This window comes from Natator depressus, chromosome 3 (genome assembly GCF_965152275.1).
Source record: "Natator depressus isolate rNatDep1 chromosome 3, rNatDep2.hap1, whole genome shotgun sequence".
NCBI lineage: Eukaryota > Metazoa > Chordata > Testudines > Cheloniidae > Natator > Natator depressus.
In genome coordinates, this window is record NC_134236.1 from 160,549,342 (window position 1) to 160,762,788 (window position 213,447).

The following is a 213,447-nucleotide window of genomic DNA, read 5'->3' on the forward strand; positions in this document are numbered from 1 at the left end:
AGAAGCATTAACTTCTACCGGATCCCTTCCCTTACTGCTTCTGAGTAGCTGCATAGGGACACAGACAATTGAACCATGGCTCTTTCTAGAGCTATGCTGCCAGAAGTGGGGGCCGGAGAAGCATCACAAAGAGGCAGTTGCATAGGCAGGACGGCTCCAACTTCCATGGATCTAACCTTCTCTTCTTCATGGAACCCCTGGATATGCAGGATGAGGAGGCTTTGCCACCCTGTCGACTCTGCAGCCCACAGACTGCTTCCCACTGGGGGACAATTTCTTGAAAACTCTGTAAGATGAACCTTGCAGAGTTTTCAGCCCCCTTCCACTGGGCTCTCTGAAAGAGGGAGTGATCTGCTCCATAGCTATCAAACTGATCTTTCCTGGAATTAATATATTGTTGTGGACAATTCATTTCATGCTTGTCTAGTCTGTTGCCTGCAAAGTTGGTTAATAATGCCCTCTTCTGTTGTAGTGGGGACCCTGATCTAAAAGGAATTGCTAGGTGGCAGTAAGAAGCCTAGTGCATATGAGTCACACAGCCTGGACTAAACCTGAAACTGAACTAGGAAGTCTCTACATAGACTAAATCTGTGGCAAGAATGTTTTATTTTTATTATTTATTGTATTATTTAAAAAATTGGCTAGAATTGATCAGACAACTGGGAGGAGTGTGGTAACTAACACCCTTAATGCCAGCTTTCAGCAGCTCCAAGAAGTTGCTAAGAAACAGTGTCATGTCCTCCTGGTATGTCCAGTGAGAGTCTGAGTAGATGATGTAATGCTCAAAATTTGTGTTTCATTGGTTGGATCTGTTGCCACTCAATGCCCTACTAGAGGGTTTATAGGCAGGAGTTCTCTGGAAGCCTGAACTTTTCTCCACCTTCCTCATACACACAGTTTAGCTAAGCTCTTATTAAATAAAGTTGGCAATTTTTTTTCTAACTCGCCTTTGAACTTTTAATTGCTACAAACAGAACACTAGCCCTGTCTGAAAGGATGATTTCAGATGGGTGATCAAGCCTATACACCCCTCCTATGTCTTCCACAGAGGCAGTCTTTGGTGCCATGAAAAATGCATTGGAGTAGTACAGTCATCTATAATAACAAACACATGGTAAGGGAATATTTGACTATTAAGGGATTGTGGAAAGATGTGTGTCCCAGAGTCACCTTCACCCTTCAGATGACTGTTCATTTAGGAAACATTTTTATATGAGCTTTTTCACCACCTTTGAAATCTACTGACTCTTATGGACAAATATTTGTGCGTCTCTCTGTTTGCCAAGATGATCCTGCAGATGTGTAATGCCTGCGTGTCACTGTGTGTAAAGTGCTTGACGCAGCAGCAAGCTGGCTGCCCTAGAGAAGATGACAGAATCAGCAGAACGGAGCAGCTTTCCATATGTTCAATTAATTTCCTGCTATATGCCAGGACGCTTCCTCCTCCTGTGCAGATGTAAGAAAAATCAGGAACAAGTTTATTAGTTTCTAAATTTTTGTCTTTTCTGTTCCCTTCAGCACCCTGTGAACTGTCCTGCCAAACTGAGTAATATGAAAAAAGTAAAAGGAGAGCATAGATAGGAGGCAGCATGGTCTAGGGGGTAAGACACTGCAAAATAAAGTCAGGAGATAAGGGATCCAGTCCTGGCTCTGCTGCTGAAGTGCTCTGTGACTTTGGGCTGGTCACTTCACCTCTGTTTTCCCTTTCACCTATATGTCTTGTCTGTTTAGATTATAAGATTTTTAGGGGAGGGACTGTCTGCTGTTGTGGGTTTGTACAGTGCCTATAACTACTTGGCCCTGTCTCAGTTGGGACTTACAGGTGTTACTGTAATTTAATAACCTAAGGCATTGCTGTTAACAGTATGAGGATTTTAATTTTGTTATCATCTTGCCATATCCCTTTAATAAAGATGTTTTTAAGCCTTGGCCTCTGCAAAAGTGGAGACCCCTGGAAGTCAGTGGGGCTGTGGGAATCCCTGCACTCGAGATAATCTTGCACTTTGCCCTCCAACGATCCTTAAAATCAGGGGAACATCTAGCTAGATGCATTTACAGGTATCTTTTAGTTCATTTAAGCAGGGGTTCTGAAAGCGATCAGGGCTGAATAGAGTGAATAGATTGTGCGATCACAGAGATAAGGGGGTGAATAGTAAGTACCGACTTTCCAGTTCTTGCCCCCAGGGCAGGGTTTGAATTTAATTAATAGATAGATACCTTAGGGGTGGGGAATCCATTGTCATGTATGTACATAGGAATGGGCACACTCAAAATACGAGGAGAAGTGAGAAAGTGATTATGCCAAAGGTAAAACTTATCCTCTCTGCAGGTGCCCTCAAGAGCCACAGGAGTACGTCAGCAAGCCAGGGCTGGTTCAGCAACTGCGTGTGAAATCCAAATCTGGCTGAGCGATTTCTGATTTTAACGAGGGACGGAGTGAATTATAATGAAAATATCCATCTGGTCATGGCGAAGGACAGTCAGGGAGGGTGGCGCAGAGATGTCCAGAGACTGAGCGAGCCTCAGCAAAGAGGGGGGTGGAATGGGGCCCAGAGAATTGGAGGAGGGGGCGGGATGAGCCAGCAGGGAGGGACGCCCCATCAGAGGGGGGATGAGCCCTCAAGGGGGGGGTCTCTGTGAGGGAGGGGGATGAGCCCCATAAAAGGCGGTCTCGGGCAGCTTCCCTCCTGTCCCACACAAGGCAAAGCTCGCCGCTGTCTAGCGTGCTGGGGGAGGGGAAGGGCTTAGGAGGGAGTTGGCCCTCCCTGTGCCGGCCCCTCCTGGGGGTAGGATCCGGGCGGGGTTGGGGCTCTCGGCTCCTCCTCGCCAATCTCTGGGCTTTGGGGTTAGTTTCGGAGAGTGGAGCCGGGGGCGGCGGCGGCGGGGAGAGCGGGTCGCCGAGGAGACAAAGCGGCGGCGCTGGGGCTGAGCGGGGGCGGACGCCAGGGCCCGGCGGGGATCCGGCAGAGTGCGACGCAGGCCGGGCTCCTCTTCGCAACAGGTTCCCAGCTCTGCCCGGCCCCCTGTGCGCTGCGGCGGGCACCGCAGGCCGCTCCGCCTCCCCAGGCCCCGGCCAGTGGTCTCCTCGGTCTCGGGCGGGGCGACCCGGCACCATCCGCCTCCATGCGGTTCGGCTCCAAGATGATGCCGGTGAGTCCGGGGTCCCGGCCGGAAAGAGCGCGGGGGGCAGAAAGCGGACTCGGGGGGTGCGTGGGCGAGCAGTGCGGGGGGGCGGGTAAGGGGGACACGTGGGGCTGGCGCTGGGGCTGGACTCTGCCCCCATCCCGTATTGTTCAGTCTCGGGGGCGCCGCGATCAGCGAATGTGACTCGTTGGCCCCAACATGGGCTGGGGCCAAGCGTGGGCAGAGCCAGGCCAGAGGGAGTTTCGTGGAGAAAGTTGGAAGGGGGGGAAGCTCGGGCTCGGACTGGAAATTGCCTTTTGCTCCTGACTCCAGGGTCTCTCGGTACCTCCATGGTAACTTGGCGGTTTTCAAGGGGGGAGGGGGGGATCAGCCGCGTGTACCTGGCCCCCCGGTTCAGTATGTACGATGGGGCGGTGCTGCTTGGAGACGGGTCATTAAATGGAGCTGACTCCTTATCTAGGGAAGGATCTGATAGCGCCAGTAAACATCGGAAGAGAAAATGGATCCTGCCATTGTGGAGGCAGAGACGGAGGAGCTGGGGGAGACCATCAGATTAGCACTATGCTTGGTCCGAATCTGGGCTGGTTTGTGTTGGGGGATTTTCCTCCCACCTCTAATCTCAGTATTTACAGCTATTCTGCTTGCTCCGGTTTCACGCTGAGATCAGTGTAACGAGCCCTCCGGGGGAGAAGAGCGAACCTTGTAGGGAAAAGTGCCCCAGGTTAGGATCAAGTGTCAGTAGTCTCTTGGCCTATCAAAGGCCATGATCAACTGTCTTGATGTTTTTGGTCTTTTAGCCTCGAGATGAAAACCTTGTCTGTCTCTTGGACTGGGAAGTAAAAATATTATCTAAGTTATAAGAGCGGCGAGCCCTGATAGGCGCTAGGCTTGCGGGGCAGGGCTTGTTGGGGGCTGTCCAGTGCATTGGGGCATGAACTGTTGGGGAACAGGTAGGTTATTGGTGAAACATTCCACACATTTAAAGGGACAGTGACGTTTAGCCTTTGGAGGGAAGAGTTTGCCATACGCTTCCCTTACTCCTCCCACCCCCCATTTCTTCTTGCATTAGATAGTTCTGACTTTTTATTAAGGATTTAACCAGCTGCCAGTCTGAATTATCTTCACATGCACAACAGTCCCTGAACACTGAGTTTGTTTCACTCCGAGAATTATAGACGTTATGGGTGGAACTGGCCTGTTTGGCAGGAGGAGGGACTGAATAAGCTAAATTGTTTTGTTCTCTCTAACTTATTCAGTGTGAGTTTGCAACTTCTATGTAACAAATTCATTAACAATTCTTAGCAAATTAGAGTTCCTAAATTTGTCTAGACACAGACCCCTGCTGCGGCCCTGAGATTTTCCACGTCCGTTTTCTTTTTTTAAAACGCCCAAGCTCCAAGAGGATGAGTGCCCATGTTCACAAAATAAACTGGTTTTGCTTGCTTTCAGGATATTCTCCCATTGACACTGAAGTAGGAATTACCAAGAGACATTTGTAGTTTATTAAAGGTGTGTCCACACTAGGTAAAAAAGGTGTGTTTTTAATACTTTAAAATTGACCCCTACCAGCTAACTTGTGTTAAAATATAAAGTGCTCTGTCTAACCTATGGTTCTAACCTGGGTTTAAAAACTCATCTTTGTTCCTAGTGAAGGCAAGGCCTAAACTGAATACAGCTGAAGCTGAATGAAGGGATGGAAAGGTTTTGCTTTTGGCACAGAACCTCTGACTGTGGGAAGAGGGAGGTCCTTAATCCCCATGTTCCAGTTGGGCCAAGTGAGAAGTAATAGTATCTCTGAATATTTGGTATTAACCAACAATGGTTCATTTGGGGCTCTATTGGTTATTTCTTAAAATGGCAGACTACAAGTAAATAAAATGTGTTGGGAATTCTTGTGCTTAAAACAGTCTCCATTCATGCTTTCCTATAAGTATCTTAGATTGCAGTGTGTATGTGTGTTCCATGCATATATGGCCTTGCTCTTTAAGTGCTGGCAAAATCAGGGCCAACACTATGTGTTATGAGTAACTTTACACAGCTGCATAGACTCAGTGGGATTATTCATGTATATAATGTTATTCACAAGTGTATTTGCAGAATTGGGGAATTGTATTCTTATGATGCAGCATATTGTCAATTTAAAAACACCCTTCCTATCACAAACCCTGGAAGCTGACTGAAACAAATAGGAATCCATAAACAGGAAGAGAATCTCCATTTATAAGGAGATGACACTTGAGTATCTCAGGCTGAGGTGGTTTGCCCTTGTTCCAGGGAAGCTAATGTCTCTTCTCCCATTCCTATCACTCTTTCCTCCCCATTGAGGAGGCAATGATGAGGGTTGATTTAGTCCAGCAGACAAATCAAGGATGGAGTAAGTGACTTTAATTGGTGTAATTAAAGAGACCACAATCAGTATTGGTGTAGTTAAAGTAGTCAGACTTTTTGGAGAATTATATTGTCATCAGCCCCTGGAAATCTGAGGAAAAATAAGCAATGTATATAGTAGCAAGGTCTTAATTCAAAGATAACCATAATTCAGTAAACATTCTGTCACCAGATAGTAAATCTGTACAGGAGACTACCCTTATCAGCTAACTGCCTGTCTTTGAAGATCATCCCAAAGTATCCCCAAACAATTCTGTTCCTTCTTTATTTGAATGCCACCTCCATTTAAAATCTAGTTCTGTCTGTCCTTTCAGTGGTTGTTTGAGACAAGTGCCAGTGCATGAATTGCTGTAGGTGCTCAGACTTCCATTGCATGATGACGCAAATGTTGGTCATTCTGTTTTAAATTAATAAAATAAAGGATCCCTGCAACCTTTACCATACCGTGTTTACTACATAAAGTAATGGATCAGTTTAAATTAGAACAAGTTAAGTGACTTAATTCTAGAGTGCAAGTATAGTGGATTTAGAACTCAGCATTTTTAAAGGTTTTAATATATTTTGTTGCTCTACAGGCTCTCATTTCTAATAATTACATTAATCCGGGGGGGATGTAGGAGGAGATTTTAAAAGACACAAAGAGCAGTTAGTGGCCCACTGTGAATTGGTGCCTAAACAGCCCCTTGAAAATCTCCTCTGTAGTGTAAACACTCTGAATGGATAGGAACAGAAACGAACTGGAGCCCAAATAGTGCTAAAAACACTTGGGAGCATAAATAATAGCAAACCTTAAAACAATCTCTTGCACTTTTTTGCAGCTTCTTTTATCCGATCGCCCTTTTGATGACTAACACTGTTTTGTACCAGCAAAAATCATATTTAAATGATGAGATTTTGGAGTCTGTTTAAAAGAGTATTTAACATCTGTCTAAATGTATAGCAACCAGGAATGACATTGAACCAAAATGTACCAAGCGTGACACTTTAGGAGAGCGGTCTCCTTCTTGGTGTGATGGTGGGACTCTTATGGGCATAAATATCTTCATCCATGCTGCTGAGTGAGAAATAAGAAGGTGATCCTTAAGCATCTTCCAGCCCCTTCTTCCCCACCCCCCTTTTTTAATTCCTTTTATGGTAACTTTTATATTTTCCTCTGCTTCTTCCCTATCTTATCTCTTCCTTCCACAATAAAACAATCTGACCGAACCCCCTGGCACCACTCTCATACTCTCTTCTGCCCCAGCCAGTGCAATGCATACATAGCAAGAGTATAATGAATTACCTCTGCGTACTGGTAAACTGATGGCACCTTAGAAATGCATGCAGAAGTAGTGACAGGGTTAAAGTCAGAGAATTAAATGATCCATATAAAATTGTCTCACCTTCCATCTGTTGAAGGCCTGTGGGAGTGCAATTTGTACTGTTGTGTTGCGATGAAGAGCTAGCACATTTTCTAAAATAGCATATCTTTCTGCAACATAATTGGTCCCCTTTGCGTGTTTTGCATTCTTACCATAAAGATGAGTAGATGTTAGGAAATAACATGCGTCATTATGTATGCTGGATAAATAGCTTTGCTGAAGGGGTGGGCGGTTTCACAGATGGAGCTAATGCAGAGACTGTTATAGGCAGAGGCTTCAATTCAGTCTGAAATTCTTGTTGGTCATAATAGCTCTAAGGTCTGGATCTACAAATGGGCTTAGGTGTTGCGATGCAGAGCATTGCAGTGACCAACATTTAGGCACCCAGACAATCTCAGGAACAACGCTGATCCACAAATCCCGAGTTAGGCGCTAGGCTCCCTATATGATAAATGGAGGAGAGAGGTGCCTCGGAATGTGCTCTACAGAAGCCTACACGCTAGATGGGGAGTTGGCTAAGATAGCCAGTGGGAGATGCCAGTGAGAAGAGTGTGTCCAGATGCCTACCCTTCTCATGGAGATAGGCGCCTTTGCTGCAACCCAGACTTCGGCACCTATGATCTACAACTGCGAATCCCTCTCCTGGAGTGAAGTTGCTTAGCAGCCAAAGTTGTTTCTGTGAGAATGAGCCAAGTGCCTGCCTCACTCAGTGCAAAATAGAGGAAGAGGTGGTGCACAGAGAAGGCAATGCCCCTGCCTGCCTTGTAAGTTTTAGCCCAGTGGCTAGAGCACCCACCTGGGATGTGGGAGACCATTCTCCCCTCTGTGTGAGGGGAACAAAGGATTGAACAGGGTCTCCCGTACTTCTCAGAGTGCTCTAACCACTGGGCTATGGGGTATCTTGATGTAGATTGCGCTCAGTCTCTCCTGTTGAAGCTGTTCTAGACTTTAAATAATTAAAGTCTTTGGAGAAAGAGGACTAGACCCTGCATCGCCTACCTCCTAGTGGTTAGGGCTTCCACCTAGGTTAGAGTCATTCTCACTCTCGACAAATAACTATTTAGTTATTTATCCACAGTGGAACACCTTCAGCAGAACAGGCTGAGTGCCCTCACCACAGAGTATATCATAGCCCAGTGGTTAGAGCACTCTAAAGAAATAAACTTTCAAGGGCCCTTTGGATGTTCCATTGAATAGTAACATAGGAATTACCACACTGAATCAGATCAGTGATCCATCTAGTGCAGTTTTCTTTGACTAAAATACTTCCCTCAATTGTATTATGAGACAATCTGGTTTTAACTACTTGGGATTTACAGACCCATGCATCTTCAGTAAGTATTCACTACCTTAATGTTAGATAAGGGGAAAAAATGTCTGTCTACAGTACAATGCAGATAAACAGTTGTTTTTGTTCACCCTGAACCACCTTCCTTCATCTGTGTGTTGCTTATTTAGGCGCCAGTCCTGCAACAGGATCCACGCAGCCAGACCTCTGTGTCTGTGACACCCAGTTGACTTCAGCATGTATTTGATTGTCAGATTGGGGTTTATATTGTAAGCACCCCAAGTTGGGGCTTTGCCTCCTAATTTATTTAAGGGCTTGGTATACATTGGATAACTATTAAATATAATTCTGGACATTTTAGCCAAAGCAAGTCACTTAGTAATGTTACCAAAATATTATTTCATGAAATCATTTAATACATGGTATTCAGGGTCTTAACTTCAGGGATATTTTGCATAGAATGTTGAATAATTCTGAGAACATGTTTTGCTGGTCTTTTCTCTACAGTGCCTTGGGTGTGCATCACATTTTACAGACCATGAGCTGTCGTGATTTGTTGTTGTGAATCATGACAGTAAATAATGTCTCACTAGGTTTCCTGTACCCCTATAGTTCAGCAGTTTTTTGTTAAAACAATGGGCTTTTTTTGTCTATTGATCAATAACTTCCTATTCAATTTGTGAAACAATTTTAAAATAAAACTTATTTCTGTGTTGTCCCTCTTTACAAACAACCCCATTCTCCCAGAAAAAATTCACCTGAAATCTGTATTTTGTAGTACATTACAATTTGTTCAGTATGTCAGTTTCTTTAAGTGCTTTCATCACAAATGATCTGTATTCCGCCTCCCCCCGAACACTAGATCAGTCTGTGGAAGTCCTGGGAAATCACTTATTATGGTTTTGCTCCTGATCTGTCTATTCATCAGTAATTCAGACTGTGAATGCCTTGTGGGTTTCCTGTTACTGTTGCATGGGTCAATCCACAGGAGGATCAGATGGGGAGAGGTGGGGATGGACACTTCATGTAAAACATTTCCTTTCCCCTGTGGCTGTTACCAGATGGGATCTCTGCTTTATTAATGAAGGGCCTGTCTGAAGAGCTGTATGCTAGATTAATTTGCATGGAGGTCAACGGAGTTTTAATAGAGGCAGGTACAATGGACATAACATATTTGTTGGTTTATCCTCATTCTGGTGTCTTAAAGTGGCACTGTGCTCAGTGTTCATTTCAAATTGATGATGATGATAAGTTGGCTTTAAAATGCTTTCCAGGTTTACCAGCTCTCCTTGTTAGCAATCTGCCGGGGGGGGGTCTCCTTGCCCTCACAATGCATGCCACTGGGCTTGCTGAGTTTGTTCAATAGGGACAGGGTCTTGTCTCTTTCAAAGGGAGGCCCTGTGAATAAGGAGGTCGGACGCACTGCAAAAATGACTTGGTTAGAGTGGCTTTCTTGGCTTGGCTGTTATAGCATCAGGAGGAAGGGGAGTAACTTTATTTCCTCACATCTGTGACCTCCCTGGGGAAGAGGTTGGAGGGTTCCCTTGTTATCCTGGGAATGTACACAAATGTCAGTTCTAGTATCAAAGAGAGGGTTATTTAATATTCTGGAAGATGCTCACATTCTTGAGGTCATGAGCAAATTAAGCCATCCTGCTCTTCGCTCTTTCACAGCATTGCTGTCTTAAAACCCTGTTTTAACTCTCCTTACTCACTTTTTGCTCAGGTAAACCTCTTTCCGAACTTAGTTTTGCCTGAGTAAGAGATGATTAAGGAGCTTGAGGCAGGGCCTTTTGTTTGACTTCAAGATGGTATAGTGTATAAATAGTCCTATTTTTATATGATGCTCAACTGTTTGAGAAAATGCCAAACTTTTGGAATGTGGGAGAATTGCAGATGGTGTGGAATAGCTAGTTCTGTCACTTGGATGAGAATTTTAGGCGAATGATGCTCTTGCTCTAATCCATGAGGATTCCTTGTTGCCAGAAATATTCAAAGGTAGAAACCAATTCCCATCATGCTGTTAATCACTGATATTTTTGTTGTTGTTAGTCCTGTAATCAGGTTAAAATTAGTAACACCAGTGACATCACCACTTGTTGCATAGTTACTAATAGTGCTACAGTTACGTTTAGTGCAAAGCCAGTTTTGCACACGTGTCTCTGTTTTAGTGATGTTCGTATCAAGAATGTTTTCTTTATGTGGCAACTGGATATAACTCATCATTCCTCACTCCCTCTTCTATTTTTATCAGTCTGAGGTAGGTATGCCAGGTATTTGAGTAGATACTTCTGTATCCATTTGTTCTACATTACAGAACCACCCACGGTATAGGTTCTAACGCTGATTAGCAGGAAGAGGTCCTTTTGATAGAAGGTTGTGTGCCTAGGTGACTCAACTAGGCTGAGGTAAGTGTGTTGTGGGAGCCATTTAAGAAAGAAGAGAAAATTTTCCTTGATTTTTTTGTTGTTGGTGGTGGTTGTTGTCTCCGTTTTAATACTTACAACATCAATTTTATGAGAATAAAACATAACGTGAATGGATTTAGCCTGCTCTTCCCCCAGTGTTTTAGAACAGTTACTAGGCACTTTTTAAAAACGTTTTTTGATAACGTGAAACTGATGTGGAAAAGTTTCTGTGGGAGAGATCTAGTTAGATTATACTGTATAGTGTCTGAAATTGAATAATAGGGATGCTCTCCCATCCAAAGGCCTGAAAAGCTTCTGGTATGTTAATGTTCCGAGTTGTTTGGTGCAGTTGTTTGAGGAGTTTAGTTTATTTAGCACTCTTTGCTGTGGATCAAGGAGTTGTAGAAAGGGAAATTTAAGATAGAAGAGCTAAGTGACTTGCCCAAGATCATGCAGCAAGTCAGTGAAAGAGCTGGGAATAGATCTCTCAGCTGCTGACTCCTGCTCCTGGGAGTCCTACTAACTGGGACACTCGTGATGTCAGTTTCCTTTCTTTGGCCACACACAAGTATCACTAAATGTCATTGTCTGACATAATCGTATCGTCTCCATGCACACTACAACAGGGTTTTGTGGTTGTTGATATACGGATGCTAGGGGAACCTTGAGCCAGTTGTGTTCTGGACTGTGCCTCTGAGCAGATTTGGACTGTGACTGACTGGGTGGGGCTGAAAAGAGGTTTAAAATCAGCTTTCTACTGCGTGCTCCCCTTACACTCCTCCTTTAATACATTCAACCTTGTAGCTAGTTCTCATACTTTTGAGATCCATTTAAAATGGCACATCTTTGTTTTATCAAGTTTAAGAATTTTTCTTCAGCCTTGATTCTTCAATTCTGTGAGATTAACTACTAAGCACATAATTTATATTTAAATTTAGACTCTTACTCTGTTTTGCTGTAGTAGTGCAAAACTAAATTTAACAGTTCTCTTGAGCTGAGTTTTAAGGGAGAGTTTCTGGAATTATCTGTCAGTTTCTTGGTGCCAGGGTACATACTGTGTTTAAGCAATGAGGTTGTGTTTCTTTACAGATATATCATCAAATGAGCTTTGTTTGTTTTTAATACATTGCTTTGTCACTCCATTCCCTCTGTTTTTACCTTGGGTGGAGATTCTCAATATTACTCTCTGCAACAATCCTTGTATGAAAAATTTTTCACTAGCTGCACTTCATTACTGTGCCACTCTTGACAAACCTATTTTGGTGAACAGAGGATATGAAAGTAGTAATTAGCTCTAAGCAGGTCTTAATCTGAAGATCTAAAAGCACTTTGTGAACAGTTGGGGTGGGGTGTGGGGGGAGTAAGTGCTACTATCACTTTACAGGTGGTGTAGCTGAGGTAGAGACCATAGAGGGCGCTGTCAATTTGAAAATTCCACTTCCATATAAAAACTTTGTACCTATTGCTACAAATAGTGTCTAAAATCATTATAACTGAAAGATTAGAGAGAAATCTTTTTTAGTTTGTTTACATTGTGTATTTGCCAGCTCCTTGTCTGTCAGTTTCACTAGTTTGTTGATCATGCTCACCCCTTCCCAGGCCCCAGAAGGAGGTGTTCACCTGTACCAGCAGAAGCAGATCTGAAACTGAAAGAGAACAGGCAATAAGCAGGCTTTGCTCAGAGAAAGGAAAGGGAGAAGTGTTGCTCTCAGGTCCAAAAGACACATCAAAAGAACAACAAATACTCCTGGGGGAATTCTGCACCACTGCACATGCGCAGAATTTGTCCCTTCAGATTTCTTTGCTCCCCTGCAGAAAAATGACTTTCGGACAGGATAGCCACAAGAGCGGTCATTTGACCCTCCCCAGCAGTATGTTTCGGGCAGCCAGGTAAATCACTATGGGGCAGGAGGCATGACTGGGGAAAGACCCGGCTGGTGGCTCCTACCCTTGTGGTAGGCTCAGCTGCTAGTGCCGGCTGGGCTGGGAAGGATGCTGCACGGCATTCGGGGCCGGGTCAGACCCTCCCACAGCTGCAGGAAGCTCTGCAAACTCCTTCCCCTCCTCCCACCGCTTTCTGTACCATTGCTCCTCAGCTGCAGGGGGAGGGATTACTGTACAGGAAGCTGCTCCCCCCATCTGCCCAACCCCCACGCACTCAGAACCCCCTCCCAATGAGCCCCATTGCCCCTGGACCACCCCAATGAGCCATCCGCACCTGGATTCCCACCCTGCCGAGCCCCAACCAGCTGCACCTGGATCCCCGCCCCACTCCCCCAGCATCTGCCCCCCCCCAAACCCCCTACACGCAGACCCCCTGGCAAGCTCCATCCTATCCCACAGCTACACTCCCCCACTGAGCCTCAACCACCTTCACCTGGACCCCTCTGCAGAGTCCCATTACTGTTGCACCCAGAACCCCGCAACGAGTCCCTGTGTATCCAGAGCGCTACCTGCACCCAGATTGCCCCACACAGAACCATCTCTACCCACACCTGGATCCCCCCACACTAAGCCCCTCCACTCATGGATTCTGCCTTGCTGAGCCTACCTGGTGCACCTGGCACAGCAGGGCAGGGCCCTGGGATGTTTCTGGGGCAGGCTCTGTCCTTGTGCTGTGTCAGGGTTGGGTGCAGCCTCACTGCCGAGTCCATGTCCTGGAGAGGAGCTACACAGTGATCTCCCACCTCTGTGCAGCCAGTAGCCTGTGCTCCCCAATGCCATGCTGGAGCCTCCACATTTATTTGACAAAATTTGCAGAATTTTAATTTTTTTGGCGTAGAATGGCCTCAGGAGTAAAGAAAGCAGCAGGAATTTGTCCTTTCATTCAATAAAGAACTTTTTTTTTTTTTTTTTTTTTACAATCTATTTAAAGGGTCCTCCAATGGAAAATTAATTGATTTAAAAATAGATTAATACATTTACAAAAATTCAAATTGTGTCTCTCAAGTGGCTTTCCCATTGTCACACAACATGTCATTGGCAGAGCTTGGAAAGAGAACTGTGGTTTCCTGATTTCCTGTCCAGTGTTCTGGTACATGGTCTGATTTCCTTTGTCTTCGAAATCATTTTAATTTTTTTTTTTAAATATAGCTGAAATGTGGGTGTTGGAAGGGGTTGTGTTTCACTGTAGCTCATGGAGGAGAGACTAACAGACTTTTGGACCTTGCTACTGCTTGTGTAGTGAGTAGCATGTTTTAAACATTAAAAGTAGGATTTTCTAAAGCACTCCGCATTGGCCTTATTCTGCTCTAATTGCTGTCGTTTTTTTAAAATGTTTAAGAAGCTTCATTTAAAATGAAATTGAAATGCAGAGCCCCCCGCACCGATGGCCAGGACCGGGCAGCGTGAGTGCCACTGAAAATGAGCTTGTGTGCCACCTTTGGTACATGTGCCATAGGTTGCCTACCCCTGGGCTAGAGTATGCCAACACTGGGTGCTTTTGAGTTGCACCCTGAATCCTTGTTTTTGTAAATGAGAATTTATTTGCTACACATTCTACTTTTATAATAAGCCCAATAGTGTCTCCCATATAACTCTCTTGCTGCAGTTGTTGTTTAGGTTTAAGTGAAAGGACTAGACCTAAAACACTCCCCCCCCCCCCCCCCCAAATTTAACAGTAAGCTTTTGCTACTTGCATTAGAAACAGGTGATAAATTCACCTGTTCTAGGGAAATTTTTCCCCATAGTCACCTGACCTTGCTATGATTTATGGGCTAGAGTTACATGTGATTTTGGGTTATGGGTATTCCTGTTGCTTGAGGCAGAAGTATCAGTCATCTTTTCTTATCAGTGTGATTTCTAAGTGCGAGGTGGAAAAGAGAAGAGTAAATATTTTAAACCCTCTGTAGTATCGCGGACATCAGTTAGCCAGCAACAGGACCGGCTCTAGGCCCCAGCAAAGCAAGCATGTGCTTGGGGTGGCACAATTCTAGGGGTGGCATTCTGGCCACCCTTTTTTCCTTGTGCAGTTGTGCTCTCGGAGCTTGGGGTGGCAAATTTTTTGCTTGGGGCGGCAAAAAACCTAGAGCTGGCCCTCGCCAGCAAATAGCAAAGTGTGTGTGGTGCAGTTGCCACCTCTCCATGATAGTCTGGTCTCCTCAGAGGAAGCATGGGTTAAATGTGCTGCCATCTCATTACTGGGCCTCCTGAAATAAAGTTTATGTACAGATCACGGCTGGTATGGAACCGTATTCATTTGCTATGGACACTGAGAAACATTTTAGCTCCTTTTTTCATTGCGGGAACGTGTGCCTTGAAAGGCCAGTGAGAACAATTGAGTTTTTTACAATAGCATCCCACAGGAACTCTTTGAAAGCCTTTTTGCTGGCCAATTGCCATCCAGGAAGGCTGTTGACATAACAGCACCACTGCTTTCAGTGGGAGTGGCATGGCAGTTGAGCTTCAGGAACAGTTTTTAAAAAAAATAAATACAAAGACTCCTTATGAGTTTGATGTCAGCTGAGAAAAGCAAGACAGTTCAGGCATATGGCTGTTGCTTTCATAACTCCATTCGTTATCCTTAGATGTCATCTGTTCCATGCAGAGTATGTTGCAGTACTTAACAGAGGGAGGAGAGAGGCATCTGCAAACTATTTTGCTTGTGTTGAGTAAGTTAGATCCTTCTATTTTAGAGTGCAGTATCTGTTTTTAGAAATGGGGGGGGGGTATTGAGTTTGTATGGTTGAAAAGTGTTAATTGCTCTTTGAACCCTGACTGCTTGATAGGACTGAACACAGACTGGGTTGAGCAATGTAGTGTCTGCCAGAAGGGGCATATGATCCAGAGGACTGGTCTGTGTGTCTTTCACTGACTTCAGTAGGAGGATTGAGCTCTTATTTAGACAGACTGTACAGTTCAAACAGTGGCTGAAGATCAAACCTTCATGCCATCCGTTTTAGTTAGGCTTTTGTTAAGTGTTAACGATACAAAATGGCTGACTAGTTGTCACTGAGAGGACATGCAGAACTGGTTATTGGACACTTGGGGAACATGTGCAGGAAGGGAGTTCCAAGTATAGATGTCATTGTGAAAAGAGTTGTATATTGTATGTTCTGTCATACAATCTCAGGAACGTGTTAGGGTTTGTTTACACCCAGGTTTTTTTTTGCACTGATTTAACTAAATCAGTAGAAAAACTAATTTAATCAAATTGGTGCAGCCCCCTAGTGTGGATTCAGTTATGTTGATATACAGTTTCATTGAAACTATAGCAATATAAGACCCCTTATGCCAATATATCTGCATCCATACTAGGGGATAACATTAATTTAACTAAATCACTCTTTCTACCAATTTATTTAAAACCATTACAAAACTGCATATAGATAAACCCTTATTCTCTGTATCATAGAGCCAGTGTAATTCTTAAAATCTGAAAATAAAACATTTATAAAAAGTGCTTTGAAACCGTTACAAACCCCAGTTCACGTTAAACATCTGGCTTTCCATACTGATATTACGGACGTGGGTGGTCTGAAAATATAATCACCCTTAAAAGATACCCTTGATCCGAGGCATGCTTGGTTGTAAATTCAGATACAAAACTGAAGTACCACAGTTATGTAGGTATAACTTTTGGCTAAATACTTTCACTGAGTACCAAGGCAAAGTGTTCATGTTTGAAGTTTTATTTGAACTGCTCTTTTCCTAATGTCCTGCTTATGGATAGTCTGGCCTGCATGTTCTGTTGTACATAAACTAATAGAATATATTTTTAATAACCGAGTGCTTCTGAGCTCAAGATTCTTTGTAAACTGCTCAGTTCAAGAGCTGACAATAAAAGGAAGAATGCCTTTTTCTGTTGGTCACATGCATCCCAGTGCGCATATTTGATCCGAGTAGGGTAGTTCAAAGTTTTGACTACAGCTTTGGTAAATGGCCCTTTAATGGATTCCTCCCTCTTGTCCTTCCTGGTAGTAGCATAAGTAAAGAACATCAGACTAGGAAACTAATGTGTTTAACAGATTTAAACAATTCTAGATTAACAAACTTCAGAAAATTAATATGGCCAAATTAGATGATGCAGAAAAAGAGACCTTGTGATGAAGGTAGTATCTAAGCTATAATTATGGATCACTTCTGTTTAGATGTACAGACGCACTTGAGATTTCAAACGAGATCTGCTGGAATACAGAAATTGTCATCTGTGAAGTAGGAGGGGCGCGTTGTGTTCCAATTATAATTGTGTTTTTCTAGGGAAATTAAGTCCATGGGTTTTGGTCGCACAGTCTCCAGCTACTTCTCAGTGTTGCTGATGTGGGGGAAGAAAAAACTTAAAATAGCAAAAATCAGTGTGTTCATCGTGTACTTTCTGTGTTGTGGTGTTCCAAAATCAGACCGTTTTCACTGTTCTCGACCCTTAAAAAAGCTTCATCTTAACTGTTTCCCTATATTTATAGAAAACAAGTTGTTTTATCTCCTCTGAAAATGGAACATATATCTCTTCAATGAGAATTTAACCTAATTTAGAGAGTAGAGACTACTGTGTCTTTGGGATTAAAGGTCGAGTTCTATTCTCCTGCAATACAATTAAAAGGAAGAAGGGCTGTCCTTTATTTAGAACCAGAATAATCTTAACAATTACAGTATTTCCTACTGTACCACTCCTACCTTGCATCATAACTTCCTTTCTCATAGTTATGGCTAAGTGCCACTGCAATATAAACTGAGCTGTGTGCACAGTGGCTGAGAAGGAAGGATCATACTTTGTGTATCAGGTGTGGCTGTAGGTAAATATTAAACTTCTCTGTACACTTTGAGTCTTACCTTATTAAAGTGAACTTCTGAATATGAAAGGAGCCAGGATCATGTGTTTTTCTTCTAGGAAGGCTATTGTGTACCCTCTTGTTTACCTTAATCTCTAAATACAGAGTCTGAACTGGCTGACTAGTGAAGACCAGATAGATGTTCTGAAGAACTTGATATGAAAGGAATCCCTTTGTTACTGATACAAACTTGGTGTATCAACTTTAGTTGCTGCCTCTCTCCTGTTAAATTGAGAGCTAGAACTACGTACCAATGTGGAATTCTGTTGATCAGAATATAAAAAACCTGCCATTGTACAAGCTGCCTTTTGCTTAGAAAGTTGCAGTCAAGTCAGCAGAAATGTGAGACATTTTAATAGCTGATTTCTTCATGGCTGGCTTGTGAAGATGAAGCATCAGTGTTTGTGTTTTCCAGGGCTAGGTAAGATCCAGGACTTGTTTATAAAGGAGTTTTTATTTACCTGTAAAAACTCACTCCGGGCTGAAACTTTGGATGCAAGGTCTCTGCCTGGAAGTAGTTACATCTGTATATTTCTCTCATACAAATTGCTTTTTCAATTTAATAGCTAAGTGTTCTTATTCACCCTAAAACATTAGCTATTACTGTTTTTGTTTTTTGTACTCTAACTGAAAATAACTCTGTTACCATTTATTTAATTCAGGATATGAATCTGGCTCTTGTAATTCTTCCACCTCCCACACTGTTTTTAAAAGCAGCTACTGCACCTCTGAAATGATGGCTTTCTAGTATACAGCTAAAATGTTCTTCTACATTCTCACTGTACATGGAATCCATTGGGGGAAGAGGAGGTCTCTGCCTTGAAGAGCTTGCTGTCTAATTTAGATACGATACAAACAGTGCTGAGTATGTGATTTCTATTACAGATCACTATTAATCTGATAAATGAAATTCTTCAATCTCATTTTGATGGGACATTAAACTGTATACCATGAAATGTCTCTCCAACACCATTTCCTAGTGCTGCTATAAATATCTAGGGAATTAAAACTAGCTTTTTGTGGCTTAAGAATATTAAAGTTAAGTTTTTGTCTTAAACTCACAAAGCAGAGAAACCTCAGAGTTGAATGCTGAAATGACATCACTTGCTTAGACTGATTCACAATATTAAAATAGTTCATGCTTTTTTATAGAGGGGTAGTGTTCTCATGGGTCTGCTGGGTTCTTGTATCTCTGCCAATTAGTTGTGTGCCTCAGTTTTCCCATCTGTAAAATGAGCAGACTACTTGCTTGCCTGTTTGTGTTGAGGCTTATTGTTTGTAAAGTGCGTGGATGATAGGTGCTATGTAAGTGGAGAGCGTTATTGCCTCTTATACCATTTGTGATGCATTATACCTGGGCAGAACAGGGCTAGGTTAAAGGTTAACCCTGAATTTCATTATTTTTGTAGAGCGACCAGGTGGGTGAGATGATATCTTTTCTTGAATTGACTTGTGTTGGTGAAAGAGACAAGCTCAAAAGCTACTAGGTGTTGAGCATGGTTGTTCCTGTCCCCACCAGGGACCAAAACACGTTTTCCCCCACTCTTGAATGGATATCTGCAGGAGGAGACTGTCTTTTAAGGGTCGAGAACAGTGAAAACGGTCTGATTTTGGAACACCACAACACAGAAAGTACACGATGAACTGAAAGACACATCCAGAAGTAACCTATTTCTATGTCAAAAACTGGTCTCTTTCACCAACACAAGTGGGTCCAACAACAGATATTCCCTTACCCACCTTTTCTCTTTCATATTCTGGGACTATCACATCTACAACAATGCTACAAACATTATTTATGCAGGGAATTTAAGGCCCTTAATGAACTCCATATTTGAATATAGTGTTTTATGTGAGATATATAGGTTTTGTGTGTGTGTGTGTGTGTGTGTGTGTGTGTGTATATATATATATATATATATATATATATATACAAAGTTTTGTCTTGAAGTATTGCTGCTAATTAAAGGCTGACAAAGTTTCTGCATAAGAGCTTTGACTAGAACCTGTGTGAAAGTACAGACTGTCCTTTTTACTTAGGTTAATTTCAGGAATTACCTAATCCATGCTGTCAGAGAAGCTGCATAATAATTGAGTTTTCCAGTCAGCACATGCACTTAGGGATTTAAAATATTTTATATAACTGAAGATTTAATTTAAAATATTATGTTTGATGCTAAATTATGTAATGGAACTACTTTACAAATTTGAAGATTTTTGCCACCATCTTTTTTAGAGCGTAGAAAAAGGAAAACCCAGGCCCTTAAAAAGGGACCCTGCCAAAGTTAAGAACTTCAGAACGGCCATACTGGGTCAGACCAATGGTCCATCTCTAGCCAAGTTAAGAAGACAAGTGTATTTGTTTTTTCCCTTAGTTTCTCCATTACACTTTAATCACTATAGTAATATCAGAAAACACAGCTAGTTCTCCGCATACCACCATATCTGCTCAGTTGAATGGCCAATAAACTGCGTAATGCAAATATCTTCTTAGCTACTTGAACTTTGGCTTAATACCAGTTAGGAAAACTGATTCTGTTTTTTAAAATGACGGAGCTGTAGTTTCAGAGTGGTAGCCAAGTTAGTCTGTATCAGCAAAAAGAACGAGGAGTACTTGTGGCACCTTAGACTAACAAATGTATTTGGGCCTAAGCTTTCTTGGGTTTTAGGCCACGAAAGCTTGTGCCCAAATACATTTGTTAGTGTCTCAGGTGCCACAGGTACTCCTCGATCTTAGAGCTGCAGTTAAAACCCTTTGTGGGCATATAGATCTGCATTTAAGCAGAGCTCAGCAACTTTTTTTAAGAAATAGTTATCCGCAAATGTTAGAGCTGGGAAACAGTATATATGCTGTATTAAACTACACATAAAAGAGCTTGTCTGAAATGATAGTGTCATTGAATTTAAAAAAAAAAAATCGGAGGTGAATCTCAGGAAGTTTGTGGGTGTAACTTGCATGCTGATGAAACAGAAGAGGGTGAAATTTTAAAGTAGGGTGTAGCCTGCTTTAATGTACACCTTCTTACATCCTCTTTCTAATTGCTTGTCCTGCCACACCACCTCCCTTTTCGGCCTCTTCAATAGGTGTTATGATTCAAATGTAGTGGGTTATATACAGAGAAGATGATGTGTCAATTACATGGATTGGAATCAAATGCTGTAACTCATGATGAGGGGACTAGAAGGTGCAACTTACACCAATTTGGATTCCCTTAGATTTGCCTCTGAATCTGGTCCGTTCTTTTATAGAGATGTGAAAAGTTCTTCTTTATAAATATGTGCTTTGCTTTGCCATCTCAACACTTGCGGGTTGTGCATTTCACTTGCATTTCTAAAGATTCATATGCCTGCTAGAAAAATGGTCTCTGGCTGAAGTGAACGTGCACATGTTAGTCATCCCTTCAGTGCCCTTGATGCATCAGATGAAAGTCTCTCTCTCTCTCTCTCTCTCTCTCTCCTTTGCTGGAGGAGCCATAATTGCAAAGTTTATTTTCTAGGCTGGACAATACTGCCAGCTGAAATGTATGGTAAACCATGCAGGAACCTGCATTGCTAGATCTACCACCCATCTCTGGCATCTGGTGAATATGCCACGAGCTACACTGCTGGGATCCAGTGCTTTTACATTTAAAACCCCTTCATAAATCACAAAAAACAAAACAAAATATTCAGTCATGATTGTCTAAGGAGTAGAACAAAATAAATGGCAAATAACACTCTGTACACTCAAGTCCACGTAGGTCCTGTCTATGCTAGAAAATAAGATGATTTTTTGGCACCTGACTGGTCATAATTGTACACATCTTAGACACTGGTGTAGACAAGGCAAAGTGTCCATGATCAGTCCTTTTTAATACTGCCACCACGTGTTGAGCATGGTTGATCCTGTTGATGTGGGAGGAGATGGTCTTTAGGTGTCCAAACTAGAAATTGAACTGCAAGACACATCCAGAAGTAACCTATCTCTATCCCAATGGAGGATATTAGCAAAACAGAGAATTTCAGAGCCTGATGTTCAGTGAGGCCCAGCACCTGGAGCTCCCGTTGACTTCAGTTGGAGTTTTGGTGGGTTAACACTTCTGAAAAACAGTCCCCAAAAGGTAAAACAAGATTAAACTTGGCACAGAGCTACTCGCAATTGTCAGAGCTTTCAGCCTCATTGGGTATTGTCTGTAATAGCATTTGAGGATCTGACTCTTCTCCTCCACTTCTTCAGACTGAATGGTTTGGTTTACCTGTTACAAGTCACTTTTCTTTTGTCGTAGTAACTCATGCCCATTTGGAGGGGTGGTGCCCAATTTCTTGAGTTTTGGGGCCAAACATATTTCAAGAAGGTCAAGGGCTACAGCCAGTACTTTGGGTCAGTCTCTCTGGGCTCTTATGGTCCATTTATGCCAATTATGTTGTGCAGAGCACCCAAACATCCTTTGCTGGCGATTCCCCAGTGGTATGGTGCCAGTTTACTCCACTCCCATGCCTCTCTCCCCACAGCCTCTGCCTAGGGGCCATGCTGGGATGTGGAGCAGCATGTCAACAGTTGGGTTGGGAGAGTGACTGGTGCACGCTACGTGTCAGTTATCCCCTGCTGGTGTGTGGTCTCTTGGGGAGCCTTGCCAGCTTGTGTAAGTTAGAGCAGCCACCAGGCTACTATAACCCACCCATGCCAAAGCAGTCAATCAGGGAGCTATAAAAGGTTTCTGGTTCTTAGCTTCTCCCTTCCCCTGTTCTGTGTTGTCGTAGGTTGCAGTGATAGGGAAGGCAGCCATCTTTGCTAGATACTCTCTTTAGGCTCAGGCAGAGCCAGGCAAGCTCTTACTTGGCTCTTCCTGGAGTTTATACAGCCTACCAGGCAATGGAGCAGCCAGTGCTGCTTTCTCTTCCCTCCTCAGTAATGCAGTAGATGGCCTGTGTGGGAGCTGCTGAATAGCAGGGAAGGGGTGGCTCACATCAGAGCAGCAGGTAGTTGGGTAGGCCGTGCCCCTACATCCTGGGGGCTGATCCAAACGCTGCAGTTAATTACTTGATGTTGCTCTGGAAATACACTTTCAATTTGTCAATGAATACAAATATTCTGACATAGTCATTGCTAAGGGAGGTTGGACACCCTGGTAAAGTAGTTTATCTGGGATTTTCAGGGTATAGATGGGCAACTTGTGACCCTTTCTGAACAGTTGTCTCTGTGTATGTAAACCTCAAGATTAGCAGTGGGACTTATTTATGCTCATTTGAGGAGTGAATAATCTTGTATTAGGTTGGCTGTCTGAGGTTCCATATAATACCCATGATTATGCTCGTTTTAATTAAAAACATTCCCAGCTGAAAGTGAATCACTGCAAAATGTGCTGCATCTAGGGACATTTGTTTTCAGATACACAGGACCTGGGAGATAGTTTTGTGTGCAGTCATTTTAAGTGTGAAGTGGTTGGGGCAGTCATTGCTAATGCTACAAAAGGTGGTGTATTGTACATTCCTGTAAAACTCCAGGTTTTCACTGCAGCTGCAAAGCTGGCTGAGCTTAAGGAAAACAAAACTGTTTTTCTGGTTTCTGGTTCTGTCTCTGTGATTACATGGTAGCTCTGCCTGGTGGAATGTCACTTCCCCACCTTCAAACTCTCCTTAAAATAGTGCGTATAAAATGTGTGTTTTCGAGTTTTGTCGTGGAGCATTGTTGTAAATTTAAAGTTGAACTTCAAAGCTTCAATTTGAAAGCTTTAAATAGAACCAAACTACCATTGACACATCATTGGCAGTTTCCCATAAACTGCACAAAGTCATGATGGCCTTTTCCACATTAGATACATATGGAACGCTAACCACTGTAGCATGCCTGTAACACACCTCTGGTCTACATGGAAACGTGCCCCCAATAGTGCTCAGTGTTTAAACGAAGAGTCCTAGGCTGTGTGGCTGCATACACTGCTGGCACATAGCACGAACTTACTAGCTGCTTCCGGCCAAGGGTGGGAGAGGGAAGGAGAAGGAGCTTCTTGGCTTACAACTTCCTTCTCTCTTTCTGTGTGTGGGAAATAAATGACTTCCTGAATTTCATCTTAAAACCGAAGAGTGGAATCTCTCACTCCCATTTTCCTTCCTCCCCCCCCCCCCAGTCATTCCTTCAGTACCACACATTCGTTATCACCACCTGTGCATTTCACACACTCTCCCCACTCCCTTTTATCTTTCTTGTCTCTTCACTCCCATTCTGTTCCTCATCCCATTTATCTTTTCCCTTGCTTTCACTGTAATGCAGTGACTAAGAAATGGTGCCAGGGAATTTATGGGAGTTCCCTTAGGAATTCTGGGAGTTGCAAGCTCTTTTTCCTCAGTTCCTTTTAACTCTCTTACTGCTTGCGGAAGGCCTTTTGAAATTTCTCAGATGCCACTGCTTCAGAGAGCTGTACCAGGAACTGTAGACCTACTGGGCTGTCAATACTTGGGTGCAGTCCCATCAGTTTAGTTACCAGTGGTTTAGTACTCCAGTGCAGATACAGCCTAGGAGCTGGCAATTCAACATACCCACTCCAGGTGACTGTGTAACAAGAAATGTTGTATACTGTAGTTTTGAAATCCCCTAAAGTATTAGAATATCTTTAATTTGACAGTTTTACATGTAAATAAGATGGCGGCTGCAACTTGTTTTGAGGGGAAGGAACCCAGGCATTTGAAAGATCCTTGACAAAGTAAACAGGATTTTTCTCAGACAAATGCACACCTTAAACTATGTTCATCGTTTCCTCAAAAGATTTTAAGTCCTCAATATGATGGGCCAAATTTGTGTCTAGTGAGTACAGTGACGCCAGGCATGAGTTTGACCTACTGTATCTACAGAAAACAACTGAATAAGTACATGCTGTAATGGCTCCCTTTTTAAAGTTAGAGGGAAACGAACATTTCCATTGTACCTTGCTTGAGTCATCATTCAGGCCCAGCATATTTTGAATCTTTAAATTATTGTTCATAAAGAATCTTCACCTGTCCACTTTTACCCCATATGACTTTAACATAGCTTTGGGGGTAGGGGGTGAGAATACACATGGCTGGCTTCCAAGATCCAGTCTTTTTGTTGACTTGGAACATATTTTGCTAGGAGACCTACAGTTAAAATGTTCAATTGGTTTAGCAGAGTAATTGCTGTTGTGAAGACATTTGACAGCTTTATGATTTTGGAAGTTATGTCTTTCAGCTAGTGCTGAAATCAAAATTCAGAGGAACTCCAGGAATGGAATAAACCTATTTAATTTTTGAGTCAGCTTCTTAAATTTTATAATTCTAAAATAGTAGTATCCAACAAACTGATTGCCTTGTTTTCAGAGATGCTGATCATCCACAGCTCCCACTGAAGTCACCTTCGCTGAAAATTAGGCTATAGTTTTTTAATCTTTTTTTTTTTTTTTAAAAAAGATCTGAGCTTCCTATTGCAGAGGGTAGAGAAATAACAGCAAAGAAGAGCAGGTAGCTGTTTAACTTTTCTTGTATTGAATAATCCTAATCAAAGAACAGTGAGTTGCTAAGAGAGGAAGCCAGATGAGATTTGAAGCACATTTCATTTGACTGCATTTGCAGGGAACCTTGTATTCATACAGGGCATGTTTAAGGGCATAATAAGTTGAGTTGTGCTATCTGTAGGAGATCCTAGAGTGACAAGTGCTAGCTACATAAATTCAAAATATTAGATTCTACTGGATAAGAAATGACAGTGGTTCTTTCTCCAGACTTTAACTACCTTTGTTCTCCTTCATGAGAAGTTGTTTCTGGTTAAGAACACTTCTGAACTGTAGAGGACTGTTTCTGCTTCTACATCAAATCATTGTGCAGTGCGTAGGTACCTTAGTGATACAGAGAGAGAGTTTTGACACTTCACATCTGCTCTTTCAACTCTTGGCCTGAAAGAACAGGCATCTCCATATTTTTTTTTTTTCCCAGAACTCCAATACCTCAGAAAGGGATGCAGATGCAATATATAGTACAGATTGTTTGAGACATGTAGCCAGTTAAACTGTTTACATAAACTGGAAGTGACTTCCCTAGCATCTCATTTTGCTCAGTACTTTTCTGTGAATTTTTGTGATCTTGATTAGGACTGTGCATGTTCAGTGATCACTAATGAATGGTGCCAAGTGCTTTAGGCTGAGAGTGATGAGCTTAATAATAAGGACATGGGTGTGGCATGCAACCTACCTTGTGTATTCTACTGTGTGCCATTATCTTTCTCTTCCAGATGTTTCTTACTGTGTACCTCAGTAACAATGAACAACACTTCACGGAGGTGCCAATTACACCTGAAACCACTTGCAGAGATGTTGTGGAGCTGTGTAAAGAGCCTGGTGAGAGTGACTGCCACCTGGCTGAAGTGTGGTTTGGCTCAGGTATGAGAGATGCAGCTTTTGTGATCATTCGATATCCTTTGTTTGCTTTTACTTTTTTTATTACCATAGCACCTAGAGGCCAGGGCCGCATTGTGGTAAACATAGTCCCTGCCCTGAAGTGTTTACCATTTGCCTTCCTTTTCATTAATCTCTTCACTGGAAATATAAGCTATACATGCAAGGCTGTCTGGTGACTGGAGAATGTGACATCCTGTGGGTCTGGAGACTGAAGGCTGAGCAACTGAGAGGAGAAGGGATTTTAAATAGACAGTTTAATGTGTTTTGGGGGTTTATGTAATTCCAATGCCTCATGAACATTTTGGAGACATGCTGACTGTTAAATGAAAAGGTGGGAGTTGAATTTTTAAGTCCTGAGAATTAACAATACTCATGCTCCAAGAGCCTGAAGAGGTTCTCCAGCAAAATCGGGGAAGATCAGACTTGGTATTCCTCATATTTCTAACCTTTAAAACACATTCTTTTATTATTATTGTTTTAAAAAAAAACAAACAAACAAAAACAACCACACACACCCAAAAAAGCTTCCAGGCCTTCATACATCATAAATAGGCCAAAGAAAAGAAAACACAAATTCAATTTTAAAAGTGACCTTCTAAGAAAGTATTTTTTATTGTATAATTCACTGATTGTACAACTTTATTTTAATCATCACGAAGTACAGAAAGACAAATGAAATCGAGTTCTTGGTTTACTTTGAATTCTTACATTTATTTTCCAAGTGGTGTTGTACAGTTCACTGGAAGAGAACTATGTATACGTGCTTTTAGCTAAGAAAAAGAGAACCTTGGAGTCTGCATGTCAGTTAGGATCTTGATATAGGCTCTCATCCTGAAAACACTTATGCACTTTAATTGTCCTTTTGAGCTCAATGGGACTTTACCCCTGTGTTTTGCAGACTCAGGGCCATAAAACATACGGAGTTTTATTTGTAAAATCCAGTCATTAGCTGTATCGGTTGTACAATGGAGAGAGACCCTTTAAAGACTAGGTAACAGAGACCAATGCACTTTCCCAGAAGAGAGATGCAGAAACAAGAAATAAAGCAATTACCTGTGTGTGTGGTTTTATGTGTTACCCTATCCTTGTGATGTCTAAGTGCTGTTTGTACAGTTGTGTTTTTATAAGCCATATAAAAATAAACCTGGTATCTATGGAGTATTCCCTTTTGTAAGGAGAGACAAGCGAAATTTGGTTTTGGGGGAAAAATTGAACTAATATCCTATATTCTTCTGGGAACATTTGTGTTTACTAAAGGAATTTTTGTATTCATTTTTCAACACAAACATTTGCTTACCTTTGTACAAAACCAGTATTTACTGGTCGTAAATATAAAAGCTATCTGCATGTTTCAAATTGCATTGCCTAACAAATAATTTAAACAAGGTGTAAATTTTTAACCAATCAGTTATGGTGGATTCTCCATCACTGACCATTTTAAAATCAAGAAATCCCCCCCACCCCCACCCCCAAACCCCCCACCGCCCCAAAAGATCTGTTCTAGGAATTTGAGACATTCCATGGCCTGTGTTATGGCCTAAGGTCACACGGGATGATCACAATGGCCCCTTGTGGCCTTGGAATCTATTAATCTGACTGAAAATGGTGTAAAGCAGAAAAAGATGCTTTGGTGCAGTATGAATTAGAAACACATTTAGAAAGGGATATATTTGATCCAAAACCGCTACTGTGCCACCAGTAGTGGCCAATTGCAGTTATTTCAAATGCATCACATTTTATCCTGTGAGAAAATTGCTGTTCAACTCTTCTCACCTTTAAGATGAGGCTGTGCAAAATGAGTCCACTTTATTTTGCAGAGATTTAGGAGCTAGACCAGGGGTGGGCAAACTTTTTGGCCCGAGGGCCAGATCTGGGTGGGGAAATTGCTTGCAGGGCCGGGGCAGGGGGGTTGGGGTGTGAGGGCAGGGTGTGGGAGGGGGGTACAGTGTGCAGGAAGGGGCTCAGGGCAAGGTGTTGGGGCAGAGGAGGGGTGCGGGGTGTATGAGGGGGATCAGGGAAGGGGGTTAGAATGCAGGAGGGGTGTGCAGTGCAGGAGGGGACTCAGGTTGGGGGGTGCAGGAGGGGGCTCGACAGGGAGTTGGGGGTGGGATGCGGCAGGGGGCTCAGGGCAGGAAGTTGGGTGCGGGGTGGAGGAGGGGTTCAGGCTCTGGCCCGGCGCCGCTTACCTGGAGCGTTATCGTTCCTGGCCAGTGGGAGCTTTGGGGGAGGTACCCACAGGCAAGAGCAGCGTGTGGAGCTCTCTGCACCCACCCCATCCCTAGGGGCTGCAGGGACATGGTGTGGCTTCCCAGAGTGATGCAGCGCCACAGGGTTGGCAATCCCGCAGGCCGGATCCAAAGCTCCAAGGGGCCAGATCCGGCCCACGGGCTGTAGTTTGTCCACCCCTGAGCTAGACAGTTTAGAAAAATTGCTTTCAGTGGCAGGCAGCTATATAAATATACAGTTATTAAAACTGTTAAGTGACTTAAACACGGAGACAGGCTCTTCCACTGCTGACGAAGAAACAAAAGTTATGAGGTGCATCTTGAAAAATGAGGGCTCTCCAAATTTAAATTACTGGGGTACTCTTTGGGTATCACTTCCTCCTCCTCTTTTGTCTGGCCACAAGTTACAATAAACTTTTCTCTGGTTCAGGGGGTTTTGGCTCCTGTTCTTGGAGCCTATTAAATTTGCTGTGAATGTTGGCGAGTAGATTTGCTGGAAACTGACATAAGGGGCTCTTTCTGCAGGAGCTATACATACTATCTCTACAGTGCTCCCATTCTCTTTTGGTTTGAGGAATAGGAGGCCAAGCTTTAATAAATTGTTATCCCCTGTGTGGCATCATATACCCTGCTACTCGATCACTGGTTTTGGCCAGGAAAACTGTTTCTACTTCCTTAATTACCAAGAAAAGTAATTAAAAGGAAGGAGTATGTATGTTATGTGGCTTTTAGATACAAGGAAAGAAGAAGTGAAAACAGAAGACTTCTGAATGATCCTCTTTGTCCTGTGCTTGGGTAGTTTGTGTTTTGATTTCTATTAGAACTTGAAAAATCTGTTTTGACCTTCCTTGAATTCACCAGTTAAGTGTTGACAGTATCCTCTTGTAAAGGGCATCTTTTTACTTTTGATTACTCAGTTCTGATTGAAGTATTGCCCAGTTTGCTAGGAATATGCCTCATCAGTCTTTTAAATATTCCTTGTTTAAGAAGATGTGAATCTGACAGAGGTAACTTTTTTACATTGGGGTTTAGCTGTCTAGACAAGTAACCGCTGGGAGACTGCTTTTTCTGTAACAGTGACCTAGTTGCTTATACTGTAAATCTAATCTCTTCCGACAATGACTCCAGTAATTTTCCCTCCTAGATGGCTTCAACATAGCTGAGGAATTTTCATTTAAAGAAACCCTTTTTATATTGTGGAAGAAGAAGAAGAAGAAGAAAGAAGTATTCAGATACTATTGTATCTGTGTCCCGTTTCAGTTTTATAAGGGGGCATTCATGCTTAACACCATAAATTCCTTTAGTCTAAAATTAACATTTACCTCTTAAAAAAAGAGAAACTCTCTATTCAAGATGAAATACTTCCTGACTTAAATCGTTTTCCCCTCAGCCTTATCTTTGCCTTGAATTTAAAAAACGCAGATTGTAAATCCAATAGCAACAAAATGCCTCCATCATTATGACATTTACTTGTATGTTATATCACATCACTCACCCTCTATTTGCTCTTGCCTTCTGAGTGTAAGCTGTTCAGGTCAGGGACTGTCTTTTTCCTATGGTTTGTACAGCACCCAGGGCAAGGAGGCCTTGATCCTGATTGGGGCCCTTTAGGTGCTGCCATAATATATACATTTATAAATAATAATGAAAGTTCCACATATGTGGAATTTACTGTTGTATCTCAGACATTGTCTATGCTCAGGGAAAAAAAACTGTTTACACAATGAGTTATTAATATATTATTGTAAAAAGCCTAGTATAGACCAGGCAAGTTGTAGCCTTACCTTGACCAGCTCTATCAAGATGAATCCTAAACTCAAGTTCACCTCAGCTGGGTACATTGAGGTAAAACTATAGCTTGTTGTGTCTACGCTAGGATTTTACATTGCTAACTCATTGTAAACACAAGCCGATTTTACCTAGTGTGGATGAGGCTTCAGACAATGCTGCTATTCTTCTTTATTCTTTAAATAATAAAAACCACGTAAATGGGTAAGTATCTAGGAGAATTAAAAATAAATAAATCCTGGCTCATGTGCAAAGACAGAAGGCCCCTACATCAATCTAAGTACTTTCCACCTCTAAACCCCCAGTCATGAAAGAGTGGTAAAATTGCAAGAGAAAAATATGCTGGGGAGGGAGAGAATCGGTAGATGGAAGTAGTATACACAAAGGTAATCCACTGGGGCAAAGATTGGTCACTCTAAAAATCCTGTAGGAGTCAAACGGCCAAAGAATGATGGATTTGAAGCTTTTTTTTTTTTTTTTTTTTTTTTTTTTTAAATTAAAAAGGCCTGATTTCTGGTTGTGGAAGCTGGGAGCAGGAATGGAAAAAATTAATTTATGCATAACTTTATTTTAGCTTAAATAGGTAGATTAAAAATGTGGAAGAATTAGCAACCTCTTGGATACTTGCCCCATGAACTCTGACTTCACATTGCCACCGTCTTCTCCTCCTTTGTTTTCTCTCTGAGGCACGAATCCGAGATGTTAAGTGTTTGACCTTTTCAGAATCATCAAAAATTAAGCCTGGCATCATCCAAAATGCATATGATCTAACAGGAAATAAAATTGGCAACAAATTCTGCTTTCAGAGGTATTGTGCCAGATCAGTGGCTGATGTAAATCAGCATAACCACACTGAAGTCAATAGAGCTTGGCTGACGTACGCTATCTGAAGATTAGGCCCAACAGCTTTTACCCGTGAGCATAAGTAGCTTAGGGCACATCAGGAAAAGATGGATGAACTGGCCACCACAGTAAAGCCTTTGTCTCTTGTCGCTTTACTGCTTTTGTTGTAGGATCCTCTCCACCGAGACAGGGCATAGAAGAGACCTCATTAGAGTCCAATAATATATATGTATTTTGAGTTGTGTGCGCCTTTGAATTTTAAAGGTTATTAGGAAGATTTTAATATATTAAAGGGTTTCAAAAACTTTCTCTTATTGATATAAGCTCTTAAGGGTTGAATGGTGTTTTAGCTATGGATTTAGGCAGATAGTTTCAAGCATACAAGCTTGCAAATTTTGACCTGGATTGTTTTTATCCTGAAAAACACTACTTGAATACTTAACCCAAAAGTCTTTACCTGAGCTTGAGTGCCTAAAGCTGCAGTCAAGCAGTGAGTCAACATCTACTGGTATAATTAAGGGAAGAAGAATCCTTTCTTTGGCCACTAACCCTAATTCACAGCGGTATTGGTAGCAAAAGCATCTCCATATGATTGGCCTCCTGGCAGTCCTTTGGTTGCCATTTTAAAGGAATGGAGAAATAGTATCATCTGAGGTACCATGGAATTGGAGGAAAAGCAACTTAAAATTGGTTCCTTGAAATGTTAAAAAGCTCAAATGATTTCAAAATATAGCACTAGCCTGCTATAGACCAAAGCTATAGACCATCTGTTGGCAACCACTTGAGTTGCAGCATTGCCTGGGAGGCCAATTTGCACACTCCTCTTTCATAGCACCAGATTTTTGTGGGATACTTCCTTGTTTTTAGAGGTGTGCGTATGCATTTTCAGGAACACACTCTGTACAGCTCCTATGTTTACATGTTATTGTGTCAGTTAATAAAGTTTTGGGGATTTTTCTCCCACCCACTCCAGTGTTTATGGTGAGTGTTTATGTGAGGCATGAAAAGCATTGGTGGGATGTGAAAGAGGTCTTACTGTATTGGCATTCTGCTTTTTCAGAGCGCCCTGTAGCTGATAATGAGCGGATGTTGGATATTCTGCAGCACTTTGATGTCCAGAGAAACGAGGTTCGTTTCTTCCTTCGCCATGAACGTCCCCCTAGTCGGGAAACAGGTATGTGGTGATCTGAATTGCTCAAATCTGACTTAAAAGGAAAAACTAATTTCAGGCATTCTTAAGGTTAGGTTAACTGTTGCATGTCTGATGACTACAGTCTCTCTAACAGAGAGCCAGGATCCTCGGGGGCAGTGTTTGGTCTGACCTTCATTTTGCCTGCAAGAAAATGCTACTGCCAAAAAACTTAGACTCACTACGTACACGAAATATGACTTCTATCAAGTTTCAAGCAGAACTGGGCTGGTTTAATTTGTTTCCTCCTCTTTTCCCCTCCCCCGCCCCCAGCCCCCCAATTCTTGTATGATCTACAGAAACCCATATTTGCCAAACTACTTTCTATCTCTGTGGATTTTATACAGCTATCCATCACCATGGTATGTGAGAGCGTTCAGTGTTAAATAGATTGGCAGTAGCAAAGTCCCTACAGGACTTCAGTATTTCCCCCAAGTAGTATCTGCACCCTAACCCTATATTATAGTTACTGTGACTGTTGCCCATTTCCTCCTCCATTTGTTTATAATCTGTATTCTGTGGGTTTTACCTGGAGAATATTTTACTGCTGTGTTCCCAAATTAGTAAACATTATTTGGCAAATTTAAAAGATGTAATATTTTACCCTTTCCAGCTGTTTATAAGCCTGTACATGTTTTGGTGGTCAAATGCAATGCACTTGTCTGTCACATTCTTAGAATGTGATAATTAATAAAATATGCTTTATCAATTAGAATCACAAAGCAATAAAAGCACACATCATTCGGTTTACATAATAATGTTCATAATTATCCGAATTCTCTCCTGTAGAGCCTTTAAGATGTTTACTTTTAAATGAATGTGAAGTGATGGTTTGGGGGTGGTTTTTTTGCCATTTGGTCTTCAGATTTTTTGTAGTACCATCTCTCAGTTGCTAAAAGTGTTTTATGTACATTAAAGTCCATATGATCTAAACTAGGTAAGCAAATCTTGAAGCTCAAGAAATTTCATATTGATGATAGAATGAGGAGAATGAAAAGCTTATTCTAGACCACATTTATCTAGTAAGACCCTTCCTCTACAATTTAGGTGGCTGGGCATAGTTCTTAATCCAAACGAATCAGGATTCAGAGCAGAGGAGGGGGGTGTGTCTGTCTGACTTCAGTTTGCCTTAACTTGGCCAGATGCTGTATCCATATAGAAGCAAGCACATAGGCAAGAACACTGCCACATTTAATAAGCCTTCCAGTACCAAGCTCTCAGAGTGGACATAATGTTAGTTTGCAAAATGCTGCATAAAGATGGCTTCTTCCTTCAGTATACTGGGGGCATAGGGTGAGGCATGATACTGGCACTTGGTCTCTGTGTCTTTAGTATGTAAACATCTTCGTAGAATTGAACAAGCTTATAGTTTTTAGGTAAAGACGCGTCCTGATAATTCTTATGGCAGTAAATGTATTGGACTGAATTAAACCTGGAGACAGATCCAGTGTAAAATAAGTATTTTTTTTCCCTACAAGTGTAAGTATCTAGCCAAAGATTCAAATGGTAAATATTAATATTTTAGGCAATTCCCAGTGACACTAATTTAAAAGCAACGTCCGACTATCATTCCAAAATGCTTTGGTTCACTGCGTTTTGGTCTAGATCATACACAGGTAATGCCTGTATAGGATATGGGCCAGGCTACTTCAGGTTTCATCTCCTGGAGTTTGTCATATTCATTCAGGTTAGCAGAATAGTATATGGTATGTGAGCCCTTGACTTAAGTATATAGGGACAATTGACTAAGATGTTTGCTGACTGAGGGAGAAAATATTGAACCTACTTATTTGGGTCTTCTAAGGGCTTGAGTGCTTTTGTGGTATACAGCCGTTTAAAACCATCTTACCTTTCAAAAATAAATGTTGACATTAGGTCACCATAATAAAAAAAAAAAACTTTGTGATTTTAGAGATGAAAATAACCCATATCAGTAAAATGTTTTAGTCATTGTATGAAAATAACCCCCACCCCACCCCCAAAGTCATGGGGTGCAATTCTTGTCACAATGAAGTGATGGGGGGGCGGGCGCGGGGCGGCGGGTGTTGGCCATAGACTTAAATGGGGACAGGATTTCATCACATTTATCACCCTGGTAAGTGTGCTACAAAGTGAGACTTCTACCTGAATTCTTGTTTAAAAAAAATGCCTCTCTGCTCAGAAGAGTGACTTGGGTTATTGAATGATCTTAAATAACTTCTTTTTATTTTATTTTTTAATAGCATGTAGATGATTTGTCATTCACAATAATGTGACCTTTTGACTTTTTTCAATTTTTGCCAAGACAAACCACCAGGTATACATATCATCCCTGCACCAGAGTAGAGAATACACTCCCTCTGTTATTGTTTTGGCTGACTGGGCTGCATTTTCAAATTCTTATCTGTCTGCCCATGTGAAGTACAGATGTCCAGTAATGAGAATGAAGTGTCCTCTTTTACTGTTGAAACAGTCAACCCCTTTGCTTATGAGATAAGGAGAGTGAGTTCATGCAGTAGATTTTCCTGGCCGAGTGCTAGATTTAATTTTCATTTAGGATTTGACTGTTTTAATTTCCATGAAAAGAGAAGTAAGACCTGTGTTGTAGTGCTCTCCAGATCACCAGTGGTGGGAATAACCTTGTAACAGCCCATTTAGTAAAACATCCATGGTCTGCAGTTAAGTTTATTTTAGTGTTGATAAAGGTAAAAAGAAAACCAGAAAGTCTCTCAATCTAAACTGAAAGAAAATGCACTCCCTCTCCTTTGCAAAGAACGTTGTGTGTAAAGGGAGCAGTACAAATATTTCAAGTGTTACATTCTCCTTGACTGGTGTGTGTGTTAATCTAGGGAGTGGACAGAGACCACAGGATCTGAGCTTAAAGAGAAATGGTGTAAAAGTGCCTGCTGATCGACGATTAGAGAATGGGGTAAGCATTCAGTTAAAGTCTCTCTAATGCAGTTAAGCAGAGCCTTTCATTCTGAGTCACTGGTGCAAATCCAAACCTGGCAGACAAAGGTAGATATTTTGCTGGATCTTTGGTGGCTGCTCTGGAAATATGCGGTCAGTCCACTCCACAAAAACACTATCACAATTGACACCCTTGTTGGCAGTCTCTGTAGAGATGTTAAGAACTGGAAAGGAATAGACTGAACTACCCAGTTCCTACATATCATCCCCACTAGGTTGAAACACAGTGGCAAAGGCAGTCTGAGGAAGGTTGCACTAGTGTGTACCTGTTCTGTGGCCAAGCAGAGCACTTCAGTCTCAGTGCTGTCAGTCAGATTCCTGTCATCAGCATTAGATCTGCAGAATGATAGTTCTCTTAACAAACACCCAATAAGCAGAAGGAAAGGATGAATTTCCTTTATCCTTTGTTAGTTGATTGCTTATTTTTCCCAAATATTGCCAAAAAGTTGTTCATCTTGGTTCTATGCTTCTAGTTGAGCTCAACTAGATCAGTTACTTAAGAGTTGAAACCACTGCCATCTTAACTGCAAGTTCCCAAATCCAGGTTTAGCGTGTGCCAGTTACATAATGTGGTGATTGGGCCAACTTCAAATTGTGACTTAGATTCCGATTCCAGAAAACAAATTGATCTTAGACTGCTTTGTAGGATGACTTCTCTATGCTCAGGGATCCATCCTGCAAGGTGCTGTGCATCCATCAAAGCACTTAGTTCATTCTGATCTTAATCCAGATGGGTTCTTATAAAATATTTTTAATACATACACATTGTGCTATTTTGATTTCAATGGGCTATTCACCCAGTGCTTTGCTGGGTTGGGGCTAGAGTGCTCAGTACCTTACAAGCTTGTACAGTGCCATTATACCAGTGGTTCTCAACTTCTTTACCATTACGGGCCACATATGCAGCTCTTTGTGTTTTTGTGTGGATGAGGCCCACATAAAAACACAATATATGTACTACCTGTATGACCCTGAGGATGTCACGTGGGCTGCAGCTGTGTGCTGATTGGTCTGCAAGCAGCCCACGGGTGAGAACTGCTGCTTTCTATGCTCTCTTGAAAGATGACCAAACAGGCCAGGTATTTCGTAATAGATCCACAGTGGCATCAGTCTTTTTATTTAAAAAAAAAAACCAAATCAACAAAAAACTTTTAAAAAAGGGATCCTCTGGGATGAATTGTAAATGCATGACACTGGTAGATAAATTTGACTCAATATATTCTTTTTAAAAGCCTTTTATTCTTTAATAACTGAACAGAACACACATTTTCAAAGTCTGAAAACATTAGATTTGACATATTTTGGATTTTCATCTGCAGATCAGTGTTCCCAGAATGGATATGACTCTGGCTGAACTGCAGGAAATGGCATCACGCCAACAGCAACAAATTGAGGCTCAACAACAGATGTTGGCTAACAAGGTACACTTGAAATATGTTTGTTTACAGTCCAGGAACAAAAGATCAGCAGAGTCCTTTTTCCTCCCCCTCCACACACCCACCCACCCCCGCCCCTTTTTCTGAGTACTCTCAGTACGCCGGCTCCCCTTTTGTACATTTGGACAATAATCTCAATAAGTGTTCCCTTCCTACCAGTATTTTCTGGTCAGGGGTTTATCTCCAACATTGATTTAATCAGCATTTTATTTTAAAACTGTTGGCTATTTACAATTGCACAGCTTGCTCAGATGTTTACTAGTTGGTATTCCCGAGCACGTGGGGGAAAACACCAAACTGATGCAACATAGGATACTGCAGGTGCTACTTGGGTTAACTATAAAAGTGACCCACGTGGCCCTTTTTTCTTCAAGATCATTAAAGAGCAATATTTTCAAACATGACTAGTGATTTTGGGTGCCTCAAATTCTGCCCAATTTGAGATGCCTTAAAGGGGCCTGGGTGTGTGTGTGAGGTTTGTTTGTTTGTTTCCAAAAAGTGCTGAGCACCCACCCCAAAACAGTGGTCATCTTTGAAAATCTGGGCCATGATATTTTGATGGGGTGCTTGAATAACCCCTGGTAACTCTATTCTCCATTAACTGCTGGAACAAACTACCAAGGGAAGCAGTGGCATCTCCGTGTCTTGAAGTCTTTAAATCAAGACTGGGTGCCTTTCTGGAAGGACTTAGTCAAACACAAGCTATTGGGCTCAATATAGGGGTAACTGGGTAAAATCTCTTAGCCTGTCACATACAGGAGATCAGACTAGATGATATAATGGTCCCTCTGCCTTTAATCCAATTGTTCATAGAGTCATACATTTTAAGATATGGAGATGCTTTTCTAGTGCAGCATCAATGGTACTCTGGTTTAGAGCTCTTGGAGAGACAAATGCACCTTTCCTGCCAAGGCTGTCGTTGGAGAATTGATGTGGCTAGTTCAGCACATGGATTCTATGCTGTGTGCTTCTCTCTTGGTTGTGAAGTCTTTCCCACTTCTGTAAGCAAAGCCAGTCGCCTTTGTTGTAGTAGCTGTGATCATTACTTTCCTGATCTGAGACGTCTGACATCTGATTATGGGATAGAACCTTAATATGCAATACGTGACATGCTACTTTGTCTCTTAAGACTACTACATCTGAGATTATATCCATCAATACATTACCTTGATCAAGCATATAACCTATTCAAAAATTAATTGCTAAATTGCTTCCTGTCTCTACCTGCAGGAGCAGCGTTTGAAATTCCTGAAACAGCAGGATCAGCGACAGCAACAGCAAGCTGCTGAAAAGGAAAAACTTAAGCGACTAAAGGAAATTGCTGAGAATCAGGAAGCCAAGTTGAAGAAAGTGAGAGCGCTCAAAGGCCATGTGGAGCAGAAAAGACTCAGCAATGGAAAACTCGGTGAGCCGCTCTAGAGAGGACATATTGGGGGTGGGGGGAGAGAGTTGTTGTCTGAAATAGCTCATAAAACATTCTTGGATAGTGGAACTTCCATTTTAAAATTTAAAGCTTTTCAGTTAAAATGTTCCTGTGCAGAGTCAATCAACTGAATGTTTTTAAAAATCTGAAAAATATTATTAAAATATCTGTTAGGTGATCCCTTTGATCTCCCTGCAAATGGTGGGTTGATGCTTAAAGTACATTTTTCTATCTTTTTTTGTCCAATTTCATTTTAAATGTCCAAACAATGTTTCCACCACATCCCTAGGGAAACTCTACTCTTCAGCCTAGTATATTGTTTTTAACTTCATCCTAGTTAAACTTCCTTTGAATCACATTTAAATATTTTTTTCCATCCTTGATATTAGCAACCTTTAAATATTTAGACTGTTACATCCTCCTCCTTTTAATCATCCCTGAAAAAAGCTCTGCATGGCATACTATCCCTACTGCCTTTTGAACAGGAGCTGGCTTCTTAGACTCTAGTTTATTTTTTTGCAATACTACTTTTGTGACTATCTTGCCACCAAATAGTTTTTTTGGGGTGTCGCATCTTGGCCAGTTGATCATAGTGTCACATGCTTGCTTCAAATTTCATATGAGTTCAAATATTTTCTTTCCCCTTCTATATATAGTATTGTGCAATGAGGCTTTTTTACAGCAAAGTTTAAAGAAAAATAGTCTTATTCATGTCAAAAACACACATAGTGCTTTACAGATATAAATTAAAGCAAGGCCCCAGGCTTGAGCAGCTTACAGTATAACTCAAAGATAATGCAATGAGCAGACATCAGATAATGAGTGGAAGGTAGTAATTGGTCGACAAAATAAGCAAAGTTGGGAAACTGTTGGGAGAATATATATTATAGGTGACAGTATGTTTATGCCTGTTTCTGTAATTTTCACTCCATGCATCTGAAGAACCGAGTTTTTTGTTTTTTTTTACCCACGAAAGCTTATGCCCAAATAAATCTTAGTCTTTCAGATGCCACCGGACTACTCGTTGTTTTTGTGGATACAGACTAACACTGCTACCCCTCTGATACTTGGCAGTCCTTTTAGTTGTCATGTCTCATTAACTACTTATAAGACATACAATTATTAATTAAAGTTTAACACAATGGGTTCAGACAGTAGAAATTCCTGATTTGGAGTGTCTCGATAGGATGCTATTTGTGATAAGCTTGTAAGTCCATTCAGAGATCCCAAGAGATTTGATGACATTGAATAACTTGGATATATACTCAGTCATTCATACTATCTAACGATAAGACTCTGCATATTGTAAAAGCACCTACCTGAGTGTTAAGGGGTTAATTTCCTTGAGCAGTTCTTGCATGATGCTGGAGTTAGCTTCCTCCTGGTAACTCAGCCTGATAAGTTTGCACTTCAAATGATCAAAGCAATATTTATTTTGGTTGTTTCTCACCAATGCATTTGATGCACAGAATTAATGTTAAATTTGGGATTTACTGGAACTAACTTTCCTTACTATATATTTTGCAAAGACCCAGAAAACAAATTAACTTTAGTCTAAGAAGCACCTATAAAGGATATTTGTGTCCAATTGATTTGTAACTGCCTGTTGTAGACCTGGCTCCAGCACTGTGCTGAAGAACTGCAGGGTGTTCTCTGTTCCCTTAACTGCTGCCTTGGATGCAACCCGCATTTGGTTCTTTCTCAGCTGCAGCTATTGTGCTTTCTTCCTTTCTAGTGGAGGAAATTGAACAGATGAACAGTTTGTTCCAGCAAAAGCAGCGAGAGCTGGTACTGGCTGTGTCAAAGGTAGAGGAACTTACCAGACAACTGGAGATGCTGAAGAATGGCCGGATTGATGGTTACCATGACAACCAGTCTGCTGTAGCTGAGCTTGACCGACTGTACAAGGAGCTGCAGGTAATGGCAAATCTGCTTTGCAAATGAGAACTTTCAATAATGGCTAAAAGTTGGTAGGTCCACTACTTGTCTTAAAAATACAGCACATTTCTATTCCTCCAAAAGCCATAGAGCTGCATGAGATGTACATAGTCTTCAGTATTGTGAGAGCAGCATATCTATCCTATTTAAGGTAACAGGTGGAATATACTGTATTGAACAGGTTGTATATACTGTTAAAGCAAAATTGACTAATCAACAGATTGTTATGGGGGGGGGGGGGAAAAGAAAAAAGTAACCTCAATTTGTGTGTGTGACTTTACCTTTTAGAATTCTGTTTATTTCCTCAAGTGCCTCCTGGTCTTCATCCTGAATGCTGATCTGTTCTTTGTTCTTGGTTTGTTCCCCCCTTTTGAATATATTCAGTTGAGGAACAAACTGAACCAGGAGCAGAATGCCAAGCTGCAGCAACAGAGGGAGTGTTTAAACAAGCGCAACTCAGAGGTGGCAGTTATGGATAAGCGTGTTAATGAGCTGAGAGATCGACTGTGGAAGAAGAAGGCAGCACTGCAACAGAAGGAGAATGTACCGGTAAGGGCTGGATAGTTGATGATGATCCTGTTTAGTTTGCTGCCCAAACAATATTAGGTCAAGACCCTGCTTGTGGGGAAGGCTGTTCTTCTCTCACCCTTGGTGGTGATAGTCTTGTATTATTAAAGTGCTTTTCATGCTGCGTTGGTGTTAACCTACTTAGTGTTCATAGGCAAGAGCTTTTTTTATGCTGCTGTTAGATAGCCCTGGTATATTTACTTGGACTGTAAAGAAACCTTACTTTTAATAAGAGACTGCTACTGCTTTTTTTATGCCTCTTTCCTGACTCCTGTGGTGTGTACTACCATATGCAATTATTTTTACTTGCATTCTTTATTTAGATTTCTTCAGATGGGAATCTACCCCAGCAAGTGGTATCTGCCCCAAGTCGTGTGGCAGCGGTAGGTCCTTATATCCAGTCCTCCACCATGCCACGTGTTGCCTCCAGGCCAGAACTTCTAGTGAAACCTGCATTTCCAGAGGGGATCCCAACTTTGCAGGCACCCGATGGTCCACTGAAAACACAAACTCTGCCGAATATGAGAGCTGCGGGTATTTCTCAAGCTAAAGCTTCTGCTGGTAATTTATCTAATTCTCAGTTTCTATTAAATTCCTTCCACAAAAGCTGCGTTTTTTTTTTTAAACTCTCATCATCTTCTTCTCTCTCTGTCTTTACATTAGCACCCCAAACAGTATTACAACTAGATTAAAATGACTCTGTTGGTTAGCGATTTTCCTGCCATTACAGAGAAGGAGACCAATTCAGCATCTGTGTACCCTAGCAGATTGGTGGGAATCCTGAAGATGTTAAACTCAGTCATGAAGCAATCCAAGATCCTTTATCACGCATTTGGGGAATAAAACCTGTAACACTGGCTTTACTATAAATGTTCAGTCATTGGTGGGGTGGAGGGGAAACGGGCTGACCTTTGGTGGCAAATTGCTGATCATAGGATGACTGAGCCACCAATGTGATATGGCCGTGAGAAAAAAGCTAATGCGGTCTTGGGATGCATCAGGCGAGGTATTTCCGGTAGAGATAAGGAGGTTTTAGTACCGTTATACAAGGCACTGGTGAGACCTCACCTGGAATACTGTATGCAGTTCTGGTCTCCCATGTTTAAGAAGGATGGATTCAAATTGGAACAGGTACAGAGAAGGGCTACTAGGATGATCCGAGGAATGGAAAACTTGTCTTATGAAAGGAGACTCAAGGAGCTTGGCTTGTTTAGCCTAACCAAAAGACAGTTCAGGAGAGATATGATTGCTCTCTATAAATATATCAGAGGGATAAATACCGGAGAGGGAGAGGAATTATTTAAGCTCAGTACTAATGTGGACACAAGAACATATGGATATAAACTGGTCCTTGGGAAGTTTAGACTTGAAATTAGACGAAGGTTTCTAACCATCAGAGGAGTGAAGTTTTGGAATAGCCTTCCAAGGGAAGCAGTGGGGGCAAAAGATCTATCTGGCTTTAAGATTAAACTCGATAAGTTTATGGAGGAGATGGTATGATGGGATAACATGATTTTGGCAATTAATTGATCTTTAAATATTCACGGTAAATAGGCCCAATGGCCTGTGATGGGATGTTAAATGGGGTGGGATCTGAGTTACTACAGAGAATTCTTTCCTGGGTATCTGGCTGATGAATCTTGCCCATATGCTCAGGGTTTAGCTGATCGCCATATTTGGGGTCGGGAAGGAATTTTCCTCCAGGGCAGATTGGAAGAGGCCCTGGAGGTTTTTCACCTTCCTCTGTAGCATGGGGCACAGGTCACTTGCTGGAGGATTCTCTGCTCCTTGAAGTCTTTAAACCACAATTTGAGGACTTCAATAGCGCAGACATAGGTGAGAAGTTTTTCGCAGGAGTGGTGGGTGAAATTCTGTGGCCTGCGTTGTGCAGGAGGTCAGACTAGATGATCATAATGGTCCCTTCTCACCTAAATAGCTATGAATCTATGTAGGGAGCAACAGTTTGATTTCTGGTCTTGGTTTCTCCTGCTGGTGTAAAAGGAGTGCTTGTGGGCTTGGCATGTTTTTTCCATGCAATTCTTGCCATGAGATGACATTTGCTTTACCTCTAATCAGTCAATGTGGAAAAATTGAGAGATGTAAAAACATCCTTTGTGCTTTCACAGGGACACAAGACCCCTGAGAGAGAAATGCATAAGAGAAACCCAACATATCGCAAAAGGGGGAAAGAGGCTGAATTGTGCAGTACTCATTGCTCCTCCTCTTCCTTCCCTCCCCATCACTAATATTTAAGAAGTAGTCATTGCACAGAAATGGTGCAAATGTCCTTCGTTGCTCAGCAAATATTTTGGAAGTAGAGACTAAAATTGTTGGAGTGGAACTCAAGCCTTGGTGTAATAGGGACTCTCACCTCTTGAGTGCCTCTTGCTGCTGTGTGTAGTACTGCAATCCTTTCCCCCCCCCCCCCCTGGTGACCCATTAGGTTGGCAATCTCACTTTGAGGGGTCTACAGTGCCTCGGCCCTCCGGCCAGCTCACACAATCAAAGTGAACCCTTTCAGGGGTAACAAGTCCAACAGTGCTATTTATCTACCCTCATCAGGGTCTTCAGCCCTAGCTCTGGGCCCTTTATATTCAGCTCTTTACTTGGACTTCCAACAAGCCGTGTCTCTTTCTGAGGGTTTACACCACTTCACCAGTGGGGGAACCTGGGCCCACCCACTACTCTGGGCTCCAACCCCTGAACCCTATAACCGCAGCCACATACTGCTCATTTCAATTTGTTGCTGCTACTTCCCTGGGCCTCCTCCCATCTGGCCCCTTTATCTTCACCCCCATCTTAGGGGTTAAAGTTCTCAGGACCTCTCGTTCCCAGCTTCAGCAAATGCAGACACCTACAAATTCTAGTAGTTCCTCAAGCTCCTGTGGCCAGAGAAGAGCACCCTGCGGTTTCTCTCTAGTCCCAGCAAGGAACTGACTCACTAAGGCAAGGCCCCGCAACTCCCATTTATCTGAGCCTGCTGGGCTCTGATTGGCTGCTTCTGTACAGCCTCTCTAGGCAACCCTGGAGGACCCACCTTGGTTGCCCCATTCCTGGGGTTATGTGTAGTAGGACTATGGGGCCTCCAGTAGGAGGCCACGAAGGATCTGGTACATAGCATCACACTTGGCCATAGTGAAACCTAAATTTTAATCACCAGAGCTCTGTCCTATATCCCCCTTTGATTCCCTTCTCTTGATCCTATGACCTCGCTCCTGCCCCTGTTTTCTCATTTGTTGTCCCTGGGAATCAGCTGATCCCTGGTTCCATGGGTTCTTGATTGAAGAGGAGTGGGCTTTTAATTTTAGACATCAAATAGGCTGCTAACCTTGCTTTCTGTAGTGAAACCTTGCTATGTGTAGTGCTGTGCTGCTTCTGCATGAGATTGACTCACTCTAGTTATATCTTATCTCTAGCATGGTCATAGTCACTGGTTACCAAGAGGTACTATTTCCGATCTTTTAGTTCAGAACAAAAATTGTCTTAAAAGTTTGTCCTCTGTTGTTAATATTTGAATTGGATTTCTACTTTATTAGAAGGGTGTTATCTTGCAAATACATAGTGAAACTGTTTACTTCTACAATATTGAAACTAAGAACAAGATCTGTGCATCAGCTTAATTGTTTTTTTGAAGTAGACTTTATATCTGCTCTAGTGAATTTAAAGAGCATCCCTCTCTAATTCAGTGTCTGTGTGCACACTGAATATACAGATTTTTCTGTTCTTTGGATGTCACTAGCTGGATTTACTACTGCTTTGATGCATCATATTTTTCTTTAGTTTGCATTAAATCCCTCTTCCCCCTCCCCCCCCCCGCCACCCCAGTTTCCTTAGCTAATAAAATATAGTCTGTAAAACAAGAAAGTTGCATACCAACCAGGAGCATGCCAGTGAAAACAGCAGTCTAGGGGATTTTGCCTAAAAAAGTTACAATCCCAAAATGCAGACAAATACCAACATTAGTGAGCTTCACTGCTGTGGGAAATATAAAAGTTGGGTTAATTTTTTATGTTGTAATTTAAAGGCAAAATGTGTCAAAGCCTTGCAATGGATTCTTAAAAAGCCTGAGAAATCTCGAGTGTTATTTATCTTAAATTATATGCTGGAGGAATCTCATTTAATGAAGAGGCTAATGAGCAATGGTCAATAAATGAAAATGGTTTTAGTTAAAACTGTCTGTCTTTCCTCCGTCTACACGCTAGGCCCTACAATCCCAGGTTCAAAACCTCCACCATCTGTCCCTGAATGGTGTAATTCAAATGCAGACAACTTCATTAGCCAAGGACCAGTCTCTTCTTCAGCAAAAGGAAATGTGACTAATGAAGGGCAAGGTAAGTTCTTATTTGTCTTGTACAAAAGTTACGTTTTATTCATATTTGCTAATCTATACACTGGTGAGAAACCAGTTAACAAACATTTATGAGTTGATGCCTATAATTCACTTTAGTAATAGAACTGAAGACAGTAGGTTTGCTACAGTGACCTGCAAAAACCACTAACAATCTACTGGTGGTTGGCTTTTTGTTTTTAAAGCCCCTAATTTTCTATGGTGGTGTTACAGTAGAGAATATTGCCCACAGACCTGGTCTGGTTTGGTTTGCATCTTAGGTACAACTTTTCTTGGGGTCTTTAGAGTATGGCTTGGGGGTGTGGGGTAGGATTATATAAAAGCTTCCCTATACAAGTCCATACAGTGACAGAAGAGTAAAATGGGCCTCTTATTGATGCAAATGGATTCCAGATATCTGCCTTAATTCTGCCTTTCCTCTCCTTCAGCTGGTGATGGAGAGACTCTCCTGCGAGAGAAGAAGGAGAAAGTGCGTCCTTTCTCAATGTTTGATTCTGTGGATCAGTCCACTGGAGGGCCAGCACTGGGCTCACTGAGAAAAAACCAGAGCAGTGAAGACCTCCTGCGAGATGCTCAGGTATGCAGAAAATGCATAGTCCTCTTATCTCATTTTCCTGCATTCCAGGAAATCCTTCTATTAATGATTGCCACACAGCTTCACAAACACTGCCATAAAAAAATTGTGAAAGGGCCCCCGTTCTTTTCAGGGAATACTAGAGGGGAATTGTAGGCTTCTAATGTGAGTAGGTAGCTCTCAAAATCAACACCCTCTACCTACTCTGAGTATTTATCATGAGCAAGTAGTTGTGCTATTCACATTTGCTTGCATGCGATCAATATTTCCTTGCTAAGATGCTATACAGAACCTATGCTTTAAAACAAACTGTTTAGGTTTGAGTATCTGTTTACACAATTTGGTAGCATCCCTTAGATCTTAGATCTTTACTGAATCCTGTTGTGATTTATTTATCTGTGACTAAAAATTCAGGTGCTACATGTGAAAATAGAGAGGATGCAGAAGTTAAAATAAACGTATGTATGTATCATTGTAGTAAATATCCTGCTAGCCTTACAGAACTACTGTGATTCCTCCATAATTTGATCACTTTAACAGGCCCTTTCAATTGCCAGATATTTAAGACTTTCTGTGGCCAATTCAGGGATTGTGTACAACAGCGGTGATTATAATTCAAATCTTGGTATTTCGTGCATTCTTATGAATAACAATAGAGACCATAAATAGCACTGCAGAAATAATCACATCTGTAGCTATTGTGCTGTCTACACAGTGCCTTTCCCACCAGATCTGTTAGAACACCCTTTTTAACACAGTGCCAGATTAGACTTTCATTAATTCAGCTATATTTTTTTTGCAGATTGCCAACAAAAATGTGACGAAAGTACCACCGCCTGTTCCCACTAAACCAAAACAGATAAACTTGCCTTATTTTGGTCAAGCCAGTCAGCTACCTTCTGATACTAAGCCTGATGGAAATCCACAGAAGCTGCCTTTGGCTATTGTAACAATGGGGAACAAACAGAAGTCAGCAGCCCAGCAGCCACCCCATAATTCCCAGCAAATCCAACAGCGAATCTCTGTGCCTCCCAGTGGTCCTGCCACTAGCCAGGACCAAATTCTTTCCTCATCCAAACAAGAGAGCCCACCTGCAGCAGCTGTGAGACCTTTCACCCCTCAGCCATCCAAAGAAACCCCACTTCCATCATTTCGAAAGCCACAGACCGTGGCTGCTAGTTCAATATACAGCATGTACACGCAGCAGCAGACTCCTGGGAAGAATTTTCAGCAGGCAGTGCAGAGCGCCTTGACAAGGGCACAGACCAGAGGCCCCCACTTCCCAAGCAGTAAGGATGTGGATGTCTTTCACTTTCCTTTGTAAAGTTCCATGGGAACTGTAATGTGTATATCTCTTTCTTGGGGAATCAAGAGGGATATGGAAGCTATAAATTGTTAGCTACTAAAGGTCAGTGTTTGTAGTGGAGAGAACAGTAGTGAAGTGTACAGTGTCAAACCCCCCCACCCCCCCCAAGATGCTTGTGTAAAATATGGTTACCTGTATCTGTCCTCTTACCCTGGTCTCTAAAACAATACCTTTCTTCCAACTTTAGGGAGGTGTTATTTTAATATCTGTAGGATAAGGCTGGCTTCTAGCAGGTTCAAAAGGGTACGATTATTCCACCTTCTCACTATAGTAGATAGTTCTTTTTGCTGGTCAAATGCTTAGTTTTCTCTTTCTGAATTGCTCATCAGTGTACGGCAAGCCTGTGATTGCTGGAACCGGTGTACAAAATCCGTCACAGCAGACGGAGAACGTCTACTCAAATAGCCAAGGCAGTCCGGAGCCCGAAATGGAGACAATAGCTTCTGCCCATGAGAATCCTGAAACTGAACGAATTCCTCGCCCGCTCAGCCCAACCAAACTGTTGCCTTTCTTATCCAACCCTTACCGAAATCAGAGTGATGCCGATTTGGAGGCCCTAAGGAAGAAGCTGTCTAATGCACCAAGGCCACTGAAGAAGCGTAGCTCTATTACTGAGCCAGAAGGTCCAAATGGGCCTAATATTCAGAAGCTTTTGTATCAGAGAACCACTCTGGCTGCCATGGAGACTATCTCAACCCCATCATATCCATCTAAACAAACCTCCACGTCTGCCAGTCCTGAAAGCCCAACAGAAATCCAGAACCCTTATCTAAGCACAGAATCTGAGAAAGAAGTGGTTCCTTCCACACCTGAACCAGCCATCACCGAGGAAGCAGAAAACACAAGCACAGATCAGAATGAAGTGCCTCTGCCTTCAGCAGGCCTAGATAGCGTGCCTGAGGTAACATCAGACAGTGATGCACTCGTGCAATCTGAAATGGAGGAACCAAGTCTAGAGTCATCAGAACCACTGGAAGTTTACATGGAGGAATATCCTCCATACCCACCACCTCCTTACCCATCAGGAGAACCAGAGGGATTGGGAGAGGACTCCTTCAATATGCGACCCCCTGAAGTCACTGGACAGTTTTCCTTACCTCCTGTAAGTACCAGCCCCTCTAGTTAGCCTAAGATTTGATTACTTCATGGGTCCTTTTAGGCTTCACCAATAGAAGCTGTGCATTGCACTGTGTAGTAGGCTGTAGAGATTTCCTACCAGCATGTGGGAGAATAGTCACCTTAGCAGGCTATAGGTCCCTCTCTGTCAGTGTCCAGTCTAGCTGTATTGATATCCTGTTTTCTCTAAAAGTATTTACTCTGGTTAAAAATTTCAAATAGTACTCAACACAGAACAATCCTAGAGTTCCTCTTCGGGTTTGTGAAAACGGCGCTCTCAGCATAAATCTCCATTTCACGCAAAGCTAATTCCATTTTAGAGGTAATAAAATTGTGGTTTTGAAGTGGTAAATGCTTCTTGAAATCTATATTCACATTATTATTGATACTAGGTGGAGCCTAATATGCTTAGTCCAGGATCATGTTGTATATTGGAAGTGTACTATCTCAACAACTTGTTGGTGCTAAAGGCTATAGTTAACTTTCATTCTAAAATTGGCACAAGATACTTGCATCCATTTTACTGAAGTTTAGTTGTTTTTATGATTCTCTACAATTCCAATTAATTAGCATCCATCAGTGTAGTCCATATGGAGTCCATATGGGTTAATGGTGCCACTTACGAGCTACTAAAATAAACAGTAAGAAAACCCGTTTTGAGACGACAAAACATGCCTCACAACCACTGGTTTAGAACAGAAATGTTAAATGTTTTTGGTTCCACACACAATAGGTTGGTGTACAAAAGGTGGGATTCCACAAAGTCAACTGGAAAGCAGAGGAGCTAATAGCTTTCAATCCAGTTCACTTTGTCTTCTGATGTTGCATGGAGTACCAGTTACCTTCCCCCTCCCTCCTTCACCCCCCAAAAAAGCCCTTAACAGAAAACTTGCAGATGTAAAGAACTTGAACAATCGGGATTTCCCAAATCCCAAGAACTCAATTCAGTTGATCACCTTTGAGGCCATTTTGAATGTATTTTGGAAACTTTTCTCTTTGCAATACTGATTCTAGACTGATGTGAAGAAATGAGTCAAGAAGTTGAGCCCATTTCTTGACAGGCTGGTTTGGTTTGGTTGGTTGGTTTTTGTTGAAAAATCCTGGCTTTTTGTAATTTATTTTTCTGGAAATCTCAAAGTAGTGTTAATTCACTTGCAGATCATAGATTTGTCTCTTCATCTGCAGAATGTTTTTTGTTTTGTTTTTGTTCCTGTGTATTTAAATGAACAGAAGCCAATATGACTCACTTCTGTTGACATCTTTTTCCCTGACATATGTCAGTAGGAATCTGCATAGCCCTATGAATAGTGTTTGCTGCTGCTGCATGGGCAGCTGGGGATATCGCTGTTTTTAACAAATACTCATTCTCAACAATAGTGTGTTGGGCTTTAAAATAAGTGTTTGTAAAGTCAAAATTGTTTCCAACACAGCTGTAAAAATGTTAACTTAGATCTAAATAAGGTTCTACAGGATCCCTTTAAAATTTTCTTTAATGTAGCCAGATGACTTGCTTCTGTAATCCCTATTCCTACTAATGAGTTTTTAATAATTTGTTGAAATCCAGAAGGACTATAATTTACACCAGTGTGTTAAAAATGTCTTATGGAATCCTAATTTTTCATCCTTCTAGTTACTGTGTAGCTTTTGACAGGTTGATGATAAAATGCTGTGAATACAAAAATGCACTCATTCAATAATATTTTATCTTGTTAGTATTTTTAGTTGGCTTCTGGTTTAATGATTTTGCTGTGTTAGGACCATGGAAATTGCTGTATTAGACTGGACCATCAGTCTAGTGTCTAATCTCCAGCAGTGGCCCTTATCTGAGCCCTCAGAGGCTGGCAAAAATCTCCCATTATGTATCTGCAGTGCTGTGCAGGAAGAGTAGTGGTCTGGAACATCTTAAGTCTAGATTTCATAATAAGTTTCTACCATTGTTCTCAGTGTATCAGTTTTGTATTCTTGTTCCATCTAGGCAAGAATTCCTAAAACCTGTATTTTTTTCCCCCCTCCCCACCCCCCAGGGGAAGAGGACGAATTTACGTAAAACTGGCTCCGACAGGATTGCCCATGGAATGAGAGTGAAATTCAACCCCCTTGCATTGCTTTTAGATTCATCTTTGGAGGGAGAATTTGACCTTGTGCAGAGAATCATTTATGAGGTAAAAATATTTGAGAGATGTGATTAAAATTGAAGTTTAAATTACAAACTGAGAAATGTACAGTTAGAGAAACTTTTTGACATTAAATGTTGAGAAGACGGCATCAGGTCTATAAGAGATGGTCCCACTGATGGGTCAGTTCAGCTGGCAACATATCCACAGTGTGTGTTCTGGATATTCAATGTTAAGTCTTTTTAGGGAATAATTTTGCCATGTTGTCCGTAGTATGTCTTGACCTCTTCTGACAATATGTAATCTATAATATATCAAATGACTTGATAACACACAAATACAAATCACTAACTTAGCTTGCTTACGTTTCAATGTGAAATACTCAAGAATCCTGACTCCCAGTTCCAAAAAGTTGCCATGCCATCCCTCTCTAACGTTTAGCTCTGATCAATTCTGTAATGCTGCTTTTTACTAAATTATCTGGACACTGCAAGTATTCCCTGTAAACCATTTTCAGTGTTTGACTGTTACAGTGAATTTGAGTTAAGTGTACATGTGGGACTTCGTTGGGGTTTGTATTCATTTAGTTCAGGGGTTCTCAAACTGGGTGTCATGACCCCTCAGGGGGTCACAAGGTTACTACTTGGGGGGTTGCTAGCTGTCAGCCTCCACCCCAAACCCCGCTTCGCCTCCAGCATTTATAATAGTGTTTAAATATAAAAAGTGTTTTTAATTTATAACAGGTGTCACACTCATAGGCTTGCTGTGTGAAAGGGGTCACCAATACAAAAGTTTGAGAACCACTGATTTAGTTGCTGCTTATTGCCCATATTCATCACAGAAACTTCGCTCTTAAGTAATCTTTCAAAACAAGATGACAGTCTGTCCATTTTTATATATGGTTCCATCTGGACAATAGTGTTGTAGACAAAAGCATTTGAATGTGAATGGCTTCTTTTTCTGTGCCCTGTAGGTTGAAGATCCCAGCCTGCCCAATGATGAAGGAATTACAGCACTTCACAATGCCGTGTGTGCTGGTCACACCGAGATTGTAAAGTTTCTGGTACAGTTTGGTGTGAATGTTAATGCTGCAGATAGTGATGGATGGTAAGGACAGTCTTCAGTTTCCTTTAAGTAGTATTAGTGTGAAAACTCATTGCCAAAGAACAGCTCCTTTTGGGCTGCCCTTAATTAATCTTATGGGAGGGTGACTCTCGATCTTGGCACCCTACTTTTTGTACAGCAAACGGGAGCTGGGAGCATTCCCTCCATGAAGCTCTGAGTTCTGGACAGGTGGGATTTCAACTGTTGCAGCACGAGGTGGTCTTATTGAAAGAGAACGGAGCGTGAGAATTACTCACTCCTGTGTAAACAAAGTGCTGGAATATTACAGAGCTAATTAGTCATGCTTTTCCTGCTGGAGAACCTGGTTGGGCAGAAGCAATTCCTGGTGAGGTGTCAAGTAAGGATATAGACAGGGTGAAAATATGGCCTGTTGATGAAGTCCTGCAGCGTAAGCTTCTGAACCTCTGCTAGATCAGTTTTCCTCACTCAGTTTGGCCACCACCTTGAGTGGGACAGAGGAGGAAGAAGGGCGTAACTCACAATGGGGAAGTTTGGAGGACAGAAAATCCTGAGGTTGAAGAGGGCGTGGCTCAAAAAGACCCTGACTATAATGCTTCTGGGTTATAGTCAGTAGCTATAGTAATGCTATACTTGGTGTAGAAAACTTGTTTGGTTTGTTTTTTTTGTTTGAAAATTAATATTTGAATCCCGCTGGGGTGGAAACAACTCTCAAGGAGAATCTGTGTTTTTTCAAGTGAACATTGCAAGCTATCTTGACTTTACTAAAGTTTTCCATACTGTCTTGCATGACCTTCTCATAAACAAACTAGGGAAATGCAACCTAGATGGAGCTTCTATAAGGTGGCTGCAAAACTGGTTCGAAAACCATTCCCAGAGAGTAGTTATCAGTGGTTCACAGTCATGCTAGGAAGGGCATAACGAGGGGTGTCCTGCAGGGATCAGTTCTGGGTCCAGTTCTGTTCAATATCTTCATCAATGATTTAGATAATGGTATAGAGAGTACGCTTATAAAATTTGTGGACTATATACCAAGCTGGGAGGATAGGATAAAATTCAAAATGATCTGGACAAACTTGAGAAATGGTCTGTAGTAAATAGGATGAAATTCAATAAGGACAAATGCAAAGTCCTCCATTTAGGAAGGTACAATCAGTTGCACACATACAAAATGGGAAATGACTGCCTAGGAAGGAGTACTGTAGAAAGGGATCTGGGGGTCAGTAGATCACAAGCTAAATATGAGTCAACCGTATAATGCTGTTGCAAAAAAAAGTGAACATCAGTCTGGATGTATTAACAGGAGCGTTATAAGCAAAAAACGAGAAGTAATTCTTCTGCTCTACTCTGTCCTGATTAGGCCTCAACTGGAGTATTGTATCCAGTTCTGGGTGCCACATTTCCGGAAAGATGTGGACAAATTGGAGAGTCCAGAGAAGAGCAACAAAAATGATTAAAGGTCTAGAAAACATGGGTTTGTTTCTTCTGGAAAAGAGAAGACTGAGAGGGGACATGATAGTTTTCAAGTATGTAAAAGGTTGTTACAAGGAGGAAGAAGAAAAATTGTTAACCTCTGAGGATAGGACAAGAAGCAATGGGCTTAAATTGCAGCAAGGGAGGCTTAGATTGGACATTAGGAAAAAATTCCTAACTGTCAGAGTGGTTAAGCACTGGAATAAATTGCCTTGGGAGGTTGTGGAATCTCCATCACTGGAGATTTTTAAGAGCAGGTTAGACAAACTCTTGTCAGGAATGGTCTGCCATGAGTGCAAGGGACTGGACTAGATGACCTCTCGAGGTCCCTTCCAGTCCTATGATTCTATAATTCTTTAAATCTTTTAGCTGAGGCAGCTAATTGTATGAGGAGGAGCTTGTTTGCCCAAATTCCAAATGTCCCCTACAAAAGTGAAAACCTACATTTTGCTCACCCTGGGCATAGGACAGTGAGTGTATTAGCCTTGCAAACTTGTCAGTCCTCTACTCGAGTGACTGGTTGGGGGTGGGGGTGGGGGGGGATCTTTCTTGTATCAGACACTGAAGACTTTTTTTTTTTAGGGGAGAAGAATTTCTTGCTAATAAAGGCCCATGTGACGGCTGCTGGCTTTACCATTGTTGTACTTCCAATTATATCAAAAGTGCCTAGAACCCAGGATAATAAATCCAAACACACACAATAAAATAATTAGGACGAATGGAAGGCAGGATTTTGTAGTTGTCTGTGTCCTTGAGACACGAATTCAGTAGGATTCTTGAGGTGGCTTTACCCGTCTTAATGAACATTCTTGTAATTTGACAGAGCAGAAAACTAGCATGATTACACTTTCCTATTGGTAGCCAGGTACTGGTAGTTGTGCTGCATCCACTTGGAGGCAACTTGATGTAATCTGGGAAATACAGCTACTGTTGGCTTTAGAAATTCATTGTTTCACATGTGGGGTCTTTACCGGTGCAACATCTATTGCTATATCATGCATAAAAGCAGTCTGCCCCTAGAAATCCAGTGGGTATATCTACCCTGCATCTGGGACCGAGCCTCCTAAACCAAGTACACCAACTCTAGTGCACTATAAGCCGCTGCAAAGACATTTCTTCGACACTGTGACTCGGGCTCCGAAGCTCCTTTCCCCGCAGGCTTCAGAGCCCAGGTTCCAGCCTGAACCGCTACATCTCCACAGCTACTTTTAGTACCCTAGTGTGAGCCCTGCTAGCACAAGTCTGTCTGCCCGGGTGCGTGGCTCGCTTCCAGATGCAGTGTAGACATACCCAATACGACACTGAAAAGATGTCTTGAACCTAACAATCACTCTTCCTCTCCCCAATTTGTAGGACCCCTTTACACTGCGCAGCATCTTGCAACAACGTCCAGGTGTGCAAATTCCTAGTGGAATCAGGTGCTGCTGTGTTTGCTATGACCTACAGTGACATGCAGACGGCTGCAGACAAGTGTGAAGAAATGGAAGAAGGCTACACGCAGTGCTCTCAGTTTCTGTATGGTATGTGTTCCGAGTTCAGTTCTGAAGAATACCAGCTGCTCCCTGGGGCCTTTCAATATGTTTTTTGGGTCCAATTACTGACGTGTGGCTAGCCTGAAATGAACAAGGCCTGTTGAGCAGAGGATACTTTCGTTTAATTGGAGAAGCTGAGTGAGATAACCCAATGGGAAAACCCTCCAAAGACCACAGGGAAAAGTCAGCCTGAATTCACCTATATGTGCTAACTGAAGTGGGTACAGAGTTCTCCTACTTGGGTTGTTAATGTTTGCTGAAAGGCTACTGTGTGTTGGCTTTCACGTGCTAGATTTATTAGAAATGAATATCGGAAGCAAGAAAGCTTTTGTCAAGTTTCTGAGCAGAGGTTTTGTGCTCTAAACTTGATGATTTCGTACTGTTTCCTGTATTCTGTTACCCCATAATTACAATGCAGGATGTTTTTTAAGTCCTGTTCAAATAGTAAGGCTAGAAGGAGTAGCTGTTCAAAAGTACAGCCATCTTTGTCCTTTCTGAACTCTGCACAATATGGGAAATATATTGATCATTGAGGATCCCAAGCTTTTTTAACACATTCATGTTGAAAGTTCAAATGTATTTTCTCTTGTCTCCTGTCTACTGATCAGTTAGGGAGTCGACTGTCTTTTTAGAAGTAAGTGAGAGTGAGACTGGAGGACAGTAGTAAAAACACAGCTTTTTAGTTATACGTAGAACATAGGCAGTAGTTTGTACAAACTTCTGCAAGCTGCTTAAGCCAGTTGTCTCAAAGTTCCATGTCTATTCAGCTGTCCTCATTGGATTGCGATTGCTAACCAAAGAGTCACTTGGTTCCAAATAGAAAAGTGTTCTTTTGAAAGTAGGGAACCCAACTAAGTAGGATTTAAACTGAGGTCCTTTCAGATAGGCCTCAGGGTGACTGTTCTGTAGTGGCAAAATTTTAGGTCACTGTCCGTTTTTACAGATTAAAACTAGCATCTTTAAGCAAGCAGTAGGACACTGCTTTATGTATTTGATGTCTGGTTATTTTTGGACTTCAGAAGCTATTAATATGATGTTTCTGGTAATCTACAACAATGATAGTAAGTTCATAGACTGGGAAGATCTGATTCCTGGTGCCAAGGAGTGAGTTCAGAATATTCCTTCCATTTGCCTTTTCACATGTTGCTTTTTAAAGAATGGATGTTGAATTGAAATCGGACCCTCTGGATGCCACAGTAGACAGAGCACAGAAGCCGCATATAAACTGGATGGGTGTATTTAGTGTACTGGACAGCAGTGAAGCAGTTAATATATAGTCCTGAAGAATATTCACCTGATCCATTTTAGCGGCAAAGAAATTACAATACTTGTAAAGCTGCTTCAGCACATCTAGCCAATCTGGGCTGAAAGACTAGAGGCTTAAAGTAGAACTATGATATTACTTATGCTTGTAATCTTATCCCCATTGAGATTTGCTGGCTTTACCATCTTCGTTTTAAGAGTAATTTCTACACACGGATAAACTGGGGTGGGGGGGAAGCAATTAAACAAACCCATGTCCATTACCTGTAAGTTTTGTCTCACCTCTAGTGTTCTCATGTTCTGACTTGCAATTCTTTCCTCTCACAACCTAGCTTCTCTTTCTGTCAAATCCTTTGAGATCCTAATCCTGTCTTCGCTATCCCTGCATGTTGCTACAGACCATAACTAAGGTCCACATGCAACGGGGTCACTTCACTGCAAGGTCAAGTAGATAGTGAAAACGAGGGCCTTAGTCTGAACACAAACCTTTCTTTAGCAGACATTGTTAAGGAATCCTGTGAAAGGTGAAATGGGTTTGGTGGAGTTATATTTGAAAGTTCTGACAAGGAATGATGAGTCAGTAATACACGCACACGATACTGAGATGTATTAATGTTCTTGCCTGAAGCATGCGCCTATAGCTGTGTAAGAAGGTCAGCTGTGCCCAGAGTGCCCTCCATTGGCAGACCACAGCATGACAGGTGTACCTGCCTCAGTTTCCCTCAGCTTTTCAGACATAGTCCAAAGCATCTTCCCAAGCATAAATATAGCCTTTGGGGTGGAGGGAGGGAGTCACTTATTACAAAAGTCCCATGCACATAAATCCATAACAAAAGTCCCACCCCCATATAATGTAAAATTCCCCTAGCATAGTCCAAACAGTACATGCAACATACAGTCCCAGTGTCCCTCACCACATCCTAGCTCTCTCCAGTGCAGTCCTCTCTTGTCCTTGTACCAGGATAGCTGCCCCAGCCCTTCAAACTGGAGTGCATCCCTGCTCTTCCCATCAGGAACCCCCTCAGCTCTTTGCTGGGAGCCTCCTTGCCAGAGCAGCATCACTCACTCCTCATGACCCTCTCTCTCAGTTCCTCTGGGACCAGCTCTCTGGCCCTGGAGCTGTCAACAGGTAAACTCCTCCCCTGCCATCAGCCCTTGGTTCCAGCTCTCCAGCTTCGAGCCAGCAAGCAACTGCCTCTGCTCCTCCTCGTGCCTTTGGCCCTGGCTCTCTGGTTTGGGGAAGTCAGCCAGCAAAACCTGCTTGGTGCTCTCCCTGCCTTCAGCCTTCCCCCAGGAATCACCTCCGGCTTCCTTCTGGGACCGTCCATGGTCCCCTGGTAGCTGTCACCTGCCTGTCCTGACTAAAGTAGTCTGCTCTGACTCACTGGTACTCTTTCCTAGCTTCCCTTCTGGACTTCCTTTCACTGGGTCCCTCCCGGATCCCAGAGTCTCCCAGTGCTGCCCCACCCTCTTAACTGGGAAATGGGGGCACCTGCTCTGGCACAGGGGAGCCAGGCCTACATAATTTACTGGGGTTAACCTCCTGCTGACAGGCTCCTTTTGTATAACTTGAGAGGCTTGTGCCATGGTTAACTTCCTGCCCTGCTGCAGTTCACCACTATGCCTCAGCCCCCCAGCTGTGCCCCAGAGGTACTTGTGTACTACACAAATGTTGTTCCAAATTAAAATCTCCCTTGGGGTCTGGTTTTATTACGTTTTTAAAAAGGAATTCAGCCCTTCACCCTTGTATTCAAGCTCCCCACATCTTTTTATCAGGGCTTCTGTGTAATCATGCTCCTGAGGTCCTGTCCCAGCTGCCTCTATGCCAGGAGCTCTGCTGGCCCTTCTCTGACATCCTGGCTCTACCCCAGTCAAACTGCCCCGCAGATTGCTGCAGAGAGACCCACACCAGCTCTTTCCTAGTCCCTGCTCTCTGAAATGTGCCTAGAGCTTATATAGTCACTGGAGTAGTCACCTGATTCCCATGTCACCTGTCCCTTCCCAGGTCATGTGATCTTTCATCAGCTGCTTCACCATTCCTACCTGGGGGAACTTTGCTACCAGAATTCCATCTTTTCAAGGGCCAACAGGCACACTGGTTGTTCCTGTTCAAACACTGCAGGAAGCAATGGCTCTTTACATAAGCACTATTTTTTTTTTTTTTTTTTTTTAGGAATACCTATCTCTGGACACTAGAGGTGTGTTGACTGAAACTACGTAACCTGGATTATTGTTGTGGTTTTTTTTGTTTGTTTGTTTGTTTAATGTTAAAATTAGTCTCCTCCCCCCCCCCCCTTTGTTTTTTGACTTGCCCATTTCTTGGACTTGTCCATTCTATCTAGCTAATGCTTCTTGAGCATAATGTAAGTAGGCGATTACATATGTTTGAAATTGCCTGAAGTTTTCTAATGCCTCTTACTCCTTTAATAGTTTTCCAGGAACACATTATTTGGCTGCTGATAACTAGGTAGCTAACTTGATAGGAGTCATGACTTTCTTGTGCACATCCCTTGTTTGGCTGTCAGATATGGTACAACAGTTATTCCCAAGTGACCATGACATTGAGATCCAATTTAGGTTGAGCTGCTTTGTTTTGTCTTTCTTGTTCCAGGAGTGCAGGAGAAAATGGGGATAATGAACAAAGGGGTGATCTACGCACTCTGGGATTATGACGCACAGAATGATGATGAGTTGCCCATGAAAGAAGGAGACTGCATGACAATACTACGCCGGGAAGATGAAGATGAAATTGAGTGGTGGTGGGCACGGCTAAATGACAAGGAAGGATACATACCACGCAACCTGCTTGGGGTGAGTTGCTCTTGATACTTAGTTAGTCCTGTGATCACTGAGGTACAAACTACATGTATGGAAAAGCAGTCACGTAACCAATATGTCAGTGTTGATTCTACATGCACATACAATCTTGTTTTACCAACTCGAAAAAGATAATTACTAATTTGCAACTGAACGGGTGACTTACACTTGAAGCTCCATTTTGACCAAAAGCTTTTGGGTTGCTATGGGGAAAGCAGGAGTTAGTGTTTTCTTTTCCAGAGTGATACTCTCTGGAAAAGGGCATCTCAAATACAACTATTTTATTAAGCATAGTCAACTGCAAATCTGACACTTGGTTTAAGGGTGTGGTCTATTTCTGCTCCCAGGAAGATCACTTATGATGAGCCACCAGCCCTCCTGCCTATACTCTAAATGCGCATCTTGCATCTTCCCCTTTAATTATCCCTGGAGCGATCACATAGGACGGGGCATGCCACAATATTCTACAGTTAAAATAGTTCTGGTTTGGAAGAGAGATCATGCTGTCAAAAAAGCAAGACCTGTAAAGATTGTCCTCCTTGTATTATTCAGTTAGTGTTAGCTGTCATGAAATCTCTTCTTCTAGAAGTAGAAGAAAACAAATGACAATTCTCTATGCACTGAAACGTTAGTAAATTATCTTTTAATCCATACATTATGACAATTTAAGCCTTGCAGCATGCAATTTGAGAAGTATTGTTCTAATAAGAAATTGTCAGGTTGATGAGAATGAGATGTCGGTCCTGGGATGTGATTCACATATTTGCCTCCTGTAGATCAGAGGTGCCTCCATTCTTATCAGTCTCTGTCTTCTAGGTTAACTCGTTTCCCCAAATGTATTCTATATTTTGAGGCTGGAAAAATACTACTTTTATAATTCTCTGCTGGTGCAGCAATTGTTGTATAAATGGAAGCATATCACAGAAATCCATGTTAAAGTGAGTGGTGCTGGTGATTTCATCCCACTCTATTCTATTCTTTACATTTGTTAATGGGGAAATGGGGCAGATATCTTTGAAACACACATTTTCGTCTCTCTCCCTTCTCCCCCAAACACCCAGATTCCCAGAAATCTGTAGCAGATGGACACTTCTGTCTCTTTATTTAAAACTTCTCCCCATTAAGCTTTTCATCCATGTCCAGTGTCCCTGCTACAGGAGATAATCCTTCAGTGCTGGCAGAACCTCTTAACTGCTCTGAATTTCAGCTGATTGATGCTTCAAAGAGGCTGTACCTCATACAGATAATCCATGCACACAAGCTGGCTAGGATTTCCAGAGGGAGTTTCACAAATGGATGGAAATGAAGACTGGATTCCTATGTCTTTCAGAACAGGCCTACTCATAATGTTTTAAAGTCTTCCTGACGTACCTCTTCTGCTTGGTCTAGTATTTTTTAGGAATATCTCTTCATGCTTCCAGTCTTTTTTCTCAAACAGCATTAATGCCTTGGAATCTGAAGCCTGCGTTTGTGGCAAACAACCAGAGTTTTTTTCTTTATGGCTATTACTGAATTTCCTGTTAGGCTATCTCTTCACCCCTCCCCCCCCCCCCCAAGCGTGCGTGCGTGCGTGCGTGTGTGTGTGTTTTTACATTAAGATTTACATCAAAATAGCTCTCAATGGATAAAAGGCTTTTTACCTCAGTGTAGCTAATCCAACCTGGTGTTTGCTTTGACTGACTACATTGAAGTTAAACACACAGTTCCGTGTCTCCACTAAGATCTTACAGAGAGATAGCTATCTCGAAGTAAAAATGCACTTTTAACTTTGAAGACATAGCCTCCGAAAGTAGGTAGAGTTCTGGAGTACAGGGTAACTAACTGTTGCTGATCCAGCTTCCCTTTGCTCTTATACCAGTAGGAGTGGCCCTTCATATTATACGGTCACCTGGCAAAACACTCTTTTGCGCAACAGTGTTTCAACAAAACAGTTGAGGATTTAATTTCTTGGCTGTGGTGTTCCTTTCCTACCATCCCATTCAGTGTTTGTTTAAAATGGGCTAAAGGAGAGAGGGATTTTATTTCAGCTACTGGTGAATGGAAGGGGAAGGAAGGAGACTAGTTTTTTCTTCATCCGTTCTAAAATCATTTTATTCTTCTGGTGTGTTTTCGAGGGGTTGAAGGGAGTGGGTGTGGGATTGGGTTTTGTAGGGGTTAGAGGAGATCCTTCCCTAAGAGCAGGCTAAAGAGGTTGGTCTGGTGTTCCTAATTTGTCTTCAGAAGATGAGTGGAGGAAGGCATGGCACTCTTCCTTTCCTCAGGATCTGTGTACTCAGCAGGAGAAGCAGAGTGAAACTGAATAGGCTTGTCTCACTGTACCACCCCTGTGTATTAGCAACAGTTCAGGAACAGTCCTGGGTCTGGAAAAGGAAAGAGAGAAATGTCTGCGCTATTGAAGTCTTCAAATCGTGGTTTAAAGACTTCAAGGAGTAGAGAATCCTCCAGCAAGTGACCCGTGCCCCATGCTACAGAGGAAGGCGAAAAACCTCCAGGGCCTCTTCCAATCTGCCCTGGAGGAAAATTCCTTCCCGACCCCAAATATGGCGATCAGCTAAACCCTGAGCATATGGGCAAGATTCATCAGCCAGATACCCAGGAAAGAATTCTCTGTAGTAACTCAGATCCCACCCCATTTAACATCCCATCACAGGCCATTGGGCCTATTTACCGTGAATATTTAAAGATCAATTAATTGCCAAAATCATGTTATCCCATCATACCATCTCCTCCATAAACTTATCGAGTTTAATCTTAAAGCCAGATAGATCTTTTGCCCCCACTGCTTCCCTTGGAAGGCTATTTCAAAACTTCACTCCTCTGATGGTTAGAAACCTTCGTCTAATTTCAAGTCTAAACTTCCCAATGACCAGTTTTATATCCATTTGTTCTTGTGTCCACATTGGTACTGAGCTTAAATAATTCCTCTCCCTCTCCGGTATTTATCCCTCTGATATATTTATAGAGAGCAATCATATCTCCCCTCAACCTTCTTTTGTTTAGGCTAAACAAGCCAAGCTCCTTGAGTCTCCTTTCATAAGACAAGTTTTCCATTCCTCGGATCATCCTAGTAGCCCTTCTCTGTACCTGTTCCAATTTGAATTCATCCTTAAACATGGGAGACCAGAACTGCACACAGTATTCCAGGTGAGGTCTCACCAGTGCCTTGTATAACGGTACTAAAACCTCCTTATCTCTACTGGAAATACCTCGCCTGATGCATCCCAAGACCGCATTTGCTTTTTTCACGGCCATATCACATTGGCGGCTCATAGTCATCCTATGATTAACCAATACTCTAAGGTCCTTCTCCTCCTCCGTTACTTCTAATTGATGCATCCCCAGCTTATAACTAAAATTCTTGTTAATCCCTAAATGCATGACCTTACACTTCTCACTATTAAATTTCATCCTATTACTATGACTCCAGTTTACAACGTCATCCAAATCTTCCTGTATGATATCCCAGTCTCTCTCTAAATTGGCAATACCTCCCAGCTTTGTATCCTCCACAAACTTTATTAGCACACTCCCACTTTTTGTGCCGAGGTCAGTAATAAAAAGATTGGTCCCGAAACTGATCCCTGAGGAACTCCACTGGTAACCTCCCTCCAGCCTGACAGTTCACCTTTCAGTAGGATCCGCTGTAGTCTCCCTGTTAACCATTTCCTTATCCACCCACCGTTCAATTTTCGTATTGATCCCCACCTTTTCCAATTTAACTAATTCCCCATGTGGCACGGTATCAAATGCCTTACTGAAATCTAGGTAAATTAGAGCCACTGCGTTTCCTTTGTCTAAAAAAATCTCTTACTTTCTCAAAGAAGATCAGGTTGGTTTGGCACGATCTACCTTTTGAAAAACCATGTTGTATTTTGTCCCATTTCCCATTGACCTCAATGTCCTTAACTACTTTCTCCTTCAAAAATTTTTCCAAGACCTTGCATACTATAGATGTCAAACTAACAAGCCTGTAGTTACCCGGATCATTTTTTTTCCTTTCTTAAAAATAGGAACTATGTTAGCAATTCTCCAGTCATACGGTACGACCCCTGAGTTTACAGATTAATTAAAAATTCTTGCTAATGGGCTTGCAATTTCATGGGCCAATTCCTTTAATATTCTTGGATGAAGATTATCTGGGGCCCCCAATTTAGTCCCATTAAGCTGTTTGAGTTTCGCATCTACCTCCATATCCTCATTCCCATTTGTCATGCTACCATTATCCCGAAGATCCTCTTTAGCCTTATTAAAGACTGAGGCAAAGTATTTGTTTAGATATTGGGCCATGCCTAGATTATCCTTGACCTACACTCCATCCTCAGTGTTTAGCGGTCCCATTTCTTCTTTCTTTGTTTTCTTCTTATTTATATGGCTATAGAACCTTTTACTATTGGTTTTAATTCCCTTTGCAAGGTCCAACTCTACTTGACTTTTAGCCTGTCTCACTTTATCCCTACATGTTCTGACCTCAATCAGGTAGCTTTCCTTGCTGATCCCTCCCATCTTCCACTCCTTGTAGGCTTTCTGCTTTTTCTTAATCACCTCTCTGAGATGCTTGCTCATCCAGCTTGGTCTACAACTCCTGCCTATGAATTTTTTCCCCTTTCTTGGGATGCAGGTTTCAGATAGCTTCTGCAGCTTTGATTTGAAGTAATCCCAGGCCTCCTGCCTTTCAATCCATAAATTCTTCAGTCCAATCCACTTGCCTAACTAATTTCCTTAATTTTTTGAAAGTCAGCCCTTTTGAAGTCAAAAATCCTAGTCGCAGATTTATTTTTGTTTATCCTTCCGTTCAGTTTGAACTGAATTAGCTCATGATCACTTGAACCAAGGTTGTCCCCTACAACCATTTCTTCTATGAGGTCCTCACTACTCATCAAAACCAAATCTAAAATGGCATCCCCTCTAGTCGGTTCAGCAACTACTTAATGAAGGAATCCATCAGCTATCGCATCTAGGAAAATCTAAGCCCTATTATTATTACTAGCACTCGTCCTCCAGTCTATATCTGGGAAGTTAAAGTCTCCCATGATCACGCAGTTTCCATTAGTATTTACTTCATTAAAAACATTAAAGAGGGCTCTATCCATATCCAAATTAGATCCCGGCGGTCTATAGCACACCCCAAGCACTATCACAGGAGAGGCTCTAGTAGTTTTCTTCCCCAGTGTGATTTTTGCCCAGACGGACTCTGTCTTATCCATTCCATCGCTTCTTATTTCTTTACATTCTACCTCATCATTGATATACAATGCTACTCCACCACCTTTACCTTTATTTCCGTCTTTCCTAAACAGCACATACCCTTCAATAGCTGTAGTCCAGTCATGACTACTATTCCACCATGTTTCTGTTGTCCCTATAATATCTGGTTTCACTTCCTGCACCAGTAACTCTAGTTCCTCCATTTTGTTACCTAGGCTCCTCGCATTGGTGTATAAACATCTTAATTTTTGCTGTTTGGCCTCGCTCACATTCTGTACCCGATTAGGCACGGTCATTCTACAGCCAGTATGACCTATTAGACTGGTATCCACACTGCCCTTCCTCCTTATGTCCATTCTCCTACCCACGGCTGTATCCTTTCTTACTTCGTTTTCTTCCCTCTCAATGCTAAAATCTGGCATGGAGATTACCTGGACATCTCCCAACCATCTCCCCCAAATTCCTAGTTTAAAGCTCTCTTAATCAGTTGTGCCAACCTCCATCCTAGAAGTCTATTTCCTTCCCTACTCAGATGAAGTCCATCCCGAGAGAACTGTCCTCTGTCCATGAATGCCTCCCAGTGGCCGTACATCCCAAAGCTCTCCTTATAGCACCACTGCCTAAACCATCTGTTAATAGTCATAATCTTGTCACACCTTTGTTGCCCTTCTGTAGGAACAGGCAGAATCCCACTGAAGATCACCTGAGCCTCGATTTCCTTAAGCATCTTCCCCAGCCTGGCATAGTCTCCCGTAATACTTTCCAGTGAGAATCTAGCCATATCATTTGTTCCCACATGAGGGCTAATTAGGGGATTCTTTCCCGCTCCCTTTAGGATCCTTTTCAACCTCAGATCTACATTCCATATCTTAGCACCTGGAAGACAGCACACCCTTCTATTCTCTGGATCAGCTCTGGTTACAGGCCTGTCTCTCCTTCTCAGTAAAGAGTCCCCAATCACATAGACCTGCCTTTTCCTGGTGACGGTGCTCTTCTCCAGTCTATCCCCTGTTCCCTCTGGCTGCAAGTTCTTTCCACTCCTATTCTCCCTTGTAATCCTCTTCAACCCATCCTGTATCCTCCTGGGGCTCATATCTGGTGTAGTCTCCATTGACTCTTCCCCTTTTCCTATAGGACTAGCTACTCTTCTCTTCTTCCTTGCCCTTCCACCTTCAGTGACTACCTGCTGAGCCCCTTCTTCATTTTCCAACTCTACAAACCTATTCTTGAGCCCTATTTCTCCTTCACTAGCCCGTCTTTTCCTCTGCCTAGTTCTTTTAGTCACATGCTTCCACTGACCACTTTCCTCATCCAGCAGTCTCCCCTCAGAATTCCTCAGTCCTGCTTCCATCTGCAAGTCTGAGCTTTTTCCCTTCAGATACCTTCAAAGGTCTTTGCTCAATAATCTGCTCGAACCCCTTTCTAAACTCAACCAGACTTTCCACCTGCATCTCCAAACCTCGGCTCTTTTCCTCCATCAGCTCTACCAGACGGCATTTCATGCAGACAAAACTCTTACCAGGTGCCCCCTCCAGGATCATGTACATACCGCAGCTTCCACATCCAGTCATCTTCATCGTGTCTTCCACTAACTGGGTCACTCCCACCCCTGCCTCTGTATCTGTCATGGCCTTCCCACCTAAATCCTGTTAATCTGGGAAACACAAACCACACCAAAACACCACCACCCACAGCAAAAACAAACCCCAAACAAGCGCCACAAGACAAACTCCCACTGAAACTCCCCTGTTTACAGCTCTGTTTGCTGGCTCCTGTGTCACGACAGCTGTCTGTTAGAGAGCTATAAAATGTAAGTGTAGCCAAGCCCTCAGACTGAGGCTCAGGAGTCGCAAGTGGCTCTTTGCAGCACGTGATGATATTACTGTAATGATTTAATTATTGACCAATCAGGGTGCTTTTACTATGTTATTAACCAATTGGAAAATACTTGGTCGGCCATTTTGCTGTGATTAAAATGATATATAATATGTAAAAATAGTAAAAGAAACCATGAATTCACAGTACTGTGGCTCCTTTGGGTAATGTTGATTGCTAATTTGGCTCTGGGAACCACTGAGGTCTGAGTATCACTGGTCTAGGGGCATCGGGATTAAGAGACAACCCTGATCAGTTTTGGAGGGGCATGCTGTTCATGCCAAGCTGTGGGGACAGAGAGGGAGCACTCCATGAAGTAGCAGCTCTGCAAAAGACTCCACTGCTTCTGGGGGCATTTGGAGAAGAGGTCAGGAACAGAAACTAAACGTCTCTCCTCTTCCAGTGGAAGGACTGTGCCTGTGGCGATACTGCAGGGATTGTTTCCCCTCCAAGGCTGAGCAAGAGCACAGGTGTGAGAACACGAGAAACCTCTGTTCTCCTGTGACCGTTTAAAACCTGTAAAGCAATAAACCTTTGCAAGCTTCTTAGCTATTTTGAGCCTCACCACAGTGGAATTCCTGTCCTCTTCTCTGGAAGGACTAGAAGACCCAGAATTAAACATGCTAGCCATTAAAGTTTTGGAGCTGCCTATTCAGTCTTCAGTTGATTAAGTATTCATAGGGCTTGTCTACACTACTGAGCGGGGTCGATCTAAGATGCACAACTTCAGCTACGCTATTCATGTAGCTTAAGTCGACGTGCTTAGATCTACTTACCGCAGTGTCTTCACGGCGGTAAGTTGACAGCTGACGTTCTCCTGTCGAGTCCACTTGCGCTTCTTGATCTGGTGGAGTACCGGAGTCGACAGAGTGCTCAGCAGTCTATTATTGCGTCTATACTAGACGCAATAAATCGATCCCTGCTGGATCGATTGCTGCCCACCGATCCAGTGGGTAGTGTAGACAAGCCCATAACTAAATGATCCTTTGTTAGCCTCTGAGAAAAGTGCTTGGACACTGCAAACATCCGTGGCATTGCCTGAAACTCAGGCCCAGGTGTTTAGCCCAGAGAGAGAGATTCAGTAGTTTGACACATTCTTTCTCATTTTGTATGATTTCACAGCTGCTTTCCCCTTTGAGGTTAAGTGCATTCGATGAGTCTAGGATTAATGATCATCTGCTTCAATACTTTGTCTGGAAGATTATTCTTGCCAGCCATGTTAGTGAAACTTACCAGGCTATATGAGAACTCTGCTGAATCCTATGTGAATGGCAAGATAGTGGCTACAAGTCTTCAAACCCTAATTATAATACAGATGTTGACTCGGTCTATGCAAAACGGAAACACTTTGGGCAATGTCAGATTTTTAATGGACTTGATCTGTTGGTAGCTTTAATATCTGATTTCATATCTCTGCTGATGGTGAAAAATGACCAAATGGATTTGAGTTCTGGTGGCTGTCTACAGTTCTTCTCTTCAGAAGCAATTTACTGACTGTGATAGGAACTTGCTGTATTCAGACACTGAGACACTGTTTGATACATATGGATATGTGATTGATTTGGATTGTGGAAGATCTTAAACCTGTTTTGGGGCCTGGCATTTAAAGGGGTGTTGACCAATATTCAGTGATCAAAGCAGGGAAAATGTCATACTGACTGTCCTCACAGAACCAGACAATTGGTAGCGATTATCTATAACATATGGGTAGATTTTTGTTTTCTTCTTTTTTCAGATTATCTGTTGCTAGTCAAAAGCTGTTCGATATGCACTGAGATGAATGAAATCAAATAGACTGTAGACCCTGATCTCTCCTTTTGTTTATCAAATATAATAGAAATACCTTCTAAAGCTCACTGCGCAGTAGAGATCACTTATTGCACGACAGCCTATCTGAATAGGGCTGAATGTTCCTAAGGGCTTAGATAATTTAGAATTGCTTGCTTTTAAATGTATTGCTTTTGACATTCCTATTACTCTGCTACGGAGTTGTCACAATTGATACATCCCTGTGATATTTTTATGCTTGCCTGGAGAAAGTTTTAAAAAAAAAAAAAAAGTAGCAATTGCAAAGATTTTTTTTTTTTTTAAAGTTGCCTCTGTGGGAATTTTATGTAAGTACTCCTTTGTCACCGAAGATGATGGATATATAATTAGACACCAGTGGCTCATGGTATTCATGATAGAAATTCTTGTCTACATTTACTTTCTTTAAATTTAAGAATTGCTGCCCCATTATACTCTTTTTAACATTTTTAAAATCTTTTTTTCTTCCTTTTTCTCTCCCACAGCTGTACCCAAGAATTAAACCCAGGCAGAGAAGCTTGGCATGAAATTGCACAGACTCCTGAGTTATGAAGTTCTCATCATGGGTGATTTATCACTTCTATAAAAGAAATCATTCATTTTGTGTTAGTTCCAATTTCATGAGACTTATGTTAATAACAATGTAACTTGAAAGCAATGAAGAATGTGCTTGAAAACAAATGAAGGATCAATGGATTCACAAATGGAGGAGGGCATTTCATAAGCTGAAATGCTGCTTACAAGCAAATGACGCTGTGCTACATCTGGCCTAAGCAAGCTTAATGTTCAACTAGTGCCCGCTCTGCCTTTCCAAATGGCACCTACATACAGGAACAGAATTCACTTTTTTTTTTTTTTTTTTTTTTTAATTTCGGGCATCATATGCAATCAACTTTTCAATTAGTCAGTGAGGGAGTTCGTGTTCCACACAACTGGCTTTCTCCAAATCTGTTTTTGGCTTTGTTCCTAGTGGAGGAAATTAGTCATCCGAGCTACCCACAAAGTACCCAAAAGCACATTTCTGTAAGCAGAGTATTTGTTAAAGTAGCTGAGTTAAAGTTTTGAAGATAAAACAGTGCGTCTAACAGTGAAGAACTTTTGACCAGTCCATTGAGCAATAACTATAAAATGCTGTAGCATCTTAGGAATTCCATGTATTCAAAATACTTTGTGCTATATCAGAGGTAATGTAGTTTTAGAATCTGTTTGTACCAAAAAAAAAAAAAAATCCTGTATTTATTGTCTTTTTTTGTAACTGAAAATTAAGCATAGAAACTTTCTGTAGCCTTTAAAACTTACAAACTTTGTTATAATATGTGTTTTTATTTTTTGTTAATTGTGATATGATTAAAATGGTGTCTCCTCTGAAGATTTAATTCTTTGGCATTTCATGTCCAACTCTATCCATGACATCTGCATTAGCATGTCACTGAGAAATCTCAACCTGCTATGCAGATACATAAACACAATACACTATAACATCCTGGAATATGCCAGTATTCAACTATTACAGTATCAGTGTGGAAAACATTCTTTGACTTATAACTTTCATCTAACCTGCTATGCAGCCATATCCGTTGTTAGTTCTAGGAATAACATGAAGGTTATAAGTGACTGCTAGATCTTCTTAAGTAAATTTAATTACTCTATACAGATATATTTTAAATGGAAAGTTTTATAGCAGAAGAATTACTTCTAACTAGCCTTTTCCACTAGGATAATCTTATATGTACTATTCATAGCTTTGTTAAAGACATGTCAATAAAACTTGAGGCTCAATAACCTTCCCCTGTAGGAAAGGAGTCTGAAGCCATGAACTTCCTGGACAATCACTACAATCTACAAATACAAACTGAAAAAGTTCTCTGACCCACACTCTGCAGTGTGATCTTTCTACTCCAGCTCAGGATTTGGGAATTGTACTGTAGATGGCTTTGTGAATGTGTGATCTCTCATTAGATCTGGTGAAAAGGGTTGTCAGACTGACATGAACATGTGGAACTGGATAGCTCAGGGGATTGGCAGTGGGCAAAAGTGCTTGTAACCTGTAGGACCAACGTAGTTTAGCAATGATGTATAGTAACCATTTACCTAGTTTGAGCAATGAGCTTAATTGCTCAAACCAGTGAGCTGGTGCATGGCTGCATGCTGAACAAAAGCTGCAAGTAACAGAGGCCCTGCTGGAATCCTTGGTAGGCAAGAAAATCAAACCTGCTGCCCATCTGGGCCTGGGTTGCTGCTGTCAGACCCTTGCTGGATAAATAGGAGTGCCATTGCCCAGCTGAAAAGACCTACCAACACATGGGGCCTTGCAGTAGGAAGGCCATGCTCAGCAGTGGAGCAAAGACTCTTAATCTGCACAAGCAAAAGCTCTACCACCACACAATTCCTCAGCAAGTTTAGTTGATAGTAAATGCAACTTGGTCATGAAATTGAAGTCTGTTAATGTTCATAATCTCATGCTTATGCTTTTAATAGGGGGCCATGTACATGTATTGGATACTTGGTAATTTCATGCCTTCGGTATGCAGTGTAGTACTTTATCTACCTTTCCTGTATCTCAATTATCAGCATTGCTTTCTACAGCAGACTTAAAAGAACATGTAACCTGTGATTATGCAACAAATACACAGCATATAGAAACGTGTTGCAGTGAACCTAAGCTTGTGTCCCCTGCTGTCCCCCCCAAAAATTATTCTGTTGACAATCAGGGCTTTATGCACCCAACTGATCCCCATTATAAAGAAACACCTTCCAGCTGGACCAGGCCTGAATTGTCTTTATTTGAATAAGTAGCTGGGAGAAGTGAAGGCAACAATAGAAATTATGTTACATTCATTACATTACATTCATTTTGTAAGGTTTAAGGGGTTTTATTATTTTTATAATTCATAACCAGTGATGTTCCCTACCATACATGGCAGCATTTGTTCCCCCTTGAAGTCTTTGACACAGATCTCACTGGTAGCAATCCTCTTGCATGGGGATCAAATATCAGACTAATAAGATCTTGTCCTCTCTTACGTGTATGGTTTCCTGCTGGTCAAACTGCCATAAACTACTTAATCCAATCCTTCAAAATATAGTTAACCCAAAGAATGCTATGGTTTTCATGTATGAAACAGGATTACCAATGCATTTAAGGGGTAGCAAGATTGCAATAGGAAGTTTATTCAGTGTGTTGCTTATATAAAAGGCAACATTGCCCATATTTAAAAGGGAATATTGCTCTAATTTTAAAAGGAATAGTTCTTCTAATAGGTAAAAAACTGAAGGGCAATGGGCCCCTACTGCTTTCTCTATTCAGACCTCCCACTTACCTCTTTTTTTTTTTTTTTTTTAAATAAGATAGCCACTATTCATTCCCAAGCAGCTTAAAAATGCCACCAAACTACAAACTTCACTTCCTTCTAATTTACAGTGAAAACTGCTGTTCCTCAGAAGTCACATTTAACTGCACTTTAAATATCTTCCTGATTAAATGTAAAACAGATCAATTAAGCAAAGTTGTCAAAAATAGAATTGAAGAATTATATACAAAATTAGAGCTTTCACCCTGAACTTATAAAGGTAGTTAAAAATATCCAGTCTGTGTATATATAATGAGACTGCAAGCTTTTGTATTGTTGGAGTTTTGGTTTTTCAGGTACTTCAAAATATTCTACCCATCCCCTCCTACACACTAGTTTAAACATCTCCATTTAAAAATGTAAGGAACAGGTTGATGTCAGGATACAGTGGGGTCAGGTTATTGCAAGTTGTATGAACATTTTTGCATTCTTGATTCCATGAGATGTCTTCAGCTGAGGTCAGTTATTGCTTCAAATGCTAGTAAAACACAGCCACTAGTGGAGAGAAGGAAAAACCTGAATTAAGGGCTGTCCTCATCTACCGTAAAACATAAAGCACAATGCAAGTTTAGCAAGTTGATATATATCAACAAGTTCTTGAGATGATGGGGTCTGGACAAGAACATAATTACTGCAAAGAAGGAAAATCTATTCCTGTAGAATGGTGGTTCTCGAAGCCAGTCCACCGCTTGTTCAGGGAAAGCCCCTGGCAGGCCGGGTCGGTTTGTTTACCTGCCGTGTCCACAGGTTAGGCCGATCGCGGCTCCCACTGACCGCGGTTTGCCGCTCCAGGACAACAGGGGCTGCAAAAAGCTGCCCGGGCCAAGGGACATGCTGGCTGCCCTTCTTGCAGCCCTCATTGGCCTGGAGCGGCGCACCACGGTTAGTGGGAGCTGCAATCGGCCAAACCTGCAGACACGGTAGGTAAACAAACTGGCCCGGCCTGCCAGGGGCTTTCCCTGAACAAGCAGCGGACCGGCTTTGAGAACCACTGCTATGGAAGACATTGTGGGATGTTTCCTGAACGCCTGACATTTGTAGACTTTTTGTTTAGGTTACAAATGCATATGAAATATAGAACAAATGTTATCAGTTGCATCCTTGTGCAGTGAACTGCCTGAAATGTTCATGTCACATTTTAAGGTCTGAATTGTAAACACCTTTTAAAATTAACCAACTTCAGCTATTCTCTTATAATAATATAACCTGATTTTGTCACCAGAAGATGACAACCTTACTCCAAGTAGCATTCAAATTACTTGGAGCAACACGAGCTTATCTCATACACTGAGGACTTGTTTCTGCAGGGACATTAAGATGAATTAACTAAAGCTGCGAAGTACATTAAACCCATGTGTGCACTCTCATTCAGAAGTAAAGCGGCCTTAGTTTACATTAGCTGAATCCCCTTTGAAGGAGAATAGAAGTGGTAGAGGATACAATTATAGGGGTGGAGGCATGAGAGGACTTTGGGAAGATGGAATGCACAATGACCTACTATTGATGGAAAAACTAGGAAATAGGAGAACTAGTACTCCTGGGGAATTCTGCACTACTGCACACATGCATAATTAATTATCTGTGCATATTTTTAATTTTTTGTGCAGAAAAAAACTTTTGCTGAAATGTTGCTGCAGTTCTACCTTTTGCCCACCAGAAGGTGGTGTGGTGCTAGAACAAAGCAGCAGCTCCCAGCCAGCTAGGGAAGAGAAAAAGCCTGCCTTCTTTGCAGCATCTGTCAGGCCAGGCCCGGCCAGGCCAGGAGACTGGGGCTATGGGGAAACAGACAGCGTGGGGCTGATGGGGGGGGGGGGGTTGTCATATGGGCTCATAAGGGCTAGTGGTGGGAGGACAAGCTGGGGCAGAGGCTGAATGGGAGTGGAGGCGCAGAGCCACATGGTGATTGGGAGGGGATGCAGAGCTACATAGAGACAGAGGGAGGGGGTACAGGAGTAAAGAGCCACGTGGGCATGGGGGGAATGGGTATCTGAGTGGGATGGAAGGACACTAAGGACAGGGGGTGCAGGAACACATGGGGATGGGAAGATGTGCCTGACTAGGAGAGGCTAGGAGGTCAGCCAGAGTCTGCATGGGGGAAGCTCCATAACAATCCCTCCCCCCCCCCCCCCCCCCCCCAAAAAAAAACCTGTTCCATACTTTTCCCACCCATACCCAACAACCCTCCAAGTTCATAGCCAGGTTCCTTCCCAGCAATTTACTTCCCTCTCCCTCAGCTCCTCCGTTACCCCTGACTCCCCCAAGCCTTTGCACTGCTTCTGAGGACTGAGGGAAATAAGGTTCTGTATTGTAGTTCAAATGCATTAGTATTCAGAGTTCTGTATTAATATGCCTAGTAAGGAATCTATTTGTCAAAAAACATATTCTTAATCTTTTTTGTTGTCTGTATTGTTACAGACATACTTGCCCACAGGTATTTTGAAATAAATGACCAAAAATAATTGAAACTGGTGTGACTATATTGTTATTTTGACAAATAAAATATGCAGAATTTTGCAGATTTGTAAAATATTGTGCACATAATTTTTAATTGTTTGTTGAATATTTTTGGCACAGAGTTGCCCCAGGAGTAAACTAGGCAGGCTGCAATTGAAATTCATCCCAGTAAAATATAAGGTTATTTAACAAAGTATAGGTGCTGGAACTAGGGATGCTGGGGGTGCTGCCTCATGCCCTGGCTTGAAGTGGTTTCCACTATATACAGGGTTTACAGTTTGGATCAATGGCTCTCTGCACCCCCACTCTACAAATTGTTCCAGCATCCCTAACTGGAAGAGGCCAATGTGAGCAAGTAGAGAGTGATATAAATGGATTAGAGAGAGATTTACCTTCTTTAATCACATGCACAAAGAACTCTCGACACAGAAGATACCAAAATCTTTCTTGTGCTTAGATTCCCAACTCTGTGTGAAACTGGCACACTAGAGAGTGCATCAACCATCCCAAATGTATAGATCCTGTACTACCAGGGGAAACAGCTTTTAGAACTGAATGAGCATTTTTCTCCTAAACCATCTCAGCAAGCCACAGATCTGTGCTGTTGAACCCAAGCAGACTTATTAACTTACAGTGATAAGGTTCATCTCCACTGTTCCACTTTTCTCAACATCCAGTTTCTTAAATATTTCTGTCACAGAGAAGAGAGAAATAAGATGTGTATATGAAGAAAGCCGTGGGAACCGGAAGCTGAATCTCGACTATGTCTCGACTATGAATGTTTAAATCTGAGACAAAGGGACAAATTTAGGGTTTGAAAACAACCTTTTAGAAAACCAAACCGAGAGAAATCTCATGAAAGCTGCTTCCTTTTTTTTTTTAAAATAGTCCACTATTTACAGCAAAAACAGTGCAGCTTTGTCCTAGTGCATGAAAACTAGCGGCTGCTTAGTTCAAGCTGAGTGAAATGAAAAAAATAAACAAGCAACATAAAGACTGTAATGTTAAATTGTTTGAAAAATTATTTTAATGGTCCATCATACGGTTAGAACACTGGTAAGGAGAGTTGTCTGTGAAAATAAGTATTCTTTTAAAGCTGTTGTTGCAAACTGAAGTGCTTTCTATTTTTGTCACGTTAGCACTGGAGGTGCCATTCACAAGGGGGATGTAGGTGCCCAACTGCCACTTTAGGCCACATAACGCCAACGTTTAACCACCACTGGCATTCAGAAAACCAGAACTCAGCTGCCGCCTAACCCTGGAGGCTCCTAAAGTCCCATGCTGTCTAAGTGGTAAGTTCCTATGGCGCCTAAATTGCTGCTGGTGAGCATGTGCAAACCCAGGCAAGTCCTGACGCCACTGAGCAGCTGGATGCCTCACTCAGGCTTAAGCCCCACAAGAATTCACAAGCTAGGTATTCTCACGCCTGTCTCGCCTGCAGGGCCTGATTCAGTAGGCATCCTCCCACTGGCACCTAAGAGCACTCCTACTGGATTGAGTCCCGCACAAAACACAGTGGAGGTGGTGCCTCCCCCCATCCAAAAGCTAAGTGGTTAAAGCATTCATCCAAGAGGTGGAGACCAGGGATAAAATTTTCACTCTGGCTGGTTCATGGCTGGTATTCAAACCCTGGTCTTCCCCCTACCAGCTGCAACCACTGACTAAAGAGTCATTCTCATGCTCTCTGGCCGAATGACTAAAAGTATTTCATAACAAGTAGAACAATTTCAACAGGTGAGACTGACAGATCCCACTGAGCATGCTGGCTTCTGTAAATCCCGTTTTTAGGCACCTAATTCTCCCCCTGAGTTGTATGGGAAGCCTGGGCAACTCACTTGGGGTTGTGAATTCCACTAGGCAGCGGGACAGCTAGATGTTAAACAGTTTAATGCCTAAATCCCCCTTATGAATCTAGTTTTTGGCCGTGGGGTGTAACTAAAGCCTATAACAAAATGTTTTAAGCCCAATCCTGCAGTCTGATCTATGCAGACAGATCCTTGCACCCCTGGGGAAAGTACAACTGTCTTTCTGCGCAGATCAGAATGTAGGATTGGAGTCTCGGCTTGTCTCAAATTTATTCTGGTGCAAAGCCAGGAGCCTTGTGTTAGAATAAGCCTGAACCTTATACAATGCAGCAAGGCGAGGGGCTGCTCACAATGTGAAGATTTATTAAGAACATACTTACTGAACAAAGTTTCCAGCCGAATCAAGCACCTGACAAAATTATCAAAGTCAATGATAAGCTGCTCATCTGCGAAACGAGCCACAATGACTTGGTGCAGCTGGCAAGTCAGCTTGAACCCTACAGGGCAAAATAAAAGGTGAAAACATTTGGCAACCTAATAATGCAATCAGGTGTTGGTGAAATAGCAAGAGCAATGTGTATGTTTTTGTTTAAAAAAAAAAAAAGTTGTTTTAAGATCACGAAGTCTTTGCAAACTAGGAGCAGTGCTGGAAAATTTTCATATCTATATTGGCTACTTTGTGACATCTGTGTGTCTAGTTTTCAAATTGCTTTTTTAACTATTGAGCTGGTTGGTTATGATGGGTTACTTTGTTTTTCTGTGGGCATTTCTAAGTTCTTTGGTATTAGTGCTGATTGGCTGAGCTGACTCCATGTACTCAGGAGGACTAGCAGAACTTATTTTGATTCACTGTCTTAGAGGGAGTGGCTGTCTTCTGTGGACCAGTCAGAGAAAAACGGTTGATGGTAAGGAGCAGCTCTGTACTGTAGTAAGTGTGGGCTGTGTCTTACCCAAAGACCATTCAGAATTTGAGGGGCACAGAACTGCTGCCTACTGGTCCCAAGACCCCCAGAGGGAAAGCAGTCTTTCCACCAAGGAAGCCAAACAGTGATATCTGACCTTACCCACACAAACACAACAGCAGGTGGGGATGATTAGGGGTTGTTCTAGGAGGGTTCAGGTGGGATTGTTGGTAGAACCCGTGGCTTTGCAGCCTTGTGAACCTCTCCAGCAGTTTAGATAAGCATTCAAACTCTGACTCTTGAGACTAGCCCATCCATAGCTGAATATGTACTTTCACTCTATTGAAGCTGGTTTACAGTGTAATTTTGCTGTGCTGATGCTGGTTTCCAGCACCCAGCTGTGGTATGGAGATCTTCAGTGGATGTTGTGCTTTTATGAGGAGCTTTGTCTGGGTGCCAGTTCATTCTGGGCTTGTGTATTTTATTCCCCTTGTAGTCATTGTGCAGTGGACATAAGAATCCAGTGTACAGCGCACTGGACTGGGTCTCAGGAGACCTGTCCTCTATTCCCAGCTCTGCCACTGACCTGCTGGGTGACCTTGGGCAAGTCACTTTCCCTTTCTATGCCTCTGTTTCCCCCTCTGTAAAATGGGGATAATGATATTGACGTCTGTACTAAAGCAATTTGAGATCTATTGATGAAAAGTGCTATAAAAGAGCTTAGTATTATTATTTAATGGTGATTCATCAGAGGAGGTGCTTGCATTGATTGCCTCCTCTTCATGGGCAACCTGGCCAACTCTATCACTGAAGGAAGTCAGCCTGTGGATCCTGGTTGTTAAGGGCCTTCTCATCATCCTACTGTGCCAGGTCCTAAGTGAGAGTAGCCCCAAACAGGAAGCCACTCATCTGGGCCACTTTTAATGTGCCTCAATTGCTGAGTATAGCCAGATATCATGGCCAACCACCAGAGAGAGAGAGAGATGAGTGTACACAATAAGCCAGTGTCACTGGTAAAGATCACTGAAATGGTTACACTGTATTTACACCAGCACCTATTGACTTTGATTATTGGTCTAGATAAGGGACTTAAAGTGGCATAACCCTATACTGTATACAGACAGATAAATGTTGGGTAATACAGCTATAGAGGAATGGAAGTACCTGCTTCTTCTAATGCTCTCCGCATCTCATAGGAGTTCATGGTACCAGAGCGATCGACATCTATTTCCCTATAGATTTTCTGTAGAACACAAAATCCAGTGTTGGAGATCATCAATAATTAAGAGCTGGTTATTTTGGCTTCAGCCAGAAGTCAGATAAGTGCCTGTGGAAAGCAGTCTCTGCTTTCCTGAGAAATGGAACCTAACATGGATTTTGGATTGATTTAATTAGTGTCAGTCATACAACTGCTCCTAGGGCTTGTCTTCACATACAGAGCTACAGCAACTGCACTGGGGAAGGTGCTTTAGTGAAGACACTGCTATGGGAGAGCTTCTCCCATCAGCGCAGATACTCCACCTCCCCAGGAGGCAGTAGCTATGTCATCAGGAGAAGCTCTCCCATCGACATAGCACTGTCTACGTGGAGGGCTAAGGTCAGTATAACGACATCACTCAGGGTGTGGATTTTTCACACCCCTGAGTGACATAGTGATACCGCAATAGGGCTGTCATGTAGACCTGGCCAAAAGATGGAGCCATAGCTAATCCTTTCAGCGCAGCATACAGCAGGGAGGAGACTCAAGGAAGTCACCTGAAAGTGCGGTGATCGCAAGGCAAGTACAATGTGGGACTGCAGAACCATGGACAAAGCAGGCACTGTCTAGCACTCGGTCCTGTGTCAAAGTTATCAGACCTGTAGGTGAAAAGGCTAAGGATGTGGGAGGGAGGTGGAGCTAATGTGAGGAGCAGTCACAGGAGCAGAGGTGGCTCCACCTTCTGCTCTTCACCCTAGAATTCTAAAGAGCAGCTGACTTGTCTCTAGGGCTTTAAAACTTAAAATCCCAGGGGGCAGATCCTCAGCTTGTGTAAATTGTCTTAAACCAGCTGAGGATCCGCCCCCCTGTTTTAAACTGGTCACAGAGAGTGAACCAGCCGGAGAGTCCCAGCTCCCTGTGTTTGGGGTTGCCATCAGTGCGGTCCCCAGCTGTAAAATGTGGAGTTATCTGATAACAGAAGTCTAATACTTTGTTTCTTTTATCTACTGTTGCTTTCTGTGGCCATTTGGGAGGCCTATTATTTTTATAAAAATAACTTTCTAAAATCTGAGCGGCTGGTGAAGCTGATGTGCAAGTAAGGGCAGGAATTCCCAGTGAGGAAAGGATAGGACTGAAACCGTCCTGCCTTTACGTTCTGCATTTGTGGTCTGTGTGTGCGATGGCCTTGTGATGCTCAAGGCCACGCTAGTCCCACTGAGCCCCATCCTGCAAGATGCTGTGTCCCTCTTGTCAGGCGCTGAGCGTCCCCAGCTCCCACTCACTTAGTGGGAGTGGAGGCAGTTCAGTGCCTCACAGAACTGGGCAGGGGAGCAGGTTTTTACTGAAGAACTCAATCTTTCCGTTTAACAATATGTGCTCAGAATTGCTCATATAGATAGATATACTGTACCCACAATATACATATAGATTTACACCCACAGTGCTCCAACAGCCATTGAACAGACCAGTCTACATCGACACAAGTAGTATACTGTATGTCCCCTTCTACAGAAATCACATCTTACTTGATATTTCTGTATCTTTGTCCAGAGTATGTAGAACTCCTTCAGTCCCAGTTTACCGCTTCCATCCGACTGCAGGAAGAGTTAAGGCAACCTCTTTGGATGGCAGGAAAGAAATGTTTTCCCTCCTCTACATTAGGTTTGCTTTAATATAATCTCAACACTGTTTTTCTGATGTCAAATTTAGAGAAGGATGCAAATCATCTTGTAATGCATGGCTTACTCTGGCTCATCCTGCAGGATCTAGGGACTCTTCCTCTGTTTCTTCAGTTGTGTTTTAAGTTTCTAAATCAGCTGTTTGGATGAATTAAATCTGAATCTCTGAATATTTCCCCAAGCCTTTTCAGTGCCTTCCACAGGTAATCTCTAACTATTCAGTATGTGTACCGAGAGGATGCCATTCGGTTCCCCGGTGGTGGTTCACCTATTGATGGGAATCTGAGTCATACCATGTCTGGATTTGAAACAGAGACATAACCAAAATCAAGAGCTGCTGTTGACAGAATTTGTAGATCTTCAGAAAACCCCTAACAAAAGAATCCCAACATCACTGTCTGTCTCTTACTGTAACTACAACAGCGGAATCCTGGGCTCTGCCACATTTTACAACAAATTGCAGGAGAGCTTCATTTTGTTCGGTATTTTTCTTTTTCTAACCACATTATTCTCAAACCTGCGATGGTTTAAAAGATAAAACAAACCCTTTCCCCTCTCCTGCCAGTGGAACTGAGCATGGCTATCATGGTAGATTTCTTCCTAGAGCATTGGGCTCAGAAAAACTATGTGTCGTCTGGGGAGAAGTTCTGGGACTGTGCTTCTAGTTGGTTTCCCTTGTTTTTAACCGTGAAATCTTTATGATTTTACTATGTTCTGGCCAAATCTGACATGGATTGAATGTACTGATATCACTTCTAATATACAGGTTTCGGTCCTCTAAATGAGCCCATGATACCGATTCCGTGTTGGGACCAATCTTTTCCTAGGCTGTTGCCAGCCAGACCACACATGTAGCATCAAGGCTGGAATTCAGACAGGACCTTTTGCTCTAAAAATACAGGCTCCCATTGCTAGACATACTGTAGATTCAGCATTAACTGGCAGTACTATTAACATGTATAGTCTCTATGCAGGGAGTCTTTAAAGAGTGGCTGTCACAAGCAGATCTGGCCTTCCCTCCTGCAGAGGTTGCGGGTAGGAAGGGATGGATTGTTAGGGACATCCCCACTCCCCCACTGGATAGAGGAACACAGTCTAGCTAATACAATCAAAGGATACATCTAATAGATCAACCATGATTTTACACGTCTCAATACTGAAGCCATCTGATTTAATATCTTGGCCTGAAAGGAAAGAGGACAGAAGGCAGGTCAGTTACATGTGGAAGTGTATGGGAATTGGATAGTAACCCTTTAAATAGTTTGGGAAACCTCTAGTGGGCCTCCCTGTCTTCAACTGCAGAAGCCATCAGCCCCTAACAAGTACAGCTGTGCAGATATGGAGCTAGACTTTGTAGGTTTGTCTACAGAGATAGTGAAGAGTGCTTCGGAACCCAACTGTGTCTGGGTGTTTTTAATGCTGTGTAGACCAACAACTCACGCCTAGAAAGCTCAGTGCTATAGTCCCTTTTCTACTACTTCCGCTGTTCAATAGCCAGTATTTCAGTGTCTGTACCTGAACCTTTCCTTTGGGCTTGGATGGGGCAATGAGCCGTCTCTAGTTTGATTCCAGGCTAGCGTCGTTCTATGCTTTTTGCTAGGTCCATTGGAGGGAGGTAACATTACTACCACCTGCATGCACATGTATGCACACAGCCATTAACAGAACCCTGGGCCTTCAGCTCCAAAAATACAAGGCTCTCCTGATCGGACGAAAGTGAAATTCCTTTCGCTCCTGTTAACAAGACCCTTATCTTTTCTGTGGAGCAGCGCCTAGAGGGAAAAATCATACATACGCTCACAACCACTCCCTATAGTAAGATGCAGGTGGTGCTACCCACTAGTTTAGGAACTGCTTCCAGCTCCTAACAAATGTAATTTTAATCCTTAGGAAACTGGATAGTTCTCAGCTGGACATTGCCAGGGGACTGGTTAATTTTTATGTGACTGGTGTGAAACGTGTAGGGAGAGTGTGAGGGTGCTGGGAGGAGAGCCTGGGGCAGGACTCCTGCCTCCAGAGAATCCTATCATCTCCTACCTGCTTGATGGAAACCTCGTCTCCCCTTGCAGGCCCTCTTAGTGAAACCTGCCTTCTCGGCTGCTGGATCCTGCTCTCCCTCAACAAAGGACACAGCATGTGCCTACAGCAGATGCTGGGATGTAGGGGGACAAGACTTACTGGCATGGAATACAGAGTGGCTTCATGCTAAACAGCAGGCTGTCTACAAGCAGGACAGGGTCTGTGAGGGTCTGTCTACCGGGATGAGGACCCTCTGCAAAGGGTTGCAGGAAAGTTCTCATTTTGCACAGTGGCGGGGCACGTGACTGGAATGAAGGGGACAGGCAAAGTGCCCATGATCAGCATCCTCACCACTTTGCTGCAATTGACCATGAGTCCTAAGCGTAAAAGCTGCTGGGAAATTTTCCAAGCAGAACCTCCACGCAGAAATTGGTTTGTATGTGAGCTGCAGAGATCAAGTGTCTCTGGTCCTGTCCTTTGCCAGTAAACATAAGTGCTCCTGTGGGGACTGAAGGAGAGGGGAAGGAGACTGAGCTCAGTTATACAGGAAAGACAATCGATACCACGCTGGTGCATCTAGGGAGATAAAGCACAGCATGGACCTCCCTGTCTATTTGGCTGATGTCTGTAAAAATCAGTGGGGCTTTTATCTCCGTGAACTTGATCAGTGTCCAAGGGGAGACTAAACCAGTAACAAGTCCTGAGTCCCTTTGTGCAAGAAAAACAAGATTAGAAACACCCCTCCATTATCACTGAGAGAAGCCCTAGCCAGTTGGCTGTGCTGTCACTGACCTTGGAGGCTTAAAATAGGCAGCTATCTGTGTAAGTTACCCCCTCTCTAAACCAGAAAGAGGAGCTGTACGCGTCCTAACATTCCCATTCATTCAGTGTTTCACATTAGTCCCCTACTCTTACCCTTCCCCAAACAAAGTTCTCTCAGATGCTGGTTCATCTTGAAAGCAACAGATTCACTTTTCTTTAAGTAAATCTTATGGCCAACAACTTCTTCTCATTTGAACCAGTGCCCTTTAAGGACAGCAACATGGTCTTCACAGTCCACCTCTGTTGTAATCACCGGAATCCAGTTGGCACCATGTGCCAGTTTGTGACTGATTCAGGTACAGGGAAAGGTGGATTTTTTTTTTTCAATTGTGCAGGCTGTGACCATAATTATTTCACAAAGAACTTGCAAGAGCAGTTTATGCCTTTGACACCTGACACCAACCTTGATCATTGCAATTCACTCATAGTAAGGCTTCTGCAGTGCTTCTTGGTGTTGCTTGCATCTTATTCAGAATCCAACAGCATGTCTGCTCATTGGTTTGAGTAATGTGATCACATAATCTGATTATTTCACATCAATATCAATCTAGGTTGGATTCAAACCACTAGAGGATAGTGACACTCTTGTCCATTACCAATCCCTTGAGCTAACCAGCTTCTATCTGACTAGCCAGACCCAGTAACACCTATACACACACTGGTGCACAAGGAGTGTTTCTCATTCACGCAGGTGTGGTGTTGAGCAGTCCTGAGCTCAGACTGCCAAGAGTTTCTCCTGCAGCTCTGGAGTGCAGGAATTAGGGGCACAGCTAGTTTGAGATCTCTGTGAAGCACAGGACTGGGATCGATGTCTGCACGTTTGACTTCTCTGGAAGTTGTGGGTGCTCTGTTTCTAACCTACTACTGGCCATCAGAGACAATGTATTCTCAGAGGAGAGGAAGACACTTACGTTTAGCCATGATTTTTCTCAGGATATTACATAATTCAAAAGCAGAGATCTCTGCATCCTGTGGAAATGTAACAAAACAGTTGTAACAAAATAGTCATAGTAAGCCAAGCCAGATGTGGAATCTATGTAACAGGGAAGGGCGTGAGAGGGTTAGCTAGAAGATCTATTGCATTTACCCAGACTGAATAAAATTTGCACAAATGAAATCAAAAGCTCTGCAATGCTTAGAAAATGCAGACAGTTTAAATCTGGCTATCACCTCATATGCTAACAGCAGTTACCGGGCATGCTCAGGATTCCTTCTGATGAGTTTGCCAGGTCTAGCTTTTACCCCTGAAATTTCCCATCACCTCTCGTGCTCCAAGCACACTCTGTCTTGGAGTGGGTTTTATGGAAGGATTTGAAGTCCTTCTGTGAAACCTTCCTGTGCTGATCTCACTGGCCAGGTCTGGATTCCATTGCTTCTCTAGGGCAGTGGCTCTCAACCTTTTCAGACCACTGTACCTGTTTCAGGAGTCTGATTCGTCTTGTGGACCCCTATGTTTCACCTCACTTAAAAACTCCTTGATTACAAAATCAGTCATCAAAAATACAAAAGTGTCACAGCACACTAGTACTGAAAAATGGCTTACTTTCTCATTTTGACCATACAATTATAAGATAAATCAATTGGAATATAAATGTACTTACATTTTAGTGTATAATATATAGAGCAATATAAACAAGCCATTGTCCATATGAAATTTTGGTCTGTACTGACTTCACTAGTGCTTTTTATATAGCCTGTTGCAAAACTAGGCAAATCTCTAGATAAGTTGATGTACCGCCTGGAAGACCTCTGTGTAACCCCAGGGGTATGCGTACCCAAGGTGGAGAACCACTGAGCTAGGGGCCTGACTCAGCAGAAACAACCGCAGGTGCAATCAGCAGAGGGCTTAACCAGAGTAAGTCTAAACAAGATAATGTCACATAAAAAGAGTAATAGTAACTCTCCCTGCCTGGGGTTTGCTCCACTCATAGGAGCCCTGGGTGTATAGCCAGGAATCTCTTTCCTCTGAGCACCCATGCAAGGGGAAAGCTCAGCTAAGCCTTTTTCTCTGGGGACCAGATATTGCCCCTGTACCTTGTCATACTTGGTTACTCCATAAGCCAGATTTTCAGAAGGGCATGTGCTCAGCAGGGTGCATAAAAGTGCATGTGCAACTTGCATATTTTGCATGCTTAATTGCTGTGATTGCTGGATGAGCTGAACCAGGAACTTCCAGAGCTAAAGGCATGAATCTAAAGAGCTTGACCCAAAGAGGTAAGTTCTTTAGCTGGGGGCTATATGAGACTGTGATGGGACATCCACCCCACACTGGCCTGTAAGGGGTTAATGGAGCCCTAGGGAGGCGGTGCAGAAAGCAGCCAATCAGGGCCGGGCAGGGCTATATAAGAGGAGCTGCAGAGCAGAGGCAGTATCTACCTGGAGCTTGATGAGGGAAGCTCAGACTCTTGGCAGGAGGAAGGGGTGCCAGCACCCTGGACAGAGCAGTGCTGCCAGCAGGGACCCGGGAAGCTAGAGAGAGCTGGCTAGCTGCTAAGACTGGCAGGCTGAAGTGCTGAGGTAAGGGGAAGAAGGTGCTGGAGGCTGTAGGATAGTGACCCAGGGAAATGAACTGAGGAGTCTGAGGGGATGCAGCAAGTGGCAGCCATTCACAGGGTCCCTGGGCTGGGACCCAGAGTAGTGGGCGGGCCTGAGTCCCCCCCACCCCCACTTGCCACTGAGGAAGTGGTTGGATTCAGGGACTGTGATATTGTCCCCCAGAAGGGGGAAAACACAGAGGGTGGCACAGCCAGAGGGCAGTGTTTATGAAGAGGACGCCTCAGTCCTGGGAGTGGTGTGGGTCTGGGAACAAAAGTGATGGCAGTGAGGAACCACCAGAGGAAGGTGCACTGGCTACCAGAGCTAATTTCTGTTTCAGCCACAAGGAGGCACTGGAATGGTGAGTAAACCCCGTTACAGAGACCAATTGCCTGTAGCAATTAGGCACACAACTGTGGACATTTTGGCATGCACAATTGTGTATGTATGTTTTGCAAATCTGGCCAGCACATCTGAGTTAAACTGCTCCTTGGGGCAGAAGACACAGAAGATTTGTGGGGAATCATGTACACTAATAATAATGGATAAGAATATGTAAGAGAAATACCCACCGCTCCAGCCAACTGCGCAAAAAGTTTTTTGAAACTGGGTTCAATGTCATCTTCACTGATGTCATTCTAGAAAAGGGTTCAAATGGTAAAAATCAACCTGTTATAAGGAGGGACATTGTGTCAGAGATGCTGTTTCATTAGCAATCATATTTAAATGAATGCATTTCCTTAGCTATGGTACAGGCAACACTGCAGATTATTGCAAAGGAAAGAATTTTTTAAATCTAACTTTTACCATTGAGTTGTTTTTTTTTTTTTTAAAAACAAAACCAGATATTGGACTAAACTGAACCCCAGAGTGTCTGTTTAAAAAAACATAAGTAAAACATTCAGATCCCACTCCTGCAAAGATTTACATACATGCTAATTAAGTAATCTGCTGCTTTAACTACTAGGACATGCTCTTGCTTACAAAACTATACATATTATCCTGCATCCCTTACACAAGCCATCTCATAATGTCAGTGGGACTATTCACATGACTACGTATTGCTGGATTGGGTCCCTCTACTCAAATATGGATTTAATGTCTACATTTGAAAACTGAAGCCTGTTTGCCTAGGCTTGAATCATTTCAATGAACAGTGTCTGATCTGGTATCTGAACAGGCTGAGTTTTGTTGCAGCAGGTAAGGGCTGAAATCTGTTTTCAAAGCTGCTTCAGATGTTTTCATTGACTTCACTGGGAGCTATGTGTGTAGATCCAAGAATCTGGGTTCAGGATGAAATAGAAGTTCTTGACAGATTATGGACTAATAGAAAAAGACTACAATACTGTGAATGTTTTGTGCTGCTCGAGAAAGAGAGGAGTCAGATAAATGGAAAAAAGGCATGATCTATCAATAAGGCTAAGATTCTGTCAAAGGCATTTTTAGTAAAAGTCAGGGACGAATTGCAGGCAATAAACAGAATTTCACAGAAGCCCACGACCTGTCCCTGACTTTTACTAAAATACCCAGCCGGGGGAGGGTGGCAGAGGAGAAACAGTGCTGCCAGGGGCTTGCAGGGGCTAATCCAACCCTGGCTGCTGCTCTGGTGGGCCTGGGGGCTACTGCTCCTGCCCCAGCAGCACCAGGGCTGATCGCTGACAGCTTCTCTCGCCCCGCTGCTGCTCCTGCCCCAAGGGCGCTGACCTAACCCCAGGCACTGCTGCTCCATCCCTGCCCCAGAAGAAGTCCCAGAGGTCCCAGCAAGTCACGGAATCCATGACCTCCGTGACAGAATCATATCCTTAACTATCACCTTTCTGTCTGTGATAGGATCGCTTCAATTAGCAATATTAAGGCAGAGGGCGGGGAGAAGATTTACCTCTTCAATATTGGCCTCAATTTCATCATCTACAATCCTAGAAAGATAAAAGGATTGATGTTAAAACAAATTAATAAAAAAATAAACCAGCTTAAGCAGAAGTTTTACTTCAATACTAGTTCTTTTAACTCCTATAATATAGCTTTAGAAAATTCTAGAAAAATCCATTTAAATATTAATTAAAAATCAAGTTAATAATAATAATAATGTTTGAGGCAGAGGCCCAAACATTGATTTTTGTGGATGACTGCCCACAGAAACTGACTTTCAAGCAAACCAGTGCCATTAACATTATTCCAGTTATGACAGCGTAATTTTTAGTTCATTTCACCCTCAAAGCACTTTACTTTTACAAACCATGCAACGCTCCTATGAGGCAGATTCAGAGAAGATTCATTTTAAGGCCAGAATGAACCAGTATGCTCATCTAGTCTGAGCTCCTACATAGATTTTTTTTTTTTCACCCACTAATGCCTGCATCAAACCCATATCTATTAACTTCTCTATTTCAGAGAGAAGGAAATAGGCACAGAGAGTTTCAGTAATTTATCCAAGGCTTCAGAAGTAATCTGAGTCAGAGCTGGAATTAGAACCCAGGAGTCCCTGGCTCCTACTCCTCCACTGAGATTAGACCATCCCATTCTGTTAGTACACAAGATACAGCAAACCAAAGGAGGAGCTATTCAGCTCATGTGCCGCTACTTATGTGGATCTATCACCTGGGGAAGGAGTGTTGGTGAGTTATGGTTGAGGGCAGAACTAAAACTGAATAGCTACTTGAAGGCTGAAAATAAACAATGTGGCAGGAGACCCAGCTTTCACAGGGGGCCGTGTAACGTGCAGGCCTAGAGTAAGTGGCCTTTTGTGTTTGTATACAGGGTTTGAAAAGCCTAGAGATGAAAAGCTTCCTAACACGTTTCCAATCCCCTGAGCCATCCCTTCCTCACAGGGTGACAGTTTTGAAATTCTTCTGTTCTCTTTAGAATCATGATTATTCCATGTACTTCCCAAATGGTGCCGTTTCGAATCAGTCGTGTTTGATGTTTCATATTTTTAATCAAGGAAGACGTTCAGCTGGGCTAGTTCCCTGGGCCTTTTCCCAGCAAGATTTCAAAGGTGTGAGCTTGCCTCTTATGACTAATTGTGTCTGTTTGTGGGCACTAGTCTTGCAATTGGGCTTTAGAGGCAACAGGAAATGTACGTCTTATTGTGAGATTTAACATTTCTGTGAGTCAGAGAGCCCAGTCTGCTATTCTCGAGTGCTTTCTTTAACACTTAAGACTCAATTGGTTCCTGCTCAATAATCAGCACCTACGCTGCCAGGATTGATATGAAATCTGTCCCTCACCTTCTGCAGCGTTTAATTAGAACTCTCCTCACTAGTGCTCAGAAGCAATGAAGAAGTTGATGATGGGTTGGATTCAATCCCATATTAAAGAGGAAATTGGAATTCAGGCTGATGCTCTGTGGTCCTAGATCAGGGGTGGGCAAAATTTTTGGCCTGAGGACCACATCTGGGTATGGAAATTGTATGGCGGGCCATGAATGCTCACAAAATTTGGGAGAGGGGGAGGGCTCTGGCTGGGGGTATGGTACTGGGGATGAGGGGTTCGGAGTGCAGGCGGGTACTCTGGGCTGGGACCGGGGGTTGGGGTGCGAGAGGGAGTCAGGGGTGCAGGCTCCGGGCAGTGCTTACCTCAAGGAGCTCCCAGAAGCAGTGGCATGTCCCCCTCTCTGGCTCCTATGTGGTGAGGTGTGGACAGGCAGCTCTGCGTGCCGCCCCTGCAGCTCCCATTGGTCATGTTTCCTGGCCAATGGGAGCTGCAGGGGCAGCGCTTGGGGTGGGGGCAGCATGCAGAGCCCCCTGGCTGCTCCCTACCCCTAGGAGCCGGAGTGGGGACATGCTGCTGCTTCCAGGAGCCACGCGGAGCAGGGCAAGCCCCGGACCCCACTCCCCGATGGCAGCTCGAGGGCCGCATTAACACATCTGGAGGGCCAGATGCGGCCCCCGGGCCGTAGTTCGCTTACCTCTGGCCTAGATGCTCACCCTGGATTATTAAGTATGCAGCATGAGTGAAAGACAGAGCTTGTCTTGCATTAGCTGGGCCCTGTTGGTTTCAGTAAGACAGTGTTTGATTCTGAGTGAGTTTAAAGATGCTGCACTGACAGCCCTGGAAACTGAAGTCCTTCATCCAGTATAAGAGGGGGAATCAATGCAAACTTCACCTCAGCGTCACTCCACATCTGCCCCTTGCACCTTTGACTCATCTCCCTTCCTCTTCTCACCAGCTCTGTCCTCCTCACCACACTCCCTTTCTCTGTCTTTCCATTGAGCTAATCCCCTCCTAACTAACCTGCCTTTGCAAGCTGTGAAACTAACACGACATTGGCCACAGTCACATTGATCACTCTGCTTGTTTGCTACATCCCTTTCCTCTACACATTGTCTGACTTGTCTATTTGGGAGGGCAAAGCTGTCTACTACTTTGTGTTTTTATACTGCCTAGAATAGTGGGACTGATCTTGGTTGGACCCTGGACACTACTGCAATAAATGTGATTAACAATAACAAGAAACTTCCCTGCATATAGGACAAACAGTCCTTAACCAGAAGAGACCACCACTAGAGATCAGAGGGTAATTCAGACACCATGGTGCCTTTGATCATTGGCCTCGCAGATGAGGCTCTCAACAAGGATGCCAATGCTTGTGGGGTTTTCCTTTAATGCAGATACCTGTCCACGGGGAAATGGAACAAAACCACGAACTCCTTTTACATGGGCCATAGTAGCAATTTTTGATCATTCTACATTTAAACCAATGAGCTAAGGGGATCCCATTAGCAATTCTCAGGGCCATCCAGTCCCTCAGAGACATCAGATTTATCAGGATAATATTTCTGGATTACCATAAGGAGGAGAGAGAGGGTGCATTAGCTACGTACTGTGAATCTGCGTTCTTTTCAGAGAAGACTCGGAGGCAGAAATCCCCATTCTTGTTGGGTTCAAAAGTGGATGGCACAATGACATATTCTCCTGGAGGCAGTTTGAATCGGTTTAGTACCTCTCGGAGGTTGATGAAGGTGTTTGATTTTTCTCTGGCTCTGTTCGTCAGGAAGAAGTTTTTGCTCAGATGAACGTTTGTCTGGCCAGAAAACTTATTCAAACAAATAACGAGTTATTTCAGTTCAGAGAGAAGGTGACAACAGAACAGTAACATGTTATCCTCCTTGGGCAAAGATCAATGCAACAGAATTATGAGAGAGAATAAGTATTGGCATGGTATATAAGTTTAATTGGCATGAGTTTGCGATGGTCACCTTACTTGTGAGTTTGAGGGATAGTGCATGTTACGCAGGTCATTCCAAATGAGGGTCAATAAAACCTTTACCCTGGGCTGTCAAATTCTAGATATGTTACACAGTTTGGGAGGAATTTGGCAAAATATTTAGGATTGTAAAGACGTGTGCTGGGTGCTATTTTCACATCCCCCCCACCCTGGAAAGCCAGGGATGTCTAAGGGTCTCTCTCTCTCTGCTAATGCAGTGTGTGTATGTTAATATTATACTTGATACAAGTCAGTGCCTACTGGTTTAGGACAACAGAGCATAATTTTAGGAGCTGTTAGTGTTCAGGGAATCAATCTTATTGCAATTGCCCTCAAACACCGTCATAGTATACAAAAGCCCAGGCTTGTATTAACTAGATGCAATTGACAATAGGGACCAAAAGGGACAATAGAAAATCGTTATTTGGAATATTCATTTTGTGCCAAATTTGGACCCTGTGCAAGCCTGAGAAAATAGGCTACCCAAGGGGGGTTTGCTGGGTTTGTGCAGCAAAGAATCCTACCCATGTGCAGAGCAGCAATACAACAAAACCAAATAGCTTCCGGCCTGGAAGATCTACTTATAGACTTAGCAAGGTCAATATTGTCTGTCCAGTGGAGTGCTCTCTCTTTATCCGTGCCATTAAGCCCCGTCTATGAACATTAACCACTGAGAATGGAGGAAAGAGAAAATGCACATTACATACCTGTGAGGGCAGCTGCAGAAAAAGCAGAAAAGGACACAAGTTATTCATTTGTTCATTGAAAGGAAACTAGCAGAAAGGTTAGATAATTATTACTATTATCCAAGGTCATGACATTTTTCTGCTGATACTTCACTCTGCACCTCTGACACATATCTAGTGAAATACACTGTAATAGATATGACTATACTCAATACTGGTAGCTGAGGTATAGTCTCTGTCTTGTATTAAAACAGGGCACCCAAGCTTTATCCAATTAAAGGCCATGTGGCAACTTGTCAGAACCCTGAGGGCTACACCTAATCTGTATAAAATGGAGCCATTAGTAGCCATCTCCTTCTTCAAAACAGCAATATGGCCTTTGGAGACTACAGATCCCATCATGCAATGCTCTGTCATGATCTGAGTGGAAGACCTCTTACATCATGGTGGGCACTGTAGTCTCTGCAAACTGACCCACTAAATCAAAGATGAGAAACCGTGGTTTCTGTTGAAGCTCTCCATTGGACACGTTTAGTTTGCACATCAAATCTAGGTCATTCCATCCCTTTGTCCACTTTCGTACTGAAAGGAATCTGGAATACTGCTGGTTTCTGGCTCACTTGCCTTCGCATGAAACTGCCAAGGATTTAACAATTCCAAACAGCAGGAGGTTTCAAGCAGCACCCAGTTCAGGGTTTTTCTTTTGGGATTTACATGCAAATCTTCTGTAGAATGGGCTGCTTGTTGTCCCCCAAAAAAATTCACAAGAGGACCAGGCTGTTCATTAACTGGCATTACCATAACTAATTAATCTTGCACTTGTCTAGCAACTTTCTTCAGAGAACCTGAACTTGCTTTAAGTCTCACAATGCCCAGGTGGAGCAGGTGGTGTGACATCTATTTTCCAGCCTTGGAAATTGCAGCAGAACACCGTTAAGTAACTTGCCCAAGCTCATACAGCAAGTTTGTGGTACAACTGGGACTAGAACTTGGGGAATTAGGCCCTAAATGGCACTATGTTTAAAGGAAGTACCAGTGAGCCTGGGTGTGTTTATTAGGAAATAGAGGTGGAGCTGGTTTAGATGCACACACCAATGCCAGCCCCTTTCTGTAGTCCTTTATCCCCACTAGTCTTACACATGCTTTCACTGGCTCTGCTCCTGGGCCGATCTTTTTCACACTAGCTCTGATCCCCAACTAGTGTCCCATCCCCTGCCAGAATCACTCCCATTCTGTCGCCACTCCCCATGATTTGATCAACTGAAAAAGGCTGAGGTGAGTGGAACCCAGAATGCATTTCTGACTTTTCATTGTTTAACCCCCTACCCTGCCCCTGTACACCAGAGGTGTTCAGCAGCTGGCACTCAGAGGGGCTAGACGTACCAGGTGCTGGACGGGCATTGCTGCATCTGACTTTGTGTCTTGTTCCTGAAGCGTTAGGCAGCAGGGAAGCAGAGGAGTCATTCGTTGATGACCCCTCCCCATTTTTGAAGTTCTGGGAACTTTTTCTAGTTTCTTCCCCCCAAGGAATTTGCATGTGTATGTGCATTGCGCTACTTGCCTCGTAGATCCCAAAGCCAATGGTGTGCATATCCTCCCCCATCTTCCGCTGCCTCCTGCGGTGCTTCTGAATCAGGCCAACTAAGAAGGTGCAGCCTTTCTCAGGATCGTCGGGATCCTCATCTTCTTCCTCCAGCTTAATCAAATACTGCGGATTCATCCAGAAAGTATCTGAGAAAACAGAGTTTGACACAAACCCCTCAGAGCCTTCTCCGAAACCAGCCCATACTGACATTTCTCAGCAGCCACGGTAGTTTGGACGTGTCCTTAAAGATACAGACCTAAACTTTCAAACTGGGGTGCATAAAGAACAGCAGCACTGTCCAGATTTATGCCTCTATGCAAGCGGTCTGATTTTCAGAGACGACGAGCCCCTGTGGCTCTCACTGAAACCAATTTCCCGTGAAGTCAATGGGAGTTGCGGGGACTCAGTACCCCTGAAAATCAGGTTCTAGGTGTCTCAAGATGAGCACCTGATCACCCGATAGTTGGTAGATACCAGAAAACGCTGGCCTAAGGGACTTGCCCAAGGCCACAAAAAAAGTCAACGTGAGAACCAGGATTAGACTCCCCCAAGCTCCCAGGGGCCAGTCCCATGCTTAGATCACTAGTTCATAGCTCTCTGTCTAGACACATCCCTGGAGAAAGATGAATCCAGCTGGTGTTTGGCAGGGGCTGTTTGAGAGTTTTAAACAAGTAGTGGATTAAGCCAAGGGCAATGATCTAGATTTTTTTAAAAATTGCCAGGGAAAGAAGAAATGGGAGTTTCGTATATGCTACACTGAAGGATGAGCCCCGACTGAGGGGATTTTATAGAACTCCCCATGCCCTAAGGAAATCCTAGCTAGAATAAGTCCATGTGTGTTTTCTGTGAATGCAGAAGTAGCACGTGGGAGGTCTTACTTGGGTAATTCCTGCATCCCCCAGCAGTGGAGCCACACCTCCAGTTCCCATCAAGCTTGGTCAGGCTCCACTTCTTGTATTTTTCGTTTGCCAGCGTGTCTGGAGTCAGGTTGCAGATCTCAAGGCGGGAGTAATGTCTCAGAAAATCACTGAATGACATCCTGTGAAGAGCAATACCACACACTAATTCTGCTTAGAATGGGAGACTTTCCCACATGCCGCTTTTCCTAATCCTCCCTCTAATAACTCTAACTATGACCTGACACTACAGTTGTTGGCCAGGCTGATGAGGTGCTTTATCCAGCCATTGTGGGGACCTTTGGTATTATGTGATTGAAATCACTCCTACATTGATTATATGGCCACTACACCGATCCATCAAATTTCTGGTGATCCGGATCCTGGACCCCACATCCAATGGGATAGGCTACAACGTCTCTGCTCAGGTTCGCAGATAGCTGTGCGCTTCCATATTATCCCCAGGCCTATTTATCTGAGTCACTGTTTGCTGGCCCACGGTGCTTTATGTTAAAAAATGAAGGAAAACAACCAATCTCCCCTGCTGTTCAAACACCCAGAGCTTCTCACCAAAATTCTCCATCTTCATGTCTCCTGGTCAACCGCTCTCTCACATCAGGAGCGACGCTGTTCCAGTTTGAGCAGCTACAACATAAAGATGGGAGTTTGCTTAATTGTCAAATGACAGCTCAAAGTCCATCCCTAATGCAGTGACTTTGATGGGGTCACCTCGCTCTCCTGTGGCTCCATGTGATTGCAATATGCTACTGTGCCCAGCTCAGCAGAACTCCCAAACTCAGTGGAGTATGGTAGCAATTTAGAGCATGTACAGTTAAGACATGTACAAATTTTCACAAGCGCCTAGTGATTTTGGGTGCCTCACTATATGAGGGCCTAGCTTGAGATGCTTTAAAGGTGCCTGAATTCCAGTAAGTGTGGAGCACCTGCCTGTCTGCTGCAAATCAGGATCCTGCCTGGTGTCTCAGGTTGGACACTCAAAAATGGAGGCACCCAGACTCATTAGACACTTTTGAAAAGTTAGGCATTGTGCTTTTAAGAAATGACTACTTTAATGAACTGTCCATCAGTAGGATAACTCCTTCTGGAAAAGGAGGAACTGGGACGAATGATCTCCTACCACTGAAGAGAGCAGATCTATGTTTTCAGTGTAGCAGCAAATATTAAGTTCTTTGTCAAGAATTGTATAACTTTACAAAGACATCTTTTCTGTAGAAGACCTTACTGGGATCCAAGTCTTTAGTCATGCAAGGTGGAAATGACTCAAGGGTTTATAGTAACCATATACTGTAGCCAAAATACTGTAACTTACATGAGTGTGTTACAATAGGGTTTATAAAGAGAGCAGAGCATACTGTAAAGTCTCTGTGGGGAAAGCTATGGTCCTTTTAAACAGCACAAAGCAACACAACAGTTTAGGATAAAAAGTACAGAATACTGGGTCCAACGGTAACTTCAGGGGGAATTTCAGGTAGGGAGAATGCAATTCCCAGTGCAAATTTAGTCATGCCACTGGGATGAACACCCTCTTACAATGTATAAGTCCCCTAGACCTTTAACTCACTTATCATTCCATTTTCCAGTCCACTCCACTTCCCCCCAGGGATTTCGGATTCTGATCAGCTTTTGCATGCTTCCTCGGCAATTCACCTGATAGGATTAGAAGTGCAAAAGGGACTTAGTTACACAGGGAACCTGTGTAGTAATAAACACAGAAGAAAGTACAGTGGTTGAAATATAATACTTGCACCCTATTCCTTAGATATTTATGTAATTTTGCACCTGGTTATTTAGTTGGAGAGGCATAAAGCCACATTGGCTTTGGATAAACTTTGATTACCTAATGCATGCAGACAGGAAATTTAGATTGTGTGCAAATCAAATATTTGTGTGCTTGGGGGCAAACAAAATCATTCTTGTGCTGGAAGAACGACATGTCTAAGAGGGTTTAATAATAAAGAGCGGAGCTGCGGAGGGAATGTGAGGTTATTCACAGCACAACAGCAATTCTTACAGTGTGGTTTTACTCTAAAAAGCGCCTGAGTAAAAATGGTACCTTCCTACTCAACCGCTCTGTCTCCCACATGTATTCAGAGTCATACTGCAACTGACTACATACAGGACACTGGGGTGACTGCTTGTAAAAACTGCCACAGGCTCTTTCCTCACCACAAACACTCTGGACATCAGGGTTAGGACCCCTCGGAACTTTAAAAATCCCAACCAGAAATCAGTGTTATTTGGGGGGAGGCACCGGATTCATTCAAGTAGGGAACTGCACAGTGGGTGTGAGCTTGAAGCCAAGAAAATGGATACGCTGTCTCATGAGGACCGGTGCACTATGGTGCATGCAGTAGCTGAAACAGCACAGAGAAGCCTGTGGGGATTACTGGTGGGCCTGAGGTCTGAGAAGGTTAACGGGGTTCCGAAGTGAAACAGCCACTAGGAAGAGCCTGCAGAGATTTCCAAAGATTAAAGCCTGGCCCAGCCTTCTTAATGTCTGAGTCAGGAACAGAAGAACTCCCCACTGATTTCTGTCACTGGGAGGGGGAGAGCCAACAATCAAGGCTAGCTGCAATACTGCATGCTGCCAATTCCCATTTAGCTTCATCAGCCTGGATGCAGCATGCCAGGGACTGACACCACTTTCATTTGAGAGGCAGGGGCATTTCAGGAATAATGAATAGGGCCATGATCCAAAGACCATTGAAAATCAGTGGCAAGGCCCCCTGTTTCCATAATCCGTCTGCTTCCCTTCTATCCTCTCCCATCTTTCCTTTACTGAGCAAGGCAATTCACCTTCTTTTACACAGATAAACGTCTTTCACACAGTGAGATCATCAGTCCTTCCAGTGGAGCTGCTGGGCAGCTATACCAGGAGATGAATATGTCGTTCCCCTGGGTATGCATTCCTCTTTCTCTCATATGTGCATCCTGCTGTTCTCTGAACTGCCTCATTACTCAGAGTAGAGTAATAATCACTCACAGTGCAGTGTGCTGGGCTTGGATTTCCCATTGGGAGCTCTGTGCGTGGACAATTTACAGTATCACGCTCCAAGATTATAAAGTGGTAACAGAACAGTCTAGGACGATGCCATTTTCCAAACATAATACTCCAAAGGCTGAGGCCCAGTGAGTCTAAACCACAGGGATAGTGTGTGAGGGAATATTCTCCTGGGTGACTAGGGGAAAGTGCCTCCTTCCCCCAAGCCTGTTGACCTTGATTGGAAAATGACCCAGCTGTTTGTAGAAGCACGGAGAGTCACATTAACCCAGCACACACTGAGACTCTGGGTATTGCCTCGGCGACGCCCAGTCCTCTGGGGAACACTGGAACGATGCAGAATGGCTAACCGTTCCAAACGCAGAGAGAACTCAGAACTTTGCTCTCTCCACCCAATTTTATGCACATTGTTTTAGGGTTTTTTTTTTTAAATAAAAAAGAGCATTCAATAAGTAATAAGTGATGTTAAAAATTCTGCGTACTGTAAATGTTTGTGAGGTAATTTAACCACAAGATGGCAGTTGGACTCAACAGTTTTCGGTATATAGGCTCTCACTGCAAGGGTAGAAATGGTCAGAAAATGGGAGGGAGGGGATGTAAAATGTTTCTTGCCAAACCCCAAAAGTTTTGTTTTCAGCTGAAAAGTTTTTGATTTTTTTTTCAATGAAAAGCTGAAAGTTGCGATGGAGAGCAGACATGTTTGTGAAAATTGTCACAAATCAAAACCCAATTTTCTGTCAAAAACTAGTTTGACAGAAAATTTTCAACCTACCCAACAGGTTAAAACAACAACAGTGAAATGTGACTGTGATGCAAGCAAGCGGGACACCAGGCAAATACAATCCATGGACAACGCGAGAGAGGTTACCTCTTCGGCTCCTGTAACGGAGTATGCATGGCCTTTGACCAGCTTCTGAGAAGTGACTGCCTCGGTCTCGGCGGCACTTGTGATCTGGAAACACAGAGCAATTCAGTGGTGCTTATTAGCTGCTTGCAAGTCTGAGGATACAACGAACTACAGCTTTTATAAAGCTCCCTTGGAGCAAGAGTTTAGCTGCTGCACAGGGGTACTGGAAGGATCAATTGGGTGTCTGAACAGAGCTTTGAAACCAGCCACTGTCCATGTGTCCCAGGGTGCTCTGGTAGTGGATGCAATGGAAACTTAGCTCTGTGCCATACAGCCGGCATCTAACGGACATTCTCCTTGAGCTCTGGAAGAGCTTCTGCTTTGGTAGCAGGATAGGAGTTTACTTCGTGATGTGCCCATAAAGTTCCCAGTGGCCACAGGTGTGCATAGGACACACACAAAGGCCTAAGTGGCCACCGACTTGCTACAGTATCACAATTCATGGTAAGTAGCATGAATATCACAGATACACATTTTAGTGCAATGCTGTGTGAGTAGCTCAGGTTTTTAAGAGTAGCATTCGGACCCCTGCTCATTGAGATGGCAGAGCTAGAAGAACCAAGGAGACAAGAGCTTGCCCATTGTGCATCTTGCTGCACATTGAACATTCTTCCTCACTCAACAGCTGTCTAAATCTGTATACAAGCTGTAAAGTCTTAAAAGGAGCAGGCTGCAAATCTGCCATTTTTTATTTTTAAGATACGTTACCTAGTGTGTACCAAAGGAGCTGTGAACTCAGGACTCCTGGGTTCTTATTCATGCTCTGCCACCGATTTGCTGGTAATCTTGGGCATGTTGTTTAGCATCAGTTTTCCCCTCTGTAAAATGGGGATAAAACTTCCCTACCTTGCAGGGGTCTTCTGCGGTTGAACTAATTAAAATATTTATAAAACCATTTTGTGCTTCTCTAACACCTTTCAACAAAGGAGCTCAGTATTTTTAGTCTCTCTCTTCCCAGCTAGGAGATTTGAAAACCTGGATCATTCTGGGGTAGAAAACCAGATGTCAGATGCTTATCCAACTGCACGCTAGAAAAACAGGACCTAGAAAATGCAGGGAAATCCTGAGTACGGAAGTGCACCGTGCTTAGCAAACTATTTTTCCCATTGTGAAGTTCCTCTCTCTTGTAGCTCTTCGATTTAACTAAAATTTGGAGGAAATATTTCGGTTTATGTTGTGAATGGAGGTTTTTAAACTACTTACCCTCCCACTAAAAAGAAATAAGATCCATGATCCCTAGGAGAGTTGACTACCCCGTACTGACAATACTTGGCAAGCATACAGTGCTTAATATCATCTAAACTTCAATCTATGGTACTAACGATACATTTTTGGCTTACAGTGCCTGTCTTTAGGCCTTTTTCTTTTCCTGGTCTATTTCCTTTAGACGTTCTTTGCTTTGTGTTAATTAGGGGGGTATGTTCAAATGTTTTTGAAGTACTAAAGCTCTTTTTTTTTTTTGTTTATATACAGATAAAGTACACACCATGATGACTGAGATTTTGGCAGTGGGCATATTCCGTTAGAGCCATTTAAAAGACTGCTAATGTATCTAGCTTCCCTGTTTCAGCCTGGATTTCATGCAACCCTTGGGAACAATTTCTGCAGCAATAGGGTAAAGAGATTACTTCAATGCTAGTGGCCTGCAGTCCCAACTCTGCAGAAATCGTTGTGAGCAGCAATATGCTGGGATCCCTGCCTAAGTATTCTGAGATTCCTTCTTTCCCAAAATCCAGGGCCAGGAATAACTTCCTGCCAAACCAGTGGGATTTATTTAACCCATCCAGATCTCTGATGCACAGTGGAAAGCAAGGATGTGGTACACAATGCCGTTAAATCCAACTCCCACGTGATTTGGGCATATCAGAAGTGTTAATAAATTATCCTTCTAGCTCCAGAGAAAAAAAGATCTCTGGCTCTTATATGCCACTAAATCGCTGATCAGTAATGGCTGAATTTTCCATATTCTGTGATCTGACCCCACAGAGGATTATGTTGCCCCTAATACTCCTGTGTGAGATTCTCTAGCCATGAAATAGAGGACAGCTGGCCTCCCTGAGCTAGCAGCATGAGTAGAAAATCCCAAGGGTTGTGTGGTAACTGAGCACAGCAATATGCTGATTGCTTCCTATCTACTCCTGCTGCAAGGGATATCAACAGTCTGGTAGAGAGCTGGACTGACTTACATCAATAGAGCATCCAAGGAGGGAGCCTTTTAGAAGAGCTTTCTGGATGATTTTGAACAGGTTGGGTGGTGCCTTTTGCAGCTCATACCACTCTGCAATTCCACCAGTGAAATCTTCAAAGCCTTCAGTGGTGGATCCTCCAGAGAGAGCCTCGTATGACCCATTCACCCTGCACAAAGGACATTTACTGTTTCAACCTTCTCTCTGAGGCAGCTCCTCACCTAGTATAAATGTCACAGCTAAGAAGAAGTCAATGGAGCTCCACTGATTTCAATTTAGCTATGACAATTTATACCAGCTGAGGATCTGTCCTCTCCATCTATGTCTTTCCTACCTCTTCAGGGCAGAAAAGCCACACGTAGGAACTAACATGCTGTACGTCAGGAATATGGGTTGATATGCCCAAACATGCAATGACAAATGCTCAATACTGTATGTAATCAAGCACATGCCCCCTCTGCCCCCAGGTTCGATACAGAAATTAGACCTCAGACTCCTTTATACCTCAGCTGGTATAAGTCAGCATAGTTCCACTGAAGTCAAGGATCTGGCCCTGTACATTCAGAATAAGATTCCCACTATTAGATGCAAGAGTTCCTTCCTGAGACTGGAACATCAGATTTGGGTGTCCTTGCCATGAATCAGAGGTTTGTACACACTGAACTGGAATACCATGAGCTCCCCAGAGGTCAGCTGGGTAATAAGACAGTGTGACTGGTATTTAGTCATGACCTTCTTGGGACATGTGTAATGTTTCTTCCACAAACTGGACTACCAGAGATTAAGTACAGAGAAAAGGTTTGGCCCCAGAAGAAACCACAAACATTAGCCTTTTCAGCTACAGCCTGTAGCATCTGTCTCAAACCCACATTATACAATCAGCAGAAGCAGTCAGTGATATGTATCCTAGAAGACTAATTAGACTGACACTACCTCCATATAGTTCCAGATAAAGGACAGATACTCCACCAGATATTAGCTTAGGCATGAGGAGGTCAAAAGGTGAAGCAGAAAGGAAGAAGTTTCCTTTGTTTTTAAAAATTGACCCTTTACTTACTTGGCATAGGCCTTCTCCAGCAAAGCACTCCAAAACTCGCTCCCCTCTGCTGAGTGAACGAAGAGCAGCTCCCCATTTTTGGTGGGCAGCCTGTCGTCAACAACAACATCCACCCACTCCCCATATTGCCAGAACTGAAAGAGAGAATGAAAAGGACCTGGTTGCTGCTGATTGCCAGGTGCGTGGGTTACATAGCCATGCCCTGGACAGAACCTTCACAGCTGATTCTCGTTTCGGTGCATGTCCTCTCTTGCATTCTCTTCTATTCTCCTTGGTTTTGTCTCCCTGTTCTCTGCCTGGCTACTCATTAAACATTTTTCTTGAGCTTTTATTTCATTGTAATAGTCTTGCATGGATTTTTTTGTGCTTTGAACATGTAAAGTATATATTGTTATGTGGCTCACTATATGGCACAATACCAGCTGTACTGTGGGCTTTAGGGTTATTTGATTAGTTCTCCTTGCTTAGTTTGCTGCAGAGATGGATAAACTGGTCTGGATGCATTTCAGAGTCAAGCAGATCCTTCATTCGAGCCTCAACCTGAACCAGGATGGGACTTTTCTGAAGTTCAAAAAGCTCTGGATAACTCACGCAACTGGGCTCTCTCGGGGAAAAAAGTGTCAGTGCCAAACCAGGGTACAAGAAACGGCTCTCCTCGTGTTTCTGGATCCATGGATAGGAGGAAGTTCTGGAAAGTTTGTTCTTATCAGATTAGTGCCCCACATTGCAAACTGAAGGGCCCCTAACTCTAGTTTTACACCCGTGAGATTCCATTGACTTCCCTGGAGTTACTCCAGATTTACATCAGTGTAGGAGAGAAAAGAATAAGCCCCCAGGAAAGGTCAGGGGTCGGGTAAGCAGGACCTTTCAGGTGTCTTGTGAAAAACTGACTTGCTTTAATCTTTTGAAGTTTGTTTGCCACAAGTTTGTGCTTCTCTGCCATAGACATCAAGTGATACCTTGGTTACCCCAGACAGTGTTAACTCAGGTTGTATTACTGCTTGGGTTATGATAAGCAGTGAAAGGGCTGTTGGCTGAATATTTAGAACTACCTGCTTAGAAACATGGTACTGACTCAGCCAGCATTCCACCCCCTATCACAATGTTGCTTGGGAAACTTCCCATAAGAAGCCAGGTCTGCTAAGGCCTTTACCCCTAGTGTGAGGAAATCTAAATTCCTCTGCAACTCTCTAGCTGGTCAACTAATGCTAATGATCTTGGCTGGAAGTACCTCCTTCTGTTTAACTCCCCAGACAGATAATGGTTTCCGTATCCAGGATCAGTCTGGCAGGGGTCCTTGGAAGAATCCTGCCTTATTCTGAGATGCTTCACTTCTCTGTTCTGGAGTGAGAGTGGAGGGAATGGTCCTTTGTGGGGACTACACAGTGGATCTGGACAACAAACACTACAGGACTGGAATGAAACCCACACTCCAGTCTGACAGACCACCACTGATCTTTGAGAGACACAGTAACCAAAATATGCCGTTTCAGTTCTTCAGCTGGTGTAAATTGGTGCAGCTCCATTAACTTCAATGGAACTATACCAATTTACACGAGGTGATCCGACCCACCATGTTCCTCACGTTCTGTCAGTATTTGACTCTTTAGCAAAAGGCAGAAGTCAGGTACCTGGAAGTGGAAGATTCCTGCATATTTGTCCTGGAAGCTCTGATCTTTGGGAACAACTCTGGCCAGAATCTCTTCATTCAGGGTGAGAGACGCAATGGCGGCCAGCAGCCAACAGTCACCTGTGAATACACCAGAAAGTATTAGCCCTTAGTTCTCGTACTGTGAAGGAATTTCTGTATGTCTGAGGATAGGGACAGGGAAGGATTTCACCTCTGCTTCATATTATGCTTCTACTATTCTCGGAGCTCAGGGACTTGGCATAACTGATCAGACCTTCAAGGCTATAACCAGGTGGTCAAGTCCTGGGTCTGACAGAAAATCTTGTTTTGTTTCTTAATGAATGGAAGTGTTGCTATAGTGATGATGGGGGTGATAAATAACCAACATGCATGGCCCCTCTCAATGCGCTTGACAAACTTTACAAATAATTGCAAACTTTCTGCACTAGCATCACTTGACCCATCACTGAAATGCAGCCGTGACGCTGGCAAACCAGGTGCTAGCTCTTGCCAAGGCTTTAGGCCTCAGCCAAGCACTGACAAATTTACTGCTGGAAACCAGTCTTTCACATCTGTGTGCTAGTATGGTTCAGATGGGTACTGAACTTCTAACAACCTGTTTAGACTTCTAAAAACAACTAGTGTTTAGACTTTAATGCATGCAGCAATTTAGAAGCATTTCGTAATCTCACTTGTAATACCTTATAGCATGTGATAAAGATAATATTTAAGTTTTTGCTTTATAACTGTAAAAAATGTTTGCTCTGAAATGGTCAGCCTGTCACTCCTGCCTGATGGACAAGAGCTGATCCCTTCTACCAAAACTAAATGGGCCATTGTGAGACATCATAATACAAAACTTTGTTAATTGCCCCTACACAGCCATGAAGATGCTACGTGCAAAAAGGCTCATCCCATCAGCTTGAATTCTGGAAGAAGGAAATCGAGATAGCGAACAAGAAATTTTTTAATCTCCTGCTGTTGGACTCTCATAGGGCTGCAGGTAGGAAACAAGCAGAGATCTCCAGGGTCAACCTGGGTTAGCCCTAAGAGACATTCAGTGCTGACAGATTACTACAACTCTGTCACCTTTCAGAACCATAGACTGTAACTCATTTGTGCATATGTTTGCCTGCTTTAATCTGTAAATAACTCTCCATTTCTTTTTCCTAGTTAATAAATCCTTAATTAGTTTATTATAGGATTGGCTACAAGCGTTATCTTTGGTGTGAGATTGGAGGTACCAGTTGACCTGAGGTAAGTGACTGGTCTCTTGGAACTGGAAGCAACTTGAATCTTCTGTGATCTTTGATGGATAGCAACCAACTATCTCTAAGTCCAGCTTGCCTGGGTGACAAGATACACTGGAATGCCCAGGGGGACTCTCCGTGACTCCATAGTCACACTGTTAGAGTGCTTCAGGAGTTCACATTTGTTACTGGGTTGGTGAAGTATAATTAGAGAACATACAACCAATTTGGGGTATCTGCCCTGCTTTTTGACAGTCTTCCCCAAGGTTGGCACCCACAGTTATGAACCACTCCAGACAGCGTGACAGTAATCACCACTGCAGTAGAAGACAGCAGCCTTTACAAAACATGAAGTGACTTTGATTCTGATGAAAGGTTCTGGATTGCCAGCCCTGGCGCGTGAAGTCCTCTGTCAAACCACAGCACAGGAAGCATCACTGCAAATTTCTGCATACTCTGCCCTGCCAATGTGCCTCAATCCTGAGCTGGGCACACACCTTCGAGGGGTGGAGGTGGCGGGTAATTTACAGCCACTGGCCCATTCAATTCTACGCCTGTCTGCTGAGATTGTCAGTTGTGGGCCGCCTTTAAACAGCACCCAGATGTACATTACACAACAAATTTGGTGTGGCTTGGCCCATCCTTGATAAAACAAACATTAGCGATGAATGAAACCGGCTTTAATATGTGCATTTAAAAAGAAGATTCAGTTAGGACTGGGATCACTACCGCTCTGTGTCCTTCCACTGCAAAGATAATGCTAGTTAACCTTGCTGAGTCAGCAGGACGATTCCTTGGCTTCTCCAGGCCTGCAGGGCTCTCTCTCCTTTCAGTACATTAGATGCCTGACCTATTCAGGAATGAAGAGCCTCCTTCCCTGTTCAATCTAAGCCACCACTTTTGCCTCTAGGCATAACAGAAATAAGCATAATTGTAGGCCATTTCCATGCAAATGCTGCATTGTATCCAAGAAGAGGTGGAAATGGGCTGTTTGTGATGTTTCATGTTCTCTATGTATATAAATCTCTCCATTGTATTTTCCACTGAATGCATCCGATGAAGTGAGCTGTAGCTCACGAAAGCTTATGCTCAAATATATTGGTTAGTCTCTAAGGTGCCACAAGTCCTCCTTTTCTTTTTGCGAATACAGACTAACACGGCTGCTACTCTGAAACTTAACACTGTTATCTACAATGGACCATGGATGCCTTTTCAGCTGTTCCTGGAAGAAATGCAGAACCCCAGTGTGGGCTCAATTAGTTTGAAAGTAGTTGGCTCTGTATCCCTTTGAATAGTTTGTTGTGAACCCCGTAGTGGGGCTCACTGCCTCCTGTGTTTGTGGGTATTTACTAAATACTATTTTTAGGGACTCAGTTTGTGTCCAGATTTCTTCTTTGTTTGTTTGTTCTGTAAAAGGCAAAAGATATCACAAGCTCCACCACGTGAATGCATTTAATGTATTTTACAGAAAACGAGCCATTCTGCGCTTATCTACAAATTAGGGAACAGAGTGGCACGGGGAGGAAGAAAGCATGGTGGCTCTAGGAACGTGCAGCAGCTCCAAGCATGTTCCTCATTCGTAGGGCCAGTACTTGCCTAGGCAAGCAGAGGAAGTGTTTCCCTCTCCACTCTTCTCCAGTTCATGAGCGACTGCAGATTTGCTCTTGCAGAGACATACCCTAGGGACTGACGCTCTCACAAATTCCCATATACAGCATCCCCCTAAATGACATTTATCAACCAAGGTCCTTCAATCTCCCAACCTTTCTTATTTGTCTCTGTGGAAATTCACTGATCCAGCCCAAAGTTCCAGCCTCCGAGACTTGCCAGCCACAAGTCAGAAAAGGTCTGAAGGCCAGCCCTGTTTCTTAGTGCGGTATGCCCTTCTGCCCTCTCTGGGACGAAGCCAACGTACACTCTGGCTGCAGGCTGGAGCCTCACATTCAGTACCGGCGATGTACTTTTCCGACAGACAGACAGAAAAACATGCTTTCACGGAGGGGAGGGAGAGGAGACTGACTCCATACAAATAGCAAATTATCTATTTTTGTAGTTACTCTAGGAAATAATAAACATGAGTTCAGTAGTGAAAGATCACCTTTATGTGCAATCTCAGACCCTTTGAGCAGCATGTTAATGAGGTGACTAGTGCTTTTAAAGAAAGAGCCTCAGGATCTCAAAGAGCTGAGTTCCAGGGTATGCTCCTTTGACTGCACTTTTCCAACTGATTTTCTACTCCTGTAGCCTACAAGGGAAGGCTCTGCTGATTAGAGCAGGAAGCTAAGAGTTAGGACTCCTGGGTTCCATTCCCATTTCTGCCATTGCCTTGCTTTATGACCTTGGGTAAGACGCTTAATGTCTATGCCTCAGTTTCCCCCATCTCTAAAATAAGTCGTGCTCCTCCTCTCCCTGTGCACCCCAAATATAGAAGAGAGCCTTGAGATGAGGTGTTGGAGAGCAAAAGGGCTGTTGGGGATTGTGGGGTCCAAGACTCATGGCAAGAGGGGGCTGGATGGAGCAGCAGTTAACCAATGGCTGTCAGACGGCCAGCTGTCACCACTGGAAGGAAGATCAAAGACTTGTGAAGGGGATGAAGAGAAGGGTTCAGCTGGGTGTCTGGGGTGGGGTCATTTAGCCTTAATCCACCATTGAATGCTGCCACAAGCTTAACGTCTGCAGCACAAACACCATCCTTTTGAGAAGTATGGGGATCTTGTAACTCCCTCGCACCCCCTCTGTTCTGCAATTTTTCTCTGTCAACAGATCACAGTGACTGGATTTATATCTCAGTACATCTCAAAGAAGAGCTGAAGCGGTGGATTTTTAAAATAATTTGCAGGCTTGAATCCCTCTTCCTTTTCCCATTTCCTATACCAAATGGCATGAAACGTAAATAAACCTTAAAACCCACCCTTTAGCCGAGTGCCAATGGCCAGCTCTGTTGCTATAAAGGAGTCCCTGCTAGCTGGGATGTTATTTTTCCAGACAAAGACCAAGCACACACTTCCAGTTGGAATGACTCTAGCTGTAGATTAAAGTACAATGACAGAGAGCAGAAGTCAATTTCCCACGAGAGAGCATAGTGCACGTCTCCTCTGTAAGATGCTTCATCAGTTCTGCCTCACAAAATGCCAACTGCCCTTGCAGACTCCTTAAAAATGTAAAGATGAAGTACAGGGGAAGTCATAATAGGAACAGAGCTCCGTTCACTCTAGATCCATTTTGGAACACCACAGTGCTCAGGAAATGGGCAGAAGATATGGACACAAGGCATTTGGGGTGTGAAATACATTCTTAACAGGCTATTTACATGTCTTATAGTGATAGACTCAAAGAGCTCAATCCATTTAGCTTAACAAAGAGAAGGCTAAGGGGTGACTTGATTACCCTCTATAACATGGGTGGGCAAACTAAGGCCCACGAGCTGCACCACACGCTCGGTCCCGCTCTGGTGCTCCGGCTGGGGTGCTGGGTCAGGGGCTGGACCAGCAGCTCAGCCCTGCTCCAGCCGGGGCGCTGGGTTGGGGCCGCACGACGCAGCTCCCGGAAGCCGTGGCATGGCCCTGCTCTGGCTCCTACATGCTCCAATGGGAGCTGCAGGGGCGGTGCTTGCGAACGGGGCACCGTGCAGAGCCTCTTGGCCGCACCTCCATGTAGTAGCCGGAGAAGGGACATACCACTGCTTCCGGGAGCCTCATGAGGTAAGCGCCGCTCAGAGTCCACAACCCCTGAGCCTCCCCCCATACCCTCCGGCCAAAAAGTTTGCCCACCCCTGGTCTGTAAGTACCTATATGGGGAGCAAATATTTAATAATGAGTCTTCAATCTAGGAGAGAAAGGTATAACAAGATCCAATGGCTGGAAGCTGAAGCTAGACAAATTTAGACTGGAAATAAGGTGTAATCTTTTAATGGTGAAAATAATTAAGCATTGGAACAATTTAACAAGGGTCATGGTGGATTCTCTATCACTGACCATTTTTAAATCAAGCTTGGATGCTTTTCTAAAAGCTCTGCTCTAGGAATTATTTTGAGGATGTTCTCTAGCCTGTGCTAAACAGGAGGTCAGACTAGATCAGGGGTGGGCAAACTTTTTGGCCTGAGGGCCACATCGGGGTTCTGAAACTGTATGGAGGGCTGGGTAGGTAAGGCTGTGCCTCCCCAAACAGCCTGGCCCCCTCCCCCTATCGGCCCCCTCCCATTTCCCACCCCCTGACTGCCCCCCTCAGAACTTCTGACCCATCCAACCCCTCCTGCTCCTTGTCCCCTGAGTGCCCCCTCCTGGGACCCCCCTGCCCCTAACCACCCCACTGGGACCCCACCCCCTATCCAATCCCCCCTGCTTCCTGTCTCCTGACTGCCCCGACCCCTATCCACACCCCCGGCCCCCTGACAGGCCCCCCGCGACTCCCACACCTGTCCAAGCGCCCCTGACCATGCCCCCCCCCCAGAACCTCCGCCCCATCAAACCGCCCCTGCTCCCTGTCCCCTGACTGCCCCCTGGAATCCCCTGCCCCTTATCCAACCCCACCACTCCCTGCCCCCTTACCATGCTGCTCAGAGCACCAGGACTGGAAGCCATAAGTAGCACATTCCTGTGGGAAGCAATTTAATACACTACACCTGTCGGCTCTCACAGCTGCACTGTCCGGCAGGAGCTCGCAGCCCCACCGCCCAGAGCGCTGGTGGCACAGCGAGCTGAGGCTGCAGGGGAGGGGCCGGGGGCTAGCCTCCCCAGCCGGGAGCTCAAGGGCCAGGCAGGACAGTCCCACGGGTCAGATGTTGTTATGGTGGATCATATTAAAGAAGTTCTGTATTAAAATCACAAATTAGTTTGATTCCCCATAGTTTAAATTCGAGGGTATTACTAATTAAGAGGTCTCTTGGTTTTTGGTCTCTTATTTTTACTGTTTCTCTCCCTCTCTGTGTGAAACTTGCAAGCTGCTAATTGTGTTAGTACATCCTAAAACAGAGTCTGTTCTCAAAGCAATACTTTGTAACAACAACTGCACACACACAGAGAGACTCAAAGCAATACTCTGTAACAACAGAAACAGCACACAGAGACTCCCCGCCCTTTTGTTGTATTCATTTCGCTTTGTTAACAATTGTGATTAAAATAGAGATAGAGGATGTATGTGGATGGATGCTTGGTGTGGATAATAAATGAATGATCAGGGAGGTGCCAGCCTAAGAATCCAGTGTCCATCGTCCGAAGAAGGCGTCAAGTGGAAACAACCAGAGGACCCCCGGAGGGCAGACTGGAATCCACCCAACAGCCTGAAGGATGGGAGAATCAAAGAACAAGATAACATCTGGGAGCAGGGAGCCATCAGGAATGTGCCATCTGCTGATTGATTCAGCAACAGCATGATGAACCAATTCCCATAGGCTGGCATACGAATAAATTCCTATAAAAATGGACTCTAGAAACTGAGAACTTTGGGGTCTGATTCTGCAAACCAACTTCCAGGAGCATCAAATGGGCATCTGACAAGGTCCTGCTCCCTCCTCATGTCCAGGCCACCTGGCCAGTGGCTTGGCACAAGCAACTCTAAGGCTGGTAACTATGATGACAACCTTGCAGAACTTTGTGCGTGTGTGTATGAATGAATGTGTGAATAAATATGAAATGGAATGGAATGTTATAGCTATAACTAACTTCTTACTATGATTCTTTCTGTATTTACAATAAATGTGGCATTTTGCCTTATTCCCTTTAATAAGATCCTGCTGATTTTATTTTATTGGTATAACAATGTGGCCTGCGGGCCATAGTTTGCCCACCTCTGGACTAGATGATCACAATGGTCCTTTCTGGCCTTGGATGAGTTTGCAATTAGTTACAAACACCTCTGTCCCCTGCTGCCTGGGTTATTCAGAACCTCAAAATGATCCTATTTGTGGAGGGAAAGGTTGCAGGGCCCCTTGCAACCAGCCCTCTAGGCTAATGAATGCAGAGGCCTCATGCTCTCCCCTACACAGCCTGTCTGTACAGAAGTGCCATTGTTCTTCTGTTTTTCTACCAAGGAATCCCCAAACAAACAGTCACGCACTCCGCTTGGGTTCAGATGCACTTGGAAAAGAATTCCCAGAAATTCCTTCCACACTGAGGATCTTGTTTTTACACAAGTTCTTCTTTCTTAATCCTTGAACTGAGAGGGTTTTGGTCACTGGCTCATTCTGTCTCCACCAAGGACAATTAAAGAAGTTATTGGCCCAGAGGAAAGGGAAAGGAGGTTTAAGGAAGATCAGAGCTCTTCCTAAAATCCTGGAGCCACTGACAGGTATAGTTTGTCTGGTATTTTGGTTAAGATGCTCCACCGCATATCATTATCATATACAATAAAGAGTGATAAATGGTTTCCTACTAGCCATAAAAATAGTAACAAAGGCTGCGAGCACAAGTATGCTGGTAGGATATGGTGGTGATGGGCAGGGCCGCCGACCAAAGGGAGCAATTGCCCAGGGGCCTGGGTGATTTAAAAGGGCCTGGGGGCCCCCAGGAGTCCCTGACCACCGCTGCCGGCAGTGCAGTGGAGCTAAGGCAGGCTTCCTGCCCACCCTCGTTCTGCACCACTCCCAGAAGCGGCTGACAAGCCCTGCAGCCCCTGGGGAGGGGGTCTTCGCGCACTGCCCCCTCCCTGAGTGCCAACTCCACAGTTCCCATTGGCCAGGAACTGCAGCCAATGGGAGCTGTTGGGGCAGTGTCTGCAGGCAACGGCACGCAGAGACCTCCTGGTCCCCCTGCCTAGGAGCTGCTGCCAGAGGGGTGTGCTGGTCACTTTTGGGAGCTGCCTGAGGTACGCACTGCACCCCTTACCCTCTCCTGCACCTCAACCCCCTGCCACAGCCTAGAGCCCACACCCTGCACCCAAGTCTCTCCCAGAGCCCAACCCAACATCCCCTCCCACACCCAAACTCCCTCCCAGAGCCCGCACCCTGTACCCCAACCCCCTGACCCAGCCTAGAGACCACACCCCAGACCCAAACTCCCTCCCACAGTCTGCACCCCTCCCGCACCCAAACTTCTTCCCAGAGCCTGCACCCCTCACCCCCTCCCGCACCCAAGCTCCCTCTCAGAGCCCACATCCCTCACCCCCTCCTGCACCCAAACTTCCTCTAATCAGGAAAGAGATCTTGGAGTCATTGTGGATAGTTCTCTGAAGACATCCATGCAGCGTGCAGCAGCAGTCAAAAAAGCAAACAGGATGTTAGGAATCATTAAAAAAGGGATAGAGAATAAGATGGAGTATATCTTATTGCCCTTATATAAATCCATGGTATACCCACATCTTGAATACTGCATACAGATGTGGTCTCCTCATCTCAAATAAGATATACTGGCATTAGAAAAGGTTCAGAGAAGGGCAACTAAAATGATTAGGGGTTTGGAACGGGTCCCATATGAGGAGAGATTAAAGAGGCTAGGACTCTTCAGCATGGAAAAGAGGAGACTAAGGGGGGATATGACAGAGGTATATAAAATCATGAGTGGTGTGAAGAAAGTGAATAAGGAAAAGTTATTTACTTGGCCCCTAGTTCTTATATCATGGGAACACCAAATGCAATTAACGGGCAGCAGGTTTAAAACAAATAAAAGGAAGTTCTTCTTCACACAGCACCCAGTCAACCTGTGGAACTCCTTGCCTGAGGAGGTTATGAAGGCTAGGACTATAACAGGGTTTAAAAGAGAACTAGATAAATTCATGGAGGTTAAGTCCATTAATGGTTATTAGCCAGGATGGGTAAGGAATGGTGTCCCTAGCCTCTGTTTGTCAGAGGGTGGAGATCGATGGCAGGAGAGAGATCACTTGATCATTATCCGTTAGGTTCACTCCCTCTGGGGCACCTGGCATTGGCCACTGTCGGCAGACAAGATACTGGGCTGGATGGACCTTTGGTCTGACCCAGTGGGGCCATTCTTATCTTCTTATGTTCCTCCCAGAGCCTGCACTCCGCACTCCAACCCCCTGCCCCAGCCTGGTGAAAGTGAGTGAAGGTGGGGGAGAGCAAGCGACAGTGGGATGGGGGATGGAGTGAGCAGGGGGCAGGGCCTCAGAGAAGGGACAGGACAGGGGCATGGTCTCAGGAAAGGGGCGGGGCAGGGGGTAGGACAAGGGTCTTTGGGTTTGCATGATTAGGCAGTTGGCAACCCTACCAGGTGGGCATATGAAAGCCCTGGCTGTGCCGGAAGAGCACGCCCAGCATCACAGCCAGCAGCTTGCTGGGCATCAGCCAGCACAGGCGCAGAATCTCCCAAATGTCAGGTGGACCAAGTCCGCGTGGGTGTGGCTTGTGCATGCATGGGGGCCCATCGACTATTCTGCCCTGGGGCCCGGAATTGCTGTCGGTGGGCCTGGTGATCAGGGTGCGGATGAGATCATGTCTCTCTTGATGGACAGAGCCCAGCAAAATTAAGAGCCTGATGCATATGCCCAGCTAACAGCTTTACTCCTTTAGGGTCTTTTGCTTTCGGCACTGAAGGAACGTCCTGGGTTCCATTCCTGCTAATGGCTATGTCTGTATGGGACAAGGGTTTATTACAGCTGAGCTGTACTGCAGAGATTTCTGAGCACATTTTGAATCAATAAAGAGCTCTCTGGTCTGGCCACCCCACCTCCTCCTCCTCCCACCTCCTCTGCATTTGGAGACACAGGAAGGAATAGCCCCAGCTGAAACTCCCCTTCTGAATGTAGAAACATTAAAAAAAAAAAATGCACAGAAGCCAAAGTCATGTGTTTTAATTCCCTTCCTTCCTTTTGGGCTTTGGCTCCGTTGTTCCCTCATGCTGGGATGGGTCATCTTCACTGCAGTATGCAGTGGCTTTCCCCCCTTGTTTGTAGTGCAAAGCACTGAAAGCAACACTTAGACAAAGCAAACATCCCAGCCTTGTGGAATTCAGAGCTTTCACCTCCCCGTGCCCAGTGCAACTCTGTCCTGTTTTGGCAGTGACTGAAGGGCAATGCCTGGCTAACAACCAGCGTGAACTGCGCTGATTGTTTAGTTCCTGTGGACTGATCTGCAAATCGCACACACCCACCATTACATTAATTGGGCCCAGCCATCTCCATAGAGAGTCCAGACACTGAATGGGTCCTGGAGACTCAACCGCCTCCTGCTCAGGGTTAAGGCATATGTGTGGGAGCTGCATGCAGAGAAGATTTCAGCCTCCAGGGTTCTTAGTCGGCCAGACACCTTTTACCAGACTTAAAAAGAAAAGGAGTACTTGTGGCACCTTAGAGACTAACCAATTTATTTGAGCATGAGCTTTCGTGAGCTACAGCTCACTTCATCGGATGCATACTGTGGAAATTGCAGAAGACATTATTATATACACAGACACCATGAACCAATACCTCCTCCCACCCCACTCTCCTGCTGGTAATAGCTTATCTAAAGTGATCATCAAGATGGGCCATTTCCAGCACAAATCCAGGTTTTCTCACCCTCCGCCCCCCCACAGACAAACTCAATCTCTTGCTGGTAATAGCCCATCCAAAGTGACCACTCTCTTCACAATGTGTATGATAATCAAGGTGGGCCATTTCCTGCAGAAATCCAGGTTCTCTCACCCCCTCACCCCCCTCCAAAAGGCACACACACAAACTCACTCTCCTGCTGGTAATAGCCTATCCAAAGTGACCACTCTCTCCTTACAACGTGCATGAAAATCAAGGTGGGCCATTTCCAGCACAAATCCAGGTTTTCTCGCCCCCCCCCCCCCCCAAACACACACACACAAATTCACTCTCCTGCTGGTAATAGCCTATCCAAAGTGACCACTCTCCTTACAACATGCATGAAAATCAAGGTGGGCCATTTCCAGCACAAATCCAGGTTTTCTCAACCCCCCCCCCCACACAAACTCACTCTCCTGCTGGCAATAGCTCATCCAAACTGACCACTCTCCCCACAATGTGCATGACAATCAAGGTGGGCCACTTCCAGCATAAATCCAAGTTTAACCAGAAGGCCTGGGGGGGGGGGGGTAGGAAAAAACAAGGGGAAATAGGCTACCTTGCATAATGACTTAGCCACTCCCAGTCTCTATTTAAGCCTAAATTAATAGTATCCAATTTGCAAATGAATTCCAATTCAGCAGTTTCTCGCTGGACTCTGGATTTGAAGTTTTTTTGTTGTAAGATAGCGACCTTCATGTCTCTGATTGCGTGACCAGAGAGATTGAAGTGTTCTCCGACTGGCTTATGAATGTTATAATTCTTGACATCTGATTTGTGTCCATTTATTTTTTTACGTAGAGACTGTCCAGTTTGACCAATGTACATGGCAGAGGGGCATTGCTGGCACATGATGGCATATATCACATTGGTGGATGTGCAGGTGAATGAGCCTCTGATAGTGTGGCTGATGTTATTAGGCCCTGTGATGGTGTCCCCTGAACAGATATGTGGGCACAGTTGGCAACGGGCTTTGTTGCAAGGATCGGTTCCTGGGTTAGTGGTTCTGTGTGTGGTATGTGGTTGTTGGTGAGTATTCGCTTCAGGTTGGGGGGCTGTCTGTAGGCAAGGACTGGCCTGTCTCCCAAGACAGACTTAGTTCACAGCTTACCAGACTTACCAGACTTAGTTCACAGCTAATGGCCATGTGCCAAGAGTGAGATCAGCCTGAATAAGAAGAAGAGTGCAGGGGTTGCCAGGAGTGTGTGTAGTGCCCGGTTGGGGAGGTAGATAAAGCTGTCGGTCTCTGAGAGTGGAGTACAACAAGACACCGGGCAGAGCTACAGCTGGTCCCCTTGCCTGTGCTCTGTGGGCTGGGTGGGACAGCTGGAGGCAGGTTCTACACTCCTAGCTTGTGGAGGTTCAGGTCAGGAGGCATTTTTTCCTCGTGATTGCTCAACCCACAATGCAAATACAAGAGCCTGGGGGTGAGCTCACTCTAACCATAACAATACTGTAAACTTCTCTGAGTCTGTCTGTTGTAATGTATGCTGCCTTCTTTCCTGGGCTTGCGGGGGTTGGATCTGACATAACTTGGAGCCTGTACCCATGGATCCTCTCTATGGGGGCTTCTCAGGCTCCAGAGGTGTAAACCAGACACACAACATTCTCCCTTTTCCCACCCCAAAATCCAGGAAGTGAAGGGTAGCAGGAGCCTTTGATGGTTTCCATGTGTGGAAGGGATGTGAGCACTGGGACCACCTTGAGTAGAAGATTGTTACTGTTCAGGTCCCACTACTCCAGCGGTTATTGGAAATTTAGCCCACTAAGTCATAGTAAATTGAAGGCTGTACAAGTAAAGAGCCTGGTGATGGAATACGGAGTTTTAGCCATGTGTGAGGAAACACTGCTCCATCACCCTTGGACTCCAGGGACTGGCATCTTTTACAAGCTGAGCTATCTGACAGGTTTGGCTAGAGATTGTCCTTGGGCAGAGACAGGAGTGCCAAGCCCAAGGGGTGGCAGAGACTTTGTGTGAGAAGAACAGACTGTCTAACAAACCTCTAGGAAAGGAGTGGCAGCTTACAGAAATCCCGCTGTGATTCCACCAGAATTAACCCCCCATCTGTCTAGGCATGCTATGCATAGAGCGTCCTCTGCAATAAGTACGAGGAATCCGTTATTTTTGTCACTGTATTTCCTGTATAAACGGCTCAGTGTTCCTCTTCCTATCTTTACCTATCTCTTGGTGCATTAACTTAGATTATAGTCATAAGTGTTAGAAATATTAATATACCTCACTTGTGACTGATTATTCATTAATAATTGTAAGAGTTTAGCTACTCTTCCATAAAATATAGAGAGATGAGGGGGTCAGCACTCCCCCATGAGTCATTTGCAGAGGTTCAGTGGAAGTATGTATTTAAACTACCCTCTAAGGCAGGGGAGGGCAAACTAGAGCCCGCGGGCCAGATCCGGCCCATCAGGGCTTTCAATCTGGGCCACAAGATTGCTAGCTCCTGGTGCAGCGGGCCTAAAGCGGCCCCTGGGGGACGAAGTGGGGGGGCAGAGGGCTCCGTGTGCTGCCCTCGCCTGCAGGCACCGCCCCCCACAGCTCCTATTGGACAGGAACAGGGAACCATGGCCAATGGGAGCTTCGGGGATGGTACCAGCCAGCGAGGGCAGTGCGCAATGGAGACACCTGCCCCACCAGAAGCCACTGTCAGACATGCTGGCCGCTTCCGGGAGTGGCACGGGGCCAGGGCAGGGAACCTGCCTTAGCCCTGCTGTGTGCCGCTGCCACCTCGGAGCCGCTCAAGGTAAGCTGCACTGGGCTGGAGCCCACACCCCGAAACCCTTCTGTACCCCAACCCCCTGCCGCACTCCACACCCTCTCCTGTACCTCAACCCCCTGCCCTGAGCCCTCAACCCCCTGCCACACCCCTCCTGCACCCCAACCCCCTGCCCTGAGCCCCCTGCTGCACACTGCACCCCAATCCCTTGCCCTGAGTCCCTTCCTGAAACCCTCACCCCGAGTCCCTTCCTGAAACCCTCACCCCTTCCTGCACACTGCACCCCCTCCCACATCCCCTCATGCATCCCAACCCCTTGCCCCAGCCCTACATTCTTGGCCCTGCATACAATTTCCCCATCCAGATGTGGCCCTCGGGCCAAAAAGTTTGCCCACCCCTGCTCTAAAGAAATGCAAATATGTCGTCACAGCTGGTATTGGCTAGAAGGAAGCAGCTGTGATAATCCAATGGTAATTATCTGCCATGGGATCTCAAGAAGCCTGGACTGGGAGCATTTATTGGGTAAACAAAGAGGCAGACAGAGGGGTATTGGGTGGGGCAGTGCTGGTACATGGCAATGGTAGTCAGGAAGCCCCACTGTTGCAGTAGCATGTGACTTCTGACTGACTTGATCCTACCATCCTAAATGTCTTCACTCTGTACACCAGGGATAAGAGTGAGGGCCCGCTACCCACCAGCCTGGCACATGCCTCTGTAATGCTAATGGCTCAAAGTGAACGTGAAGGCTGCTAGTGCCTTTGTGATTTTGAGCCCAAGGTTGTAAGAAATTGCATCTGTGTGCAAGAGACTCAGACCAAGAAGACACACAAGGTAGGATTACTGTTAGCAGAGAGTGAAGTTACTGTGACAGAGAGGCCCTTTGCAAAGAAAAGGGGACCCTCTGTCAAACAACTCATCTGAGATCTGACAAACTCACTACACCAAATACATGTCTTGTAGCGTATTTATCCATAAGGGGTAACATGTAAGGTATCTACAGAAAGCTCACAATGTAGCAAGACTCATTGTGAGACGTATGTATGAATAATATTTAAGGAATAATGTAACTATATTGAAAGTATGCTTTATGATCTTGGAGTAAAAATGAGACCATGGGATAATTCCAGCAGGAGGGAGTTGCCACCACTTCCTGGTTAGCCAATGATATAATACAAGGCTTAATTGTCTAGCATTACTGCATCCCAAAACTAACCATGGAAAACCATCAGAGACAACTGCAAACAACGGAAACCACTTGGAGGTAAAAAAGGAACATTACAACAACAGGTTTCAGAGTAGCAGCCGTGTTAGTCTGTATTCGCAAAAAGAAAAGGAGTACTTGTGGCACCTTAGAGACTAACAAATTTATCTGAGCATAAGCTTTCGTGAGCTGCAGCTCACTTCATCAGATGATCCGATGAAGTGAGCTGTAGCTCACGAAAGCTTATGCTCAAATAAATCTGTTAGTCTCTAAGGTGCCACAAGTACTCCTTTTCTTATTAAAACAGACAGGGGATCGCCCTGTCTATGAATAGAGACAAAACATTTTTCAGCATAACAGAAGTCCGGGAGAAGTACAACTTGTGGAACAGGCATGTTTTTTGTGAAAATCTGGATTCTGGTTTCTGTGAAGCTCTGCAACAGACTGAACGTTGCAGGGGAAACCCACTTTATCAGAGAGGAAAAGTAACTATTAATAAGTGTAGGCCCTAGTTTGCATTTTCTGATTTTTGTTTTGTAGTGTAACCATTTGTTTTTGCCTCTCTCTGCTGTTTTTAGTTGAATCTCTATTCTTTCTTGCAGTAAAAGAAGAGGAGGGTTATTTAAGTGCTGTACATTTTACAGGGACAGAGCTTTAAGGTAAAACTGGTAAACTGGGCACACTGATCCTTTGGGGGCAGAGGATCTGGGATTTCTGTGAGTACTGGTGTCAGGGGCTGAACATCACAGGGGAATGCTTCAAGGGTCTCAGGGACTGGAGTGCACCCACTGTTAACCTGCAAGGAATGGACAGGGCTGGCATAGTCCAGAAAAGAGTGCCTGAAAGGCTGGTAGTGTTAGGCAGCTGACACCCAGCTACCACCAGAAAGACTCCCTCACGTTGCAGGCAAGAGGTAACAAGGTGACTCTCAGTCCTGGGAGTCTGCGATGTATTCCTTTCATGGTCATTCTTCCAGCCTATAGATTGGAACAGTGGCTGTTGCTCCTTGTGTACTCTACATGCACCCTATTGGCCACCGCACCCCTCCATAACCCCAGCCCCACAGAGCATTTAATTAAGGTGCCTGGCGTGAACCCTCTGCACTTGGATCAAACAAGGCACCTTAATTAGTCACTGAGAATGACTGTTGCTGCAAATACTGCTCCCTTGTGAATTCACTAAGCCCTTTTAAAATATTGGCTAATGGGTCCATACACAAGTTTGAGCATTCTGACTCCTGGTGTATGTAACCTTTTGATTTACCCCCAATACTCACTGCACCTAGCACGTATGCTCCTGAACATACTGGCATGTGGACCAGGAGTTGCAGGGTGGGATGCACTGTGGCAAATGGGATAATTCCAAGGACTTTCCATCCCATGCTAAGGTCAAAAACCAATCAATCAACCAAGCCCAGGATGCAGCTGATAAGTGAAGATAGTCCACTCACTTGTAGCCTCCATGTGACACACTTTATAGTCACAGTGGTGAACTGCATTATGATATCTAATGTTTTACTCTTCTTCCCCTAGGGGGGCTTTCCATCAGAAGCATCTAGCAGACATGATCATTACTTGGAGTACAGTGACTAATTTTTTTGATAAGGCATTACATTTTCCAGGTTTTAATTTGTCTGAGTGAGTGAGAGGAATGGGTGAGTTACTCACAACACAGTAACCCCATCATAGGAAAACACGCATCTAATTTTGTGACTTTGCCCTATCTGATTTTTGTTATATTTTTCAAACTTTTTTTCTAGGGAGGCGCCATTTATGTCTATACACAGATGAGAGATACCGTGCTGTGTATGCTCCAGTGTTGTGATACCATGGTGACTTCCTTTTGAAAAAAATTGTAAAGAATGAATAAGCATCCTCTATGCAATGGCCATTGTTTCCTTTCTTCTGCCACAATGAGTCACTACATCCCATTTGATGAGTTTTTTTAGCCAAATACCATAGCTGAGTAATGTTCAATCTGATGTTGCTGAACTAAATACAGTTGTCGCCGGAACTGTAAGAATTGTGGAATAATAATAATAATAAATAATAAAAGCACCTCTCCTGAAAAAACAAACCCTAAAGGGGAGATATTTGGTGCTTTTGAGAACCTAATGAATTATATATTTTACATTGTAATGAACGGCTACAGTGTGTGTGTGTATCACAGTCCTGTACTGGATAAAATTAGAACGATTCAACAATACACTCCATACTGTGAGCAAATAAGAGAGATGCTCCTTAAGTTTAAGAGGTAGGATCTTGTGGTTTTGGTGTTCTCTATCCCTGCTGTAACGGTGACTTTCTAGACGGTCATGACGTGCAGCGTCATCATAACTGTGACGCCATAGGTGGCCAGAGGTTTGTCACAATGTAAGTAGGGTTTCTGATTTTCAGGACTCTTACAGAAATTGTGCCTTACTTATTATTAGTAGGAAGTCACTCTGATTGCCACCACGTATCACAGCTTCCTTTCTGAAAGGAACCAAAACCCAGTTTCCTCATTAGTGCAAAAATTGTAACCATAACTTGAAAACAGCAGCAGTAGGATCTGAAATGAACAATGTAGGGTGTCTTGCCTCCACATCATTCTGATGAAAAGCAACCTTTAATGCTTTTGGCCTTTAATTGCTTGCCAATTCCAACTGAAAAAACAATAGTGAAAACACAACTGCAAATATTGGGAACGTTCGTCCCTTTGTTTGTATTTTGTACTAAACAATTATTCTTGGAGTTTTTCCCTTCAGTTAGTTGCATTTATCACTTTAAACTGAAATCAAAAAAGTGTTCTCTATAGATAAGTGTATTACAGCTGAGTAAAGCAGTGGGGTGGGAACCAGTGGGAAAGATGTTCCTGAACTTTTGACCTCACATACACTGGACTTGTGCGGTCACGCCAGATGGAGGGTGCCTTTTATACAGAAACATGCTGGGTACTGGGAGGGGAGGGGAGGGGAAGGAATCACACCTGTCAGGGCAGAGTTCCTGCACACACACACACAAAAATATCAAGACTACATTACACCCCATTGCCGCATCATCTACTCCCTCATTAATCAGTTTCTTTCTCCTGCAGCATTGCCCGTATCCACATTCTTCCCCCCCTGCCAGCACCTGCCTGACACCACAAGCCAGTGCAGTACTGCAGTCTGGCCTAGAGGCTCTCTTCTGGTGAGTTCAGCCCTAGCAGTGCTAACTGCCTGGGGTGGGAGCACAGAGGGGCTGGAGTAGATTACTGAGATTTTTCACTGCAGGATTTAGATCCCTCCCTGGAATAGCCACTCCCTACACTTTCACCTTGCTCCGTGGTTCACCTTGAACTTTTTACTCCTGGAACTGGTTGGACCTGCAGTTGCATAAGCTCAGTGGCAGGCAGCTCAGGAATGAGCCAGTAATAGACATATCTATCAAGAGGGATGGATATACATTCCCTTCTGTTAGTTTTAGCTTAACACCAGCTTGTTCAGAGATATGGTATATGTGCTCGTGGCTTTGTTTTCTCTGTACTGCACCTTTTAAATTTCTCAGGAGCCTACCTGTGTGCAGGGCCAGCTGCCATTCTGAGATTTGACTTTTGTTCTTTCTTGTTTTGTTGTTCTCCTTTAACTTAAAATTAGTCAGTCATTCAGACTGAAGAAAATCTGACAATTCCAAACAAGTGACCAAAGGAAAGAGAGGCCAAGATCGTTAAAAAGAGATACTGTCCAGCCATAGATGGTCTAACCACAGGCAGACCGTGGATCAGGCTGCTTTAAATCAATCTGTATTTGCTCTGAAGCACAAAGGACATGCCAGTCATGGCAGACTGCACAGTGTGCTCGAGGGATGAGACCACAACGTTTAGTGATTTGATTGACTGAAGCAGAGGCAGCAAGGGATGATGTAACAGGAGACAAGAGTGGAGAAGGAGGAGCAGAGTTGTTAAGGGCCTAGAAGGTGAGGACAAGAAGCTTGAACTTTATGCAGTTCAACAGGGAGCCAGAGGAGGGTCTCAGATGTACGTGTGTGAGAGTGACGTGATCATCACAACAGACAAGAAAGGTGATCTTGGCAGCATGGAGGTGATGCAGGTGTTAGGGCAGCCAAACAGAAGGAATTAAAGCTTTTCAGCGCAAGGATCATCTTTTTGTTCTGTGTTTCTACAGTGCTGAGCACAATGGGATCCTGGTCAATAACTGGGGCTCCTAGGTGCTAAGGCAATACACATAATAAATAACACAGCAGTCGTGACTGGAGTTGCGACGCTGGATGAGAGTGTTGACTGTTTGGACAGAAAGAAAAGGATGGATTTTAGACATATTGTGGAGGAAGAAATGTCAAGATGAGACCATACTAGGCCACCACACCTGAGCCCCAACCTGGTAGTGTTTTAAAAATCAAGATGGGTCAATACACCAGAAGGTCCATCATGAGGTGGTTCCCAAGGGAATGCTCAGAAATGCTCCTTTACCCAATTAAACTGCATATAACATTTCCTTCCTCACTGAATTTATTTTTTTTAAACTGCAGGTCTAGTGCACTCTGCACAGTTGTTTGTTAATTTAAAAAAAAACCAAAACACCCCACTGCACATTGCAGAGAGGATGAGAGAACAAACCACACATGACAGCTATTAGTCACATCACTTAAGGCACTACTGAAAGGTGCTCAAACGCTACAGCGACTGAGGGTGGTATTAGAACCTATACAGAATAGAAAATTAACCGTAGTATGTGATACAGCAGGGCCAGATGGCTGCAGGATAGTCATCGATGGGAAGTATAAGGGGCCCCAGGATGATCAGAGCCTGTGGACTGAGGAGAGGTTACTACAGGTTAATTAGAGCACCTGGAGCCAATTAAGGCCCTGCCAGAGACCTAATAAAAACCCCTGCTTCAGTCAGATGGGAGGAGAGCTGATTGTAGTTTAGAGGAGCACTGTTATTGACCAGAGTATCAGGGGAGGGAAACACTGCTCAAGCAGACCAGAGGGACTGCCCAATGGGGGAGAGGGTAAGAAGCCCGAGAAGCTGAAGGGGCAGAATGGGAGGTAGCCTAGGGGAAAGAACTATAGCTCCAAGTGCTCAGCTGCTGTCCATAGGGCCCCTGGGTTGGGACCTGGAGTAGAAGGCAAGCCTGGGTCCCTTCCCCACTCCCCTTTCCTCCCCCACCAGGGCACTAGCAGAGCCGTCAACAATAGAGGCGGCACCCTGACCCATCACATGAAGGAGAAACACGGGACCCCACCAGAATAGCATTTGCCACTTGTCACAAATATTATTATTAATTCAGACAGTGATGCTGCATACAATGGACAAAGAAAACAGAATCCAATCTGGAGGAGCTTTCAGCGAAGGTCAGATAAAACATGGTCATCAACAATACAAGGGGAGATGGCAAAAGGCAAGGGGGTGGAAACTGGAGAGAGAGAACTAAACAGTTATTTAAGAGTCTAACATGAAACACTAATGGTGTGGAACTTGGACAGCATGTTAAGATACCACAACTGAAAATCAAACAGGTGATCTCTGTCTTACCCAAGGCTCCTTGGCAGATATCTGTGCGGGTGGCACCTCCAACAATAAACTGGGGATTAGAACACAGTTCCTGGAATGAAATACATAAAGTACTTAATAAATAGACAGACATGGGATAGGCAGTGTACTTAAGATGCTGGAGATCCCTAGTCTGTTCCTTACTGACCATCTTAGTTTCTGTATGTTTGCAGCCATGGTGTGTTACGATTAAGGCTGTGTGTTGGTCATAGAAGTCACACTTTCTGTGACTTCTGCAGTGGCCAGCAGCAGTTTGGGGGTGTGGGTGGGGGTTCAGAGCTGGGGCAGGGGTTTGTGGTGCATGGTGGTGCTTTCCTTGGGGGGGGGGGGGGCAGGTCGGAGGCTCCTACCATCATGTCCCTGCAGCTCCTAGGCGAAGCGGCCAGGAGGGCTCCCTGCAGGCACCACCCCCACGGTTACCAGCCAATGGGAGTTGCAGAAATGGCACTGTGACAGGACCAGAGCATGGAGCTCTCCTGGCCGCCCCTCCCCCTAGGAGCTGCAGGGACATGCCAGTCAGAGCTGTGTAGGGAGGCTGCCAGTCCTGCCAACACCGCCCCCCCTCCTGCCCCAGCACTGGTCCTGGGCCGTGCACCGCCTCCCACCCACGGCCTGCCCCCACAGAGTGCCCGCAGTCCCTGGCCCAAGTTTTAGTTAGCGGTATTTTTAGTAAAAGTCATGGACAGGTCACAGGCCATGAATTTACTGCCCATAACCTGTCCATGACTTTTATTAAAAATACCGATGACTAAAACGTAGCCTTAGTTATGATTGCCCCCTCCATTGCAAAGCATATCAAAACCGTTACATAAAGAGGATACCATCGTGTCAAGAATGGGGGGTGAGGGGGGGCTGGTGTACCAACACAGCCAGGGCTGGCTCTAGGTTTTTTGCTGCCCCAAGCAAAAAAATTTTGGGCTGCCCCCCACCCCAGCCCTGGATTCCCCCCACCAGTGCCCTCCCTGCACCGCACCCCCCTGCCGCCCCAGCCTTGGGCTCTCACCCCCCCACACCTGCACCCCCCTGCTGCCCCAGCCCTGGGCTCTCACCCCTCCACCCCACCCGCACCCCCTGCCACCCCAACCCTGGGTCACTGGTAACTCACTCCCAGAGTGGGTCATCAGCATCCTGTTCATGACACTGGCAGGGGCGGAGGCTCCATCCACCCGACTCCTTCCCGGCACTCAGGGGGCCCTGACTCCGCCCACTCACCTCTCGCCTCCAGCCCGTCCGGTGCTCGCAGGGTCAGGGTAAGCAGCGGGGCCCCCGGGCCACGCCTCAGCCCAGGGTCCCTCCAGCCGGGGCTTCTAGCTCCAGGACCGGCCAGGAATCGGGAGGGCACAGCCACGGGGATCGCCCCGGCAGGGCACTGAGGAGCTGGGGCAGGGCAGCCCCAGAGGGAGCGGCCAGCGGGGAGCGGAGCCCCAGAGAGCAGGACGCAGGCCCCGCACGGCAGCGCCCCGGGCACCGGTCCCCTCTATGGCCCCACTGCTGCTCCTGGCCGCCCTCCTGCAGCCCCTGGGCGGCTCAGGCCACTTCGCCCAGCCCCGGCTGCGGCGCTGGGGGGCGGCCGCCCTGCGTCACTTCATAGATTCATAGATATTTAGGTCAGAAGGGATCATTATGATCATCTAGTCTGACCTCCTGCACAACACAGGCCACAGAATTTCACCCACCACTCCTGCGAAAAACCTCTCACCCCAGCCCAAGTGTCCCACCCTCCACATGTCGGAGCCTGCCGGCGGCGCAAACCACAGCAGTCCCAGGGCAACCCCCACGCCGCTGCTGCTGGACCCCAGTCCCGGGGCCAGCTTTGGCCACCCGCTGTGGCTCTTCCACCTGGTCTTTGGCAGCAGCTTGGGGGCTGGGACAGCGTCTACCTGGGTGAGCGCTGGCAGGGCCGGCCCCGAAGTGGGGGGAAAAAAAAAAAAAGGATGGCCAGAATGCTGCCCCTACAAATGTGTCGCCCCAAGCACCTGCTTGCTTTGCTGGTGCCTAGAGCCGGCCCTGGTAACACAGCACAACAATGGGGAAGGGAAATCATGGCCAAGGAAAACCAGGGCAAATATCTGTTTTTACAACAGGCACAATTTCAGGCCTATACATACAAGATTTTAATGCCTAATCTTTGAAGGACCCTGAGACAATTAATTGCGGGGAACCCATATCTGCTTTGGAAGGATTAACAGCTGAGAGGACTCTGCTGGGATCTGAATGGGTGCTCGGCAATTGCATAGTAAGCACGAGCTGCTTTAAGTTGCCGGGGATGAAGGCTGAGTGGCACATTGTATAGAACAGCCTCCATGTCTTGGACAACTTATCCCTGTGCTAGGAAAAGCAGCTTTCTGCGGTGACCGATCGCAATGGTACCCAAAGTTAACATGCTTGTCTGCAGAGGGTGGTGTAGGCTCTAAGGCAAAACATAAGCAGCAGAGAAAACTTTGTATAGTGTTGGCCACCCCACAGCGGGTTCCCTGAGTAAACAGAGGCTTGGCGACCAGCCCCTTCATAAAATAGCATATTGATTGGGCTCTAGTTGTTTGGCTCTTACCTCTGAAGGATTTTTCCATTTGTTCTTGGAGCTGTTTCAATGGTCCTTGGGAGCACTTTGAGCCAAATTCTTCCCTAATGAGTTCCTAATACACCAAGGATGAATGTGGCCCTTTGCAAAGAAGCTTTATGCAGCTGTACCTCTACAAAAGATAGGTACTAAACAAAGTGGTAAGGGATGCTAGACAGCTGGCAGGAAAATATAACCTCCCTGTAACAGTCAGAGTAGAGGAAAGGGTATATGGAGAGGGCAGGGGGAAGGGGTGTGTAAATAGGGACATTAAAGTGGGAAAGACTATCACAGAGATTTGGAAAATGAAGAATGAAGCAGGCAACATTAGTAGGATGAAGAGAAGGAAAAGAAATAGGTAGTGATGGGGACAGAGTCCATTGTAACAACTCCAAAACTTGACAGGTATAGTTCACAAAAGACCTGTGTAGCTGTAGGGTGTGGATCTCAGGGTGGGGATGGTGTGAGAGTTGGGACATGGATTAATTCAGCAGGGTTTGTTCATATCAAACAGGTGTAAACAGGCATGAGTTATATAGATTGGAAATGCCAACAAACGAGTCAACTAACAGCTAAGAACAGACCACTGGCTATTACATGTAAAAAAAAGCCCTCTTCAACTGAAAACATAGTGGGAGGGCAATGGAATGTGAATGCGGATTCTTGTGTGTCTTGCCCTTCATGGAGTTTGGCACTGAAAACCAGCCATGGCTCTGGCTGGCTTCAAATACTGGCTCCTGTCTTAAAAGTAAAAAGATTTCCTGTATTGAACTCAAGATAAGCAAGATATCTGGCATAATTATAAAATTGATGTGAGAGGAAGATCTGGGCCCAAGTTTGTATCAATATAGCTCCCCTGACTCCCATGGAGTTACTCCGACCTTACACCAGGTGACTCTGGCCCTTGAACTGGACTGAATCTCTTTGAACTTCAAACAGAGTTTCACTTAACCTTCCTGTTCATTTCTGTGCCTCAGCATTTCAAGCCCAGATATTTCCACAGTTCCCACAAACCTTCCAGCTAGTTTTATAGACCAAAGAGTTTTGAATAAATCCAAACCGAACTGCTGGAACTTTTTAGGTTTGCCTGGTACACATCACTGAGCCATTAACTGCCTGCATCTGCACCCTCATATCTTGGCTGTGTGACAACACCAGGCAGCTTGGAGGTGCATCCCTTGCCCATTAGCAGGAACCAGTAATGTGCATTCTTCTCTATGGGATGGGGAAAAGGTTTTCGATCAATAGACAGGCTTTAACTGCTGTGTGTGCTGAGCTTGGAAAGAGTGCATTCATCTTCCCTGGCTAAACAGCTGTCAGGTAGCGCTCCTTAGCCAGGGACCTTCAATCCATGTTTCTTCCCCCTCTCCCTTTAAGGAGAGACAGTTTCTATAACCTAGTCAGGTGTAATTTAATCTCTCTTCCTGCTAGAGATGGGCTCAAGCCAATAGATCCTGATCCAAATCCCCAATCACTTTGGGGTAGTAACATCCCAGGGACTGGGTTTGGCTCATTAGTAAAGAGAAGGACCTAATGCAAAATTCAGAGCAGATCCCTCCCCCACCTTGCCCCTAAAATTCAGAGGTTGGAGGTTAAGATCAGGGGGTTGAGCTCATCTGCAGTTCTCATGCTGTCATGATGCACTGAAAAGTCCAGCTCAGTTTTTTATAGAAAGTATCTTTTGACTCTTTCATTTAGAAATATCTTCCGCCCCCCAGAACTTCCCCTGCATTGGGGTGGAGAGGGGAACCCACCCCCCTCCCCTCCAGGGGAAGCTCACCCTGATCAATGCACTCCCCGCATCAGCCAAGCCAGCAAGCTATTCCTGACAATGGCATGGCTTTGCCCTGCCCTTTACGTTGACCCCCTTCTCTCGCCCTCCTCCCTGCTGCCCAGGGGGCCCATCACGCAGGTATCCTACCGTTGGTCTCCTCCACGTGATGCCCTGAGTTTTGTGTGAGTTTGGTCCCAGTTCTTTGTACCCCAGAGAGGAGGCAATCGCAGGGAAGGATGGATCCTGGAAGAGTTTCCCAGCCTGAAGGCACTCGTTCCTCAGCCTCTCAAAGTCCTGACTGAGGTACTTAAACGCCTTTGCGTTGGAGCCTAAGCCCCTGGCTGTTTCCCTCTCCTTAGCTAATTTAGCTGCAATCCCAGACATGTTTGCCTTCTCCCGCTGCTGCTGGTGTTTTGTTGCCGTCTGCTCTCCTGTGGGTAACATAAAAATGCAAACCTTCCAGCTGAGCAGAGACGTAGGAAACCTGAAGTAAACAGCAGCAGCGGTATTGGGAGCCAGAACCGCTGGTGAATCATCGGGGGAGGAATCTGCAGCAAAAGCTGGGTGTGGCTCGTGCTTAAAGCTTTTAGCTTCCCCCTAGTGTCCCTCTGAGGGTATTTACTAGAGGGCAGTGATGCACGGTGCCGGGGTGTTACCATCTGTCAGCTAGTGTTACTGACAGTTACATCTTGCCTGTTTGGTAAGGTGCAATCCTCCTAACTGGGATGTGCCTTTCCACTGCCTGTTATCCCCCTTAAGCAGATGTCCTTTTCTTTGTTTTTTTGAACAGCTTCCTCCCTCCATCAGAAGTCTTCAAAAACTGGCCCTCAACATGGGAACAGGATCTGGGACCTTTTTGTTCCAAAGCACAGAACTCTGCCATTTGAACTAAAGGAGTGACCTCTTAGCTGGTAGGAATCAGCTCTTAACTGCTGCATGGATCAGCCATTTGAAGGGGACATGACCCACCTAGCCACTGTGTTACACACTCCGACTGTCAGGGGGAGCTTATTCTGAGTATCTGAGGTCTGCAGGAGTAAAAATCCCATACCCATCACTTTCTCGTGATCTCTGGCCTGGGTTGTCAGCAGGAATAAAACTCAAACCTTTGGGCACCAAACCCCAGGCCTCTACCCTGTAAACTAAATGGGATAACTGTACAACCTGTACTGACTGTAAAACTTCTCTTTACTGCATTTCCTCTTTAGTTCCTCCACTCCAAAATTGGCTGTATTTGACAGTAATGGGTGATGCAATGCTTATATTTTGTAACATGCTTTGGGATCCTCTGGAATTTAAGGCTCTGGAGGATTAGTATCATCTTTCCCTTTGATGAGTTACATTTTGAGGGGATCCTTAAATCCTGAAACATTTTCTATTGGTGCTGTACAAAATACCTAGGAAAAGGAGAAAACTGAACATTAGCTGTACACATGGCTGGCATGGTCCTTTCCCCCATTTGCATTGTTCTGTTGTCTTTCCTGGAGTTCCAGGTAGCAAGAAATATCTACAATTACCTCTGTTATTGTTAATTATTTATATTACAGTGTCACCTCGAGATTCCAGCAGATGCCCCATTGTGCTAGGCACTGTACAAGTGCAGAATAAGAGATCAGTGCTTGCCCTGAAGAGTCTACAATCTAAACCAGGGGTTCTCACAGCACATTTTTTGGTGGCCTCAGAGTGCAACCACCAGCTCTTGCTGGTGGCCGCTCTGACAATTTTTCCTAAAATACTCAATTAACTTTAGGAAAAACAAATGAATATGCACATATCCATGTCCAAATCATTGTAATTTATGTAGGTTTTTTTTTGCAGACTCAATAATAAAAATAATGTACAGTTGTCGCTATTCCTACTGGACCTAAACAGAATAGAAATACTAATAAGGTGCTTCGCATGTTCTTGACTTTTTTCTTTTTCGGTTGCTTTTTTTTTTAGACTTGCTAGCTACTAAGTCTGCTGTGAAAAGTGATATTAACAAACACACAAATATCACTTTTCACAGCAGACTTACACAACCCTGGGGACAAATTGAGCCCTGGATGGGGAGGTGGGTACAGAGGCAGCGGGAGCCAGGGGCAATGGGGAATGGAGCCCAAAGCCCTGGGGCTGGAACCTGCCAGGGATGAAGCCTGACCCCACCACCCCTGGGAAGGTGGGGAACTCACTGGCTACTCCAGCTTTTGTGTCTCCAGAGCGGGGCCACTGCTTTGCCCCCCATAACCACCCAGAAGGCTGTGGCCACAAGAAAAGCTGCTGGTGGCTGCATTTGAGAAACACTGGTCTAAACAGAGAAAGGAAGTATTATTACGCCCACTTTATAGATGGAGGCACAGGGAAAGTAAGTAATTTGCCCAAGATTACACACAAGGTCTGTGGCAGAGCCAGGAATTGAACCCAGCTCACCTGAATCCCAGTACAATGTTTTAACCCCAGTCCATCCTTCCACACACTATTAGTCCCCTATATAGTGTGGCTATAAGTGAAGGGCTTCAGCTACTCTGACTCTCAAGACAGTGGCTGCTAGTGTTGCCACCTGACATGGGACATTAGCTGAAAATCCACCCCCCTGAGTAAGGCAGTTATACCAAGCGAACCCCCAGCAATGAAGCTACCACCTCTCAGGGAGAAGCTCTCCCCCCAGCATAGCTAGTGTCTTCACTAAGTGCTACAGCTGTGAGTGTAGACAAGCCCTGAGTCAGAAGCAGGCACAGCATGCTTTATGGAACAGTATAAAACCAGCACAAAGAAGATGCTCTGCACAGTGGGTACTGTCCTTTTCTGAACAGCAGAATGGACAAGCGACTGAACTCATCCCACACCACCCCTGAATGGGTTAAAATGGATTACAAGAGGCTATTTGACAGGAGGGGCTGCACCTGGGTGAGGTGTAGGCTGGCTATACTGAACCTGCCCCAGCTAGGCTCCAATAAAGCCAGAGAGAGAGGCGAGCACAAAGAGGCCGCTGCAGGGGGAGAGAGTCAGCAGTTACTCTCAGGGTTGTAAGAAAGGAGTAGGAAGAAGCCCAGAGGTCACAAAATCAGCAGCTGAGGTCTACGCAGTCTCATGCTTGTGCCTATTTTCCCAGGCTTCTTCCTACTCGTTTCTCTCTACCCTGAATAACTGCTGTTGACTCTCTCCCCCTGCAGCAGCCTTCTTGGGCTCTCCTCTCTCTGGCTTTATAAGAGCCCCGCCTCCTCCTGCCCAGCTGTGTCAGGTTCAGTTAAGGCTGTGTAGCCAGTTTACACCTTACCCAGTGCAGCCCATCCTGTCAAATAGTCTCTTGTGAGCCATGGTGACCCTTTCGGGGTGGTGGGGGGTGAACACCCCATCACAGCACCCCTTAGCAGTTCTTTAGGCCAACTTGCTGATGATATGCACCCTGTGCAGTCCCAGTGACAGCTGAGGTTGCATGTGCCATAAATCCACACAGAATTCAGCCTCTTGTCTCACTACTGAAGAGTGATGAAAGACACCAAGCCACACCTGTCTCTAAGCAGATCCACCTTGCTAGGACTGCTTTGTTTACTCCTGCAACCTGAACCACCAGTATAATGCCAGTTTGGGGGTGGAGGAATCATGAGGTTCTATTTAGACAAAGAGCTACTTTGATGTGTTCACATTCAGGGCACTAAAATAAAACTGTGACTTTTTTTTTCTCTTTCAAATGCTTGTTTCTCTTTCAGGAATAGGAAAAGCAAAATCCTAAATGCTTTATCCGGCCTTTCCCCATTTAGAAATCTCCCAGTTCCAGCTCTCTGAACTGCCTTTGCCCACTCTCTCACTGCCAAACCTAAACCCTCACAGACACCAGCCTGCACGTTGGGTCCAGTCCTGGCTCAGGCCAAACTCTTGTTGGGATGAAAGAAAGTTTTGCATAAGTAAGATTACAGCATTGTTCTACACTGTCTGCAGTTACAATACAGACAGCTCACAGAGGGGGAGTAAAACACTCAAAGTAATACAAGCCTTTTAGGATGAGTTGGATTCTTTATTTGAATGATTCAAGCCATTTGGAGAGTGGCAGAGTTAGTGAACTTTAGCTGCTTTGAAATCCCATATTAGTCCCTGCTCTCAAGTCAGCATTAATCCAGTTTGTCATTTGTATGCTTGCAAAATCCATTCACTGCTTTGCAAAGGAGCTAACAATAACCAGCCCTGCAGCTGCTGAGGTGGAGCCCAAAGCTTTGTGACCATGGCTGCTGGTGATGGGAGCTGTGCTGACATGACATAGAAGGGAAGGGAGGGGTGACTGAATTCCAGTGTTGTTTTCCCTACTCATGAGGTTGCATGGCTTCACTTTTTCCATGTGATTGCACCACTGCTGGCCATTTGAACTGCCAGCTTTCCCCAAACAGAGAGGGAACTTGCTGCTTGCTGAAGGAAACTGTTGTTAGTCTGTAATCAGGGCATGAAAAGCCAGTGCTACAGTGGATTTTTATTTGTAGAGTGAGAGATAAAGCGATGGAGTGAGATTGCAGGGAGTCTGGACTCCTACAGGGATGGTGCTAGACATTTTGCTGTGTAAGTACCCCCCTACACAGGTGGCTCCCGGCTGCTGTTGGTGCAGCAGGATAGCTGTGCCAGGCCTTCCTGAGCTGGAGCCACCCCGGTACTGTTTAGGGTAACCAATTTTCTAATTTGTGAAAACTGGACATTGAGGGCCAGAACCTCCCCCATTCCCTGCCCTGCTTCACCTGTTCCCACTGAGGCCCCACCCCGACTCTGCCTCTTCCTTCAACGTCCTGCCCCTGCTCTGTCTTTTCCCTCGAGGCCCTGCCCCCTGTTCCTCTTCTTCCTCTCCCCCCCCCCCCCCGCCCCCAATAGCTGGTTGCTCTCCTCATCTCCTCTCTGAAAGCTGAGCAGGGCTCTGGAGGTGGAGGTGTGACTGGGGCAGGATGGGGGAGGGAGAGCCCCACTCTGGGGGTGGAGGGGTGACTGGGGCAGGATGGGGGAGGGAGAGCCATGTTCTGGGGGTGGAGGGCTGACTGGGGCAAGGCAGGACAGGGGAGGGAGAGCCCCACTCTGGGGTTGACTGGGACAGGACAGGGGGCAGCACGCTGGGGGCGGGGCAAGGGCAAGGGGGCCTGGATAGTGAGGGTCACCTGCCCTACTCCTCAAATGCCCCGTGCTTCAGTATCCCTCCCCCCAGGAGCCGGCCGCTGGTACTGCTCTCTGCCGGAGCCAGGAAGTTCCTGAATGCTCCGCCAGCTCCGGCAGCAGCTGCTCTTCCCGCCCTCCCGGCAGCGGAACGGAAGCCAATTGTGGACAGTCAGGTCACCAGACTTTTGGTGACCGGTCAGTAGTACGGCTCAGACGCTGTCAGGTCCCCTTTTCGACCAGACTTTCCAGTCTAAAACCAGACACCTGGCGACCCTAGTACTGTTCCCGGGGATGAGGATGGGCTGCTGGGCCAGAGCTGCAGTACTCGTGCCGACTCCCCGCTGCTATTTCTGGTGTGTGTGTGAGGTGGAGGAGACTACGCCATTAAAGGGGCAGGCTCCTTCCCCACAAAAGTTGTGCTGCGCAAGGGGCAGTTGGACCAGAGCCACACCAGTGCTGCTGTTCAGGCTCAGTCTGCTGGTGTGTGCCTGTTGGGGAGGGGTAGCACCCTCTTATGTGCTGGGTCTGTACTGCAGTGTACTAACTGCCTCATCTTCCCGTAGAGGGTCTGTTGTGTCTCCTGGAGTCCGGTTTCCCACCTCTGTTGCTGTTGAGCTCAGTGAAAGCTCAGAGAGAGAGAGAATAGCTTACAATTTCTGTTGTATAATAATGAATCACAAAGCCCCCATATAAGCTCAGTTAAGTGAATTTCTCCTTCCAGAGGGACTTTGTGTAGAGTAAGCTCTTAAGAATCTCTGTCTTGAGGGGCATGGTTTCTAGGAGGCAGGTCTTGGCCTCTCTCCTGTGCCCTGTAGATGAGGGGGAAGCTCTAGCTTAGAGAATAACTGCTGCTGATAATTGCCTTTGAAACTCTGCCTGTGAGAAGCTCTTTCCTCAGGACCGGCTCTAGGCACCAGCAAAGCAAGCACGTGCTCGGGGCGGCACATTTCCAGCGGTGGCATTCTGGCTGTCCTTTTTCTCCCCCTGGCCCCGCTCAGTCAACCAATGAGCCCTTGCATGGGGCGGGGCGGCGGGCTCAGCCTGGGGGTCCTGGCCCGGGGGTGGTCCCTGCCCTGGCCCTCTGCCGCCAGGGGAGTGGAGTGATGCAGCTCCTCCCCCCCACCCCTGCCGCATGTGTCACAAGCTGCGGAGGAGCCGGAGCCGAGCGGAGCAGGTGCAGGACCAGCGGCTGGTAAGGGACCCACTATCCTGGTCCGCCCCCCTCCCCATGGCTAACCTGCTCCCTAGCCACTCTGTCAGTTACTGTCCCCTCTGCGGGAGTGGGGCCGGGTCTGAGATCGGGCTGGGGGCCCACGGGCGGGATGTACAGTCCTGAGCACCTCACTCCAAACACTCCTATAGAATTACACATTCTTTTAACATTACCAGTATCAGTGGCTTCTGGTGAGCGCAGTTTCTCAAAACTGAAATTACTAAAAATTATTTGAGGTCCACCATGTCTCAAAATCGTTTGTCAGGACTCGCATTAATTTCAATTGAAAGTACCACTGCAAAAAATTTAGATTTCACTGAATTATTAAGACTATGCAAGTATAAAAACCAGAAAAATTTAGTTCATATAAATCTTTTAATTTAGGAGAAACTGGGCACACTGGAATACACTAACATTTTTCATTACAGTATATAGTTGAACCCAAATTATTTGTAATTGTGATTTTGTTAAAATTGAATGAGTACACTAGTAGGAAATTGTTTTATTTCACTAACTACAAATTCTGTTTTCATATTTTTTTAAATTTTTAAACAGTCAAAAAAAAAACCCCAAACAAAACAAAAAACGTTGCAAAGTGCAAACGTGTAAAAGCCAAAAAAAAAAAAAAAGGGGCGGGGGCAAAAATTTCTTTGCTTGGGGTGGCAAAAAACCTAGAGCCACCCCTGCCTTTCCTCTCAATGTATTTAAATCCAAAGCCTATGGGTGGTTCTTCAAGTGTGTTCGGCTGAACTGATGAGTCACACAGGGACAAGTAAGAGTCTTGCTTACCAGAAGAGGAAGTGAGCACTTCCATTTCCCATGCAGAAGGAACAACAACCTTTAGGTAAAAGGGGTCACAGCTGATAATTGCCATTAACCCTAAGGACAAAAAATATACAATTAAACCAAAGGAAAGGTAAATAACAGTTCATTAAAGGTAAATGTAAGCAGTGTCAGGATGACCTCCACCCTGACATCTGGTGGTGAGGTGTGGCAAGTTGTGGAAAAGAACTTCAGGGGCCAATCTCATTTGCATAGGCACACCCACCCCACCTAGAATGAGGCCATAGCTGCCCAAATGGTCACTTTGGCTGCTGTGGGATCCCCAGTGTCTCTGTTATTTGGGCAGGAAGAATAAATTATTACCCTGATTATGGGAACTGTGCTTGGAACTGTACTTGGCCTTTTGTTATGATGGAGGGACTCACCATCAACTAAGTAGCACTCGCTAGGCAAGGGTCATGGGTTCCAAAACTCTGTGAATTGAGAGAGGCTGGGGACAAATATTAATACTTGGTGGCATGGGCCCCTGGGTAAGGGCCTTACGTGCTAATTGCACTTCCTCCTCTCTCCACTGTGGAATATCAGAGCTAATTTTGATTCCATTAAGAGTCTAGTTACAGGCTGCTGAGCTCACTTTGGGCTAATGGTGGACCAGCACTGAGGCTCCCCTATTACAAGCTGAATTCACCAAAGAGCTGAACTGACTAAGAGCTGAAATCACTGAGCATTGTGTTAAGTAGTGGGGGAGCCTGAAGATATATTGTGGAGCAGTTTGTGGGATGGCTGGAGTGCCTTGTGGACAGGCTGGTGGAGCAGTTCATAGGACGGCGGGAGCTGCTTGTGGGACGTGGAGCGGAGCAGTTCGTGGACTGGCTGGTGGAGTGGAGCAGTTCGTGGGGCGGCTGGTGGAGCGAAGGCCTATGAAGCTGTGGGGCGGTCAGCTTCAGATCATGTAAGGTGCCCCTTACCTCTCTCTCCCCACCCCCCCATCTCCACCCAGGTTGGGAGGTAAGGCTCTACAGATAAACTTTCAAACTCTGGGGCTGCCCTGACCAGGGACGGAGACTTTTGGGTCATTGGACTTTTGGGACTTTGGGTGATTTGGGGTTGCTGGACTCAAGAGCCAAAGGGAAAGGACACGCCCCAATTTGCTAGGGGTGGTTTTGTTTTTGCTCATGGGTTGTGTTACGAATCCTGTTGGTGTTTCCCCAACATAATGCCACATTGTTTCTCTCTGTTATTAAAAGGCTTTTTGCTACACTCAGACTATGTGCTTGCGAGAGGGGAAGTATTGCCTCTTGGAGGCGCCCAGCAGGGGTGGTATATATTTGTCCCAGGTCACTGGGTGGGGGCTCGAGCCGGTTTGCATTGTGTTATTGGAATGAATCCCCTAGATATTGAACCCGGCCCTTGTTGCTGCCAACTCTGACGGGCAGAAGGGTTACATAAATAAAAGTATACTGGTCAGACTGGAATAGGAGATCTTGCTCAACATAATGGAGGGGCATACTCATGTTGTAACAAATCCTTGGATGAACTTCCCGGTTGTCACTACACTGCACACCACAGCCACTGAGATATTCAGCAGCAGCAGGAAGGCAACTCAGATCCACCTGTGCCAAAGTTACAGGCTTCTACCGCTTCCTCTCTGGAGAATTCTCTTTAGCTGATAGCATTATAGGGCCTTTGGCCTTGCCTGCACTTGCAATGGTGTGTAGGGTATGTATAGCTACATGCCGCAGTGAAAAGCAGGTTCCAGCCACACTGCGGTGTGCAGCTACATGTGGCAGTGAAATGCTCTGGTAGGGTGGAGGCAATGGGGAAAGGCTCCAGCAGCGGGACATTGCAGTGTTAAAATAACAGTGTAGATGGAGAGGCGCTGCTTGGACATGTAGAGAATCGTGTAGGGTACGTACCCGAAGGTGGTTGTGTGTCTGTATGCTACTCACCTAAGCAATGCCTCACTATCTGCACTGCTCTTTATGCCTGTGCTAGCTGAGTGTGTGGTGTCAGTTTTCTATATGCGGCTGTAAGCATAGATATACCTATGACTGGGGCTCCATGTTTGTCACAGAGGTTGTGGAAGTCACGGATTCCGTGACTTTCTGTGACCTCCATGACTTCTGCAGAGGCCAGTGTGACTGACTCCAGGGCCACCCAAGCAGGTGGCCCCGGGGCCAGCTGTTCAGGCAGCCCTGGGGACAGCCACACCGACTGCTGCTGGAGCGGCTCTGAAGCCAGCCACTCCGGGGGCCCAGCAGCCAGCCTCACCAGCCACGACTGGACTGGTCCCGGCTCCTTGGCCAGCTGCACCGGCCGCTGCTCTGGCATCCCCAGGCAGCTGGCCCCCGGGACCACCAGGGCAGTGGCCGATGCAGCTGGCCCCGGGGACTGCCTGAGCAGCGATCCCAGGGCAGCTGGAGCAGCCGCTGTCCCCCCAGGGCTCCCCTTCCCCGGCCACTGGTGCCATGGGCATCCCAGGCTTCCCCCAGCATGGCTCTCCTGCTAAGATTCAATCAAGGGTATTTATGGTATAAGTCACGGACAAGTCACCGGCCATGATTTTTTGTTTCTTGCCCATGACCTGTCCATGACTTTTACTAAAAATGCCCATGATTAAATTGTAGCCTTACGTATGACATACAGTTGAGCAATTCTGATTCCATCCAGCAGAGAGCAGCAATACACAATAGCCAGTTCACTACTCTATATAGCAGTGGTTTTCAAACTTTTTTCTGGAGACCCAGTCGAAGAAAATTGTTGATGCCCTCGACCCAGCGGAGCTGGGGATGAGGGGTTTGGGGTGTGGGAGGGGCTCAGGGCTGGGTCAGAGGTTTGGGGTGTGGGGGTGAGGGCTGTGGGGTGGGGCCGGGAATGAGGGGTTCAGGGTGTATGAGGGGGCTCTGGGCTGGGGCAGGAGATTGGGGTGCGGGAGGGGCTCAGGGCTCTTGACTTGGGGGGCAAGCTCTGGGCTGGGGCTGGGGATGAGGGGTTTGGGGTGCAGGAAGGGGTTCCAGGTTTAGGGGGTCTCAGGGCTGGGGCAGGGGATGGGGGTGTAGGGTTGGGGCATGGACTTACCTCCGGCGGCTCCTGGTCAGCGGCGCAGCTGGGGTGCAGAGGCAGGCTTCCTGCATGTCCTGGCGTTGCAGACCACGCTGTGCCCCAGAAGCAGGTCTGGCTTCTAGGTGGAGGCGCGCAAGCAGCTTCGCGTGACTCTCGCCCACAGACACCGCCCCCTACCCCCAGCCAATGGGAGTGTGGGTTCTTGGGCCCCCCTGCCTAGAAGCCGGACCTGCTGTTGGCCACTTCCAGGGCTCAGCACGGTGTCGAAACAGGTAGGCACTAGCCTGCCTTAGCTTGGCAGCACTGCCAACGGGACTTTTAATGACCCGATCAGCGGTGCTGACCAGAGCGACCCAGTGATGACATGCCACGACCCAGTACTGGGTCGCAACCTGAAGTTTGAAAAATGCTCCTATATAGTGTCTCCTTCTTCTGAAAGTGAAATAATAAGCAATTCAAACCTAGAATAAATACATAGATGAGAGTCCAAATCTGAGCTCAGTCACCTTATACCCTCTGCAATTTCCTGCTGTCCCTGCTCACCCTTTTCCTCCTCTTTGACCTTTTCTAGTATGGCTGCAGCCATAAATTACTCTCAGGGCTGGAGTTGCTCATGGTGGTTGAAGAAGATCTACCACTGCGATTGTTTTGATTAATCTATCCATTCTCCTTTGTGCTTCTAACCTGCATGCTGCTAATTCCCTGCCAAACACGCTTTGACTGTACCTTGCACTAGCAAGAGAAGATGGGTGAAGTAATATCTTTTATTGGACCAACTTCTGTTGGCAGGGGCGGCTCTACCAATTGTGCCGCCCCAAGCAGTCGCCACTGAATTGCCGCCACACCCGGAAGAGCAGCAGAGCTGCCGCCAAATTGCCACCCCATTCTCCATGCCGCCCCAAGCACCTGCTCAGAAAGCTGGTGCCTGGAGCCGTCCCTGTCTGCTGATGACAAAGACAAGGTTTTGAGCTACACAGGGCTCTTCTTCACATCTGGGAAACTTACTCAGAGCGTCACAGCTAAATACAAGATGGAACAGATTGTTTATCTTAAGTAGTTGACACATATTTAGGCAGTTTCTTCATTTGAGCTGCATGCTAACATGCCAGTTGCTGCCAATGTAATATTGTTTTGTCCTGAGGGGAAATTAAAACTGTTTGTTACATATTTTTCTGTCTGAGTCAGGGATTATTTGAAGCCAATCACAGTTCACTTTCCAGTGAAGAGTATTAATATTCTGTGCACGGATTGAACGCACTTTAACATTCTGCGTTGCATCCATGTTCTGTGTTCAGTGACCATCTGGCTTATATTTTAAGAGATGGACTTTCTTTAAAACTTAGCATCCCAAGACATGTATCTACTAAGGACCTACTCAGAACTATCTGATCAGATAAAAATATTTTCAAACAGTAATAATGCAAAGGATCATAAAATACCTCAGTTGTATTACAGGGTGGTTTTCTTGAAAAATATGAAAAAAGTTTATTTTTAATATTGTGGCCCTAGGGCATCACTCTGTGCGTCTGGTGCTGCCTTTGTATCTTCTAGAATTCAAATGTCTCTACTATACTAAGAGGTACTACACATGATCTTAGCTCCATATACATTTATCCTTCACTTAAGACAACGTAAGCCGCAACTACTACCAAATGCGAAAATGTGGCATACATTATGCATTCATTAAACACTTTATATCAGAGAAAGCCTTCAGAACCTTTGTTATAAGTCAGACACCAAGAATGTGGCTGGCTTGCCTTTGACTCAAAGTATGTGTGTGTATTCAGTCAAACATGAGGACAGCAGCTGAGCCAAAATCCCCAAAAGGCTCACTGCTGGGTTCTCCAGTGGCTTTTGCTGTTGCTGTGTGGCAACTGGCAAGCACAGTTAAATGCTGTAGAAAAATTGACCCAATGAAGGAACAAACCTTCTTTGCATCTGAACATATTTTATCAAACAGCAAATTCAAATTCGTTGAAGTCACATGCCACTGCAGCAGAAGCAACTGTAGGCCTTTGACCTACGTGGCCACATGTAAGACCTCTTCTCTCAAAGGTCCCTGAGCTGCACGCTTAAATGATAGTATTCCATTTCATGTTGACAGCTGCATAAGACCACACCAGGTCCAGTGAGACACCACAGGTACATGACACAGTAGTAGAGACAGGTTTAGGTCCACAAACCTGTTCACTAGACAGCACTGAACATTTGAACACCTACCTTGTGAAAGACTAGGCCTATTTAAAGAATCGGTCACTGGTGCAAGAAGTTCATCTGCTTAATGGGGACAATAAGATGAGATGACCTCCTGCGAGCCTAGAATTTAACTACACTGTATCATGGCTCATCTGCAATGTAGGATGTAATTGTTATGACTGCTTTTAAAAATGTGTGTGGCTCCACTTAGTGGTAAAGATGTGTATAGCTGCCACAAATCGGCACTGTGATTTTTCAGCAAAAAGGCAACGAAATGGAACTGAGTTTTGTGTAGACCTCTCTGATTTCGTCCGGCAGCTGTGGCACATATAATTCTACATACAGCCTGTTCAACCATCTTCTACAGCCCCCTAAAGCCCTTTAGCCAGCAGTGTTGGGGAACGTGGCAGCCATTTTGTACTCAGTTTACAAATGCCTCTCGATGTTAGGGGATCAGTTTTATTGGGAGAGAAAGTGTTTTGATCACTACAAGGCAGTCAGCCCCTCAGTCTCTCAAACACATATGCACAGATGCAGATATTGGCCAAAACTGCAAGAGCTGGCAGCATTATGTATGTCATCTTTAAAAGTGCAGCCCTTCTTTGCACTTCGCTACTGCATTATAATGCCACTGTACTGTCAGTTTGGGGTATGAGCCAAGATGTGGTGTGGAACTTCAGCCTGTCACATAATTGCAACCAGAACATGAGTGCTACTGGTGCAAGTGAGCCATCTTCTTCCCCAGCCAGGTCTAAGAAATGGACACCATTTTTGGGATTTGCGTGGAATAAAACCTCACTGGTTTAATGGCATCTTACACTCCCTCATACCTCGGTATGGAAAATATATTGGATCATCATAGATTGCAATGGAAAAAAACTTTCAGAGCCATACCTGGAACCATTTAGGAACGTCATGGTTCTTCCTGTGCTGCTTAGTATGAGCCATTCAGAACTCTGCAGTAATAGTGAGATAGATCTCATGTTTTCCTGCCCCCTACTCGTCAAAATAAAAGAATTTCTCTTCACTACAGGGTCAACACCACTGCTAAGCTGCTTTGATTCCCTCCAGTAGAGAGCAGTGTTACACTAGTAATTTTGCTACAATTAAATCTCCCCTGTAAAGGATGTATCTAGAACTGGTTGAAAAATGGGAATTAATTTCTACCAAAAATGTAAAAGAAAATTAAACAATTTTAGTTTCATTCTAAACGGCTCATAGAGTTTTTGAAACTATTATTTTTGTTTCCTGGTATAGTTTATTCCCTCCTTTCCCTCCCCTTTTTCCCCCTGAAAAAGAGAATGGGGCAAGAAAGATAATCCCTACAAAACTGATCCAAAGCAATTTTTTTACTTTGATAAAAAACTGGATGATTTTGAATGATATAGAATAATTACACAAAAATCATTTCATTTTTCCCACATCTGAAAAGCCACTTTTTTAGTGAAAATGTTTTGACCAGCTCTAGATATATCCATTAAATAAAATAAACAAGGGGAAATAGTTTTACTTTGTGTAATGACACCCACTCCCAGTCTTTATTAAAGCCTCAGTTAATGGTGTCCAGTTTGCAAATTAATTCCAATTCAGCAGTCTCTCATTGGAGTCTGTTTTTGAAGTTTTTTTTGTTGAAGAATTGCCACTTTTAGGTCTGTAATCGAGTGACCAGAGACTATTTTCCCCATGTTTATTCTCTCCCCCCATTCCCCCTCACTGTTCCTCACACGTTCTTATCAACTGCTGGAAATGGCCCACCTTGATTATCACTAGAAAAGGTTTTTTTTCTTTCCTGCTGGTAATAGCTCACCTTACCTGATCACTCTCATTACAGTGTGTATGGTATCACCCATTGTTTCATGTTCTGTGTATATAAAATCCCCCTACTGTATTTTCCACTGTATGCATCCGATGAAGTGAGCTGTAGCTCACGAAAGCTTATGCTCAAATAAATTTGTTAGTCTCTAAGGTGCCACAAGTACTCCAGCATAAGATCTTTTTGCGGATACAGACTAACACAGCTGCTACTCTGAAACCTGACTTGATTTGTTCGTCGCTGAATGGGAATAAGTGATCATCTCCTTTCAATCCTCTTTGTTGCCTCTAGGTGGTGCTTGTGTATCATTTTCCATGTTACTCTGGCAATAGACAGTGCTGACACTGATCAATCCTGCAAAGGGAGAAGTGCAAAATTTAGGATTTATCACTAGAATCAGAAGCTTGAGGTGGAAACGAAACAATCAGGTCGCCCAGTCCATCTCCCTGTCCATGAAGGATTGTTCCGTATGATAGATAGTGGTGGGGCTTTTACCACTTCCCTGGGAAACTATATTCCTATCTTCTAGATTTCCCCTGTGGGAAGTTTTCCTGAAATACAGCTCAGTTAACTATTGCTTATTTTTATCCTGTAAAACCATAACCAATTCCTCTTCCCCACATAGCCCACATCAGCTGACCCATCTTTACTGAATCGGAAGGTGCCCACTTGAGCACAATAGTTAAAGACGTGTCCTGGTTCGGGAAGCCCCTGATTCCCACCGCCCAAATCCCCATTAGATCACCAGGGCCTGCAGGGGGATCTACAATGGGAGTTAAAGGGGAAACAGGAAATGGAAATTAATCTTTGTCCTGACCCTGACATGAAGGCTAAGAGAGTAGGCAACAGAGGAATCCTGATCCTGTAATCCTCAGAGGATGGCAAGTGGACCCTGCAAATGTGTTTCCATTTGGCTTGTTGAGACAGGCACATTTAACCAGTCCCTGACCACTGTGACAAAGTGGGACTGTTCTTAATGTTTCCTCTGAATAGTGTGAGGGTGCCTCAGTTTCCCCTATGCAGTTCTTAAGTATCTAGGTGGTGGGGTAAGGGTGTGTGATCATTGCAGAGCCCTAGAGGGCAGGTGTGTGCAGGGGTCTGGACACAGAGAATGGCCGACACCCTGTTTCCTGGCAACTGATGGCCTGGGCCCTTCCCCCCTGCAAGGTGAGAGCTAAAGGGTTGGAAAACAAAGGAATTAGGTGACCTCCTGGCCCGGGAAAGGGACAAAGCCCAGAGGAGGAGGGGCTGGAGGGAGTTTTCAGCTTGGGGCTGGCTGGGACATGGAATGAAGTGCAGACGTGGTTGTCTGGCTCACGGCCCCCCAAAATGGACCCAGCTGAGGGGTCCTGTTCTCTGCACCTGCAAGCTCTGTTTTAGACCATGTTCCTGTCGTCTAATAAACCTTTGGTTTTACTGGCTGGCTGAGAGTCACATCTGACTGCGAAGTTGGGGTGCAGGACCCTCTGGCTTCCCCAGGACCCCGCCTGGGCGGACTCGCTGTGGGAAGTGCACGGAGGGGCAGAGGAGACTGAATGCTCTGAGGTCAGACCCAGGAAGGTGGAAGCCGTGTGAGCTGTGTGTCCTGAAGACAGGCTGCTCACAGAAAGGCGACTGCTCCAGAGACCTGACTGGCTTCATGGGGAGCAGTTCCAGAGCATCGCCCAGGGACTCCATGACAACTGGTGGCAGCGGTGGGATGTACTGCACCCTGTGGACAGCGCTTCCTGCAGTAAGTGACTGGGGAGCAATAAATTGAAGGGGGATTGACAGGAAACAGGGTGTTGGCCATTCTCTGTGTCCAGACCCCTGCACACACCTGCCCTCTAGGGCTCTGCAATGATCATACACCCTTACCCCTCCACCTAGATACTTAAGAACTGCATAGGGGAAACTGAGGCACCCGCACACTATTCGGAGGAAACATTAAGAACAGTCCCACTTCGCCACAACCAGTTTCCCTGCTAATCAGCTATTGTGGAAAGTGCAGGAGGTTTGTGTCTGGGACAAAGTAATTCATCATTCCAAGCAATATAGGGACACCAAAGGGATACCAACCAGAAAATGTATGGTTAATAACTCGCCCTGCTTAGCTTCCTTTTCTTGCTGAAGTGGCATGACGCAAAGTGTAACATCAGTCTCAGCTTTACATTTCCTATCTTCTGTCCATTAAAGCTAGACCGGCAATGAGAATTCAGTGTGGTGGTTTGTATTTCATATACAGTTAATGTGTCACAATGAGGAATTTTTTCAGCCAGCGTAAGATCATCAACTACATCATTTGCTGCAAAGGTGAAGAAATCTAATGGTTCATGCCCAAAGCATCTCTTAGCATGCTCATGGTATGGTCAGAATTGGATAAAGCACTGCACTAGGTATAGGAAACAGTGTCTCTGTGGTCAGGTTGCTCTTTCTCCTATTAAAAGTTTCAATGATTTATACTGTAGATGATTTTTTGAATTATAATTTTAAATCTACATGTATAGTCTGGTATTGCTCTAGGATATTTAACATAATGAACTGGCTAGAGTGCATGTGCATCACTTTCTTCCACTGAACAGAATCAAAACTGCTCGACTGTATCATAGACCCTCTACTGATGATTGATTGTGGAGATTCTCCTTTTGTTGAAGCGGTATGGGGAGGGCTTTTGGTTGTAGGACAATCTGCGTTCTATCCCTGCTGCCTCCATGAAGTTCTAAGGGGTCATGGTGTGCAGTATGGTCACACAACCAGGAAATCCCATGGATTTGTTACAATTCTTTTAAAAAACAAAATATTGGAAAATGTACCTGCCCTGCTGCCCCTGAGTTCAGGATTCTGTGTTTCCCTTTAAGAGCTGATAACATCACAACAAGCATTTCTATCAGAGGAGGGAGCAGAGGAAAATGCTCTGCTTTCTGAGCTTGCACCATGCAGCTGATCATCTTTAAGGTCCTGTCTACCTGGTAAAAACAACGTGGTGGACCCAATAGCAACATGGTACTGCACTGAGATGGGGAAAAGACAGTTCAGTCATGCAGTGCATGACGGGAACAAACTATGTTTTAACCATGCCGTGGCTTTACAACTGAGTCCCCCACCTTGGTAGGAGTTACAGTGTAGACAGGATGTAATATAAGTGACATAAGCTAATATATTTGCAGCGTGGAGCTGCCTGCTCGCCAAAGAACATAGAGGAAGTGACAGTCTCTCAACCTAAATGATGATTCACACATCCCAGAGAACACTGCATTTCAATGAACAGTGCAATTGAGATTTGTAGCCTGGAGCTGCCAATACCCCCCAAAGCTGAATGTAAGAATAGAAAATCTATATAGCCTGTAAACAATGGGTATGAGGAAGTTCCCAGCCTGGGAACCACAGGCTATGCCCACACAGCCCGCAGCAGCGAGTCTCGGACCCCGGGTCAACAGACTCAGGCTTGTCCTACAGCACTAAAAACAGCTGCGTAGTTGTTGCAGCTCAAGCTGCAGCTTGGGCTCTGCAGCCTTCCCCCACCCTAGTCATAGAATCATAGAATATCAGGGTTGGAAGGGACCCCAGAAGGTCATCTAGTCCAACCCCCTGCTCAAAGCAGGACCAATTCCCAGTTAAATCATCCCAGCCAGGGCTTTGTCAAGCCTGACCTTAAAAACCTCTAAGGAAGGAGATTCTACCACCTCCCTAGGTAACGCATTCCAGTGTTTCACCACCCTCTTAGTGAAAAAGTTTTTCCTAATATCCAATCTAAACCTCCCCCACTGCAACTTGAGACCATTACTCCTCGTTCTGTCATCTGCTACCACTGAGAACAGTCTAGAGCCATCCTCTTTGGAACCCCCTTTCAGGTAGTTGAAAGCAGCTATCAAATCCCCCCTCATTCTTCTCTTCTGCAGACTAAACAATCCCAGCTCCCTCAGCCTCTCCTCATAAGTCATGTGTTCCAGACCCCTAATCATTTTTGTTGCCCTTCGCTGGACTCTCTCCAATTTATCCACATCCTTCTTGTAGTGTGGGGCCCAAAACTGGACACAGTACTCCAGATGAGGCCTCACCAATGTCGAATAGAGGGGAACGATCACGTCCCTCGATCTGCTCGCTATGCCCCTACTTATACATCCCAAAATGCCATTGGCCTTCTTGGCAACAAGGGCACACTGTTGACTCATATCCAGCTTCTCGTCCACTGTCACCCCTAGGTCCTTTTCCGCAGAACTGCTGCCTAGCCATTCGGTCCCTAGTCTGTAGCGGTGCATTGGATTCTTCCATCCTAAGTGCAGGACCCTGCACTTATCCTTATTGAACCTCATCAGATTTCTTTTGGCCCAATCCTCCAATTTGTCTAGGTCCTTCTGTATCCTATCCCTCCCCTCCAGCGTATCTACCACTCCTCCCAGTTTAGTATCATCTGCAAATTTGCTGAGAGTGCAATCCACACCATCCTCCAGATCATTTATGAAGATATTGAACAAAACCGGCCCCAGGACCGACCCCTGGGGCACTCCACTTGACACCGGCTGCCAACTAGACATGGAGCCATTTATCACTACCCGTTGAGCCCGACAATCTAGCCAGCTTTCTACCCACCTTATAGTGCATTCATCTAGCCCATACTTCCTTAACTTGCTGACAAGAATACTGTGGGAGACCGTGTCAAAAGCTTTGCTAAAGTCAAGAAACAATACATCCACTGCTTTCCCTTCATCCACAGAACCAGTAATCTCATCATAAAAGGCGATGATGCTTGACCTGGAACATCTACACAGTTGTTTTTAGCACCACAGCAGAAGTCCTGTGCAGCATACCAGGGAAAGGGGAAGGAAAGACATGTACTGTGATCAGAGCTGGGACTCAGACACTTCAAAACATGAAGGTATTTAGAGCCAGGGTTTTGAAGTGATCCGTTACACAGAGAGAGGCCACCTGCAAGCTGAGAATCAGGCCCCAGCTCCTCCTTCCCCCAGAGTTTAAGGGCGTGGGGAGCTGGTATTTAATTTGCACCCATCTCTAATTATGATAACAGTGTCTTGGCTTTTAGTGGGGTTGCTCTAATGAGATGCAGTGATTTTTTTTTTTTTTTTAGAAATGCATTTGTGAATTAATTTAGTGCCAGTAGAAGGTGTGCCCTGACAGTGCTGGAGACTAGCGTCCTTTGACATTCTGTCCAGTACAGGGCAGTGATATACCCAGCCCAGCAGACCTCCCAGCAGCCCCAGGTTTTATAGAACTGTCCCACTTAGACCCTTGAAAGCCTCCAGTCTTCATTGAAGTGCAGTTTGCCCCAGGCCCCCTATTTGAGAAGGGCCCCAAACCGAGTGGCATTATGACCTGGTACACAGGGTTGCAACGACACTTCAGGTTTGGCCCCTCTACTTCTCCAGACAGAGAGGGACGGCAGGCCAAACCTGAGTGGTGCTGCATGCTGCTTTAGCCATTGGCAATATTGGGAGGTATGGCCCAGTAAAATAGGCTTACCTACATGTTGCAAACAGCAAGCTACATGAAAGTCTTGAGAGGCAGCGTCTTGTGCTTATCGGTCAAATCTAAGATGGACCAGTAATGAGTACTCCAGGGTTCTGTCTCTGCTCTGCCACAGATTCACTGTGTGACCTGGGGAAAATCACTTAAGTGCTATGTGCCTCAGTTTGTCCACCTGTAAACCAGGGATAACAGCATTTACTTATCTCACAGGGTTGTTGTGAAGTGTAGTCAACCAACATTTGTATGATGCTTTGAGATCCTTGGAAAAAAGATGCTTTATACATGCAAAATATTATTGCCTTTATGAACAAATATCCCTGGTGTGGCAGTGTCTCTTTAAATCAGATATTGGAGCTTGAAAGTAGCAGCTCTGGTTCCGCCAATACAATTGGAGCTGATCTATGCACAACTTCCTCTCTGTACAATGTCTGCAACTTTTTGGAGGCTAGTCCCCACTGCATATAACTTCACCCTCCTGCCTTCTCTTAGAATGATCACGCTTTCCCAAGCAGAGTTTGCTTTGGAACCAGTGCAGGCCTGTGTAAATAATGGCTTTGTTTACGGAAGATATGAGTAAGTTTAGGCAGCAGGGTTGAAAAGAGAGAGAATTTTTCTTAGGGGAGGAAACCTCTTCTGAGATAAGGGAACCTGTTAAAAGCTAGTCAGGTTGTTTGTCTACAAGTATTTGGTGGGTGTAAACACAAAGGCAGGAGCAGAATGATTTGGAATGGCACAATTAAGAGAAATGGGTTGAAAGCAACAAAGAAAATCTTATGCTGATTATCAAGAAGAGTATTTAACAATGACCTCTATTAGAGTTAGAGCTGAGTGAAAATCAGAACTTCAGATATTTCAGCATCTGTTTTTGCCCCGATTCAGGATGAAAAAAGAAATATTGACATTAGTCACAGAATGGAAAGTTCCAAAATATGTTGATTGAAGTTTCATTCAAAGCAAAATGTTTCAACATTTCTGAACTGAAATATTTCATTTCAATTTGTTGAGCCAAATCAAAGCAATTCACTTGGAATCATTTTGACATTAAACTGTACCTGCACCCGGTTCTGTGGTGCCTCAGTGGAGTTGTAGTTTGGATGCCTCTTGCCCTCATTCTGTCCTACAGCCTGGACTCCCCAGCCAGACTGCATTTCCCATGATGCACCTGCAGTCATGGATTCCCATGGCGCATCAGATGGCTTGGTCAGAGAGCTGACTACAGTGCATCATGGCAGATGTAGTTTGGCTAAGGAACCCACCCCAGAGCAGAGAATCAGGCCATGGAGCACTGCAGTATCGAGGCGGATGCAGTTGAACTGACTCTAAATAAAATCTTTTGGTTCAGTTCAACAAGCCACACTGTTTCAACTTGAGTCAAACTGACCTGCAATGTCACTTAAGGCAGGTTTCTCTGAATATAAAACACTATAAAGCTCAGTGAGACCCTGGGTCTGAGCACCCCTATCCTTTGGTGATGGTGGAAATCCAGACCTGGATTTTGTGGTTAGCCCCCATCTCTCTGATAATGTTCCCCCGAGCTGAACATCCCTGAACTTTGAGGAGGACCAAGGTATCAGAATCCTAACTGTGATCCTGGTCTGTCCTCTATAACAGGCTGAACAAAACCCCTGGATCCAAGCACCCATGAAGGCCCAGAACTGATCTGAATTATGTGGCTCGGAGCCATCTTTAGTATTAAAACACTTTCCCCCTTATTCCCTGCCCTCTGCTAAACATATATAGAGAGGGAACTCCCAGGCTGTTATACCAATAGAGAAGATAATGAGAGCCAGAATCTACAGTGAGTCATCGGCCCAGCTACAGTGAGTCATCGGCCCAGGTTCTTTGTCTCCTCCCAGCTTCTCTTTCCTCTTGTCTTGAGTACATACGTGCATTTGCATTGTGCCTCCTCCCTCCAAAGGTGCTGGACTGTGTAATGTGTTCACTTGCTCCACCCACTTATATTCATTCCCTCTTGTTCATGAGATAGGAGCTGTCCTGTCCACACACACACCACCACGCTGGAGGCAAATGGTGATGGCAGGAGTCGCAGCTAAGTTGTCCAAAGAGAGAGCTGTATTAGAAGGGCTTGGCTCCAATGGGAAGGCAGTGAAGTATTTAAATCAGGATTATGAGGCTCTGAGGCAGCAGTGCTTGCAGTCTGGCACTCTGTTTAAGGATGAAGAATTCCCAGCCAGTCCTTCTGCCCTGGGCTATAGGGACTTGGGGCCATATTCCCCTAAAACGCAGGGTATTGTCTGGAAGCGACCCACGGTAAGAGAGCTTCATCATTATATGTTTTACTAGATTCAGATCAAATCAGATTCAACCTGAACTTTCACTCCAAAATCCAAACTGAATCTGAGCTGGAACTTTCTTGAAGTCTGGAAAAGGCACAGATTAGCCTTCCCTTTCATTCTTTGCCACCTTTCTTCCTCCTCCCCTTCCCCGCTTCTAACCAGAAGTGAAAGTAATGGAGTATCATAAAAAAAGCTGCTGTCCAACTTCAAGCCCTTTGGGATGGGAGAAGCCCCAGAAATGTCGAGGGAGAGCCTGCTCTCATAAGATTTCCAGCACCACGCTGCCGATTTGAGAGGTTTCAGTACAATTGAGAAAAGCATCTGAACTTTTGATGCTTATCCAAATGGAACCTTCAAACCTCCTGGGAATTGTTGGTCGGCAGTTAAAGCTTATTACTGGTGTCATGTGTTTTCCGGTATTACTCCAGGAAAATTAGGCTTGTACTAAAATAAAAATTTAAAAATTCCAACCCCCAAAACACCATAATTTGAAGAGCTGGTTGAAATGTTTTAAATGAAATTTATTTTTAATTTTAAAAAATGGGCTTTTTCATAGAAAAAAATTAGTGTTGTCGATGAAAATGAAAAATGTAGGGGTTTGGGGCTTTTTTTGGTTTTGTTTATTGGGTTTCCTTTTTTCCCTTGTTTCTCTCCCTTTCCCTCTCCCTTTTTCCTTCAGTGACAAAAGGAAAAACTGGTAAAAAGGAAAAAAGAATGTGTGTGCACAGGGGAAGGGCGGGGTGGGGGGGAGTGAAACTGTAACACTGAACACAAACCTCCTCCAAGATGAAAAAATTCAAAAAAGAAATTTTCAAATTAAAAAATGTTGCAAAAATTTTCAAATGAATGAAAAATTAAAACTTGCTGCACTAAAATGTTTTTTATTACAAGTCTCCACCCTACCCCCCTTATTTTTTGACAGCCTCCTAATTTGGCACTTGAATACTTCATGCGTGGGTGCTAGGGAAACACATCTTGTATATGTCCACACTTGGCATTGGATGAGAAAACATTTTAACTCACACATTTGAATTAACACGTTGTTAAACACCACTCAGTGCCTAGCATAGACAAAGAGTCACGATGACCAACGTGTTAGCTGGTCATGGACAACCTTAGGGTTAACACCAAAGATTAATAGAAGGGCTAAATCCTCCAGCTCTGAATGGCGCAAAGCCAGCCTGGGCAGGAACTTTTTATCCCCTGAACGTTGCAGCAAAGTGGTGGAAAGGAACCTGGGGGAGGGACAGAATCGTAGACAATCTACAACTACAAAGCTCTGCTGGACTATGCCCTGTGCATAGAGGCTGTGTAGAACACTACTGCAGCCTCAAGGATTCTGTAGCAACCACAAGGGATGCGGTAGCAACCACAAGGGCAGCTCCTAACCCTCTATTTATTAGTTCACCTGAGAAGGGACCAGGCTCTGACTCTGACTTTTGAAAGGAATGGAAATCTTCAGTGACAAGTAACATGCTTGAAGGTCTTGCTCATTTCCCCCCCTGGATTCTCTGTTCTGCAGGGGGTTTTCTTGCTGTAAGCTCTGTCCTGGATTCTGGGGGAATGGAATTACCCTTCACCTGATTTTGTCTGAACTGGACAGAGTCTGTAAGTTCCTGCTGGGAAAATGTCCAGTCATGAAACAAACACTCAGTGCTAAATGCACCCCGCCCTGGTGCATAGTGAGTGCATCTCTGTTTTATGGACAGATATCCTTCCATCACAGGCCTCTTTTCTGTGCTTTGTCACTAGGTTTGTATAAAATTGATTGGAGGAAAGTAGACAATACCTAGGAAGACATTTACTGTCTAGTCACTTGGCATAGATTCAGAAATGACAGGTATCGAAGGGTACATCTACACTGCAATTAAAAAACCATGGAGGTTGGTGCCAGCTGACTTGGGGTCGCAGGGCTCGGGCTAAGGGGTTGTTCAATTGTGGTGTAGATGGGACCTGCCCCCCTCGCAGAGCCCAGGCTCCAACCCAAGCCTGAACATCTGCACCACAATTAAACAGCCCCTTAGCTGAGCCCTGCAAGCCCAAGTCAGCTGGCACCGGCCTCCGCGGGTTTTTAATTGCTGTGTAGACGTACCCTAACAGAAAATGAGTCACGCTGGGCTTTTTTGCCATGAGGTGCTGCTGCAGCAGAGATCTGCAGTATGTGGGCAGTTGGGAGGGGGCTGCTCAGTGCCCCAGCCCCCTTCCTACACCCTACCCACCCAGAGAACAGGATACTGTGGGCGGGGCGGTGGGGGTGGGGTTGCTCGACAACGGGCCAAAAGCAGGCATAAGCAAAGCAAGCAGCACCTCAGAGAGCTTTATCTCATGCAAGCTGAGACTCAGAAGCTGACCCACCTTTCTCTCCAGCAGCGTGACTAAACGGAGAACCAGCTCATGGACTAGTTCTCCTCTCAGGCATTGTGGGAACCTCTCTTGCTGGGGCAGCATAAATCATAAGGCCCACCCTGGCTCCCCCACCGTCCAAAGATGCGTATTCTGAAGCAAGCTCTCTGTCAACAGGGCCCAGCTCCCACTGGGAAAGAATCTCAGCTTCTCTCTTAACACCTACACCCCAAAAACTCTTCTGTATGCTGCTTATCACCTTCATTTAGAAACTCAGGTGAAGTGCTCAGAGCAAGTGAAGACTTTTGTCCTTGGAGAGAGTAGGGAGACTTAAACTATGTCCTAGGTTTAAAATAATTGGAGGATTTTATTCAGACTTTCCAAACATTGCACCTTTGAGCAAGTACAGTAGTGAGTATGGACAATTTCATCCCTAATTGTAACTCGGGCTATTCAGACTTGCAGTGGAGAGAGAAGACATTCTAACTTAAAATCCCTGACTGGCCCCAAAATAAGATTCTAAAAACGTGGGAGAATTACAAAAGCTAATAGCAATAGAAATGTTTGCATGTGTATCCTTTCAGTGCATTGAAAATAGGTGTGGGAAGTTCTAACACAAGCCCAAATAACAGCAGGATGCTAGTGCCTGAGTACCAGGAAGTGAAACTGATCAACCTAGTTGAATTGACTGAGCCCAATGAATTGCAGAGTAAACAAAAAGGGCCAAACCCTGAAGTTCCTTCTCAGTTTTTACTCACTCCCTATTCAGCCAAAATTCTTATTGATGTCAACGGCAGAAATGACTGAGTAAGGGCATCAGGATTTGGCTCAAAGGGTGTAAAGTACATTAGAATTTAAAGTTCAGCTGAGTTTTCATAACCTGAGATAAAAGAAAAGGAGGCCTTGTGGCACCTTAGAGACTAACAAATTTATTTGAGCATAAGCTTCACTGAGCTGTAGCTCACGAAAGCTTATGCTCATGTAGCTCACGAAAGCTTATGCTCAAATAAATTTGTTAGTCTCTAGGGTGCCACAAGTCCTCCTTTTCTTTTTGAGGATACAGACTAACATGGCTGCTACTCTGAAATCTATAATCTGAGAAGTTGCTAATAACGCAGGTAAAGAACATTTCTCCAAAGCGTTTTTTAAATCTTGATCTTTTAAATATATTGGAAATGTTTACATTTCTTCTTTTTCTGGATTTTGAATTGAAATAGATCAGAAACAAACTGCAGCTTTTGTCAGACTGCCAAGATTAACATGAATTTAACAAAATTATTTTCAGGAGTTATGTACCAATCCTCAGTTTATAGTTGGAGGAGCCACTCGGACAGACATTCGCCAAGGGATCCTGGGTGAGTAGAGTAATTGAGCAGAATTTTGCTTGTTTGAGAGACAGGAAAATACCTTTTGTTATTTGAAAAGCCATGTAACACACTAGCTAAGTGTATTCCATTCTGCGCTACATAGAAGCAAAAGGGCAGGACCTACTACTTCTATCAGCTAATGGAATTACTCTTTTAGATCAAATAATTGAAATCCGTGCTGAAAGTCTCAGGTTCAAACCCTGCTGATGATCAACAGGAGGGGTTTTTATATCATTTCCCCCCAAACTCAGCAGCACACATAATGCTCATTCATTCCTCTTTACATAGCAAGTTTGAAGTTCAGCTATTTTTGAGTTATCACTTGAAAAAAGTAAGAATTTTTTTATATTAGGGAAAAATATGTGTTTGTGGGATTTTTTTAACCCTGTCATAACTTTACAATAAAAATGTGTTTGTTTGTTTGTTTTTTTTTTTAAAAAAAAACCTTGTCATGTATTTAAAATAATTGGGGGATTTTATTCAGGCTTTCCAAACAGTTTCACCTTAGAGCAGGTAGTGAGCATGGACAATTTCATCCCAGAAGCTCAATATTTCCGAAAGGTCTGAGTGTGTGAGAACAAGGGGTTAAAATGGAAATTGTTTTACAACCTGAACAACAGTGGTCAGTGCTATTATCTGCCAGATCAACATACTGGCAGGACAATCCTTCTGGTCATGGCCATGAGTTAGGAATGCTGACCACGTGGTTCAGAAATTAACGGAGCACATCAGCTCAGCAGGGTCACCCTTAACAAGTAATTTGTTCCAATTTCATGTTGAACATTCTATTTCTACAGCATTTGGTGCAGAACAGTAGCAAATACTGGAGAAAGAAAGGGGAGACCGTACACCAGGCACACAGTTTAAGTATAGCAGGGCAAGGTGGCATCAAATATTTCTCCTTGAATGGCAGAGCAACATTGATGAACGTTTGGAAGACGTTTTATCACCCATCACAGCAAAGCTGACTCTTCCTTACCCGCTTTTCCAATGCTGCTTTACATAGAACTTTAATAGGGGCTTTAACTATTTTTTAAATTCCTTTTTAAGGCCTTATTCTAACCCAACACATGCTTTCTTTCTTTGCTGCCCAACTGATAAGATCCATCTTTGGAAAACAGCAGCAGCAGCATTCATTACAGGCTTTCTTGCCAACACACACAGCCTAAAATTCTGAAAGCCCTGTAATAAGAACGTGACAGATTAGTTAGATTGCATCTGAGCTCCCTCCCCTCCAAGGTGCTTACTGCAGTAGTTCTAACCTTACCTCAGTCTCATCAATTCTGCAAATAAAATTCATGCCATTTCTGCAAGTCATTGACAGTAAATGACACAAGTGCTGCCTCAGTGAACACAGCTCCATTAAAGCAATTGCTAGAAAATCCCTCAGTGTGGTGTGTTCAAATTGCTAAAAATAAGAGGCACAATCCTATACTTGCTCCAGAATATTTACTCACTTATGGATCTGGGCATAGGAGATCACTTACTGCATTTTCAGAGGGTTGTTCAGTAAGAATAGTAAAGGCTTCATTTCTTGTCAGCATCACAGTTTATGAAGTTTCTGTAATGGATGTGGATTTTTTTACATGCCCAGAACACAAACCCCTTTTCCATGGCAGTTTACAAGCTAAGGGACTGGAGCATACTTCCAGCCTTGTCTAGTCTGACATACAGACATAACAAACATCGTTTTGGTTAACACTTTAAATAGAATGCAGGCTCCCTCAGGGCCAGTTGTTCCAGCTCCTTCTTTACCTTCTTCATTTCACCCCCCGCGTGGAAGTCTGACTGCCTTGAGGCATTTTGTAAACAGAGACTTTCACCATGGACTAATGCCAAAGTAAATCACATAGCGGGAATAATAAAGATGGGCCAAAACTAATCCCCCTCCTCTGAACTAGAGGGTGCGGGATGTTTCTGAGATTTCCTAACAGAGTCCTGTAGGCAGAACCCCAAAGCCTGGGAGCTGATCACCCCATAACTTTTGGGGAGGTTCTTGAAATCGGAATCAAAATTGTCTGGCTTGAGCCCATCTCTCAAAACAATCCTCTTTGGCTTGTGGGAAGGGTAGAAAATCAGGCTGATAATATAATGTGGGGCAGCTTGCATCTCTGAATAGAATCACTTCCATCAGCTCCACAGTATTCTGTCTCTTTATAAAAATACATACATACATACATAAAATCGACTTGAGTTTGGAGCATAACCAGGGAGCAGATTTTTTAATGTTCAGGTGGCAGCTGCTTAACACTGCTGAGGCCACAGTGGGCCTTTTTGTTATTTCATCTAATAGCTTGAATATCAAAGTGCTGATGATTAAGCCCTGTATGTAAAACACTTTTATTGAAACAAACCTTGGTTACATATTTACATAAGTCAACTGTGTGACTCACTGACTAGTCCCTTAGGGGAATAAACTCCATTTTTTATATTTCTTTGTGACATGTTTTGCTTTTAAAAAGAACACTACAGGTCTGAGCTCATAGGAACAAAAGCAGGAAATCCAGAGTTACAGTCTCACTCCATTAAACTTTATTTAGTTGACAACAGCGTAAGTTAGATGAATATCAGCGTGGTGAGTTTGATGGGAACTTGAAAGACTGGAAATATTTTAAATGCACTCTTTGAACCATTTCTTTTTGATGGCCTCGTTACAACTTAAAATGCAGAGTCACACACACTCTATTATTTAAAGGTGACCTCTGAAGTTTCCTTATAGCTATCCAAATAAGTTAACCCCAACATTATTTGCTGAAGGCCTCAAATAGCAAGTGGCAGAGATTTATTTTTGAAAAATAAATAGTATTTTACATCCACTGGGATGAAAAAATACACTTAAAATAGCTCTCCAGATCCATGCCATTTGCATGTGTAAAGTGCCGTTCATCCTGAAGGCTCCTGAAGCACTGTACACACGTCAGAAACAGAGGGCCAGATCCTCTGCCCGTGTACATGGGTGTAGCTTCATCGAAGCCAATAGAGCTTTGCCTGTTTACACCAGCTGAAGATCTGTCCCATGCACACTTTCTCTCTATGTGTAACGATTATATATGCATAGATAAAGTGCCCATTCAGGCAAAAACCTAGCTGGGAGAGATGTCTTCTAATAACGGTGGATCTGAACTGTACTCCGTGTATTTGGGGATTCTTTTTGGCCTCTTAACACAGGAGTTTGCTTAACACTAGTGGTTTCTGTGACAGGTTTCACTGTATAATATGTTTATAACCCTCATAAAGCCTATCTCCATAGGCTGTGTGGTTTCTGATAGCTGCTATATCACAGACTGATGCATTCTGGGGATCAGGGGATCTGAGGCCAACTAGATAGTCTTTGAGGAACCTAAAAGTCTATTTCTTTGTTGAATGTACCTTTGCACCTCTTCTATTTGCTGCATTTAACACACAATTGTAGAGTTTAACTCATTTTAGTACAAAACTTTAACAGGCCTCCTTTAAAAGTAGTAAACTTGTTGACCTAGTGTATTGTAATCCACTGCACTGCAGAAGTCAGGTAGTCTAGTCTGTGTGCTGTGAGCTCCATGGCAAGTGCTGGCAGTGAAGGGTAGAACTGAGGGTCAAGTCTGGGTAGAGGGCAGATGTTGAAGGAAAGGATCACAGGCTGGGAACGAAGAGAGTGAGAGCATTTTGCCTGGGATCTATTCTGAGCTTAAGGGCTTGCTGAAATAGCAGGAAATGTTTAATAAAGAGATGCCTCTGAGCTGCAAAATTCAGATCTGGGTTTCAAAAATTCTAAATTTGGGGAGTTTCTTTCTCTCTCTCTCCAATCTGGGCTTTCAGTTTGAGTCCATCTCTACTTGACTAGATCATTGACTAGAGAATTAAATTCTTACCAGTTTAGACACTTTTAGCATTAACGAAAGAAGCCTCTGTGTGACTCTAAGTAAATATTTCTTGTGGATTTTATTTTATAGTCACCATGAGTGCAGCACAGGTGAGCAAATATCATATAATTCTACAGGAATCTGAGTCAGAGTTCCAAGATTACCACAGGTTTCAGAGTGGTAGCTGTGTTAGTCTGTATCAGCAAAAACAAGTCTTTATTCAGGCCTAATTTGATGGTGTCCAGACTGGGAATGGATGGGTCACTACAAAAACTAATTCCCCACTGCTGATACTCACACCTTCTTGTTAACAGTTTGAAATTGGTCACCTTCATTACATTGGCCTCATTAGCACTACAAAAGTGATTTCCACCTCTTCTTGTCAACTGTTGAGAATAGCCCACTTCCACCTTAATTGAATTAGCTCATTAGCACTGACCCCCTCCACTTGGTAAGGCAACTCCCATCTTTTCATATGCTGTGTATTTATACCTCTCTACTGTATTTTCCACTCCATGCATCTGATGAAGTGGGTTTTAGCCCACGAAAGCTTATGCCCAAATAAATTTGTTAGTCTCTAAGGTGCCACAAAGATTACCACAGATTTAGCATTCACTGAGATTATTTTATCAAACCAGGAAGCTGACAGCATTACTCAAAGAGAACATCAGTTAGCACGGTACAGTTGTGAAGAAGGAACAATTTGGTTAAAATGTAGGGTGTAGTCAATAAAGTAATTCTAAAAATGACATTGTGGGATTTCATGTTTATTTCTTCTTACAATTTGAGATATCAATTTGCTCACTTCACAAGTAAAAAAAATTGCATATTGCCTGCATCACAAACCCCTAACTTATGTCTGAGCTGTTGAAGTCCTCAAATCGTGGTTTAAAGACTTCAAGGTGCAGAGAATCCTCCAGCAAGTGACCCGTGCCCCATGCTGAAGAGGAAGGCAAAAACCCCCCAGGGCCTCTGCCAATCTGCCCTGGAGGAAAATTCCTTCCTGACCCCAAATATGGCAATCAGCTAAACCCTGAGCATGTGGGCAAGACTCACCAGCCAGACACCCTGGAAAGAATTCTCTGTAGTAACTCAGATCCCACCCCATCTAACATCCCATCACAGGCCATTGGGCATATCTATCACTAATAGTCGAAGATCAATTAATTGCCAAAATTAGGCTATCCCATCATATCATCCCCTCCATAAACTTATCAAGCTTAGTCTTGAAGCCAGGTATGTCTTTTGCCCCCACTGCTTCCCTTGGAAGGCTGTTCCAGAACTTCACTCCACTGATGGTTAGAAACCTTTGTCTAATTTCAAGTCTAAACTTCCTGATGCCCAGTTGATATCCATTTGTTCTTGTGTCCAAATTGGTACTGAGCTTAAATAATTCTTCTCCCTCCCTGGTATATTTATAGATAGCAATCATATCTCCTCTCAGCCTTCTTTTGGTAAGGCTAAACAAGCCAAGCTCTTTGAGTCTCCTTTCATAAGACAAAAAGAAAAGGAGTACTTGTGGCACCTTAGAGACTAACCAATTTATTTGAGCATGAGCTTTCGTGAGCTACAGCTCACTTCATCGGATGCATACTGTGGAAACTGCAGCTTCCTGCAGTTTCCACAGTATGCATCCGATGAAGTGAGCTGTAGCTCACGAAAGCTCATGCTCAAATATATTGGTTAGTCTCTAAGGTGCCACAAGTACTCCTTTTCTTTTTGCGAATACAGACTAACACGGCTGTTACTCTGAAACCTTTCATAAGACAGGTTTTCCATTCCTCAGATCATCCTAGTAGCCCTTCTCTGTACCTGCTCCAGTTTGAATTCATCCTTCTTAAACATGGGAGACCAGAACTGCACACAATGTTCCAGATGAGGTCTCACCCAATGTTCCCTCTAATTTTTGACAGGCCGTGTGCGCAAAAAATTTCTTCTGTGCAAATTGTGCTTCTGTGCAAATTTTTGTGCGTGCGGCGTTTCGCCGTGTGCACGGGGTTTAGGATCTGTGTGCGTGCGCACACGCACACAGTTTAGAGGGAACAGTGGTCTCACCAGTGCCTTGTATAACAGTACTAACACCTCCTTATCTCTACTGGAAATACCTCGCCTGATGCATCCCAAGACTGCATTAGCTTTTTTCACGGCCACATCACATTGACGGCTCATAGTCATCCTGTGATCAACTAATACTCCGAGGTCCTTCTCCCCCTCTGTTACTTCCAAGTGATGCATCCCCAGTTTATAACAGAAATTCTTGTTATTAATCCCTAAATGCATGACCTTGCACTTTTCACTATTAAATTTCATCCTATTACTATTACTCCAGTTTACAAGGTCATCCAGATCCTCCTGTATGATATCCCGGTCCTTCTCTGTATTGGCAATACCTCCCAGCTTTGTGTCATCTGCAAACTTTATGAGCACATTCCCGCTTTTTGTGCCAAGGTCAGTAATAAAAAGATTGATCCCTGAGAAACTCCACTAGTAACTTCCTTCCAGCCTGACAGTTCACCTTTCAGTGTGACCCGCTGTAGTCTCCCCTTCAACCAGTTCCTTATCCACCTTTCAATTTTCATATTGATCCCCATCTTTTCCAATTTAGCTAATAATTCTCCATGTGGAACCATATCAGATGCCTTACTGAAATCGAGGTAAATTAGATCCACTGTGTTTCCTTTGTCTAAAAAATCTGTTACCTTCTCAAAGAAGGAGATCAGGTTGGTTTGACATGATCTACCTTTTGTAAAACCATGTTGTATTTTGTCTCATTTCCCATTGACCTCAATGTCCTTAACTACTTTCTCCTTCAAAATTTTTTCCAAGACCTTGCATACTACAGATGTCAAACTAACAGGCCTGTAGTTACCCGGATCACGTTTTTTCCCTTTCTTAAAAATAGGAACTATGTTAGCAATTCTCCAGTTGTACGGTACAACCCCTGAGTTTACGGATTTATTAAAAATTCTTGCTAATGGGCTTGCAATTTCATGGGCCAATTCCTTTAATATTCTTGGATGAAGATTATCTGGGCCCCCTGATTTAGTCCATTAAGCTGTTCAACCATCAACCTCAGCCTGGACCAGTCCACACAAGAGATCCACCTCCTGGACACTACAGTGCTAATAAGCGATGGTCACATAAACACCACCCTATACCGGAAACCTACTGACCTCTATACTTACCTACATGCCTCCAACTTTCATCCAGACCACACCACACAATCCATTGTCTACAACCAAGCTCTATGATACAACCGCATTTGTGCCAATCCCTCAGACAGAGACAAACACCGACAAGATCTCTATCAAGCATTCTTACAACTACAATACCCACCTGCCGAAGTGAAGAAACAGACTGACAGAGCCAGAAGAGTACCCAGAAGTTACCTACTACAGGACAGGCCCAACAAAGAAAATAACAGAATGCCACTAGCCATCACCTTCAGCCCCCAACTAAAACCTCTCCATCGAATCATCAAGGATCTGCAACCTATCCTGAAGGACAACCCATTACTCTCACAGCTCTTGGGAGACAGGCCAGTCCTTGCTTACAGACAGCCCCCCACCCTGAAGCAAATACTCACCAGCAACCACACACCAAAAACACTAACCCAGGAACCTACCTTTGCAACAAAGCCCGTTGCCAACTGTGTCCACATATCTATTCAGGGGACACCATCATAGGGCCTAATCACATCAGCCACACTATCAGAGGCTCGTTCACCTGCACATCTACCAATGTGATATGTGCCAGCAATGCCCCTCTGCCATATACATTGGCCAAACTGGACAGTCTCTACATAAAAGAATAAATGGACACAAATCAGACGTCAAGAATTATAACATTCAAAAACCAGTCGGAGAACACTTTAATCTCTCTGGTCACTTGATCACAGACCTAAAAGTCGCAATTCTTCAACAAAAAGACTTCAAAAACAGACTCCAATGAGAGACTGCTGAATTGGAATTAATTTGCAAACTGGACACCATTACATTAGGCTTGAATAAAGACTGGGAGTGGATGTGTCATTACACAAAGTAAAACTATTTCCCCATGTTTATTCCCCCCCCCCCCACTGTTCCTCAGACGTTCTTGTCAACTGCTGGAAATGGCCCACCTTGATTATCACTACAAAAGGGATGTGAGTGTGTGTGTGTGTGTGTGTGTGTGTGTGTGTTTTCTCTCCTGCTGGTAATAGCTCACCTTACCTGATCACTCTCGTTACAGTGTGTATGGTAACACCCATTGTTTCATGTTCTCTGTGTATATAAAATCTCCCCACTGTATTTTCCACTGCATGCATCCGATGAAGTGAGCTGTAGCTCACAAAAGCTTATGCTCAAATAAATTTGTTAGTCTCTAAGGGGCCACAAGTCCTCCTTTTCTTTATCTGTGTATTATTATTGTTATTGCAGTGGTGCATAACAGCCCCAGTCAAGACCAGGACTCTATTGTAGGCACTGTACAAACAGAGATGGTCCCTGCCCCCAAAGCTTACATTCTAAGTAAGCCTAGCTCTTTGATCTAATTAGGCCCAATCCTGAAAATGCCTTGACATCGCTAATTCCAGCACCCTCATTGAGCCACATTCAAGTCTGTAGGACCCTGCACGGTGAGAAGGGTCTGACGAGCAGCATTAAGGTCAGTGTTGAACCATGATTCCTTATTTGAGAATACCTGACTGAGGGCTGATCTATCCACGGACTTGTACCAAAATAACTAAATGGGTTTGATTCACATTTTTTGTTATTTCAGTGCCAGGCTGTGCGTGGATATCACACAGTTTCATTTTAAATAGGAGTGTTCTATTCTGAAATAAGAATATCCACACATAGACTTGTGCCAAAATAACAAATGGTGCCACTTAAAAGCACTGTAGTTCTTTTGGTGTGAGTTGTGGGTGGATAGACCAGCCCTTAATGTCTATCTAAAATATAGTTATAGTTTGGATTAAAGCTCATGACTCACGCTGGTGGGTGTAACTACTGCCCTTCATTTAAGATAGTAGAAACAGTTAAGTTTCCAATCTCTGGATTGGAAGGGACTTCAGGAGGTCATCTAGTCCAACCCCCTGCTCAAAGCAGGATCACTCCCCAATTTTTGCCCCAGATCCCTAAATGTACCCCTCAGGGATTGAATTTACATCCCTGGGTTTTGCAGGCCAATGCTCAAACCACTGAGCTATCCCTCCCCCCTGAGTCTGGTGCTGGCTAAAAGAGGTTTAGTGCTGTGAGCAAGGAAACTATTGTTTGGTTCTTCCTCTGTTCAGAAAAATAGAACTTCGTACACTCTTTGTAAATAAACAAGATGCATCAAAAGTCCCTGACTCCATCATCAAATATTCCTCCTAACTGGAACAACGTGCAAGACCCCATATTTTTGTGATCTAGCCTCTTTTGAAGGAAGTAGAAATGACTGAGTGATGGAATTGCTGGCATTCACCTAAATGCTAGGACAGAGAGAGATTTCCTCTGGGGAATTCTTGTGAAGGACTTCACTCTGTGCGCACGCGCGCTGTCCTAGGGGAACAGGACCTTACATTACTATAGTAAGACTCAGAATGAGCACAGGGAAGGCTTCTCATTTAATTGAAGAGTCTATATAGTTTTGTGCTGACTAAACATTCCCAAGGTGGCCATCCTTGAGGTCAAGCAATTCCCAGCTGCTGACACACAGTAGTTAATGGGGCAGGCTCTATTTCAATAGTTGCAACAGCCTGGCCTGTAACACAGAGAAGGCATTTCCAGACATCACATATGGGGAGAACTCTAACTTGTCCTTACCAATGGGCTGTGTCTGTTCTCTGCTGGATGCTGTTATAGCAGGAATACCAGGAGAGCTGCTCCGCCATCTCCTCAAAACTAGCACTGTGTGCTTCAGAGCAGGCCAGCAGCAGCAGCCGAGGAACTGGGAGGCAGGGGAGCCAGTAGCAGGGATACATAGAAAGATGAGGATTTAAATTCCCACTTCAAAAGCTGTTGTTTTCCTCTCCACATCAGGAGCCCCTCCTCTACCACACCCCTCTGCTACCACAAGGACCATGATTAATTCTGCTTCTTCAACAGTGCTCATGTGGGGCAAAACATGTGTGATACTACAGTTCAGTGCTAGCAACGTGTATGGACCCTGCATATATGCAAAGCAGTACTGAAATACTCTCATGCTGCGTGCTGGTATCCTGGAAAAATGGTGACACCAGTATGTCATTTCCTTACCCCTCGGACCAGCATTGTGTGTGTGTGTGGGGAGATATCTTTCTCATCTCCGCTCATATCAGCTAACTTTTTTTTTTTTTTTAAGAGCCAGGCCTTAAAACACGAACTACAATGCTAGGAGAGCTATGCATGTTTTAGTTTGAGAGTTACATTTCACTAAATGATGGGCACATCTATGGGAATTGGTACAAACATGTCTCAGAACTTCTTGGGTGGCAGTTTAACCATCAGCAGTTTCCTAATTAGGCTTCTGATGCTGGGAGGTGCTGGGCACCTTCATTCCCATTCAAGGTTAATCTCAATCTAGTGACAGTCAAGGGCATGCAGCTCCCAGCCTCTCGCCGAACTGGGTTGGACCTTCTGCTACGGTGAATACACTTATCTAATTTTTAAGAAGTTAATTGCTGCCCTCTGATGTTAAAGCACACACCAGTTTAGACTATTTGGGCCAGATCCTCAGCTGCTGATTTATACCAACTGATGATATTGCTATGTGTGTCCACATGAAGAAACCAAGGCTGGGTTAAACCCAAATATCTCAGAAGTAGTATTTGTTTTCCTGATCTTTTTCTAATGCCTCAGGGAGCCATTTGGGGCCATGAAAGAACATGAAGTCTGTTTTTTTCCCCCCCATGGTATTTCCATCATCCAGAAATTAAAATTCTGTGGGAAGCCCAGACCTTGGATTGCTTCAGCTACATAAATTGCTCCCTGAAGGCATTAAAAAGCATGTAAAAACATGGTCTAAACACCAATAAAATTTGGAAATGGCTCTGTACCAGGGCCGTCACCCTGCTTCAGCCCTGAAAGGGTTAAAAGCCAGCCCTTGGAGAGGGCTGGGGGTGAGAGAAAAGCTTAGGCTGATTGGGGAAACAGCCACAGCTGGGGCCATGCCCCAATCAGGCCACAGCTGGCCCTATAAAAGGGCTGTGAGCCAGGTGCTTAGAGAGTCTCTCTCTAGCAGTGGAGAGAGAAGGATCTGGCTGCCTGGGAGAGATGGGTACCTGGTGTAGAGCAGGGCTGGGGAAAGGCTAGAGGAGTGGGGGAGCTCCAGCCTGCAGGCTTTACTAAAGGCTGGGAAAGCTATTGGGGTTGCAGAGGTGCAGCTCAGGGTTAGGCAAAGGCAGCAGGCCCAAACCCTCCTTGCCAATGATGACTGGATTACACGCTGCAGTCTGCCCCAGTGAGCGGGGGCTAGATGGTGACTGGCAGTAGCCACTGAGGCAGGGTGGGGGTTCCCTTGGGAAGGGAGACCCAGAGACTATGGGGGTATTGCAGGGGGCAGCACCCCAAGGTAAAAGAATACCAGAGTCTGGGAGGCACATGGGGGCCAGTGCAGGTGAGACACGGGCCTGCAGAAGGTGCTCTGGAGAGCTAATTCCCAGGAGGACCAGCAGGAGGTGCTGTGCTGGTGGGTCGTCGCATTGCTACAGGCCCCAGACTGGAACACCAAATCCACCAGTGTCATCAGCCCTGGAAACTTTGGCAGAATTTAAATCAAGATTTGGGCCTAACTGTATTAAAAACACAAAAGCCAGAATCTGCCCACCCCTCCTGGAAAAATAAGCAAAATAGATATATTTAAAAACAAACAAACAAAACAATCCAGCAACTAGACTTCCAATAGGATCTCAGAGGGCACTCTACTTTGGCATTTTATTCAAAGGGTATTTCAATTAGTGGTGTAGGAGAAAATGAAGGAACTGCAAGGCCATATTTTATTGATGCACATTTCTATCTTGAAACTTGCATGTTCCCAGGTGATTGCTGGCTCCTAGCAGCCATTGCATCTCTTACCTTGGATCAAGAAATCCTGTATCGAATTGTTCCCAAAGATCAGAGCTTCCAGAAGAACTACGCTGGGATCTTTCATTTCCAGGTAACTCTTGCTAATCCATCAAACAGGATCAAGATGTGAGGAACAAAAGAAAGATCCAATATTTAGGTAAATGTAGCTTGTCTCATTGCTGATGACAAGTTAGAAATTCAGCAATTAAGGTGTGCAAGTGAGATAGACAGGGAGGGGGAGAATAGAGGAGACTATAACAAAATGGAATTATACATACTCACTGGGCTAGAATTCTGCTCTCTTACACCTGTGTAAACCTGGTGCTGCATCAGTGGTGGCAAGAAAGTTACTCCAGATTAATACCACTGTGATCTAGAGCAGAATGTTCTAGGTCAGGTGCCAACTTTTTCACAGTATAGGCCACATTTCATCTCCACAGGGAGATTGTCCTGTGGATTTGCCTGCCTCCCAAACTTTGTCTGGTTGTCTATCTCCCCCCTCATTTGTGATCACATAACATCCTGGTGGCAACTCCAGCAGCTGCTTACACAGAGAATAAATATTAGCTAAGTACACAGGCTTACATTTCCAAAAGTGACCAGTGTTTTTGGGTGCTCCAACTTGAAGTACTTTTTAAGGGGGCCTTATTTTTTCTGTGGGTGGATGCACAGCACTTTCTGAAAATGAAGCTTCTTCAGGGTGCCTCAAGTTAGGCACCCTAAAGTACTTTTCAAAATTTAGGCCTTAATGCATCCCAGCTGCCAGCCAGCTCTTTGTGAACATGAAAAGTACTCCATGGACCACACTACGAGAATGTTCCAGATGTTCCTTCCAAGGCAGCATTAACATTACCTATTAATAAACCTTCACATAGTGCTTGTAAATGCACTAAAGCCTTACAGAACATAGTAAAGCAGAGCATAGAAAACACATTGGTCTCTGTTCCAAATGATGTGCAGCGTAATATCGATGGGACAAAATGCAGATATGTTTTCAAATACGGGAGACTGAGGAGAAATCAATGGGGAGGAGCCCAGTGTCGGAAGGATTCCTCAAAGTGGGTTTTCATGAGGGATGTGAAGATGGAGAGGAGAAGATGAATGGCCAGTAAGAAGTGGGAGACTGTTCCATAGCACAGGGGGCAGTGAGAAGCAGAGTGGCAGGAGGATTTTTAGCAGGAAGGTAACTGTAGCACACCACTCTAACCACCCTTTCTTTCTTTCCTTAGTTCTGGCAGTTTGGGGAGTGGGTGGATGTTGTTGTTGACGACAGGCTGCCCACCAAAAATGGGCAGCTGCTCTTCCTTCACTCAGAGGAAGGCAATGAGTTCTGGAGTGCCCTGCTGGAGAAGGCCTATGCTAAGTAAGTGGGGCTAATTCTGAGAGAGGCCATAATAAGTGCAAGGAATGTGACTGTCTCAACCCATGCCGGTGCCAGGCCCAACACATTCTGCCCTAGTGTCAGTTTCTTATTCCTCCTCCTTCCTCTCTCCACACCATTTCTTGTTTCCCACAAACACTTCAGGGAGAAGTGCCAATCTTCTGCCCCAAGATGTTTTATCTACTAGTTTCACAAGTAACACTTTTACGTGTACAGTAACAGATCGGGTTCTACACCATTATTTCTGTAATGTAAATGTGTGTGTGGGGGTGTGTGTGTGGAAACTGGCCGGATGCTCCTTGTTGCATCTCTGTTATCTTATTTTCTTCCCCATAGATTGAATGGCTCATATGAGGCTCTCACAGGAGGCTCCAGTATAGAAGGGTTTGAGGATTTCACAGGAGGCATCGCTGAGTCTTACGATCTGAGGAAGGCCCCACCAAACCTATATCAGATCATCCAGAAGGCCCTTCAAGCTGGGTCATTGCTTGGCTGCTCCATTGATGTGAGATACTGTCAGTATTTTACTCTTTCACCATCAGAACTCTGATCTGTGTAGCAGGAAAAGCTCAGGTCAGCAGCAGGCATTGTTACTATGGAAGGGCCTTTTTCAATGCCCACTGAACTCAGTGGAGACTTTCAACTGATTTCAGTGGGCTTTGGTTCAGGTCTTGAATGGGCAACCACCCATCGTGTCTCCCTGCTCAGGAAAGAGTCTAATAATTAGAGCTGGGAACAAGGAAACATATTTCTGGGTTCTATTCCTGACTTTGCCTCTGATTACCATTTCATTTTACTCATCTGTAAAATAGGTTAGCACTGCCATGTCTATCTCACAGGAATTGTGAGAGGTTTTATTAATTTGGGGCTATTGAGATCCTTGGATTAAAAGAGCTAGAGATGTATAAAGTGCTATTATCAGCACAAACTTCTTGAAAAATGTTAGGTTAATGTGACTCCCTGACTATCTCTTCAGCCCTGATGTCTGACACGGCCTCACATAGAATCATAGAATATCAGGGTTGGAAGGGACCTCTGGAGGTCATCTAGTCCAACCCCCTGCTCAAAGCAGGACCAATCCCCAATTAAATCATCCTAGCCAGGGCTTTGTCAAGCCTGACCTTAAAAACTTCTAAGGAAGGAGATTCCACCACCTCCCTAGGTAACACATTCCAGTGTTTCACCACCCTCCTGGTGAAAAAGTTTTTCCTAATATCCAACCTAAACCTCCCCCACTGCAACTTGAGACCATTACTCCTTGTTCTGTCATCAGCTACCACTGAGAACAGTCTAGATCCATCCTCTTTGGAACCCCCTTTCAGGTAGTTGAAAGCAGCTATCAAATCCCCCCTCATTCTTCTCTTCCGCAGACTAAACAATCCCAGTTCCCTCAGCCTCTCCTCATAAGGCATGTGTTCCAGTCCCCTAATCATTTTTGTTGCCCTCCGCTGGACTCTTTCCAATTTTTCCACATCCTTCTTGTAGTGTGGGGCCCAAAACTGGACACAGTACTCCAGATGAGGCCTCACCAATGTCGAATAGAGGGGAACGATCACGTCCCTTGATCTGCTGGCGATGCCCCTACTTATACATCCCTAAATGCCATTGACCTTCTTGGCAACAAGGGCACACTGTTGACTCATATCCAGCTTCTCGTCCACTGTAACCCCTAGGTCCTTTTCCGCAGAACTGCTGCCAAGCCATTCGGTCCCTAGTCTGTAGTGGTGCATGGGATTCTTCTGTCCTAAGTGCAGGACTCTGCACTTGTCCTTGTTGAACCTCATCAGATTTCTTTTGGCCCAATCCTCCAATTTGTCCAGGGCTCTCTGTATCCTATCCCTACCCTCCAGCGTATCTACCTCGCCTCCCAGTTTAGTGTCATCTGCAAATTTGCTGAGGGTGCAATCCACACCATCCTCCAGATCATTTATGAAGATATTGAACAAAACTGGCCCGAGGACCGACCCTTGGGGCACTCCACTTGATACCGGCTGCCAACTAGACATGGAGCCATTGATCACTACCCATTGAGCCCGACAATCTAGCCAACTTTCTATCCACCTTATAGTCCATTCATCCAGCCCATACTTCTTTAACTTGCTGACAAGAATACTGTGGGAGACCGTGTCAAAAGCTTTGCTAAAGTCAAGGAACAACACGTCCACTGCTTTCCCCTCATCCACAGAGCCAGTGATCTTGTCCTAGAAGGCAATTAGATGAGTCAGGCATGACTTGCCCTTGGTGAATCCATGCTGACTGTTCCTGATCACTTTCCTCTCCTCTAAGTGCTTCAGAATTGATTCCTTGAGGACCTGCTCCATGATTTTTCCGGGGATTGAGGTGAGGCTGACTGGCCTGTAGTTCCCAGGATCCTCCTCCTTCCCTTTTTTAAAGATGGGCACTACATTAGCCTTTTTCCAGTCATCCGGGACTTCCCCCAATCACCGTGAGTTTTCAAAGATAATGGCCAATGGCTCTGCAATCACATCCGCCAGCTCCTTTAGCACTCTCAGATGCAGCGCATCCGGCCACATGGACTTGTGCTCGTCCAGCTTTTCTAAATAGTCCCGAACCACTTTTCTCCACAGAGGGCTGGTCGCCTCCTCCCCATGCTGTGCTGCCCAGTGCAGCAGTCTGGGAGCAGCCCTTGTTCGTGAAGACAGAGGCAAAAAAAGCATTGAGTACATTAGCTTTTTCCACATCCTCTGTTACTAGGTTGCCTCCATCATTCAGTAAGGGGCCCACACTTTCCTTGACTTTCTTCTTGTTGCTAACATACCTGAAGAAACCCTTCTTGTTACTCTTAACATCGCTTGCTAGCTGCAACTCCAGGTGTGATTTGGCCTTCCTGATTTCACTCCTGCATCCTCGAGCAATATTTTTATACTCTTCCCTGGTCATTTGTCCAATCTTCCACTTCTTGTAAGCTTTTTTGTGTTCAAGATCAGCAAGGATTTCACCGTTAAGCCAAGTTGGTCGCCTGCCATATTTACTATTCTTTCTATACATCGGGATGGTTTGTCCCTGTAACTTCAATAAGGATTCTTTAAAATACACCCAGCTCTCCTGGACTCCTTTCCCCTTCATGTTATTCTCCCAGGGGATCCTGCCCATCCGTTCCCTGAGGGATCAAAGTCTGCTTTTCTGAAGTCCAGGGTCCGTATTCTGCTGCTCTCCTTTCTTCCCTGTGTCAGGATCCTAAACTCGACCATCTCATGGTCACTGCCTCCCAGGTTCCCATCCACTTTTGCTTCCCCTACTAATTCTTCCCGGTTTGTGAGCAGCAGGTCAAGAAGAGTTCTGCCCCTGGTTGGTTCCTCCAGCACTTGCACCAGGAAATTGTCCCCTACCCTTTCCAAAAACTTCCTGGGTTGTCTGTGCACCGCTGTATTGCTCTCCCAACAGATATCAGGGTGATTGAAGTCTCCCATGAGAACCAGGGCCTGCGATCTAGTAACTTCCATGAGTTGCCGGAAAAAAGCCTCGTCCACCTCATCCCCCTGGTCCTGTGGTCTATAGCAGACTCCCACCACGACATCACCCTTGTTGCTCAACTTCTAAACTTAATCCAGAGACACTCAGGTTTTTCTGCGGTTTCATACTTGAGCTCTGAGCAGTCATACTGCTCCCTTACATACAGTGCAACTCCCCCACCTTTTCTGCCCTGCCTGTCCTTCCTGAACAGTTTATATCCATCCATGACAGTACTCCAGTCATGTGAGTTATCCCACCAAGTCTCTTATTCCAGTCACATGTACTGGTGGTGGCATGAGTCCCTCATAGAATTGTGGCAATCTGCCCCAAGCCTGATTTACCTAGTGACAGCATGTCAGCTCAGACTCCTTCACGATATTTCCTCTCTGACCACATTCCTTTGACACTGGAAAAGAAACGAGTAATTTGCCTGGTTCATCCAGCTTCTAAAATGCAATCCTAACTACTGTTAGGATTCAAATGCTGCCTGCCTACAGCCCCAGACACCCAAATGGGGAGAAGGTGACAGACTCAAACTTTGAGAATATCTTACATTCGCTCTGTGGTGCCTTTCAAGTATGCTTTATTATGAGGTACTCTAGGTCAGTCATTTGAGACCCACACTCACCCTTTTCCTCACACACAACCTGGAGTTGGCTCCATTTCTCAATCCTATAAATCACTGACATCTGTAATAGGCAGTCTCAGCAGTTATAGAAAACATTAGATAGGTTAAAAGAAGCCCACATCTTTCAAATTTGTTTCTTCCTCTTGTCCCTCAACTTTTTTTTTTAAAATTGCACAGTAAAAAGGTCAGTGTTGTATATCTGAATCTTGGCATACTGAGCCCTTTATATTCACCAGAGGCTGAGTTTATTATTGACTTACTGGATTCTGACCAACCGAGCTGAGCTCTGGATCTGAGTTCAAATAAAAGTTTGTAACTGAAACGTCTCTCTATAATGGACTGGACCTGAATATATGAAATTGAGAAAATTTGGATTCAGATTTCAGCTCCCCCTCATCTCAAGTCACAGATGTGTTTGGAACTGGGGTTCTGGAGATACAAAGTAGAGCTCCAGGGTTAGGGTCCATTTCTGTTTAACACAGTTTGTATTGTTGAATTTTTTTAGAATACCATTTAGATATCTGCAATTGTATTAATTTGGTCTTTAAAACTGTGTGTGTGCGCAATATATAACAGTATTTTTATTGCCCTAGATCACCAGTGTAGCTGAAACTGAAGCTATCACAAGTAAGAAATTGGTAAAGGGACATGCTTACTCTCTCACTGGAGCAGAAGAGGTAAGCTCATACATAATGGCTAAACCTATTAGGTTTCCTATGGGTAAACCTGACCTATACAGTGCTGATGAAACTTGCCATCACACAGAATGATTTACCAGTCTAACAAACAACTATAATTTTGGGTTTGTGATACTACACGGCCTTTGACAACTTGCTGATGGCTCTCTACATTTGACCCCATATGAAAATGTTGCTAATATCTTCACAGCCACAGAGACAGAGATTGACTGTAATAGTTCTTTAGCTTGAAATCTCTCCCCTTGGTGATAACCTCTCAGATACCTTATTCAAACCAGTTTTCCTCACAAATTAGCATAGCCTGCGACCTGCATTGTACTAACTGACTATATTATAAACTCACTTGAACCTTACGTTTCACAAGCTTTCCCTACATATCACAAGCTATCGTGATTATAGAGGAGATTCTGCTAAATAACTTAGTGCAGCAGCATAATTGGTACAATCTTCTGAAATGTCACATGCTGTGGAGAATGCAGATCTTGTGCTGTGCTGTAGCTGATGCTCATCCTTGCATGTTACCCATATATTGTATGACTCACCATTAGGCCTGTAAGTAATGCTATTTTTGTAGTGCTGGGTTGGTGGTGAAGGGGAGAGTAAAATGATGATGGGGTGGGAAACGTTTGGTGGGTTTTTTCTCTGACATCCCACTAGAGTGCAAATTGTGTTTTTTTTTCTCTAGCTGTAAAAGCGCATACTACAGGATAATGAGTAAATTAACATAATGCTCAGACTCTGCTTGCTGTGGATCCTACAGGTAAACTACCGTGGGCGCCCAGAGAAGCTAGTCAGGATTAGAAATCCCTGGGGTGAAGTGGAGTGGACCGGAGCCTGGAGTGATAAGTAGGTTATTATATTCTGTGACATCCCTCTCCTCACTGTGTTCCAATATCTTTTAAAAATTAAATTGGTAATATCTGCAGTTAATAAGCCACACAGCACATTTGGAAAAGGTGTTAAATCAATTGATCTTTGTCAGAAATAAAGCATTATTCATAAATTATCAGTGCTGGCTATTGATCTGTTCTCATCATGGGATTTACCTCCTCCCCCCAGACAGGAGTAGGGTGACCAGATGTCCCAATTTTATAGGGACAGTTCCGATTTTTGGGTCTTTTCCTTATATAGGCTCCTATTACCCCCACCCCCTGTCCCGATTTTTCACATTTGCTGTCTGGTCACCCTAGGCGGGGCTCTCTATTTGTGGAGAGTAGTCTGTAGTTCTTGCTGTGAACAGGACCAAGGAAGTCAGACCCATGTCATTTCGCAAGGTGACTCTCCTCATGACTGTATCCTACTGATGCTGGTGAAATGCCAGTGTAGTATTCAGTCAATTTCCATGGCTAGAAAACACAATAGGGCCAAATTGCTGTGCAACTCCATCGATGGGACTGCAAGACCTAAGAAAGAGCAATGTTTCACTGCTGCTGGAAAAGCTCAAAAGGCTCTGTGTTCAGCTAAGCACCCAAGCATTTGAATACCCATCTGAACCGCTCTGGGCCAGAAGGTGGGCTTGGTATCTCATGAGAAGTATGGTCACAACGTTGCTAAGATTTTTCTTGGGTTTGGTCAGGTTGAAAATAGCATGAAAATTTCTCACGCAGGATTTTGATATATCTGCTTCTCATCCCGGCTGGCTGAAATTATAGCATTGAGTTTGTGTGCAACTTGAGCAAAGCTTTAGGGTGAATCTTACTTGTATTGGACCTGGTTTGCTCACCCTAAAAGTAGTCTGCTTCATATAAACTTACAGGGCCATATTCTGATCTCAGTCACACCTGTTTTACTGTGGATCATCTCCACTGAAATCAATGGAGTTACTCCAGATTTTCATGGGATCAGATGAGAATCTGGCCTACTGTACAATAGTATGATAGAGATGGAATAGAAGCATTGGATACCTAGTCCTTCCCTGTGACCAGTGCAGGATTGCTCCCTGTAGTATATTTTTCTAGTGCTCTTTCTCCATTCTTGTTTTAAAATGTCCCAAATAATAGAGGTTTCACCACTCTGCTTGGGAGACTTAGACATTAGAATAGATCTCACACTGAGAGAACATTTCCTAATAGTCCTAGTGATATCTGTGCATACTTGCATCTTGTAGTTATGATTAAATGTGGGGTTCATTTGCCACAAATACAGTTAAATGTAAAGCCTGATTCTTTGACCAGCTTGTCTAAATTTCCAACTGTATATAGAGTTAATTTGCATTTTGCACAGCCCTTGGAATGAGTAAAGGATCCAGTCATTGAAGGAAATATGTACTTTTATCTTCTGTAAGTATAGAAAGATTCCAACTTCCTGAAGTTTTTATAAAGTAAAATGTAACTACTATACTTATTGCCTCTTGTGTTTTGCCTGCAGTGCTCCAGAATGGAAATATATTGATCCCAAACAAAAACAGGCTCTGGATAAGCAAGCAGATGATGGAGAGTTTTGGTAAGAATCATTTAGTGGGATTAATCCTTAGGAGACTGTACATGGAGATGTACAGCATTGCTTTGGATGGTGGTTGAGGAAAATACCACTATCCAAAGGGTTAATAACACAGCCATGATGTGTGAGAGAGCCTGTTGGTTATCTCCCTTCCCATTCAAATATGACCTGTATCTTAGGGTTTCTATAGCATGATGAGGTGGCAAGGATGTAGCTCAAATGCTCAATATTTTGTGGCTTGGATTTTGCCTAAATAGTAGTGAGGAAGTTCAGCTTTATAGCTTGGTAGCATCTATTTACCGGGAGTGAGTGGAAAATCCAGCCCAGTATTTGGTTACATGGATTAATATTGAATTGATCTTTGTAGAACTCTACCCTCAGTTAGAATGGCAGTTGTCCTCTTTATGCAAATGTAAATAGCTACACAAGGTGCAAGACAGTGGAGAATCAGGGACGGATCTGATTCAGATTTTCTTTGCTGTGGATTTATTCAGTGTTAATTCCACTGACATTGATGGAGTTATGCCTGATTTATGCCAGTGGAAGTGAAATCAGAATCATTCTGAGTGCAAGGAATGGTGTCAGTCCCCACGAGTGCTTGAATATCTGTTGGCAGTGTGTCCTACTTTCCTGGGCAGCTGGCAACATGACCTGATTATCTTCTAATGTAATAATAAGGTGAATGTTTCCCAGGCTGAGCTATCAGAGGGGGGGTAAGAAACATCAACAATGGAAGGATAACCAATTTTTTTTTTTTAAATCTCTGGGACTGTTTGGATGTATGGCTCATTCCCCACATAGCTGCACTGATTTCAGTGAAATTATTTGGGTACTAAGGTATGATTCAGCATGAGCAAAGGTGGCACAGTTGAGCCCTTAATGAATATTAGCCATTGAGAACTGTTGCCTTAAAGGGGTGGTTGGGGTTCCTAGAAGCCAATTTTAGTTCCAAAGTTCAATTAGACTGAATTTCAGGGAATTCTCCTGTGGTTCTGCCATTTTCTGCCCCATTAGAAAAGGGATCAATTCACAGTGGGTCTGGCCATGTTCCAAGTTCATGAATTCACCATGGACTCTTTGTGTTCTTTGTCAGGATGGCATTCTCAGATTTCCAAAGACAGTTTACACGGCTTGAGATCTGCAACTTGACTCCTGACACCCTGTCGAGTGACAAGGTTCATAAATGGGGTCTGACCTTATTCAATGGTCAGTGGAGACGGGGTTCTACCGCTGGTGGCTGCCAGAACTATCCAGGTAAAGACCCAGGTGAAACTTGTTTGTGTGGTGAAGAAATAGATACAATTTCTTCCAACACAGGTTCCATGTTGTATCACTGTTGAAGCAGCAGTGTGGGTTGTTTCATGGAGGTGTGTGTTCTGGTGTTTTTGTAGTTGGATCAAAGAGGTGAAGCAAAGATCTGGACTGGTTTAGTCCAGGGTCTAGGCTCAAGGCTGAATCAGGGCTGTCCGTTTGGGTTTGAAGTTGAAAAGTGCTCCCATGAGATTTCAGCTAAAAATGGCAGAAATTTCATGAGATCAGCTGGTATTTGGAGATTTCCATTATCAGGACTGGTTGGGAATCTGAAATCAGTCATTTTCATGAGATTTCTGCCATCTTGGGCTGCATCAGTGCCTGATTCAGAAAATAGGTCAAGTCTCTCTTTCTCTCTAATTTGGAACTAGAAGCTTAGAAAGGAGTTAAGAGCCAGAAGGGTTTGGATCTGAAGTTCCTTCTCTAGGGTTTTTTACCTATTTTCTACACGTGTTGATATTAACCCAAACCTATGTGGTCTAAATCAAAACCTGATTCAGACCCATTTTCTCATCAGGGTTTCTTTCCTCACTTGAGCAGTTAATTTACTGCACAGTCTCTTTTCTTTATGCACTTTCCCTGCCTGTACTACTCATGCTTCTGACTGGACTAATCACCAGTGGATTGTGGAAGCCACAATACAGTCACAATTCAACACTAAAAGACACAGAGTATCGTAATTTGGCCTTGCATTTTCAGGTCAAACCTGAAGAGAGGCCCTCTGGGATTTGGCCATATAACAACAACAGTCTCAGCAGAGGACATTTCCTGGGGCTAAATGACTAGTTGGTGTTTATGGCATTGGCTCCTCCCTGCTAGTCATTACTCCCCAGGAGATGTCTTTGTAATTTGTTATTGCTTAAATAAATATACAGCACAGCTGGAAAAACATGGAACCATATAATGTAATGGAAAGGTTTGACTGAACCCCAAAGAAGGTCTTTCCAAAGTGCTGTTTCTATACCTCTCATGAGAATGACCTCAGCAGCAGTGAAAGCAAATGCTCTTTCCTTTCATTTTCCCTTGGGATTTTTTTAGTGACATACTGGACCAATCCTCAGTTTAAAATCAAGCTGGATGAGCCCGATGATGATGAAGGAAGCACTGTGCTGGTGGGCCTTATGCAGAAGAACCGCAGGAGACAGAAGAAGATGGGGGAAGCTCTACTCAGTATTGGCTATTCTCTCTATCAGGTACAGTAAGTTCCTTTTAAGGGGTTACTCAATGCTGTGCTCTCCTCGAGATGGGCAACGCTCAGAGAGGCTTTTGACTTTTCAGCATCACCTCAGTCAGGTTTTGGTTTTGCGAGATGGTTCAAATCCTTCTCTCATTCGATCTGACCCCCATCGCATGGGAGTGTTCAGATAAATGGTTCAGGGTTTGTACCTTTCAGTTTCTAACAGAGCGCTTCAAAAGTGGAGGTGGCTAATTTGTCAACAGTCTCATTCAGGTCTTTTCTCTTGCAAAGCCTAAACAGTGCTGGTTCGTAATGGAAGGAGATTCCAGATAAATGGTTCAGTTTTAGGCCCATCACTAGTTCCTGCTGTTTGCTTGAATTATTTTTCTTTGAATATTCAGATTGTGTTAGCTTCACTACCTACCATAGTATTGTTCTGTTGGTTTCTGGTTTTATATAACACTTGCGTCACCACTGTCTGTGTAAACAGTTGGATAATATACTGTAGGGAACAATTCTGCAGAGGCCAGAGATGGGAGTAGGACTTTTCCATCTCTAACTTCTGTGATGCCATGGAAACAAAACAAAAAATTTGAAATTCCAACTGATATCATAATTCCTTGCTTTTCTGCAGATATGAGATCATGAAGTGTAGCATAGACTCCCACAGGCAAAGGTCTTTAATGGGAATGACTAACTTTTGCTGAAGTAGCTTGTGCATTTTGGTTCCCTTATCTCCTACACATGTGGGATAGCTTTTCTTCAGGGCTGAAAATGTGGCACTGGTACAAAATTGGCAAGGGTTTTCCCTGGTGCTAACGTGTCTGTGCAGACAGCTAGCTCTGTGTTTCCCATGCCATCTGTTTAATACCAGGCAACCCAATCCATTTGCATTCTAGAATTTGCACATTAAAGAATGGCTCTCTATACTTATCTATCACTACAGACAGACCAAAACACAATCTTTCTGCCTTAGTGTATTTCTATCTTGGGAAATCTCACTCACCTGCCCACTTAATAATCTTTTACTTGTTAGGGTAGATTTAGTAACTCTTAACAAATGAACTCTACCTTGAAAGGAAGGGCTGCTAAATCCTCTAACCTAGACACTCATCCATGATACAAGCTGCCACTGGCGCTTTCGCCTATGGATGGATATTATTCCAGCTGAGACTATGGCCAAGGAAGACCTACTCTAGTCAGGAAAATGCTGAGCAGATGTGTATAACAAGAAAAGAGAATGGGCATACTGAAGCTTACCTGCCTGGTAGAATCTTATATAAGTCATGTCACTGAAGCTAACTGAAAGACAATTACAGTAGTAATAACTCTTACAACTGAGTGCACAGGCTTATACTCTTATATATGGTATGAGCCTCCAACCAATGCACTCCTATCTAAACTAGACATAAAAGACATTCTATAAGGGTATGTCTACACTACGAAATTAGGTCGAATTTATAGAAGTTGGTTTTTTAGAAATCGGTTTTATATATTCGAGTGTGTGTGTCCCCACAGAAAATGCTCTAAGTGCATTAACTCGGCGGAGTGCTTCCACAGTACCGAGGCTAGAGTCGACTTCCGGAGTGTTGCACTGTGGGTAGCTATCCCACAGTTCCCGCAGTCTCTGCTGCCCATTGGCATTCTGGGTTGAGATCCCAATGCCTGATGGGGCTAAAACATTGTTGCGGGTGGTTCTGGGTACATATCGTCAGGCCCCCGTTCCCTCCCTCCCTCCGTGAAAGCAAGGGCAGACAATTGTTTTGTGCCTTTTTTCCTGAGTTACCTGTGCAGACACCATACCACGGCAAGCATGGAGCCCGCTCAGCTCACTGTCACCCTATGTGTCCTGGGTGCTGGCAGACGCGGTACTGCATTGCTACACAGCAGCAGCAACCCATTGCCTTGTAGCAGCAGACGGTGCAATAGGACTGGTAGCCGTCATCGTCATGTCCGAGGTGCTCCTGGTCGCCTCTGTGAGGTTGATCAGGAGCGCCTGGGCAGACATGGGCACAGGGACTAAATTTGGAGTGACTTGATCAAGTCATTTTCTTTAGTCCTGCAGTCAGTCCTATTGAACCATCTTATGGTGAGCAGGCAGGTGATACGGATTGCTAGCAGTCCTATTGCATCATCTTCTGCTGGGCAGGCAAGAGATGAGGATGGCTAGCAGTCCTATTGTACCATCTTCTGCTGAGCAGCCATGAGATGTGGATGGCATGCAGTCCTTCTGCACCGTTTGCTGCCAGCCAAAGATGTAAAAGATAGATGGAGTGTATCAAAACAAGAAATAGACCAGATTTGTTTTGTACTCATTTGCAACCCCCCCCCCCCCCGCCCGCCGTCTAGTGGACTCATTCCTCTACGTCACACTGCAGTCATTCACAGAGAAGGTGCAGCGAGGTAAATCTAGCCATGTATCAATCAGAGGCCAGACTAATCTCCTTGTTCCAATAAGAACAATAACTTAGGTGCACCATTTCTTATTGGAATCCTCCGTGAAGTCCTGCCTGAAATACTCCTTGATGTAAAGCCACCCCCTTTGTTGATTTTAACTCCCTGTAAGCCAACCCTGTAAGCCATGTCGTCAGTCGCCCCTCCCTCCATCAGAGCAACGGCAAACAATCGTGCTTCTGAGTTGAGAGTGCTGTCCAGAGCAGTCACAATGGAGCACTCTGGGATAGCTCCCGGAGGCCAATACCGTTGAATTGTGTCCAAATTCGACCAGCAAGGCCAATTTAAGCGCTAATCCACTTGTCAGGGGTGGAGTAAGGAAATTGATTTTAAGAGCCCTTTAAGTCGAAATAAAGGGCTTCATCGTGTGGACGGGTGCAGGTTTACATCGATTTAACGCTGCTAAATTCGACCTAAAGTCCTAGTGTAGACCAGGGCTAAGAGGCTATGGGTGAATTTTTCAAAAGCACTTAAGTGACTTGAGAGCACAAGTCCCATTGAAATTTGTGCTCTCAAATCACTTGGGTGCTTTTGAAAATAATGTCCTATATTCATAAGTGCAAATTGCAGCAGTGCTTTTTAGCTATTTTATTAACTTATCAAGGGCTAAATTACACAGATTAAAACTGCTTTGCAAAACTATTTGCCTTCTGGCAAATATTTTAATCACAAGTCAAAACAGATATCATCATTACATTTTTCATCAGTATTATGGTAATGGCAGGCAAATATATTTTATGCCTGTTCTCATAAATTTTCAAAACAATTTTGAACTAAGCTCTCATTGCCTCTGAGTAAAAACAGAACATTTGGCCAAATCCTGAAATTAATTTTCCTTTGGAACAGTTCTAGCACAAGTGGAAACTTTGTGCATGGACTAGAATTGCATTAAATGGTTGTAAATAGGAATGAAAGACAAACTACCTGAGTCTATAAAATGTGGCATTAGTTAACATTTCACCCAACTGACTGCAGAAGATACTAAGCAGCCTCTTTTCATTATTAACTTCTCTTTTGCAGGTCCCTGAAGAGGTATGTACATTCCGCTGGAGACTTCCATCCTCCAGATGGCCACCACCTGTTTAATACAACTGCTGCTTAAAGCATGGTGCCTTCTAAACTGACTACAAACCTTCGGGAGAACTTTGACTGGGGTGTTTTTTTTTTTAAATCACTAAATTGATATTTGAAGACCAACACTGCATCTTCTGAATAGCCATTTTAAAGGAACTGTAGGATGAGGTTTCATCCCAGTCAGATTTTGATCTCATTTACACTAGTCTAAATATGGAGTGACTCCATTGACTGCCATTGACCTTAATGTAACTAAGATCAGAATTGGATCTGTGTGTCTAGTAAAGATTATGGCAGAACAAGGTCCATACTGTATTTTCCTTTCCTGCTTAGAGGAAAACCCAGTTTACATTACTTAAAGAAATATCAAACTCTGTGGGTCCCTCTGTCTTTGCTGGGCAGTGGCACAATGTCATCAATTTACCCAACTCTATCTCCTCAATCAAGTGTCAATGTTAAGATAAAGAGGCTTTCCATTTCTAAAATTAGGACCACAAAGGGGTGTTTAGAGCTAGATGGAGTCATATTCGTTACTATAGTGTAGCATTCTGTGCTGCCAATTTTGCTGTGTTTTTTTCATCCCCTTTGTTCTTGCCCAATAACATAACGTGCAACTATGTACCAATTATCTGCTCTCTGTTTACAGCTTCAGACACAAAGGGAAATGGAACTTATACATTGAAAAAATGCTGGATCTGATTTCTGAATTTTTCATTGCCGTGTAGTTTAGCTTCAGAATGGGTGGGGAGAAATAGTTTGAATAGTTGATTATACCAAAACCCAATCCTTACTTTAAAAAAAGAGAAAAGGCACCACATTATTCTATAGCTTACAACAGAGATGCTGTAGTGTTTAGGGTTATTATTGTTAAATATACTACTTTTATATAAGAAGTTACATCTGATCACCCTTACAAATGAGTTCAGCACATTTACCCTGTGACCTGGCTTTATAGTCAAGCCAGAAACACTATCAGTGTAGCAGTCGGCACACCTTCTGTCAGACATGCTCCATCTTTCTTGTATCATTGCCTTGATGAGTCACACATTTTGAAGGAAAAGTTTATGGAGTAAAGGTAAGTTGAATGAGATTTCTAAAGGTGTATTTAGCACTGGGATCTTGTTTTTAATTGTGTTCAGCTATGAGTGGCTGATTTGCTTAAACTCTAGAGTATAAGCAGATTATCAGTCCATGGAACTGTTGAGTTGGATTTTCAAAACAGATAAGGGATTAGCCACACATTTCCCTCTGAAATGAAGGGGAGTTGTGTGGCTAAATCCCCTAGTTGGCTTTGAAAACCTCAAGCCATGTTATCCTTATGCCTACTGTTAGAGGTAGAAGGTGCTTGAAGTTTCCATTGCAGCAGCTCATAGCTCACCTAACATAGCCAATAAAAAGAATATTCTGTTTGTAGTGTTGCTGAAGGACAACCTGCATCCATTCACAGTTTTGGATTATGGATACTGTCAGAAGCAAGGAATAGATGATAGGGCTGTGAGGCTGGTGAAACAGGTGACTGAAGAAATCTGAGTGTTAGCCATGCTACATGGGTGCTAGAGCTGCAATGCTAGCAAACATCTGCGTGAATTCTGAATGGCCATTTGGCTTGTTCATATGTGTGTCCCTTATTGCTATACATGAACACTCTCATGACTAGGGTTTTGTCCTCTTGAATATTTTGTGCTCATGAATGCCACAGTGATATGAGAACAAGCGTGTTAACTATTCACTCTTTTCCTGTTTAAAAAAATTTAGTCCTCCAATCGCAGAGCAGAAACAGCATGTGACTTTAGGGTTGCCAGTTTTCATTGGATGTATTCCTGGAGATTTCATCACATGACATCTTTAAAGATTAATCTTTAACTCCTGGAGACTCCAGGCCAATCCTGGAGGGCTGGCAGCCCTCTGTGGCTTAGGTGACCAATCACATGCCATGAATAGTCAAAGCGAACAGTTTGCAAACACCCCATAGGCTGAATAAAATTTGTAAAAAATCAGTCTTTTCATGAACAATTCATGAAAAGAAAGTGCTAAATTAACAGAACAACTTATTCACAACAAATTTGTCAAGCTGTGAGTGCACATTAACATGGTACTATTTGCTATTGTCTCACAGACATTAGAGACACATAAGTTTGATCCTGATAGAGTTAAGCACCATCCCCTTTCTGTTGTTCAGCCTGTTCTGGGTTTGTTTTTTATGCTGATACGGCAGAACATTCGTGCTTGTCTCCCTTGCCTGCACTCAGAGGTTATATTGCTTCCAACTAGCATAAAGTTCTGGGGATGGCTTTTAAACAATGAAATAGAACTAGGGACATTAGGCTTTCTGGTGACTTTATCCAGTTGATTTTTTTTAATAGAATATTATTTTTGCCAGCTGAAAAATCACACAGATGTCCATCTGAGCCGAGATTTCTTCACAACCCACCGACCCGTAGCCCGGTCTGACACCTATGTTAACCTGCGCGAAGTCTCCAGCCGTCTCAAACTGCCCCCAGGAGAGTACCTCATTGTGCCATCCACATTCGAGCCTTTCAAAGATGGAGAGTTCTGCCTTAGAGTTTTCTCTGAGAAACAGGCTAAAACTCAGTATGTATCTTCTTCATAATTCTCCCTGCTCAAGGTGAGGTATGCAAGGAGCAAGGTGGAATGATCCACACTACATGGGAGACTTGAGAGTTGAACCTTTAAGGCCCCCAACTCAAGGGCTACTTGTATCAGTCAATACATCCACACGCAGGTGCCAACTTTCTCATTTCTTTGGGGATGCTCGAGCTCCATCCGCCCTCTTTCTGCCTCCACCCCACCTCTTCCCACCCTGTTGCATGCCCTGTCTCTGCTCTGCCCCCTCCCCCAGCGCCTCCTGCCTGCCACTGAAGAGCTGATCCACAGTGGGTTGGAGGTGAGGGTGGGGGGAGGAGCAGATTGGCAGGGCCCACTGGTGGGTGCTCAGCACCCACTATTGTTTTTTCTGTGGGTGCTCCAGCCCACATTATAGAGCAATGGCTTGTCCACTATGTTCTAGCACCCACTATTGTAGTATCTGAATACCACCTGGGGTCTACAGAGTAAAAGTTTTGTCAAAAAGTGCCATGGGAAACACACAAACGGCTATATTGTGTCAGATCAAAGGTGCACCTAGCCCAGTATCCTGTCTTCCGACAGTGACCAATACCAGGTGCCCCAGAGGGAATGAACAGAGCAGGCAATCACCAAGTGATCCAGCCCCTGTTGTCCACTCCCAGCTTCTGGTAATCAGAGGTTAGGGACACTCAGAGCATGGAGTTGCATCCCTGACCATCTTGGCTAATAGCCATTGATGAACCTATCCTCCATGAACTTTTTCTTTTTTAAACCCCATTATAGTCTTGGCCTTCACAATATCCCCTGGCAAGGAGCTCCACAAGTTGACTCTGTGTGTGAAGAAGTACTTCCTTTTGTTTTGTGTTTTGTTGTTTTTTTAAACCAGCTGCCTATTAATTTCATTGGGTGACACTGGTTCTTGTGTTATGTGAAGGCGTAAATAACACTTCATGAGTGGTGTGGAGAAAGTAAATAATGATTTTATAGACCTCTATCATATCCCTGATTAGTCTTCTCTTTTCCAAGCTGAAAAGTTCCAGTCTTTTTAATCTCTCTTTATACAGAAGCTGTTCCATACCCCTAACTTTTTTGTTGCCCTTCTCCACCTTTTCCAATTCCAATATCTTTTTTGAGATGGGCTGATAAGAACTGCACACAGTATTCAAGGTGTGGGTGTACCATGGATTTATATAGTGGCATTGATATTTTCTGTTTTATCATCTGTCCCTTTCTTAATGGTTCCTAGTATTTAGCTTTTTTGACTGCTACTGCACATTGAGCAGATGTGTTCAGAGGAAGGATCAGAAGTGTGGGGGAAGAGATGGTCTTCAAGCATATATATCCTACAAAGTGGCCAGTAGAAGGAAAAGGCTGGAGAGGCTGAATACACGGCAAAAGAAAAGGTCACCTGGTGTGCATGATTTTAAAAATGTAGTGGTGTGTGCTGAGGTAGGATTACTGCAGACTGAAAAGCTCAAGTTACCGTGTTAGAGACCGCAGTCCTATACAAGGATCCATTGCTTTGTAAATACTAGATTGGTCATTTCTTTTATTTTTATTTTTCCTCAGGGAAATTGGTGATGTAGTGGCTGCAAAACCATATGAGGTAAATGCCAGTTAGGTCTAAATGAACAGCTTCTTGGGCAAGCAGACATTTGATTTGGGATTTTGCTGCTGTTGGCTTGAGCTGAAATCAGAGTATCCATACTCATGTAAAGAAGCCCTGTAATTGAAAACCTCCTTTCCCTATCTATCTGGCTTACAGGTTCCATGTGCATTTTTGGGGCAAAATTTTGCCCACGCAATTCTGTAACTGAGCTGTAGTACATCAGTTCAGAATACATATACACAAGAAGAATATAATACCGTGGTATAGTGTGATCCTTTCCATAAAGAAGAATCTCAAAAGCAGACCTCCAAGGAACTGTGTAATTGCTAAAGACAGGCTCAATATAATTTTTCTCCACATCTATTTTGTGATCCTAATGTGATAACACAAGAGTCCTTTCCAATCAGGGTCTGACTACACAGTAGTTAAACATCCGCAGCTGACTTGGGACAGGCTGCGGGGCTATAAAATTGCTGCATAGACATTCAGGCTTGGGCTTGAGCCAGAGCTCTCCGACCCCGCTCATCTTCCAAATGGAATTAAGCCATTTATTTAGGAAATTTTGTTTGGCAATTTCAAACACCTCCACCCATTTTCTGGCACCTGTGTCTGGAATAATAAACCACATTATTGGTTCTCTCTTCCCTTTAGCCTCATGTTGATGACAAGGACATAGATAAGGAGTTCAAGAACCTGTTTCAGAAGCTTTCTGGAGAGGTGAGTGGTTTAAAGAGAGAAAAAGATAGTGACATCTTAGTACAGAGGCAGAAAACTATTTTGAGTACCAATTCTCTTGTTTATCTAGTCTTCTGAAGAATGGATTTCCCCTTTTATTAACTCTCAGCTACCATTTTGGTCCAATTTAATGTACCTTACAATAGAACAGTTGTACTACGTTATTCCTCATATCGGTGCTGAATGTGATTCTCTCAAGGTGTAGCCTCCCTTTAAGAACGGTGGAAGTGAGTGATGTTACTATGTGGTGATATAAATTACCTGGGGAGTCAGCTACCTGGTGCTGGTGCATAATTTGGAGTGTTGTACTAATAGATATTAGGACTATATTCCTTGTTGGTTAGAAGTTGCTGGACTCAGGAATCTGTTAGCTAGAGGGTAGTATTGCACTCTACTGCATAGGAGACCTTGGCATCTGCAGGATCCTGCTGCACAAACTAGCTTGTAGCTGTCACATTGGGTTTGCTCTTAAGGAGCAAATACCTGGGGCCAATTTTAAGTGTGAGAGCATCATTTTTAGCCACAGAAGCCTGTTTGAGTTGTGATTGGTGAATTTCAGCTGCTTCCCTTTCAGTTTCCATAAGTCTGGATGTGTTTCTGAATCTCCTTAGTTGAGGAACTGAGCCAGTGGTTGCTGGTAGACACGTCACATTTAGTGGGTTGCCACACTGTGGTACCTGAGATACCACTCACTTCACATTCTAAGTATAAGGAAATATCTGTGGTGTGTCCTCGGGCTTTGTCTACAGTAGCACTTTTGTCGGCATAGAGCGGCTACACGGGAGACCTTAGCGTTAGAGTCCCAAGCCTTAAGATAAGGATGAGAAGTGGAGTTGTCTGTAGGGGTATTGCAGTGAATGAATGCTCAATTGGTTTGTTCCAAACATTTATGTTATCACCTGAAATGTGTTTTTTTTTTTTTCTTGTTTCCAGGACTGTGAAATGACTGCAAATGAACTTCAAACTGTTCTGAATAGGGTACTAGCAAAGAGTAAGTGACACTAGATGTTTCACACTGAGCAAGGCTGGTAGGCAGATGCTGCAAGTAAGACATACAGGATCTCTCTTTGATTCACAATGAATTTCTGTACCATGGTCCTTTCTGATAGCACGTAAACAAGTAATAATGTTAAAAGAGAACTGCTGGGATCCGTTCAGGGTAATGAATCTTTCTGTAAGATAACTGTCACCCCAAAATAATGGGACTGGAATGTGGAGTCTGAATAGAGAGGTCAGGGCTCGCCCTGGGAGAATTGACTGGGTCTCACTCCCTGTGTGTTTCTACATTTGGATCCGATCTTACAAACTGTACAGGTACTTGTTTGAAATCCATGCCTAAGGAGGACTCCAGAGGTGCTGCTGTGTGGTACACCATGGCCCCTATATTGACAACACAGATGTAATCTGGTTTTCCTGCTCCAAAAGCACAATCCTCTGCCACATGGGCTAAGGGGAAATCTCTATTAGCAGTACAGGATTTGATAGAATGTGCAACTCTAATTCTACCAGTAGAGGGCACCTGCACATACACGCTACCCGGTTCATTATAGTGTATTCTGTGTAACCTACATTGACTACAAAAGGATCAATTTTGTTCAGTGCAAACACAGAAGCTCTTTCTTTACAATGGATGCAATATAGATCTTTGCCAGGGCAGTTTGGGAAAAGCGTGTACTGCAATTACCCATGCTGTACATGTTCTGTGAATAAACAGGCCTTTCCTCTCTGGTATTTTTTGACTCCAAACCCTTTCGCTTGTACTAAATATTCACTTTCTTTTTTTAATAAGTTGGGAGAGGAGGTGCATAGAAGAAATGTTGGTAGTAATGAAAGTGTATTTGCCCTAGTAGCAGATGCTGACTGTGGGTGGACTGTATTTCTGTGGGCTGCAGAAAATATTTATCTAAAGTATTTCTGACTTTGTTTTTGTTCAGAGGCAGACATTAAAAGTGATGGATTCACCATAAACACCTGCAGAGAGATGATCAGTCTCTTAGATGTATCCTTTAAATGTCACTTCACTGTTCTCTGAAGTTCCTAGATCTCCCTGGCAAAGAACTTGGATTAGATAAGGCTAGATTTACACTTCCGATTTTCCCAGTGCATCTGCCTTCACTTGCTGTAGGCATAAAATTCGGAAAAGTGGTTCTGTCAGCAAAGTGTGGCAGAGACGTTAACCCTTAAGTGGCCAGATCTTCACCACCCCTGCTTTGTGGCTCTCATATGTTAATGTTTTCTTTAGACATAGCTGGTCTACTCTGCAGCACAGCAGGGGCATTCTGCCTGAATTCACCTAGTGCAGCAATGGGAGCTCAGGGTAGACACACCCAGTGTGCTTGGGAAGCTGTGCAATGGTTGTTATACACACTGTGAACTTCCTTCTGCAGGGCCATATGGTCTTCTCCCTTTACACAGTATAGCCCTAAAGGTGCAGAGAAAGATCAGAGGAACTATGTGATGGGGAAAGGCTTTGCATGCCCCTGTCCCATTGCATGCCTCCTCTGGGAGATGAGCTTCACATGGCCAGAGGACGAGGGTTAGGACAGTGGTGGCAACCTGCGGCCGGTCAGGGTAATCCGCTGGCAGGCCGTGTGACAGTTTGTTTAACTTGACCATCCGCAGGCACGGCCGCCCGCAGCTCTCAGTGGCCACAGTTCACCATTCCTGGCCAATGGGAGCTGTGAGATTTAAAAATTTGATTGAAAAATGGTCAATGATGGAGAATTGCCAAGAAGGCCAATGGCATTTTGGGATGTATAAGTAGGGGCATAGCCAGCAGATCGAGGGACTGATCGTTCCCCTCTATTCGACATTGGTGAGGCCTCATCTGGAGTACTGTGTCCAGTTTTGGGTCCCACACTACAAGAAGGATGTGGAAAAATTGGAGAGAGTCCAGCGAAGGGCAACAAAAATGATTAGGGGTCTGGAACACATGACTTATGAGGAGAGGCTGAGGGAACTGGGATTGTTTAGTCTGCAGAAGAGAAGAATGAGGGGGGATTTGATAGCTGCTTTCAACTACCTGAGAGGTGGTTCCAAAGAGGATGGTTCTAGACTATTCTCAGTGGTAGAAGATGACAGGACAAGGAGTAATGGTCTCAAGTTGCAGTGGGGGAGGTTTAGGTTGGATATTAGGAAAAACTTTTTCACTAGGAAGGTGGTGAAACACTGGAATGCGTTACCTAGGGAGGTGGTGGAATCTCCTTCCTTAGAAGTTTTTAAGGTCAGGCTTGACAAAGCCCTGGCTGGGATGATTTAATTGGGGATTGGTCCTGCTTTGAGCAGGGGGTTGGACTAGATGACCTCCTGAGGTCCCTTCCAACCCTGATATTCTATGATTCTATGAATCTACCACAACACTTGGTAAATTGTTCCAATGGTTAATTACTGTCACTGTTAAAAATGTATGCCTTATTTCCAGTCTGAATTTGTCTGGCTTCAACTTCCAGCCATTGGAGTGTGTTGTACCTTTCTCTGCTAGATTGAAGAGCCAACTAGACTAATCAAGTTACCCCTTAACCTTCACGTTAAGATGAACTGATTGAGCAACTTGAGTCTATTGCTAGGAGGCATGTTTTCTAATCCTTTAATCGTTCTCATGGCTCTTCTCTGAATCCTCTCCAATTTACCAACATCCTTCTTGAATTGTGGGGGTCAGAACTGGACAAAGTGTTCCAGCGGTGGTCATACCAGTGCCAGATAAAGAGGTAAAATAACCTCTTTATTCCAGCTGGAAAGTCCCCTGTTTATGCATCCCACAACCTCGTTAGCTCTTTTGGACACAGCAGCACACTGGGTGTTCATGTTAGCTGAACCCACCACTACCCCAAAACAGTTTTCACAATCTCTGCTTCCCGGGATGGAGTCCCCCATCCTGTAAATAAGGCTACCATTCTTTGTTCCTAGATGTATACTTTTCACATTTAGTGGTATTAAAACACATATTGTTTGCTTACGCCCAGTTTACCAAGTGATCCAGATTGCTCTGAATCAGTGACCTGGCCTCTTCATGATTTACCACTGCCCCAATTTTTGTGTCACCTGCAAACTTTAATTCAGAATCTCTTATTAGTTGAAACCTTTGCTCTTTTTAGCAATCAGAGGTTCTTGGCTCAGCACAGATGTAATCAGCATAGACCAGGGCAGCCTCTGATCCTGATAGCTAATGAGTGTCCAATGTAAGGTCAATAACTTATTGACTTATTGTAAGGTCAATCACAATGTAAGGTCATCCACCAGGATGTCCAAATTGTCGGGGCCCGTACTTTGAGAGAAGTCTGTGTCCATGTCCTCATCACTCTTGTCACCGCGCTTCCGTCGCCTCCTTGCCTGCTTTTGCAGGTTCTGGTTCTGCAGGATAATGCGCGAGGTGTTTACAATGCTCATAAGTGCCACGGTGATCTGAGTGGGCTCCATGCTTGCCATGGTATGGCGTCTGCAGGAGAGCAGAGTGGCAGCGGAAGCGGTGGTTGATGACAGATGCCACGAGAATAGATATTTATAGAGAATGATGAGAGGACCTGTGAGGTGGATTCAGGAGAGCAGCATGGCAGCGGAAGTGGTGGAGGACGACGGTTAGCACCGCACACATTTCCCAAGGAAGAACACACGTACCCGGGAGCCTGTGACAGACAACATGGAGAAATTCGCTATTGAGACAATAGCAGCAGAGCGGCGTTGGAGCGGTGGATGATGACAGTTAGCAGTCCTACTGCACCATCTGCTGAAAGCAGAATGGTGTTCGCACAGGGTGGGGAAAGGCATGAAACAATTGTCTGCCGTTGCTTTCATAGAGGGAGGGGCGACTAACGTACCCAAAACCACCCCCAACAATATTTTTGCCCCATCAGGCATTGGGAGCTTAACCCAGAATTCCAATGGGCAGTGGAGATTGTGGGAACTGCGGGATAGCTACCCCTAGTGCACCGCTCTGTAAGCCTCTGCTAGCCACGGTAGTGAGGACGCACTCCGCCGATTTAATGCACTGAGTGTGGACATACGCGATCGACTGTATAAAATTGATTTCTAAAAATTGACTTCTATAATATCGAACTAATTTCATAGTGTAGACATACCCTTAGTCTATTAAAAAAGAGCTTTCAATAGTGGGTTACTCCTCTCTGTATGAAATGGGAGTGTAATCTAATAGGTGTAGTACCTTTTTAACAAGCCACTACAGTACTGCAGATAGCCCAGGAATTCTTAGCTAAGCAAATTTAAAACTGCAAGTGTCTCTCTAATGGGTGGATTACAAATGAAAACTACTATGAATAGTACACTACATTGCAATGGGTCATTTATTTGTATCAGTGCCGGTTACTCTTCCTCTTTGATATGGGTAGAAACTGATCCATTCTGAATTTGAACCAGGCCTTAACATACCCAGACCAACGGGACTGGCACCTTGGACCTTGTAGAATTCAAGATACTTTGGCTGAAGATTCAAAAATATTTGGTAAATAACTTATTTCATTGTTTCCCTGCCCCTATCTAGATCTGTGAAATACAGATTTAAACAGAGATGGGTCCAAGCCACCAAGGTCAGAAACAGGTCCCAATTTCCCCTTATGTTTGGAGTTTTGCTCAGAGCTCTAGTTCAGATACATTTCTGATTTAAAGAGACACAGTCAATTCCTCTTCCACCCCAGCCCCTCCAACTCTATTTTGGAACACTTTTTTTAGAAGCTTGAACAACTCCTTTTGCTTGGTGATTTCATTCCTACCTTCTAGGCAAACATGGATTCATCCCCACCTCTTACATTTTAATACAGCTGAAATGAACATGGCTCTGTTGTTGTGCTGTGCAACATAATTACTTGTGCACCAAGCTCTCTAATACCTGCTCTGGAATAGAGTTTTAGTTAACTGCTACAGCAGAATACAAGGCACTTCTATTTTTGCAGGGCTGACTAAAATAGATATTGTTTAGGACCCCAGAGCTTTACCATCCTGCCCTGGTCCAAACCCCAACCACTATGAATTTATTTTCCTGTTCACCTCCCACTCAATGCAGAGGGGAAATGCAAAAGCCCCTCTGAGCCAAGATTCCCAGGCACTTCACTCCAAACCCACTGGTTTAGATTAAAACATAAAATAAATTTATTAACTATAAAAGTTGGATTTTAAGTGATTATAAGGGATAGCAAACAAATAAAAACACAAAGTTTAATCCACTAGTTAGATTGACTATGAATTAGCAGTTTCTCACCCTGACTGATGATACCAGCAGTCTGGCAGATTCTCAAAGCACAAGCTGCATTTAATTTGCAGCTTGGGTTTCTCAGGTTTCCATACGTAGGCTAGAAATCCCTTTAGCCTGGATCCAGAACTTCCTCCAGTTCAGTCTTTGTTCCTTAGGTGTTTCCAGGAGTCCTCTTTTGGGGGGAGTGAAGAACAACCAATGATGTCACTCCCTGCCTTATATAGCTTTAGCATATGGCAGGAACCCTTTGTTTCAAAGCTTGGTTCCCAGACCACTTTGTGGAAAAATACTGACATCCCAAGCTGGAGTCCAGAGTCACATGGCCTGGTCACAGGACCTTGCATACCTTGCTGAGTCATTACAGGCCGTCTGGAGCATTCTCAGGGAGGCTCACCAGGTAATGGATAAGCTTCTCCTAAGGCTTATTGTTTTTTCCTAATGGCCCATTACCTGAATAAGCCCTTCCCCACCCACTGTCTAGACTGAAAGCATCTTGCCTATTGGGTATCAACCTGGTATAACTACATTCATAATAGATACATAATATTAATAACATCAGATACAAAAATGATGCATGCATACATATAGGATAATCATATTCAGAAAATCATATTCAGAAAATCATAACTTTTCCAATCACACCTCACATGACTTATCTTGTACAAAATGCATAATAATTATGCCATAATTATATAATATTACTGTGACAAATATAGGGTGCAGTGTCACAGTCTCCACGAAAGTGCTACCCCCCCTCCCCCCAGAAAGTTTAATATCCAGAAGATTTTCTGCAGAATCAGTTTAAAGAAGGCCAAAGTTTGGACCCAACCTACTTGACAATGCCCCTTTAAGATAAGCTTTTGGGATGGTACGCATTACAGGCCTGCTCCTGTGAAGTGCAGAGCTCCCTCCTTTCCCATTGAAGCCAAGGAGGAGGTGCTCAGCTCCTCACAGGTTGGACACATTCTGATCACCAGCATGCAATGAGTAGATGGCCTGCGTAAATGAAAACATGCCCCAAGTGCAGTTTCCCCTCTGAGCTGCAGGCCAGAATAGTTTCTAATTACTCAGCTAGAGCTGGCTAGCAGATCAATTGGCTGTGAGAACTGCCTGTTGTTTCTTTTGAAGTGCTAACCAAAATGGAAGTTGTATATTACAGTGTTTGCTGAGTGAGGGGGATATTCCTCAAGAGCCTATTTGCCACAGCACAACATGCCGATGGGCAAGCTGCCAGACCACTGGGAATAGTTTCCCAGGGCACAGTTTGCCATTAGCTAATTGAAAATTTTCCTTCAGTCATTTACACTTTCAGAGAAAAGATGCATTGGCTGGCAGTAGCAATGCATCTCCCAGCCAATCAGACAGGGCTCCTAACAGTCTAAAGGCAGACTCAATACTTTCTCTTTCTTCTGCTGCAGGAGATCTACAAGAAAGTGGATACTGACTATTCTGGTACCATAGATGCTCATGAGATGCGAAATGCCCTCAAGGAAGCAGGTAAATATCATGTGTAGAAAGGATGCCCTAATGTGGTATTCCGTATTTTAAAAAAATGAAAATATTGAGGCATTCTGACTACTCCACTATCCCTCCTGCCTCGTAGCCTCATAATTGTGGTGACATCATTGACTTGCCTCTCTCTCTTCCTGATCCCCGTATATATCCCCTGGCCACGCCTCTTCCTTGGCTGTACTGTCCACTTCTGGGGTAGTGCTGGCCAGTTCTGGACCCCCTGCAGGAGCAGTTTTTCTGTGGCTGATTTGTATCTCTGCAAGCTCTTTCCTGGGGGACTTTCTGTGGGTGGGTCCCTGCACTCTGGATTAGGCCAGAAGACGTCTCATTAACATGATCCTAAATCAAGCCCTAAAACTCAACACCAGCGTGTTATGTAGGTAATGGGCTCTGCTGCAATTGCTGCTGTTTGGCTCAGGCCCCAGGAGTGCAGTAAGTCTTATTAATTAGGTGCTTATCTCAGGAATATCGGGCTAAGGAACTCTGCAGAACAAGTGGAACATATACAGTTTGTCAAGGCTTTGGGAAGAGAATTAAGCTTGTCTCCACCATAGCACAATGGGCTATAGAAAGGAGAATACACAGTAGAGATAATGGAGACCAACAACTCTTCTAGGAGGAATAGCCCATAATTCTTCAGCCACGTCTTTCTGCAGCTGCAAAAATTCCATGTGCAACCTGCATTAAAAAGTGTATGTAACTGCTGCTTGAGTGATTTCTGTGCTTTCAGGTTTCACTCTCAACAATAAGGTGCAAAACATCATTGCTATCCGCTATGCCGACAGCAAGATGACCGTTGACTTTGACGGCTTTGTGGCCTGTATGATCCACCTAGAGACCCTCTTCAGTAAGTTCCTTCTTTCGAAGCCGCTGAGCAGAACTGCTGAACATTGGGGGGTGGAGGGGGTGTTTGTTCAGTGCTTGGTATTTTTGTTTAAATTGGAGTGCTGAGTGCAGAGTACTGTGTGGAAGTGTAAGGGAGCCAGCAAAACTGGCTCTGCTGGGCAAACCAATAGAGAAGGCCCCAGACAAAAACCGGAGGAATTCAGTCCAGATCCAAACCTTAATCATCTTTCTTCTAGACAATAGTCATGGACTAGATTGTGGAGCACTTACTCAGCCTGGAAGAATCTCCTACTCGTGCAAGTAGGCCACTGGCTTCAATGAGACTATTTGTGTTAGTAAATGTTCAACCAAATGAGTAAGGCTTGTACAATCTAGCCATAAATTTGCACTTACAGACACATTTTTAAAGGTTCTAGGTCCCTAAAGATGTAGATGGGTGCCTAGTGGGGTTTTCAATGGGAGTTAGGTGCCTAGGTTGTCTTGAAAATCTCACTAGGTACCTATCTGCATCGTTAGGCACTTTATATCTTTAAAAATCTGTCCCTCTGAGCTTTGCAAGCCATACCTCTTTAATCTTCACAGCACCCCCATTAGTCCCATTTCAGAAGTGAAGAAAGGAAGGCACAGAGAGGTTAAGAGACTTGCCTCAAGCCAACCAGGAAGCCCCTGGGCAGAACTGGGAACAGGAGTTAGGCATCCCTAGCTCAGCCAACCAAATGTATCCATGCTGGAGGCTTGCCACCATGGCCTGCCCTTTCCTCGGTTCTCTAGTCCACACTGAATTTAGCAACTCCAATGAGTTCTGTGAATGGCAAAGTTTCAAAATGGGGAAGGTGAAAGCTGTTCTGATAAAAATAAGAACTGGCCCAAATCTTCACCTGAAAGTCAAACCGAAACCAAACCAACTTCTCTAACTTGTTCAAATGATTTCTGGGTGCCATTTATCTCAAATGAACCTCTGAACCCTTTTTAAGGTTTGCCCAGCACCAGTTCAAAGCCCTTTGTCTGTAAAAGGGTCAAGGATGCAGATTATTTTCTTGTATTGAGGCTTGGTTAATTAACAATAAACTCAATGTTCACATTGAGAAGACAGTGGAAATCTAGAATATACTTTTGTTTCGGGGCAGTGAAGGAGTTTCATGGGTTTGTATGGCTATAAAAATCAGATTTTGTATCTAATTAGCCACTTAAGAAGCTGTTGTACTCTAGGATTATGGGAGGGAGGAAAAGGAGTAGCCATCTAACCTCCTGTTGTAAATTCTGAAGAAACACCCAGTATAATAATAGATCAGGGACAGTCTGATTCTTTTGGGGATTGCTGATAGAGATGGGCTGACAAAAGAGGAGAACTCACTCACTCTTTTGAATGAATGCAGTCTAATGTTAACTTTCCATTTGACTGACCATTGGGGATTCTTCCAAGATGGTGAAACGCTTTTCTTAATCCTCCTATGACTTATAATCACATGCACTATGTTTCCAGTGCTCTGCCCGCACATTAGTCATCTCCCACTAGTGATATAAAGAAAAGGAGTACTTGTGGCACCTTAGAGACTAACAAATTTATTTGAGCATAAGCTTTCGTGAGCTACAGCTCACTTCAGTGATATAGTTTACCTTGTCTGTGCCTGGGTCAGACCTCAGATTCATGGGTGCATCCCTACATATCATGTGAAATGGCCAGTGCTTTGTGGTTGTCCTGTTCTGAACACACAATGTGTCATAGTGGGTCCCGCCTGATATGCTATCCCATGCTTATAAGTGGCTTATGAATGATACTTAAGAGGAAGGGAGGGAAATAATCTGTAATGCTCCTATCCAATTGTGACTCAAAATTTGCACCTGAATCCGGATTTGAATAGGCCACGGAGGGAGGCCTCCATATTTTGTCAGACACCGTGTTACTTATATTTTATTTCTTCCCTTCTTTTGTTCTTCAGAAATGTTCCAGCTCCTAGACAAAGACAAGAATGGAGTCATCCAGCTCTCTTTGGCTGAGGTAAGGCTAGCTCCATCAAACTACCCTATGGTTAAACTGTTGTGATGACTGGTCACAATTAAAACATATTTCCTCAGGATGTCCATTATCAGCTTTATAAACAAATGAAATAGCGATTCAAACAGGAGACCTACAGAAGATTCAGCAGTGAAAGAGAGATTTTTTCAGACAAAAAGCTCTTACTAAAATCCTTCCTAAGCCAGTAGTTGTTCTTCCAGAGAATGAACACTTATCACACATACAGTGAGAGAGAATTTATTCAAAATGCCTCCATTTGTCTAGGAGATGATATCCTTATGGGTATTTTCAGTCTCTTCTTTTAAAGTGGAGCAAACCACTAGAAAATGCACAGCAGGGAACAATTCTTGCACAGGCAGAGGGTGAACTAAATGACCTAACAGCACCTGAAAAAGACCTTTTAAGATGTCATGTCTTTCCCCCCACCCCCTCCTTTTTTTTTTAAATGAGGGTTTTCATTATTCAAACCAAAGTTGCTCAAAAGTAATGAGGCCCAGTCCTTCCTCTGCAGGGAAAATCCAAGTGGAAGAATGAATGGCAGTCCCCCACTATGATTCCAGTGGCAGTTCGTCATATCCTGTTAAGATGTGGGAGGAATCTGGCTCCACGATTTTTTTTTAAAAAAATCATGCATCTCTTTTTGTTGCATTCTCTCATCCCAAGAGAGTGGCCTATTTGCAAAGTTTGAAGCAGCTCCCAGTTCTGAACTTCCCCAAAGTTCAAGAGCAATTGGATCTGTGGGTTTTTGTTTACCCCATAAAAGAAATTTAGATGCTGATCCAATCTTCCCCAAAGTCCTGTGGTGTTTGGATCCATAGTTTCCTTTCAGGGCCCATATGTAGTTCCACTAAAGACATGTAATGGACCTTCTAGACAAACTCCTTTTTTCTCTTCCTCCCCCAGTGGCTGTGCTGCACAGTGGTTTGAGCCGTTGCATCTGAATTGAGTAGAGATCCCCGTGACTTGCAAACGTGTTGTGATTTTCATATGCCTGGAAGCTTGGAAGATATTTATTTCCTGTGTATCTGAGTGACTCTCAATCTGCTGCTCCCCTCTTATGGGGAGAAAAAATCCTCTCTCAATCACCAGCAACTTATTTTAAGCCAAAATGAAAATAAAATGACCCCTTGCCATTTGGAAAACAAACACTGCAATGATACTTTAAAAAACACACACACAAAAAACCTTTTCTTTTTTCTGCCTGAGGAGTATTTTTGTGTCATGCTGAAATGTCATGAATTACAATTACTACAGATAGGCCCAAAGGGCATAACTTAGATTCAAATTCCAGCTCCCCACCAATATTCAGCAGTGTTCAGATCCAAACAGCTGGTCTGGATAGAAAGGGTCAGTTACAAAATTTGTATCAGATTCTGAAGCATCCACCCATATCCTGCATTTGAATCTAGGATCTTGGTTTGGGCCCATCTGTAAGACTTCGTTTAGTGACCTGGTTTAGTCTATTCCATTTAGATTCTTATATCATAACACCTGAGTGCCTTCCAGATTGAGAATAAACAAGGAGGATCGCATCTGTCATTTTTTAGTGAGCAGGAGAAGGAGGAGGGAATCTGAAGGCCCTTTTTACAACATGTTTCATTTATGGCTCTTTTGTATGTTTTCAAGGAGGAGAAGGAGAGGGCAAGGTGGTAAGGAAAGAATGTGATTTGTGCTTTCAGTAGGCAAATTGGTTGATAACAAACCTTGTCAGTGATCCACATGCAGGTCCAAAAACAAATATTTACATTTAATAGGTAAAAAAGGGGAGTGTGCAGCCTGGGAAGGAGTCCTATTAGCTCATCTCACTAGAAACCTGAAAGAGCCTGCAGGATGGTTTGCAACTTCAGCTGGAGGGTAAAGTTTCCAAACATGGAATCACTGGAAGTGCCAGTTTTTGAAACTGAGGCCTGCAATCAGGGCCGTCCTTACCCATACGCAAAGTACACAGCTGCGTAGGGCACCAGGAAATTTGGGGCACCACATTTTCTGGTGCCCTACGCAGCTGCATGCTGCTCCAGCCCCTGCTCCACCCCATCCCCGCCCCCATCCCCTAAGGACTGCAGCAGGGCCGGGCCTGCACTCACCAGCCACGGGAAGTGCAGACCTGGCCCTAGCCGCGCCGCCGGTGAGGGCTGGGAGGTGGTTCCCTCCTATCCCCCAAGCCAGCCCCCCCACATGGAGGCCTGGGGCCCCACACAACCCCCACCCCAGAATAGCCAGGGATGGCCCTTCCTGCAACCCCCACAGAAGCAAATGCACAACAGTGACAGAGGATGCAGCTTCTTTAGAATCAGTGGAGTTGCTCCTGCTTAAAACTGTGTGAGTTGGGCTCTTGGTCATTAATTAAAGATCCTCTGAAAGCTCCAGCGTCCTGGCTGGCCAACTTCTAATTTGAGGAATTACATTCTGCCTGACTAACTATATTCTGCAGCTTCATTTGGAGAAGTTATTTTCCATTCCCCTTCTTAATTGTCATCACACTAATAAATCTGATCTATAGTATTGCTAGCACAGAATAGCTGCCATGATCCGTCCCAGAGGTGGCTGTGTTCAGGTGATGTGAATGACCTCTGTACAACTCTATATAGGTATAGGGCAAAATTCTTCTCTCTCACTGAAGTGGGGATCTCTGCTGCCTGCAATGTTCAGGATTTGTTTGACACAGGAACATCATTCTTGCAATAAGGGCAAAATTAGCATTTAGTGGGTTGTTTGGCATGTAAGAACAGAACATTTTACCCTTGGTTTATAACAGGGGTGGGCAAACTTTTTGGCCTGAGGGCCGCATTGGGTTTTGGAAATTGTATGGAGGGCCGGTTAGGGGAGGCTGTGCCTCCCCAAACAGCCAGACATGGCCCGCCCCCAGCCCCTGGACTCCTGCCCCATCCAACCCCCCCCCCCCCACACTCCCTGCCCTCTGACTGCCCCCGCCGCTCCATCCAACCCCCCTTCTCCTTCCTGATTCCCCCCTCTCCGGGACCCTTGCCAAATCCAACCACCCCTTCTCCCTGTCCCCTGACTGCCCCCGCCAACCCCTCCTCTCTTTCCTGACTGCCCCCCCCAGGACCCCTACCCCCATTCAACCCCTCTGTTCCCCACCCTCTGACCGCCCCAACCCCTGTCCACGTCTCCCCCTCCCCCCCACAAACTCCCCTGCCCTCTATCCAACCCTCCTGCTCCCTGCCCCTTTACCGCGCTGCCTGGAGCACTGGTGGCTGGAGTCCGGCTGGAGTCAGCCATGCCACCATGCAGCACAGAGCACCAGGTCAGGCTGGGCTCTGCAGCTGCATGGCCCCAGGAACTCGCAGCCCCCCCCTGCCCAGAGCATTGCACCGGGATCGCAGTTAGCTGAGGCTGCGGGGGAGGAGGAACAGCGCGGGAGGGGCTGGGGGCGAGCCTCCCGGGCCAGGAGCTCAGGGGCTGGGCAGGAGGGTCCCACAGGCCGTAGTTTGCCCACCTCTGGTTTACAAAATGCTCTGGGATCCTTGCGGATGAAAAGTGCCATGTACAGTGAAACCTGTGCTAATGATCAGCTGGGTAGGGTGGGCACCTTCCCTAAGGTCCAGTAAAATCTCTGGCCTCGAGAGAGTTCCTCTCTATTAATTGCAGTGTGTTATACACTGTAGCTACCCAGCAGTCCCTTTGGCAATTAAGGGGTCTCACTGTAACTACAGGGACTGTAATGACCTGGCTAGTGTGTGTGTATGCGACAAGCTCCCACCTTGCTGCAGAGGGAATGAAAGGGGAGCTCCTGCCCACCCACTATTGGGAGGTCCAGCCTTGGACCTTGAAAAAGAAGCGGATGACTGATATAAGGCTCAAACCCTCTCAGCTTCTTTGCCCCAAGACCACTTCCTTCACCTCTTCCCAAGGTACTTCCCTCATGACCCAGAAGGATTTACATGGTCTGTTGCGTATCAGCGTCTGGCTCTCCAGCCAAACCTCCCCTCGTTGGGAGTGCTGTCTTCAGGCTTTCTTAGACGTCTAGGAGCAAAAGTCCAAATAAATAACAAAATCCAGACTAAACAAGCTTCCCCTTCCTGGGGTTTCTTCTTCAGCCTTCTGGCCTTGCATGGCCATTTAACAGACCCTCTTATCAGTTTTCCCTCTTAAGTGGGAAGGGAACTGGTGGTATCTTCTGGACCCTTCACAGAATTCTTTGCTGTGATAGCCTCTAATGCTCAGCTGTCCCTCCAGACTTCAATTCCCAGCAGAATGGGTGTGACCAAAACCAGGGTGGTGCTGGATCCAGCTGCCCCACTACCCCCTAGTGGATGCATATGAACTGCTCACTGAGGTATCATAGACCCTATACCAGTAGCAGAAAAAAATTGTCCTCTAGTTCAAGTAGCAGGGTCTGAGTTTTTGGAGCAAGGGGGTCTTGGGTCTTTCTCTTCCATCCCTGGAGATCTGATTGGCTATGATGTACAGCATAGTGACAACTGTCTGACGTGGCCAGGGATTTCTGACAGCGCTACTATCCCTCACAAAACAGCGTAATAATCTGCATGCACCTGTGTGTCTAAACAGAGAGAAGTCAGGGACGGGATGGAGCTCCCAGAGGCCCTAGCTCTCTCCAGCAAGTGCTCTCTGCCAGTTGAGCCAAACGAACACCTCCCCCCAGCACAGAATCCTGAGTATGTCCCACAATTCCTTACCAGCCACGCAGCACAGCAAGATAACAGCATGCAGCTCTGGATTAGCTTTCTGCTCACATCCGCTAGTCATCAATTTAGTCCAATTACGCATGATCACAGAGGTGTCTCGCAACAGGACGGGGTAAATCAAATAGAGAAATCCACTGGATGCTCCTCCTGCCCCTCTCCTCTTCTCAGGCAAAATGCCCCCATTTCAATACACTTCCTACCTATCTCTGTGTCTCTCGCTCACCTTTCCAGGCTGGGCAGAGTGCTGCACTCCATCCTCCTTTATCTGTAGGAGGCAGGCCGTTCTAGCGGAGCTACTTCCTCTTTTATTTGTTCTTTGAGCACAGCACTTGGTATCTGGTCTCCAGACAACTGCTCAAAAGTAAGCCTTGTCATTGAATACACTTCTCCTTGCCACTTGGCTGCATCTGCAAAAAGATGATTGAGGTCATCTTGTTTCTCTTCCTCATACGACAAGCCAAACAAGTGTCTGTGCACGTCAGTCCCTCTTCTCCCTTGGCCCTAATTGCTTGTTGACTAAAATGCCTGCAGCTGCTATTAGGGGCGATGCAGGACAGGGTGGGGGGTGGACTGAGCTTGGAGTCAGGAACTCCTGAGTTCTGATCCCTTGTTGTGTGGCCATGGCTTCAGAGTTGCCAAGCGCCCATAGCTGCCATGTGACTTGAGTGACTTCATCGCTTCATGTCAGTTCTTCTCGCCGTATAATGGGGATCATATGGCAGGGGTGTTGCAAGGGCTCACTAATTGAGGTCTGTAATGTGTGTAGTATTAGTGACTGACTGTGACTGGTCTGTAATGTGTGTAGTATTAGTGACTGACTGTGCCTGGCTGGGATTCCTAGCGCTTCGCATGTAGGATGGCAAAGAAGAATTTACCCATGGGAGCAATGCAGTGGCTAGTCTATCCGCTCTCTTCCCGCCCTCCCATACTTTGCAGGAATGTTTCCATTGACTGTGCTGAAGCCCATGCATCATGGTGCCCTGCAAAGCCAAAATCTCTCTCTGTGTTGCTGGGGTAGAGTGTTATAAATATTGGCCAAGGTCCAGATGGCCATACTCACTTGTGGCCAGTTTCTTACATCTGTGTAGTCACATTAGTTCAAATGGCAGTAATTCCTACCAAAGAAGCATTTTACACCAACTTTGCACAGGACTAAATGACGGTGTGAGGTACAAGGCTGTGGAGAATGAGGCCCTAAATAAAGCTGGTTTGTCGGCAGGAGAATCAGGCCCAGCAAGTGCAAATAGCTGCCTCAGCTTCTGCCTTAGCAGTCAAAGGAGATCCCACAGTGTAAAGTGATTGCTCGCATAGTGGGGGAGAGTTTTTCCATGGGGAATTACTGGGGTTCGCCTTCATCTTCCCTGTCATCTCAGGCTATAGACCTTGGTTTATGCCTCAGAAAAGGAGTGGTCCAGAAACCTCTTCCCCCAGGATTTACTCAGAGGGATGCTGCTGAACCTAACTCCAATTAATTTTTGGTGGGTCTGCACTTCCACATAGTTTCAGACTGCCTGCCAGGCCTGGAAGCGCTGCAGGAACATGAACACATTCTTCCTTGTGCTATTTCCAACCCGGACAGGCAGTTTCTGAAACCTCAGCCTGGCATCATAATCCCAGTGCAACTTTACAGCCTTGGGAGATTCCGATACATTTCATAAAATCAGTTGAGGGTTTGGATGCAAGAGGAACCCAACCACCCTCACTTTTGAAGCTTCCCCACTACTAATGATGTTTACTCACCCTCTTTACCTCTCTCATATCCTGGGACTGACATGGCTACACCTATACTGTATACCTACTTTTAAAAAGCATCAGGATTGGACTGCAGTGGTTCCAAACAACCTGGAAACTGTAGGGGTCAATTTCCTGGTGCAAGTGCTGGAGGAACCAACTAGGGGCGGAGCTCTTCTTGACCTGCTGCTCACAAACCGGGAAGAATTAGTAGGGGAAGCAAAAGTGGATGGGAACCTGGGAGGCAGTGACCATGAGATGGTCGAGTTCAGGATCCTGACACAAGGAAGAAAGGAAAGCAGCAGAATACGGACCCTGGACTTCAGAAAAGCAGACTTTGACTCCCTCAGGGAACTGATGGGCAGGATCCCCTGGGAGAATAACATGAGGGGGAAAGGAGTCCAGGAGAGCTGGCTGTATTTTAAAGAATCCTTATTGTGGTTACAGGGACAAACCCTCACGATGTGTAGAAAGAATAGTAAATATGGCAGGCGACCAGCCTGGCTTAACAGTGAAATCCTTGCTGATCTTAAACACAAAAAAGAGGCTTACAAGAAGTGGAAGATTGGACAAATGACCAGGGATGAGTATATAAATATTGCTCGGGCATGTAGGAATAAAATCAGGAAGGCTAAATCACACCTGGAGTTGCAGCTAGCGAGGGATGTTAAGAGTAACAAGAAGGGTTTCTTCAGGTATGTTGGCAACAAGAAGAAAGTCAAGGAAAGTGTGGGCCCCTTACTGAATGAGGGAGGCAACCTAGTGACAGAGGATGTGGAAAAAGCTAATGTACTCAATGCTTTTTTTGCCTCTGTCTTCACGAACAAGGGCTGCTCCCAGACTGCTGCACTGGGCAGCACAGCATGGGGAGGAGGTGGCCAGCCCTCTGTGAAGGAAGAAGTGATTCGGGACTATTAAGAAAAACTGGACATGCACAAGTCCATGCGGCCGGATGCGTTGCATCCGAGAGTGCTAAAGGAATTGGTGGATGTGATTGCAGAGCCATTGGCCATTATCTTTGAAAACTCATGGTGATCCGGGGAAGTCCCGGAAGACTGGAAAAAGGCTAATGTAGTGCCAATCTTTAAAAAAGGGAAGAAGGAGGATCCTGGGAACTACAGGCCAGTCAGCCTCACCTCAGTCCCCGGAAAAATCACGGAGAATGTCCTCAAGGAATCAATTCCGAAGCACTTAGAGGAGTGGAAAGTGATCAGGAACAGTCAGCATGGATTCACCAAGGGAAAGTCATGCCTGACTAACCTAATTGCCTTCTATGATGAGATAACTAGTTCTGTGGATGAAGGGAAAGCAGTGGACGTGTTATTCCTTGACTTTAGCAAAGCTTTTGACACGGTCTCCCACAGTATTCTTGTCAGCAAGTTAAAGAAGTATGGGCTGGATGGATGCACTACAAGGTGGGTAGAAAGTTGGTTAGATTGTCGGGCTCAACGGGTAGTGATCAGTGGCTCCATGTCTAGTTGGCAGCCGGTATCTAGCGGAGTGCCCCAAGGGTCGGTCCTGGGGCCGGTTTTGTTCAATATCTTCATTAATGATCTGGAGGATGGTGTGGATTGCACCCTCAGCAAGTTTGCGGATGACACTAAACTGGGAGGAGTGGTAGACACACTGGATGGTAGGGAAAGGATACAGAGGGACCTAGACAAATTGGAGGATTGGGCCAAAAGAAATCTGATGAGGTTCAACAAGGACAAGTGCAGAGTCCTGCACTTAGGACGGAAGAATCCAATGCACCGCTACAGACTAGGGACCGAATGGCTAGGCAGCAGTTCTGCAGAGAAGGACCTAGGGGTGACAGTGGACGAGAAGCTGGATATGAGTCAACAGTGTGCCCTTGTTGCCAAGAAGGCCAATGGCATTTTGGGATGTATAAGTAGGGGCATTGCCAGCAGATCGAGGGACGTGATCGTTCCCCTCTATTCGACATTGGTGAGGCCTCATCTGGAGTACTGTGTCCAGTTTTGGGCTCCACACTACAAGAAGGATGTGGAGAAATTGGAGAGAGTCCAGCGAAGGGCAACAAAAATGATTAGGGGTCTGGAACACATGACTTATGAGGAGAGGCTGAGGGAACTGGGATTGTTTAGTCTACGGAAGAGAAGAATGAGGGGGGATTTGATAGCTGCTTTTAACTACCTGAAAGGTGGATCCGAAGAGGATGGATCTAGACTATTCTCAGTGATAGCAGATGACAGGACAAGGAGTAATGGTCTCAAGTTGCAGTGGGGGAGGTTTAGGTTGGATATTAGGAAAAACTTTTTCACCAGGAGGGTGGTGAAACACTGGAATGCGTTACCTAGGGAGGTGGTGGAATCCCCTTCCTTAGAAGTTTTTAAGGTCAGGCTTGACAAAGCCCTGGCTGGGATGATTTAGTTGGGATTGGTCCTGCTCTGGGCAGGGGGTTGGACTAGATGACCTCCAGAGGTCCCTTCCAACTCTGATAGTCTATGATTCTATGAATCTAACGTCCAAGTGACGCTGCAGTGTTCTGGGATATTACACTTTTCTACAGTAGTGCATCTCTGTGAGACAGTCTGGTTCAAATCCAGTCCTGGCAGAAATGGGTACAATTCCTGTTCATCTCGGTAGGAGATGCACCCACTTACTCCCGATCTCAGCGGGATCTCATGTGTTTACCCAAGCTAGGCTAGTCTGGCTCCTTTTAGCTTCTTAAGCAGGTATGGTTGTGAAACTGTTTCCCCCTTGTCCAAAAGGACTCTCTCATCGTCTCCCTTGTTCACGCTGTAGAATCTCCTTCTAACATTATAGCTGCTTTAACCTCACGACCTGTGGTGTGAGGTCAGCCAGGCATTAATCAGTTCACAGCCACTCTCAGTCTTCCAGAGCACTGTGAACAAAGGATGGCGGAAGCACCACTCACAAGTAGTCACAAGCCTGTCAAGCCACAGATGTAGCCATGTGATCAGCTACTTGGCTTGTCCCCCAGGCTGCACTTTCAGCAGTGGCTCAGAGACCTGAGTGCTGGATCACCAGTGAAACCACTAGGAGGTACCACACAGAAAGCAGCATAAGTGTCTTTCCGCTTCACTTGGAAGGTTTGCATTAACACACTTCCCTGTCTAATCTGGTAGGGCAACAGCATCACAGACAGACACACAGGTCCAGTAGGCAGCCCAACACAATGCTGTGATCTCCAAGTCAGAGATAAGTTAATATGCTTTGGAGCCTACTGAGTGTCTACAGTGAGACACCTGCGCTGAGTTTTCACGAGGGATCCACAGGTCCCATTGCGATCAGCACCTCTGAAAAACCAGGCCACTTATTTTTGTGCGCCCAGGTTTTAAAATGTTGGCTGAAGCCTTTCCTTTCTTTAAAGTGCAGAAATGGGAGAGGGAAGCACAATACTGAGCTGGTTATAAAATCATAAAGGTCCACATTTATTTATTTATTTTGATAAAGAACTAAACCTCTTTTGGAATAGTCCAGCTGCAGATGGCAGCAGAATTGAGGCTTCCAGGGGTCTTTCACTTCTGCAGGCAAAAATCCTTCACCTGTAGGAGAAGGGAATTGCCCACTTTATTTCCCCAATGGGGCAGTGTCCTAGGACCACCACTCCCCCACACACCTGAACGTTAGAGACATCCACCTCAATTTCGGTTTGAAATCCCTATGCTGGCAGCAGTCAGAGAGAGAGGGTGACCCTTCCTCTTTACTTTGGTTGCTTTACCTGATCATCTTTCAAGAAGTCATTTCAAGTTGGAGATGTCTAAGATATTAGAGGTGCATCAGCAATGAAGTGTGTCCCAAGCCAATGTGATCATTAGAGGTTTAAGAGCCACAATGGCCAGCTGGGTCCAGTATAGCTTACAGCATATTCCCATTTGTTACTATTTAATTGCACATAATACTTGTTCATTAATTTTCAGTGGAGCTAGCTAGGAATCAGAAAGCATGATTAGCACTGAACCAGGGATTACTCACATGTGAGGATTATTCTTTAATTTTACTACCCTATTGCACCTCAGGCCAAGAGCAGTTTGCTGTATCTCCACACATGTGTTTCTGCTAGAGGGCAGTAGAAACTGTTACTTCAGCCAGGACCAGCTGGTCCTGCTTTAATATTGTTGTTTTTAGGCTGTCAGTGAAGGCCCGGAAGAACATTACACTGTTCATTAGGTAACACCTTTCTGCTGTGAAAATCTTGCTCAGTAAGAAGTGAAGTAGCAGTGGAAATGGAGATTAGAAAAATATATGTGATTTCAGAGGGAATTAGCATGGAGTGAATTAAACAGGGGAAAGGAGAGTAAGAGAAGAGGAAAACAAGAGAAAATGATAAAGAAGCAGTTGTGTCTAATTTGTAAACACCATTAGTCAAAATCCTTTGAGATGGGCCCCCAGAGGTGATGACCGTAATAATAGTGAAGGTATGGTCAATCCCAATAGTAATAAAGTGTCCCCACCAATGTTCCCTCTAATTTTTGACAGGCCGTGTGCGCAAAAAATGTCTTCTGTGCAAATTCTGGCAGGCTGTGTGCGCAAAAAAATTCTTCTGTGCAAATTGTGCTTCTGTGCAAATTTTTGTGTGCATGGTGTTTCACCGTGTGAGCGGGTTTAGGATCTGTGTGCACATGTGCACAGCTTAGAGGGAACATTGGGTCCCCACCTTCTTCAATCTTAATTTCAGTTCAACAGGTTTTTCACTATTGATTGCTTTTGTACATCCCCCTCCAAACCATCTGCACCCCAAACATTGAAGTGGTTGGTGAGTGCATGAGAACCTGAAAGAAGAGCTGACTAGACAAGTTCCACTGTCCAAGCTGGGAGAAGTACAAAAGGTAAGTAAATGAACTGTATAACGGTGGAACGGAATAGGAAATTCACAATTCATTGTCAGTATTCTGTGGTATTATTGCTAACTCGGATAATAAGAGACTTTGATCATTTTTAATTATATGAGCCAAATTGGAGGTCTTTGAGTAAAAAAGGAAGAGGTCTCTTGTGCCTTAGGCAATGGATTGGGGTCAGAAGATTGTGGTTCAATTCCGAGCTCTATCACTAACTTTCTGTGTGCCCTTGGGGAAGTCACTTACTCTCTGTGTGTCCCTGGTTCCCCATCTGATTAAAAAAGGGATAATATCCTTCATTCAATCTTTTGGTGCTTCAGGTCCCCATCTATAAAGTGGAGTTAATAATATCTCCTTTCTCCTACCTTTTATCTGTTTTTTTCTATTGAGAGTTTCGGCTTCTTGAGGCCTTTTATTATGTGTATGTGTGATGGGGTGGAGTAGGCCCAGAGGCCCCTTGCTGAAGGCCTCAGCGTCCTGCCACACTCATCCCAGGAAAGCAGCCGTGGAGCTAAATCCTCCAAGCAGCCTATAGAGACTGCACAGGAAGCAGCCAATCAGGGAGAGGCAGCATGGGGCTAGCCAATCAGAGTGTTGCAGGCTAGTATAAAAGGAGCTTTAGTGCAAACCCCAGTCAGTTCTTTGCTGGAGCCGGAGGAGTATTGCTGGTACTCCTGGTTGGCAAAAGGGAACTGCAGCACTAAGGACAGCTCAGTACTGGCAGGGAGTGAGAAAGAGCTCCTCGCTGGTCGGCTGGGCCTGAACATAGAGAAGCCTTGAGGTAAGAGTGAAGCTTTGGTGATGGCTGGGGCTGTGGGGAAGTGGCCTAGGGGACTGAAAGCAGTTTTGTTAAAGGGATATGGGAGGGTGAGTGGCTGCTATTCTTAGGGTCCTTAGGCTGGGACCCAGAGCAGTGGGTGGGCCTGGATTCCCCCCCCCCCCCGCCCCACCAATAGGCCACTGGAGAAGTGTCCTATAATTATTAGAGCATAAGCTTTCGTAGCCCACAAAAGCTTATGCTCTAATAAATTTGTTAGTCTCTAAGGTGCCACAAGTACTCCTGGTCTTTTTGCAGATATAGACTAACACGGCTGCAACTCTGAAACTTGTCCTATAATTGGACCGCAATAAGACCCCAGCAGGGGATCTGAATTACTTAGTGGCCCAGCTGGGTCTAGGGAAAAACCATTGCCTCCAGGGAGGAAGCCCTGGGTTACAGCCTGATACCAAGGCAGGGACTGTTTAAAGACTGCAGCCACACCTGACCAGAAGGGGTGCTTGGGAGATGTGTGTGCCATGCTGTTACAGTATGTACAGTGGCTAGCACTATGGGGCCACAATCTTGGTTGTGATCTGAAGGTGCTACTGTACTATTATAGTAAGTGAGGACTTTTGAAATTGTACTTTTTGGGGTTTTTTTTTTTTGTTTTTAACTTGACACCATCCCTTTTATGTCCAAGATAGTGAATGTGTGAGATGCTGGAGGACTGAGCATGGTCCATGCTTTCAGGTGGAAGGAGGCTAAAAGGCTGCTAGGGAGTGGGAAGGAGGGTGTCTATATGCCACTGGCCATGATTTGGTTCTGTTGGGCCTCCTGGCTTCCTGGGAAGTAGTGGGGATATGATGGGGTCCTGTCCATAAGCACTATTGGCATGACATTGATTTGAAAGGTCTTTCTTCTTTAGTGTCTGATACCCAATAAGGACTTACTTAGAAGCGTTTGATCAGGTAACAAGTATGTTTTCAAGCCATAATCCCATGACATTTATTAGGCACGTGACTATGGCTTGAAAACATATTTTTATCTGCACTCCCTGAGTGAAAGATCACACTTTGTCATACAACTGTCTGATTTAGCACTGTGAATAACATGCTGTCAATTAGATCCCTTGAAACATTTGCTTTGTCAAGTACTTTTCATTCGGTTGTCTGATTTCCTTCAAATGTCACTGATTACCCAGCCTGAGCCCATTTTATGGGGCCTAAAAGAAGAGGTTCCATACCCAAATTTAGAATCTGTGAGCGAGGTATACGGAATGGATGGACATAGAAGACTGGAACAAAACAGGTGCCCCCTCTAGAATCATTTGGTTAGCTAGGGTCCTAATGAACCTTGAGCAGAGCCCTTTGGAGCCTCTGTATTAGGCTGAGAATGTGTTGCATATTTTGCTGCAGCTTTTGATAAGCCAAAGTGATCAAGTGTGTGTTGTGAATTAAGATCTCTGCAACTGGAGTGCTTCCTGGAGAAGGCTGGGGATAAAGGTCATCCAGAGACACACTGAAACCACCAGTAGACCTTTAAATAATACAGATGTCAGACAAAATTGTGCTGTAGCTTGCCTTTAACCTATGCTCCCTAAACATTTACTTCTAATTTAATTTTCTTAACTGCATTACAGTGTACTTTGTAATTACAGCAGGGAAGCACTTGAGTTGTAATGTTTTTTTTTTTTTTAATCTTTCTCAAATTATTCTGGTAGGCTCTGTACCAGCTAACTCTCCTGGCCTAATTTTATACTAACTTTATATAAGTGAGTACAAGCTGTTTGGCAAACCCTTTAACAAATCCTTCAACTGATGGAAAACTAAAACTGCAAGGGTGAGATTAGGAGACCCTTAATCACACTGAGGATCACTTTACCCCTTGAGTAGTGCCATTGAAATCAATGGGACAACTTGCAGATGCCACTCAGTATGAGTAAGGGTGTTAAGAGCCGATGTAAAGAGGAAGCCATTTATAGTGCACAAGTTTTATTGGTCCTACAAAACTCAGCAACTACGCCACATTGTTAGTTTCATAGGCATGGGAAGTAGAGGTGCGGGGGGTGCTGCAGCACCCCCAGGTTTTGCACCCAGTGCCCCAGCTGCTGGCCCCTGCCCCCACCCAGCTGCCAGCCCTGCATGTGGGGTCCTGCCTGGCCGTTGGCCCCAGGCCTGGGGTTTCTACTGCCAGCCCTGGGGGTCCTGCCCAGCTGCTGGTCCTGCATGCAGGGTTCCGGCCGCTGACCCCACACCTGGGGCTCCACACCCACCCCCAGCTGTGGCCGCAGCCTCCTCCACCTTAGCCCTGTATGCATTCTTTTTCCCCCGCCTTCCCAGAGCCACGGCCCTACTCCCAGCCCCAGCTCTAGGGAGTGGTGAGGGCCGCGGACAGGGATAAAGTGGGGGTGCAGCTCAGCAACCCCACTCCAAAAACTGTTCCAGCACCACTGGTTGGTTTGCCATCTATTGGCACCTTATCTATGAACTAGCCTACTATTTCTATACAGATAGAGCAGTCTGCTAACAGGCAGTATAGTCTGGCCCCAAAGGAGTAATTTCACACACTAATGGTTCAAACAAAGCAAACCCCCTTCCCAAATACTGCAGTATTCATTTCTAGATTGCAAATAGTATAGTAAACAATATAGGCAAGTATATAACATAAATAAATATACAGACAGTCAAGTATTAAAAAGGCAAACCAGTTAAAAATCCTATTTGTAAAGAACACATTTCCTTCCGGCAGGCCCCAACCCTGCAAATATTTAGGTATGTAAATAGTGCCATTGAGTTCACTGGGACTACCCATGTGCATAAAATTAAACACACAGAGTATGTCTACACCGTGTGGGTGGGTGGGGGAACCCTGCAGCAGCAAGTCTCAGAGCCCTGTCTACAGACTAGTGCAAGCCCAGCTTGGTAGAGTCTGGTGCTGAAACTTGCTCCTGTGCGGGGTTTACACCATGTAGGATGTACCCCTGGAGTGAAATCCTGACTCTCTTGCTTCAGCAGCAAGTACTTTCTGCATTAAATCAGTGCTGGTGTATCTGAGTTCACAACACTGCTGGGTGATAGTTAACTTAAACACCAAAAATATATTTTTCAAATGGAAACTGAACCAAATCTCCCCCACTCCCTTTTGTTTTTATTTTTACAAAAACCTAACTCTTCAGCTTATGCTTCTTTGCCTGTCTCTCTCAAAGAAATGCACCAAGTTCTGTCCACCTCAGAAATTGAATGAAATTGAAAGGTGATAGTCAAAATCGATACAAGGAAACATTTTTTTCACTCAGTGAATAATTAGACTGTGGAACTCCTTGCCCCAGCATGTTGAGGCCAAGAATTTAGCAAGATGTAGATAAGGTTTGGACACTTATGTGGATAACAAGAAATATTCAGTGATGTCTAACAAATTTTGGAACAGATATTAAACTTCATGATTCAGGTCTTTAACCAATCACTAAATAGTAGGGATTAGGATGAGGGGCAGATTATCCCATATTGGCCTGGTACAAAAGTTCTTGCACCTCCTCTGAGGTATCAGGTGCTGGTCACTATCTGAGGCAGGACAATGGTCTGGATGTGTCCCACATCAATGTGTGTGGTCTTAAGTTTATCTGTTATAACTTATTATTTGTATTACTGTAGCAGCTAGGAGCCCTAGTCATGGACCAGGGCCCTACTGTGCTAGGTTAGTTATGATTTAGCACTTTGAATTTTTGACGGTGTACTGCGCCTTTATATTGCTAGAAGCCTGCTGTCTGCAGAGGGCAGCTGCCATCTTGCTGTAGAGCAGTGGTCACCAACTGGTCGATCACGATCTCTGGTGGTGCAGCGGGGTTGCTGCTAAGGCAGGCTCCCTGCCTGTCCTGGCCCCGCTCCACTCCCGGAAGTGGCCAGCACTCCCTGCTTGGCCCCGGGATGGGTAGGGGTCTCTGCGTGCTGCTCCTGCCTTCAAGCACCACCCCTGCAGCTCCCATTGGTCGGGAACAGGGAACTGTGGGGGTGGTGCCTGCAGAGAGGGGCAGTGCGTGGAGCCACATGCCCCTCCCCTGGGGCCGCAGGGGCACGTTGACCCCTTTTGGGAGTGGCGTGGGGCCAGGGCAGGCAGGGAGCCTGCCTTAGCCTTGCTGTGCCACCAACTGGGAGCTGCCTGAGGTAAGTGCTGCCTGGTGGGAGCCAGCACCCCAAGCCCCTGCCCCAGCCCTGACACCCCTCTCCCAGAGCCAGACCCCCATACACCCTCCTGCACCCCTCCCCCCAGCCCTGACCCCCCCCTTCCCAGAGCTTGCACTCCTCACCCCCTCCTGCACCCCAAACCCCTCCCCCAGGCTCAGTCCAGAGCCCCCTCCCACACTACAAACCCCTCAGTCCCAGCCCAGAGCCCACACCTCCTCCCAACCCCCAGGCCAGTGAAAGTGAGGGTGGGGGAGAGCGAGCAACGGGGGGGTGGGGATGGAGGGAATGCGGGGGCTTTAGGGAAGGGATGGGGCCTCAGGGAAGGGTGGGGTAGATCCTGGGCTGCCCTTAGATTCAAAAAGTGATCTTGGGTGTAAAACATTTGGAGACCCTGTTGTTGAGCCTGGCACAGATACAAAATTTCTATCCACGGATGTGATATCCATGGATATAAAGCAGATATCCACAGAGCTGAGGGACTCTACCAGGAACTGCAGCAGCGAAAGCAGCAACATGTCAGACCGCTGCTTGCAGGAGCCAGTGTCCAGCCTGGGCAGGTCCTCCAGCATGGCTATACTGCCCCCAGCCCTGGCCACTGGGGCAGGCACTAGGCTTACCGGCAGCTGTCCCTGGTCGTGTTAGTGTGTGCAAGCAGCTCGCATGCTCCTGGGCAGGAGATGCTGGCTGGGCTGGGCACTGGCTACTGCAAATCCACTTTATATCTGTGGATAGCTGCATCTGCGGACATAAATTTTGTATCCGCGCAGGGCTCTGCTTGTTGGGCAGAGTGGATGCAGCATGTTACAGGAGAGAGACATACCATGTTCTCTCATGGAGACTTACTTGTCTTCCTCCTTCCTTTTGCTGCTTTTCCTTCATTTAAAATAAAAGCCATTCAGAGTGGAAAGGACATAAGTTTGCTCTTTGTTTCTGGATGTGCATAGCAGTGGAGATTGCTAAAGGAATTCACAAAGCACAGTTCAGGGCAATTACTGCACTGGCTAAAAGATGCCTGATCAGTAGCAACCACTGCACAACAGGAAAAACATCTACAATTTACTATGTGTGGGGCCACGGACACTAAGATATATTAACAAGTGCTTCACGTAACCCCAGCCTCTTCCAATTGTGACAAAACTCAATGAGTTTCTGACTTCTTCCTCAGATATGCCCTCAAAGAGCTCGGCACACAAAGAATCCCTTTATGTAAGCTCCAGGTCCCCTGATGACTACAGTTCCCAGATCATTCTAACAATCCCTTCCCTAGAGTGCACCTGTCTTTAGATAGCGATGCACCTACTTATAAAAGACTTTAGCTAAGAACATTAATGTGGAATGAACAAAAGCCCTTTGGAATTTTAAATACAGATCCCAATAGAGCTCAGTCCAGAATGGGAGAGTGGCTGGGCACCCAAAGGAACAAAGCCCTTTTGCTTTAACCATGTATTTATTCAAGATGGTGGTTGTTCAGGTTTTGGTCCTAGGCTTACCTTTCATTCTGCCCCTTAATGATGGTCTTGTCACTGCAAGGCCTGGCTTCAGTGTGAACGTTTATTTGCATCATCCATTTTAGTGACTTGTATTTGTTAGATGTGTTTGCTTTCAAATTGAATGTGATGTGCCCCAGGTGCTACAGCCAGGGGTACTGCACAAGCAATAAAAGCTTGGAATTGCCTTCTGTACAGGATGATAATAACGTGTGTGAAATGGTAGCAGGCTCCATCTGAGCCCCCGAAACCACTTATTATTGTTTGCCCTGTATGTCTCCTTCTATATGGTGCTGATGAGAATGCATTAGGTCCTATTATACCATTCTAACAGCATGGATGGGAAACAGGAAGGATTGTTGTATAGTTGGCCATTGGACTTGGATTTGTAGAGCTCTGGGTTCAATTCCCAGCTGTGTCACAAACTCCCGGTGCGTGTCCTTTGGCATGTCATCTCTCTATGCCTGATAGACTTTAAGGCCAGAAGGGACCATCATGATCATCTGGTCTGACTTCCTGAACATCACAGGCCACAGAACCTCACCACCCGTTTCCTGTGATAGGCCCATAATGTCTGGCTGCGTTACTGAAGTCCGCAAATCTTGATTTAAAGACTTAATGTTACAGAGACTCTACCATTTACTCTAGTTCAGGGGTTCTCAAATTGGTTGAAACCCCTCGGAGTCAGGAGGTTATTACATGGGGGGGGGGGGGTCATGAGCTATCAGTCTCCACTCCAAACCCTGCTTTGCCTCCAGCATTTATAATGGTGTTAAATATGTGTTTTTGATTTACAAGGGGGGTTGCATTCAGAGGCTTGCTATGTGAAAGGGGTCACCAGTACAAAACTTTGAGAACCACTGCTCTAGTTCAAACCAGCAAATGACCCATGCCCCAGGCAGTTGAAGGCGCAACCTCCCCAGGGTCTCTTTGCCAATCTGCCCTGGGGATAAATTCCTTCCTGACCCCAAATATGGCAATCAGTTAGACCCTGCAAATGAGGGCAAGACCTACCAGCCAGACGCCTGGGAAAGAATTCTCTGTAGTAACTCAGAGCCTCCCCATCCAGTGCCCCATCTGCAGCTGTTGGAAATATTTGGTAATAGCAGTCACAGATTGCTTAGTGTGGCACATGAACCATCTCATCATACCACCCCCTCCATAAACTTATCAAGGTTTAGTCTTGAAACTAGTTAGGTTTCTTGTCCCCGCACTGCTCCCTCTGTAAGGCTGTTCCAGAACTTCACTCCATTCCCTATATGTGAAATGGAGATAATACTCCCTTTCTTCCCAGTGTGTCTTGTCTATTTAAACTGTAGGCAGGGATGGTCTCTTATGATGTATTTCTATAGCGTCTAGCTCAATGGGACCCTGAGTTTGGGAGGAGTCTCTAGGTGCTACTATAATACAAATGAAAAGCAAAGAATGATTTTCATGCCCTCAGATGGAAAGAATGAGCCTCCCAAACATTGATGGAAAAAATGAAGTTCTGCTCTTAAAGTGAATCTGTAACAACAGCATGGTGGGGTCCCACATTTGTTGCTTCTCATGATATCCATATGAAATGTGCCCAGTTTGCAAGTAAAAGGATGTATTAACTTTATCACTACTAGCGCTGCAAACACATCCTGGTATCTGAGAGCAAGGCTGGGTTTTTCTCCATCACCATTAATAAAGGATCCACCAGGTAAATTAGGCCATGAGTTACACCTGTGCAATCCCATTGTCTTCACATTATACCCTGAGATGGGGTAGTGTGCCATTGATAGCAATAATACCTAGTGGTCAGCCCACCCTACCATCTGGCTTGGACTCTTCTGAACCCTTAAAGGGCCAGTAGAAATATATAGAAACCTAAGGGTCCGTGGAATGAATGGGGAAGGAATCTGGAGACTACCTTTTAAGGCCTGAAACCTTACAGAGGAGGCAGGGCAAGGCTCCCCCCTTGCCCAACCTGTTGGGCGAAGCTGTGCAGCATAAGGCTGCCTTCCTCCTCCCTCATGGCAGGCAGACGCTGCCAGAAGGCTGGCCTGCTGAACTCTCCAGATTGGAAAGCTAATTGAGAATGGGGGACAGTTGAAGGAAGCTGGTGAAGCCTTGCAGGTGACTCCTCTAAGGCAAGAGGCCAGAAATCTGAACCCCAGCTCCAGAGAGAGGGCTGAAGGGGAACTCCGTTGGGAGGAGGAGGGTAATATTGGCTACCCTAAGGCAGAGTGACTGTCAGGTGTAACCAGTCCCAGAGAGAGGGCTCAGAGGGAGCTCCTGCTCAAAGGAGAGAGAGAAGGACTGATCTAAGGGAAGGGGCAGAGAAAATGGTAGGAGTACAATCCCACTGCTGCAGGGAAGAGCCAAGGTCGGCTTTTAGGAAACCTCTGTAGCTGGCCCCAGGAAATGCTGTGGGGAACCACCAAAGTCAAGGTGGGTGGGGAATCGGACCCTGCAGATCTTGTGACGATACCAGTGAGTGAGGTAAAGGTAAGAGTGTGTGATGTTGCACCCCATAAGGCTTTATGGAAATATGCTTATGAATGTAAATATGACATAACTGGAATATGTTTTATGCTACATATGCCATGTGACATCTATGTAAAGGTTATGATCTACTGAATCTATTCATCCTATTTGTATGCATGTATCATTTTTGTATTTGAAATTATGAATATTGGCTGTGTACTTGTTTGGTGTGTGTGGTGGTTTTTTTTTTTTTTGTTTAAAGTAGCCTTAGTAAGGCATTTGGTCAGCTTCTTTAGAGAGGAATGTACAAGTTAAGTGTTTCTTGATTGGGCACTTAAGCTGACAGTAGACCTTGATAGATGCCAATCCACATCTGAGCTTTCCTGGCTATGTGGCTTGGCCTGTAAAGTTCTGAGTCATGCATGGACATGTGACTTGCCCATGTGACTCCAATACTCCATTTTGTAGCTGTAATTCTGCAGAGGTGGAGAGAAGGGTTTAGACACACAAGGAGAAACTATATAAAGCCTTGGGAGACCCCTCCATTTTGTCTTCAGCTGGCTTAAGAGACCCTCTCCACCCCCCAAAGGAT

The 213,447-nt window shown here is 44.5% G+C and overlaps 3 protein-coding genes across 3 annotated transcripts; 2 read left to right on the top strand and 1 right to left on the bottom strand.

Moving 5' to 3' along the window:
• Positions 1-2,969: 2,969 nt before the first annotated feature.
• TP53BP2 (tumor protein p53 binding protein 2) lies at positions 2,970-67,558 on the top strand. The gene is made up of 18 exons (XM_074949197.1): positions 2,970-3,150; positions 25,575-25,722; positions 31,657-31,770; positions 34,614-34,693; positions 36,054-36,155; positions 37,401-37,575; positions 39,329-39,510; positions 39,916-40,080; positions 40,422-40,659; positions 44,301-44,429; positions 44,875-45,023; positions 45,823-46,309; positions 46,716-47,488; positions 49,527-49,664; positions 50,590-50,723; positions 53,526-53,692; positions 57,579-57,778; positions 67,156-67,558. Exons 1-18 carry the CDS (start codon positions 3,124-3,126, stop codon positions 67,195-67,197), a joined length of 3,450 nt encoding a protein of 1,149 aa, XP_074805298.1. The 5' UTR covers positions 2,970-3,123; the 3' UTR covers positions 67,198-67,558.
• A 1,881-nt stretch (positions 67,559-69,439) lies between these two features.
• CAPN2 (calpain 2) lies at positions 69,440-125,645 on the bottom strand. The gene is made up of 21 exons (XM_074949199.1): positions 125,265-125,645; positions 120,766-120,835; positions 100,611-100,729; positions 98,980-99,113; positions 97,923-98,091; positions 95,698-95,781; positions 93,390-93,475; positions 92,378-92,452; positions 91,790-91,950; positions 90,888-91,057; positions 89,348-89,359; positions 88,258-88,469; positions 85,314-85,350; positions 84,007-84,072; positions 81,811-81,868; positions 79,178-79,242; positions 77,906-77,974; positions 76,346-76,424; positions 74,660-74,776; positions 73,107-73,165; positions 69,440-70,515 (listed from the first exon to the last, which is right to left on the bottom strand). Exons 1-21 carry the CDS (start codon positions 125,559-125,561, stop codon positions 70,492-70,494), a joined length of 2,163 nt encoding a protein of 720 aa, XP_074805300.1. The 5' UTR covers positions 125,562-125,645; the 3' UTR covers positions 69,440-70,491.
• A 21,073-nt stretch (positions 125,646-146,718) lies between these two features.
• On the top strand, positions 146,719-193,925 carry LOC141985258 (calpain-8-like). Its single transcript, XM_074949200.1, has 21 exons — positions 146,719-147,025; positions 150,680-150,749; positions 162,582-162,700; positions 163,839-163,972; positions 164,327-164,495; positions 168,686-168,769; positions 169,551-169,636; positions 171,158-171,232; positions 172,323-172,483; positions 173,579-173,733; positions 177,192-177,203; positions 179,626-179,837; positions 181,401-181,437; positions 182,092-182,157; positions 183,109-183,166; positions 184,110-184,174; positions 187,562-187,630; positions 189,796-189,874; positions 190,620-190,736; positions 192,676-192,734; positions 193,656-193,925. Exons 1-21 carry the CDS (start codon positions 146,783-146,785, stop codon positions 193,677-193,679), a joined length of 2,094 nt encoding a protein of 697 aa, XP_074805301.1. The 5' UTR covers positions 146,719-146,782; the 3' UTR covers positions 193,680-193,925.
• The last annotated feature ends 19,522 nt before the right edge of the window (positions 193,926-213,447 follow it).

Coding starts and splice junctions, on each gene's coding strand:
- LOC141985258 (XM_074949200.1), top strand. CDS start 146,783: ATGGTGATGGCAGGAGTCGCAGCTAAGTTGTCCAAAGAGAGAGCTGTA. Junction 150,750..162,581: donor CATTCGCCAAGGGATCCTGG/GTGAGTAGAGTA, acceptor GCATGTTCCCAG/GTGATTGCTGGCTCCTAGCA. Junction 187,631..189,795: donor TGAAGATTCAAAAATATTTG/GTAAATAACTTA, acceptor CTTCTGCTGCAG/GAGATCTACAAGAAAGTGGA.
- TP53BP2 (XM_074949197.1), top strand. CDS start 3,124: ATGCGGTTCGGCTCCAAGATGATGCCG. Junction 46,310..46,715: donor AGGCCCCCACTTCCCAAGCA/GTAAGGATGTGG, acceptor ATTGCTCATCAG/TGTACGGCAAGCCTGTGATT. Junction 53,693..57,578: donor GTGCTCTCAGTTTCTGTATG/GTATGTGTTCCG, acceptor TTCTTGTTCCAG/GAGTGCAGGAGAAAATGGGG.
- CAPN2 (XM_074949199.1), bottom strand. CDS start 125,561: ATGTTACCCACAGGAGAGCAGACGGCAACAAAACACCAGCAGCAGCGG. Junction 79,243..81,810: donor GAGAAAAATCATGGCTAAAC/GTAAGTGTCTTC, acceptor CTTTCCTTTCAG/GCCAAGATATTAAATCAGAT. Junction 74,777..76,345: donor GAGAGCATTAGAAGAAGCAG/GTACTTCCATTC, acceptor TTTGCCCTGTAG/GGTTCAAGCTGACTTGCCAG.